A 288,358-nucleotide genomic window follows, 5' to 3' on the forward strand; every position below is an offset into this window, starting at 1 on the left:
CATTTTAATAAAGTGTTTTCACATAACAAGGTTATTGTAGCATTGAATGCCAGCAAGGAATAGTATTTAAACTATGAAACAAGTACAAGTTGCACCACTATTGGAAATGTATGCATGCACTGTCATGGCAGTAAGGAATTCAATTTCTTTGGAATAGCGAAAAAATTCAACTCTTATGTTGGTGGTTATGCGAGATTGAGATCTCCACAGATGATTGCACTCAAAGAGAATGCCAACATAAAAATAATCGTTGATAATAGAGGACAACTCCTTGCTACTGTTGCAGGTAACACATTACCTACTGATACATCCAATCGTCAGCTTTCGGGTATTAGCATTCAACGGAAGGTCAATAAAAGAAAGGCCTACTCTTCTACTAATATCGTAAACCATATCTTGTCTACGTGCCGAAACTGTTACCTGTGTAAAAATAATGTGATAATAGACAGTAAAGATGCCAGTAAAATAAAAAGGGCATTGTCAGAAAATATCACTATGGAATATAAAGATGAATTGATGAAAAACAAAGCACCAGTAAACGTTACTGCCATTGATCAAACAGTCAATGAACCAAATAATACTAAAGATGAAAAGCATATTGAGCCTGTTGATGAGACACCAGTAAAAATTGTGTATGACTCTAAATGGAGTAGTGATTATTCTACTGATTACGAACTAAGAGAAAACAATAGCTACAGTATCAAGAGAGAACATGGTGAACTATTTTATGGAACAGATTCAAAATGTCCAAAATTAATCATTAATATTAATAATGTATCATAATATATTTTTGTATTAATATTCTACATAGCATTATCTCATTAAAAATATTTTATGCATTACCTTGTTATGTGTTCATTATGTTTAGAGTAAGCTCATTATTTTTAGAGTAAGCTCACTCTGATATTTGGATTTTGTTATTTATAATTGTTGTAACTGATAAAACACGTTGAGAAAAAATAAATTATTCACTCTGACACTTAGATTCTGTCAATTTTATTCGATGTATCTGACAAAAGATGTTGATAAATAAAATTTATTCCCTCTAACGCTTAGATTTTGTCAATTTCATCCGCAAGCATCCGAGAAATGGATGTTGATATAGAATTTAATCAATCTGATGCTTAGATTTTGTGAAATTGCTGTATTGACTGTCTAGGAAGCGACTTCAATCGATAAGGAATGTTAATAAAGAATTTGTTCAATTTTTTTTTATATAATTTCCTGAATTAGATTCCTGTATTGTGCATCAAAGAGGTGAATTCAAGAAAGTGTTTGTTGCTTACTTAACTACTTACTTACTTTCTTATCTACTTACTTACAATTTTTTCATAATGACATAATAAAATATCCAACAACGGATGTTGATGAAGAGTTTATGCATTCTGATAGCTAGAATTTGTCAATGTTATCCCATGTGTCTGACAATAGATGTATGCAAATTCCTTTTCTTACATCTCCGATGTTTTAATAGACATTCTAAGCGTTTGATATGCTAGCTTACTCTAAAAATAATGAACACATAACAAGGTAATGCATAAAATATTTTTAATGAGATAATGCTATGTAGAATATTAATACAAAAATATATTATAATACATTATTAATATCAATGATTAACTTTGGACATTTTGAATCTGTTCCATAAAATAGTTCACCATGTTCTCGCTTGATATTGTAGCTATTGTTTTCTCTTAGTTCGTAATCAGTAGAATAATCACTATTCCATTTAGAGTCATACACATTTTTAACTGGTGTCTCATCAACAGGCTCAATATGCTTTTCGTCTTTAGTATTATTTGGTTCATTGACTGTTTGATCAATGGCAGTAACGTTTGCTGGTGCTTTGTTTTTCATCAATTCATCTTTATATTCGATAGTGATATTTTCTGACAATGCCCTTTTTATTTTACTGGCAATTTCACTGTCTATTATCACATTATTTTTACACAGGTAACAGTTTCGGCACGTAGACAAGATATGGTTTACGATATTAGTAGAAGAGTAGGCCTTTCTTTTTTTGACCTTCCGTTGAATGCTAATACCCGAAAGCTGACGATTGGATGTATCAGTAGGTAATGTGTTACCTGCAACAGTAGCAAGGAGTTGTCCTCTATCATCAACGATTATTTTTATGTTGGCATTCTCTTTGAGTGCAATCATCTCTGGAGATCTCAATCTCATATAACCACCAACATAAGAGTTGAATTTTTTTGCTATTCCAAAGAAATTGAATTCCTTACTGCCATGACAGTGCATGCATACATTTCCAATAGTGGTGCAACTTGTACTTGTTTCATAGTTTAAATACTACTTCTTGCTTGCATTCAATGCTACAATAACCTTGTTATGTGAATACACTTTATTAAAATGCTCCATCTTCACTTTTTTTAAGATATGACTTATGTGTTTATCGTTCCACTGCGTAAAAAAATACTGATTTAATACATGCAATAGACTAGGTAGCGTCAATAACCGGACATAGAATACCAATGGGAAAGCCACATCATATCTCTGACCAATCATAGAGTAGAATTGGTAGAGCCGTAGGCATATTTTGTCATTTTAAGATACGTACAAAAAAACAAAAAATAAATAAAGTTGAATAATTTCGAAGTTTAAAAAAAAATAGTCTGTTTTTATGGAAAAAATATTGAATTAGAATCATCAGTCCTCATCATTATGAGTATCCAAAACTGGACTTAAGTTTCATATTTGAACTTGATAATTGTATTTTCCATAATATTCTTACAAGAAACTACAGTTTACGGACAAAAATCCTTATTAGCTCAGATTTGACGGAAATAGTTTTATTTTTTGATCCAAAAAAAGACTTAAGTTTCACATTTGAACCAGGGAATTATATTTTCCATAATTTTCTTATAAAAAAAACTAGAGTTTACGGCCAAAAACCATTTGTTAGCTCAGATTTTACAGAAATACTTTATTTTTCGATCCATAACTGGACTTAATTTTCACCTATGAGCCAATTATTTGTATTTTCCATAATTTTCTTATAAAAAACTAGAGTTTACAGTCGAAAACCCTTTTAAATCAGATTTTATAGAAATAGTTTTATTTTTCGATCCAAAAATAGACTTAAGTTTCAGATTTGAACCAGAGAATTGTATTTTCCATAATTTTCTTACAAAAAACTAGAGTTTACAATCGAAAAACCCTTTTTAGCTCAGATTTTATAGAAAAAGTTTTATTTTTCGATCCAAAAATAGACTAGTTTCAGATTTGAACCAGACAATTGTATTTTCCATAATTTTCTTACGAAAAACTAGAGTTTACGGTCAAAAAACTTTATTACCTCAGATTTTACAGAAATAGTTTCTTTTTCAATCCAAAAATAGACTAGAGTTTCAGAGTTGAACCAGAGAATTGTATTTTCCATAATTTTCTCAAAAGAAATTAGAGTTTAAGGTCGAAAACCCTTATTAACTCAGATTTTACAGAAATGGTTTATTTTTCGATCCAAAAATAGACTATAGTTTCAGATTTGAACCAGAGAATTGTATTTTCCATACTTTTCTCACAAAAAAAACTAGAGTTTACGGGCAAAATCCCTTATTAGCTCAGATTTTACAGAAACAGTTTATTTTTCGATCCATAACTGGACTTAATTTTCACCTTTGAGCCAACAAGTTGTATTTTCCATAATTTTCTTACAAACAGAAAAAACTAGAGTTTACGGTCAAAAACCCTTATTAGCTCAGATTTTACAGAAATAGTTTATTTTTCAATCCATAGCTGGACTTAATTTTTACCAATGAGCCAACGAATTGTATTTTCCATAATTTTCTTACAAAAAACTAGAGTTTACTGCAAAAAACCCTTATTAGCTCAGATTTGATAGAAACAGTTTATTTTTCGATCCATAACTGGACTTAATTTTCACCTGGTTTCAGATAAGACACACCTATGAGAGACTAAGAAAACTAGCTCTGAAAAGCCCAAATAGCATCCCAAACTATACGTTTCAGACAACACACATACAAAAGGCTATGAAACCTAGTACATAAAAGCCAGAAATAGCAAACTACCCACCCCAAATTGTAGGTTTTAGACAACACACACCTATGAGAGACTAAGAAACCTAGCTCTGAAAAGTCAGAAATAGCAAACTACCCACCTCAAATTGTAGGTTTCAGACAACACACACCTATGAGAAACTAAGAAACCTAGCTCTGAAAAGCTCAAATAGCATCCCAAACTATAGGTTTTAGACAACACGCACCTACAAAAGAAGAAATTTCTTCAAAGTCAAGTCTATAAGAAAAAAAGCTCTGGATATTTTGTCAGTTTGTAGTTTACGCACTAATATCAATATCAGTAACGATTCTATTTGAACTTTCTCTAAGTTGATCAAATTGATCTCTAAAGGGTTCATGATAAAAAAAATAGTTTGGGGCAAGAAAAAAAAACTAAAATAATGTTGTGAAATCATTTTCAACACTCAGAGCAGGGGGACGTTGGGATTTAATCATAGAAAAAAATCAAATTTACTCCTTTTTTTTTAAATGTGACTCAAAGACGTTTCGTTCTTTTCACTGGTTTGAAATTGCATACAAACGAGCCAATCAGGTGTTACAATCCTTTTGTTTGCTCAAAATTCTACAAAGCAACGACGGTTTGGTTAGTTTTATTTTGCATGATATTTCTAAAGCCAATTAAGATGGAGAAATGTCTTCAAAGTCAAGGCTATAAGAAAAAAAGTTCTGGATATTTATTGTCAGTTTGTAGTTTACGCACTAATATCAATATCAGTAACGATTCTATTTAAACTTTCTCCAAGTTGATCAAATTGGTTTTTGGCGTAAATTCTAGTTTCTTGTAAGAAAATTATGTAAAATACAAAACACTACTGAAATATTCCAACTCTTGCATTTCACGAAAGAAATTCCAAATGAACTTTGAAAAATCAAGAGAATGTAACTGTGACAAGGTAAAGCGCAACAAAACACTACTGAAATATTCCAACTCCTGCATTTCAACAAAAGAAATCCAAAATGAACTTTGAAAAATCAAGAGAATGTAACTGTGAAATGTTAAATCACGACAAAACACTACTGAAATATTCCAACTCTTGCATTTCACGAAAGAAATTAAAATGAACTTTGAAAAATCAAGAGAAAGTAACTGTAACATGGTAAACCACGACAAAACACGACTGAAGTATTCCAACTCTTTCATTTCACGAAAGAAATTCAAAATGAACTTTGAAAAATCAAGAGAATGTAACTGTGACAAAGGTAAAGAACAACAAAACACTACTGAAATATTCCGACTCTTGCATTTCAACAAAAGAAATCCAAAATGAACTTTGAAAAATCAAGAGAATGCAACTGTGACAAGGTAAAGCACAACAAAACACTACTGAAATATTCCAACTCCTGCATTTCAACGAAAGAAATCCAAAATGAACTTTAAAAAATCAAGAGAATGTAACTGTGACAAGGTAAACCACGACAAAACACTACCGAAATATTGTAACTCTTGCATTTCACGAAAGAAATTCAAAATGAACTTTGAAAAATCAAGAGAATGTAACTGTGACATAGTAAACCACAACAAAACACTACTGAAGCATTCCAACTCTTGCATTTCACGAAAGAAATTCAAAATGAACTTTGAAAAATCAAGAGAATGTAACTGTGACAAGGTAAAGCACAACAAAACACTACTGAAATATTCCAACTCTTGCATTTCAACAAAAGAAATCCAAAATGAACTTTGAAAAATCAAGAGAATGCAACTGTGACAATGGTAAACCACGACAAAACACTACTGAAATATTCCAACTCTTGCATTTCACGAAAGAAATTCAAAATGAACTTTGAAAAATCAAGAGAATGTAACTGTGACATGGTAAACCACGACAAAACACTACTAAAATATTCCAACTCTTGCATTTCACGAAAGAAATTCAAAAAGAACTTTGAAAAATCAAGAGAATGTAACTGTGACAAGGTAAAGCACAACAAAACACTACTGAAATATTCCAACTCTTGCATTTCAACAAAAGAAATCCAAAATGAACTTTGAAAAATCAAGAGAATGCAACTGTGACAAGGTAAAGCATAACAAGACACTTCTCAAATATTCCAAATCTTGCATTTAAAGGAAAGGAATCCAAAATGAACTTTGAAAAATCAAGAGAATGTAACTGTGACAAGGTAAATCACGACAAAACACTACTGAAATATTCTAACTCTTACATTTCACGAAAGAAATTCAAAATGAACTTTGAAAAATCAAGAAAATGTAACTGTGACATGGTAAACCACGACAAAACACTACTGAAATATTCAAACTCTTGCATTAGACTAAATAAATCCCAAATGATATTTGAAAAATAAAGAGAATGTAACTGTGACAAGTTAAAACACAAAAAAACACTACTGAAATATTACAACTCTTGCATTTCGACGAAAGAAATACAAACCGAACTTTGAAAAATCAAGAGAATGTAACTGTGACAAGGTAAAGCACAACAAGACACTACTGAAATATTCCAACTCTTGCATTTCAACGAAAGAAATTCAAAATGAACTTTGAAAAATTAAGAGAATGTAACTGTGACAAGGTAAACCACGACATAAAAATACTGAATTTAACTTTGTTTCATATCATTCGAAGAAATGTAAAAAAAAGTTTAAAAAAATATATCATGTAAAAAAAAAATAAAAAAAAATGGGGAGGAGGGGGGGGGTCAAAAAGTTGGAGGGAGGAGGTGCCCAACGAGTTGGGGGGTAAGGGACCTTTGGGGAGTTAATGTCTCTGCTGGTTAGTGTCGCTGGTGCTTGTGATCCTTGATGGTTCGTGCTCACATACACCCTAATACTTGATTTGCAAGGATTTCTAAGGTTTGTTCTGAATTTAATTATTGAACTTCTTTTCTTAACATCTACATCCCTCTTAGTATCAACTTTTTAGTATACTAAAACGTTAGACCCTATTTTAAATTGACAACACTGTTCAAACATCACTTGTGTATTATACAGTACACAATCAACTCATCTCTCCCAAAAAATATTTTATTTGCATATTTCATGTTAAAAATTATCCAATCACTAATTAGAATCAGTCAAACTCCTATTATTCAAAACATGAATATTCCACCTGAAATACCTCATTCTATCAAATTTTCAACTTGATATGAGTAGCCTACTGGCAGGAACCAATGGGGGAATCCTCGCTCGTAATTGCTAATCACCTTAACCCTTTTATTCATCGTCAAGTACATGCTCCAAAAATATTTTATTCAACCCACCAAACCAGATTATACCAACCAAAGCTGATTATACCCACCAAACCAGATAATACCTATCAAACAAAACTAGAGCCACCAAACCAGACTCTGCCAAACAAACCAGAATATACCCACCGGAAACCTGTCTGGTTTGCCTTGGTAGGTCAATAACCCAAATAGCAGGCAAGCAAATAGCATGGTCCTATAGGGGCAAGCAAATAACATAGGAATTGCTACGGCAGCAAGCAAAGTATAACATTGATTACTACTTACATTCCCCAGATTTCTTCAGGTACCCATTTAAAGCTGGGTCGACTCTTGCTGAGCTTACAGAGTCACGACACTGACCCCCTTCCCAAACCCAAATAATTGAGTAGACTAGGATTCGAACCGTCGTCCTCTCAGGACACTCCCCCCCCCAAAAAGGTGATGTAGGACAATCCAATGAATTAAACCAAATTCCAAATATATATTTGAAATCAAGCCACACAAATACCAAACAAACTCAACACCCTTCACAACAATCATTTCCAACCCAGGCTAGGCCCCCCCCCAAATATATATATATATATATATATATATATATATATATATATATATATATATATATATATATATATATATATATATATATATATATATATATATATATATATATATATATATATATATATATATATATATATATATATATATATATATAAATATATATATATATATATATATATATATATATATATATATATATATATATATATATATATATATATATATATATATATATATATATATATATATATATATATATATATATATATATATATATATATATATATATATATATATATATATATATATATATATATATGGAGGGGGGAGTGTCTCAGGACACTCCCCCCAAAAAAAAACAAAAAGAAAATGTAGGACAATCCAATGAATTAAACCAAATTCCAAATATATATTTGAAATCAAGCCACACAAATATCAAACAAACTCAACACCCCTCACAACAAACATTTCCAACCCAGGCTAGGCCCCTCCCCCCCAAATATATAAAAAAATATATATATATATATATATATATATATATATATATATATATATAAAATATATATATATATATATATATATATATATATATATATATATATATATATATATATATATATATATATATATATATATATATATATATATATATATATATATATATATATATATATATATATATATATGTATGTAAACATAAAAATCCAGACATTAAAAATTTTCTTAAAATTCTTTTGAAACTATCGAACGCGTGACATTCTTGAGCTGACCCAGGTAGGCTATTCCAAACGATATGACAAGCAATTAATGGATTGAAGTCAGACCTCATCGATGGAGTAAATAAAATATTAATATTCCTTGAATTGCGAAGATGATGCGTAGACCTATCAGTGATGAAACAATTAGTAGTTTGAAGGACTGTGGGAACATCACCATGAAGTTGATGAAAAGTAAAAGACGCGCACAAAAGAATGTAGAAAGACTGAAAATCAAGTAATGGGCTAGTTGGGTTAATTCTAGAACAATTTGTTTCCTGTATAAGCCTTCGTGCCTTATCATATATGGTAACTTAGAAAGTGGTTTCAAAAAAGAAGCGATAGTTGACATCCATATTGTTGGGCAATAAGAGACGTAGGACTGAACTAAGCAACGGAACAGAATTTTTAAAACTGACCCAGGAAAAATGTGTTTTAGCTTCATCAAAATTTCAAGACTCCTTGAGATCTTTATATTAATTAGTCCAATATGATGCTTGAATGAAAGTTTTTTTTTATCGAGAAGTATACCGAGAAATCGGAAATATCGATCCTTAGGTCTACTGAGAGAGCCCCTTGAAAGCTGGATATTAGTTAACTCAGGGCACGTCAGGGAAATACGGGAAAAAACTAAAAAACTTGACTTAGCACCATTTTGGGCAAGGCAATTTGCATCAAACCAAAGAACGACTCTCTCAAAAAGGTCAACTAATTTGGGAAGCATCTCAGACTCATTTCCTACAATAGTACCAATGGTTGTGTCATCAGCGAAAGCAACGAGAGTGTCTACATCCTGCGAAAACAGTGGATTTTTTTTTAGCATTGAAAGATTCAGGATGACATTGGCGACAGCAAACTGTAGGTTTTTGTTCCTTAAACACAACTGTAAGGTCATTAACATAAATCAAAAACAGAAACGGTCCAAGAACAGAGCCCTGAGGAACACCAAACTCAACTTCAGACGAAAAGCGGGAAAGGGAATCTACGGAGATAGTTCTACCTGACAAATAGGAGTCAAACGAAGCATGAACCTGTCTTCTTATACCATTGTATGATAGCTTATACAACAGAATCTCATGAGTTAAAGAATCAAAAGCCTTACATACATCTAGGAATATAGCAGCAGGAATCAAACCAGAGTCAATCGCGGTGTGGAGAAAATTTAAAAGAGTTACACATGCATGCTCCGTAGAATGTTTAGCTCGGAAGCCAAAATGAAAATCATGAAAAAATCTTTTAGCCTCTAGAAAAGCAAGCAGACGAGAAAGCATGGTCTCTTCAAAATTTCGCTAAAAACAGACAGGAAAGGTAAAGGACGATAATTGGCTGGATCATTTCTTGGTCCACCTTTATATATAACAATTACTCTAGCTCGCTTAAGAGAAATGGGGAAAATCCCATTTCCAAAAAGAAAGATTTATAAGCTTCGTCAATGGAGAAAAAACTGAAGGAAGAATGAACTTAACTACCGTAGTTGGAATACAGTCAGGGCTAGACGACGAAGAACCTTCCAAGCTATTTACAATCTTGGCTACTTCAACACTAGAAGCAGGATATAACACCATCGATTTGAGACAAGGCGGACTAAGATAAGATTTGTAATCTGGTTGTGACTGTGAAGACCAAACTGAAGAAGCTTTCCCAATATTGGCAAAATATGATGTAAATTCTTCTTGAACAGATGGAACACCCTCAACAACCACATCACTAACTACACGACTAGGAGGGATAGAAGGAGCCGGAGAACGTTTGAGGACGGAATTGATCACTTGCCAAGTTTTTCGAATATCCTTCCCACTATCCGAGAATATTTTTGAAATAATAAAGGAATTTGGCCTTCCGGCATACAGAATCAAAAACATTCCTGTAGAGTTTGAATCGCTGAAGACGTGCAGCATTCAAAGATGGCTTTGCTGACTTAAAAGCTTTCCAATTTTTTTCTTCTCAAACTCTTTAGAAGACCAGGGGTCATCCATGGGTTAAGAGGAATAGATCTTATTGACCTTGAAGTAGAGGGGGACAGGTCACATACGTCAAAAATAAACTCCTTCACTGACACATAAAAGGAATCAAACTTTGAACAAAAATCATTATCCTCACCAAAAATATTCCATGTCTTCTCAGCTAAATGGGATCTAAGGAATCAATTCATAATTCAATAAGATCAATTCATTGAGAACAACCCTAAAAGAGGCTGAAGCAGATGCTGGAGCGTCCCTACTCCATGTTTTTTCAAGGTTAAAACTGAAAAGTACAGGAAAATGATCTGAAATATCACTCACTACAACAGAATTCCGAACCAAATTAAGAGACGAAAAATGTTATCAATTAAAGACGCTGACGTATCAGTTGCACGTGTCGGAACACAGGTTGTTGGTAGAACGGCAGCAGTGAGCATATCTGAGAGAAAATCCACCGTACTAGAGGAAGCCATGTCAATTAGATTTAAGTTAAAGTCTCCCAGTATTACAAGTTCACACGGACGTCTGCCTATTAAATCCAAGACCTCAGCAAGGACCTGAAAAAAAGAAGGGACAGATCCAATGGGAGATCTATGAACATTACCAATTATCAAAACCATATTTTGTAATTTGATTTCAATAAACTAGGATTCAAAAACCCCTTCAACATTCCTTGACAGATCGCTTCGAACTGTATAGGGAAGAACATCAGAAATATAAATTACTAGATCACCCTTTGCCATCAGACTTCGATTTAATCACTCCATTTTGTAACTGGGTATATCTAAAAGCATTACATTACTAGAATTAAGGAAAGAGAGAGAAATTAATTTTTATTAAATATCAATATTCACAAAAAAAAAAAATATCAAACAGACCTACCACGTGAAAATCTATACAGATTTGTTTGTGGCAGGACTCACTATTTTACTCAATCATATATATATTGAAAAAAACTTACTCACATATATAATGAAAAAAAAATAATAATAATGCAATCATATAAATAAATAAGAAATAAACCTCATGGGAACCGCAAACCAATCCTTACAGAAGACAGAAGACCGCCCCCCCCCCCTCACCCCTCCTGATTCATTAAGGAATTCTTTATCCAATTTTTAAAAGAGGGCACACTTTAAGCCATCTTTGTTCTTTATGGAAGTCTATGCCGAACCAACAAACCCACAAGCCTTAATGCAAAATTAAACCTAGCAGTTTGTCGTCTCTCGTGTACCAACTAGGTCCGCAAAATTCCTTGTATCATAAGAATGGTACGCAGAATTCGATGATAAAACATGACGAAAATAATTTGGTGCTAATTTATTTAAACACTGATACACAAAAATACCTGTCTGATATTCCCTCAACTGCCCAACATTTAAAATATTAAAATGGTGATAACAATCCATTGTACTTTCACAATTTTCAAAACCACCGAGCAGGCGCAGTGCTTTATTCTGTACAATTTGTATCCGTTTAAAATTTACAACAAAATTACTAGCCCACACAGAACAACCGTACACAATGTAAGGATGAATAAGTGAATTATTTAAAATTTTCAAAACTGAAACAGAAAAACATGTTTAAATCTACGAATCTGCCCTAAGCCCCGCGCAACTTTCACCGATACAATTTCACTATTTTTTTTCCAATTTAAATTACAATCAATCTGAAAACCAAGATACCTTGTATCAAATATCTGCTTAATCTCTGTACCATTAAAATTAATCAACCCGAAAACATTATCAATAACTCCAGTACGACTAAAAATCATGTAATTAGTTTTACTCACATTCACTGCTAAGCAACTAAGACTAGTAAAAATATGCAGGTCAAGTAGCACCTTATTTGCTTTTGAAACAAGCTCACTCAAAGCCTTTCCAGCAATCGTTATAGCTGTGTCATCCGCAAAGGATGTTATGGTGGCATCAGCAATTTAGAACTTTAATTTTTCAGCGTAAATTAAATATAATAGCGGACCTAACACAGAACCTTGCGGTACTCCACATAGTACAGGACGAGGTGAACTGACAATATCCCCCAATTCTGCAAGCATTGATCTACCAAAAAAGTCTCACATAATCCGATTACATCGGATCACCCATCAAAAACTATCTGCCTCAACTGATCAATCGATGAACATAGACCCTGAGTATTGAGCTGAAGGATCGAAAAATGATCATCTCGTCTAGTAGCCCACTTTAAATCGGAAACATACTTACTAGTATGTGATTGGGAAATATTTGCGGAATTTCTTTTTAGTTTTATTTAGTTTTTTATTCCTTTTTTTAAGTGTCGTAACTACCGCCAAAATTTAAAAAATATTAGACAAGCTCCTCTTGGGACGTTTACTGCATAAAATAAGAGCAAAATTCCTCTTTTTCTGAAGAAAACGAAACAATCCTTTCTTAAAACAATCATTTTAAAGTGATATAATAATATATTCCATAAAAATCTTCTGCTAAGACTGTGCTTAAACTCTAATAAAGCGTTGGGTTTACTCTGCAGTTTCACTAGGCCCCTCTACATTAAGTCCCTCACGGATCAGGGATTTATTTTTTAGTGACGGGGAATTCACTACAAAACGAGAATTTACTTAAGCTCCAACGTTAGGCTATTAACAAGCACAGAACTTTTCATAAATAAAATATAAATTGAAATATATTGGCAACAGATGAAACTTTCAGTAGACACAATGAATAAAATAAACTTTAAAAAAGCGTGAACATTAAAATATCACATTCTGAAGTCTTTATCAGCGTAAAACAAAGAAAAATCGACTAGGCAGCGGAAAATTTGAGAAAATACATTTTTATGTACGGCATCAAAACTGAGAAAAAATCAATAAAACTCTGATCTGAAAAATATTATAGCGGTTTACCTGCAGTTCTCAACATGTTCTCATGCTGAAAACACACTGTATACAATTCGATTGAGCTGAAGCATTATAAGGAACTGTTCAGATATATTTGGTTTTATTCTCAATTTATTTATAAAGAAAATGTCTTGCAGTCTAAAAAACTATTTACGAATTTTTCCAAAGATCCGATGGTTTAAGTATGCCAGGATTACAAGGAGTTGTTGCTCGGGAGTTTGTTGTTTCTAATTAGATAGAAGAGCAATTCATATTTAAGAAGGTTCTTTGGAGTTCTGACTCCCTTAGGTCTTTCATCAAGATTCTGGACGTAAAGACTGGTATGAACGTCATACCTTTTCATCAAGATTGTGGACGCAAAGACTGGTATGAACGTCATACCCTTTCATCAAGATTCTGGACGCAAAGACTGGCATGAACGTCATACCCCGAGGAGACACTTTGAGCCTTCTCCCTACCCTCTTCCCAAACGTAAATATAAAAAAATAATAGTCTTGATTGAATGATTACTTAAAAATGAAACAAACTGGCTGTAGTTTTTCTTCTATATCTGAATAAAAACCGTTCTGTGCGCCCAGGGTTTTCAACCCAAATTTAAAACTCCACCGGCAATACTCCACGTTGAAAAATAAGATGAAATATCCAAATAGGATCGTCTTTTTTATTATTATTATTATATTTTTAATATGCTTCTATTCAAGACAAATTACCCACCATTTTGCTTCATTGCTATTGACTTTTCATGTATATATTTTTCGATAAATCACCATGACGTGATAGCTTATTGCTAGTGACTGGAATATTTTATAATGACTTAATATACATCTTGTCAGAAGATTGCTAAATAATCTTATCGGTTAGCGAATTATTCAGGATAAAATTATAGTTTTGTGGCATAAAAAAGGGCAAAAATTATTGTGTCATGGCCGGAACTGTTTCATCACTTAGCATGAAGTCAAATTTCTTTTTAGATGCCATTGATTAAATACACTAAACGTAGGCATTCAACTAAATCAAAGGAGGCTTTCTTAGTATTGTCAAAACAAAATGGGGCTAAATTTCCCTTTACACGGACAGCTTACGTACCTAGATTTTTCTGAACGAAGAGTGCCACAGTGTGCCAATAAACCATCAGAAACTTAAATGTATAAGGCTTTTCGACCACTTAAAAGGCATCGACTATCTCTGAGGTCTGCCACCAGCAAAGGTTTCTAAATGGGGTACAGCAAGAAAAACCGGGTATTTAGTTCTGCTTCTCTTCTGCTGCTATTGGTTGCCACTATTCTTTTTAGATGTCTGGTGGCTGCTTACCTGCTTGCGTTGATGTATTGCTTTATAATAAACCACAGATAGCATGTGTTTGGCGAGCTCCTTGCGCTTTTTCTTCCATGCCTTCGCAAAGGTTTCTAAAGGTGCTAAAGCAGGCAAGACCAGGTATTTAGTTCTGCTTCTCTTCTACTACAATTGATTGCCACCATTCTTACTAGATGTCTGGTGGAAAATGTATTTTTCAAAATCTGGAGGGTGGGGGCAAAATGTATTTATCAAAATCTAGGGGGATACAACTTTGTTCCTTATCGATTTTTTCAATGAAAATACCAAAAAGGTATTTTCAATGATAATACCAGAAAAAGTTTGTTTTCCAAAACCTAGGATGGGAGGGGGGGGGGAAAAATATAAAAGGAGCAATTGCGCCTCCCCCAAATTGACATACTTATTTTCAGTCACATCCTGCATCCCCCCATTTGACGCGCCTGTTTTTGTAGTTGCACAGATATTCTCTGAAAATAAAGATTAAAAAGGACACTTGGACAATGTGTGCTATCGAATAGGCTACTTGTTTTTTTGGCTAAATGTTCAAGTCATTTAACAACCATCCCCATACTGAAATAAAAAAATTTCCAGTGACTTTTTTCCCTTTTTAAAGCGGGAGAAACAAATGGGGTCACAGCATTTCGCCATTATGTTTTCTGAAGATTATTTTCTTCCCGTTTTTTGTCATGCTCTATAAAACCGATGAAATGGGCTTTTAATCCTGTTTAAATAGGTCGTATCTCGTAAAGCATAGCATATCGACAAAATTTGACTTCACCATTTGACTTAGCGTGCCAAGATTAAGAGTTTCACCTTAACTCAAATCTAATTTTCGTGTAGCTATCAGGTTTCGGAAGAGAATAACTAATATGAGCACATATCAAAACAAAAACCAGTATTTTTTTTTTTTTTTTTTTATTACTGCAGGGTTCTTTGATTTAGGAAACTCAGCCTGAGTCAATCCAGCTCTAAATGGGCACCTGTAAAAATGTGGGGGGGGGGGGCACGGGAAGCGTCGGATTATTTGCCCCAAAAAACGCATTGCACTCCAGGCCGAAGGCATGGAATCAGGAGATCAGGAGATCTGTATCTGCGCAACGCAGACCATTGGTCAGCCTGCGAAAAACTTTTTTTAGAAGTACAATGCTGAGCTAAACGAGGAGTGATCACTTCTTTCAAATTAACTTAAAATGCAAAAATAATGTCGAAAAACTTACGTAAGCAGAAGACCTAGATTAAGTTAGAACAAAAAACATATAAATAATGCTTAATAGTTTTACACCAAAAAGAAGACGTATCAAACCATGTTTATAATTTTCTTCAGCAGAGCAGAAGCCAGGTTTCAGCAGAGCAGAAGCCAGGTAGCCTTTAGTGAGATCAGCTTTCAGTTCAAGTATTTAAAGGGGAAAAAATCTTTAAAAATTACAGGTAGTTTTTTTTTCTGTTCATTCCATATGTTCCAGCTACACATTCCAAATTATTTTGGGAAGAACAAGCTCAAAACAAAGATTACAAAAAATTAACCAAGTCAAATTTGGCGAGAAGTTCTGGAGCTTGTAGATGAGTATAACAGTGGCGGTTCTCGCCTCCTTTGCGCCAGGGGCAAAATATTGATTAGTAGAAATTTTCAGGCCCAATTTTAACAAAATTTTCCATTTATTTACACCTGACTTTTCTTACTTTAGCCTCTGCAAAATTATTAACTATCTCGTCCCAACTAATTGCTTCCAGTTGTTTGTGTTCTATTCTTATTAATAGTAAATCATTTAGTCGCTCGTGGCCCACGGTGGATCTGACCTTTCATACTAATTTATGTAAGTGCTGACCCCCCCCCCTCCCCAGTACCAAAGAAGTGACGACAACTGTGAAAAAGCTGAAAATGGACGTATATCTGGAGTCAAAAGGATCACGGCAGATATGGTGAAGACAAACCTTCGAGCCTGAATAACTGTTTGGACCGCTCTCCTAGTGATCGTTTAGAATAACGAAACAGTCCCAAAAGATTGGAAAAGGGGCATACTGGTCAAGCTCTTGAAGATGGACGATGTTTGAATCTGTGACAATTGGAGCATCAAATCTCAACCGGGTAGGTCTTGCTCTGGTCTTGTTTTTATTCTTAGATTAATGGTTGAAGGGTCCAGGGAATGGGACAAAAATAAAAATAAAAAGTCCAGAGAGTGGAAAAATAATATATACATGTTTCATTGATTTTTAAAAGGCATTCGAATCTACTGATCAAAAGATTTTATGGAAAATGTTGAATTATTACGGAGTACCTGATAAACTAGTTGAAATGATAATCGCACTCTATAAACTTTTAATTTTTTCTAGAACTTTTAATTTCGACTCGAATGAACCCTCTCACAATATTCTAGGACAATTGGGTTTGTAGGATCACCCATGCAAAAAAAAAAACAAAAAACAAATAAACACGCATCCTTAATCTTTCTTGTGGCAAAAAATACAAAATTCAAATTTTTTGTAGATAGTAACTTGAAAGCTCTACAGTAGGGTCCTCTGATACGTTGAATATGATGATGTGATTTTCATTAAGGTTCTATAGCTTTTAGGGGGTCTTTCCCCCTTTTTTTGAAAATCAGCCAAATGTTTTCAGGCGTGTAACTTTTAATGGGTAGGACGAAACTTGATGAAACTTATATATTTGAAATCAGCATTAAAATCTGATTCTTTTGATGTATCTATTGGTACCAAAATTCTGTTTTCTAAAGTTTCGGCTTGTGTCGATTGTAAAAATACTATAAATTTATTTATAGTATATAATACAATAGTATATAAATATAGTATATAAAAATTATTTATAGTATATAAATACTATAAAAATACTATAAAATCGTCTCATAAATTTATTTTGTACTGGATTAAAGAAAAACTTGTCAAATAGATTAAACTGTTTATTTTTTCATTATTGCCTATCTTTAGTGTCATTTAAGTTATTTACTTATAAATATTTATGATCTATTTAATGACATAAATAGATTGCAGATAGCATTAACCTTGTTTTTCAATTGAATTAATATTATGTCCGGAGGTCTTGACAATTTTTACATGAGCGATGCAACTATCAAAACCATGTATCTACATACAACATCGATTTCAATTTAGGAATAAGCCTCCTTTGACATGACGAGTCAAATAGTGCAGTCAAAATTTTTTGTGTCTGCCAAAATTACTGAGATATGCCTTAGTATCTATTAAAGGATATAAACAAATTTCACCAAGTCAAATCAGGAAAATAACCTCGATCCGACACGGTACAATGACAAAACTTGAACTACAGAAAAGCAATTTATAAAATTCTGTATCTTCATCTGTCTTGCGTTTCAAAAAAAAAAAAAAAATCATCATTTTATATTTTTCTCAAAAACTTGAAAAATACTAATAGTAAGTCTTGGCAGACGGTAGCCATATGAAGCAAAGGAAAAGCTAAAATCAACTCGAAACAGAATCAATACACATGTTTATTGAAATGTAAAACAACTCATTTATACAAAAGGCTAAATACGAACATAAGGTGTATAGAAATTAAACAATGCCAACGTCTTAAAAGACCCAAGAACTGAAAGAGTTCTACAATGACATACCAAAATTTCAAGAAATTTCTGGTGGATAAAGAAAGTCAGGGTTTATGAAAAATTATACATATATTTGTTCTAATAAAAATTGCAGCTCTTGATATAATTTTTGAGTCTAGTTCTCTGAACTTCGGTAAAGATCAGAATGATATTACTTCTCAGGTGTAAATTTGGGTCAAGCTCCCTAATATTTCTAGATACTCCTGGAGCAATGAAAAAATACTCAAAAAGGCATAGACCCCCAATCCAGAGACCAATACCGCACAATGTACTTGTTTCAACCCTTTAAATTTGTCCTACTATCTTTTTTTCTATGAAATTTGCGAGTCGTAATTTTAAGTGGCATATATACTGAACACTACAACTACAAGAGAGCGGAAAAATAAGACATGACACAGCGGAAAATTTTTGAATTCATAAATCTTAAAATTACATTAACCCTCCACAGATTTAAAGTTAGTCAACAGGCATTGAAACCCCCCTCGCACAAACTTAAAATTTGAGAGAAATTCCAGGTTTTTACCATAATCTTTCAGAATATTAACCCTTAATCCTTAGCTCCCAAAATCAATCTAAATTCCCCCCCCCCCTTACCCCCTTGACCAATAAATTGATACCAAATGTAATATCTAAGTTCCAAATTTATTACCGCAAATGAAACTTACACAGCAAAGTTTACATCATATCTGCGAGTTCAATTATTTTCACGAAAATGCAAGGTAGTAGGAAAAGCTAACAAATTTTGATATTTAACCTTCTCTTCAAATAAGTAAGCGATTCTGATTGGCCAAAATAAGAAATTATCATTGGCCAAAAAATGAATAAATATATAAAGAAGAAAATCTAGCTTGAAAAGACAAGAATTCTAGCAAATGTAGAAAGTAGTAGCCAACGACAGAACTTACTGTATAGTTTTAGACACACAAATAATTTTTTGAGAGAGTACAAATGAGTTGCAGCCTTTGATAACTTAAAAAAATGAAAAAATTTCAACAAAAAACAACTTGTTCATATGTGGAACATCTAAAATAAAACTCGTTTTCCAAAAGATATTTCGTACGAAACCAAGAAAGGAAAGGGTATAAGAAATGAAAAATAAAATCAAATAGGTGAGAAAATGAGGGTTTTGTCAAGCAGTAGCAAAATATGAAGACAAAAAACAAGCAAATATTTCGACAAGGACCTCCGCCAATTCGTCCTCAGGGTAAAAAAAAAAAAAAAAAAAAAACCTTTCGAATTGAACTTGACAAGAAGAGAAAAAAAAAAGAAATGTATCTTTTCTCTTCTTGTCAAGTTCACTTCGACAGATTTTTTTTTTTTTTTTTTTTTTTTTTTTACACTGAGGACGACTTGGCGGTGGTCCTTGTCGAAATATTTGCTTGTTTCTCGTCTTTACATTTGGCTACTGCTTGACAAAACCCTCATTTTCTCACCTATTTGATTTTATTTTTCATTTCTTATACCCTTTCCTTTCTTGGTTTCGTACGTCATGTATAGCCTTAGAATGTATTTAAGATATTTCGTGCAGTGAATAATTGATCTTTACTAAGACACACTTCCCCCCTTCCCTACATGAAGGAATGTTTTCATGGGATATATGGAAGTTTCCAGCATTAAAACAAATAATACTAAGGTTTGTATATGTAGAAGGGCACGAGCTAGCTACTAATCTAAATATAAAACACATTTAAAACAAAAATTTGTTCTTGTAGCTTAGCTTTGGGGCAAGTCTTTAATGGGAATTGCAAATTTGAAGTCTTCTGGAAATAGTAGCGAAGCCGACGGAAGCATAAGTCGATAAGCCTGTCGGATAGTAGCCTCAGCAGTACCAGCAACCTCACCAATTTCCTTCTGAGAGCATCGGTTCTCGGATGCCTGAAAAACACCATACACTATAAACACCATAACTTGAAAGAAAATATGGCACTGGAATAAAATTTGTTGGAAAAGAAAATTTATTCTATGTAAAATACGGTAAAAAATGAAGTGCATTCAGCACTTTTTTATTCACAATCTTAGGACCACACCATAGTGAAACCTGTTGAAAAAAAACAAAAAAAAAACAAGATTTACGTATGACATGTTTTTGTCCCTGGTCCTAATTATCAAATAAATATTATTTTCTTATTATATATTATTTCCTCTCCAAACTCACTGTTGGGCGCCCGGGCCCTAATTATCAGCTAAATGTCTACTTGTGCTTTTGTCCCTCTAAGCTTGGTTCTGTTTTTTCCTTCGCTGCCTCTTGAATGAAAACACTAGTTAATTAAGACTGGCAAAAAATTGAGCCATAATTGTGCATTAATACAAGTGCAAACAAAATTTGCCAAGGAAATTTATAGAATAAGTAGATTATGTTTTCCGTAAACTTAAAAAACTTATTTTATAAAAAACATATTTATAGATTATATTATTTTAGCAACGTAACGGCTGTTTAAATATAAAAATTATCTCCAATATAATATTCTTTCTTTGTATGATTAAATTTAATCATATTAAATTTAGGACATTAAATTAAATTTTAAATTAGATTAAATTAAAATTTAGATTAAATTAAAATTAAAATTAGATTAAATTAAATTTAGGACAGCTACATCTTTTTCAGCTTCTCCTTGAAGGTCATCGTCAATTTCAGTCACAGAAGAGGTTCTATTTCCAAAGACGTTTTATAAAGAGGTTTTATTTCCAATTTTCTATTTAAACAATTAGTTATATTTTTATCTTTTATTCTTCTATTTGATATTTCATTTACAAAAGAACAAAGCTTCAGAAGGATCTTGACCGTTTTTCTTTTGTTGCTTTATATAAAAAAAAAAACAATTAAAATAAATGACAATAAAATATTCCAAGAAAGCACAAGAATACTTTTACCTTAATATTACTCTTTTTGAAAAATATGTAAACATTCTCTTAATATAAATTCCCATTTTTTATATTCAAGTTGAGAGTAGCTACATCATTTTCTGCTTGTTCTCAAAGAGCATTGTCAATTCTAGTCGGAGATTGGAATTGGCCAACATGTCTACTTTCAGATTTCTCTTTAATTTGTCAGTTTTCAAGTTTTTTTTTTTTTTTGTTTTTTTTTTATGAACTCTCCTTTGGTTCACCACCAAGATTCAGAATATATCTTTAGCATAATGTTCTGTCTTGTTATATCCAGATTTATAACAGCTTTACCATTTTTTACTTCTTCCTGGATGACATTGTCAATTTCAGTTACGGATTGAAATTTACAGAGCTCTATTTCCAGTTTCTATTTCCAATTTTCTAGTTAAATTATTAGTTTTCTTTTTTCTATCTTCTTTATGGGATTTCCTTTGCGTCACAACAAAAATTCCTAAGGCACCGTAACAATTTTTCTTTTGTCGTTTTATCAAAGAAAAACTGTAAACACAAGAATAGCTTTAGAAGAAAAACATCTTTCTGCTGGATCAGCTACTTCATGCTGCATTTAATTTTGCAATGTGATGTCTATGACAATCTGATGTTTATGTTTATTTCCATGGATTTTTCGTGATTGCACACATCGAATCAACTTCTCATCTTTTATTAGTTAATTTATTTACTTTTTAACCCACGATATATATGAAAATGACACCTGTGGAATAAAACAATGAAAGAAGAGAGAATACACAACAAACGGACTAAAGGATAAGGTGACGAAAAAAGTAGTAAAAAAAACTCAATCTGATTCCTCTCCATGCAGTACGGCCAGCTTCGCTGCTATATCGGTTGCTCCAAACTTACAAATAATTTTATAATTATTATGCCAAGAGGGGACACAAGGTAAAAGTTTACAATATTCAAAATAAAAAGATCCGATTGATTAATATCTTTCTTATTTAAAAGGGGGTAAAGACCAGAAAGGTAGAGGATAGCATGATCACAAAAAATAGAATAAAGCCAGTCCAATGCATGTCGATTATACCTCCCTCGATCAGCAACAATCTCAGGATAGTCAGTTTGAATTTTCTTTCCAGCATCACGACACAATTCACTACCATGCGTTAGAAATTGAATTAGTAACTGCAGGGCCAGATTTCACTGTTATTTTCTACACCCCTCGGTATTGTGCGCTCCTTGGCCCGGGCCAACTAGTCTATGCGTAAATCCCGGCCTGAGTAAGTGTAATACCCAACCACCGAAAAGAAAGAAGGGAGGGCATAGACAAACGGCGTGAACGGGGCCCTTCTATGCAATTCAATAATAAAAGAACTTGGTTATTCCATTCCTCATCACCTTGAGTAAACACGGCCACAATACTTGTCGACCATCAAGCCTTTTTCAATCAAGTCCGTATTTGCCAACAACTTTCGGTCAATACATTTTTTTTTACCAATTTGCATTAGCAAAATCTTTTAAACCATGTTATTATAGAAACATACCAAAATTTAATTTATCATAGAATTTTATTTATCCCAAGACTTGATAAGCCGTGCAAGGAAGCGCGACCTGAGAGCGAGATTTGAAAGCTCAATCCGACAAAATTTTGGATGCTCCATTTTTGCGTGCAAAAATTTGCGTGCAAAATTTTGGATGCTCCTTTTCGAACGCTCCATAGTCTAGTTATAAAAATTAAATCAGTTGATTTTTTTTTCTTCGGCAGTTAATGATAGTAAAAACTAAAAAAGGGGTAGAATATTTAAGTGGTTAAATATTACTAATTTACATTAGTAAAGTTATGCATACTTAAAATTTAATAGTAAAATTATAATGAGAATTGACCCTAAAACAGACCTCATCGAGGTCTCTAGGGACAGAATTGTGAATTAAAATCTGTAGTATTTGTTATGCGTTTTTCTGTTTTTCTTGTCTTAAAAATTTCACTCTCTCTAAAAAAAATAAGCTTTCAACTAAAAGTAAGGAGCAACATTAAAGCTTAATAAACGGAAACTATTCTATATATGAGTGGGTCTGCTCCCTCCTTACCCCTTCCTCTTCACACTTAAGTTTAACTTTTTTCAAATTCTCAAAGAATGACTACTGAAACACAAGGCCTATTTAATCATGATAAGAGGCTATTTTGAAGAACTAAAAACTTTAGCATAACAAGTGAGGGTTAGAGGAGGAGGTAGTCCCCTCATATACAGAATAATTTTTGTTTATTTAATTTTTAATGTTGCTCATTATGTTCAGTTGAAAAAACTTGTTTTTTGGTTTAATTTTTTTAGGGAGATTTTGCCAATCTTGAGGGAATAGCATCCCAATCTCTTTCTATCACCGTACTTGATTAATTTAAGTTTTTTAAGAGGGATAAGTTCTTTTAGAGTTAAATACTAGCTAATAGAAAATGATTTTTGGCAGCTTGAAAAACTTACGTAACTATTTGGCAGTTATACAGTGTTGCAATTTAATGTACATAAGTCAGCTGTTTTGTTCTTTAATTGCCCAGAGGAGGTTTCTATAGTTAAGCTAGGTGATATTAATGTAACACCATCTAATCATATCAATTACCTTGGCTTACTAATTGGTTGTACTCTTCAAGAGGCTCAGAATTTACTTCTTGAACATTTTTTTGGTAATTGACATTAGTAAATCACGATCCTTCTTTCATGAAGAAGTCGCGCACCTTTTATACATCGCTTGCCTTTTTTCCATTGAGGCTAGCAATCCTTTTGTAATCCCAGGTTTAATTGGCAACTTATATCTTTGCTTTGTCTCTTTAAATTCCAAACACTCTGAAAATTCTTGGCCGATCTTTGAACTTTATTAAAATCCCCTGAAGTATTCTTAGGCAGATTAGGCAAATTTTTGCTTAAACCAGTAAAAACAAAAAAAAAATTCTCCCCTTTTTTAGTTTTTAATAGGTTGAGAGCGTTTTTTTTTTATCTAATAACCAGTAAATGTCAATTGAAACCAACCGAGTTTTTACTTATGTACACTTTATATGTCTGTGTTGCAGTAGCGAGACTAGCAACACAGTCATATATGTTGCATTAGCGATTTATTATGGTAGCAAAGCGAAAGTTAACGTTTCATTTTCCCTATTTTTTTTCGATCTGTTTGCAATCTTTTTGTTTATGAGAGGAAATAAATAAACTATAATTTATTATAGTTTTTGTCTAATTTTGTTGGGTAGAAGCAGGGTTTGTGTTATTGCTTGGAAGGGTTGTTGCGACCAGGAGTAGGGCAAATGCAGATTAATAATTTTTCCTTTTTCTTTCTCCTTTTGTTTTTCTTTCTTCTTATATTTTTTAATTGGTAATTCTTATGTTTAAGGGGTTTCTCCAAACAAGCGAAAGCTTACGGAGGGTTCATTTTTTTTGTATTGCTTTTTTTAGAGTTTTCTTTATGAATTTTGTTGTTTATTTTCTCGAATAAAACCCGTTATCAAATCAAATTAATACTAAAGACGTTTAAGTCCTTCCCTCAGGCTATTTTCTGGTTCAATTCTTCAAGTATTGCAAAAGAAAAGCAATTTACATATCAACTAGACACAAGGAGTCTAGCCTTTCTAAATATCAATCACCTCTTTCTAACATTGTTAGAAATGGATGATACATTTGATCACTTATTATCCATTATATTGGTCAATCAATAAGTTACTATCTCATAACTGTTTATCATCAAAAAAAGTTATGTTGGCAATAAAATCTTTTCTTGGCCCATCAAACATTTATAGAAATGGTAAGTAATATGTCTTTCGTTCTCCATACTGTATATTGTAGAAAAGAAATACTTTGGATAGAGACCAAATAGAATGCCTCTCCATTTACGAGAGGAGAAATTTCTTTGCACTCAAGAAAATGAGAAAGGTGTATTCAACAGTAATCAAAATCAGGGGTAATATATGATATGGCGATAAAAATAAAAAGAGATCAATCTAGATTTAGATTGTATGAAGCTAAGAGAGGAAAGGAAAAAATAAATGGCAAATAAAACCAAAAAAGGGTGAGAAAACGAGAATTTTGTCAGCCAGTGGTAAAATATGAAGACGAAAAATCAGAAAATATTCCGAAAAGGACCTCCGCCAAGTCGTCCTCAGTGCTAAGAAAAAAAAAAAAAAAAAAAAAAAAAAAAAAAAAAAAAAAAAACTAGCTGACAAAATCCTCGTTTTCTCACTTTTTTTTTGTTTTATTTATTATTTACTTTCCTCTCTTAGCTTCATACGTCATGTACAGCCAGTGTGGTCTTAGAAAGTATTTAAGATTTAGATTGATCTAATTTATCAAAATACAAATTTTCATCTCCTATTTGTTGTAGCATCATATAAGAAGAAAGAAAAGTAAACATTGAGGGAGTTTTTGAAGAAAATAAAATATCTACAAGATATTAAATGTTTTAAACACTAATTTTCCCAATTTTCAACCAAAAATCTTCCCATAAAAAAATCAAAAACGTAGAAGCAGGTATCCCCTGCAAATGGTAGCCACAAAAAGGGGCTATTTTATTAAAAAAAAAAAAAATGTGAATTACTTTCGTAGGAGCACAGGTCTGTCCCCCAAAAAAATTTGGGCCATTCCACTTATTAATTTAGTATCAATGGTTCAATTTAGTATTTTAATTTAGTATCTTATTTCAGTCACCGTACAGCCACTGATAGTCCTGCCACTAGTAGTGTCTGACCACGGCACATGGGCACCCATATGGGGGGGGGCAGGGGGGCTCCCCCCCCTGGCTGAATGATGCTGCCTTATTTTTATATTTTTGTTCTGAGATTTCTATTATATAGCCTTAAAAGTACCAATTAGACCCATGCCACGACATAGGGTCTTTTGTGCAATAAGCTGCCGAGGTTGGATGAATTGAAGCCAGTAATGGCTAACAAAATCATACAGAAGGGAGAAATTAGTCTCCCCGGACATACGAAGAGCCGACAGTGGCGTAAGATAAGATCCTTTAAGGAGCAACTCGAAGTGAGAGAAAGAAGTTCTTTTGCTAGTAGCGGTTCTGAAAATCAGATACCGCTTGTCGGTCATGGTTGCAAGGGGGGGGGTGATTCCCCTCCCTTTTGAGGGGTGGTTCTTGCCTGCCAAAGTCGGTCTGAAGCTGGTTGGTGGGGTTCTCGAGAAAGGGAAAAACAACGGTTTGCCCGGTTGTTGTTAGTGTTATATTTTATTTTAGGGTGGAGTGAGTGCGTGTGTAAAGACAATGGACCCTAATGGCCACAGCCTCAACTTCAGGTTTATACTCCTGCAATAACAAGAATATTAATACTAACAATAGTAATAAAGATAAGCGTATTTATTTTATTTTAGGGTGGAGTGAGTGCGTGTGTAAAGACAATGGACCCTAACGGCCACAGCCTCAACTTCAGGTTTATACTCCTGCAATAACAAGAATATTTTTACTAGCTACAATTGGAATTGACTATGCCTTCCTTTCTCCCAGCATGAAAAAAAAAATCAAATTTTCATTTTCAAATTAGTATTTCAGAATTAGATAAAGAAAATGTTACAACAAAGATATAAAAACGAAAAGAAAAGAAATAACGAAAATATAAGTGTTTTTAAAGTTTTGAAAAGTGAAACCCACAACTTCTATAACCTCTCCCCCCAAAATGACTTTAAATTAATTTTTTTTTAACTAAGCCATACCAAAAAAAAAAAAAAAAAAAATTACAAATTTTAGGATTTGTGTTTGGAGTAGCACCGTATGAAATGTTTACATACCAAAAATTAGAGTTATCTTGCTCCAAGAAATGACAAAAAAACATGTTCATTTAAGTGCACATCAAAACCAGAGTAAGAGGAGACGGAGAAGTAGAGAGAGAAAGAGAGAGAGAGAAAGAGAGAGAAAGAGAGAGAGAGAGAGAAAGAGAGAGAGAGAAAGAGAGAGAGAGAGAAAAACGAGAGGTCCCGACGAGGGACCCCCATCTATTAAGAATACTCTACTTCTAATTGCCCGCGACCCTTCTCGTCACTGCGTCATTGATGCAGGATGGCTGCTGCACAGATACCATGGCAAGTAGAGCTATCTTATGGGGTTATAGTTGACAGCTATGTGGCTTACTTAAAGCAGCATTTAAAAAAAAACAGATGTAGTCTTTGAGGCATATAGCTGTGAACTTTCGACCAAAGACTGTGCTTATCGAAAAAGAACAAAAGAAGTCTCAAGACGTGAGAATCACTTCACACATCCTATGCCCCTTTCTGTTAAAAAGGAAGAATTTCTTACCAACAAATCGAACAAGCAGAAGTTCATCATGCAACTTGTGCTAGGGCTTGAAAAGAAGGGAATTAAAGCTCATCACGCTACCGACGATTTTGACCTTTTTTATCGTAAAGACATTTGTTTCTATTGTAACCATGACGGAAGTTTCGATTGTCGGTTGTGATACAGATTTGTTGGTCTCTTATTGCTCAGAAGAAAGTCCTGATTGCCTTTTCTACCAATTTGAAAGCAACCCTGTCAAGTTGGAAGCATTTCAGCATTCTAAAAGTAAAGCAGAACCTTGGTCACACTGCCGCTGACATTGTGTTCTTGCATATCTCCCTTGACTGTGATGCTTCATCACGACTGTACGGTTTCGGAAAGCCGGTCAGAATCGCAGTTACAAAAAGCAACAAGTGTTTTCACGAAGCTGCTTCAGTTTCCAATGAAAAATGATGAACTGTCAAAAGATGAATTGGTAGAAGGCAGAGAACAGGCACTGCTTAATCTTTATAAGGTTAGAAATGGTGAAACGCTCTTTTCCACACAGGCTTTTCGCCGGAAAACTGTCAATATCGATATTCCTTGTCAACCCCGAACGACTTCCACCCACGTCCATGATATTCGGTATCACGAATTCTATCATGTCTTCTTTCAGATAACTAAGTGGAATAGGAATCCTTCCAGTCTGAACGCTACCGCTTGAGCTTGGTATCTTCAAGATGGTGAACTCGTCCCAGCCATGATAGATACGATACCTGTACCAGAGCAGCTGCTTAGTGTCATCAAGGGACGTGGAAGTCCGGTTGTCAAACAGCAAAAAGTTCGCGTTCAAGGTCTTGGCTGCGATGCCCACCTGCCTCCTTAGAATGTTTAGGCGAGAACTGCACGGACCTAGTTGAGGACTAGCAGAACCAAGACGAGTGGAAAGCTCAAAGATACTAATAGCGTAAAATCAAAGCAAAGCAACCAATACTGTGGTTTTAATCAAGCCTAACCCCAATCACAGTCAAATTTGTTTCTTACGTTTTATACGTTTTTTATAAGCGCTTACCAGTCATATTCGAAATACAGTTTTTTAGAAAAAACATTATTTCTGAGCTCTGGGTGACCGACACAAGGTAAATCAAACCGCTACTATTTGCAAAGAACTAGGGGGGGGGGGTCTTTTGGTTGAAATTATATTTCCTGCGTTTTCCTGCTTGAACTTAATCTCTTTGTCTCATATTTAAAGTTTAGTAGGAAATGATTCCTTTTTTTCAAAAAAAAAAAAATGGATTTTTGAACAATTTTGGGCTCCCTAAGAAATTATGACTAAGCGAAATTGAGGTCACAAGGTGCAAACTTACGAAAAAAAAAATGTTTTTGCACTTTTGGCACAGTTTTGGGCTGCCTAAGAAGTTCTTACTACGTGAAATTGAGGTCACAAGGTGAAAACTTGCGAAAAAAAGATGTTTTTGCATTTTTAGCACAGTTTTGGGCTGCCTAAGAAGTTCTAACTACGTGAAATTGAAGTCACAAGGTGCAAACTTGCGAAAACAGATGTTTTTGCATTTTTGGCACAGTTTTGGGCTGTCTAAGAAGTTCTGACTATGTGAAATTGAGGTCACAAGGTACAAACTTGCGAAAAAAAAAATCTTTTTGGCATTTTTGGCACAGTTTTGGGCTGCCTAAGAAGTTCTTACTACGTGAAATTGAGGTCACAAGGTGCAAACTTGCGAAAAAAAGATGTTTTTGCCTTTTTAGCACAGTTTTGGACTGTCTAAGATGTTCTGATTACCTGAAATTGAAGTCACAAGGTGCAAACTTGCGAAAAAAAATGTTTTTGCACTTTTGGCACAGTTTTGGGCTGCCTAAGAAGTTCTGACTACGTGAACTTGAAGTCGAAAGGTCTTTCGTGCTTAAAGTTTTGTAATTGATTTACAAATGAATTTAAGTGATTTAAGGTACCAAATGAAATTCCCAAAAATTATGAAGGAAATAAAACTTTCAGGATTTTTTCCCGTGAAATTCGGCTTTTATGTATTTTTCTTGACAAAACTAAGTCTAAATCCATTTTAAAGTCGATATTTGTTCTCTGCAGGTCGAAGTACGTAGTTAACGACATTTCAAAACGCACTCAAAGCCAACTATTAATTATGTACTTAAGGCCTCTAAGGTTGATGTGCCCAATGCATTTTAGTATGTTATTTTTTTATTTTTTTATGGTTTTACTGTTTCGGCGTAAAATCACAATCTAGATATCAGTCTCCATAGCTAAAATTCAGTTCTATCCATCTGCCAAATTCAATTTTTTCAATTTGGTGTACATGGCTTTTTAGATTGAAAATAAGTTAAGAATTGGCTGAAAATAATCAAAAAAAGGACAACTTTCCCATTTTTAAGGAAGTTTAGGTCTTTCCAAAAGAAATATTCTAAGTGATATCATAATTATAGCTCGGTGAATGGATAGAACTTCCACTAATCAATCCAATGATACAAGTACCTTGCCCTTTCGATGTAATTTACAGCTTCAGGCTCGTCAGAAAATCACTTGTTTCAGAAGATACCTTATCGCTTGATACCACAGTATAAAAATTAAGCAGTAGCAAAAATCTGGTTCAGAAATGAAACACATTACAGCGCGAGGAAAGGGAAGCTACCAAAACGTCAGAGCAATAGCGTCAATAGCTTCAGAGCAATAGGTTTCCCATACCTCATCGTAATGCGCTAAAAATTCGTCATTACGCGTGCGCAAAGGCGTAGTTACGAAGAAAGGTGTGCGACTGATGTGTCCCGAAAATCTTCAATGGAGAGTGTAGTTTTCGCTACTGTTTAATATTTATACCATACTTCATACCCTAAGGCTGACTTTGGGACACTTCCCTGTTTCGAATTTAATTTTCAGAGGTAAAAACAATATTTGTAAATTTTCATTTATGGAATAGTGTGGTGGCACTAGTAGCGTCAATAGCCAAATGTGTTTTTTTTTTCTTTACCAGCGATTTTGTTTTCTCTACCTCCCCCAAGTATAAGCTTCTTTTTTTACAGGAGGCAGCAAACAATTTTTGTTGTAGTTATATATTTGTTAAAACTTCCTATTATATCTAAAAACAATCCTATAATCTCTTAGCTTTGTTTATCAATAAATTATTTATCTATCTGTTTATTTCTATTCAGTTTTAAATACCCGTCCAAATGGCAAAAAACTTCACAATCCATTCGAAATATATTTATTTAGCCATACCACAATCTCTATAGAAAATTCATACAGAGCCTAATCAACTGCAATTCGCTCGTACTCTTGAATCACTTCAACATTCTTCCAAGTCAGAAATCGCTCACTGAAGAAAAGATAATCGCTTTTAAAACGGTTCGTTTCAAATTATTCGATATTCAGCCAGTCAGATTTTATGACTCGTTTTCTCTACAAAGAAAGAAAAAAGAAAGCGAAAGAATGCCTTCAAATATTTGTCAATGAGCAAAAGAAAGACATAGAACTTAGTTTTGGGTAGAACATTGAAAATATTTCTAAGTGTAACCAAACGAGTTTTTCTATTGACAGCTTTGACAGCTTTTTTTATTGACGTCTTATTGACATGAGACGAATTTCTTTGAGAAAGCTATAAAAGGAAAAAAATAATAACATGACGCAATGAAAGAAAAATTATAAAAATAAAATAAATGATATGAAATAAATAAATAGTACAGTGTCAAAATAAAATGACAAAATTAAAAATGAAATTACCTGAGAGGCCATGTAGATAGCAGCTGCAGCGACAGAGATTGGTGATCGTCCTGGCACAATATCTAAATCCACAGCTTTGTTCGCAATATGATGAGCAGCCTTTTGAACCGAGTTGGGCAAAGCTGAAAGGAAAATATTACAGGAAATTATATTTGCTCTTTATGTGGTATGGAGGAAGAAAATTTGCTCTAATTTTTGACGGTGTGCCAGGGGCTTTCAGGTTTGAGATTGAAGTATTTAGGTGATGGGGAAGTTTTTTTCCTGGGATCCTTAAATCTTCATCCTGGGAGACGATTACAGCAATGACTGGATTTATAAAAGAGGGTTTAAAAAGATGTAAATAATGGGTTTAAGGGTTTTTGTTTGTTGTTAGTAGTTATACCATTTATTTTAGTGTATGCTGGCTGTTGTCTTATATAATCACTTGAATGTTTGTGTATGGCCTAGCGGCTGAATAAATTATCTATCTATCTATCTATTCATAAAAAAAAAATTGACAAATCCTGGTGACTATTTTATACTACTTAGTGGAAGAGCGAAAGGAGAGTGTAAAGTGGAAGGTTGCAAATAGGAAGGTATATATATATATATATATATATATATATATATATATATATATATATATATATATATATATATATATATATATATATATATATATATATATATATATATATATATATATATATATACATATATGTATATATATGTATATATATATATATATATATATATATATATATATATATATATATATATATATATATATATATAAAAGAATTGTGAATAGTTAGATATCAATAGGTAGTTGACTAAAATGCGCACCACGTTTAAATTGTGTTTTAAGTATGTATATCAAATACATTCGTTAAAATCGAAAAATTTATTTTCCCCTTTTTAGTCTATTTTTAAAACGTGGTTTTGAAAAGTTTTTTTTTATAAAGTATTTATTTATTGTTCAGAAGCTTGATAAACTCGTTTCATTTTTCTATTTTCGGAAAAACAACTTGGAAATAATTCACTTAATATTAAGAATGGATGTTTGCTTTTGTAAATTAGTAATCTGAGCCTTAATGGAATAAAGCAAATAAATAGTAGGCATGATGTTTTCAGAACATGTCACAATTGATTTTGAACCAAGGGAATGAGCAGGGAATCTTTTGTTTGAGAAACATTTTAGGCTTTTATATGCAAATAGCTTTAATTGTGAAGAATTTTTGTCTATATTTTTCGCTTTCTGTAAAGCTTTTGGCTCTTTTTCCTTGATGCTAGACAATCATGTAAGGGCGTATCCTCCCTCAAGCGCGCGTTGTACTGATATCAATAAAGAATTTTCGTTTTTTCATTGAATGCTAGCAGCAGAGCCTGTCGGCCAACAGGTATAAAAAACTGTAGCACGTAGTCGTGAGGACCAGAGGGGCAAAATCCCCCTCCCCCGACACAATGTTCGAAGTCACCTTACACCCCCCCCCATAATAATAAAATACTGAGTTTCCATTCGATCCCCCCAACACAAAGACGAATACGGGGGGAGGGGCAAGTATATGTGGCCTCCCCAGAACGTCGAAAGCTGCAAAAATTACAGGGACAGATGGATGGAACGTCAATGGGAGAGCCCGAATTTCGTTGTTGCCCCCTCCCTAATAAGAACATAAAATTCTGTATCCACCCCTGTCATGCCGTATTAAACCTTCTGAATTTATAATTATAAATAATCACTTGGCTTTAGGCTTCAGATAGGCGTTCTAGAGCGTCACACGATTGTTTTCAAAGTTGGAGTTTAGTTATTGGCAAGGAGTTTCTGACATAGAAAATTATATAGGTATATTTTTGTCTCTGTTTAACTGAATTATTTTGTTTTTATTCTCTTTCAACTTTTTTTGTTTGGCGAACCTTGACAGTAAGTTTCTAATATAAAAGCTATCTTTATCTGCTGTAGAACTAGTTGCAGAAAATCCTCACTACACCCTACCTGTGACACTGAAACTGCGTTAAATGAGTGCGATCGTTCAAATCACATTGCTTAGCAATGTTTTTCACTTGAATTATAATGACGGTGATAAATGCAAATACTGGAACAGAAAATACATTCCATCTTGTATTATTAATCTATGTTCTATGTTCTATATTAATCTATGTTTAAGGTAGAGGCACCTTAAAACATTGCTACATTAAAAAATACATTATTCTAAAATTGTAGAGTAACATAGAATCAGGAGCATTCCCAAGGGGAACACATCAAGCATAACATTTAAATGCCAAACTCAGCTGATTCTCCAATTAATATAGCCCTACAACTTCAAAAAACGAGTTCTAGACCTATAACCATAATCTATTAAACGAATATATAACAAAAATTGCAGGCGTTCAGCGAAGCGAAACTTAATTTATTCAAGAAAAGTTTCGCTAAAGAATGGCTGAATTCAATAAATCTTTCATAATTGTTTTGCAACTTTTAATTATTGAACTTCTATGGAATAAAAGGGGCAGGGAGCCAGATTAATTTTAACTCATTAGATTATAATTAACTCATTAGACTCATAATTCATAATTAATTCATTAATTCATAATTCATAATAATTCATTAATTCATAATTAACTCATTAAGACTCATTAACTCATAATTAACTCATTAGATTAATTTCAAATAGAAATGAAATAGCTTATATTACACTTAGAAAGCAAGTTTTGACCTTTGGGCAACAGGCGAGAGGGGTTATTGAATTTGATTAGGTCTCAATATAATGCAGCTTAAACACACGTAGGCTATCATATGTATAAAAAAAAAAAAAAAAAAAACAAACAAACAAACTAGAAATCTATCTATCAATTCTTATCTCATCTACTCTTTTTTTCTTTTTAAGGCTATCAGCTTCGGTGGCCGGTGTTTAACCCCCCTGAGGAAAATACCCCTGAAAAATACCCCCGTGGAAAATACCCCCCCCCCCGGAAAATACCCTCCCCCCCAGTAGAAAATAAGGCTTTCCAAATTTAATAATTTTATTTGAGTTTTTTCCGCATGGGAAAGGAATTTTGGTACTTGTGTATTATACGCCATTCACTCAAGTTTGCGCTGCGTGAAACTCGAGAACAAACTGGTTTCTTCGTTAGATTCTTTCAGCTTAGCGCGAGACAAGACAAAAACAAGTGACAGAATAGATGAGGAATATGTAATTTGGGCTATATTTTTGCACATAAGGGGGGAGAGGTAAAGTATTTGGACAGTTTGAAGTCAGACAACAATTCTTACTTCATAGTATGCTCTTGGGGAGAAGGCAACTCCTTTCAAATACGTAATAATTTCTGTTCGTTTTAAGTTTTGATGGTGCTCCTTACTTTCAGTTCAAAAAACTGTTTTGTAATCTAATTTCTGATGTTTTTAAATAAAACCAGGAGATACGACTCTCTCTCCATGAAAAATTTCGGTACTTGTGTATTATACGACACTCAGTCACGTTTACGATGTGTAAAACTCGAGAACAAACCGGTTTCTTCGTTACTTTTGAAACACATTTGGGCTATACATTTGCATATTAGGGGGGGGGGGTTAAATTATAGCGGGTCTGCACGCAAAATGTATTAGGTACAGTTATTCTGCATACTGTGAACTAAGAATTGTTCTCTGACTTCAAACTGTCCAAACACTTTACCCCTTCCCCCCCCCCTTACGTGCCAATATATAGCCCAAATTTTATATTTACCATCTATTTTGTCACTCGTCTTTGTCTTGTCTCACGCTAAGCTGAAAGAAACTAACAAAGAAACCGGTTTGTTCTCGAGTTGAACACAGCGTAAACGTGAGTGAGTGGCGTATAATACAGTAGTACCAAAATTCCTTCCTCCTACGGAAAATAAAAAAAAGCTCAAATAAAGTGTTTTAAATTTGGAAAACCTTATTTTCGACGGGGGTATTTGACGGGGTATTTATACGGGGGGGGGGGGGGTAATTTATGGGGTTATTTTCCGCGGTGGGGGAGTATTTTCCACGGGGAGGGGGGTATTTTCCGGGGAGGGGTCAATGCTTAGAACCATCAGCTTCAGGTTTTGAGTCTGTTGTGCAACATTACCAAAAATAATTCATATAAAGAAATATGTCAAAGAAAAGCAACGATTGATACAAAAATAGCATTTTAAAATCAGATATCTGAATCTGTTTACTGTCAACTCTCTTTCGTCACTAGATCGATTAAAAAACAAGAAGAAAATCTTAAGGGAAAGCTTTTTTCTAATCTAATGACCTATCCAAATTTTCTTTCCAAAAAATTCAAAAGTACACACACAGGATTTTTTCGGGGTGGGGGGGGGGGGAACGCAATAATAAAAGGAACATGATATGTTTGATAATTTGAGCAAGAAGTTCTAAAAATTCGGGCAATTTAAGGATTTCGGGGAGTCCAGGCTCTGAGGCTCCCCTACATATATCCCCAATCAAGACACCATAGAATAGTTTTAAAAATAAAGTCTAGACTTCAGAGCAAAGATTGCTCCAAATTATAAATTCAAACTTTATATTACGTCAGATTCATCGCCTAGAGCAACTTTTGGAAAATGACGTCGGAAATATAAGGCAAAACATTATTTTGAAAACCTCCAATTGTTGCATTGGAGTTCAGTAGCACTATGCAAAACCACAAGTCACATTTTGTGCGATTTTTAGTTACTATTTCATCTAAAATTTTACATAAGATTGATTGTTGCGCCTGAAACTTTCTTTGACTGAAATATTGTTACAGTTCGAATTTGAAAGTCGATATTAAAAATGAGAAAGTTTCTTAAGGTCAATTTAAAACTGAGAAGTACCTCCCGAATAATTTCTAAACAGTAAAATCGTCCCAGGTCTCCAACGGGTCTTCGAAAAAATTTAGCCGAAGACGTATAGCAGACCCCTGATCAGGGTTGTCACAACGGTCAGTTCCTAAAGTGCTACAATTGCACAAATTCACGCGCTACACAGCGATTTTCGGTGCTACAGTCAAAAAAGTTTTGCACGCGCCGTTGCTTGCACCGCGACACGCGCATGGTCCGTACTTAGATTAGTTTTTAGGTCAATTTTTTAATCCTTTTCAATGTAGAGGAATAAAAAAGTATCCATAAAAAGTGAAGCTGATCTGAACGCTGAATAAGAAAATGTACGCGCACATGTATATCCCGTAATTAAATTTACTTAGATGATTGTCATGTATAAAAATGTTCTGGCATATATTTTGATGTGAGACACATCATGTAATTACATTTTATATGTCTATAATTTGAATTTGGTTATGTAAGAGAAAAAGTGATACATTCAATATAGCATGTACTACAGTGCATCACATGATGAAATAGTGCTAAAATAGCACTTTCATGCTACAGGTGGCAACCCTGCCCCTGATTTTGAGAGAAAAAATATTTTATAATTGGAAGGTTTTTAAGGCCGGCTGCAGCACTGAATTATCAAATCACTTGAAGATTCAAGCGATATCTTGACCAATAGTTCATAATCACTTCTCTGCCAGAACGCCAGAACATGAGGCGAAACAAGCCCGTTGATTCAAACAAACTTGTCGCGGTTATGACACGGTATGGTGAAACGGTTAAGATAGATCAATATATTGCTCAATTTTGTAATTTAATGCACGATAATCCATAGCTGCAGTGAGCTTAACTACCTTCTTACAATTGTATCTACCACAGTAGACAGAATATACCCAGTAAGCTTATCGCAGATCATTTCTGGTCTTCGTGTACAAAAAGCTCCTCCCACTTATTTCTGTTTCAATGCACTTTGCACTCTGCACTCCTTCCCGCTTGTACTCCTTCCCACTTGTTTCAATGCACTTTGATGGAAACAGACGGAAACAGACTAACCTGCATTCCCGCTAATCTGACTTCGCCTATGTTTATATCTGCAAAAACGTTCTCCGGAGCACTCGCACTCCGGTCCGGGTTTTTATAATGGGTGAGATAGAGAATGATCATACTGCTAATTATATAAACTGTGGTATCTACCAACAAGACTGGCTCATGGATTTATCTTGATGCTATAAAAATATTTATTTGAGTTAGATACTAGTCAACAAAAGAAGATATGTAAGTGTCATTATAAGTTCTAAGGGCCATGATATAGCAATTTGAAATGTTACGGGAACAAATCGGCTGTGATAACTAAAAGCGCGACACACACCATTTCTGTGACTTTTCAGGAGAACAAAACAGGAAAAAAGTTTGTCCATGGCGCATGTCTCTTTTTTATCTACGAATTTTGTTCACGTTCGCAAGTGACGTATGTCTCTTTTATCAAACAGCTCGTGGTAACGAACTGTAAGTAGGGAGCGACTCGGCTCAATGGTAACTGAAACTCTAAAAAAAGGAATTTTAATATCAATGGATACATCAGAAGAATCAGCTTATTATGTTGATCTTAAATATATAAAATTCATCAAGTTTAGTGCTACCAATTAAAAGTTACGAGCCTGAGAAAATATGCCTGATTTTGAAATAGGAGGGAAACGCCCTCTAAAATTATAGGAATCATAATGAAAATCACGCCATCAAATTCATCGCACCAGAAAACCCTCTGTAAAAATTTCAAGCTCATATCAGCAACAATGTGGAATTTTGTTATTTTTGCCGTATGACAGATCACGGATGAGTGTTTTTTTTTTTTTTTTTTTTTTCAGTGATTGTATGGAAATAATGGTCCTAGAATATCGAGAGAGTGGATTCCAACGGAAATTAAAAGCTCTAGTTCCGTTTTTAAGTGACCAAAAATATTGGAGGGCAACTGAGCCCCCTCCCACACCCATTTTTATCCAGAATTATGTGATCAAAATTTTGAGATGGCCATTTTGTTCAGTATAGTTGAAAGATCAAATAATTATGTCTTTAGTTGTAAAATGACCCCAGGGGAAATGTTACACTGCGGGGATTTGACAGAATTACTATACGAAATTCTTTTTAATTGTCTTAAATTTACAATTGTCTTACATCTTTGCCAAATTTTTTATGTGGAGATGTTCCGGGGGCATTATCCAGGGGCTTTTCCGCGTGTTTTGATTTCCGGGAACCAATTTCCACGGAAGGGGCAATTTCTGATTGATCGAGAAACCGATTAGAGATTAAAGTCTTATTGACAGGGGAGGGTGCAATTTACGTAGAATGAAATTTCCACAGAGGAGTTTTCTATGAGGGGGAGGGGTATATTTCATAGAGGATGATTTACCGGCATTATTTGGAAAACAAACAGTAATTATTCCATTTATGAAGGGTTGCCCCCTCCTCAATAACTTGCTCCTTACGCTGAAGTTTGATTGTTTATCCCAATTTTTTAAGAGCGTCTACGAGGCCGTTTAATTAGAATAGGAAGCTCTTTATTAAAAGTGTTAAAGCTTTAGCGTAAGAAGCAAGGTCTTGAGGAAGGGGCAACCCTTCTTATACACAACAAATCTGCCAAAATTAATATGCAAATTTTGTCTTAATTTTTCATGTACGGTGAGCCAAACCTGAACCTGTATTAGTTGAAAACGTTCAGAAGCTAAACTGGAAGTAAGGAGCGACATCAAAACTTAAAACGAACAGAAATTATTCCGTATATGAAAGGGGATGTCCCCTCCTCAATGCCTCGCTATTTATGCTACATTATTTATTGTTTTAAAAAGTAGACTTGTGACAAATAGTCAAAATTTAGCATAAAGAGCGAGGCGTTGAGGAGGGGACAGTCCCTTTCATATACGGAATAATTTCTGTTCGTTTTTAAGTTTTATTGCCGCTCCTTACTTTCAGTTCAAAAAACTTATTTTCTTTATTCAATCTTCGTAAAGACGACACACACAAAACTCATTTTCGACCAAAATGGCATATGTCGCCCTTTTAATTATCACAGCCGTCGGTTGTGAGGTAGGTTAAAAGTGGCGTGTGTCCCTTTTTTTATCTTCGCAACGGTACGAGATTATCACAGCCAAAATGAAAAGGCAAAAACAGAACAAAACAGACAAACCCGATTGACATAAAAATTCATTCGGAAAATGGATATGGAGCAAATGTTAAGAATTGCTCAAGGGAGGAGGAGGAATACTTCAAACGAAGTCCTTTTTTCTATTTCTGATTAAATACCTCAGTTATTGCTTCTTCCCTTTTACCCTTTGTAGCTTCAAAGGCAGATACTCTTTCACAGGCCCTGGCTACATTTTTCAACTAAAATACCGCTAATTTTAGCCTCCAGACATGAGAAAAAAAAATCTATATTTAATGCTTCTTTTAAACGTATCCACCCAATTCTGTTATCCTTACCATCATCAATTCCAAAGAGAGCAAAAAGAGGTAGAACCTGGGTCATTTATTTTTCATCGAAAATATCTCCCGATAGGCAGTTGATCGTTATGTTCATTGGGGGGAAACTGTGGATAGATGAGACAATCTAATTCAAACTTGAACTTTTCCAAGCCATTGTATGCAAAATCCAAGCTGATGGCAAGAAAAAAAAAGAATAATAGTCTCACAGATGGGAAGAATTTTCTAATATTCCTCACAAAAAGTGATGAAAATAGAGCATGAAATCAGGCATATACAAAAGAAGATGAAGCGACAATAAGTATCTATCTGTACTTATTATACTATTATATCTATCGGTACTGTAGTTATTATACAGATTACAAATTACAGAACAGATTACAGAACATAATACATTTGAAATGTTTTCACTTTTTTAACTTCAAAAATCAACTTAAGGATTAAATATCAGTATATGTATATTAAACTGACAATCCACATTCATTTGTTATAGTTTTTTTTTTTTTCATTAAAGTGCATTTTATGGTCTGATCTTCAGAAGGCATGAGGGTTGTCAAGCCCTACTCATGTTAATTTCCGCTCGTTTTCAATTTGAGTTAAGAATACGCTGCTAGTTCCACTTGTTTTGGGTTTCATTAATTTATTGATGATGATTTGGTGTAGTTGTGTGCTTGAAGAATTATTCGAATTCAGTTTTGCTCATTTTTAGCTAAATGGATCTCTTTACTTTTCTTATTTTGTGGAAAAAGTTTTTTGAAATATTAATCAGAAAAAGGTGGAAATAGGGCATGAAATAAGGCAAATTCAAAAGAAGACTAAGCAACGGTAAGTATCTAGCTGGACTAATGTCTAGCAATAGTTGAGACAATTTTGATGTTCAAAATATTTATATGAATACGACTGAGAACGAGGGCAAAATTAAAATCTTAAAGATAAAAAAGAAAATAACATTTGTGTACAATTCTTTTCTTTTTTTACATACTTTCTTGGAAACAGCTCCGGAAATTTTTGTGGAATCTATGAAGGGAATTTACTTCCAACTTATGTTTTTCTAAGCCATTGTATACAAAATCAAAGCTGATGACAAGAAAAAAAAAGAATAATAGTCTCACAGATTGGAAGAATTTTCTGATGTTCATCACAAAAAGGTGATGGAAATAGGGCATGAAATCAGACAAATTCAAAAGAAAATGAAGCAACAGCAAGTATGTAGCTGGACCCTAGCTGGAAGTATCTATGGGCCGTCCCCTCCTCAACACCTCGCTCTTTACGCTAAAGAGTTGTGAGAAAGAGTCAAACTTAAACGTAAAGAGCGAGGCGTTGAGGAGGGGACAGCCCCTTTCATATACGGAATAATTTCTGTTCGTTTTAAGTTTTAATGCCGCTCCTTACTTTCAGTTCAATAAACTTGTTTTTATTTAATTTCTTAACGTTTTTTAATTAATAAAGGTTTCTATTTTGGCTCACCGTACATGAATAATTAAAACGAAAGTTGCATATTAATTTTACATTTTTTTTGGCTAAATAGCTTTTTCGAAATTTTGAGAAAAAAAAGGGGGGGCCTAGTTGCCCTCCAATTTTTTTAATTTCTTAAAAAGAGCACTAAGACTTTTAAATTTATTTACGAACGTTTTTGTTAGAAACAAATATACATAACTTACTTATTAACTTACGTAACGAACTTCAATATTCGTATATTTTTATTACGTATAATAGGGGGTTTACCCCCTAGTCAATACCTCTCTCTTTAGGCTAAAATTCGAATTTTGTTCTCACTCTTTAGGAATAACCCCTTACTCACAAAGGCCGCTTGGTTTGAATAAATAACTCCTAAGAAAGTACTAAAAAAGCTTTTCCTTAAAGAATGAGGTATTGACTAGGGGGCAACCCCCCTCGTTTGCGTAATAATTTCTGTTCGCTTTAAGTTTTGATGTTGCTCCATACTTTCAGTTGAAAAAACTTGTTTTTTTTATTTAATTTTTTATCGTTTTTCAAATAATGCTGGGAAATCCGGCGCTTCCTTCATAACAAGGTCCCCTCCCCCATAAAAACTTCCTCCATAGAAAGATCCTCCCACATAACCCCGACCCCCTTCCCACCACTACCAGAAAACTCCCCTGAAAACGTCTGTATACTTTCCAATAACCAATACTATATGTAAACATTGGGCAAAATTCATAACTTCCAGCCCTTCCCCCGGGGACTGCGGGGATTAAGTAATCCTCAAAGACACAGTTATTATATTTTTCGACCATGCTGAACAATATGACAATCTCAGAATTTTGATCGGGCGACTTGGGGGAAAAAGGGGTGGGGTAGGGGGCCAGGTTGCCCTCCATTTTTGTCACTTAAAAACGGTACTAGAACTTTTAATTTCAATCAAATTGAGCCCTCCTACGATATTCTAGGACCACTGGGTCAATACCATCACCCCTGGGGAAAAAGAACCAAAAAACAAACAAATAAACACGCATCCGTGATCTTTCTTCTGGTAAAAAAATACAAAATTCCACATTTTTGCAGATAGGAGCTTGAAACCTCTATACTAGGGTTCTCTGATACGCTGAATCTGATGGTGTGAAATTTTGTTCAACACTTATTTTCTTTCAGGAACCCAAATCTCAACACGTACACGTAGAGAGGGGGCCTCAGGGCCATTCTCTAAAGTCTCATAGTTTTATATTTTTACAAAATACTTTTGACAATAAGCATTTTTTATTCATTTTTGATGAATTCCCAACACCCAAATAAATTCCTAACCTTATAAAATTATCAAAATACGCTTTTCTTTATATGGATCACTTTAATTTTCAACCATCTACACATTAGCGGCTTAATATTTTTTAACTTGGTATTCGCACAGTATGATACAAAAAGCTATTAATAAGCAAAAGGATTTTTCCTGAAATAGTATATATTTTTCAAATTCAAAATTAAGATCTTTCTTCCCATGCCATTAACCCCCTAATTAAGGGCTTTACCCTGAGAACCTCAGGAAAAAGCAGCCAAGGAACGAGAAATGCCTCATTAGAGTCCTGACGGATTCGACAAAATTAACGAGCCGTTCGTTGAAAGGGATAAAAGGACAGAAAGGAAAACTTTCAAGGAAAATAGTTTTCAAGGAAGGAGAAATTTATTGCCTTTTTCCCGTATGTATGCATAGACTTATGCTTTAATGACTTCCCCTCATCCCCACAGAAAATCCCATTTGAATCTAAAACTAGTCTTAAATAGCTTAAGAGAATTGCAAGAGTGACATTTGAAAAAATTATTTCCAATAATTGGAAATTATTTTTCTAACTTCTTTAGAAAGTGATAAAAATGAAAATCGCAAACAGAAACTACGTAGTCAAGATCAAATTCTAAATGATTGGCTATTTGCCATCTTGGAAAGCAGTGGTGTTAACGGAGTAAAACTGTTAGGAATTTATCCAAAGCCTAAATTAAGCCCAGGAAAGCTCTTTTAAAGTATCTACCTAGACCTCTTCTCTCTCCAAGGCAGTTGACCTTAAATGAACTTTCAAAAGTTTTTGCTCTAAAAGTGGAATTTTCATAAATGATTATAAAGCACAAATTGAAACCCCAGGAAAGTGTTTTGAGACTTAAGTTGAAAACCTTGTTTGTTAAATAAGGCTTTAAAGAATTTGTAAAATGTACTTCAATGGAAGAAAAACTAATATGGCTATAAATCTAACTCAAATTTGAAGTTGTTTTTACAACCTAGAGTCAAAGAAACATACATTCAAACCAAAACTAAAAAGAAACTTTTTTTCCAAGTTAAAACAGTTAAGGCCTGTTTTCTATGCAACCTTTTAAGCCTTAGACACAGGGAAGAAGTAGGGTTAGAACTTGAGAACACCTTCGCATTATCCATCGTCATTGTTATGTCTATAGGCCATCACTGACGTCTTTTTGCAGACCAAGCTATCCACAAATGTTAAATCCCTCGTATCATCCCCTCATCTCCCCTTACATCCCCTCATCTGCTAAAGTTTGTATCTGGAGGATCCTAGCATCCAGAAAAGGCGTGCAACTTTTCGCTCGCTGCAACTGTATTTCCTCATTTTCTTCAGCATCTTCACTATTGTTTTATTTTAATTGCAGGGAATTTAGTTACGACCTTTAGGGAAAACAGGGATGTTTTAAATTTTAATATTCGACTAAAGCCTCTTTTAGTCTTTAAGCAGTCACAGTTATTTTCCTTAAAAAATTGTTCCGTTATTCCCAGGAAAAATACATTTTATATAAAAATTACTTTTATACTGCAAAATATCCTTTTGCAGTACTTTTTTCCAAACAAATGACAAGGTATTCGCAAGATGAATCTAGCAACCCGTAATTAGAATCTTAACATTAAAGTTAAAAAACTAAGATTTTAAAAAAGATTAAAATATATATTTTAGAAATTTTTCATAACTGCTCAGTAAATGTCTCAGAAGTGTGAATCGAAAAAACAATCAAGGAAACTTTTCACACGTTTTCAAAACTTTGTTTTAATTTTGTCTGCCTCATTTTTTTTTTTTTTTTTTTTTTTTTTTTTTTTTTTTTTTACAGGAAACATATGCTACTTCACACATCAAGCAGGTATGAATTTCAAGTTGATTCAAAAAAGCAATAATTAAATAGTCAACCAACTGTCATGGGCTTAGCTAGCGATTTTTCTAGGGAGTGAAGGCAACTATCCAGGGGGGTAGAGGGAAAATTTGATCAGACAGGACAACACCAGCAAAAAAAATTGATCAGATTTTGTTCTTGATCAGATCTATTAATCCGATTTTACTATTCAGAATTCTTTTTAAAACAATCTGAATGGCTAGTTGTGATTAGCTGAGATGGGAAATTTTCAAAACTTACAAGTCTAAATACCCCTTTTAAATCATCTGCTTGTTGTAACATATTCTTGTCTTACATCGCGATCACAGACAACTTCGTACGCAGAACCTTCTGCTTAAGTTGTCTTCTTCTTCTTCTTAGGATTAATATGGCCCTAGCATAACCTTATCATGGGAATCAATTTCCGAGCCCTGCAGTGGTTTGCTGCAACTGATCTCGAGCTCCAGGTCCTAAATTACCAAGCAGAAACCCATCCCAGTGCGCCAACACAGGACAAAAATTTTGCAACCAATAAACTTGGGTTCCGGATTAGTTTAGTTCAAGACAGTGTATTGTCTGACCGAAAGTTTATTTGTAAATAATCTTGACTCAAAAATGTTCGGCCTTTTACTGGTTTATAATTTCCCACGGGAGAAGCAATCAGGTGGAATTTACCTTTACACTCTTTTTACTAGCATGCCAATCAAATTAAACACACTCTTTTTCCAACAAATTACAAACATAGTGGCGAAATTTCACTGCGAATAGGTCTTTTGGCGAAGATTTAAGATGTATAATTCGAGATGAGGGCCTCCTTTTTAACTGAAAGCCTCCACTTTATATACGAGGCCCTTTACAAGCTTACTTAAAGAATTGCAAATACCATTAAAATATTTTATGAGCATTCAAAGTCAGTGTAATCAAGTTTAACTCTGCCTCTATCTAAGAGGTCATATTAGTGGCACAAGAGGTCAAGTATGAAAGGCCCAAGAGGTTATAGTCCAGACTTGAATTATTTATTAAATCCGAACTTTTTATTAAATCCGAATTATTTATTAAATCAGCCACAGGTCTATCAAAAGATAGCATTATAGCCCCAAAGGAAGAATTTCACTTTAAAGAAAGAAATTGGTTATAAAGGGGGTTATACAAAATACCATAGATTCTTTCATAGTATTTTTTCCTTGAAAAGCCGATAGTTCTTGCGAGCTGTATTAATAAAAGAAGTTGACGATATTAGTTTTCATATAGAATTTACTCCCTCAACGCGAATTTATGAAACAGAATAAGGCGGCAGCCAGCCGTTCCAGCATTGTAGATTGCATTCTTTTTCTAAACAATAAAAACTAGAGAAAGGGCTGTAACAATTGCTGGACAGGGGAAACACCGAGCGTGGCATATAAATTTGGTTTGAACAGGGGTAGGGGTGGATTTTCACTTTCTTTCCAGACTCATATTGAATCTTCTAAGTATTTGAATTTCATTACGATTGTGCTAACAGCCTGGCAAGCAAAACCAACTGTAATGGTAGCCAATACACACCTAGGAGAATAAACTAACGCCTCAAACAAAATTTGTTTTCAAAATAACATTTTTATTATTAAGACTAAATGATTTAGATAATAGTTACGCTTCCTAGATCAGCTCGATGGGTTATAGCAGGAGCTATAACCCATTTTGATATTATTTTTTTTTATTATTATTATTAATAACCAAATCACGCATCCACGATAATTTTTGAGGAGTAATCAACCTTCAGGATTCACGTACATCAGCTGGCACGTGCTAAGCATAGCGAGGGTGCCAACCGCGGCGGAGCTGTACGAAGTGAAGCGAAAATGTGTGGCACAAGTGGTGCTTGGAGATTGTACACCAGGTAGCGAAAAGGGGGTGACCCCTCAGTAATTTTAAAGCTTCAGGAGGATGATATCATAGGTAAAACCACCCTCTCCTGAGCCTACCCCGGTTTTACGAATCCACATTGCTTTGACTAGCTTGAAAATCGTTACCCAGAACTGAAATTCAGGAACACGCAAATTTGCGCTTATTACGCACTGAACATTTTTTTGTATGATTATCGAACTTATATGCAGACGTATTTTATGTTCCTTAATCCATGCTATAACGTTGTCGTTTTCTAATAACTTTTTTTTGGGGGGGGGGGGAGGGTAGGGGTTACCAAGTAGTAAACCTTTAAAAAATTCAGTTATGTTTTCTTCCAATGTTAAGACATATACTCTGACACTGAGATTTACATGAAAGATGAGGGATTCGGTCACCAAAACCTTCTCCCACGCCTTCGTTTCTTGGAAAAACACTTACTTTATTTTTCTCCTTTTTCTGAGGTAAAGCAAATCCTCATCCCTATTTCATAGAAATATCACCTTTCTTGGTGATGGAACAAACATATCTAATTACAAGAAATCTATCTTGTTATCTTTCTAATTAGATCTATGAGTAGTCAGGGCAAGAAAAGTGGCAAATTAATACAATTTAAAGAATATTATTCCTTTTTGCTGCCAGACCGGACAAGCTTCATAAGCTAACACCAAGGCGTAGCTGTCAAAGTTCTAAAGCCAAACTGACCTACCATGACAAGACAAACAGAGAAACATGAAAAAAAAATAACAGGTGTAATGCCAGTAGCAAGAAAAGTAAAGAAAACAATTCCGACGAGTATTTCGCCTGTACAGACCATGTTTGAACAGACTCTTAACAAGGGGAAATCCAGGTGCGTTTAAAGCAGCGGACGCGTGGCTTAGTAAAACAGGTGGCTTAAGAAAAAAACATAGAAAATGTGCTCGCAATTCATAGAGTATCATTGTCACTGTGCTCATATCCTACATCAACCTATTGTCAATGTGCTTGGAGCTTACAGAAGCTGTCGCATTTTGTTGTCAGAAGTACCACTTTGTGTATCTCCCCGGAATTAATCCTCACCTTTCTACTCACATCAGTGTTTTCAATGAGGGGATACAAATAAATATCCTGGTGATAGCCAGTGTAAAAATAAAACCCAAAGCTGAGAAGCGAGAAGCTAGCGCCGCAGTACATAAACAATTTGACACCGCTACGTTGAAAGATCTTGACGTTCGCATAATTTTCTGCATATCACTATAGAATAGCTTTAAAGCGTTAAACCTGCTCATCGAAACCTGCTCAACGAAGCTGATTACTCCGACGTTGAAAAATGTGGACCTGCACCTCCTAGACCTCAGTTTGCCCACCCTCCCCCGACCCCAGTTTGCCCCCCCACCCAGCTGAAATTTGGTTTCTTCCAAAATCTTGTCAAAACTAAGATAAACCTGCATAATTAAAGCATCAACAGAAACAGATCAGTTTTTTTTAGTACATATTCACCTTTATAGTACTGTACGGTACCTTTGTAGTAGTAAATAGTACCTTTATGGTACCAAATGGATTATTTTTCAGTTTTTACTGTCATTTTCAATTGATTTGGGAAAATTGGCTTCAACTTCACCTCCCCCTCCCCCCCCCCCATGTTTTTGACGAAATTCAGCCACTGCCAGCCCCTCGAAATCCTGAGTCTGTAACTTGACGATGCGAAGGCCAAACTTGGATTCAAGAAAAGAAAGAAAGAAGACTCGATGGATTGCACCTGGAAATGCATTAGTAAACGCATGGAGACTCGGACACTTCCTGAATACGTCAAGCCCTGAACAAAAAGCCCAGTTAGATCTCCGTTATACAGAAGAGGATAAGGCAGTGAAAAGAAGGGGTAGGAATGACAGAAGAATTGTAATCGAGGAAGAAGCAGAAGCAATTGTAATCGCTTCCAGAAGAAGCTGCTGAGAAAGGAGACTTGAAAGTAGTCTATCGCCTAACAAACGAGATAGTTGAATATAAAACAAATAACTAATCCCTTGTAAAAGAAGAAAATGGTGACACAATTTCGGATCTGCGGAAAGCTGACAAGAGATTGGTCTTTATTTTATGTTAAATTCTAAATTTAAAGTAAATTACAACATCTTTAACAAAATTAAAGAGCCGAGAAATAAGTATCTTTGTCATTCTCAGTACTCCACAGAGAAGACGTCAAATCAAATACACCCCTCCCTTTCTGGGGCGACTTTGATTGCTTCCCAAAGAGAGTCTTATAACTTAGTAATATAACTTGTCCGAGCTTCTTCCTTTTTGCCCAGAAGTCTCTTAAAAAAAGAAAAAAATCTGTCTTGAGTTTCTAAAAAATTCTAAAAAAAAAAAAAATACTTACCAAGGTTGTTACAAAACCGTGCCATAAAGTCCCCGGTAGTAATCAAATTGACATTTGTCCGGAGACTGCTTAGAATCAACTTGAAAACCCTGCCAATTTCTTTTTTATTAACGCGTGAAATAGCACAGATTTCCTACAAAGAAAAATAGCAATTTTAATATGAAGGCTTAAAATATTAAGACCAATTTTTAAGACAGGCAAAACATCACCTAAGACCGTGGGTGTTTTTCATCTACATTTTGCCTGAGACAACTTCAAAGCAATAACGGAAAATGATAGAAAAAAATGCTTAACTGTTTGATTATTTTTTAAAGAAAATTGCCCTTAAAGTCTAACTAATTCAAAACAAAATTCTTTAAAAAGTTTCCAGAATTTGAAATACTAAACTAATCTTAAAAGAAAAGAAGCAAAACTTGCTTTATTATTAGATGTATAAAAATATTATTTATATTTATTAAAATATATATCTATTAAAAATTATTATCTGATGTAATAAAATTTATTACTTGATGTACTAAAATTTGCAAAATTTGATGTGTCATTTAGAAGCAAGGGATGGATAAAAGTATAGTTCATAACAAAAGGTAAAGCTTTTAATTAAGAATAAAAAAAAAACAATTTCGAAAACCCAAATATTCAGGTTTCGTATCTAGACACCTTGATAAACAATTGTATTTCGTTATGAAAAGAAAGAAAAAAACTAGAATAAACAGCTAAAATTTATGAGAGAGAGAGAGAGAGAGAGAGAGAGAGAGAGAGAGAGAGAGAGAGAGAGAGAGAGAGAGAGAGAGAAAGAGGGGGGGAGAGAGGAAAGAGGGGGGGAGAGAAAGATAGAGAGGGAGAGAGAGAGAGAGAGAGAGAGAGAGAGAGAGAGAGAGAGAGAGAGAGAGAGAGAGAGAGAGAGGGTCTGTCGAAATAATTCCAAATTTTTTGGATCGCGACTAGGCTTCATTCTGTTCGAAGACCGGATCGCTTCTTGAGGACTAGAAGCAAGGATGTCAAACGAGATAAACACAAATAGATATTAGATACAGAACTGGACGCAATAGGTTACCGTGTGCCACAAATGTGGCACACGGTATGTAGTCTTTTTGTTTGGACAAAAAATTAAGTAAGGTGGTATAATACACCGGTCGTTATAGGTTCTCATAAATAAATAAGAAAATAATTTGTAGCCCCATGCTTAACTTTGTGGTTTCACTTCCCTACACTGAAGGCATACTTGAGGCCTCTTCTTTTTTTATGCATTATTCCAGTGTAGCTTAATCTAGTTCTTCTGTTGCGTGTTTTATTTGAAAGTTTAGTATTTTTATTCAGGAATAATTCCTCGCCCATTCATTCTAGTGAATATTAAACCGAAATAATCAGAAATTCCTACCAAGCGAGTTTCTCTTTAATTACCTTCACTCCTTAAAAGAGTATGGTTAATAAGAGTTGATGTGCAATAAATTGGAATGATTTCTTGCTAAACAATCTTTAGATGTTATCATATTAAACGAACAATAATTGTCTATATCTATATTTATTTATTCATGTATAAATTTCTTCTCGAAAGCTGCACAATACTTTTTTCTGAAAATTGGCCTACTGCCATTTTATGGTATTTTAAAACAAAGTGGCTTGTGGCAAAAAATTGGCATTGTATATGATTCGGCATTGCTAACTATTAAATATACAAAAAAATTCAACTGAAAGTAGGGAGCAGCATTAAAACCTAAAATGAACAGAAAATAATACGTATTTGAAGGGGGCTGCCCCCTCCTCAATAACTCGCTCTTTACGCTAAAGTTTTTTAGTAATTTTAAAAAAGCTTCTTATTGTTCTAATTAAACGACCCTATGTTTCATTGAGTCGTTCACGACATAAGAAAACAATTGGGACAAAATTCAAACTTTAGAGTAGAGAGCGAGGTGTTGAGGAGGGGGCAGCCCTCTTAAAATACATAATAATTTCTTTTTATTTTAAGTTTTAATGTTGCTCCTTACTTTCAGTTGAAAAAAATTGTTTTTTATTTAATTTCTGATCGATTTTTAAATAATGCCAGAAAATCTGATCCCATCTCCAAGGATAAATCCCCCTTCCCACGGAAATATCATCTAGACAAGTCAATCCCGGTGAAAATATACCACGAACAATTACTCTTAACACCTCGACGCGTAGAAATTGAGACCGAAAATAGAAAGTAAGACATATAAAACGAATTTTTGTATAGGAATTCTGGCAAATCCATCCAGTGTAAAACTTCCCATGACATGTTCACCCCCTTGAAACTTCCCTCCCCATGGAAAAACCCACAGCAGAAAATTCGCCCCCCTCGACACCCGAAAATGTATGCAGACTTGGCAGATCCAGGGGGATCTGCCAAGTCCCCCCCCGAGATTTTTTGGTACCCTCTTATCTAGTTTATTCTTTTTTTTACACCTTTTTAAGAATAAATTTGTCAATTTGGTCAATTATTGGCATCTTTGTCAAATTGCCCCCCCCCCCAAAGATTTTTCTCATAGGAGCTTTTGTTACATTGGGCCTCCCCCAAGATTTTGCTCTGGATCCGCCCCTCCACACTTCCCAATAAAAAATGCTATGCGTAAACAATAGACAAATTTTATAACTTAGACTTTTCCCCTGGGGCTATAGGATGGGGGGCCATGTTATATCCAAAGGCATAGTTATTGGGCCTTTCAACTATATTGAAAAAAGTGGTTGTCTCAGAATTTTGATCGGAAGGTTTTGGGAAAAAAGGGGCGGGGATTGGCCCTAGTTGCCCTCCAATCTTTTTGGTCACTTAAAAAGTGCACTAGAACCTTTAACTTCCGTTCGAATGAGTCCTCTCTCGATATTCTAGGACCACTGAGTCGATACGATCACCCCTGGAAAAAAAAAAAAAAAAAAAAATAAACGCGCATCCGTGATCTTTCTTCCGGTAAAACATAGAAAATTCCACATTTCCAGATAGGAGCCTGAAACCTCTGAAATAAGGTTCTCTGATGCGCTGAATCTGATGGTGTGATTTTCTTTAAGATTCTTTGACTTTTAGGGTGTGTTCCCCCCACCCACTTTTGGAAAATCAGGCAAACTTAATGAAACTTGTATATTTGAAATCAGCCTAATAAGCCGATTCTTTTGATGTATCTATCGAGATAAAAATTCCGTTTTCTAGAGCTTCGGTTACTATTGAGCCACGTCGCTCCTTACAGTTCGTTACCACAAACTGTTTAATTAACTCAATTAGTCTTAATAGTAAAAGTTTATTGGGAAAATAAATTTATGAGAATTTTGAAATTTAGCCCTAAAAAATGAAATTAGAAAATTAGAGCTAAAGAAATTAGCCCTAAAAAATGATATCGAATCGAAACAAGTAGTACATCATTAGAGTCGCCATTACAGAAAATCCACTAAAGGTAACTTACAGCCCCCCTGGTTTGAATAACAAGGAAAATCAATTTTTTGCACGGGTTGCACTGATATGTCCTTTTTTTCTTTCTTCCCTTCTTCGCGGCTAGTGAGGCACTAGCCGCGGGAGAGGTGTTTAAGGAATCATTTGAAAGAAAATTGCTATAACTAGTGCCATAGTAATTAAGTAACTTTGTAACTTTGTAATTAAGTTTACTTAGTAATTAAGTAAACAATGATTAAAATAAAATACATTTTGACAAAAACTGCCTCTTCATATAGAAGATGATGTAATATTGGATATGATGTCATAATTGAGTGTCTGATGCCTGATTTCCTGGGATTCGTACTGTGCTAGAGGGTTCGTTCTGGGCATCTTTGAATAGATTGTGTTGGAGGAGGGCGTAGCTGTCTTAGCCTCAGGCGGCTTGATGCTGCAGTGAGTTATTAGTAGTAGTAGTATTTGAGTTTTTTTATTAGTTTACACACGTGAACAGTTTGAGTATACTTTCGACATTCGTGTTTTATGATGGGAGAAAGTGTGTCGGAAATATAAAATAATTATATTTGAACAGCTTACTTTGCCCAGTCATATGGATGTCTACTTTCCCTTCTTTTTTCAAACCGCTTTTGAATACTTGCGATAAAGCTATAAATCCTATCCAGGATGTGAATCGTTCGGCAACTAAACCGTTACTTAATATTAAAAACTTTATATTCTTTCCTGTGCGTATTTTGCTTTTCTTCAGCTCCATGGTGATATTCCTAGGTCCCTTAGATTTACAACTTCTTTTGAATCAGATCGGTCAAATTATCAGCTCCGTAGTTCTCTAAGTATTCAAATTCCGCATACACCAACAATAAGATCCGATTTTAATCCTTTTGTTGGGTTTCATTTGACATGGAACACCCTTCCCGATTCGGCTCGAGAATGCCACTCGTTTGGCACCTTCAAAAGACTAATAATAAAACTTTTGTGTTCATGTGATAAATTTTCCTCACTTTTTCCAGAATGAATGTTTAATTTCTCCTGCATAAACTTTACTTTATAGTTTTTATTTATTTATATTTTCTTTTCTTCTCCTTTTTGCTCTTCTTTCTGTGACTGCGAGTGAGCGATTTTTTTTTGTACCTTATGCGCAATCTTTCCCGTGGCTTACTTTTGTGTTTTGAATGGTTGGCAATAGTTTTTCATTTGATTGCTTTTCGTTTGTTTTTCTTTTCTTTTTTTTTATGTATAAACTGATTGTGACCAGTGGATTGTATATATATATATATATATATATATATATATATATATATATATATATATATATATATATATATATATATATATATATATATATATATATATATATATATATATATATATATATATATATATATATATATATATATATATATATATATATATATATATATATATATATATATATATATATATATATATATATATAATATGCTAGAAATATAATATGCAGATATATAATATGCAGAGAAATGAATTACGTTATGCTTTATTGATGTTTCATTTGTTTCGTTTTTTTTGTAGTTTTTTTCTTCTTCTTTTTTTCATCACAGTAAGTAATTGGCTATTGTTCTCTGAGTTTGTGATTCGTATATACTCCCCTGATTACAGGCCAAGGAGCCTTTGGGGGGCTAGCACAGTGTAGGCTATTATTGTATGTAAAATCTTATCTCGCTTAGTTTAATCATAATTCCATAATTTTAATAATTTTCCCAAGATATTTTTTCTTTAGGACTGACTTTGTTTTTTAATTTTTGCTAGCTATGTTTTATAGCTTATTTCTCAATAGCTCGATCATTAATACCAAATTCAATAAGAAATATGGAGTCGCTAGAATCAGTTCAATTATTAGGAAAGCATTGGATTGGGAAAACGGATTTATACACCTTATCAAAAGACCGGATTATTGACTAATTAGACATGTGCGTGATTCAGATATGAAATCAATAAACTCAATAAAACATACATTAGAGAAAACTGACAAAGATTAATGGCTGATTTGTATTAAAATCTACAAATTATCAGAGTCAACGCTATAACGTTGCCTATAGCGTTGCGCTATAGCGTTGCCAATAGTAGAGGCCATAAGGCTTTAATGTTTTATTATTTTTTTCCAGAGGCACTTCATATGAAAGGGGGGTCGTATCAACTTCGGAGGCGGATTATTCGATTGGAAATCGGAAGTTCTAGTGCCTTTTTTTAAATTCAAAAGTAATCGGAGGGCAACTAACCCCCTTTTTTCCCCTGTATGTTCCCGATAAGATTTTAATACAGTCCTTTTGTTAAAAATCGTTCAAAGATCAAATACCAAAAACTCCGGGGTCGATACCTCCCCCCCCCAAAAAAAAATCCTGTGGACAGGTGTTATAAGCTATGCCCCGGGGACATATAAGTTTTTTATGAAAGGGTTTTTTAATTAGTTCAAAGATCAGGTAAGCCTGACCCCCCCCCCCCTGTACCACGATATTTGGATCCAAAACTTCAGTGAGCTGACCCCTGGCCCTCCCTCCGTGGCGCGACCCCCCTCCACAAAAAAATTTATTAACGATATTTTATTCCAAAACTTATGGGAGCTGACCTCTAGCCCTCCATGGTCCGATCCCCCCTCCCCTCAAAATAAAACAACTTATTAATGATAGTTTATTCCAAAGCTTAAGGGAGCTGTCCCCTGGCCCTCCATGGCCTGATCCCCCCCCCCCAAAAAAAGACTTATTAAAGATGTTTATGTTTTATTCCAAAACTTATGGGAGCTGACCCCTGCCCCTCTATGGCCCGACCCGCCTGCCCGCCCCCCCCCCCCAAAAAAAAATGATTAACGATATTTTATTCCAAAACTTATGTTTGGTGTACAGTCAGTTCCAGAACTTATCTTCGTAGAAGCAGAAGTGATTTTACAGTGAATTTCTATGTAAAATAGAATTGAATGAGAATTTCTATTAAGTTCCTATAGCTGTTGATTTTTACGGAAAAAGAAAATTCCATGCTTCTTTTTCTTTGATTTAGGGTTAATGAAGTATTTGTTTTGAACGTGAAATTTATTGAACTTCACTATTTTGAATTGAATTACTTATTCTGAAGTAGTGTTTGAATGATACTTACGGAAAATCTTAATCAAAGACAGACCAGCTTCATGAAAGTTGGATTAAACTTGGGAGAGAATTAAACACAAAATAATACTAATATTACCGAAAAAAACTTTCTAAAGTATTTTAAATGAATCAAAAATATATTTAGAAACATGAAATTCCCATTGAAAAATGATATTGAAAAACACATTGAAAAATGATATTGAAAAACACATTGAAAAATGAATAACAATGCAAATGACGCTGATTCGTAGTAAGGCACGATTGAGATTGAGGGTGTCATCAGCGCATGACAGATTGGCTGATCAGGGCGAAGGACGAACCTCTCGGGCATAGTTAATAAAGAAATCGGGCGAAGGAATTACGTCTTGCAGGACACCCTTGAAGATGGGTATAATCTTTATCCAAGACGTAGCAGCCATATTATTATGAGGCGGGAGTTTTAGGCGAATGAATAACAGGGAATATATACCACAAAGCGTATGAATGACATCCGGGTTCAAACCATAGTTGCCAGCATTGCAAATGAATCTAACGCAAGTGTACGCCGTGAGCGGCAAGAACTAGGCTTTTTCACATTGACTCAGCGTCAACAAGAGCACTAGAAACTATAAAAAGAGGGCTGGAAAACCCAGTTCCTAGTTTGAAACGAAATTGGTGGATGGGGTGGGGGGGTAACAAAGTTGCTTCCGTTTCATCATAAAACAGAGGCTCGAAGAGGTTGCAGAAAGAAGTTTACGGCTTAGAGGTTGCAGAAAGAGGTTTCGCTTACCAGATCAGAGTGGGGTTTCCAATAAAGAAAGTTGATGGCACAGTGCACTGGGTGAATATTATCTGCATCAATAGCGTAAGATGTCGCGTGAGAAGAAGACTAACTTTTTTTAGATACACATCCCTCATAATCTATGCCAACGGAAGGCTTCAGTTTTAATAGCTGAAACACTTTTCGAATTGAACCAAATGAATCTTTTTTGGGTGTGGTGGGGATAAGTTTCACACATTCAATCTAAACCTTCACTTTAAAACTATCGCGTAAACTTAAAACTCCCGTTCCTCATGAAATAAAGTAAGTAATAAGTAATAATAAGTAATAAAGTAAAGTAATAAAGTAAACTCAAGAGAAATCGCTAATGAGAGAATACTCAAATTTGCTCCTGAGAAAAAATAAATAACCAACGCCATCTAGCATAAACCACGAAATTTATAGTTAACTATTAAAAAAAGTAAATATCAGTTTCTTTCTTTCATTTCGTTTATTTCTTTCATATTTGCTTTTGATGAGAGTCATTTTAGTCATTAAAATATGTTCAATTTAAGCTTATTTTGAACATATCTTTGGCGTTTATTACAAAAATATAGTCTTATTTTTCAAATTACGTATGAACTTTAGAAATAGCTAGGAAGAAAAGAGGATTATGAGGAGGAAAACATTGAGAACAACCCATATAGCTCTACAAAAATAAATAAACAAATAAATAAAAGAAGATCTGGTTTGAAAACTGAAGAGGGAAAGAACAAGTCTTCTCCTTCTTCAAACTTCATCACCCCAAGTCAGAACCCAAGAATACTTGTTTGAAAATTAATTTTGTAAGGAAAGGGGGATTTGTCTTGTGAGTGGTTTGACCACATTTTTCTAAGAAACACTGGCACAGAATGACAATTAACTGAACACGACTACTTATGCGACGAAACTGAATCTATTTGCAAAAGAGCACTAACAACCATAACTGGAGGCAGAGCAGTACAATATATCCCAACATTTAAAAATCTGAAACTCGAATTATTAGGAGATAGGCGTAACCGCTTAATAACGTCTTTTGGGAAAACGTTGCAGGCTTCATCTCAGCACTGTTACATCTTACCATCAGGTGCAGCAGTGAATGACCGAACTAAAAGGGTAAAGGTAAAGGATACGGCACAAGACCCTTAAAGTCCAAACTGGCGGTTCTGATCTCCGTTTCAAGATTCTTTAGGCAGGAAGTGCAATGGGAGGTTGGGGGCCAGCCATCCCGTGCTTTCGCACACCCTTCCTGCTTAACTTACCCAAATTTTTCCAGGTGCTCATTTAGAGTTGGGTCGACTGTGACCTGAGAGCTTACAGAGTCACGCCACTGACCCCCGTCCCAAAATAAATAACCAGCTACACCAGGAATCGAACCCCCGCCTTCAAAGCTGAAATTAGACCTTATGAAATCAAGGCAAATCAGAATCGAAACTCGTTCATCCCCTCTTTTGTGGAAGTGTATAACAAGTCGTGATGATTTGGTATATGCAGAAGTGTTTTTATTGTTTTTTTTTTTTTTTTTAAAGATCACGTAAATTAGCCTTTTTCTAAAGTAAGTTGCAGTTCTGGCCTCTTTTGCGCCCGAGGCAAAATCTTGATTAGCGCCCCCCACCCCTGTCTCCTAAAAAATTTCAAGCTAAATTTTAACGAAATTTTCATTTATTAACAAAATTTTTCATTTATTTGAATCTGAGTTTTCTTACTTTAGCCTCTGCAAAATTACTAACTATCTCGATATCTTATAAAATACGAGCAGTTTTGAATACAAAATAAAAACAATAATGTTAATCAAATTTGTTCTACTTACTTTTATTTTCAAAGTAACATATATGAAGATATGCGAAAAATAAAACTTTCGGATTCAATTTCCTATACTTACTGGCAACTGTGCCCTCTACTTTATTTTAATAAAAATGCAGCTTCAAAATTAAAAAATCATTATAGCCGATAAAGTTTTATTTGAATTTTTTGCCCCTAAAAGTTCCGCGCCCAGGGCAAGTGCCCCCCCTAAAACCACCTCTGGCTAGAGGGTATGAATAAATAAAAAAGATTTTTCAATGTTCATCTTATTCTTCTTCATCCAGCATTGATGTACTAACTACTTCTTGCTGCCTATCTCCATTGCTATCATTGCTATCTGCCTATCACCATTGCTAAACAGCGAGATCATTAATACCCCATTCTACAAGAATCATGGAGTCGAGAGAATCCGTTCAATTATTACAGAACCATTGGACTAAGTAAACCTTGCAGGATTATTGACCAATTAAGACATATATCACAAACGGAAAGAGACAAGAACCAAGATCGTCATTATCGCTAGGGTTATTAGTTTTACTGAAATATGGCAGATGATTTTGTGGAGCATCGTGTCAATGATTGGAAGTCATTCTTATTAGAATCAGCTTCTGATTACTTTCTATCTACAAAAAGTAAAAGAGCTTTCCAATAACGAAGTCTTACGGAAATAAGCATATTACTTTCACAAGAGTTTGTGTTAAATATCATAATACTTCCTTTTTCAGAATGGAGAGAAAGTAATAGCTTATAGCTGTTCGAAAATAACACAAGCTTGTAGTTATTAAGACAAAGCGAAGCGTTGTCCAAGGGTTCTTTAAGAAAATACAAAAATAAATAACAAAAAATTCACATATTAGAGAAATAAACCTAATCACCTGAAAATTAAGATTATTCGAAAAACTACTTAAAAAATACAAAAATTATGGTTGAAAATTCGCTTTAGCCCCATCATTTCCCCCGCCCCATCATTTTTCTCCCCCGCCCCATCATTTTTCATTGACAAAGTTCTTTTATAGCCGAGTTATTGTATTCCTTACATAGCATCCAAACTTAGCTATTATTTTGTACTATCCTTCTATTAATCATAGGCAGCGCGCCAGCGCTGCCAAAGTAAAGAACGATATGGGCACAATGTGTGTGTTTTTTTTTTGTTTTTTTTTGTTTTTTTTTTTTTTTTTGGGGGGGGGGGTTCTCCATACCCGGGCACATCGTATCAAAGGAGTTGTCGTAGAAACTTCGAAAAGGGCTCATTCGATTGGTAATTGGAGTGACTAGTGCCCTTTTTAATAGTCGAAAGTGATTGGAGGGCAACTAGCCCCCCCCCCCACACCCATCATTCCCCCAAACACATCCAATTAAAAATTTTTAGATAGCCATTTTGTTCAGCGTAGGCTAGTTGATTTCCAGATAGAAAATATGTTTTTGAGGAGGACACTCCCCCACAACCCTTAGGGGAAAGGTTTTAAGTTATGCCCTGGGGGCATATAAGGTTTTATAAAAGGCGTTGTCGTAAAAACTTCAAAACAGGCTCATTCGATTGGTAATTCAAAGGGCTAGTGCCCTTTTTAATAGTCGAAAGTGATTGGAGGGCAACTAGCCCCTCCCCCACACCCATCATTCCCCAAACACATCCAATCCAATTTTGAGATAGCCATTTTGTTCAGCGTAGTTGATTTCCAGATAGAAATATGTTTTAGAGGAGGACACTCCCCCACAACCCTCAGGGCAAGGGTTTTAAGTTATGTCCCGGGGGCATATAAGGTTTTTATAGAAGGCGTTGTCTTAGAAACTTCAAAAAATGCTCATTCGATTGGAAATTCAAAGGCATAGTGCCCTTTTTAATAGTAGAAAGTGATTGAAGGGCAACTAGCCCCCCCCCCCCACGCCCATTATTCCCCCAAACACATCCAATCAAAATTTGAGATAGCCATTTTGTTCAGCGTAGTTGATTTCCAAATAGAAAATATGTTTTTGAGGAGGATACTCCCCCACAGCCCTCAGGGCAAGGGTTTTAAGTTATGCCCTGGGGGCAAATAAAGGTTTTTATAGAAGGCGTTGTCGTAGAAGCTTCAAAAAAAGCTCATTCGATTGGAGATCCAAAGGGCTAGCGCCCTTTTTAACAGTCAAAAGTGATTGGAGGGCAACTAGCCCCCCCCCAAGCCCAGGATTCCCCCAAACACATCCAATAAAAATTTTGAGATAGTCACTTTGTTCAGCGTAGTTGATTTACAGATAGAAAATATGTTTTGAGGAGGACACTCCCCCACAACCCTCAGGGCAAGGGTTATAAGTTATGCCCTGGGGGCATATAAGGTTTTTATTGAAATCTTTGTCGTAGAAACTTGAAAAATGGCTCATTCGACTTGAAATTCAAAGGGCTAGTCCCCTTTTTAATAGTCGAAAGTGATTAGTGATATTTTTTGTTGTTGTTGTTGTTTAGACCAGGGCACTTCGTATCGAAGGAGCTGTCGTGGGAACTTCGAAAGGGGCTGATTCGATTGAAAATAGAAAGGGCAGATGCCCTTTTTAACAGTCGAAAGTGATCGGAGGGCAAATAATCCCCCTTCCACTCCCACCCGCCCACGCCCACCCTCCCATTTCCCATTATGTTTAAAAACTAAATGTTGCCTTAAAATTAAATCACAATGCACTGTGATAATGCTAATTCCAAATAAGGCATCTCAGCAGTATCCCAAGAACGACTGAGGGTATTATGTTCAAACCAATAATCAAAATTTAACCAAATCAAAATAGCGTAAGTGTATCCATGCTATCAAAGAAAGTAAACAGATTTTTTTGCGAATGGTATCAAGATTTCCATTTCAGGTCAACTAGAGGAGGTATGAAACTAAATTAAACAGTACTATTTGTGTCTAGATTTTTAAAAGGGTGTATGTTGTTAAAAATTGCTGAAAATTTTTCTCCAGCATACAAACAGAAGGCCAAACTATAAAGTCTTTAAAACGAAAAGATTTAAAGTGTTATTTTCTTTTTACCCTGAAAAGACTATGTCTATATAAAACGAACAGAAATTAATTTAAAAATTTTTTTCCAGAAAATAAGTTTTTCAAAGAAAAGTAAAGAACTCCATTAAACAAAAAATGAGCAAAAATAAAATCCAATAATCTACCAAGCATAAAACTACCACAAATAAGCATCGATAAATAAATTAAACTCAAAACAGAAATTACAATAAAAAACCGAGTCAAACTCAAAACGAGTAGAAATTAACATAAGTTGGAAGCAAAACCCCTATACCTTCCCAAGGCCAGAACAAAATTTGCACTTTATTGAAAAAATACAAATGAATGTGCATTGTCAGTTTAATATACATATACTGATATTTAGTAATCAAAATGTTTATATTGTTTGATTTATGATAATTTCATGCTTGATAGATTAGTTTACTTTATTTTTGCTAATTTTTGTTTAATGTAATTCTTTAATTTTCTTTAAAAAACTTATTTTGTGGAAAAAGTTTTTTTAATTAATAATTAAAAAAAAAACGTTTTTTTTTTACTGAAAATAAGGAGCGACATTAAAACTTAAAACGAACAGAAATTATTCGGTATATGAAAGGGGCTGTCCCCTCCTCAATGCCTCGCTCTTTCGCTATAGTATTTTATTGTTTTAAAAAATAGAGTTGTGAGAGAATGTAACTTTACCGGAAAAAGCGAGGCGTCTGATTCTTTTCTTTGGAGATCTGATTCTTTTGATGTATCTATTGGTATCAAAATTCCGATTTTTCAGAGTTTCGGTTACTATTGAACGGGGTCGCTCATTACTTACAATTCGTTACTACGAACTGTTTGATAAAAACGGTACATTCCGACCGCTTATTCCCAGACATAATTATATGTTTTATTCGTTTCTTAAGTTTTCTAATTTAATTTTTCATTTTCGATTTATACTTTTTTTAGGTTTATTATAAAATTAGACTATCTTGACTAAAAATGCTTCCTAAATTATAATTACTTCGATTTATGATATTATTTCTAAAAATGAAGCCAGTATCAAAAACTGTAACTCAGTATTGCAAAATCACTAAGCGGTTAAATTAAGTATAAAACGCAAATGAAAAGCTGCCAATAAAAGAATTATTTATCAACAGATCTTTCTTTTTTCAGTTGCTTCTGCGTTGTTGAGAAAAGTAGCTCACTGATTGTTCATATTCTGCTTCCTCGATCTTTAAGGAGGGGATTCTATTGTATGCATCGGTTTGATTATTCATTTCTATTCTGTTTTGATTTTAGATTCTTTTTTGAATTGTTATGGTTTAATTCGTCCCCTTTCAAACGCTGAGGAAGCATTGTCGTATGGAGGTGAAATAATCGTTCAGCTTTTATTCTCCTTCTTCCGAACAGTTTAACGAACCGTAAGTAAGGAGCGACCCATGCTAACAGTAAGAAAACTTTTTTTAGCGTTTGCTTTATAAATTTTCTTTGTCAAAAATTGTATGTTTCTTTTATTTTAGAATAGCATAATATTTATAGTTTTTTTTCTTTCTTTTTTAAATTGTTTTGGCCATAATGGTTCTGAATAAACTTGTAAAATTTGCTTTTTATTCTCATTTCCTACTTCTAGGGCTGTGGTAGAGAAAAAATTACAGTGTCATCCATTATCAGGGCTACAAATTTTAAAGGTTGGCAGATTTTTAGTAATTAAGGTAGATGCGACTATCCAGACACAGGGTAGTAGAGGGTTGTAGAGGGTAGAACCTAGCAACAAATGGAATTTATGTTTATTTCTGCTATTCAGTAAGGACCGAATCGTGCTAATAGTAATCAATATTTTCAAAAGCAGTTTTTCACTACAGTGGGTCCGCCCATAACGTTAAATCAGTCACAATCTACGCTAGAATACCTTATATTTAACCCTCTGACTGAAACACGCTGAATTAGCGTCCGTTAGTAAAAGTACGCTTTTTTAGCATAAGGCCCACTTGTTGCACCATAATTTAGCGTAAAAGTACGAACGGATTTTTTACCGTGTGCACAGGGCAATATGGGCGTGTTAAATTTAAATGTTGCTCTTCACGTTCATTTGAAAAAAAAAATTATTTTTATTTAATTTCTTTCTATGGGCCGTGAACCCGTTGTTTCCAGATTTACGTCATTGGTTTTGAATGGCTAACACTGAGCTTTTTACCAAGATCAAACGAGCTCTTAAATATCTCCCTATGATATTTCAGGGCCTACTAGTGGCGACAGAAAAAAAAAACAAAGAGAAAAAAGAAGATACATCACTTCTTCTTATGCGAAGAGGTAATTTTCATTGTTGGTCGAGATGGGGGACTCTAACTATCCTAAATGCGATTTTTGGCTAGCGTGATGTCATTTGTTCAGTTTTCTTTAATATCCGACATTATTGTTGTAGGGTCTCAGGCTATTTTTCAAAATTCTCGTACATCTATTTTCGCAGCGAGCTTCTAAACAAAACAATAGTTACTGTTATTGAATCAGCTTCAAATGGCGATTCTTCTTCAATTGACTTTTTTTTGTAACGTGTTTAAATCCTCTGTTACTATGGGCTAGGGTTCGTTCTTTACTAGGTTAAACTTAAGGGGGGCAACTATGATTTACCTGAGCATGAACATAGTTTTGATCTTTACCTACGTTTTGTTATTGTCAATTATCCGACGTCCGCTGTAAAGCTTCTTATCCTAGAAGCCAGCCTCAGAAGTGCCTAATTTTGCTAATCTATTTTCTGAAGCACCGTTATCAGCCCCACACAATAGGGCCGTTTTTTAGCATTGAGACCTTGTAGCTAAAGTCTTTCATCTTTCTCCAAAGATTATCGTTTTTTCAACTCATCTTTGTTCTAAGATCTTACAGCTCACTGATGTTAGTAAAAAGCATGAAAGACGCCCTCTTTCTGCAATATAAAACAATGAAGAGAGAACTTTGATGATATACTCATCATTGTTCTCATACCTCTGATCAGAGCAAAATGATAAAAGACGTTTGCAAAAGAACGACAAAAGATGTAAGGTCTTAGTTCAAAGATTTCACTTTTAAGCGTTTTCTGACAAAAGATGTAAGATCTTAGTTCAAAGATTTCACTTTTAAGCGTTTTCTGACAAAACATGTGAGATCTTAGCACATTGATGAGTGAAAAACGGCTCTAATGACTGAATTTCGAATTCCCCTGCGGCACTAAGGCCAGTTTTGAAGCCTTACTTGAATGTTCTCTTTTAATCAAACAGTTCGTGGTAACGAACTGTAAGTAAGGAGCTACCCGGCTCAATGGTAACCGAAATTCTAGAAAACGGGTTATTGATACCAATAGATACATCAAAAGAATCGGAATTCAATGCTGAATTCAAATATATAACTTTCATATAGTTTAGTCCTACTTATCAAAAGTTACGCGCCTGAGAAAATTTGGCTGATTTTCGAAAAAAGGGAGAAAGACCCCCTAAAAGTTATAGAACCTTAATGAAAATCACACCATCATATTCAGCGTATCAGAGAACCCTACTGTAGTGGTTTCAAGCTCCTATCTACAAAAATGTGGAATTTTGCATTTTTTGCCAGAAGAAAGATCACGGGTGCGTGTTTTTTTTTGTTTTTTTTTTTTTCCAGGGGTGATCGTATCGACCCAGTGGTCCTAGAATATCGTGAAAGGACTCATTGGAGCGGAAATTAGAAGTTCTAGTGCCCTTTTTAAGTGACCAAAAAAAATGGAGGGCAACTAGGCCCCCTCCCATGCTCATTTTTTCCCCAGTCACCTGATCAAAATTTTGAGATAGCCATTTTGTTCAGCATGGTTGAAAATATTATAACTTTGTCCTTTAGGATGACTTAATCCCCCGAAGTCCCCGGGGGGAGGGCAGAAAGTTATGAACTTTGCCCAATGTTAACATATAGTTATTTATAGTATAGGTTATTAGGAAGTATACAGACGTTTTCAGGGCGGATGTTTTCTGGTAGTGGGGGGTGGGTGGGTCCGGGGTTATGTGGGAGGATCTTTCCATGAAGGACGTCTTCAGGGGGGAAGGGACACTGTTACGAAGGGGGCGCCGGATTTCCCAGCATTATTTAAAAAAAATCAGAAATTAAATATTAAAAAACAAGTTTTCCAACTGAAAATAAAGAGTAACATGAAACTTAAAACGAAAAGAAAATTTTACGTGTATGATTGGGTTCACCCCCTAGTCAATACCTCGCTCTTTAAGCCAAAGATTTTTTAGTACTTTCATAAGAGCTATTTATTCTAAATAACGGCCTTTGTGATTAAGGGGTCATTCTTAAAGAAATGGAACAAAATTCGAACTTTAGCTTCAAGATCGAGGTATTGACTAGGAGGCGAGCCCCCTAATATACGTATTTAAATATATGAATCTAGAAGTTCGTTACGTAAGTTAATTCGTAAGTTACGTATATTTATTACTAATAAAAACGTTCGTAAATAAAATTAAACAAGTTTCGAGAAAGCCATTTAACCAAATAAAAGTAAAATTAATAAGCAAATTTTTTTTTAATTATTCATGTACGGTTAGCCAAAATCAAAACCTGAATTAATTCAAAAACGTTAAAAAATTAAATAAAAAAAAACAAATTTTTTTAAACTGAAAGTAAGAAACGACGTTAAAAATTAAAACGAACAGAAATTATTCCTTATATGAAAGGGGCTGTCCCCTTCTCAACGCCTCGCTCTTTACGCTAAAGTTTGTCTTTCTAACAACACTTATTTTTTTTAAACAATAAAAAAATTTAGCGTAAAGAGCGAGGCGTTGAGGAGGGGACAGCCCTATTCATATACGGAATAATTTCTGTTCGTTTTAAGTTTTAACGTCGTTCCTTACTTTCAGTTAAAAAAAACTTTTTTTTTTTTTTATTTAATAGCACTAAAACGGTGAGCATGAACGATTGAATTTTTCTTAAGAGTAGGTATTCAAAATCAGAAAAAATTATTAATAAACTTCAATACGGTACACAAAAACGAGCATCAAAAATACAATTATTTGAATAATATTTACAATTTCGGATAGTCAAAATCGTCCATTATTTTTGCACCATCCTCATATTTTTACAAGTTTTCGACAACTCCCATTTCAAGGATACACAAAATGAATTAAAATCGTATGGGGTTAATAATTCCCCTCGAAATTTTTGGACCATCAATAAGGGGGAGGGGGTAGATGATCCGTCAGGTTAATGATATACCTGTTTCTTATCGTATAATCTAACCCTCAGGTGTCAATAGCGCACCTAAGACATTTTTTATACTAAAAATACATAAACTAAACGCCAAAATATCATAATTCTGTCAATTGTCAATAGAAAAGCCAAAGTTATATTATAGAGAGGGGTTGTTGTTGTAGAAGTTATTGTAGGAGGGGTTGTTGTTGTAGAGGTTGTTGTAGGAGGGGTTGTTGTCCGGGAAGTTAATGATATTTTTAGTTCTTACAGTAGAATCTAACCAGGGAGATATAACTACTGCATCTACGTCATTTTTCGTTTTCACAGATTAAACGCCAAAAATCATCATTTTGTCAATTCTTAATAAAAGAAAAAACAAAAAATAAACCAGCAACGTACTTTCTTCTTTTATTGTCACTGTTGTTTTACATAATTAATGCATTAATTATCTAAATATTATATTAAAATTATCTAAATATTCGTCAATAAATAGTTAATCGAGCGTGAAGCAACATGACCTCAAGCTTCATTCTCAAAATATAGATTAAGTGCCAAAAAATCACATTTTTTAATTTTAAATAAAAAAATAAATGAATAAACCAGCAATGTACTTTCTTCTTTTATTCTCTCAGTTGTTTTACAGAATTAATCTATTTGGCTATCGAACAGCTCATGTAAGAACAATTTGTAAATACAAAAATAAATTTTGATTCAACACATAATTCAGAGGGGTTGTTGTTGTAGAAGTTATTGTAGGAGGGGTTGTTGTTGTAGGAGGGGTTGTTGTCCGGGAAGTTAATGATATTTTTAGTTCTTACAGTAGAATCTAACCAGGGAGATATAACTACTGCATCTACGTCATTTTTCGTTTTCACAGATTAAACGCCAAAAATCATCATTTTGTCAATTCTTAATAAAAGAAAAAACAAAAAATAAACCAGCAACGTACTTTCTTCTTTTATTGTCACTGTTGTTTTACATAATTAATGCATTAATTATCTAAATATTATATTAAAATTATCTAAATATTCGTCAATAAATAGTTAATCGAGCGTGAAGCAACATGACCTCAAGCTTCATTCTCAAAATATAGATTAAGTGCCAAAAAATCACATTTTTTAATTTTAAATAAAAAAAATAAATGAATAAACCAGCAATGTACTTTCTTCTTTTATTCTCTCAGTTGTTTTACAGAATTAATCTATTTGGCTATCGAACAGCTCATGTAAGAACAATTTGTAAATACAAAAATAAATTTTGATTCAACACATAATTCAAATATCTAAATATTCATGAATAAATAGTTAATCGAGCGTGAAGCAGCATGACCTCAAACTTAAGAAATGTAGAAAACTTTTTCTCTAACACCAGAAGCTGGCAGAAGAAATTTCTTTCCCATTGACTGCCCCGACAGATTGTCACTTGTCGACAACTTCCGAGATAACCTCGGGGAAAGAAAAGCTCAAGGGAACAAATACAACCTATTCCCAGGAAAAGATAAAGAAAAAATAAAAATCTTCTCCAATCTAAATAGGGCAATCCTCAGTGGAGAAATAATCATTCCTCTAAGGTGAGTAAGGGGCAGCCAAAAGGTTACATCAATCAGTATCATATCGTCTTTCACCCATAGGGAGTTCTAGTAATGAGGCACAATTGTTGAAATGTAGGTAAATTGTCCAAACATCAAATCTTGCTTTATGAACTAATGATGGTGGAAAAAGAGGGTTAAAAGTTTCATAAGATTTCATTAATGCCATCGGAGGGCTGACTAGCCATCGGAGGGCTGACTGTAACACAAAGTTCTTAAGACAAAATAAACTATCAAAAGAAATAATAAGTTGTTAGACTGCATTGCCTTTCCATTTACAAACGAAAATATGAAATAACAGGTGCAATATTTTGAAAACAAGATAGTGGGGGAAAAAACAAGAAACTATAAATAATAAAAAATTCCGGATATTTCGGCTTCCCGTCCAGAAGCCTTTGTCAATAGAAAAAAAATAAACCAAATTAAACTAAACATCAAAGAAAAGGAAAAAACAAAACAAAAACTTTAAAGTGGGTTTTTTACGTTTTTTTCCTTTTTTTGATGTTTTGTTTTAATTTAGTTTTTTTTTTGTCGATAAAGGCTTCCAGACGTGAAACCGAAATATTCAGAATTTTGTTTTATTTTTTTTTTTTTTTTGCCTTGTTTATAAAATATTACACCGATTTTTTTTTATATTTTCCTTTGTATAATTTTTCAAACGAAAAAAAAACAAAAAGCAGGAGATGAAAGGCGAAGGAGATTGCATTGACCCCGATTGTGTTGACAAGACGGAGGCCGGTTCAGTCAAAAAGGAAAAATTTCGCCCAAATATTTTGTCCCATTGACAAGCTAACTTAGCCAAGACTAGCCTAAACTAACCAGAAAAGCTTCGCTAGCCTAAATAAAATAGAACTAACCTGACAGGCTTAACTGTGGCAGCCTAACCTGACAAAACTTTTTCAAAGATGCTACAATATCTTTAAATTTAGTTCCCTGTGATGGATCTATCACCAAGCCCACGAACTTTCAAGCTAATCGAGGAAAAAATACATTTTTAGTCCACACCACCTATCTCAGCCACGGTGGAGGCCGACCTCATAAAAAAAGTAGATGTCCATAGTTGCTTCAAAATGTCTATAATTACTTACCTTTGATTGCCTATCAGCCTAAAGTAAACCCATAGCCATTGATACAACTTAAACACCAACCTCCATGTTGGCTATTAAAGCCAAGCGCACTAACAATAGCCTACGGTCCAAGCAGTGGTGTCGATTCATGAAAATGTACAGGGCGGCATGGCTTGTAGAGGGGCGGGGGCAAAAACGACCAATTAGCCATGATAAAATAGAATATTGCTATGAAATAGAAACAAGAAGATACCCCCCCTCTAATTGGCACCCCTGGGTCCAAGATAAACTATAAATAAGTTATTTAGGTAAGTACCCACATCCTGACAAAGAATGCTGCTCAAGACACACCATTTCACTGACGAACAATTCCTCAAATCATAGACTAGTTCATTTTATTCTTTTTTTTGTTGTATTTATACGAAACTATCCCTTCTCCTTGGCATAGGTGAACTGGGAACATCAGAGCCCTTCTTAAATACTGAATCTTACGCGGGGAAGTTAGTCAGCCCAAACAAGGTTGTCATTACGCTTAGGCGCTACACAAGGTAAGATTAATTTAGGAGCAAAAAAAAACTCATCACAGGCAGAAAAGTAGTTGCTTTTTTATTCTCAGCAACAAAAAAAATAATAAAACCTAAAAAAATAATTAAACAAAACCAATTAAACCTATTAGTTGCTACATATCCTTATTGCGAAAAATCTTAGGTGCTACACAACAAGGCCGCCGTATCCAGGGGGGTACAGAGTTTGAATCCCCCCCCAAAAAAAAAATAATTTCTGTCTGACTCGTAAAAATGTGACAAAATTGCATGTTAACAAATTGCGTTTGAAACGTTTTTGGAAGTTTTTTACCCGCCCCCACAGAAATCCTTCATACACCATTGCTACATAATAAGGTGTGCATAGTATACCCGCACACAGGGAGAAAGAGTACTGGAGATATACCCAATCCAAATACCATTCTATGGGAATTCCTAATTTTGGAGAAAAGGAAACTGAGGAAAAATACAACCCTTTCCCGCGTAGGTAAAGCAAAGATAAAACAGAATCCAACCTAAATATGGCTATTCTGTTAGGAGAAATGGCATTTCTCTAATATGAGGCAAAGGGAGCCAAAAGGCTTCATCAAGCAGCTGCCTATAACATTTTGCGGATGGGGAATCCCAGCAATGAGTCATCATCAAGTCAGTTTTGAAAAAAAAACTTCAAACTTTACTCCCCCTCACTCATCGGAAAAATTTACCGGTGTGTCTTCGCTTCAAAAAAAAAAATTTATTTAAATGCACGTAGTTAAAGCTCTGTTTTTATTTACCATCAATTTTTTTTTTATTCTTACTTAGCTCATTAAAATAAGATCTCGACCAAGATTTTATTTTGCTAGTTCTCACCACGCTCAATGTATTCTTTATGCCTCTAACAATCATCTAGATTCCTTCGCTAATCTTCACAATTAGTCTTATATTTTTCCCACTTGCTTTTCATAATAGGGAGGTTTCAAGTGTTTTGTTCCATTCCTTTTTGTCTCTGTTCCCATGTAGAAATAATTTATTTCACTATTCGTCGATGTTGTTAGATTTACACGGAACTAGACCTCGACTCAGATGTAGATCCCCTAAGCGTGGCAGCAGCTGTGACCTGTGGCTCACAGTTGTGGCGCAAGACAAGCTACTATATCTACCAAATGAGACCCAAATTTGCTATAGACACAACAAAGGTTCTATATGCTATCCTCAACTAAATCTAACTGAGAAGATCCAATAGTTCACATGGACGCGGATGACAAGAATCTAGCTCTTCTCTCCTCGGGCTCTGATCAAGTTATTTATTAGATCTGACCATTACGCAAAGATCAAGCCCAGTTAGAAAATAAAAAGCTACGACCACAAGTCTAGATTTGGCATCCCTATCCGTGAGATGTGCTTCGGATAATAATTTAAAGCCCCCCCATTGATCCTACGCTACGAAAAGTCATAACTAGGACCAAAATTGCAACTTCTGACTATGCTTGGTTGAGGCCTAGACAGGGAATTACAAAGAGAGGGGGGCTTTGCACCTGCCCCAACTGAAATCCTAACCTTCTCCAGTTTCTGGGCCCTTTATATCCAGTAAGTAAAATAAAATTTGTTTTTTTATTTTCGGCCACCCTCCAAAAATTCTAGCGTACATGCCTCAGTCTAACTATCCATGGTTATTATATATTTTCCCCCCCCCCCCCCACTGAGGTCAAGTTAGCCGTTGGCTCCCTCCAAAAAATTAGGACATTAGATATTAATTCTCATCAAGCTTGATTAAAACTGAACAGTATCTTCTAGTACATATCCTGATGGTAAAAATTTAGACCTAAAAACCTCATACTAGAGCGGTCAGACCTTGAACGATCCCCCAAAAAGGCGCGAAGCGGAAACTTGGTTTCCACCAAAATGTATTGAAATTCAATCAAAGGTTCTGTTAGATATCCTGATTGCAAATATGTTAACGCTGCTAGAACCCAATTTTTACTTCCAATCAAGTTTTGTAAACTTCTGGCAATTTATTCCATTCCTGTCCCCACCTCGGAATGGCAGTCGGAATAGAGTCAGAATGGCAGATAGACTTGGTTTAGTCTGCTTCTGAGCACAATACTTACAGAAACATGAAATTTCCTGAAAATTTCCCAAATCTAAAATTTTCCTTAAAAAAATAATGGAAATTTGAACTATAGATTGACTCTTCTAGACCTAATTCTTTGAAATATATAAAAGATACAGAAATTACAATCTTAGGTCTCCAAGAGATAAATGTTTCATACGATTCCAACTTTACATGATAAAAGTCAATTTTCAGAGATAGGACAAGTATTTCACAAACTTGAGACAGGTTCTCACAAACTCATAAATAAACAAGTTTCAATTTCCATCTATTACTGTTACAGACAGCTGATCAAGAAAAAAAAAGGGAAAGCAGTAGCATTGATCCGCCAAACAACTAATACAAATGTATGATCAACTGACGACTGCTTTAATAACCAAAATTTAAAATTTAATTCAGTCAATTTTTTTTTCACTATACCTTGAAGCGGTTAAATTAAAAGGAATTTAAAAGTGTGAGAATATGGTCTTTTTAAAGCAGTAAAACCGAATATTTATTACCAAAGTTTTACGTCGATCCGCATTAGACCAGGCAGCCTCTCATTACTATTGTTCTAAGGAAGAAGAAATTGACATATTTAGGACGTGTATTCCGTATGACAGAAGGCCACTTTCCTCGGACAGTCTACGATATGAAACCAGACGGCAGAAGAAGACAAGGTAGTCCAAAGACCACATTGCGGCAAACTTTTGATAGAGACCTGAGAACAGCTGAGACCTCATTAGAACCTGAGTGGGAACATCATCGCTGCGGCACCGCTTCGGGGCAAGTGGAGAGGCTTCGTCGACGCCCTATGCACCACCAATGGCTCAGTAGGAACTAATGTCTAAAGTAAGGTTTCGATCGAGAAATGAAAGCATATAAATTACCCAGCTGAACAATTACCACAAAAGGAGTTGGCGTTGATGGTTTTTCGTAATATAAGTAGAGAAGACTGAGCCATCGGGCATTCATTCGACTTTCCATGACAGACTAGTCCTCATGATTAGTTCTTGATCAGCGAGTATATGGTACTGGCAGCAGTTGAGGCACAGACAGTAGCTTGTCGTAAGCTCTCTGAATTTGGAAGTTAAATAAAGATTAGGAAGGTGGGCATTGCTTTGAAGCTTATGGAAGAGGTTCAAACTTTTAAACCAATTGATTAATTGAGGTTGGTTGAGTAAAATGCTGCAGATGTCCATTGGTGACTAAGTAAAACCTGTTAGGTAAACTGTCAAACCATGGGAACGTAAAACCGGCCCCAATATAGGGGAACCAATGCATATTTGAGATTAAAAAATTTGAGAGCAGACATCGGAGCTTCCCCAGTCAGCTATTAATTTGGGACAATGAGAGAGGAGATGAGATGACTTTTATTTTCAACTAATAATTACATCATACTTAACTGGCACTTACCACATTTTTTAAATAACATTATCAACAGACGTAGAAATGGTAAGAACGTCTGACTTTTATTAAGCCACTATTGTGGCTTGAGCAGCGTCACACAATCTTTCATCACAAACCAAACTCATTCACTCATCCTACTCTTTTCTTACTAGTCCAGGAAGGGAACGGTTTGACCGGGAACAAATTGCAATAGAAATGATTCTTTCACTACCCGACTCAGAAAAATGCGCTGATTCCAAATATGCAAATTTTGTTCATCTAGCTGTTTCGAAAATATGTTTTTTTTCTAGTTTGAGGTTAATTATGAGGAGGGAAATTTCGTGTTTGCACATAAAACCGTACAACAACAGAACTGATGTCTAGAATAGGGTACTAGATCACGGTGAGTATGAAAATCACCTTTATTTGAACGTAAAATTAAAACTTTCATTTATATTTTTAGGTTGAACGATGAATATATAGCAAACTACTAAAAATTATGTTTTTGAGGTTGATGTTGAGGATGTAAAATTCGTTTTTTCATATAAAGGCGCACAACAACGAAATTAATGTCTAAAATAAGGTACTAGATCATCGTGATTATGAAAATCACCTTTATTTGAATGTAAAATTAGAACTTTCATCTAAATATTCCATCAGTTTCATAATCCTTTTGCGACTGATGGGACCTCACAATCCCAGCATGTAAAAAATCCTTCAGGCCGATTCTACATCGATCACTACAGTGATAAAACCTGTTCCGTTGTGTTTCGCCTTTGCTGGCCAGTCGATTAATGGGTAACAGGTCAAAGTTGTGTTCAGTCAGTGAGAGTTGTTTAGCTGATGGTGAAGTTTTGCTATTTCTTTTTTATCAAAAAAGGTAAGAAGTTGGGTTTTTTATTTGTGATAGCAGGTTACAGCATAGTAATGTCAGAGCAAAAAATTGGAAGAGTTTTTCCTGATGTGTAAGAAAACATTTTGGTATAGAAAAAAATCTGATAAAGCCCTTTGGATGCCCGCTGTGATGGATTCTATTTTAGGGACATTGCAGTCCCAGTGGGCAAGGCCCTTGCACGGTGGTGACTTTTAATTCCCGTTTGTCGAAGATGGTAAAACGACACTTTTGAAAATGCTTGATGATAATCAATTTCTAAAGCCGCAGTAATCTTGGAATTGTTGTTCTGGTTTATTTTCGCTTCCTATGGCTTATGGCGTTTTAGTTTGGCTGACCTTGCTGATCATACACGCCATCTCTCTCTCTCTCTCTCTCCTCTCTCTTTCTCTCTCTCTCTCTCTCTCTCTCTCTCTCTCTCTCTCTCTCTCTCTCTCTCTCTCTCTCTCTCTCTCTCTCTCTCTCTCTCTCTCTCTCTCTCTCTCTCTCTCTCTCTCTCTCTCTCTCTCTCTCTCTCTCTCTCTCTCTCTCTCTCTCTCTCTCTCTCGTCTCTCTCTCTCTCTCTCTCTCTCTCTCTCTCTCTCTCTCTCTCTCTCTCTCTCTCTCTCTCTCTCTCTCTCTCTCTCTCTCTCTCTCTCTCTCTCTCTCTCTCTCTCTCTCTCTCTCTCTTTCGATCTCTCGATCTTAGAAACATTAAACCAGTTAAATTTAGCTATATCTTTTTAGGTTGAACGATGAATGTATGGAAAACTACTCTTAAATTTAGAATTGTTAATATGAATCGTATCATTTGCTAAAAATAAATAGTGAAAGAGCCAGGAAAGGTCGTTTTTGGAGAAAAAGGTGAAGATCCAGTGAATGAAGCTAGTCAATCAAGGAAGCGTGAAGCTGTCACAGCATTTAATGGGGATCCTGTCCATAAGTCATGCAGGTCTAGCTTCACAAACGAACTCCTTGGAAAAAAAAAACTCAACTTATGATAGTATCTGCCAGAAGTACGTTGACTACGTTGCACGGAAATACGGGGCGCAAAGGACGTCGGTGGTTTTCGACGGATACGACCAAGCACCTTCAATCAAAGACATCACCCATTTGAGACGGAAAGGGAAAAGATCGTGCCCGCAGATCAATTTCAGCAGGAATATGGTCTGATCTACAAAGAAAGAAGTGTTCCTAAGCAACTTCAAGAATAAGCAAGCAATCATAGCCATGACCAGTGAGTACCTGACCAAAGCTGGGTGTCAGATATATCAAGCACAAGGGGACGCTGATATTCTACTTGTTCTAACCGCAGTTCGATCTGCTTCTCTTAGCCTTACTGTCCTTGTTGGAGACGACACAGATCTGCTTATACTCCTCTGTTATCACGCACAGACAGATAGCCAAGCGATCTACTTTTACTCTGAATCTTGAGCTGAAATCTCAAAGCAAAGAATTTGGGATATAAATGCAACGAAACACAAACTTGGATCTTGTATATGGAGCAAAATCTTGTTTTTCCACGCCTTCCTTGGGTGCGATTCAACGTCTCGTGTCTGTGGCATTGGAAATTCAGCGGGACTAGCTTCTGATAAAAAAAACAACAAGTTTTACTAATCCACTAAATTTTTTATGGGCCTACTATCCACCAAGCACGGCATTTCAACAGCTGGGGAGGAAGCAAGGAAGCTTTTGTATAGGTGCCCAGGCTCAATTTCAACCCTCAATCAGTTGTATCAACTCGAATTCATCGAGAAATTTACCGCATATGCTTCGTATGTTAAGTCTAAAGTTCTCCCTCCCACCAGTGATGCTTGCAGCTCTCACTCATTTCGAGCTTATTTGCAAGTTGAATCGTGGAAAACCCTGGGATGTAATCTCGACCCTGGCCATTTCGGTTGGGTAATTCAGAATGGATTATATCGCCCTATTTTTGGTGAACTCCCCGCTGCCCCCAACTCTCTCCTTGCAGTTTTTCGCTGTAACTGCAAAACCGACTGCTCAAATATGCGATGCACTTGCAAAAGAAATGGCATTAAATGCATCTGGGCCTGTGGAGCTTGCAAAGGAACAAGTTGTGCGAACTGGGTTACAACTGAGTTTCTTGAAGTTGATGATCCCGAAGATAATGAAGATCTATGAATACTGATATTTCGTTTTTTTATCACATTTGTATATTATATAACTAAAAAACTTGAGAATGCTTCAATCGTTAATTAAACCATCAAAATGGGTGATAGTTGTCATTCTACATTTTAAGACCGGTTTCTTTCAGATTCAGCGTGGTTTAACACTAGATGAGAAAATTCACCCTCCTCCCGCATACTCTCCCTTTAAATATTGATAACCGTTGTTTATCCTTGCAGCTAGAGATCATTTTAAGATTCAGCATACTTTATTACCCCTAAATGCATATTATTTTTTATGGTTCTACGCATTTCTGCAAAAGACATTTTTCTCCTCCTCATTATTTACCTCAACCCCAAAAAAACGTATTTGTGAAACAGCTAGATCCGTAAACTTCGCATAATCAGAATCAGCACATTTTTCTGTGTCGGTTAGTCAAAGAATCATTACTATTGCAATTTGTCCCGGGTTAGGCCCTTTTTTCACACACTTCCTGGACTATACCTTTCAATACTATTTAACTCTACCGAATAAATAAATAAATAAAAAAAAACACAAAACAAACCCAAAAAAAATAAAAAATATATAACAAACAACAATCAAAAATATTTAATTCCCACCCAACAAAAACTTTTTAATCTAATTTTAAACTGAAACTGGTTTTCTGACTCCCTAATGCTCTCCGGGAAACCACTCCACAAATTAACTGCATAATTTCTAATTACAAAGCTAGATCGACACGTACTCCTTACTTCTGAGACTAAGCTTCCACGACCTCTAGTCCTATGATGATGATAAACTGAATTAAACTTAAAAAAATCTCTAAAATATTCAAGAGATCTCTAAAATATCTCTCTGAATTAACTGAAATAAACTGAATTAAACTGATAAACTGAATTAAACTTAAAAAAAATCTCTAAAATATTCAGGAGATCTCTAAAATATCTCTAAAAATCTCTAAAATATTCTGTTAAGCACTTGGTAAGTAAACACTCCCGCCTGATGGTCTCTGATCAGATGAACATTTAAAATTCTAAAACTCATAAAACATTCACGCGTGCGCTCATACTGAACAAACTCACCCAGTAAGCGCCTCATTCTGAAGAATCTGTAGTCTTAATATTTGAAGAAAAATTAGATGTATAAATACAGCAACCATAAACAATAAAAGGATGAAAATCAGTATGATATACATTTATTAAAATAGTTAAAGGTAACAGGTGTTTCAAACGCCGCATCACTCCAAGACCTCGTGCAAGTTTAGAAGAAATCATAAAATTAGAGGATAGCAATTATCAGAGTAGTGTATATTATCCACGTGTTCTGCTTCATCAAAGTGCTAAGGTCTTACAGCTCACTGATCCTAGGAAAAAGTCTAGGAAATTCTCAAAACTGCCTTGTTCAATCTTATTAATATTGGTACTCCTTATTCATATAGATAAAATCAAAAACCAAAAAGGAGATATCAGCATTTTTTGAACTTTCAAATGGAAGCTTCATTGTAGAAGAAATTAGGCTACTGAGCATACTTCTAAGCAATATTAGTTAATTTAGGACCCAATCAGAAGTTAAAATTTAAGAAATTAATCAGAAGGAATTTGGATTACATGGTTATAACCAACAAGAATTCAATTGGCCATAACATAAACAAATACCCTATACTATAAATCACTATTAATTTCTGACAAAAATAACGACAGCAATCGAGCAATCGAATCTTTGGCCATAAATCATACTCAATAATCGACATTAAGTCCCTAGCCCAGCTCAAATGCCACAATCATGCGATGATAATAAGAGAATAATCCAACAACCGATTCCTAGCCATTACTCCGACTCATTAACTGACATTAGATTTCTAGCCTTGCTCAAATGTCACAATTTTGTGACAAATAGGTTTTGGTCTGAATATTATATTTCAACTATCAGAAAGTTCAGGTTTACTCTAAATAGAACAATTTTTCTCATTTAGAGATGAATATAGAATACATCTTTGGTTTACAACCCAATGCAATTATCTATTATACTGGGGTCATTCCCCCGGGATAATTCCCCGCCATTTTCCCCAAACGCATCTACTCAAAATTTTGAGATTGAGATAGCCATTTTGTTCAAAAAAGTCTAAAGACCAAATTACCATGCCTCCGGGTTTAACAGCCCCCCTTCGAAACCCCCAGGAAAAAGGCTGTAAGTTCTGCAAGTTACCCATTTTTAAGATGCAAGGTTTTCATAGGAAGGGTGGTCGTACAAACTTTGGAGGAGGGGAAGATGCCTCAAATGGTGCATTTTAATGCCAAAACATCCGAAATGTAATTGAGCCTTCAGATAAATACATAATTACTTCTAAGGAAGGGACAGGGTGGGGGAGGGGGTGGATGTGGAGGTAGAAATTGATATTTAATCCCAATTGACTTCTGGGAATATTTCTGGTGATCTACGGTGTTATTAGGAAAGTAAAGAGTAACATCAAACCCCGAAATTAACAGAATTTATTTCTTAGGCCTATAGGAGGGGGACTGCCCCTTCCTCATCCCCAGCCTCCCCCTCGTGGTCATAGAAACTTCAGATGATGCCTATTCGATCGAAAATTGAGAGTTCGGATTCCTTTCTTATAATTCGAAAGTGACAGGAGACCAACCATCCCCTGATTAAAACCTGTTTTTGATATCTGTTCCTTTTGTTACCCCTTAGGGCATCTGATCGACATTTTGAGGTACCTATTTTGTACTTTCTCTGTGGCTGCTCAATTTTGCGTGTGGAAGAACTTTTCATGGGGGGAATTATCCGGAGGGAATTTTCCAGAGGAGATGAGTTTTCAGCAGGAGGGTGGGGGGGTTAGGGGGAAACGCCAGTTCCCATTATACTGCCACCAGCGTGTTAAACGTGGAGACAGCAGATTTTTATACTAGTCATCGAATTGGTTTAGACTCGCTGATAAACTACAAGAGAAGAAAGAATAACGAAAGAAGTATATCATTTTCAAAACATATCTATTTATAGTATGTCTTAATCTTATGTGTTAATATCATTGCAAAAAATGAATAAAGACAAAAAATTTTGCTCCAAAAGCAAAACTGACGGATGACGAACCTTCCTTTTGGATATGACGTTACAATCAATTTGTTTCACGCAATTTTGGAGGATTATTTATATACACTTTTGTGATTTAAGATGATTGTAGATATGGAAAAGACATCTATCTGTTAAAACAGAAAAATAATGTGAAACATAATATAGCTGATTCACAACATAGCTGGTACTGATTTGAGATCAGATTTCACTATTTTAATATAGACTACTGAGATAAAAAAAAATGAGATTGAAATTTAAAATAAATAATTTATCATTAGTTTGCGATTAGGATTTTAAGTACCAAGGACAGTGAAAATAAAATCGGAATATCTGAATTAATTAAAATGAAACTTACACAACCATATATAGGTATAAAAGTGGGAAAGATTTATAGATTAAAAATGGGAGATACAGATTCAAAATGTATTATAGATTAAAAATTGGAAAAATAATAAATATTTATATATTATCATTATATACTTAATATTTGCATATTAAAAAATGTAAATATTTACAGATTGAAAAATGGGAAAACCAGGAGCTCAATCTTTATTGAAAAATACCCCTATGTACAGTTATGCAGTTTTCGGTAGTAGCTTGCGTCTGATTTAAAAAGAAAGAAACGTGGATGAAAAACCAGAAAAAAAACTAAACATAAATGGTACCAAACAACTTATTTAAGTCTGGTAAATATCTAGTACTGCCCTAAAGATTTCATAATTTTGCAAAAATCAAAAGGAAAATATTAGAAAATCGCGGTTTTCCGGTATGAATAAACCAAAGTTAGGCCCAGGCCCCCAGAGGATCCAGGGGGGGCCTGGACCCTCTAGATTTTTTCTGGTGCCCTCATTCCAAGTTTTTTTTTCTGTTTTTCACTCTTTCTTAAAATAAACTTGTCAATTTGGGTAATTATTGGTGCCCTTGTCACATTGCCCCCTCCCCAGATTTTTATCTAGATCCACCTGTGATCCAGGCAATACAAAAATGTTTTTATTGTGATGTCCTTGTTTTAGAAAAAAAATCTTTAAACGGATAAAATGATTTTTACGTTAATTTTTAATCTCATATCAATGTTAAGCTCAACTGCTTCTTTACTATTCCTGTTACAGTCACCTGTGTCATTCTATATGTTATACTATTCTTGTAAACAGTCACCTATAGAGTCATCTATATTTCTACAATAATCCTCATAATTGTCCCTTTTTTTCACCTGCTATTCAAATAAGGAGACATTCAAGTGTTTTGCTCTTATCCCTTTTGGTCTCTATTTCCCATGTAGAAAATCTTGAAGTCCATTATTTTGAGAAGTTGTTAGATTCAAACGGAACTAGAGAACCCTTGAGAGAGTATTTTTTGCTCACTGGAACTACTCAAGTAACTCTTACAGAATGCAATCAACTGTTACAGAATCCTGTAATCTCAACTCTACTAAGAAACTTGAGAAATTTTCAAAGAACAAAGGACTCTGAAAGAGCAAAATAGCATTTGGTAGAGAATATTCGTTGATGATTTAGCTCGAATTATTTATAACCTTGGAGATATCTACCTGCTATAAAATTTGCCACATATCTGGTTATTGGAACAAAACCACTACATTTAGTAGCATTTATTAGTGGGAGCAAAATAGCAATGGTAGAGAACACTTGTAAACGGTTTAGCTCCGATTGCATATCCTTGGAGATATCCCTTATGCAATAAAATTTGTCAAATATCTGGGTACAGAAACAAAACCAACTGCATTTAGTGGCATTTGATAGGAACAAAATAGCAATTGGTAGAGAAGATTAGTCGATGATTTAGCTCTGAGTATTTATATCCTTGGAGATACCTACATGCTATAAAATTTGCCATATATCTGGTTACTGGAACAAAAGCAACTACATTTAGTAGCATTTATTAGTGCGAGCAAAATAGCATTAGTAGAGAACACTTGACAATGATTTAGCTCCGATTACATATCCTTGGAGATATCCCTTATGCTATATAATTTATCACATATCTGGGTACAAAACAAGACCAACTGCATTTAGTTGCATTTGATAGGAAGAAAATAGCATTTGGTAGAAGAGATTAGTCGACGATTTAGTTCTGATTGTTTATATCCTTGGAGATACCTGCATGCTATGACATTTGCCACATATCTGGCTACTGGAACAAAACCAACTGCATTTAGCAGTAGCAGTTAGTAAGAGCAAAATAGCAGTGGTAGAGAACACTTGTCAATGATTTAGCTCCGATTACATATCCTTGGAGATATCCCTTATGCTATAAAATTTGTCACATATTTGGGTACAGAAACAAAACCAACTGCATTTAGTGGCATTTGATAGGAACAACATAGCATTTGGCAGAGAATATTTTTCAATGATTTACCTCCGATTTACCCCGGATGTACCCTTACTCATGAGTCGCATCATCATTTTAGAACAAATTCCAATCATTATTGCACTTTGGTATGTTATTTTTCTACTCTCGTACCGCTATAGTGCCTCAACGAAAGATGAAAATTTTGCTATCGCACCACAGCAGAGATTTTAGAAATTTTTTTTTTCAAAAAAATCATTTTTTGATTGGGGGGAGCTGTTTGTAACTCCTTGTTTGTAACTCATTGAATCTCTTTTTGATTGGGGGGAGCTGTTTGTAAATCCTTGAATCTCTTTTTGATTGGGGGGAGCTGTTTGTAACTCCATGCTTGTAACTCCTTGAATCTCTTTTTGATTGAGGGAGCTGTTTGTAACTCCTTGTTTGTAACTCATTGAATCTCTTTTTAATTGGGGGGAGCTGTTTGTAACTCCTTGTTTGTAACTCATTGAATCTCTTTTTGATTGGGGGAGCTGTTTGTAACTCCTTGCATCTCTTTTTGATTGGGGGGGAGCTGTTTGTAACTCCTTGTTTTTAACTCATTGAATCTCTTTTTGATTGGGGGGAGCTGTTTGTAACTCCTTGTTTGTAACTCATTGAATCTCTTTTTTATTGGGGGGAGCTGTTTTTAGCTGTGGTGCTATCGCACCACAGCAGAGATTCAGTTTTATAGATCTACCGAATCATATTTTTGAAATTCAATGTAAAAAGTATTTTAGATTAAAAATGAATTTTTTTGAATTGCCGAAAAAAAAATTATATTTTTTAAGGAAGTTTATATCTTTCTCTGGAAGAAATTCTAAGTAGTATCATAATTCTGGCTCCATGATTGGATAGATCTGACACTAGTTAATCTGATGACATGAGTAGCTTGTTCTTTTTGTGCAAGTTACAGTTACTGGCTTGTCACGAAATCCCTAGTTTGAGAGGGAACACATACTTTAAGCAAGAAAAAAAGAACAAATTTAAAAAAATATAAACTCTTCAAGTATTTATCAATGCAATAGTTTATTGGGGATCATTGGGGATCATTCGATCCTTCTTACTCGGTTTAAAGGGATACAAGTTGGTATGTTAGGTACAGTTGGGTATGTACACCAACTTTCAAGTTGATGTATATACACCAACTTGAAAGCAAAGACCATACTTTTGCTATTGTCGTACCACGGCCGTATTTTTTTGTATTAGAAATACTTTTCTTGACAAAGATGCTCCTCTCTTGATTCTCTGCTCGCAGAGAAATAGATTAATTTGCATTTTAATATTTAAATATTTTAGGTAAGTTTACCTAGAGTCTTGATCCTCAAAAGTAAGACAGCTTACATACAACTTTAGAAACTTAAGAACTTACCTAACAATCATAACTTACCTTACCGCAACCACGTTTTTTAGTCCTACAAAGTAGCAGCGAAGCCCGTCAGACGACAGGAATAAAATAGAAAAAAAAACTATCCTGTAGTGTTTTTTAAGAATCAGAGAACCCTTATTTTGCCTCCAAACTTAAAATTCAAGGTGACGTTCCTCAATCCCCTCCAAAAAACTGTGCCTGAATTTTCCGACTCAGTCAGCCAGCGGTAATAGAATATATTTGCAAAAACTCTTCTATCGAATATACTCATTTATGAATATATCCCCTTCCGTTTAATCAGGTTCCTTATCCGTCTGCACACGTAAAACAGTCTAATATCGATTTTTCTTCACAATTGCATCCTTACAAAAAAATATCTGTATTCTTAATATTTTATTAGTTGAAAGTGATTGGAGGGCAACTAGCCCCCCCCCCCCACGACCATCATTTCCCCAAACACATCCAATCAAAATTTTGAGATAGCCATTTTGTTCAGCGTAGTTGATTTCAAGATAGAAAATATGTTTTTGAGGAGGACACTCCCTCACAACCCTCAGGGCAAGGGTTTTAAGTTATGCCCTGGGGGCATATAAGTTTTTTATAGAAGGCGTTGTCGTAGAAACTTCAAAAAAGCTCATTCGTTTGGAAATTCGAAGGGCTAGTGCCCTTTTTAATAGTCGAAAGTTATTGGAGGGCAACTATCCCCCCACACGCCCATGATACCCCCAAACACATCCAATAAAAATTTTGAGACAGCCATTTTGTTCAGCATAGTTGATTTCCTGATAGAAAATATATTTTTGAGGAGGACACCCGCAGGGCATGGATCGTAAGTTATACCTTGTAAGCATAAAATTTTTTGATGGAAATCTCTGTCATAGAAACTTGAAAAAGCGCTCATTCGATTTGAAAAACAAATATCTATTGCCCTTTTCAATAGTCGAAAGTGATGTTAGGGCAACAAGCACTCCTATTACACCCATCTTTCTTCCAAAAACATCTAATAAAATTTCTGAGGTATCCATTTTATTCAACGTAGTTGAAAGTTTTGGAAATTAGGTCTTTAAGGATGACAACCCCTCCCCCCACAGCCCTCAGGGCAAGGGCTGTACGTTATGCCCTGGGGCATATAAAGTTTTTATTGAAAGCGTTGTCGTAGAAAATTCAAAAGGGCTCATTCAATTAGAAATTAAAAGAGTTAGTGCCTTTTTTAATATTTGAAAGTGATTGGAAAGCGACTAACGCCTCTCTCACGCCCACCATTTTCCCAAACACATCAAATCAAAATTTTGAGATATCTATTTTGTTCAATGTAGATGAACGTTCTGGAGATTAGGTCTTTTAAGCTGATAACCTCAGAGCCCTCAGTGCAAGGGTTTAAGTTATGCCTTTGGGGCATATAATGTTTATATAGAAAGTCGTTGTATAAATAATAGAAGCAGGATCGCGCTGCCTAAGTAAAGAACGGGCACATCGAGAACGAGACAAGAAACGGGGACTAAGTAAAGAGGAGGAAACTCCCCCATAACCCTCAGGGAAAGGGTTTTAAGTTATGCCCTGGGGTCATATAAGAACGATGTTGGCACAATGTATTATTTATTAATTTTTTCCTTTAGAGCAGGGCACTTCGTATCGAAGAAGTTGTCTTAGAAACTTCGAAAAGCACTCATTCAATTGAAAATTGGAGTGGCTTATGCCCTTTTTAATAGTCGAAAGTGATTGGAAGGCGACTAACACCCCTCTCACGCCCACCATTTCCCCGAACACATCCAATCAAAATTTTGAGATAGCCATGTTGTTTTACGTAGTTGAAATTTCTGGAAATTCGGTCTTAGAGGATGACAACCATCCTAACAGACCTTAGGGTAAGGGTTATAATTTATGCCCTGGGGGTATATAAGGTGCTTATAGAAAGAGTTTTTGTCACAAAAAAGGCTTATTTGATTGGAAATTGAAAAGCCTAGTGCCCTTTTTAATAGTCGAAAATGACTAGAAGGCTCGACATTTTTATAGTAAAGATCGAGGTGGGTATAATGTATTATTTTTTGTTGTTGTTGTTATTTAGACCAGGGCACTTCGTATCGAAGCAGTTGTCGTGGGAACTTCGAAAGGGGCTCATTCGATTGAAAATAGAAAGGGCTCATGCCCTTTTTAATAGTCGAAAGTGATTGGAGGGCAACTAATCCCCCTTGCACTCCCACCCACCCACCCCAGCCCTCCCATTTCTGCTCTAAAAATTTAACCACATCAAAATAGCGTAAGTGCATCCAAGCTATCAAAGAAAGTAAACAGTTCTTTTTTGCAAATGTTATTATCTGCTCTAGACTGGGTGAAAAACTGTGAGTTATAAAGCTTCGTCGAACACTGTTTTTTGAGTCCGGGTTTTTGTGGAGGTGTATGCCTTTAACAATTGCTGAAAATTGTTCCCCGACAAACAAGATTCATACTCTGGAATAGATTGATAAAAAAACGAAAAGATTAAAGAACTATTTTCTTTTTCCCTGAAAACACTCTTTCTTTTCAAAAAAAATGGGTTAATTTGTATTTTTCCATTTCCAAATTTCGCGTAAGTTTACCTAGAGGCTTGTTCTTCAAAGGAACACATTAGCTGTTGCTTCCTTTTCAAGTTTCCAATTTACTGAAAATCTATCATCTGCAGGAAATTAGATGCAAACCATCGATTGGAGGGAATTAAATTATCCACAAAATGAAAGCTTTTTGTGTCTGATATTTAGTTGTTTCTAAAGAAAAGGGATCTTTGATGGAGTACTCTTTGAGATGAAAGATAGATATTGACTCTTCCCTTTAAATTGATGCTTAAACTGCCAAGACTCTCTCTCACTCTTCCTTAAGATTTGATTCAATTGCTTATTTGACTTAAATTGAAAGTTCTAGTGCTTTAATTACCTACCTCTATTAGTTTAGATATTCGTTTCTAATCGACAGTGACGTCAATTAGGGAGTGGAGGGTATGTGCCCCCCTATATTTTGAAAACATTTATTTTAATTTTTTCTGGGGGGGGGGGGGTATTTCTAATTAAGTGCCATTTAGGTATCTTTATTGAAAAAAATTAAGAAAAGCCCCCTCCCCCAAAGATTTGAAAAATATTTTTGGTCCCCCTCTAGATTTTCTAGAGCTGACGCAAACATGGAATGGAAATCTTATTAGTTTGTCAATAAAATAAATCTATTTGGAATTATTCCGCTTGATTTAATTCAGTTGAGTATTGGTTTAATCTAACTGAGCATTATTTGAGTTGAGCTGATGATTCTAATGCTTCAATTACATACCTCTGTTATTCTGATGGTTATTACTATGGAGAAATTTTCACAGCTATATAACATAAATTAAAACAAAATCTTTATTTTTGATTTTTGAGCTTGTTTAATTTAATAAATTATATTTCAATTTAGTTTATTATTTGAGTTAAGTTGACAAATTACCCGTCTCTATTAGTTCAGATATTTATTACGGAGGTGGAATCTTACAGCTTCACAAAAATAATAAAAAACTTCAATATTTATTTGTATTTTCAAGCTTGATTTAGTTTCATTCATTATTTGTTCAATTTAATTGATGAACTTAGTGGTCTTAATGAGTGTGTTCCAGCAGACCAAGAATACTAACCACGAGGTGTAAATGGCGTCAGAAGTTAGGAGGATAGGTACTTGAAAAGTTGTCGGATATGTGACAAGGAATAAATAACTGCAAGCGACGTCCTATATAAACAGGAAATTCAATCTTTTCAAAAATAAAACTATATGCAGAAAAATGAAGGAAGTGTCGTGAAAGGGGTTATTTATATTAAAATCATAGAAGTTTAGAAACCACTCCTGGAAGGTACAACTGGGTCAACTCATGTCCCAACCCATGTTTGGGCTGACCTACTCACTGCTTGCCAAAAGTACAAGCTGAGACAAATCAAAAGCAGTGAACACTCTCGGGCTGTGCGTTAAAGACTTCCAGAAATATTTTCCTAACTATCCAACAGTTCCTTAAAACGAACAGAAATTATTACGTGTATGAGGGGGTTCACCTTCTAGTCAATATCTCGGTCTTTACGCTAAACTTTTTTAAGTGCTTTGAAAAGAGCTATTTATTCTAATTAAACACCCTTTGTGATTCAGGGGTCATTCTTAAAGAATCAGAACAAAAATCAAGTTTTAGCATAAAGAGCGAGGTTTTGACTAGGAGGCGAAGCCCCTCATATACGTAACAATTTCTGTTCGTTTTAAGTTTTAATGTTGCTCCTTACTTTCAGTTGAAAAAACTTGCTTTTTATTTAATAACGCTAAACCTGACAAAGAATCTATCACGGTACCTTTATATGGTACAAAGGCATGTCTATTATATTCTGCGCAGTGGACTGCAGCAACTGAGCAGGAGCAATAACCAAGATGTCTTAATTATGACGTCTTTCCTGGCGCTGGGTCGCTAAAACTTAGGGACAAAAATGCCACTGGACAATCTTTTACCTAGGTCTTTCCCCGAGAAGTTGATCTTCCTTGAATGGAACTAACAGATGGGTATTCCGGCGCAACCCAGGTCTGAAGAGCATTCCGAATGGAGGTGCAGCATCTTAGAAAGCTGTTCCTCAAGTATTGAATACCAGGTGTCTCCTCTTGTTGGCAACCCGGTGCTACCGTTTTTCAGAAGAATAGAATAAAATAAAATAAATAATTTTTATAAAAATCATACTTTAAAAGTCCTTGGGACTCCTTCCTGTCGACAGGCGATGTACAGACAAGCTGAAGCAATAGCATCATTGGATCTTCCTTTCAGCGATTTTCCATCATGAACCTAGAATCAAATCAAACTAGAATCTGTCTTCAAGCCCTAGCTCAAAACATATTTCCAAGCAAGGGCTCTCTCACAAGGGAAATACTATTTTGAAATAATGAAGGGTTATAAGTTATTTCTAGATTGTTCGCAATGGGAGTACAGGTCGTTTTCTACGGACATACCAACGTGAAACAGAGAGAGCGTAAAGTTAGTGAAATAACCTAGATGGCCCTAGCTTCATTCGGGCGGCAGCTGAATTTCTGCTTTATTACCAGGCTTGATCCCACCCCCCGAAAATTTGTTTTTGTCCGACTCATAGAAAGGTAACAAAAGGGCCTATAAAACTGTTTTTGATGCGCTTTGTAAAGACCCCCCCCCTCCCCCGAACAAAATGCCCCGATACGCTCTTGGTACCAACTATCCACTGAAATTAATATTTTATACCTCTTGACAAGGAAAAATACGTGGATGTTCGAAATTACTGCTTTTGTCGTTTTAAGCACACATGAAAAATTAAAAAAATCCAGACACTATTAAGGATAGATAGATAAATCGGACAATTTTTACATAAATTTATGGACATAAATCTGAAGAAGAAATAAAAACAAAACTGAACAGTGAATCTAAATGTCTTTTTCTTTAAGAGATGGAGTCACAAATTCATAGAAAAACAAGGATCGAAAAACAAAAAGAAGAAAAAAGTAATTGTAGATAACATATACACACAGGCAGATAGGAAGAGTTCCCAAATTGGTACAGATATATATATATATATATATATATATATATATATATATATATATATATATATATATATATATATATATATATATATATATATATATATATATATATATATATATATATATATATATATATATATATATATATATATATATATATATATATATATATATATATATATATATATATATATATATATATATATATATATTGCTCGCTGTGGTCGGAAACTGGATTTCCTTGTAGTCTGAGCTTTACGAACTTCTGTAGGTTATTGTTTCTTTGTAATTTTAGAATAGTTTTTCAAAAGTTTTCAAGTTTCTAGCTTTAAAAGGCTTCGAAATTCACTCTGGATGAATTAACAAACAAAATGTTCAATTGAATCGATATACAAAACATATATAAATTAAATATAACCAAGGAAAAGAAAGATCATTCGTAAATACAAGAACCAAAACTAGGTCAGTTTAGACAGAAACAACTCGAGTAATTTCTACGATTGGCCAACCATTTCAGATCCAATTTCGCCCGAATTACTAAAAAGCCATTGGACTTGGAAAAAAACAAGTTCCCAGCTATCCCCAGTCTAAAGTCAATAAATGTCATCACGTAATTTTTATCACTGACGCACAAATTGCCAGGAAAAAGATTTTTACTGAAGAAAAACTCCCTATGATTCGATAAAATATGACAATCTGAACACAAACATAAGTGAGGGAAAAGATACGTTGAATAATAGACAGCAAAAATGGAGATGATTAATGAAGAGGAAGACATTGCACTAAAAGGGAAAATGTGAGTCCACCTTCAGCTGTAATTAAAGAATGATATAACGAACTGAAAAATTACACTTAAATGAGCATCGAACACGGATTGATCCAAAAAGTGGCCACCCTTATTTTTGTCCAATGTTTGGAGGATATATATATATATATATATATATATATATATATATATATATATATATATATATATATATATATATATATATATATATATATATATATATATATATATATATATATATATATTTAACATTTAATGTGTGTATCTGAAAGGCCTTAGAATGGAGATTTTGGGAATTAAACAAATCCACTAATTATAGATTGATAAATAGATAGATATATGTTACCGTGAATTTCCGCGAATTGGTGAATGTCGACATTCACCGGTGAACGTCCCAAATGCCTTTTTTCTCCTTGGATTTAGTTAGCGTTGCCAGTCAACTTTTTCAAATTAATGCAAGGTTTGATGATGGCAGGTTAGGTTACAATAGATTAGGTTTGGTTAGGTGAGGTTGGGTTAGATTAGGTTTTTAACCTATTTCTGATAGTTAGAACCAAATTTAACGTAACCTAACCTAAACTAAGATAATCTAACCTAACTTTAACTTTAACCATCATAGCTTGCACCAGACTGAAAAAACTGACTCAAAAAGCTAATTGAATCCAAGCAGAGAAAAAAGAATTTCGAACATTCATCGGTAAATATCGACATTAACCAGATTTCGGACATTCACAGTAACATTTACATACAGATATATATATATATATATATATATATATATATATATATATATATATATATATATATATATATATATATATATATATATATATATATATATATATATATATATATATATATATATATATATATATATATATATTAGATCACTGCTACTCCAGTGGCGGTTCTATGCCTGAGCACGGAGGCGAGCTGCCCCCCCCCCCCTCAGTTTTCTGACATCTGCATTAAATTCATTTTATTTTATATTTTTACACTCCAGATTATGAGGTCTTAAACCGCTACTGTGCTACTCCTTAAGGCCGTATCAGACATTTTGTGACTTTTGGGACAATTGCCAAAAACTGTTTGCAAAGATTTTCTCAGAAGGGTAATGAAGATCAGAAGGACCAAACATACATTGCCCCGATGATCCTTTCTTCCGGAGTAGCTGAGCAGACGGTTTTTGCAATTATTTGAGAAGTTAAAAGATGTCTCAGATTTATTGAAAAACACAGTTTTTTAATATTGTTTGCTTAGTTTGCAGGTGAAGAAGCATTTCAGAACGCAAGATTCAGATTAAAATTAGAAATAGGGCTAAACATAATAGAGTAGGTATTCAGCTGATAGCAGGGCTGCATGAAGGGGAGATGCTCAGGTTTCAGATCGCCGAAATCTTAACATTTCCTAAATATTTTTACACTTTTGTTATAATTATTAAATAGTTTTTGTTTTCATTATCCTCCCAAAAACATTCTTGCGCAAGTGCCTGGTTTACAATACAATGAATTTTTTTCAGTTATCTTCTATTTTCTTAATGTGTGTGCTTTAATTTTTGTTTATAACCATGGCTTTTCTGGTCCCTGTATTTTACTATTTATTTTATAAATTTCCATCAATTTGTTTTCAAAATAACATTTCACCACTCAGACTAATCGACATAATACTTACCATTCCTAAATCAGCTACATATCACGATTTTTTCTCACAAGAGAGCTCTTTTAAAACAGGTTTTTAAATTATTGGTTACTATGGGCCATGGTTTGTCCTTTACTAGGTTGCAGCTATCACTACAATTAATTTAATACATATAAATACATAAGGATCTTAACCTGACAGAATTTTGTCTTAGATATCAGAGGGGCTGTGAAAATTCCAACAGATTTCCGGAAATATTTTTTTTTTTCTTACATTCTCATGAAGTATTGATATGTGTCATTTTGCTGTTTTATTTGTAATATGGCTGTGTATCAATGTTCAGCCTTTTTAATAGTAGATTAAGATCCTTTTTGTATTGAATCATCATAGGGTTAGGGATGTAGCTTTTTATCAATTCAGCTTTTTTTTTTTTTTTTTTTTTTTTTAGAGACGACATTTGGCATGACAGCGGTTCTGATCACGTGACGTACTTATTGTCCCTCTTTTTTTGCACTACAGCGCTGTTTCAATTGTAAGGACTTGGCTTCGGAACCTATTTTCCACGGCTTTTCTGATCTAGTTCACTTTAAAATTGAGTCAAGCAATGGTAAACTTTACTCTATATGGCACTGCTGTGTTCTTTAGCAAAACAATTGCAAGTCTATCTTTAGAGATTAAGTCAATTAAAGGTAAGCTAAGTCTTCATTAAGGGTTTTACCAGATGTTGTTCACTTGCAATTACGTCATTCCTGAGACGAAGGTATGATATTGAAATTTCCTTCGTGTTATTTTTCTTTTTTTTTATATACATAAAAATTTATTTAAAACAAGTTCGCCAAAAAAGCAGAAAGCCTAGTATTTGGGCTTTTTTACTATTTAAAAAAGTTATAAGAAAGTAATAAAAAAAAACTATTTACATCGGTTTTTTTTCGGGTATCAATATTACCAAAAAAAATAAATAAATAACTACTTAAGAAAAAATTAAGTTCAAAATTCGTACACTTGCAGGCCACGGCGTCTAAACATCTCACGGAAGGCACCCTTTAAAAACTTACCAGAGGTTGAACGCAACAGATGGGGAAAACTAAGGCCACCATTACAGATGGAAACAGGAAAAGCAATGCTTTCGCAAGTGCAAACATTTGGATGCATAATCCCCAAGCGCGAAGCCTGAAAGGGCCCCATTTTAGGTTTTTTTTTGCAGAAATTTGTGTTACAAGTTTTATTTTGTTTTAAATTTGACCTATAGCTAATATTTTGGTACTTGTCTGTTAAACGAAACACATACCCAAGAAGTGAAGTTAGGTTAATCCTAATGAAATATACCAAAACATGATGATAAAATAATACTTTAGAAACAAAATTATGGAAACTACGACAACAAATTATAGAAAGCAGGCGGTGCAGAACGCATTATATTATATACCTAACCCAACCTAAACTAACTCCTAATCACCTCTATACATTGAACATTTAATTAAAAAATAGCTGCAGCGAGGTTTTTCTCACTCAAAATAACTAAATCATAACCGATTTTGATGAAGCAAACCGGTTATTGTTAGAAATCACACAGCGTAATTCTTGAATATGTTTCGTTTAACAGACAAGTACCAACATTTCTTTTTGTTGTGACTTTTTTTTTCTATCCGGCAGAAAATTTAATAACATTATTCCCAGGTATGTGACATTTCCCCGTGACTCCGAATACCCTTCCAATTAGCATTAACTGTTAAATGATAAAGCTGGAATAAACAGAGATTTGATTTTTGTTAATTAATTTTTTCAATGAAATTAATTAATCAACATCCTTAATGTCACCGTTAAGACAAACTAGCAGAGTGGATCTAAGGATGTAAAATATATATATTTGTAGTAATGGATATTTTGTATAATAAATAGAAAAACGAGTATTCTAATTAGGTATAAAAAATTTGATACCTAATTTGATACCGAGGTATCAAATCCGACAATATGAGCTTTAACTTACCTTATTCAAATTTGGAAGTCAGTTTTTGCTTTTTTTCTGATTTGGTTTGATTGAATACAATGTTAGCCGAAATCTATTTGATTTTTAATTTTTATGTCCAATTTTCAATCAAAATAAATCGTTACTTCTTGGGCATTAGTATAATCCGTAAAATACAAACGAAGAAAGGGGGTTTAAAATAAACTCAAACCTTTGGATCTGAAAAAACTATTTCCGGTGTTTTAGTGATTCAGAGGCGGTTTTAGGGGGGAACAGAGGGGACACTTGCCCAAGGGACAAAAATTTGAGGGGCCCAAAATTACAAATAAATAATTTAACGTTCATATTCTTTTTGTATTTTCGATATTTTATTTTTGTCAAAATAAGTAGAGTAAAATAAAGTAACAGAGTAAAATAGATTAAAATCAATAAAAATAATGAATAACAATTAAATAATTTAAAAAGTATATTAAAAAATAATTAAAAAAATATGAATTAATAAACTGAACATCATTATGTTAATAGATAATATTTTGTTTTTAATTATGGTCTGAAAATTTTCGGGAGAGAAGGGGGTGGGCGCTAATCAATATTTTTCCCCGGATTTAGCAGAGGTCAGAACCGCCACTGCAGTGATTTTATTTTGGTATTGGCCTCTCAGCAGTTTTTCTAGTGTGATTCATTTAATGAGCCAAAAATTTTCAGTTAAAATAAAGTGCTACGTTTTTATGATGATCCTTGCTAATTCTTTAAGGAATTAAATTTTCATTTCTTCCACAAAACTTTCTGAATCCATAGAGCACTTACACTAATTGGAGTATCTAAACTGAGCCCAAATCTTTGTAAATGACATTAAGTCGGTAATAAAGCCGGTAGTTTTCGGTTAAAAGGTAGTTTTCTTTTTTACAATTTTATCTCAATTTAGTTCACTTTATCACAATTGAATCCTGTAACTGCAAGTTTTATACTATCTTTAGACAATTAAAAATATTTTGTCATAATGCTCACGAAATCTATTTAAAAAAAACAATACAATTGTGTCTGAAGCTTATTTTACTTTAACAATGTTTCTATATTTTTTAATTATAATAATTTTTCACAATAAATACAACTATGGTATATGGCTTAAATATAATTTTAATTATAATGAAAAAATTTCTGTTTTCAAACCAGTTGCGAATCTAAAAATTAGACTGTCTTTCTTTTTTCTTAATAAATTGCGAATCTTTGAGAGTCTAAAAATTCCAAATATTTAAAAAATAAACTACGGATACAAAAAAAAACTGTGAATCTTTTTCTGACTTGTTTCACTTAAAATTTATAGGCCATCAAAAGAAAAACATTTTTACCCAAAACCGTTCATGCCTAAAAACTGTGATTTTCGGATATTTTTCATTAGTTTTTTTTTTATAGAATTTTGTTTTAATTTTACATACACTTTAAATTTATAAAAAAAAAAAAATACTACTACTATCAATGACTGCAAGTGAGGTCGTCAAAAGAAAAACATTTTTACCCAAAACCGTTCATGCCTAAAAACTGTGATTTTCTGATATTTTTCATTAGTTTTTTTTTTTATAGAATTTTGTTTTATTTTTTCATCCACTTTCATTTTCTAAAAAAAAAAAAAAATCCTAAAAACTATCAATGACTGCAAGTGAGGTCGTCAAAAGAAAAACATTTTTACCCAAAACCGTTCATGCCTAAAAACCGCGATTTTCGGATATTTTTCATTATTTTTTTTTTTATAGAATTTTGTTTTAATTTTTCATCCAATTTCATTTTCTAAAAAAAAAAAAAAAATCCTACTACTATCAATGACTGCAAGTGAGGTCGTCAAAAGAAAAACATTTTTACCCAAAACCGTTCATGCCTAAAAACCGCGATTTTCGGACATTTTTCATTGGTTGCTTTAAAACTAAGAAATTTTTTTGACAGCACTGCATTTTCGTCATCATCATCACGGTGAAGAGTGAACACAAATAAGAAAAGCTATTTACGAAAAACTAATTAATGAAAAGCTACGCCTTCCTAAGTTGTTTGGCGTCACGGTTTTTTTCCATCCACTCTTATTTTCCAAAAAAAAAAAAAAAAAAAAAAAATGTCCCGCCACTACCAGTGACTGTAAGCGGCGTCTTCTTCATTAAATTCGAATTCTCAATTCTTCCTAATTTTTAAGAATATAACTGTGTGTTTGATTTTCCACGCAACAAATTCAAACAATGAAATTGCGTTTTCATTGTCTTTGGCCCTTTAATGGGGAGTCCTTGAACTGCATGCGCTATCTTCTTGACGACCCTGGCCTCTAAAGGAGTCCCTAAATTATAGCCCCTCGCTTTTTCGACGGCACTAAGGTATAGCACTAAATATTTTCAGCTGAGACGTGGTTTTGGCTTTCTACCATTTTTTTTTCTCTTTAACTCTGTTCTCTCTCTTTTTTTACGACAATTTCTATCACAAAAGAAAAACATAGGAAAAAGGAAAAGAAGAGAAAAAGAAAAGGTAAAAGAAGATGAAAAATATATATGAAGGAAAAAAGAAACTGTAGAAGTTAGATTAACCCAAAAATTTTTTCCACTTCGAATACATTTTTGACCCGGCTCCTTATTATACCAAACCCTTCAACTGCAAGTTTTATATTATTTATTCGCTGAATTTTCTTATCAATAGACAGGTAGTGTTGTCTCGGGAAACAATAACGAAATAAAAAAAACAATTTTATAACAGACTTGACTAGATTGAATGCATGTCTATTTACATTAACGGGACAAAAACCAGGGTAAATATCAATAAGGATATATTAAAGACAGAAACAAGAGATATTTTGTCTCCTTGCTAATAAGGAAAGCACCACAATAACAGTTTTCCCGGGAAAAGAAAGCTTAGAAAGCTCTTTATAAAAAAGAAAGCCTAGAGAGCTCTTTACAGGCAAAGAGATTGGGAACATAACTCGAATAAATTTCACTAGGATACCTCTCAAAAAGCCAGAAATTACATTTTTATTTTTCTGATTGATACTGGTACATTTACGTTAAGGGAATGGAAACTATGGTTATATAAAAGATGGAATGTATTAAATGCATTCTTATCCTTTATTAAATAAATAAAAAAACAAGTTTTTTTTAACTGAAAGTAAGGAGCAACATTAAAACTTAAAACGAGCAGAAATTATTCCGTATATGAAAAGGACTGTCCCCCCTGGAAAAAAAACAAATAAACACGCGTCCGTGATCTTTATTCTGGCAAAAAATGCAAAATTCCACATTTTTGTAGATAGGAGCTTGAAACCTCTACAGTAGGGTTCTCTGATACGCTGGATCTGACGGTGTGATTTTCATTAACGTTCTATCACTTGCAGGGGATGTTAACCCCTTTTTTCAAAAATCAGGAAAATTTTCTCAGGCACGTAACTTTTGATGGATAAGACATGATGAAACTTATATACTTGAAATCAGCATTAAAATTTGATTCTTTTAATGTATCAATTGGTACCAAAATTCCTTTTTTTAGAGTTTCGGTTACTATTGAGCCGCGTCGCTCCTCACTTACAGTTCGTTATCACGAACTGTTTGATTTGCCTCAAGTTAGTCTGTAACCTCATTCATACTATTAAAATTAATTTAAAAAGAATTTTCAGTAGTAGATTATTTTGACATATAAACAAAAATGATTTCATACTAAGGCACAGCGGATACACTCGCTTGTTAAAATAAAAACTCACAACTATCATTAGTTCCTGTTCAAGAGTGATCGAAACCCACGCCGGACAGTAATTAATCGAGCAGACATGGCCAAATACACCCAGCAAGTAATAATATTAATTAATAAATAGATATTAAAGCGAATAATGCTTTTGTTGAATAGGAAAATCAAGCTTAAAACGAAAAGAGATAGTTTGCTATTAAGTTGTAAATGAAACTTAAAACGAACAGAAATCAAATAAACAATCAATGCGAACAAACATACAATATACATTAATCTAAATGAATAAATAAATTTTAAAACGAGTGAAACTTAAATTGAATATGCAAATCGAGTTTGAATCGAATAAAAATAACTACAAAGAAGAGTTTGGGTATCGTCTCACTGCAGAAGCCTAAAACCTACTGCGTCATTGGCGCTTTACTGAAAACGAATTATATTAAAAATGTTTTCTTTTGTACTTAATATTGAATTTTGTACTTAATTTTTTTTTTTTTTTTTTTTTTTTTTTGTAAATCCCTTCCCGATCTCCATGAGCCAATGTTTTCCTTGTTTTTTTTTCTTTTCTTCTCTTTCTTTTTTAATTTCTCCCTCTGTGCTCCGTGAGAATTATTGAAGTGCTATTTTTTTTCCTTTATTATTAAAGGAGAAGCACCAGTTACTTCTCTGTCTCCTTTCTACTAATTTTGTGTATAGCGTTTTTGGTTAATAAAGTCCAGTCAACAGGAAGGATACTTCATTACACGGGAAATAAGATATTTATTAGACTTAGATTATGATGATGTTGCGAGTGTTTAAAAAAAAACAATAGCGAAATGAATAAATTTTTTGAGGTTTTGAGAGTTGAGGGAGTAGAGGGAGTAGTGTTTAAGAAGCGAATCCCTAAAATTGAGGTTAAATCCGGATGAAAAGGTGACCTCGTGCAATGAGAGATACTAACCAAGTGGACTCCTTCGCCTACCTTGGCAGAATCATTAGTAAAGTAGGTAGTTCCAGCGCAAAAAGGAGAATAGTTAAGAATAGTTTGCTTGCAGTTCAAGAATATTGGGGGTAGTAGGAAGATCAGTCTTAGAACTAAGACACTAGAAACCAATGTAATCATATTTGTCAAATACAGCGTGGGCGCTTTGAAACATCGAGGAAAATATGCTAGAAATTTCAAGAAGAACTATCTAAGGATAATCACAGGCGCGATATCAACAATAAGCAGTACGAAAAATATGGTGGGATAACTGCGATACCATTGTCTAAATCTATAGCGAAAGAAATCACTTGGTTGGAGGTAATGTCCTAGTTATGGTTTTAAGGAATCGGGAGCCGTTCCAAACTTTATAGAGGGCGGGGGAAGGGATGTGTACTCTAAAATCTTGTGACCAGGATATCTAGCAAAATGCATTATCAGAATGCATTTTGCAGAAATGCACCAATCGAATGAGCCCTTTTTGAAGCTTCTACAACAAAACTTTCTATAAAACCTTATATGCCCCAAGGGCATAACTTATGACCTATGAGTAGGAACTTCATAGGACGGTATAAAGAGTAAGGTATTGAAACGAGTGGGAAGGAGCAGAAGGAGGATAGGGAAATATATTACCTTCAGGCGGCTTGGTGCTGGGATGACATGTCAGTAGTAGCAGAAGTAGTAGTAGTGGCATATAATAATGGAGGCAAAAGTGTTGACTTAGTAAAAACCTATTTATTTCCCATTTATTTATTTTTTTTATTACCAGGCCTCATCATATAGATCAAGCGGTTGTCGAAAGTTAAGGGAAGGGACAGCTCATTCACCCCAAGATGCTGGGATCTTATGCCGTTTTAGGTGACAAAATCGGTCGGAATTCAGCACAACGCCCTTTGTGCCCCCAGGCACCCGCAGGATCCAATAGAACTTTACGTAAAAACCTTGATAACAATACTAACAAATACAGTTAATTGATACGGAAAAAAAGCCTGCGTAGAAATAGCTAACGTTAGCGAACAGAGTTCACTGAAAAGTATATACACAGTAATCAAACAGTTCGTGGTAACGAACTGTAAGTAAGGAGCGACCCGGCTCAATAGTAACTGAAACTCTAAAAAACGGAGTATTGATACCAATAGATACATCAAAGGAATCATATTTTTATGCTGATTTAAATATATAAGTTTCATCAAGTTTAATCTTACCCATCAAAAGTTACGTGCCTGAGAAAATCAACAAAAACAAATCAAACCAACAAAAAAACAACAACAAACGAATCTACACAAAAAACTAAAATCTTGCGGTTTAGCAAGAGATCACTTTCGTTTTAACCCAGGGTAGAAAGCCGTTCAATATCGACATTCCGTGAAGTATGCTACTTCACTTAAGAATGTATGGCCTTTGTGGCCTAAGCCTTGACTCATCTTGGTGAGTCCATACACGTAGACAATGACAATAATAACTTAACAATGTAGAAATTGTCTGTGAATTGTCAGCAAAAATAATCCTCCATTCAGAATCTAGTTTAAATCCGCAAGGATCTTAACTAATTCAGTGTGATAGGCTTATATAGCCAATGTGGAATAGGCATAAAAATGGCATAATTTATATCTGAAACAGGTCATTTGACAACGCAATTCAGGTCTTAGTCGCCGTAAAGGGTTAATAAAGGCCGTCCATTTTCCCCGTCATTCCACAAATTCCATCTAAGTCAACTTTATTGAGATCATTTCGCCGGAATAATCGTCGTAGATGATAGTAGCCTGGTTGCCAAAGACGCACTGGAATTTTACCAATATTTTCTATTTTCATCGGATGGAAATAAGATAGCAGCGTATCCATCGGTAAGTAGAAAGTCGTTGAGGTAAATGGGAGGGGGGAAATACAGGGGAAAATTAATGTTATCCATACAAAAATGTGATTTTGCTTGTCGTTCAAGCCAGGGAGCGGTAAATCTGCGGTTATGGACTTTCAACATTCGCAATTTCAATAAAAAGAAAGTTAAATAATACGGGATTGAAGTTGACAGTCCCTACCGGGTGTGCTGATTTCCGTTTCATGGCCCATCAGCCAGAAGGTACAATGCGGGGTTGGGAGCCACCCATCCTATGGTTTCGCATGCCCTTCCTGTTTACATTCCCTAGATTTCTCCATTTAGAACTGGGTCGAATCTGGCTGGGTTTGCCGAGTCATGCCACTGATTCACGTTCTAAACCAGACAACAACTGGACTCGGTCCCTGTCCTCGCGGACATAGGATTTCATGTCTAGCGTGCTAACCGGCTAGGACGGGTAGAATTGGGTGTTTTTATTTGAATTTGACGTCACTTTGGGAGGTTTTAGGCACTTTTTTGAAATTCTTAAAAAGCTCCTCTCATAATTACGTATCATTATTTTCTGTAGAGTGGAAATAACTACTTTCGAAATAGTGTCACATGGGAAATATTTATCATTAGAAAAATTTCGTTGGCCTTTTATATTTTTAACTGTATATATTTATTATATTTGTAATAAAAATTATATTATAGAATAGAATTTATTTGCGCTAAAAGCTCAGAGGCCATGGCAAAACATATAAACAAAGAACAATTACAAAGATATTGCAGAAATCCTAACATAATCCTACAGAAATCTACTTCTATGATTCATGGCGAGAAAAAGGAATCGTGCCAAGCTTCTGATACCCATAAAACACTCATCCGCACACACTCTCACCAAACACTCAAAATTATAATCCCCCCTACCAAACACTTCAAGTCTCCAATCACTCAGCTCCTCAAATTCAAACATCAAGTGATATAAGCTCTCATCTAAACCTCAACACATAGGACGAAAATAAGGACCATCCTTTGACTTTCCCTCCCGACAAACTTTCTTCTTTGGCGCAGGGGGAAACTTTCCGCCCTGATTTCAATTAATAACGTTATTTCATTTTTATTCAAATCCACCTTAAAAAATATATTTTATATTATATATATTTTTTTTAATATCTCTGAAGTCTATACCCGGATTGACCCCGTTTAGTTGTCTCTTTGACGTCACTTTTGGGGTCACTTTTTGACGTCACAATTTGACGTCACTGTGGGGAGTTTAGGATTGACCGGGAGTTTTAGGATTATTCCCGGATTGACTCTGTTTAGTTGTCTCCGTTTTTTTTTGTGCTTTAATTTTTTATCATTTTTTCTGATGCTGCAGACTTTAGTTTATTGCAAGAAAGTTTATTGTTTACTTTTTAAATGCAATAAATATATTTTGATTTTCATTCTATAATCATAAACCATAATTATTTTCTTTGCAAAAAAATCCATACTGATATCAAGTGAAAATCCTACCCTAGATCTAAAACTCCCGGCGGATGTTCAATATGCGGATCCAATAAGAAATGAGTGCGCACATGGCTTCTGATGAACTAGATGACCTGGCTATCACCAAGATTGCCCCTGTTCTTCGGGAGAGGATCCACCCTTTTTCTAAAACTATTAAATTTTCTTACATTTTTTATATATATTTATATTTTTATATATTTTATACATATATCAGTCAATTTATAGATTTTCTTATCTTTCAATTTTCTTTTGGTTTATGTTAAAACTTATTTGCTAACAGCATCAACAGCAATTCGTCTTTTCAAATTTTCTCCATAGTTTGGTCTAAGGACTTTATCAAGTTAGCATCTCAACGGTCCAATTTCCAAAAATATAGGGACATAAGAAATTTCTCTGAATAACAAGTTGATTTACCTCTTTGAAAAGGCTATTAGCTCGATCCACAATCGTCCTCGGTAAATTGATTCTATCAGCCATTGTTGAAATCTCTCTCACAGCGTTCATCAAAGTTCGATCGGAGCTACTCATCTAGAGAAATTGAAAATAAAATAAAATAATTGTTCACTTTAATAGAAAATTCGTCTTCTGAGATCTTAAAGCAACAAAAGCCAAAAAGTCAAAAGAAATCTTACACAAAGGTATGCTCAGGGAAGAAGGGAAATAGAACAAGATATTCGGATGATTACAACGAAATTTTCTTAGCTAATTAATTAGGTTTCACATGGGTCAATTTCAAAAATAAAATTCAGAGAAATCTTCATTTGTTCCAGTTTCCAGCTTTCAGTTCCAACTTTTAGAATATTTAGATGGAATGTAAACTGTCAAATTCGCTTCTTTCCCAAACGATTTTTTTTCTTTTTTTTTGCCGCTTCATGCGGAAAGGATGGTTGCAAAAACATAGGATACGGCTCATTGAATTAAAAAAGGAAGTTTCTAGCCTTTTTTTTTGGGGGGGGGGGAGATAAACGTGAATGGAAGGTAAGTATCCCCTCCAGTGCGCAATAACGTACCCTAGGCACACGCATATCTCTCCGCAGTGTCGGATGAATATTTTGACAGTATTTGGCTCAAAGTGTTTGAGAGTTACAAAAACGTGCCGCCAGGTGGCACTTTTTCATAAACCAATTTTTTGCGTTTATAAATTGACATAATATTATTATGTGTTAATCATTGGGAAATTAAGTCTCTGAACGATGCAACTGACTTCTTTTTTTTACAATTTCTAGTCTTTACCGAGGTTTGCTTGGCCGGGTCTACATGTCCTACAAGCTTCAAGACGATCAGAAACAGTAAACCTTTGGCCCCATTATGGACACAATAAATCGACAGTGACATTAGAAGATTACATCAAGGCAAAAAATCAAAATGGATGTAGGTTACACCAGCTTTTTTGTTAGAAATTTGCCCACGAGGTACACGGTGCTAACAATTTCCCGATGGGTTAACAACTTCTTCGCTGTAGTACACACCAAGAAAAACTGGCTAATAATGGTGCGCCAAAAAGAGCTGAGCCCTAATTCATAGCAAAATGAAGTTGGACGTAAAAGTAGTACCTGGGCCAATTGATCATAGTCCGCCTTCTATCTCAGCTTTGTGACAAAAAAGCGGGCGTGATGCACATTTTTAAGCCAGAACTGCGCTAATATTTTCTATCTATATGCTAGAACAGCCAAAGTCGGGCTGTGTCCCCTCCACCAACCCCTTCCCCCTAAAGCCCAGCCATTCTACTGAGAACTTTTTAGCAGAAAGGCAAGAAGGTTGCGTCCAGTTTGAACCAAAGTCACGCAAGGATTTTTTATCTACGTGACTGAGGGACCAAAGTGGGCCCATGGCCTTTTCAACACTCACCACCCTTCCCACCTCCAACTTTGAAGCGAAAAAATAGGTATGTTGCCTCTTATTTAAAGCGACAAATGCAAGGATTTTCAATCTGCATGATTTAAGGCACAGTGTGGCATGGACCGTGACGTGTTACACTTAATTTTGAAGCTGAAACGCGCAAGGATTTTCAAGCCTCCAATACGGGCGAGGATAATAGGAAAGGTTATCTTCGTTATGAAAAACGCCAGAGATCTTTAATTAAAATAAAAATAGATAAACTAATTACACAAACTTGTGACAACTTCTCATAGATTGCTTTGAGCTTGATTACACTCTAGCTGAAAATTTACTCTAAAATCCCCCCGCCCCACGAAAAATGTCTGTATGCTTCCCAACATTAGCGTAGCTAAAGATTTATGCTAAGGGGGGGGCAGGCCGGGGCAGCCGACCAGCTGATGGAATGCCACAACATGGTCTCAATTTTTAGTAATCCAATTCAGAATTTATAAATTCTTTAATGAAGTTGAAAAACTTTAGAAGTTATCAGGCGATTTAACGAAAGATGCATAAGCGACACGTCGTCATAAAACTTTCTAGCACCCCAAAGGGTGCACTTTCTCTGATCAGGCTGATCAGGCTGAATACTTTGATTGTTAATCAAAATCGAAGATAAAGGCTTTGCACGTTATCTCTCTGATTTGAGCCTTTGCAGTTCTGATTTCCGTTTTTTTGCATGATGAATTCAAAAAATCTATACATAGTGGAAGCTAGGTTCTTGAATTCAAGGTGATGTGGTACCTTAAAGGATCCCCCTATATAGTCAATAATATTTTTATATAATACAATATTTATATTATATTACATAAATTATTATAAATATATAATGTTTTATTATTATAAATTTAAATTATTATAAATATAATGTTAATTATTATAAATTTATATTATATAAATTTATATAATTAACAATAATATAATAAAATATTTTTTTAGTTTGTGTGGCCAAACTCTCATAGGCAGCGCAATAGCGCTGCCTGAGTAAAGAACGATATTGGCAAAATGTATTATTTATTTTTCTTCCATACCAGGGCATTTCGTATCGAAGAAGTTGTCGTAGAAACTTGGAAAAGGGTTCATTCGATTGAAAATTGGAACGGCTAGTGCCCTTTTTAATTGTCGAGAGTGATTGGAAGGCAACTAACACCCCTTCCACGCCCACCATTTCCCCAAACACATCCAATCGAAATTTTGAAATAGCCATTTTGTTCAGCGTAGTTGATATCCAGATAGAAATTACGTTTTTGAGGAAAACACTCCCCCACAGCCCTCAGGGCAAGGGTTTTAAGTTATGCCCTGGGGGCATATAAGAACGATGTTGGCACAATGTATTATTTATTATTTTTTTTTCCTTTAGAGCAGGGCACTTTATATCGAAGGAGCTGTCATAGAACTTTGAAAAGGGCTCATTCAATTGGAAATTGGAACGTCTAGTGCACTTTTTAATAGTAGAAAGTGATTGGAAGGCAACTAACACCCCTTCCACGCCCACCATCACCCCAAACACATAAAATCAAAATTTTGAGATAGCCATTTTGTTCAGCGTAGTTGATTTCCAGATAGAAATTAGAGGAGGACACTCCCCCACAGCCCTTGGGGAAAGAGTTTTAAGTTATGCCCTGGGGGCATATAAGAACGATGTTGGCACAATGTATTATTTTTTTTTTTTTTCCTTTAGACCAGGGGACTTTGTATCGAAGAATTTGTCGTAGAAACTTCGAAAAGGGCTCATTCAATTGAAAATTTGAGTGGCTTGTGCCCTTTTTAATAGTCGAAAGAGATTGGAAGGCAGCTAACAAACCTTCCACGCCCACAATTTCCCGAAACACATTCAATCAAAATTTTGAGATAGCCATTTTGTTCAACGTAGTTGATTTCCAAATAGAAATTATGTTTTTGAGGAGGACACTCCTCCACAGCCGTCAGGGCAAGGGTTGTAAGTTATGCCCTGGGGGCACATAAGGTTATTATAGAAAGCGTTGTCGTAGTTACTTCAAAAAAGGCTCATTCAATTGGAAATTCAAAGGGCTAGTGCCCTTTTTAATAGTCAAAAGTGATTGGAGGGCATCTAACCCCATCTCACGACCAACCTTTCCCCAAACACATCCAATCAAAATTTTGATATAACCATTTTGTTCAACGTAGTTGAAAGTTCTGGAAACTAGGTCTTTGAGGATGACAAACCCCAGCCCCCAGGGCAAGGGTTGCAAGTTATGGCTTGGGGGCATAGAAGGTTTTTTTATAGAAAGCGTTGTCGTAGGAACTTCAAAAGGGCTCATTTGATTGGAAATTGAAAGGTCTAGTGCCCTTTATAATAGTCGAAAGTGATTAGAAGGCAACTAACACTCCTTCCATGTCAACCATTTCCCCAAACACATCCAATCAAAATTTTGAGATAGCCATTTTGTTCAGCATAGTTGATTTCTAGATAGAAATTATTTTGGCTAGTGCCCTTTTTAATAGTCGGAAGTGATTGGAAGGCAACTAGCACCCCTTCTACGCCCACCAGTTCCCCAAACATATCCAATGAAAATGTTGAGATAGCCATTTTGTTCAACGTAGTTGAACGTTCTGGAATTTAGGTCTTTGAGAATGAGAACCCCCCTACAGCTCTCAGGGCAAGGGTTGTAAGTTATGCCCTGGGGGCATATAAGGTTTTTATAGAAAGCGTTGTCGTAGCAACTTCAAAAAGGGCTCATTTGATGGAAATTGAAACGGCTAGTACCATTTTCAAAAGTTGACTATGATTGGAAGGCAGCAAACACCGCTGGCACGCCTATCATTTATACAAACACATTCAACCAACATTTTCAGATAGCCCTTTTATTAAGATTAGTAGGAAGACCTGAACCTTATTTTGTTGAGGATGATACACACCCCACAGTCCCAAGAGCAAGGGTTGTAAGTTATGCCCTGGGGGCATACAAGGTTTTTATTGAAAGCTTTGTCGTAGAAACTTGAAAAAGGGCTCATTCGATTGGAAATTCAAAGGGCTAGTGCTCTTTTTAATAGTAATGTGTATTGTCAGGTTTTACCTGACAATACACATAATTCTGTTTCGACGATAGGGATTCGCTTATAGTAATAATAATATAATATTTTTTTTTTTTTTTTTTTTGAGTCTATTTAATATAATTAATAAATTTAGTTTATTTATTCTAATTTTTTCTATAGTTTCCAGTTTATCTATATTTTCTTTTCTTCTCCTTCATATGTGAGTAAGTGATCATTTTAAATTTTCTTTTGTTTTTTATCTCTGTGTATGTAATTCATATGTCGTCCCTCTTTGTACAGGCCAATGAGCCTTTGAGGGATTAATAACATGTAATATTATATGTGTATTTCATGAAGAATAAAACTTATCTTATCTTATCTTAACCCTCTCAGAGGCCTCGGGGAAAGGGTTGTAAGTTATGGCCTGGGGGGATACAAGGTTTTTATAGATAGTGATGTTATAGAAACTTCAAAACGGGCTCATTTGATTGGAAACTAGAAGGGCTTGTGCCCTTTTTAATAGTCAAAAGTGATTGGAGGATAACTAACAACCCTCTCACACACACCATACCCGCAAACACATCCAATCAAAATTTTGAGATAGCCATTTTGTTCGACGTAGCTAAAAAGTCCTTAAATTATGTTTTTGAGGATGACACCCCCCCCCCCCCCCACAGCCTTCAGAGCAAGGGCTGTAAGCTATGCCTTGGGGGTACATAAGGTTTTTTTTATAGAAATCGTTGTCGTAGAAAATTCAAAAGGAATCATTCGATAGGAAACTGAAACGGCTAGTGCCCTTTTTAATAGTCGAAAGAGATTGGAAGGGAAAGTAACCTCCCCCCTCTCACGTCCACCATTTCCCCAAACACATCCAATCAAAATTTTGAGATAGTCATTCTGTTCAACGTAGTTGAAAGGTCCGGAAATTGTGCCTTTGAGGACAACAACCCCCCTCATAGCCCTCAGGGCAAGGGTTGCAAGCTATGCCCTGGGGCATATAAGGTTTTTATAGAAAGCTTTGTGGTAGAAACTTCAAAAAGGGCTCATTCGTTTAAAAATTGAAAGGGCTAGTGCCCTTTATAATAGTCAGAAGTGATTGGAGGGCAACTAACCCCCCCTCTCACATCAACCATTTCCCTAAAAACACCCAATCAAAATTTTGGAATAGCAATTTTCTTCAACGTAGTTGAAAGTTCTGGAAATTAGGTATTTGATAATGACAACCCTTCACAACCCTCAGGGAAAGGGTTATAATTTATGCCCTGGGGGCATATAAGGTGTTTATAGAAAGCGTTATTGTAGAAACTCAAAAAGGGCTCATTCGAGTGGAAATTGAAAGGTCTAGTGCCCTTTTTAATAGTCGAAAGTGATTGGAAGGCTTAATATTTTTATAGTAGGGATCGATGTGGGTACAATGTATTATTTTTTTTTTCTCTCTTGTTTAGACCAGGGCACTTCAAACTCAAAACGAGCAGAATTTAACATGAGTTGGGCTCAAACCCATATGCCATCCCAAGGCCAGAACAAAATTTGCACTTTACTGAAAAAAATACAAATGAATCTGCATTGTCAGTTTAATATACATATACTGATGTTTAACAATTAAAATGTTAATATTATTTTATTCGTTAAGGTTATGAAAATAAAAATATTAACTTGTTTTTAATAAAGTGCAAATTTTGTTCTGGCCTTGGGAAGGCATATGGGTTTTGAGCCCAACTCATCTTAATTACTGCTCGTTTTGAGTTTGACTTGGGTATTTATTGTAATTTCTGTTCGTTTTGGGTTTCGTTTATTTATCGATGCTGATTTGTGGTAGTTTCACACTTGGTAGATTATTTGATTTTATTTTTGCTCATTATTGGTTTAATGAAGTTATTTACTTTTTTGTGGAAATTGTTTTTAATTAATTTAGAATAGACTGGGCGATCTTGCCACAGCTTGCAGAGCTTGAACAACAGATCCAAATAAATGACGGAAAATCAAAAGCCGACACCTATTTTCTCAGAAATCTTATAAAAGAACATTTAACTTCTCGAGTTAAGTGCAGAAGATAGAGAAATTCAGGGAGATTAGTGCAGGAGTTAATGAAGCTTATTTGCTGACCTTTTTTAATACTGGTTCACTTGAAAACCCCAGACAAATCGCTTTATCTTTTCGCTTCTTTTTTTTTTTTTTTTTTTTTTTTTACTTTTTTTATTCCAATATTCATGGCGTCAGATACTTAGGAGGATCTGAAAAGCCTCTATTCTTTTAAGTAGTTCAAAGATCTCAAGGTGTTAAATGTCTATTAAACCTTTCTTTTATGATGTTAACAGAAGGATTTATAAGGATAAAATTTACATGAATATTGTTCTAGAAAAAAGTGCAACGCTGGATGAAGCTGTTCCTCAAGTACACGGTATTAGGCGTATCCTCTTTTAGATAATTGCACCGAGCTGTGTAGATTCGTGTCTGCCTTGTCAGCTGAAAAAAGGGGGGCAGAATTTGAGAGAGGTCGTCTAAGGGAGGTGAATTCATGTACTTGTAGAAAACAGCCATCGACGTTACATCAAACCTTTTATTTAGAGGCATGATCAAATCTTGTGCAGTGGCGCAGCCCGCCCTATTTCCCCTATTCTGGATCTTCTGAGGTGGTGCCAACAGCGTTTTCGGAGCACCAACATAAAGCGGGCATCCATATTCAGCTATGGGTCTGATGCAAGACTTGTAGAGTGGGACGATCGAGCTTGATGGACGAAGGTTTTTGCAGCGAAGAGTAACTCCCAGCTTTCTTGCGCAGAAGGTTCTCACCCGATCATGGTGGTTGTTCCAAGAGAGATCGGTGGAGAAATGAATCCCCAGTAGACGAAGCTCGTCGACTCTCTTTATAGCTTCATTTTTGAAGATGAAACTGGGGTGTTCATGTGGCACCTTTGATCGGGTAATTAGAAGCTCCTTTGTTTTCGATGCATTGAAGTTGATCATCTCTGCATCAGGCCACTTATCAATTTTTAAAGGATCAATTTACAGAGAAAGGGAGGCTTGTGTTGGGTCTTCTCGCTTAGAGACAGCTGATTACGTTGTGGTATCGTCGGCAAAGTGATGCAGAGGGTTTGCGAGGTTGTCTCCCATGTCGTTTATGTATATAAGGAAGAGTGTAGGTCCCAAGACACTGCCCTGGGGTACCCCTGCTTTCACTGGATATTCGCGGGAAATAGACCCGTCAAGAACAACCCGCAGTTAACAATCGGAAAGAAAGCTCTCAATCATTTTGAGAGCCCCCCCCCCCCATATTTCCCCAAAAAATTCAGGCCAAATTCCATTTATTAACAAATTTTCCATTCATTTAAATCTAACTTTTCTTTTTTTAGCATCTGCAAAAGTATTAATTATCTCGTTAGGAATGGATGAAGATATGGGGAAAATAAAAATGTCATATCCTATTTGCTTATATTTACTGCCAATTGCGCCCTCTACTTTATTTTAATAAAAATAAATTTCTAAAATTATAAAATGATTATAACCATTAGATTGTTTATTTGTAATTTTGCACCCATAAAATTCAAACGCCCGGGACAAGTGCCCCCTCCCCCTTAAAACTGCCTCCGGGTCATTATTCAAAATAATCTTAAACGTTTGTTCCTACAAGTTTCTAGTTAAGTGTATTTTTATTGAGGATACTACGACCAAGATGACATGGTACATGACACTTGCTCTGAAAAGTACCATGGTACTTCTAAGCAAAAAAAAAGACAAATGTACAACAGCCAATGTTTCTACTTCCAGACTACTCCTACTACTAACAACTCTTTGCATCACCAAACTCCTTGAGACCAACACAGATGTGTGCACTTTCCCTCCCCCAATCTGTTCAACGTTTCACTCTATTTTCCTCCTATAAAGTTACAATTTCCTTAAATTATTTTCTTAATTTCCCATCCCATTCTAGATATGTTTAATTGGTATTTACTTCTACAACAAACATGTCATGTTACTTACCCATCCAAGTTGAGACACTGACAAACGTCCACAACTAATCCACCCACATTTACAGTTTTAGTTGCCTTCAAGAAATAAGGAAACTTTTCGTTGTCTGGTTCCACGTTATTTTGGCTGGCGAGCTCTCCTTCTCAAAGATTATTTCGTAAAATGATTTTTTTAATGCAATCTTTCTAATTCCTGAAAAAAACGCCAAAGGAAACACTATAACCTATCTTACTGCCGTGTATTTTTATGCGATTTTCACTTAAACTTATACAAATCCGTAAACAAAACAAAATTTCTATTGTTGGTCTAATGTAATTGAGGACGTTTGGCATGCTCTTCTCATGACAGACTATTTAGTAAAATTACTCTTGGGGTGCGTTTTATTATCTTGGTCCAGTATAGTCAAGGACTTCTGGCATGCTCTTCTCGACATACTATTTAGTAAAATTACTCTTGGGGTGCGTTCTATTATCTTGGTCCAGTATAATCAAGGACTTCTGGCATGCTCTTCTCATGACAGACTATTTAGTAAAATTACTCTTGGGGTGCGTTCTATTATCTTGGTCCAGTATAATCAAGGACTTCTGGCATGCTCTTCTCATGACAGACTATTTAGTAAAATTACTCTTGGGGTGCGTTCTATTATCTTGGTCCAGTACAATCAAGGACTTCTGGCATGCTCTTCTCATGACAGACTATTTAGTAAAATTACTCTTGGGGTGCGTTCTATTATCTTGGTCCAGTACAATCAAGGACTTCTGGCATGCTCTTCTCATGACAGACTATTTAGTAAAATTACTCTTGGGGTGCGTTCTATTATCTTGGTCCAGTATAATCAAGGACTTCTGGCATGCTCTTCTCATGCCAGACTATTTAGTAAAATTACTCTTGGGGTGCGTTCTATTATCTTGGTCCAGTATAATCAAGGACTTCTGGCATGCTCTTCTCATGACAGACTATTTAGTAAAATTACTCTTGGGGTGCGTTCTATTATCTTGGTCCAGTATAATCAAGGACTTCTGGCATGCTCTTCTCATGACAGACTATTTAGTAAAATTACTCTTGGGGTGCGTTCTATTATCTTGGTCCAGTATAATCAAGGACTTCTGGCATGCTCTTCTCATGACAGACTATTTAGTAAAATTACTATTGGGTTGCGTTCTATTATCTTGGTCCAGTACAATCAAGGACTTCTGGCATGCTCTTCTCATGACAGACTATTTAGTAAAATTACTCTTGGGGTGCGTTCTATTATCTTGGTCCAGTACAATCAAGGACTTCTGGCATGCTCTTCTCATGACAGACTATTTAGTAAAATTACTCTGGGGGTGCGTTCTATTATCTTGGTCCAGTAAAATCAAGGACTTCTGGCATGCTCTTCTCATGACAGACTATTTATTAAAATTACTCTTGGGGTGCGTTCTATTATCTTGGTCCAGTATAATCAAGGACTTCTGGCATGCTCTTCTCATGACAGACTATTTAGTAAAATTACTCTTGGGGTGCGTTCTATTATCTTGGTCCAGTATAATCAAGGACTTCTGGCATGCTCTTCTCATGACAGACTATTTAGTAAAATTACTCTTGGGGTGCGTTCTATTATCTTGGTCCAGTATAATCAAGGACTTCTGGCATGCTCTCCTCCTGACAGGTTATTCAGTAAAATTATTATATGGGTGCAATCTTCGTATTTTCAAACAAAATCTCAAAGGAAGCACCCCACTTTAGCTTGATTACACTTTACCTTACCTTACCTTAGATCCGCCTGTGCCTCCAGAGGCACCCAGGGCAGCAAGAAGGAGCCGCCAATCTTCCCGCCGGTTTGCTGCTGCAAGTATGTCCTCCCACTGAGGTTGGATTGATGTGTGCAGGTTACGGAGATCTGTCTGGTACGTTTGGCGCAGGGTGTTTCTGGGTCTGCCCCTGCGGCGAGGGGCTGCCAATGGAGCGCTGCATTTGATCGTCGGAGATTGTCTATACGTAGTACATGGCCAAGGTATCTCCATCGGTGGACTCTTATGATATGTGTCACAAGAGGCTGGCCAGTAAATTTTAGCCAGATTACACTTTACTTTTACGTAATTTTTATTTGCATCTACACGAAACCGAGCGGATCTTTATACGTCGATTCGACGCCCTACGCGCCATCAATGGCTCAGGACGAACGTTATCCTTTCATCATTTATTATATTCTCCTACTTGCGGAATATTTAATAAAAAAATATCCTTGGTCTTCTACTTTGGTTTTTCCTGGGAGCACATCAGAGGAAAGGTCATGCTCCCCTTGGTTGCACTACACTTATATAGTTTATTTAGACTTAAATAAATCCATTGAGCAAGATCTTGATATTTTTCTCTCCTCACTTTATACGCCATAAGGAAACTTGAGAAGAAATGATAAATATCACAAACAAAAAAAACAACATTTTGACTATGAAAACTTAGTAGATGGTTAACAATCTTCCCTAAATTTATAAATGTTTATTTTGAACAATTATTTAATCCAAATTTTAGTTAAAATGTACTCTCTCTATACTTAGGACCATTATCAAAGCTAAAGATCCTTATAACCTTCAATAAATCTTAAAAGGTTTAAATAGCTGTCATTTTTTTTTGGGTACGTCCAGTGTATTCCCTGAGAAAACAACAAAGAGAACACCGCGCCCTAGCTTAGTTGAACTTTACTTTTACACAATTTACGCTCATACGGATCTGTTGATAAGAAAAATCACAATCTTGTTCCAGATTAATCCAGGACGTCTGTTATACTCCCCTCCTTACTCAACTTAGTAAGAAATCACCCTCGGTCTTCGACCTCTGTCGTTTTTAAAAGCACTTCAGAGGATTTGCCACGCCCTGGCTAGGTTGCAATTTACTTTCATACTTTTCATTTACTATTAGGCGAATCCACTGAGCCCAAAAAATTTAGACAGCTTTCAGTTACAAATTTGCATGCCACAAGAGAGCTTCATAAAACAACAATTAACATCAAAGACAAAACCTAGATACAATTTAAAATAAAGAACCGACCCCTCAGATCATGATATTCACGATATGCCCCCCACCATACAGAGCCAGCAGTACACTTATATGAATCCAATGAGTGAAAATACAACCTTGGCAGCTTTCACTAATAACTTTGTACGCCACAATGGAATTTCCTTTTTTTAGGGATGAATATCAAAGAATATAAAAAAACATTATAACCATGCCAATTTAGTAGATTGCTATCAATCTTCACAACATTGATAAATATTTAATTTTGAAGCTATTTAATCAAATTTCTTACCAAAATGTACTTTCTCTATACTTTTACCCATCATCAAAAGCTTAAAATCATATTTATACTTAGTGAATCTTAAAGGTTAAAATAGCTATCACTTTTACTATGCATTAATACACATCATAAATTGCATTTAATATGAGCAAATTTAAAATAGTTTTATGCGTATTACACACAGAAATTCATAATAAACAATTTCAAAATTGCAGTGAAAATGTTAGTACTACAAACGTCCAACTGGCCAAAGCTGCAATGTTAAACAAGGGTCAGGGTAAATAATTATGCCTTGAAGCGGTTTGTGATGATGATGGTGCATGTTGGAAGACAGTTTGCTAGGTTTATTAAGCAACGAGTACATTTTTTAAGCAATATTTATGATACAACCATAGGGTTGAAAATAACATGTAATCCCAAGAAAACTCTTGACAGGCAATACTCACGAAAACATTTTCGGAAGAAAATTTATTGATTAATAAAAAAAATTTCACTTGGACATGTGTATTAAATATCTTTAGTCTCTGGTTAGAAGCTACAGGTTCCAGCAAATAAATGCGGTATCTATTATTGTTACTTATACAAAGTTAGATGCCAGCACCTATTACCAAAGTTAGATGCCAGCACTAGTTTCATAAAGATCTGTTTTTTAGCTTAGATCCATGTTTTCGCCATTGATTTACTTTACATCAATCTACCAGAAAAAGAAGAAGAGGATTGTTTCGAAAGGTTATTCACTTAGCAGGGAGTGCTAATATAATTCAACATGGCTGCCTTGGCCCTAAAACCAGGTTTAGATTTTTAGTTTGTTTAATGGTAATTGCAACTGGAAATAATAAGATGAAAAGCAAAGTATTCAGCATAAAACCTCTTTGAGGCCAAAATGAGACTAAAGCCGAAATTAGAAAAAGAAACCGGTACCTCCGAGAAAAAAGAGCGGTTTCAGAAATACTGCTTTATCTCATTTCTCTGAAAATCTTTTTCAAGCATCCTTGGTGACAATACTGGGATAACTTTAAATCCACGATTTACCCATTCTTTGTTAGAGGTTCAAACGTTATTTGATAATAATTTCCGGTCTGTATTATATTTTCAAAAAATAAATAATTTTTTTTTTTTAATGAACGTTTTATGTTGTATTTTTATTTTTGAAAATCATTCACTATCTATATAGCAAATAGCCTTTATAAGAATTTAGTCTTTTGCATTCGTCATGGAAATTTTTTATTTAAACGTATGCATATTGAAAAAAGTGAAGAATCTATTTCAGTTTAGAAAAAGTATAGAAATGTTTTAAATTGTGTTTTAAGAGCTGTGATGCGAAATTATTATCATTGTAAGTTGAAAGAAACTGAAGGCCCCCCTAAGAAGATGTGGCAAATTATCAAAAGCGTAGTTGGTGACCCCCAAGACGGTAAGTCTTACGCTATTAAAGAAGGAGAAGATAATCTTTTGGTGGACCCTGTGATAATTTCCGAAATGTTTTGTGAATATTTTTCAAATAGAGGGTCAAACCTATCATAGATTATTCAGCCACCACAGGATATAAATTTGAAAGGTTTTTACCGGCAGGTATTGATGTTTCGCTCATTTAACGCCAACAAATTGTACGGAGGTGGATAATATTGTTCGTAGTATGAAGTCAAGTTCAGCTGGAGGTGACAAATTAAATTTAAAGGTGATAAAATACATTCTACCAACAATTTTAGAAGATTTTGTTGGATTGATTAAAACTTGCTTTAAAGCTGGCATATTCCCTGATTGTTTTAAGCAGCAGATGTGATTCCACTACTTAATAAAGGCGAGAGGAATAGTGTGTCAAATTACAAACCCATTTTAGTATTGCCCTTATTAAGTCGTATAATTGAAAAGTTAATTAATAATAGACTTTATACACATCTTTAAAAATTTAATACATTACACCCTAATCAGTTTGGTTTCGGGAAAGAAATGAATAGGGATCAGTCAATAGCATATCTAACTACTTGTATAAATCAAGCTCTTGATTAAGGTTACCGAGTTGCAACAATATTTTTAGAGTTCATAAATCTTTCGATACAGAGGATCATTCTATACTTGTTGAAAAGTTGCGAAGATATGGAGTTAATGTACGATTTCTCAATTTGATGATTAGTTTCCTTTCCGGTCGTTAGCAAAGAATAAAAATATCTGGCTCAATTTCTCAACCATTGCTAATTAGATGCGGTGTACCCCAAGGGTCAATTTTAGACCCTTTATTATTTTTTATTTATGTTAATGACCTTTCTTCTTCTATTCGGCCACTTGGGAATAAGGTTTCAGATTTTACCAATAAAGGAATATAATGTTTCTCTCCTGATGTTTGCTGATGACACAGCTCCAATTGTGTGTACGAACACGACTGAATTGTTGGTTACTGCATTGTCTAACAGATATCTATCTATTATCAGATATCTAGATATCTATCTATTCAAAAGATATTCAAGTGTTCGATACATTAGTATTATTGTTGATGAATCACTCTCATTTAAAGGTCATATTGAGAAAGTTTCAAAAAAATTAGCAAAAAATGTTGGCACAATTCGTAAACTTAAACACTGTATTCCGAAGGAAATAACCCGTATTTTATATTTCAGTTTAATTCACCCCTAAATTTTGTATTGTAGTTGAATATGGCTGGGGACTTTCTCCTCAATCCTTCGTCCGGTCCAAGTTTTGCAAAATATTGTTACTAGAATACTTGCTTGTTTAAGCCCTTTTTAAAGGTGTCGAAAGGCTTATGTTAGGTTGAAAATACTCCCAGCGGCTGCTCTCCGTGACTTTTATACTGGTGTTTTTATTTATAACTGCGTCATAGGTAAATTCGCTTCTTTTCTAAGTGTGTTCACGCAAGCTAACGAGGTTCATGTCCCATGGCACAAGGTCAATGAACAAAATTTATGTTAATAATTTGCTTACGTCTAGGTCGGGATTTTCTCTTGTTTTTAGAGGAGCTAAGCTATGGAATTCGTTAAATAAGAATATGAAAATAGTAATTTAAGTGAATTTAAAACGCTGTTGAAGAATAAATTGTTTTCTAAATATGATTTTAATGATTAATATAATAGGATGCATAGTTGATAGATTAGATTGATATTAAATCATTAAATGTAATATATTATGTTTATTGAGGTGTGGTCAGGAAGGAGTTGAGTGTTGAGCGAGTGGTGGCAGGGTATATGATGTTGTAGTTGTGTTTTGTTTTTAAATCCCTTCTGAGGTTGACGTTAAGTTTTTTTGTTTATTTTCTGTTTGTTTGGTTATCCCTCCTCCATATCATGCGGTGGCATTTAGAGGGGATGTGTTTATGTTAAGTTTTTTTTGCCAATAATTGATATTAAATAAAAAAAATCTAAAATACTATAGCCAAACATCCAAACATTTTCACAGACCTTATTTTCAAAATGATAGCTGCTAACGTCCACAAGAAGGAAACGCTATTTGAAAATATTACCAAAAAAATCCAACTCAACTCTTAAGCAGATTTAATGGAATCTAATTTAATGGAACAATCTAATTTAATTAAAATGCATTTGACCATTTAGTCGGGAAAAACTAACATGCGAAAAATTGAAATATGACAACATCCCCGCAACTATTTTTCCTCTCTTGCTTTTTTTCCACAATTCTTGCTCACAAACCACTCTTCTTTTTGGCAATGGTTTATTTCACTTCAATACCGAGCGTGTTGATATTTAAATATGCCTATACTATACATCTTGTAAAAGCAATATATTCTGAAACAATTTCTTATATTCTAAACTTCTTATATTCGTCTTATTAAAAAATGTTTTAGTTCTCGGTTAACCACATTTCTTGAGAAGTTTAATCTTTTAATCTGTCGAATATTAATCAGTTTGGGTTCCAGAAGAATAGAAAGGACAGGATGCATTGATATTTTTGACAAGTATCATTAATGTGGCTTTAGACAAAGGATTTAAGGTTGGTGCAGTATTTCTAGACCTGAGGAAGGGTTTTCGACACAGTCGACCATGGTCTACTCTTGAAAGTGTGAAGTTTATGGGATCCGATGTAAAGCTCTCGATCTTATACGGAGTTCCCTCAGTAACCGGTATCGGTTTGAAGAGATAAATTGTTTAAAATCTGAATTGCGCCCAGTCAGTTGGAGTGTCCCACAGGGATCTGCTATTGGCCCGATTCTTTTCCTTATGTTTGTTAATGATATGCCTTATTGTGTCCATTAATTGTTGTTTCAGCGTTAGGGATATGGCTAAAAGTCTCTAATGAAACTGTGTCATTATTTTCGGATGACACAGTGGCCATCAGCGCTGCAAGATGGAGAATTATTCCTGACATCAATGAAAGATAATGTGGTAGGTTATATTCTTGGTTGAGGGTAAATAGGCTTAAGATTAATCTTGGGAAGTCAAAATTTGTCATTTTTTCCTGATCTCCTGTTTTTTATCCTTGGATTAATGAAATCGAAACACATTGTGGAGTATTAAAGCATGTTTTATCGATTAAGTACCTGGGGGTTTATATTGATGAGAGTCTATCCTTCAAGTGTCATACACAGTCTGTGAGTAAAATTTTGTCTCGTAACCTAGGTATAATGAGAAAACTTAAGAATTTTTTCCCTACAAATGTCCTACGCCTACTTTATTTTTCCCTTGTCCATCCATATATTCTGTATTGTAGTAGCGTTTGGCTTGGTACATTTGCTTCCGTTGTCTGGCCCGTTCGAGTTCTTCAAAATAACGCTGTTTATTGGTTGGTTGGCCTGCAGCCCCGGGATGTGGTGCAGAACGTCTACGAGCGTATAAGGATACTACCAGCCTCTGGACTACGAGAGTTATATACACTTTTGTTTATTTTTAGGCAACATAATGGTACAAATCTTTCATGTTTTGACAGTTTAGTTAATTTGAGATATATGATCCACAATTATGACGCTCAATCTTCTGGAGACATTAATATTCCATTGATTGTTTCGACCCGGTCGACATTTTCTGTGATTCATAGGGGAATTAGAAGTTGGAATAATCTAGATCAGAGTTTTAAAAATAATAATGGTATTCCTTTTTTTAAGAGAGAAATAAAAGAAATCCTTTTTACTAAGTATAAATTTTAGTTCTTTTCTTTTTTTTTGGGGGGGGGGTGTAAATAAATAACTGAGTGTCTTATTGTGGCCTCTCGAAGTATGATTTTAATAGTATTGTTGAATTTGTTTGTTGTAAGGTTTGTGGTGCCGATTAGATCACAATATTGCTCTATTTTTTTTTTCTTTGTCCTGTATTATTTTCTGATGTATTTTTGCCACCCCCTCGGAAAAGTTTTTTTTTACTTCTCGGGGTGGCTGTTATTACTGTTTCTGTTTTCTTTGGTTTAATAAATACATATCTCTAAATAATTGTTTGCAAGTTACTAGCAAAAAATGTGTATCCTGAACTAAACAAGTATATAGCCTCTTCCAAGGATGGCCGGGATGATAAGTATTGGAGACTAAAGGCCAACTAGTAAAACAATCCACACTAGTTACCTGACGCCTGTTATTATATCTTGCGTATCCCGACTCATCAAATGAGCCGGGACCAGCTGGTCCAATCATTGTGGACAGGTCGCCACCACCAAAAAGAGGATTCTCCGGACCACCAACACGAGATGGATCAGTACCGCTTTTCTCATTGCTGAAAGTTCTCCATTCTGTCCCGACATCAATAACCCTGAAAAAAAGAAAACAATGTGAAGCATCTAAACATTAGGGGATCAGTTTAATCGTTCCATTCTCCAGAAGGACACATATTAATAAAACAATTATTCACAAGGGGTTTTAGGGGAGGGACAGAGGGTGTACTTGCCCCAGGCACAGAAATTCTAGGGGCGCAAAATTTCAAACAAATAATCTAATGATTATTTTTTAATTTTGAAATTTTATTAATGAAGGAGGGGCGCAATTAATAAATGAAAATAATTAATAAATTATTAATTAACTAATAAAATAAAAATGAATTTAAAAATCATTAAATAATATAATTAAAATAATAAATAAATACTCACATAACTTAAATAATAAATTAAAAAATAAATTATTAATTAATTCATCTCCTTTTTTTTGTAAATAGAAATTTCGTACAAATTTGGCCCGAAAATTTTTTGGGAGGCAGGGGGAGGGGGCTAATCAAGATTTTGCCCCGGGCGCAAGAAAGGCGAGAACCACCACGACAATTCTTACTTCATAATATGCACAGTCTATGTTCCGTGTGTTTGTATTTGAAAAGCTAGCGATAACAACGCTGTCTATATTTTAAATATAATTACTAGATGGTAATTTATTTAATTACTTTCATTGAATATTACTTTAATTGAAATTTATTTAATTGAATAACTATCAATGGCAGAGGAATTGAGATTGAAATAAACCAAATATCTTTGAAGTTCCTATTTCCCTAGTTGGGATAGCTCTATGGCACGGTTTGTGGATTAAATCACAAGGGGCTCTCCCCTTAGGCTCTCTGACGCCTGTACACTTGTATTGCGGGGCACTATTTGGCTTTCGGCTTGCTTTGACTGATAAATTGCTTGCTGCTAAGTCTCCTCTAATCTTGCATATTGCAATTATCAAATTCCAATGTGCTTCGGACTGCTTATCCACCCACTTTAACTCTGCTTTGACACTTATTGCAGTACCTACTTTTTTTTCTTTTTTGCCTGTTTAATTTACTATTGACTGGGGTCTCCCCCCTCCCCCGGCTTCTATATATTTTATTTATTTCATATTTTTTGGAGACTTTAAATTGTTGTTTTACCTGTTTATTTTTAACCTATGGGTATTTTAATTTATTTGTGATGAACGACAGAACAGTTAATAATAAGGCTCCAGGTGTTGATAGGGTGGTAAATGGGTTTCTTAAATATGGTGGCTCTGAGGTTAGAAACAAGTTACTGAAGATTATGAATATGATTTTTGAAAAAGGGGAAGTACCTATCAATTTTAGGAAAACCTTAATTAAGCCACTTTATAAGAAAGGTGATAAGAGTGGGTGTGGTAGTTACAAACGTATCATTTTAATTCCTGTAGTTGGCAAATTACTTAGTAATAATATACTTTTTAAACTGAGAAAGGCTATGGACGAGGTTTTAATAGAAACACAGTGCGGTTTTAGAGAAGTTAGAGGATTGCCTTTATCAAATTTTCACTCTTAGGCTTACAATTGAGAAGTGTCTGATTGTTCAAACACCTTTGGTCTTCAGTTTTATATATTATGAGCAAGTGTTTGATTCTGTTGATAGAAGAGCTTTCATAAAGTTTTTATCCTTGTATGGTATACCAGACAAATACATTAAAGTGATTAGTGCTATCTACGAGAATAACACTGTTGCGGTTAAGGTAGGAAATGAGGTTAGCAGCTGGTTTTGTATTAAATGAGGAGTTAAGCAGGTTTGTGTTCTATCCCCCTTTATATGGATTATTTTGATGGACTTTGTCTTAAGGAACACAGGAAAGGCAATGGGAGACTACGGAATCAAATGGGGAGGAAAAAGTCTCCTGGACTTGGATTATGCTGATGATTTAAGCATCCTAGATGAAAGTGTGAGTAAAATGAATGAAGTTTTAGAGGTTTTGCGAGTTCAGGGTGCTAGAATAGGTTTGAAAATTAATGTTAGGAAGACTAAGTCAGTAAGGCTAGGAATAAGTGAAGATGAAAAGCTGACGTTGGGTAATGAAAAGATTGATCAGGATGGCAGCTTCACTTACCTTGGTAGTATTATTAGTAAAGATGGTGGGAGCAGTGAAGATGTTACAAGTAGAATAGCCAATGCTCAGGATGTTTTTTTCACAGTTAAAAAAAAATTCTGGAAGAATAGGAAGAGAAGTCTGCAAACCAAGAATAGAATATTAGAAGCTACAGTGATGACAGTAGTCAAATACGGCTCTGAAGCATGGACGCTCCGAAAAGCGGATGAAGATTTGCTAGATGTTTTCCAGAGAAATTGCTACCGCTCTCTAGGGCTATAATGAAAGAAAGGTGGAGGTGGCTAGGGCACGTTGTTTGGATGAAGGATGACAGATTGCCGAAGATTGTTCTTTTCGGCCAACCGTCTAGGGCTAAACGGAAATCAGGTCGTCCCCGTTTGGGGTGCGAGGACGTCATAAAGAAAGATTTAAAGGAAATGGGAACTTCGTGGGCGGGTGTAAAAAGGGAGGCTTTGAATAGATTGGGGTGGCGGAGGAGCGTGCGTAGCTGTGTTAGCCTCAAGCGGCTTGGTGCTGCGGTGAGTTGTTAGTAGTAGTAGTAGACAGGACAGTTAGTAGTCCAGTCACTCCTGACCTAAATAATTGTAGTGTAAGGATGTTGGCCTTAGTAGTTGATGGTCGAAATGAGACCAGTAAGCTGTTGACATTAGGGAGTCGAACAGTTCTTGCAAAAAAAAACTGTCGGAACACCTCCAAAAACATGAGTGTAGGGGCCATTATGGCTCAACGTTAGAAAGACTTGGACCAGATGGATCTATTATCATAATACCTGTAAACCAATCAGCAGCTACTGCTACACTTTCCATCTCAGATATAGCAGTAAATTGTTGTAGGGTAAAGTTTGTGCTTGGTCCTAGCTCCAACCCCACTTTAATCAGAAACAGAAAAGGTATTGTATTCATCCCATTTGAGGAGGTCACCAATATAGGTGATTTTATTAGGGAGGTCCAAGATGATGATAGAATCCAACAAGCAACAATGGCGTTTAAAAATCCAAGTCCTATGGTTATCCCTTTGGTTTGTACCTACAATCAGGATGTTCAGCTCCCACTGAAAATCTCCGTTTGAGGTACAAGGTAAACAGTAAAGCAGTTTATCCCCCGGGCAATATAGTCCTTCAATTGCCAACATTTTGGTCACATGGCTTCAAATTGCCACAGAGGCAGAAGATGCCAACTATGTAGTGGACCACACACCCTTGAAGCCCCAATCCAAGACAGTAAAGGAAGAGCAGGTACTTAAGTGCCCAAACTGCGATGAAAAGCATGCTACTAACTCTAAGGAGTGTCTACTCATAGAGAAGAAAGCTATTGTTGCTTACTCTTTTACCAATAATGTCCCAATGAGGACTGCTGCTGAGGTCTTGAAGAAGGGACTTCGAATACATACGAAACATGTCCCCCTGGTACACATAGACTCCTTCCCTCCACTGACACCTAATCAACCTCCAGTTGAGGATCTCAACAAGAAGTACATGACCATGTATGAAGGTGTTGCGAGGCAGATCTCTGATCTGACCCAGATTATAGCGTCACTTTGCAAACTGGTTTCACAGTTAGTGCCACTAGTCTCCAAAATACAGGTTTTAGCCTGAATAGCACAATTGATAACTTCAACAGAGAATGTTCCAGCCCTTCCACCAGTATCATGTCAGCAGATACCAATAGCCCTGGCAAAGTGGAAAGGAAACGTAAGGAAAAGGAGTCTATACCTAGCCCAGAAGATGCTATGACTAAGCTACAGAGACCTAGGTTAGCCCTTTCACAGACCAATGGCCAGTTCTCTTTCAGTGTTTCAATTAAACATTCGGGGATTTAACGAAACCAAAAGAAAAGAACTAGAAAATTGTTTAGTCATGCACGCACCGGATATTTTTTTACTCCAAGAAACGTTTTTAAAACAGGATAATATTGTCCATCATTTTAAAAGATATTAAAATGCACATTGGGACAGAGCCTATACAACATGTGGTGGACTACTGACGCTCTGGGATACCACACCTTCACCTTGGGCTAGAAGACTAAGCACAAACTCATTAGGTAGAGTTTTTAAGACTGGTCGTTCGGTTCAAATTCCCTATAAGATTCTTCTTTTTTCACTCCCTACATATTTTTATTTTAGAGTTATTTTAATTTTTTATATTTTTATATCTGGAATTATGTGACAGGTTATAAATTGAAATTGTATTATTTATTATAATTGCGTTGTATATGTATTACAATTGCAGTATGATGAAGCGTAATTGTATTATTTTGAATCCCGTTTTTCAACACATGCAATTACTGCGAATGAATAGCCCCCTACCAATAGCAAGAAAAGTGATACATGTACAAATTCGGTGAATATTGACTGAAGTGACACCCAAGCAAGCCAGTGATTACATAAGGCACATAAAAATCAAGTGATACAAACGCATATGACCTATTGGTCGAACGCATCAAAACCCAAACAACAACAACATAAATATGATACATCAAAAAATGTAAAATATAAAAAAAAGTGAAGCAAACAAATGTAAATATAGAAATAAAGATGATGGTGAAAATATAGATAGCGTTGTTATCGCAAACATTTCGAATACAAAGGCATGCAATTTTAGAAACAAAGGAAATTAATATATTTATAGAAAATACAGTGAATGAAAGTAGAAGCACATAGAAAATCTGTTGACTACAATTTCTATGAATTTTATGAAGTAAAAGCTATTTCATTAACATGTTTCCTTCTAGAGAACGCTAAGACGAGGAAAAACATTTCAAATTTATAAATGAATGATTTTTCGTTAGAGAGATACTTTCGACCCGTTTCAATTGGATATTCTCCCCTCCCCACTCCTCTACAAGTGTGTCCCAGTATGAATATAATCTGAGCAGAATTTCTTGAATAAATGGTTATTCAATTACAGAAAGTATTTCTGTACATCTTGATATCATGTATCTAAACCATATTCAAAACAAATTCAACCTTGCTGCTTATATTCACTTGACAAAAACCATACTGCTACTACTACTAACAATTCATTGCCGCACCAAGCCGCATGAGGCCAACACAGCTACATACACTCCTCCTCTATTCCAATCTGCTCAAAGCCTCCCTCTTTATACCCTCCTATTTTCCTTGATCTTTCGTTTGGTTCAGACGGTTGGACGACAAGAATGATCTTTGACAATCTGCCATCTTTCATCTGCAGAACGTGTTCTATTCATTTCAACCTTTCCGTTATTATACCCTAGCAAGCAGGATTGAACCACATATTTCGTACAGCTTACTATTTGTGATAGACTCAGCCAATTGGCTACGCAAAAATAATCCATAGGCAATTTCTCTGAGTAAAAATAAAACCAATAAATTACTTTTTTAATTACAGACATCATTAGGTATCTTGGAGACTAGATAAAAGATATAAATAAAGGAAAAAAAATAAAACAGCTGTAAGAATATAAAGAGAACATATTAAAATATGTTCTTTGCTTAAATAAAGATTTAAGGCATTGAAAAATACTATATATTTCCGAACTAATGATTTAGCTGTTAAATAATTTTATATATTCGCTTTATTTGTTTACCAAACTTTCATTGCAGAAAATAACATATACTATTACGAATTTGAACAGAAGATTTTAAAAAGGAAGACTGATTTCTGTTTTACTTATTTTCAACAGTTTTTGAAGGGCTCATATTCTAAAGAAGTCTTAATTAACGCAGGCAAGCACCTCTTACAAAGTTTTTTTTCTCACAGCGCTTGACATCATTTGCACACTTCATGCTTATATCGCCAATACCAAAGCCAAAGAGTGTTGTCTGTCACTTTAATGTTTTAGCAGAGAAGTAAAAAAAAAGGTGCTTAATCACTATGAGGGCACAATTACCGAACAGCGCCATCTAAAACAATGTCTAAAAAACGCCATCTAGCATTTGGTTCTTTTTGGAACTTCTTTCAGACTCTGCTGTTGGGTTTTCTTTTTTTTTAACTGAGTACTGTAATCGTGCAGTGGGTTTGCTCTTAGCTTGCCAATACGGGGCCCAGATCGAACCCGGATGTAGCAACACACTGCAGAGCCAACGCAGGGACCCTAGTAGTCAAGAAGCATCATTAATCGGATTACTTTTTTTTTTTAACTAAGATGAAAAAAGTCATTACAAAACTAATATTGCCAAGGTATTCCATTTCAAAAAACTAAGAAATACAAGAACAAGATGGCTTTGGTATTTTTTTTGCAGTTTTTCCAGTACTGTAAGTTACCTAGACTCGTTTAACTGATTTTCGCAGTTCTGCCATGGAGACTAGCAACTCACGGCTTAAAGCATATTCAGCTCTATTGATAAGAGAAAAAGCAACAAACCTATCGCCCACAACTAGCCCACATTCTGAGCACACAGTATCGCCCGCGTGAGAATCTTCAATCAAATCTGCCGATGGGTGATGAGGACAAGTAACAATATTGGGTGGAATGAACCTGTAAAGAAAAATTCGGTCGATTAGCGCTGCTTAAGCTTATTCTTCAACTATATATTTTTAAAACTAAACTAATACTGGAATATCACCAAACATGGTAGAAATTGCAGGTTTCAACCTTGGTTTCTTTTTTTTTTTTTTTAAATTTACATCTTGTATTCAGCATAGTATTTCTTTATAAGACTCAGAAGTTTTGTACCTCATTGCAACCAAAGTCAAAGATTCAACTTTGACTGCAGTGATTTTGCCTTATTTTCAGTGCTGGTCAATGCAAAAATTGCATTGCAGTGGCTCATGTCTAGCTGTTGCTGCTTCGACTTTTTTCAACCATTTCTTTTTAATACTAGTCTAACGCTGGGATTCTCGCCAAATTTGATGGAAATTCTAACTTCCATTTTTATTTTATTCAATCTTTCAATTCAAAATTTGGATTTGGATCTTCGTCTTGCATTAAGTGTACAATCTCTTGTGAAAACCCAAGAGTTTTGTGCTCCATTGCAGTCAAAGTTGAAGTTTCAACTTTGATTGCTGTTATTTAGTTTTATTTTTAGCACAAATTAATACAAAAATCGTATTGCTACAGCCAACGTTGAGCACAGTGATAACCATTTATTTTCAAGTAAAAAACAAAGAAAATCATCATCTTTAATTCCGCAACTTAAACAATAAAACTACACCCTTATTATGATCTTAGATCTTAGAATTAGACACAGCTGCCATAAAATTCAACCAAATTTTCTTCTTTTTTATCAAAGTAAATGGAATTCTTTAGAAATTCCAGTTTCTAACTAACTGTGATGGTAACCTTCAAAAGCCATGAAAACAATAAAATCATTCAGCATATGTATAAAACACAGTAGAGAGAATATAATACAGGATTGACAAAGGCTATACTCTCCATTAAAAATAAGTGACACAGATTTAAAACCACACAAGATTCATACTTTGCCTTTGCGCACGCGCGATTCTGATGTACACGTCACGAGAAGCCTATGGGAAAACCTGTTTTTTTTTTTGTCCGACCACTAGCAATTAAACTAAGGTTGTGACGTATATTGCCTGGGACGATACGCGCGGTATCAAAGGCATCATGTTTGAAAAAAGTTGCTGCAGTTCTACAATGGTATAAAAAGACTAAAACTAGACGTCTGATACCAAGGCACCTTGAACTACTGCAGCAACTGAGGTCCATGAGTCGCAATTGCAGAGCAACGCGAGTAACAGCGCCTTTCAGATGAGACTCAGACCTCTAAAGGTGTAACTAAATTCCAGGCTACTAGCCACCACTAATTGAATTGAATTTATTTATAACCCGTTGAAATACAATGATTAACGGAGTATAAAAAAAAAGAAAAAGAAGAAGAAAAGAAAAAACAAAAGCAAAAGGAAAAGAGGGATAATGACAAATAAAACGAAATAAAAAATCGTAGAACAATCGCACAAGCGTAGTAATAAATCAGAAAATGACAGCACAAGCCAATGTGACAAGCACATAGACAAACACGAATGAAACAATGATAAAACTTATGGAACAAGCACACAAGCACAATAATAAACCAAACAACGATACGGCTTACATAACAAAAACAAAAACAGTAAAATTCAAAGACCTATCGTTTTAATAGGGAACATCATGGGTGTCCATTTATTCCCCTATTTTAAGCTGCACTGCATCTGCCGATTACAGCATCGGGGTCAATTAGGCCGAGTTTCCTATTGGCCCTAGAGTTACTTGCCCAGGGGGGGAGAGGCCAAGAAGATATTTAGCATACCGGTAATAAATTCGCTGGAGTTGCTTTGATTCCGTTGCCGAAAAGGTACGCCAAAAAGGTGCAAGGTATAAAAAATTCGGGAGCGCATATGAGTTACATAATTTAGCTAGCAGCTGGTGATTAAAACGAAGTTTATTGGAAACTATGCCGCCGTAGGCACTGAACGTCCGGCGCTGGAAATGGTGAATGAGAAGCTTTTTAGTTGCTTTAAGGGAGTTACCGATTGGGAGGCCAAGATAATTCATTTCAAATTTAGAAGCAACCAGTACTCCATTAAGATCAATATTAAATCCTTCGGGAACTGGGCCCCAGTTAAATAGTACTACTTCTGACTTTTCAGTGCTAAATTTTAGATTTATCTTTGTATATTCTCGACTCATAATGGAAGAAATTTTGTCAAACGCCCGTACCGTTCGGCTGGGATTAAAGACATCGTCCGCATAAGCAATAAGAGACACATCTATCCCTTTTAGAATACAAGAAGAAACTGCTTGAGATTGTGCGTCAAGAATACAGTTGTTAAACGCAATTGGGGATGTAAGGGCGCCTTGCCTTACTCCGCGACGAACAGGTATAGTATACCTGTTCGTCTATATATAGCCTACAGTCTAATATAGCCTACAATTGAGATTCCATAGACTGTTGTTCTGTATTCAGTTACCAAGAATGCAGTTTTTTGCTCATAGTTCCAGGCAAGTATAGACGACCAATATCATAGCCTTGGCTGCCGAAAGGACGTTTTGTATCAGCTCTACAGGCATGTCTAATAATTAGGCTGATAAAAAAAAAGATTCTGTCACATTCTAATTCACATAAAATTCAAATTAGCTTCTAATCATAAAGGGTCACACCTAAGAGCATACTCTTACTTCTTTCCATGTTTCTGAGAATTAAAGAAAATTTAAAAGAGAAAAGTGGGTTTAATTTAGATCAAGCAGTAAACAAAACGTACTAAAAAGAAACACAACAAAAAACATTAATTAATAAAATTCCAAATATTTCAACTCCACATACGAGAGCCTTTGTCAATGAAACAGAAAATAAAAAAAAAGAGAGAAAACAAAAATAGCTAAAATCATTAAAAAAAAAACACAAAAAACAGCACAGTAAGAAAGAGAGAAAAAAAGGAACAAAAGACAAACAAGTAAATCAAACTCACTAATCAAAAGTTCCTCAATACTGCTTAACTGTACACAGAACAGAAATATCTAGAAATATTTGTATAGAATTTTTTCCTTTTCTTTTCCATTGATAAAGACTCCTGGATGTGGAGCTGAAATATTCAGAATTTTTATTAATTAATTTTTTGTGTTTGTTTTTAGTTCGTTTTGTTCACTGCTTGATTCAAATTAAACCCGTTTTTCTCTCTTAAATTTTCTTTAATTCTCATAAGGGAAAAGCAGTTTGGTCTAAAAATTATCTTCTTACCAAGTTTTACCAAAAAACTGCCCCTCCCCCTTGCTCCTAGACTCTGAAAAGGCCTAACTATGACATTAACAGTTACTTTCGCCATGCTTGTTTGAGATCAAACATCTCCTGCTTGAAGTAGTACAATTACTAAAATTACCCCCCCCCCCCAAAAAAAAATAAATAAATAAATAAATTGGTCCCAGGTACCAAGCAGATAAACTGATGAAGTTGCTGATTTTCATCAAGTTTGGTTATAAATGATCAACCTCTTCTGGTAAATATCCTGATGACAAAATTTAGGAACCCCTCCCTCTACATAGTTCAGATCATTTTCAGACACTACAAGACTATATCCTGCCATTTGCTCTCACCTCAAAGCACATTTTGTTGGAATCTAAAACCCATTTAGTTGGATGTCCCAAATATAATAATGCATTCCCTCCCCCTCCCCTATACCTAAAGAGATCAGATCAGCTTTGGGTCCCAATATAGCAAGTTTGACATTACCTCTTCCTCCCCATCAAGTCTCATCTACCAAACTGATGTCATCACCTACCAAAACCCTCCATAATTTCAAAAATCCTAGCCTTTTTCCCTAAGAAACCCTTAGCAAAATGTAGCATGCTGATAAGACAGTGTGAGTAAAAAGATAGCATGCTAGTAATCAATAAATTATCATATTTTCGATTATGGATGCAAGCAGATTCAAACTTGGGAGGAAGGGGCATCTGAGGATGCTTCCAAGGGAGGGTTCAAAAATGAAGAAGTAAATTTTTAGGCCAAAGATATATTTGACAAAATTTTGTTTCAACAATAAGATTAAAAAGTTTGCTAAATTAGAGAGTATATAGACATTTACAAACCTATCAGCCATGATCAATCAGTCAGTCAAGGTATACTGCTTGTAGTGAACCTGGAAAACAAAAATCAAATTAAAAAGAAATGTATTTGAAACTCAAACACTAATCTGAATACAGCTATGTGGCAATATGCAAGAGGTAGCCTGCCTTAAGCAAGCCTACTCAGGTAAACCTCCCTACTAAGCAACTTACTTCCTACCAAAATCTCCATTATGCAATCAGAGTCACTTGGTACCCATGCCAACAAAAGGCTACATGCTACATGTATCTATTATTTGTTTATGCTTGTTTTCTGACAAGTTCTTTGGCTAGTTCTTCATATTAAGATATAGTTTGCGAATATCAGTTGCTCCCCTTTTCACACTTAAGGTTTTAAATTGAAATAGACATATTTTTGTCTTTTCTGGAAGAGCTCTTTGCAGACAATATATTAGGAAGAAGACATTAGGAATATCTTTGCAGATATTAGGAAGAAGGGTCTTACTTTTCCAGCAAACTTCATTTGAAAAGAAAAAATTTGTGGTAAATAAACTAGTGTATTTCTTTGGAAAATTTGAAAACAGTTGCTTGCAAAAATAAAAAAAATAAGGTGAACAGCCTGATGGTATTTGCCCTGGTTTAAAGAAATTTGTGATATTTTGTTGCTCAAATAGTCTTTATTTGCAAACAATCTATTAAAACCATGTAATTGATGCTATATGACAAAAAAAACATTTACTGGCATCACACTTATTTATAAGCATGGCCAGAAAGGTGGTCTTCAAAATAATCAACTGATTAAAAATCTATGTGAAATAATTGCTGCAGGTTTATTAACAATCCATTTTGTAGCCCTTGAAACATAGCAGTATCAATTATGACCTTGACTCTCCTAAATTCTGGGCTCAGGGCAGAAAACCAGAATTCAACACCTGAAAATACGAGTTACACATTGGGTCACATACTCTGAAGCACAATTACTATACAACTTGCAGCGCAATCTGCAAATTTTTTTAACAATAATTGACATGAAGTAGATTTGGGTGTCATTGTTCAATCAGCTCTTAAGTCGTGTGCCCATACTTTGGGCCCTGCAGGAAAGGCCACAAGACTGCAAATTATGATTGCAAACCCCAAAGCCGAATAGAGGACAATACACAGCTATTGTCAGACTGCAAACAGAGTTTGGAACTGTATTTGCGTGTACTTCGTCTTCCCAACCCATGTGAGAACATTCTACAATTATTTGCCCAAATTTGGCTGCCAAAATCCCTTATCCATAAAACAGGATCTAACCATTCTTTCATTGTAGACCTAGAAAGATTTAACAAACCACTAGGTTGCCCATTAAAATCCATTACTAATTGCTACTACTACTTAATACTACTAAATGCCAAATACTACTTAATTACTACTACTACTAACAACTCATCACAGAACCATGCCACCACAGCTAAGAACGCTCTTCCTCCATCTCAATGATTGTTAATACAATAACAATTGCCGTTGTTAAATAAACTCATTTATGCTAAGCACCTTATTTATGCTCAATGGATCCTTAAACTTGATATAATTCTGTAGTTAATTTGTTGGGTAAACTTCCCGTGTTTTGTATTACTTAGTTAGGTAGAATGTGAGCTCAACACTCAAAGGATATAAATACTCTTTCCAAATATACTAATTACTTCCTTCACAAATTCCACATTGAGTCCTTAAAATGTCACTTTTTTTCCTTTCTTTAGCTCTTACTACTAGCCTAAATAAAACTTACCATTCAATTCTAAAAGCTATTTCAAGTTGATACTTTTAAGTCCTGTATTCTAAAGTAGGGGTTGTATAGACAAAATGGACTGAAAGTAGAGACTTTTGAGGGCAGAAAAAGGGACAAGACAGGGACCAATTTTATGCAAATACCTGGAAAAAAACGGGATACCCAGCACTGTTCATTTACTTTGCACATTTACCTCAACATAGCTGCTTTGAATACAGAATAAAAAAGAGAAAATGACACATAAAAAGGAAAAGTAGATAAACCAAAGAATTAAGTTTTTTTTTGCTTTTTTTTCAAAACACACAAGATCAACTCCTACTTTCTTTTCTGACAGTTGGTATAACCTCCTGAACAGCTGTCTTAAAGCCTTTGTCCTTTTCATGTTGAGCTTTTAAAGCATCAAACTTAGCCTTTACTACCTGTACCAAAACCAAATTCTTTGACTCAAGTGTTATCTAGTCTTCTGGCTGCTTTTTCCAAAAGATTGTCTGAAACCATTCCTGTACTGACTGATCTTCTTTCTCTTTATCCACATCAATTTCCAATGCAACTATAGATTATTTCTCTTTTCTTCTTCTTCTTCTATTTAACAGCAGGCGGGCTTTTCAGTAACACTATTTAGCCCTTTTCCTTTTCCTTCACTCTGTGGGCTACAGAGCTATAAATATCAGTTAAATTACCATTTTACCGTATCAGCAAATTAGTATCAGTTAAATTCTTCTTCTATTTAACACTCCTCCTCCTCCTCTATTTAACAGCAGGCGGGCTTTTCAGTAAAACTATTTAGCCCTTTTCCTTCTGCTTCACTCTGTGGGCTACAGAGCTACTGGCTTCATTGCCTCATATTTATTAGATATATTCAGATATCTTTCAGCAGATCTTTCGACTCTAGGAGTTCAAATATAAGATGATAGATGTCGATTTCTATGCTCTGTGTGCAGGTATAGTTGGCTAGGCTCTTGACTGATAGTGGGATTTTGTGGTGTTTGAAGTATTTTAACAGTTTACAAAGCAAGGTATGTTGTGCAGACGTCAGCATATTACATTCAAATAGGCAATGGTCAATTGTTTCATTATTCATATTACAATGCCTGCAAAGAGGGGACAGGGGAATTGAACCACTTGAATTAGAAATCTTATATGAGAATGCAAGGAAATTTAGTCCATTTGTTCCAGAACGAATTCTATTCCAGTTAAATTACCATTTTGTTTACTTCTTCTTCTTCTTCTTCTATTTAACAGCAAGCGGGCTTTTCAGTAAAACTATTTAGCCCTTTTCCTTTTGCTTCACTCTGTGGGCTACAGAGCTACTGGCTTCATTGCCTCATATTTATTACATATATTCAGATATCTTTCAGCAGATCTTTCGACTCTAGGAGTTCAAATATAAGATGATAGATGTCGATTTTTATGCTCTGTGTGCAAGTATAGTTGGCTAGGCTCTTGGCTGATAGTGGGATTTTGTGGTGTTTGAAGTATTTTAACAGTTTACAAAGCAAGGTATGTTGTGCAGACGTCAGCATATTACATTCAAATAGGCAATGGTCAATTGTTTCATTATTCATATTACAATGCCTGCAAAGAGGGGACAGGGGAATTGAACCACTTGAAATAGAAAACTTATATGAGAATGCAAGGAAATTTAGTCCATTTGTTCCAGAACTAATTCTATGATAAATTTTAGAAAGATACTTATTGGGAAAGGGGGAAAGGATAGGATTAATATTGGGGAACCTAGACGATGCCCAAGCGTGATTATAACAATTTAGCAGTTCTTGTTTGTATGAAGGTGTGAGATTCTTTATCCATGTAGGGTGTATATTGTCATAGCTGCTGCTAGTTTTGGACCTAATATGATGTATTGCATTATTCAATTCCTGGATTGAAAATGGATTAGTTATGTACTCGGATCCTGGGCGTGGTTGGTAACTAGGGTTCATAGGAATTGTGGACAGATTGCTTTGATTGTTTGATGTTAGCTTATTAACAAAAAGAGTTGCAAATAGGTTAGCCTTTTCAATATCATTGTCATAATGGGTATTATTATGTATAAGCTAATACAGGAGTGGGTTGGGAGAAGTCTTTTTCCCACAAATGTGGCTTATGACTTTATGTATAATTGGCTCATGCGTTTCTCTGGAGAGATTATTTGCAAAATTAGTCCAGTATTTATATTTAGCATCTATAATAGTCCTTTTTAGATTAGATTCTGCTTGTAATTTTTTAAAATATGTAGTAGGTGTTGGTTTTTTTATGAATTCTGTCCTATCTGCCTTTTTTATCTTCCATTTATTTAGGCACTCATTTGTCCACCATGCTTTAGGAATTTGTTTAGGGAATGTTTTCTTAGGTGTTGTCCTGGGGATAGCATGATTAGCTGTATTTATTAGTAAAGATGTCAAGGCTTCAGCATGTGTGTCAACTGTTGTGTTAGAAATGCATGAACTTTGGGTGAAACTTGTAATTTCATCATTTAGCTTATTTTGGAACATAGACCAATTTGCTTTAGCGTTGATAAATTTGGAGGTATGAGATGAAGTTTCAGCAGGTTCATTTAGGGAGCAAACTATAGCAAAGTGGTCTGTACACAGACTATCAATTTTATTTATGTAAATTTTGTTCAAAAAATTTTAAGACACAATTTGTAGGTCAATTGTGGAAAATTTGGCACTTTTGGGGTTAAAATATGTATTTAGGTTTGGAGGGGTAGCAACAGCTAATTCATTATTATTTGAAGTCATATGCTCAATAAATTTACCAGCTTTATTTGCTGGTTTATTCCCCCACAAAAGGCTGTGGGCATTGAAATCACCACAAATAATGATGTTTTTTAACATATTAGAATTATTTATATAATTAAAGAAATCCTTGGCCTCTGAAGTGTGGCCAGTAGGGTTCTACAAGCTTATTATGTAGGTTTTTAAATTATTCAGCCAAACACTTATACCAATTACATCAACATCATTTTCAAAATCAGGAAAATTGATGCCACAAAATTTTATATTATTATTAACTAATAAAGCTACCCCACCTCCTTTTCTCTCTGAAGATCTATCCTTTCTCAGGATAGTATATCCCAGAGACTTAATTTGTTGATTTTGGGTTAAATGAGTTTCCTGGAGGCAAGCAATATTAATGGAATTATTATTCATAAATGATATTAGTTCATTTAGCTTATTTTCTGTGAGTGATCTTACATTCCATTGGAGTATTGATAAATGTTGTGTTGTTGATTTATTCTTCATATGACGGTGTATCAATGTTCAGCTTTGTTAAAAGTAAAGCAAGATCTTTTTTTGCTTGAATGAGCATATCATCTGGGATGTAGATTTTTGCCAATTCTGCAATAATTTTTATTTTCTGTAGTTGATGTATGTTCATGACCTGAACTGCATTACAGTTTAGAATGAATAAGCATATATTTGGGGATTGCATTTTTGGTAGTGCATCCTGTTTGTTGGTTAAGGGATTGATTCCTGGTAGTGTTTCTGGTTTGTTTCTTCTTGGGATGTAGGGCCAGGCTGGCCTCATCTAACCGGAAAACAAGGATTGCTGGCTTGGTGATTCCTTCTGATAGTGATTTGAGCTAGGGGGCTTAGAAGATGTTGTTTTATATGGTGTGCTTGATGCATTTGGGGCATTTGAGTTGGGGGTTTTGGTTGGTTTCATTACAGGCTTTATTTGGTCTTGTTGGGCAGCATTTGCTTCCATTGCTGCAAAGGGGTATGGGATGGCCTTCTCTGTTGATATTTGGAGTGTTAGAGCTCTTTTCTTGTATGCAGGGCATAATGATTTATTTGTAGATTCATGTGGACCTTTGCAATTGATGCATGTAGGCTGGGTGTTTTTGCAAGTTGTCAGCTCTTTGGGATGGAAAGATTTACAATTACTACACTCTTGGAGAATTTCATTGCATTTGTTTGTCGTGTGTCCCAGTTTGAAACACTTCTGACACTGAATAGGCTTAGGTTTGTATTCCTTGTGTGGTTTGATTTGCCCAAATAGGAATAATTTTTCTGGGATATCAATTTTATCCTTTAGTGTGAATAAGAAGGATCTACTAGTTTTTAGGCCAGTAGAGTTAGGTTTTCCAAGTTGGGTAACATCCTCAACTGGGATTGTGTTTCCAGCCCTATCTGAGAGGCCTTCTTTTAACTCCTGAGTAGATATCTCTGGGGGAACATTATAAACTACAATTTTTGTTGGTGATTGTTTTGGGTTCCAATTAGATGCAATAATTGGGATATTCAGAAGGGATTTAAGGTTAATTATTGTATCTGCTGATTTCTGATCTTCTACAGCTATAAGCAGAGATCCATCACGGTTAATGTTAAGAGAGAACATTGATTTTAGCAATTTAAAAATTGCAACTCTTATTGCAGTGATCAATTTTATTTCAAAGGGGGTAGTGGGAGTAATTTTAAGGTAAATTCGTAAGTTTTTGGAGGGAGGATCTTGGGCAGGGAGAGGGGAAATGCTTTTAATTGGGGAGATTTTTTTCCTTTTTTTAGAGCTTCTAGAGAGGACCTCTTGAAACCCATTATCATCATTTATGGTTGCATTAGGACCTACAGTTATCATTGTCCTATTCTCCGAATCGGAGCCATCATTAGAACTTTCAGATAATGTGCTTGACCAGCCAGGATGGGTATCTTTTACTATGGAATTTGATTTGAGATCTGGGGGGACGTTTTTTTTTGGAGGACTTCTGAACATTGCCTATTGGAAAAAGCTTTAAACACAAATATAAAACTAAAATAAGAAGGGAAAATAGATGATATCAAACCGTCTGCACTATACTATGGGAAGGATAAACACCACAGTATAGCCCTGAGGATGACTTGAGCAGGATAGGTTTGGTACAACTACTGGTTAGAAGCGATAATAATCAAGAAAATATATTTCGATTTTCTTGTACGGTTGCTGTTGCTGTTGCTGACAGTTAAATTACCATTAAATTACCATTAACAGTTAAATTACCATTTTGTTTACTTCTTCTTCTTCTTCTTCTATTTAACAGCAAGCGGGCTTTTCAGTAAAACTATTTAGCCCTTTTCCTTTTGCTTCACTCTGTGGGCTACAGAGCTACTGGCTTGATTGACTCATATTTATTACATATATTCAGATATATGTCAGCAGATCTTTCAACTCTAGGAGTTCAAATATAAGATGATAGATGTCGATTTCTATGATCTGTGTGCAGGTATAGTTGGCTAGGCTCTTGGCTGATAGTGGGATTTTGTGGTGTTTGAAGTATTTTAACAGTTTACAAAGCAAGGTATGTTGTGCAGACGTCAGCATATTACATTCAAATAGGCAATGGTCAATTGTTTCATTATTCATATTACAATGCCTGCAAAGAGGGGACAGGGGAATTGAACCACTTGAAATAGAAAGCTTATATGAGAATGCAAGGAAATTTAGTCCATTTATTCCAGAACGAATTCTATGATAAATTTTAGAAAGATACTTATTGGGAAAGGGGGAAAGGATAGGATTAATATTGGGGAACCTAGACGATGCCCAAGCGTGATTATAACAATTTAGCAGTTCTTGTTTGTATGAAGGTGTGAGATTCTTTATCCATGTAGGGTGTATATTGTCATAGCTGCTGCTAGTTTTGGACCTAATATGATGTATTGCATTATTCAATTCCTGGATTGAAAATGGATTAGTTATGTACTCGGATCCTGGGCGTGGTTGGTAACTAGGGTTCATAGGAATTGTGGACAGATTGCTGTGATTGTTTGATGTTAGCTTATTAACAAAAAGAGTTGCAAATAGGTTAGCCTTTTCAATATCATTGTCATAATGGGTATTAATATGTATAAGCTCATACAGGAGTGGGTTTGGAGAAGTCTTTTTCCCACAGATGTGGCTTATGACTTTATGTATAATTGGCTCATGCGTTTCTCTGGAGAGATTATTTGCAAAATTATTCCAGTATTTATTTTTAGCATCTATTATAGTCCTTTTTAGATTATATTCTGCTTGTAATTTTTTTAAATATGTAGTAGGTGTTGGTTTTTTTATGAATTCTGTCCTAGCTGCCTTTTTTATCTTCCATTTATTTAGGCACTCATTTGTCCACCATGCTTTAGGAATTTGTTTAGGGAATGTTTTCTTAGGTGTTGTCCTGGGGATAGTATGATTAGCTGTATTTATTAGTAAAGATGTCAAGGCTTCAGCATGTGTGTCAACTGTTATGTTAGAAATGCATGAACTTTGGGTGAAACTTGTAATTTCATCATTTAGCTTATTTTGGAAAATAGACCAATTTGCTTTAGCGTTGATATATTTGGAGGTATGAGATGAAGTTTCAGCAGGTTCATTTAGGGAGCAAACTATAGCAAAGTGGTCTGTACACAGACTATCAATTTTATTTATGTAAATTTTGTTCAAAAAATTTTAAGACACAATTTGTAGGTCAATTGTGGAAAATTTGGCACTTTTGGGGTTAAAATATGTATTTAGGTTTGGAGGGGTAGCAACAGCTACCCCTACATCCTTGACCAGCCAGGATGGGTATCTTTCACTATGGAATTTGATTTGGGATCTGGGGGGACGTTTTTTTTGGAGGACTTCTGAACATTGCCTATTGGAAAAAGCTTTAAACACAAATATAAAACTAAAATAAGAAGGGAAAATAGATGATATCAAACCGTCTGCACTATACTATGGGGAGGATAAACACCACAGTAGGCTATAGCCCTGAGGATGACTTGAGCAGGATAGGTTTGGTACAACTGCTGATTAGGAGTGATAATAATCACAAGAAAATATATTTCGATTTTCTTATAAGGTTGCTGATATGATTATTTCCCAATACTTTTCAAGGTTTTCTTTCAATGTATAATGCTCTTCTTCTTCAAGCTATGTTCTCGCTTCTTCTTTCATCTCTGGAGATTTCTCAGCAGCAACACTTTCAAGATATTTTTTTATACACCAATTGGACACACCTTACATAGGAAATAATCTCAGAGCCGTTGGGATACAATTCCCCACTGTGCAGCTTCCATGCAACTTTGATGGTCAATTTGGCAATGTAACTTCTTTCCAACATTGATGTCTGATGCTGGTTTAGTGTAAATTTGATTTGAAGAAACCATGTTCCACATTTGCACTTCCATGTGAAACAATCAGACTAGCATGCATGACACAGGGCAAACTAGGATAACTCTCATCCTTGTACAAGTGAGGAGATTGGTTCAATAGCCATCAACTTGTTGGCCATGTAGGTCTTTTCATCTTCCAACTGGATCAAGTGCCAGTCATCTTGGAACCTGTCAACATCAATACTAATTGGCAATTGGCATACAACAGATAGTACTCCTTTAATGGTAAGAGAATTTTTTCTCAAAGAACAAACTAGGAATTTTCTTCTATGAAGAGGGAATGTTTGCAGTCAATGTTTGACAGCAGTGATAAAATGTTGGTGAACAACAATGGTAAATACATTTTCTAATATTTGGAATTCATTAAATTTTATTGCTTTGAATTTATCAAAAAATAATTCATAATTTACAGTAGAAAGTCAAATGATTGCCCTTGCACTATTTGAATTACTTCTCCAAAATATATATTATCAATATCTCAAGTAGATACAATGAAGTACCTTGAGCTTGTAATTGATCAAAGCTAATCTTTCAAACACACTTGCCATACTCTGCAATACAAAGCTTTTATTTTACTCTGATTCATCCTAATATCAACTATTTTGCTAGTATATTTATCTACATTTAAGATCTATATGAAGCCAATTCAGATTTTATAATTATGAAGCACTGAGAATGCTTAATCTTTATTCCATCCCCTATAGCACTTCCAAATAAGTATTCTACAGTATATTTATATACCCGTATTTATTAAGATATAGTTCCAGTTTTTCAACAATTTATTTTTTGAGCAATTCTTTTCAAATTCAAATATGGCATTAAGAAAATACTGCCTTAATTAAGATTTATTCTCCCAATCACAGGATTTACATAAGTATATCACTCTGCAAAAAAGAGTAACTAAATTGACAAATATCATAGTGAGAGATCTAAAGTCACTCTGCCTGTGTTAATAGCTTAGTGCTGGGATGCTCACAAGGATCTCATTGATAAATGTAATTCTATCCAATTGCTTAAAAAAAATCTTAAATTCTATTTAGTTCAAAATTATTTTTCCGTTTAATGTTTATCAAATAACATCAAGTTATTTCTAAGGTTTGTTGCTCTGGTTGAAAAGGGCCTATTAGTTATCTTCTAGTAATAATCTATATTCAATAATAATAAAAATTTTATGTTTAAACAAGCATCCTGGGCTACTTTCTCTTTATTAGGTCTAGTATTTCAAGCTTGATTGAACTTGAAATACAATGATTGAGCTTGAACAAAAATAAAAATCACAATCCCTCTTCTAGAAGGTGGTGGGACTCAGAGAAGAGACAGAGAAACTGTAATCCCTCTCATCCAGAGATATATAAGGCTAGATTCAACAAGTATAAGCAACTGCAGGTGAACATAATCTGTCTGAAGAGTGATTTCACTATTTTTTTTTGTCCAGACTGCACAACTATACAATCTGAGTCAGAGCCATTGAGGCTAAAGCTAGCTGAAGAATAGCCTCTGATGAGGATGATTGCTGGTGGGTTTGAGTCTCTGATGATTTTTTTGATGCTACTGGATCACCAAAGATATGTTTCCTTTTTACATTTAGTATATATATTTTTTTGTCAATTGAAGCAGTGTGTAATTTAGCTCATTTTCAATAATTCTTATAGAAGAAAAACAATCTGTAATTTCTCACTTACTTCTTCTGCTTGCTATTACAATGTTACCAAAAAGTTTAGCAGTCAAAAAATGTGTATAGCATAAGTAGAAAAACGATAAAAATTCTCAAGTTGTAAGATTTATTAATTGTTAAGTTTATTGAGTTAGACTGTAATAAATTAATGCCTTTGGAACACATAACTTGAAAATAATTTATTTAAAATTGAATGGTAGGTTTTTAACCACTTAGTTTGACCCATTTCTTGAAGCAAAAAATAAAATCTAAGGTATTAACTTGATAATTCCTTTGAGGGCTCAAAGTTATGGGTTCACCTTCTACCAATCAATGTAATGTAAGAAATCTAAATATACCATTTTTCTTTTGTGTTCAAAATTTATCATCAAACTGACCCCTAATATTCGGCTAACCTGTTTCCCAGTAAATCACTGCTACAGTTTCTATTGAATCACCCATTGTTTTCAGCTGGCAAAACATAGTAATTACCAAACATTATCAAGATAGAGCTAGACATTATGTCAGTATTATCATCTACTACTACTACTAACAACTCATTGCAGCACCAAGCTGCCTGAGGCCAACACAGCTACACACACTCCTCCTCCATCCCAATATATTCAAAGCCTCCCTCTTTACATCCTCCAACAAGAAGTTCCAACTTCCCTTATGACATCCTCCCACTCCATTTGGTGGCAGCCAGCTTTTCTTTTGGCCTTACAAAGTTCCCTGACAAGGATGATTGTAGGCAACCTATCATCCTTCATCTGCAGATTGTGTCCAAACCATTTTACCTTTCTCCTAATATAGCTCTATCATTTCATTAATTTTTTTTCAGCTAAGTTAGAAATTGATTTGAAAAATTAAAGCATTTACCAACTGGGGCTGAGATTTTGGCAGGTTCAGATTTCAGTGGTTGTTGTGTCAGTAATTTTATTTTCTTTCATTTATTTTATTACCTTGTCAGACCAGGGGATTGTTTGAAGAAAACCCTAATATATTATGGAAACTAGGGTGAAATACCTAGTAGTCAAACACCTAATCCACATTTCAGCACTCAAATCACTGTTAGTGCCACCTAAAAATTGCATTGTTTGGCTATAATAGGCTATATGTCTAAATTTTCTTAATGAATATGCAATTGGCTTGAATTATTTCAACCATATACTATAGTAACTATTTTAAATGCACTTATATTCAATAGTACAGCCAAATCACAGACACATATTTTAAGGTTAGGTGCCCTGTAGTTGGACAGCATATAGAAACTTCAACAGTTAGATAACTATAAAATCTCTATTATACCACTTAGAAAGTGGCCTGTTTTAGCACTGAAATTGTCTAAATTTTCTTTCATAGGTATGCAATCAGCAGAATTATTTAAACCATCTATAACACTAGCAATTTTAAATGCTCTGATAGTCAACAATAAATCCTGATTACAGAAATGCACTTAAACTACCAAGGACATCAAAATGAAAACATGTTTTGCCCTCTGGCTTTATCTTAGGTATATTCATTCCTGAAAACAGTTCTCTGAGTTTTGGGATTTCTTGTGTAAAGACAATTATTTTGTTTCACACCACTTGCCTTAGATTAAGTCTGTCCAAGGTTGACTGTGTGGATTGGATTAACTTATGAATTGGCACTTGTCTTAGATTAAGTCCAATGAAGGTTGACTGTGTGGACTGGATTAACTTATGGATTGGCACTTGTCTTAGATTGAGCCCATCCAAGGTTGACTGTGTCAACTGGATTAACTTATGGATTGGCACTTGTCTTAGATTAAGTCTATCCAAGGTTGACTGTGCAGACTGGATTAACTTATGGATTGGCACTTGTCTTAGATTAAGTCTATCCAAGGTTGACTGGATATATTGTTTGGACTTTAAGATTCTGTGTCAAAGATTAGACAGCATTTGTAAGATTAGGCTCAAGTTTTAAATGTGATGCCAAGATTAGACTCTACTGTTGTCTATCAGTATATTTGAAATTGTGAGTTTTGTACATGGTTAAAATATCCAAGCTAATCATACATTTGTTAAAAAGATATTGACACATCCAATGGTGAAACAGTCTAATTTCTAGGTGGTATGATTGAGATGTTACAATGATTTAACAGCTACAGAGTAGACTAGCTGGCCAAAAACTGGGTATCTTACCCTAGTGATAGCCTAAGAGCATCAGTAGGGCATCATTGTCATGAACTTTACATGCTACTTTTTGTGGGAACTTGTTTATCCTATAGTTTAGGCCTATTGCTTTGTTTATGTGTAGGCTAATCATCATCACAAATTATTGCCACTGCTATGTTTATCATTTCTACATGTTTATACAACTAGAAATCATCTTTTGGACATAGACTAGGGTAAAAGTCCTCTTTTTGGGAAAGGCCCCACTTTTCTTTGGCAATCCAGAAAAATTGAAATGAGTTTTTGGTCTGCCCCTATTTCACTGCAGCATAATGCAATATGTGTAGTTTCAAGAGCCCTACCTTCTTTGTGAAATTTCCACCAATAATTTGTCATCATTAATTAAAAATGTGACCTCTGTTTTTACTAGCAATTGCAAAGAAAAATCATGTTTAATGTTGTGTTGTCAACATTTGGAATAGCCTTCCAGCTGAAATGGTGACTGCACCTACGGCTGCATCCTTCAAGTCCAGACTTGACAAGGAATGGAATGACAAGCCATGAAAATATGAGTGGGACTGTCTGTCCCACTCAACTACCAACTAATGCCAACTTCATCATAATGAGTCTTGCTAGGAGGCTGATGCTTCTTTGGGCTTAAATTGCATCTCTCCAGCAGACCTCTCTTATGGTGTGTCACTAGGCCCTAACACAGTGATGAAATTTTGCCATCATTGACCCAGAGCACAACAGATCCACTACAGACCTTAATTTTGCTCCAAGGTGCAAATTAAGGTAATTAAAGTTACATTGTTAGAATTTAAAAAAAATCAGCTTTCTGTTAATATTTGGATAAAACTGAAACACTGAAAGGATATAAACATCAAAATAGGATAATTGGTATTTCCAAAAAGAGGTCCTTGTAGGAAAGTCAATAAACTAATAATTTCAAGGATTTGATTTAAATAATTTTAATTATAACCATATTGATGTGTAGCTTAGATTTTTAGCTACTCATTGATATATATAATTCTTCTCAATTCCTCTTTGGTAACAAGGTGTGAGAGTTTTAGTTTTACTAATTTTGCTCAATTGGATATCCTACTGGTTTAGACCAAGCAGCTCTAGAATCAGTCCAGAGGAGGGCAACAAAATGTATTAGAGACCTCTATGATGTCCCTTATCCATCCCGTCTCCGTAAGCTTAGAATACCATCTCTTAAATATCGTCGCAAATGAGGCAATGTGATAACAGCATACAAGCTTCTAAATGCTGAGGATACCATTCCTGGCCTTTTCCAACCGGACACTTCAAACAGAACTCGTGGTCATTCTCAAAAGCTTTTCCGGAAACGAGCCAACACCAGACTAAGGAACAAGTTCTTCTCAAATAGAGTTGTCAGCTTGTGGAACTCCCTTAGTGAAAAAACAGTAACCTCTACCAGCGTGGATGCGTTCAAGTCATCAGTGGATAGGGAGTGGCTCAACAAACCGTGGTGCACCATTTGGGACGCCACAGATGATGATTAACTATCATCACTGAAGCAGGCAGACACAGGATTCGTCCTATCGCTAGCAAGTGTGATTTAAGGTAATGGTTATAACCACTGGATTAAGATTTAGGGTAAAATTCTACTTTAGCTACTTTTGGCTATATTGAAAAGGGGTTAGGTTAGGAAAATGAAACTTTCAGGGATGGGTCTATAGGCTAAAGTATGTTCTGGGAAGACATTGTGAAGTACCTGCCTCTACTCCTTCTCCCTCTAGAGGGCCCTGGCCTTTGATGACCTTTAAAAATCTGAGTTTTATAAAAGTGAAATCCTGCAAAATAGATCTTTTGCCTAAATGAAGTGCAACAAAATTGTTTTCAGCTTCACAACTTTGCTCAATTCCAATTTATAAGGGTTTAAAGATATGAAAATATATTTCCTAAATTTTGAAAAAAACAGTGATAGTCTACTCAAATAACAGGAATTATATTTTCAGAACTAAAGCAAGAGAAAAAGAAACTGATAACTGAAAACTAAGGTAAAATGTTGTTTTGCCAAAATTTCAATAAGGTATAGGACCTGTCATCATGGGAGTAGGCAGGATTAGGCAGCATATTGTCTAGGGGGGGCAGTCAATAGTGTGATGGAGTTTTATCAACTACTTTTTCCAAACCATCTGCTTTTTCAGCCATATCTAATGTAAATTTGAAGGTCTAGGGGGGGGCGGCGGCCCCCCCCCCCTTCTCCCCTCCCTATGCCCAGGCCTGTCATGTAGGCAAATGTCAGGACCCTCTAGAGGGAGGAGGGGATGTAGGTACTTCAAAATACCTTCCCATGACATACTTTAGCCTGTAGACCTGTCCCTGATAGTTTCATTTGCCAAACCTGACCCCTTTCTAAGATAGCAAAAAGTAGCTAAACGAGAATTCTACCTCCTGGTAAAATCTTCCCAAATAAGAGGCTCAATATGTCTAATACTAAATCTGGTAAAATTCTACTTCAGCTACTTTTGGTTATCTTGAAAGAGGGCTAGATTAGAAAAATGAAACTTTCAGGGATGGGTCTACAGGCTAAACTATGTCCCGGGAAGGTATTTTAAAGTACCTATCTCTACTCCTTCTCTCTTTAGAGGGTCCTGAAATTTGCCTACTTGACAGGTCTATACCTATTGAAATTTTGACAAAACAACATTTTGCCTTAATTTTTCAGTCATCAGTTTCTTTTTCTCTGGCTTTAGTTCTGAAAATGCAATTCCTGTTATTTGAGCATAATTTTAAGTCATATCAAAAATTTGTTTCAAAATTTAAGAATTGTATTTGCATATCTTTAAAACCTTATAAATTGGGATTGAGCAAAGTTGTGATGCTGAAACCAATTTTGTTGTACTTCATTTAAGCAGAAGATCTGTTTTGCAAGGTTTCACTTTTATTACACACGGATTTTTAAAGGTCATCAAAGGTGAACTGGAAAGGTTTCCAGTTCAAAGGTGGAAAGGTTTCAGAACTAAGGCCAGAGAAAAAGAAACTGATGACTGAAAAATTAAGGCAAAATGTTGTTTTGTCAAAATATACATGGCTGGATTTCTTAACCAATTATGTAATGTGTGTGAGCTATTTGATTCAATTTTTGTAAGATGTTTTATCAAGAGAAAGCTACGTCTCTCCCTTACTGTTGTTAATCCACTCTCCATAAGCAGAAACTTGGTGCTTGTGGGTTTCCTAAGACCAAATATGAGACGTATTATATCATTTTGTGTTGCTTCAATCTTTGTATCTGGGTCTTTGCACATGCACCATAGACGATGAGTCCATAGTCAATATGGGGTCTTATATGTGATTTATAAAACTGGAGTAAGGTTTTCTCTTTACAACCCCAGGGTGTGGAAAGAGGTCTTTTTAGGATATTTGCTTTTCTATAGCATTTTTTTATTGTGTTTGAAATGTGGAGGTGGAAATTAAGTTTTTGGTCAAGCAAGAGACCTAGGTAATTAATATTATTATCTTCTGGAATAGTTGTTTTATTTAGAGTTAGTTTTGCATTAACATGGTTTCGCTTCCGGTGAAATTGGATTATTTTTGACTTGGTCAAAATTTGACTTGGGAATGTTGAGAGAATTTTTCAAACTGGAAGTGACTTTTGCAGATTTGACTGTGCTATCTGAAAGGTGTTGCCAGATGACCATAGCACCAGATCATCAGCATATTGTAGATTCGTGTGGGGTAGGTTCATGTCCCAGAGATATAGGGCAAATAGGAGGCAACTGAGGACTGCTCCCTGAGGTAGGCCTTTGGTTATTGTCTTTCGGGGTGAAGAGGCTGAACCAAAACAAAAAATGAAACTTCGTACTTCTATGAAGGATTTAATAAAAGATACTAGCTTAGGGGGTATTCCAAGGTTTACAAGTTTATTTAAAAGGATTTGTTGGTTCACATTGTCATATGCCCCTTCAAAATCTAGGAAAGCTGCCACTAGGATTTTATTTTTTGAGAAAGATTCATTTATTGCATTTGTGAGCAAAATGAAAACATCTGTTGAGGAGTGGTATTTCCTGAATCCAGTTTGAGTGTATGGGATCATATTATTTTTTCAACAAACCAGAGGAGTCTGTGATAAATCATTTTCTCCATTATTTTCCCCATCACAGGTGTAATCATTATGGGCCTATAAGACTCAGGGTTATCTTTTGGTTTATTTTTCTTTAGGATTGGTAGGGGGGACAAACATTTCCATATATTGGGGAACCTAGAAGATGCCCAAGCGTGATTATAACAATTTAGCAGTTCTTGTTTGTATGGTGTGAGATTCTTTATCAATGTAGGGTGTATATTGTCATAGCTGCTGCTAGTTTTGGTCTTAATCTGATGTATTGTATTATTCAATTCCTGGATTGAAAATGGATTGGTTATGTACTCGGATCCTGGGCGTGGTTGGTAACTTGGGTTCATGGGAATTGTGGACAGTTTGCTTTGATTATTTGATGTTAGCTTATTAACAAAAAGAGTTGCAAATAGGTTAGCTTTTCCATTATCATTGTCATAATGGGTATTATTATGTAAAAGCTCATACAGGAGTGGGTTGGGGGAAGTCTTTTTCCCACAGATTTGGCTTATGACTTTATGTATAATTGGCTCATGCGTTTCTCTGGAGAGATTATTTGCAAAATTATTCCAGTATTTATATTTAGCATCTATTATAGTCCTTTTTAGATTAGATTCTGCTTGTAATTTTTTCAAATAAGTAGTAGGTGATGTTTTTTTCATTAATTCCGTCCTAGCTGCCTTTTTCATCCTCCATGTATTTAGGCACTCATTTGTCCACCATGCTGTAGGAATTTGTTTAGGGAAAGTTTTCTTAGGTGTTGCCTTGAGGATAGCATGATTAGCTGTATTTATTAGTAAAGATGTCAAGGCTTCAGCATGTGTGTCAACTGTTGTGTTAGAAATGCATGAACTTTGGGTGAAACTTGTAATTTCATCATTTAGCTTATTTTGGAACATAGACAAATCTGCTTTAGTGTTGATATAATTGGATGTATGAGATAAAGTTTCAGCAGGTTCATTTAGAGAGCAAATTATAGCAAAGTTGTCAGTACATAGACTATCAATTTTATTTATGTAAATTTTGTTCAAAAAATTTAATGACACAATTTGTAGGTCAATTGTGGAGAATCTGCCACTTTTGGGGTTGTAATATGTGTTCAGGTTTGGAGGGGTAGCAACAGCTAATTCATTATTATTTGAAGTCATATGCTCAGTGAATTTACCAGCTTTATTTGCTGGTTTATTCCCCCACAAAAGGCTGTGGGCATTGAAATCACCACAAATAATGATATTTTTTAACATATTAGAATTATTTATATAATTAAAGAAATCCTTGGCATATGTAGTTTGGCCATTAGGGTTATAAAAGCTTATTATGTAGGTTTTTAAATTATTCAGCAAAATACTAATACCATTTACATCAACATCATTTTTAAAATCAGGACAATTTATGCCATAAAATTTTATATTAGTATTAACTAATAAAGCTACCCCATCTTCTTTTCTCTCTGAAGATCTATCCTTTCTAAGGATAGAATATCCTGGAGACTTAATTAGTTGATTTTGGGTTAAATGAGTTTCCTGGAGGCAAGCAAAATTAATGGAATTATTATTCATAAATGATATTAGTTCATTTAGCTTATTTTCTGTGAGTGATATTACATTCCATTGGAGTATTGATATATTTTGTGTTGTTGATTTATTCTTCATATGACTGTGCATCAATGTCCAGCTATGTTAAAAGTAAAGCAATATCTTTTTTTGCTTGAATGAGCATATCATCTTGGATGTAGATTTTTGCCAATTCTGCAATAATTTTTGTTTTCTGTAGTTGATGTATGTTCATGGCCTGAACTGCATTACAGTTTAGAATGAATAAGCATATATTTGGGGATTGCATTTTTGGTTGTGCATCCTGTGTGTTGGTTAGGGGCTTGATTCCTGGTAGTTTTTGTGGTTTGTTGCTTCTGGGGTGGGGGGGGCCAGGCTGACCTCATCTCACCGGACAAGGAGGCTTGTTGGCTTGGTGAGTCCTTCTGATAGGGATTTGAGCTAGGGGGCTTAGAAGATGGTGTTTTATAAGGGGTGCTTGATGCATTGGGGGCATTTGATTTGGGGGTTTTGGTTGGTCTCATTACAGGCTTTATTTGGTATTGTTGGGCAGCATTTGCTTCCATTGCTGCAAAGGGGTATGGGATGGCCTTCTCTGTTGATATTTGGAGTGTTAGAGCTCTTTTCTTGTGTGTAGGGCATAATGATTTATTTGTAGATTCATGTGGGCCTTTGCAATTGATGCATATAGGCTGAGTGTTGTTGCAAGTTGTCAGCTCTTTAAGATGGAAAGATTTACAATTACTACACTCTTGGAGAATTTCATTGCATTTGTTTGTCGTGTGTCCCAGTTTGAAACACTTCTGACACTGAATAGGCTTAGGTTTGTATTCCTTGTGTGGTTTGATTTGCCCACATAGGAATAATTTTTATGGGATATCAATTTTATCCTTCAGTGTGAATAAGAAGGATCTACTAGTTTTTAGGCCATTAGAGTTAGTTTTTCCAAGTTGGGTAACATCCTCAACTGGGATTGTGTTTCCAGCCCTATCTGAGAGGCCTTCTTTTAACTCATGAGTAGATATCTCTGGGGGAACATTATAAACTACAATTTTTGTTGGTGATTGTTTTGGATTCCAATTAGATGCAATAATTGGGGTATTCAGAAGGGATTTTAGGTTAATTATTGTATCTGCTGATTTCTGATCTTTTACAGCTATTAGCAGAGATCCATCACGGTTTATATTAAAAGAGAACATTGATTTTAGGAATTTAAAAATTGCAACTCTTATTGCAGTGATCATTTTTATTTCAAAGGGGGTAGTGGGATTAATTTTAAGGTAAATTCCTAAGTTTTTGGAGGGAGGATCTAGGGCAGGGAGAGGGGAAATGCTTTTAATTGGGGAGATTTTTTTCCTTTTTTTAGAGCTTCTAGAGAGGACCTCTTGAAACCCATTATCATCATTTATGGTTGCATTAGGACCTACAGTTATCATTGTCCTATTCTCCGAATTTGAGCTGTCATTAGAACTTTCAGATAATGTGCTTGACCAGCCAGGATGGGTATCTTTCACTATGGAATTTGATTTGGGATCTGGGGGGAAGTTTTTTTTTGGAGGACTTCTTAACATTTCCGATTGGAAAAAGCTTTAAAAACAAATATAAAACTAAAACAAGAAGGGAAAATAGATTATATCAAACCGTCAGCACTATACTAAGGGGAGGATAAACACCACAGTATAGCCCTGAGGATGACTTGAGCAGGATAGGTTTGGTACAACTGCTGATTAGAAGCGATAATAATCACAAGAAAATATATTTCGATTTTCTTATAAGGTTGCTGATATGATTATTTCCCAATACTTTTCAAGGTTTTCTTTCAATGTATAATGCTCTTCTTCTTCAAGCTATGTTCTCGCTTCTTCTTTCATCTCTTGAGATTTCTCAGCAGCAACACTTTCAAGATATTTTTTTATACACCAATTGGACACACCTTACATAGGAAATAATCTCAGAGCAGTTGGGATACAATTCCCCACTGTGCAGCTTCCATGCAACTTTGATGGTCAATTTGGCAATGTAACTTCTTTCCAACATTGATGTCTGATGCTGGTTTAGTGTAAATTTGATTTGAAGAAACCATGTTCCACATTTGCACTTCCATGTGAAACAATCAGACTAGCATGCATGACACAGGGCAAACTAGGATAACTCTCATCCTTGTACAAGTGAGGAGATTGGTTCAATAGCCATCAACTTGTTGGCCATGTAGGTCTTTTCATCTTCCAACTGGATCAAGTGCCAGTCATCTTGGAACCTGTCAACATCAATACTAATTGGCAATTGGCATACAACAGATAGTACTCCTTTAATGGTAAGAGAATTTTTTCTCAAAGAACAAACTAGGAATTTTCTTCTATGAAGAGGGAATGTTTGCAGTCAATGTTTGACAGCAGTGATAAAATGTTGGTGAACAACAATGGTAAATACATTTTCTAATATTTGGAATTCATTAAATTTTATTGCTTTGAATTTATCAAAAAATAATTCATAATTTACAGTAGAAAGTCAAATGATTGCCCTTGCACTATTTGAATTACTTCTCCAAAATATATATTATCAATATCTCAAGTAGATACAATGAAGTACCTTGAGCTTGTAATTGATCAAAGCTAATCTTTCAAACACACTTGCCATACTCTGCAATACAAAGCTTTTATTTTACTCTGATTCATCCTAATATCAACTATTTTGCTAGTATATTTATCTACATTTAAGATCTATATGAAGCCAATTCAGATTTTATAATTATGAAGCACTGAGAATGCTTAATCTTTATTCCATCCCCTATAGCACTTCCAAATAAGTATTCTAAAGTATCTTTATATATCTATTAAGATATAGTTCCAGTTTCTCAACAATTTACTTTTGGAGCAATTCTTTTCAAATTCAAATATGGCATTAAGAAAATACTGCCTTAATTAAGATTTATTCTCCCAATCACAGGATTTACATAAGTATATCACTCTGCAAAAAAGAGTAACTAAATTGACAAATATCATAGTGAGAGATCTAAAGTCACTCTGCCTGTGTTAATAGCTTAGTGCTGGGATGCTCACAAGGATCTCATTGATAAATGTAATTCTATCCAATTGCTTAAAAAAAATCTTAAATTCTATTTAGTTCAAAATTATTTTTCAGTTTAATGTTTATCAAATAACATCAAGTTATTTCTAAGGTTTGTTGCTCTGGTTGAAAAGGGCCTATTAGTTATCTTCTAGTAATAATCTATATTCAATAATAATAAAAATTTTATGTTTAAACAAGCATCCTGGGCTACTTTCTCTTTATTAGGTCTAGTATTTCAAGCTTGATTGAACTTGAAATACAATGATTGAGCTTGAACAAAAATAAAAATCACAATCCCTCTTCTAGAAGGTGGTGGGACTCAGAGAAGAGACAGAGAAACTGTAATCCCTCTCATCCAGAGATATATAAGGCTAGATTCAACAAGTATAAGCAACTGCAGGTGAACATAATCTGTCTGAAGAGTGATTTCACTATTTTTTTTGTCCAGACTGCACAACTATACAATCTGAGTCAGAGCCATTGAGGCTAAAGCTAGCTGAAGAATGGCCTCTGATGAGGATGATTGCTGGTGGGTTTGAGTCTCTGATGATTTTTTTGATGCTACTCAATCACCAAAGATATGTTTCCTTTTTACATTTAGTATATATATTTTTTTGTCAATTGAAGCAGTGTGTAATTTAGCTCATTTTCAATAATTCTTATAGAAGAAAAACAATCTGTAATTTCTCACTTACTTCTTCTGCTTGCTATTACAATGTTACCAAAAAGTTTAGCAGTAAAAAAATGTGTATAGCATAAGTAGAAAAATGATAAAAATTCTCAAGTTGTAAGATTTATTAATTGTTAAGTTTATTGAGTTAGACTGTAATAAATTAATGCCTTTGGAACACATAACTTGAAAATAATTTATTTAAAATTGAATGGTAAGTTTTTAACCACTTAGTTTGACCCATTTCTTGAAGCAAAAAATAAAATCTAAGGTATTAACTTGATAATTCCTTTGAGGGCTCAAAGTTATGGGTTCACCTTCTACCTATCAATGTAATGTAAGAAATCTAAATATACCATTTTTCTTTTGTGTTCAAAATTTATCATCAACCTGACCCCTAATATTCGGCTAACCCGTTTCCCAGTAAATCACTGCTACAGTTTCTATTGAATCACCCATTGTTTTCAGCTGGCAAAACACAGTAATTACCAAACATTATCAAGATAGAGCTAGACATTATGTCAGTATTATCATCTACTACTACTACTAACAACTCATTGCAGCACCAAGCTGCCTGAGGCCAACACAGCTACACACACTCCTCCTCCATCCCAATATATTCAAAGCCTCCCTCTTTACATCCTCCAACAAGAAGTTCCAACTTCCCTTATGACATCCTCCCACTCCATTTGGTGGCAGCCAGCTTTTCTTTTGGCCTTACAAAGTTCCCTGACAAGGATGATTGTAGGCAACCTATCATCCTTCATCTGCAGATTGTGTCCAAACCATTTTACCTTTCTCCTAATATAGCTCTATCATTTCATTAATTTTTTTCAGCTAAGTTAGAAATTGATTTGAAAAATTAAAGCATTTACCAACTGGGGCTGAGATTTTGGCAGGTTCAGATTTCAGTGGTTGTTGTGTCAGTAATTTTATTTTCTTTCATTTATTTTATTACCTTGTCAGACCAGGGGATTGTTTGAAGAAAACCCTAATATATTATGGAAACTAGGGTGAAATACCTAGTAGTCAAACACCTAATCCACATTTCAGCACTCAAATCACTGTTAGTGCCACCTAAAAATTGCATTGTTTGGCTATAATAGGCTATATGTCTAAATTTTCTTAATGAATATGCAATTGGCTTGAATTATTTCAACCATATACTATAGTAACTATTTTAAATGCACTTATATTCAATAGTACAGCCAAATCACAGACACATATTTTAAGGTTAGGTGCCCTGTAGTTGGACAGCATATAGAAACTTCAACAGTTAGATAACTATAAAATCTCTATTATACCACTTAGAAAGTGGCCTGTTTTAGCATTGAAATTGTCTAAATTTTCTTTCATAGGTATGCAATCAGCAGAATTATTTAAACCATCTATAACACTAGCAATTTTAAATGCTCTGATAGTCAACAATAAATCCTGATTACAGAAATGCACTTAAACTACCAAGGACATCAAAATGAAAACATGTTTTGCCCTCTGGCTTTATCTTAGGTATATTCATTCCTGAAAACAGTTCTCTGAGTTTTGGGATTTCTTGTGTAAAGACAATTATTTTGTTTCACACCACTTGCCTTAGATTAAGTCTGTCCAAGGTTGACTGTGTGGATTGGATTAACTTATGAATTGGCACTTGTCTTAGATTAAGTCCAATGAAGGTTGACTGTGTGGACTGGATTAACTTATGGATTGGCACTTGTCTTAGATTAAGCCCATCCAAGGTTGACTGTGTGGACTGGATTAACTTATGGATTGGCACTTGTCTTAGATTGAGCCCATCCAAGGTTGACTGTGTCAACTGGATTAACTTATGGATTGGCACTTGTCTTAGATTAAGTCTATCCAAGGTTGACTGTGCAGACTGGATTAACTTATGGATTGGCACATGTCTTAGATTAAGTCTATCCAAGGTTGACTGGATATATTGTTTGGACTTTAAGATTCTGTGTCAAAGATTAGACAGCATTTGTAAGATTAGGCTCAAGTTTTAAATGTGATGCCAAGATTAGACTCTACTGTTGTCTATCAGTATATTTGAAATTGTGAGTTTTGTACATGGTTAAAATATCCAAGCTAATCATACATTTGTTAAAAAGATATTGACACATCCAATGGTGAAACAGTCTAATTTCTAGGTGGTATGATTGAGATATTACAATGATTTAACAGCTACAGAGTAGACTAGCTGGCCAAAAACTGGGTATCTTACCCTAGTGATAGCCTAAGAGCATCAGTAGGGCATCATTGTCATGAACTTTACATGCTACTTTTTGTGGGAACTTGTTTATCCTATAGTTTAGGCCTATTGCTTTGTTTATGTGTAGGCTAATCATCATCACAAATTATTGCCACTGCTATGTTTATCATTTCTACATGTTTATACAACTAGAAATCATCTTTTGGACATAGACTAGGGTAAAAGTCCTCTTTTTGGGAAAGGCCCCAATTTTCTTTGGCAATCCAGAAAAATTACCTATTGAAATTTTGACAAAACAACATTTTGCCTTAATTTTTCAGTCATCCTTTTTCTCTGGCTTTAGTTCTGAAAATGCAATTCCTGTTATTTGAGCATAATTTTAAGTCATATCAAAAATTTGTTTCAAAATTTAAGAATTGTATTTGCATATCTTCAAAACCTTATAAATTGGGATTGAGCAAAGTTGTGATGCTGAAACCAATTTTGTTGTACTTCATTTAAGCAGAAGATCTGTTTTGCCAGGTTTCACTTTTATTACACACGGATTTTTAAAGGTCATCAAAGGTGAACTGGAAAGGTTTCCAGTTCAAAGGTGGAAAGGTTTCAGAACTAAGGCCAGAGAAAAAGAAACTGATGACTGAAAAATTAAGGTAAAATGTTGTTTTGTCAAAATTTCAATAGGTATAGACCTGTCATGTAGGCAAATTTCAGGACCCCCTTGAGGGAGAAGGAGTAGAGGTAGGTACTTCAAAATACCTTCCCGGGACATACTTTAGCCTGTAGACCCATCCCTGAAAGTTTCATTTTTCTAATCTAGCCCTCTTTCAAGATAACCAAAAGTAGCTAAAGTAGAATTTTACCGAAATGAATTTCAGCCCCCCCCCTATATATGCCAATAAAGGGTTAGGTTAGGTATAGCCTATATAGGGGGGGGGCTGAAATTCATTTCTGATAAAAATGTTTATTATATTTGTAATCAGCATAAAAAAAGGCATCAAATGGTGTATTCACTTTATTCCTAACTCAATAATATGATTTGGTAGATATTGACCCATAAAGAAACACAGACCTATTTACAAACTTCATTTAAGGTCTAATGTACAGTTTGCAAAATATCCTGGAGAACTGAATTCTTGGTTTAGAACGAACCACATTATGATCCCGCCAGTAGAGAAGACTAAATAATATGTGCTTGCTTACGACAAAAAAAAAATGAAGGTATAAATACAATTTAAAGAGTGTCAAGTCAGAAAACAGAATTTTTCCCACTTTTTGCAATTTTGCGTTACCTTCTTCAGCAACGGATCGCCGCTAGAATTAGATTAAATTTTGGGCCAGTTCAATAGTTGTGAGCCTTTCGAGATCTTACTTCTGGTTACTGACGGCACGACTTCTCTACGGACTTATTAAAATATAATAAAATATTATTATTATATATAATTCGTATAGCATATAAACTATATAAATACATACATAGCATACGCACATTTCACACATTCCTATTTATATTTACATATATACATTTCCTATTTTATTACTGGTCACTAGCTAAAGGTAATGGTATTTGGCTGAAGTCTGCTTCATGCATTTGTGAAGCATGCAGTGCTGGCTTCACGTGCCTCTGGATATCCAGCTAGTTACTTTAGCATTATCTATTATATTTGCTTGTGCTTGCTTATGTATTACTTGTGTATGCTTTTGCTTATATTGCTTGCTTGTGCTTATTGTGCTTACTTTATTGTAGGTGCTTGGGTCTAAATTAAATTATTGAATCAAAGAATTCTACACGGTGTCAGAAGTCATGGATATAAGTCAACCATCAATCAACTGGTACACCGATGATCTTGCTTCTGAATGGACCAAGTTCGAGAGTCATGCAACACTGATGCACGAAGGTCCCCTTGCTGAAAAGTCAGAGAGAGTGCTATGTGCCTACCTTCTCATATGGGTTGGTAATCAAGGGCGAGAGATATTCAGCACATTTGAGCTCACAGAAGCAGATAAAGACAAATTCAAGGTGTATTTGAAAAATTTCAGAGAGTATGCAGCTCCTAAGAAAAACCAAGTGTTCTCATGCTACATCTTCCAAAAGCGAGACCAAAGGGACACTGAAAATGTTGAGAAATACATAACAGAACTAAAAATTCTAGTCAAACCAGCTGGATATACTAACGAAAGTGAGATGGTGAGAGACAAAATAGTATGTGGAGTGACAAATCCTAGACTGCATGAGAAACTCTTGGGAATTGGTGACACTGTCACACTTACCCAAGCTGTCACAATTTGTCGTGCACATGAATCGACCCAAGCGCAACTCAAAACATTTGAACAGAAAGAAGTCAAGCAAGAAGTGGATGCCATTTCAAAAAGCAAATGCTATCCGCCTCATAAGAAAGCAGAGTGCTACTTCTGTGGTGGCACATACTCTCCCCAACACATATGCCCTGCTAAAGGAAAGACATGCTCAAAGTGCAAAAAGAGCAACCACTTCGCCAAAGTCTGCTGAAGCAAGGCAGTGAATGCTGTTGGCAATAGTGCCCCAGAGAGCCCTAGTTTCACTAGTGAATTGCAAAATCAGGAAGAAACCGAGGTATTTCTATATACTATTGGAAAAGACTCCAGCAGTGATGAAGTCTTTGCAGAAATATCTGTCAGTAGAGAGCTGAAGATCAAATTTAAGGTTGACACTGGTGCTCAGGTCAACATACTCCCATCACAATACTTAAGTAAACTGTCAGAAAAGCCAAAGCTAACCAAAGCCACTCAACGACTCACCAGCTACTGTGGATCATCCATACCCTACCTTGGGGTATGCAGCCTGTCATGCAGCTACAAAAATCGACCTATACAATCACATGTATTATACATAGTCAAAGCAAACGCCACACCCATAATTGGCCTCAAAACAAGTAAAGACCTGAACCTGATCAAGCTCGTTCTGAACATTGAACAGTCCCCAGAAGCTGAAAATGTTAACATGTTTAAGGGCATAGGGAAAGATAAAATAGAATGCGAGATACATTTGAAGGACAATGCAACCCCAAATATACACCCAGGTAGAAAAGTACCACTAGCAATGAAAGAGAAGCTTAAAAACGAACTAGATGGGTTAGAATCCCTTGACATAATTGAAAAGGCTAGCGAACCAACAGATTGGGTATATACCAGGATACTAGTTGATAAAAAGGATGGAACTGTCAGATTATCTATTAACCCTATGGACCTTAATAAAGCCATAAAATGTCCACACTACCCTATCCCAACCTTCGAGGATGCTGTTGCCAAGATAGATGGAGCAGTTATTTTCAGCAAGTTAGACGCTCGCTCAGGCTATTGGATACAACCACTCTCTACCCGATCTTCATACCTAACAAGCTTCAGCACAATATTTGGACGTTACAGGTGGAAGAGATATCCTTTTGGCCTTGTGTCGGCACAAGATGAATTCCAGAGGAAAATGGGAAGAAGCATTTGAAGGTCTTAAAGGCATCAGAATACTTGTGGATGACATCTTAGTATACGGAAAATCCCGTAAAGAGCATGACGAAAGGCTTACTGCAGTTCTCAACAGAGCTAAAGAAACAGGAATTCGATTCAACAAAGACAAATGTGATTTAGCAATAGATCAGGTCAAATACTTTGGACATATCATCAGCAAAGAAGGAATAAAGCCTGATCCTGAAAAAATAAAAGCGATAAGGGATATGCCGAATCCCAAGTCAAAAGAGGAGCTTCAGACGTTACTCGGAATGTTGAATTTTCTATCGAAATACATACCTGATCCATCGTCAAAGAACAAGCCATTGATAGACCTGACAAAAGCCACAGAATCCAAGTGGGAAGCTGTTCACAAATCATCAATGGAAGAAATAAAAAGGTCTATATCAGACAGCTTATCTTTTTTTGAACATGATTGCAAAACACTGGACCTTAAGGTTGATGCACCAAAACATGGGCTGGGAGCTGAACTATCCTTGAAAGATAAAATCTTTGGTTTTGCTTCCCAGGCGCTAAGCAAGACAAAGCAGAACTGTCCACAGATGGAGAAAGAGCTGTATGCCATCGTTTTTGGGTGCAAACACTTCCAGCACTACATCTTTGGTCACAATGTCTTTGTTACAACTGACCATCACCCACTAGAGACTATCCTGTCACGCCCACTCCATGATGCACCCACCCGGCTCCAGCGAATAATGATACAGATTCAGCCCTACGACTTAGAAGTCCGATACAGCCCTGGAGCAGAAATACCGATACCTGATGCACTGTCACATCTGCACTTACCTGACATGGACACTCAATTACAGAACGACATCGAATTTTATGTCAATACAGTGATGAAATTCTTACCAGTGAACGACTCTAAACTTGAGGAAATCCGGCATAAGACACGCCAAGATGCCCAACTAGCAACACTCGCATCCCTTGTACATGATGGTTGGCCGTCAAAACGTCAGTCTTGCCCAATGGAGGTTTTGGCCTTCTGGAATATCCAGCACGAACTGAGCGTCCAAGACGGTCTGCTATTGAAAGGCCAGCGGATCATCATACCTCACACGCTGAGAACTAACATTCTACACCAACTCCACCATGCTCACCTGGGAATAGACAAAACTAAAATGCGCGCAAGAATGATTGTATACTGGCCAAAGATGAATGCTGATATAGAGAGGTTTGTCCAGAATTGTGAAATATGTTCGAAGGTTGCTGCCAACAACCAGAAGGAACCGCTAAGAAGCAGCCAGATACCATCAATCCCATGGCAACACCTCGATATTGACCTATTTGAGTGGAACAGAGCATGCTACCTCATAATCAGTGATTATTATAGCAGGTTTTTTGAATTTGAAAAATTGCCAAGCCAAACTTCGTCCACCATTATAGAAAAAATGAAAACCATTTTTTCACGTTTTGGGATTCCCCAGCTCATATCTTCTGACAACGGTCCACAACTGTTCTCCCAGGAATTCAAAGATTGTGCTCAGTCCTGGGGAATCAGCTTGAAAACATCTAGCCCCATATAACCAAGATCCAATGGGCTTGCAGAAAAGTCAATCCAAATCTGCAAGAAAATACTTACTGAAGCAAAAGAAGGTGGAGCTGACCCTCCTATTGCTCTTTTGGAATATAGCATTAGCCCAGTTGACAGTTATGCTTCACCAGCTCAGCTTCTAATGAGTTGCCAGCTCCGGTTAATCCTACCATCAAGATACCAGCAACTAAAACCCAGAATCGTTCCAACACAAGATTCCATGCAGCACAAGTTGATTGAACAGAATAGGCAGAAATCTTATTATGGCAAATCAGCAAAGCAACTCCCAGAACTTCAGACGGGTGAAAAAGTATTTATCCAGAAAATGGCAAATAGCTCTTGGACAAAATCCAAAATCATTTCGCGATATGACAATCCTAGATCCTACGTTGTTGAAACCGCTGATGGATCTAGGCTGCGAAGAAACAGAACCCATATCTCTCGACGCCATTTCCCTACCCCCACATCACCGGGCACCCCAACAACTCGAAACAAAAACAATGACACAGCCTATCTGGACACCTCCCATGCAGCATCTCCACACATTGATTCTTATACAACAGAAGAAGCCCGCGAAATTGATCAGGAGTCACACAAAGAAGAGGCGCCACTGTCACAAAACTCATCACCAAACATCAGACCTGCCTCCCCACGCCATATGGAAGTTACACCACTCCCTTCTGGATCAGTGAACTTGCCCCGGACCTGCAGTGGCATAGTGATTAGGCAAATAACACGGCTTGATATATAGACCTTGTTAAGTGTGAAGAAGGGAGATGTAGCATTATCTATTATATTTGCTTGTTCTGCTTATGTATTACTTGTGTATGCTTCTGCTTATATTGCCTGCTTGTGCTTATTATGTGCTTACTTTATTGTAGGTGCTTGGGTCTAAATTAAATTATTGAATCAAAGAATTCTACAGTTACCAGAGAACTAAATGCAGAAAAGAACGGTTGCGTTGGAAGCCCTCATTCTAATTCTTTTCTATGAACAGAACTGAACTACGAACCCTTGCTATTCATGATGGACCCAAGCTTGTCTAAGGACAAACCTTTTGAATGTCATTAACCAAGGTGGCATCAATTTTTCCAGTTTTGAACGTTCTGACGGTAAACCCGTCTGGTTCCCATTTTCTTTCTGCGGAATACCTAACAATATAGTAAGTGACGATCGCAGGAATAGCAGAAACTCACCTTGAAGGAAGCCGCGAAGAAGTTATTAGAGAAGTGCAGACACTGTCTGGTGGAACCCAATTATAGGGGGATTCGGCTTTGTTCTGAATAGCCTTGCTTGAAAGCTCATCTTTCACATCCCGTCTTCTGAGAGCGAGAATAGACAACTCACCCGAAAAAATAACTGTACTTACCAGCCATACTCCAACAAACGAGCCAAAAGATGAGGATAATGATTACTAAATGTGCTACTGGCCTTCGAGCTCTCATTAGCGGTGCTACATGATTACCTTTTAGTCTTAAAAGATCTTGACACTAGATTTGCTAACAGCTCTGGTGTGTGTGATGCAGCTATTGGATCTATGATGGTTAACTCCCTATATGATAATGGTGAGCGGCTGGTCAATTACTGCAGCACTCACGCACAATCAGTCACAAATTATGGTAGAATGGAAGAAAACATAAGAAGAAAAGCTAGCTTTTTAAAGAAGAAGGACAAGAGAAAAGAGAGCAAATAAAGAGAAAAGAGAAGGAAAAGAGGGCAGAAAGACTTTGTTCTTGCGCATACTTCTCAACTGGAAGGAAAATTAAAACAAATACTGCTAGAGCCAAAGCTTAATCTATAGAAGCCATTACTACCCTTACAGAAGAACCAAGAGATTGCTTGACAAAAAACGTATGTAGCTTAGGGCTATGCCTGGGAATATTAGAGGGGGAGTGGGGTTGAATTGTCACAAACATGATTACTAACGTCAGAAAGAGCGTATAATTTGAAATTATATGATGCTAATTTTTTTTGTTCTAGTTTTTCTGAAAACTTTTCATTTCTGGTTGAATTTCCTTTAAGTTGTGATGCCACAACTGTTTTTTTTTAGCATTAATGGTTATGTATTTTATTACAAGTCTTATTTTATATTACGCTTTCCTGTTTTACTAATGATGGTTCTTAGATAAAGAGCCGAAATATTCATTTAGAAAAAAAATTATGGTCAAAGTAATTCCTCGTTGTTCTACTTTTTGTTATTTGTATTATGTTTGTTGTAGCTTTCACGTGTAATCCACCAAAAGGCACAATGAGGATACTTGTTCTTATTTTTGATCAGATTTCATTAAAATTCGACAAAACCTTTTTACCTTTCCGCTTTTCATAACCACTTACTATATTGCCAGAAGAAAGTATCATATGAAGAATTCATTTCATAAAAAAAAGGAAAAAATTTGTTTCTTTTTGGTGGTACACGGGTGTCAGAATCAGGAAGAACACTCTCTAGACAGTACTTAAAAGTGTTAATCATTGATTGGTCCTTCGACGCAGACTCAATTATATAGATAGTCAATACTCCATTTACTTCTGAATTACACCGAGTTCTAAACGTATTTTCCAATTTCTCGTTTAACGAAATTGCTTAAAAGAAAAATACTGCAAGTCAAAAAATTAAAAAAAGGATATTTATTCATTAAACATTGAATGTTACATTCACAATGGAAAAGTAGGTCTCATAGTTAATAAATACAGGCTAAAACCCTAGGGGGTAAAAGTCATACCCTAGGGGGGGATATACTAGGCATGAACCCTCCCTGGAATGTGAAAGATCACCCAAAAATACACTGTTTGGAATGATAGGCTGAATAATCCATTTTAACATAGAATCCTTCTCCTCAAATCAAAATGTTGAGGAGGACTCTGGGCATATGATTCACAAGTATGTCATAAGGAATGAAACTATATCCGTTTCTTAGGAATTCAGTAGATAGAAGCAAAAAATAGCATATGTATCTTACCAGGGGCTGATCCAGGATTTTTTTTAGGGGAGGGGGCAAAATAGGTTGATCCAATAAACTTGCGTTAGCAGCAAGTTTAATTAACGTAAACTTACGTTAAATAAGTAAATTACACTACTTTAGACGACTTTAGGGGGGCACGCGCCCCTCGCCCTCCCCCTGGATCCGCCATTTTGATAGGAATTTAAAACACGCCTTTAAAACTACATATTGACGGTGCTGTATCTTTACTGGCATCCTTAGCGGTAGAACCACAACAAATTTTGGCGTTTAAGCCTTAAGAACAATTTACAAGGAAATTTATTTATTTATTATAATAGAACTCAAATATTTTCCTCTTTAACTAAAGTCAAGCTACTTTACAAGAAACCTTCCGATTTCACACCTGAGTATAGGAAAGTGGAATAAGAGATGTGGTTATTCGTCCCCTCAAAGACGTTCCATTCAGCCATTTTTTTTGTCCTCAGATAGTATAAAGTTGAGAAATACTGTCTTAAACAACTGACAAGGATGAACCACTGTTTAGCATAATAATTTATTTACTCTTTAAGCATACCACGAACCCGATAAAAAAAAACAAAAAAAAACCATCGAGTTTTTTAGCAAAATATAATAACCTAAAAGTTTTTAGTTGTTTTTGCGTATACATATATATATATATATATATATATATATATATATATATATATATATATATATATATATATATATATATATATATATATATATAGAGATATATATAGATATATATATATATATATATATATATATATATATATATATATATATATATATATATATATATATATATACATATATATAAATATAAATATATATATATATATATATATATAAATATATATATATATATATATATATATATATATATATATATATATATATATATATATATATATATATATATATATATATATATATATATATATATATATATATATATATATATATATATATATATATATATATATATATATATATATATATATATATATATATATATATATATATATATGTATATATCTTTTTGTGCACCTTAAACAGCAGTAATCGACAACTTTTAAAACACTTCTTCAATGTGACGAACTAAAAACCCTGTCACATACGTATACTAAAAATAAATATCCGCACACAAATTATAAATATATGCCTGTTTCCTACATATTACACCGCACCGCAAATGCTACCTATTGCACACCGCAAACAGCGGAACATGTATCTCTGTTAAAGCTCATTCACATTAAGATTTTACTGCTTTGAAGTTAACCCTGTAGGGCGATCAAAAAAAATCACCATTCCTGCTATAATTCTTCTCCACTAATTAATTTGAATCGTTCCCTCCTGAGGATAAGAGTTAAGATGCAGAGAAAAACCGTACTCACACGGAGGGAAGAGAATTTGGATTTTATCTCCCCCCCCCCAAATCCGTGAAAATTTACCTAAAAACTCGTACTTTTCGGTTATTTAGTCTTCTTTGGTTGTTGTATAGTTAACACCTTCTGTAAAAGCGGCTCTTTTATATCTAAAACAATAAAAAACAGAAAAAAACTAATAACATTTTTGTGATTGAAATTGTGATGTTTAGGGTCACGCTAGATGGCACTGATTGTCTTTTTTTCCTTTTTTAGTGACAAGCTTGTGTTTCCATTCCAACCAGTTTTTCCTACCCTTTAATGAAAATTTACATTTTGTAGCTTCCAAATGCCATGAACAATAAGAACATAAAAATCAGTATAAAAAAGAGAACAAATTAAAAATTTTATGCATCTTTAGGTATATAAAAAAGGGTTATATGACATAAGCAATGTTCACAAACACGAAAACACTGCCGTATAATGAGGATTAGTAAAATATCATACATTGACTTCGCTAATGTGAGTGCATCTGGAAAATTGCTACGATGTTCTATATACTCGTGATGCTATCCAGATCACTTATTGTCTTGGTTCTGAGTAACTTGTGTTGCTTAAGAAATAAATTATTGAAAAACCTGCCCGAGGCCACCGTTATGGGACAAAATGAAACTTAAGGAACCATTCTGCAAAGTCGGCCTGCTACGCAACCCTAAGAAATTCTAACACTTGGAAGGACAAAGCTCGAAATGAAAGCCAACTGATTTTGGTCCAACATTATAACATTATTCACTTTTCCCATTTTACAAAATTTAATGTACTTTTTTACCTTGCAATTTAAAAAAAAGATTCACCAAAACCAGGGTTCAGTAAGGCACTTTATTAATAATCATGGTTCAATTTCCGAAAAAAAGATAAACATTCACATGAAAATCAAAATGACAAATGGACGCGTGAAGAGTTTCGGTTAAAAGACAGCTTTCTCTCCAGAAAAATGTCAAAGAAAATATCCTTACCCTCATGGGTTTTGAAACGACGCACTAGAGCACATCTGTCTCCAGAATTATACTTTAAACAACACTCAAAAAGGCTAACTTAACAGGTTTGCAAGAAGGTAACACCAAAACTTCTCTTTCGCTGCATCATCTCGATAAACGTAACATGGCAAAGTTATTTCACAACATTAGTCAGATTCTCTCAGAAAAACATCGTATTTCACTATTTTTTAACCAGAAATGCCTAATAGCTGTACTTTGAAAGTTATTGTTTCATCTATAACTTTAGCAGCAAGTTCAAGGTCACCAAAATAGCGTCCTTGAGTTGTTGGCTTGAAATAGACGGGAAATTTTAAGTAGCTATTTGGATGAACAGACTTTTCCAGGTGGGAGTTGCGGACCACAAATCCAGCGGGAATATCAACCACCTGAACCTGAAATGAAATATTTCAACTTTACAAAATACGAGAAACCAAAGATCCAAATACCACCAACCCTTAGTGGGAATGAGAGGGGAGTACAAAAACTATACTATGAGTTCCCAATGTTAAATTCAAACCTTGTTCAGCCACAATAAAGTAAAAAAAAAGTAAAAAAAAAATAATTAAAAAAAACCTCTTAGTAAAAAAAGCCATGTGTGGAAGCTCTGACAGCTGGAGTTAAATCTTGCTCGTCGCAAGACCTTCCCCTTTTATAAGCACCAACTTTTTTGGAAAATATAGTCAAGAAGCTATGATGTTTTTTGCCATTATATTAGCCTTAGATAGCTTTCCTCTTCAATATGTTGTTAGTTACAGAAACAATAGTAATCATTTTTGGGGGGTGGGGCTCCCAACCAATCTCCTTATTTCCTTCTGTGTACATACGAGGCGTGTTTTTTAATTAAGGTCCGTTTGATCATAAGTACACAACAAATGATTATTTTAAAAAAGTAAATTTATTTTCAAAAAGTACATACTTTACTCTATTTAACAGCATAGTTGCCAAGTTTGTTATAGCACTTATCATGCCTCTCAACTAATTTTAAAGTAACCTCTGTATAAAAACTTGCCGCCCGTTCCGGTAACCAGGAATTCCCTTCCGTTTTTACTTCGTCATCATCATTGTAACGGTTGCCACTGAGGTGGTGCTGGAGGTGGAGAAACGTATGGTAATCACTCGGCGCAAGACCACGCCTGTTTTGTGGGTTATCTAAAACTTCCCAGCCAAAACTGTCCAACAAATTACAGGTCAGACCAGCAGTATGAGGTCATGCATTGTCATGAAGAAGGACAATTTCCTTTGTCAGCACGCCAAGTTTTTTTTTTTCTTTTTTAATCGATCTGCGGAGCTTTCTGAGGGATAGACAGTATGGTTCTGCATTGTTAGTGGTTCCTCCCTTGGATGAAGTCGCCTAAAAAACACCATGCCTATTCCCAAACACCGAAGCCATGATTTTGCGCTGGGAGACAGGATATTCGGCCTTCAAATTTTCAGGGGAGTGTGTGTGTTTCCATTCCATGTTCTGTTGCCTCGATTTGGGCTTGATATGCGAAACCCATGTTTCGTCTCAAGTTCAACCGGTTGCCATCTCAGTAACAACCGTTAAAAAGATGACGACGACGTAAAAACAGCAGTGAACTTTTGGTTATTGGAGCCGATGGCAAGTTCTTATAAAGACTTAATTTTAAAATTAGTTGAGAGGTATGATAAATGTTACAAAAAACTTGGTAATTATGTCAAAAAATAGATAGAAATATGAACTTTCTGTAAATAAGTTTACTTTTTTGAAATAATTTTTTCTTTCGTTATTACATTCAAACGGACCTCAATTAAAAAGCACACCTCGTAGTATGACGAGAATCTATCAAAGCCATACATCTAAGACTACATATTAGAAATTGTCCATTACTTATTATAGAATATAAACAATTATTTATTTAGTAGTTCGGTTCAGTTTATCGATTCAGAAATCGAATAAATGATTCAAGTTTATTCAGTTTGATTCAGTTGATTCTATTTTAAAGTCTCTGTTTTATTGTAATATGAAAACCTTTCAATAATAATAGGAAGTTTTAATAATTATTAAAACTTTAAAACTCATTATTCCAACTCATTAACACTAATGATTAAAACTTATTATTCAAACTCATTAACACCAGTGATTAATACTCATTATTTAACCATAATGATTTCCATAATAGCAACATACGAAAAAGCTTAGTGATTCATATAACCATTGTTTTTTAAACATCCCCCTAAACATCCACCACTGTTACACCCGTTTGATAACCTGTATCGACATAGTGTATTTTAATTTAATTCAACATCTCCCTCAACATTCCCTGAAAATTTCACCTTAATACCATAAAGCTTCAGTTGCAGCTGTAATAGCAGCTGTAGTAGTAGTTTTAGTAGCAATAGTACCAGTTGTAGAGGTAGTAGTAGCAGTAGTATGCACAGTACCTTTTGGCTGGTTCAGCATCATCCTTGAAATATCCTGAAAGTTTCATCGTAATACCCTCAGCCGTTCCTGGGATAGTACTGATACGCCCTTTTGACAACATGCATACACATAGTGTGTTTTGATTTAATTCAACATCCTCCTAAGCCATCCCTGAAATTTTCACCTTAATACCCTTAGTCTTTGTAGTATTAAAACAGCAAATAAAAATCCATAGAGTCCACTTCGTTCTTCACTTAGGCAGCGCTATTGCAATGCCTATGATTAATAAACCTTTTTTTTTATTCTATCTCTAATAATAATACTCCTTATAATGATAATATTTATTTTGTTTAATAGAAAACGCTTCCAGGTTTATTTTGCCACCCAAGAATTTAAAACTTAATCAGCCTTATTTATTTAGTAGAAGCATACCTTTATTTGAAGGGGAGGGGTGGGGTATGTAGAAGAGAGTCCACTCCGTGAAAATTTGGAAAGTTTATAGCTAAAAAAGACACTTTTTCTGGTTTCAGTCCCCCCCCCAAAAAAAAAAATCTATGTTGAAGCGCCAAATATTCAACCCCCTTATCACTTTCACTTAATCTTTTTTAGAGTAATTCAATATTTTTGTCTTAACCAAAAATCAAGAGTGTCGTAAGGTAAGGTTTCGAGATCATGAACGAAAAGTAAAGAGTGTCTTAAGGCAAGGTTTTTGAGCTCATGAGCGAACTAACTCCTAAAACTTTTGTTGGTCAAATTCTAGATGAGGGGTTTTTTGCTATCTTGGAAAGTGGTTGAATTTGGTGAATAAATCTTTTAGGAACATTTTCTGAGCCTAAACTATGCACTGGAAATGCCAATTAAAACATCTACCTCCAACCCTTCCCTATCCACAGGACACTGACTTTTCATGAACTTGCACAAATTTTGATTCGTAAAAATGATGATTTTAGAAATAGATTTACAGCATAAACCAGGTCCAATGAAAATCTTTTGGGTCTCATAACATGAGACCCATTTTAACTGACATGGGTCTCATGTTAACTGAAATGAGTCTCATGTTAACTGACATGGGTCTCATAACATGAGACCCATGTTTGGGTCTCATCCAATGAAAATGTTTTGGGTCTCATAACATTCTGCGTTACAGAGTGTGAAAGAAATAAGAAAACTGCATCGTAGTCTTAATTAATTTGACATAAAAAAAAAACAAAAAAAACACTAATGTGGATTAAAATCCTACCCAAATCATTAGAATTTTTCTCAAATTAGAGTAAAAAAAATAAGAAACTAAAATTAAGGAAAGTCAAAATTCTTCCAAAGGTTAAAACATCCATAGACGGGTCTTCCATCACCATTAATATACTTACAGTCAGGGCTTCCACTATCCCCGAATTTTCGGGGATTTCCCCGAAAATCTATATGTCTCCCCGAAAAAAATTTGGTTCCCCGAATCACCGAAATTTCCCCGAAAATCAACCAATCACGGTGTCAACCCTAGGGACTACCCCTAGCAAACGTTATTTTACATACCATAATTTATAACTGCTCTCTTGTTCGTTAATGCTCATCTCCTGTGTTACTTTCCATAAGAACCAGATTTATATAATTTAAGTATAGACGGTTCTTCATATATTCACAAAAGTATCGTTTTCCTGAATTTAGATTAAACCATTTCAACCTGAATGCAGTATTCCAAATACTAATAAGATTCTTGCATTTATGTCATTCGTGGTCAAGACAATCTTGACAAAATTAGACACAAATTTTACTTAAGGTTGTTGAACGCTCGGTTGGATTTTGGGTTTTGAAACTGAACTTCTAAAGAGGAAGAATTGTTTTGAAAGCCGAATCATAAGTTTAAATTTTGTTTTCTTTTGCTATTTTTGGTTTTGGACATACTGTATCAATTTTTAATACTTAATGATTGAAGGCATAGTACATTGAAGGAATTGATCTTTTTGCAAGGAATTCTTACCATTTAAATTTTTTCTTTGATTCGTTGTGTAAAATTTAAGTTTTTTTCTTTTTTTTTATCTGAGAATTGTATTTTTCAGTACTCCCCTCGCAATTATTATTCTGGTCCCTTTACCCGTGTAATATTTTCTGTGGGCGTAATATTTTAAACTGTAGTTTTAGGACCTTTTTACAGTCTTGCAAAGCTGTTAGTTAGGCGAAGGAAATTTCACTGAAAATATGTTCTGTTCAAATTCGGGATAGCCAAATAAACTTATTTCAATAGCTAGGTCTACCTTTATAACTTCTAATGCGTGAACAATTTTAGTGATCCTGTAACAAGGTTAATTACGAGATGAAAAGAGAACAATTTAAAGAAATCGTGGAGTAATTCATTTTATCGGGAAAACTGTTCCTAAATATCTTATTATTACCATAAAAAAGGCAACACCCCCTCCCCCTCCTAATGAGGCAAAATTTAGCTATGTAAAAGGTCGGGGAGTAGGTGATTTAAACGGAAGTGACCCCAAAAATATTATTCATAAGAAAATTTCCATTACAGCTTAAAGTACAAATTTGGTTATTTGATTCATATTATTTTCTTGTCAAGTGTTATTTTATTTTCGGAAATATTTATCACGAGCCGCTGGTTAACACTCCAAAACAATGTTACTGTGAAGAAAAAGAATAAGTAACTTTTGCAGTAGTTGCGGCTTATAGCTACCATTTCCAGACATTTGCTGGGCTGATATAAAAATGAGACTGTAATAAGTATTATATTTGGAACATGGATGGCCGCAGGGTTGGTGGGAGGGGGGGGGGGTTAATCGGTGACTATAGAGTATTTATGAGGTAACCAAAAGAAAGGAAAGCATAGTAGAAACAAAAAATAAATAAAAAATATCTAGAAACCACAAACAATATTGTTTTTAAATATTATTAATGAATTGCTGAGGTTAATGACTTAATGAAAAACTGCTGCTGGTATTTACAGTTCACATGTGTTTACTATTTTTTTTTTTTACAATTTTGAAGTTTTTGCTGCAATATCAGCAATAAGTGTTTTCAGCTATGGTTTCCAATCCTGTGCTCTGGCTCTAAAACCTACTCTGTAAGTCTTGATTTACTACGCAGATCCAAGCCCTACTTAAGCCTGAAACCGAAGCTAAAACCAATTTTGGCTCCCGAATTTTTGCGACGAAATTCCATTTTGTTTTTCCCCGAAAATTCCCCGATTCTTGAAGACTTGTCCCCCAAAACTCCCCGAGTTTTTAGGGCTTGTCCCCGAATTTCAAGATTCGAGAGTGGAAGCCCTGCTTACAGCATTGATTCAGAGTTCAGAGAGTTAAGAGCAATTCAATCGGATAAAATACAGGATTAAATCTGGACTGTTTGCGTAACCAATTTTTACCTGTGTGTGGCTTTGTGCTAAAATTGTGATTATGTTTTTTTGAAGACAAAAAAAATAACTTATTGCTTTGTTACGATACTACATTAAATTAAGGACTACATTTGTACATCGATAAGATCCAAAGTGTGAAAATGACAAATCAAACAATAGAGGCCGAGAAAATGCAAAATGCCCAGTTTTTGCAAAAAACTAATTTCAAACTGGATTTATTACCAGCACTTTCAGAGAAAGTTAATGCAATTCCTGGACTTTTGGATGGCTTTGCTGCCTTACAGGTACAGATGAATAACATTAGTACACAGCTATCTAGCAATGCTAAGACAAATGAAGAAATTAAAAGAGCTGGAAAATGTGAAATCAGACCTAGTAATCACATACGAACGAGCTAGAAAAGAACAAATATACTCTGCAACACCCTGGCGAGTATACTGTGAAGCAAGAAATAATGGATTTATTAAACCGTACTATGCCATCTCTCAAAATAAGTCGAGATGATATACGTGACATTTTTAGATTGAAATCAGGGCCAGTAGTAGTGAAGCTAAACTCGGTCGAAATCAGAGACTACATCTTAATAAATAGTTCCTCATTGAGAAATGTAGGTCTATCGGTGGCCCCAGATTACGCGGCTAAACAAAGAGAAGCCCGTAAACACTTAAAGGAAATTATGAATCTTGCACAGAACGACGGCCGTAATGCAAAGTTACGAGGTGACAAGCTGTTTATCCAAGGCCAACTGTTAAGGTACGATGGAAGCGCTATGATTGAGGTTAGAAGTAACTTGATGCCAGTTAAAAATCTTGGTCTACCTCCTAGTGCTAGGCTCTCAAATTACCCTGCTGTTATCCCAATGGAGCTAGATAGTGATGCCAGTGATATTGATGCTGAGAGAGTGATACCATCAACAGCCTATTCTCAGGCAGTATCGGCAACTAAAAGACCTGCTAGTGCTGTTATTAGCCCTAATGATCTACATCGACCAGGCCCTCGTAACGTGGCACCCAGAGGAAACCATTCTCCAAGAAAAGGACTTAACAAAAGACATCACAGTGGTTTTTCCCGTGATTTTGTTGATAATAGTCAGCGAGTGCTAACAGATATTTATAGTTGCAGTCGTGAGCATTACCATTTTGCCTTTTCCCCGACAGAGGCCAGGAACGAGAAACTCAAAGAAGTGGCTAGTGATATTAATGCACTGACGGAAAGCATAGACGCATAGGAAATAAAGAGCCATATACTGAGTTTAGTGTCATGGAACATACAAGGACTACGTGATAAGTTGCCTTATTTATATGATTTATTACTTTTGATTGATGTGATTTCGTTTATTGAAACATGGAACGATCATTCTCCTATATCATCTCTCCCAGGGTATTTGGTTGAACAGGTTGTGCGTAAACCAGCAAGAAATAATAGACATTATGGTGGTATTTTGGTTTTGATTAAATCATCAGCTATTGATGGTTATGAAAGAGTTAATGTAGTAGATCTGAAAACTTACTTTGGCTGCGTATTTTTTTTTAATGTGGGAAGAGATTAATTTTGGGTGTTGTGTATATCCCAGTAGTATGTACATATTGAATTTGCCGCCTTTATGTTCCTTCCTGTGTTATTTGGGGCCTTTACGTTCCTTGGCAACATTTCAGAGTATGTACTTCTGGATTTTGGGTCTTTACGTTTCTGCCAGTGCTATTTGGGGCCTTTATTTTACTTCCTGTGCTATTTGGGGACATTACGTTCCTTCCTATGCTATTTGGGCCCTTTACGTTCCTTCCTATGTCATTCGGGGCCTTCCTATGCTCTTTTCAAAGAGAGTGAGTATCCTCTCAGATGGCCTTATACTTTGGGTAGACTATGTTCCATCTTGTACTAGTTAGGAATTGCATAATATGTTATGAAGGACATGTTTTTCTGACATAATTTACATAGACTAGATTTCTACTTCATGATCTATATTGTATACATGTCTTTTAGAGAAAAGCCATGTCAGAAAACCGGTGCGTCTTGCTTAGCTGCCAATATATTCAATTATTATTCTTTTGTATATATTCAAGTTTCAGATTAGAATTTTCTACAGTTTGAATAGTTCATTCAATCTATCAGTATCAATATTTTTGCAATCATTTACATAGATATGGAATATTCTAAGTGACTTCTGGTGAGTAAAATTTTCTCATTATTATAATAAAAAGAAATCTATTTTTTGTCTCGCCATTAAGTTAAGGAAGAATTTCCTTACTTACGCTTTTTTTTTCACCTTGTTGTTACCTCTTTTAAAAAGCTTCCTTCTTTTGAATGTTAATTAAACACTCCACGTGTTTCAATTTTCGGAAATATTCAAAAAAGAGAGGCAGGTTCACTTTGATTTTGACTCATTGTATATGAAAAATATAAATATAATTTACATATTAATTTTGGCAGACATGAAAGGTTGCCCCCCTCTTCAATATCATGCTCTTTACACTTAAGTTCAAATTTTGTTCGAATCACAAAGGTCGGGTTAATTAGAATAGATATCTCTTTTGAAAATGCTAAAAAAAAATAAGCGTATAGGGTGAGATATAGGCTAGAGGACGAACCCTTTATATATTTAATAATTTTTTAGTTTAGGCTATGTCCAGGAGTCTTTTTCTTCCTTTTTCTGTGATTTTAATTATTTCGTAATTTAGGTATATAAGTTTTAAAAGCTTTACATATAATTGTCAACTTTTTGTGTTTTGATACTATGGAATTGAAGGCTTACCTTGTCACAGTTACATTCTCTTGATTTTTCGAAGTTCATTTTGAATTTCTGTCGTGAAATGCAAGAGTTGGAATATTTCAGTAATGTTTTGTAGTGCTTTACCTTGTCACAGTTACATTCTGTTGATTTTCATAGTTCATTTTGAATTTCTTTCATTGAAATGCAAGAGTTGGAATATTTCAGTAGTGTTTTGTTGTGCTTTACCTTGCCACAGTTACATTCTCTTAATTTTTCAAAGTTTGTTTTGAATTTCTTTCGTGAAATGCAAGAATTGGAATATTTCAGTAGTGTCTTGTCGTAGTTTACCTTGTCACGGCTGCATTCTCATGATTTTTCAAAGTTCATTTTGGATTTCTTTCGTTGAAATGCAAGAGTTGGAATATTTCAGTAGTGACTTGTTGTGCTTTACCTTGTCACAGTTACATTCTCTTGATTTTTCGAAGTTCATTTTGAATTTGTGTCATGAAATGCAAGAGTTGGAATATTTCAGTAGTGTTTTGTTGTGCTTTACCTTGTCACAGTTACATTCTGTTGATTTTCATAGTTCATTTTGAATTTCTTTCATTGAAATGCAAGAGTTGGAATATTTCAGTAGTGTTTTGTTCTGTTTTTTATGTCCTTCATAACATATTATGCAATTCCTAACTAGTACAAGATGGAGCTTAGTCTACCCAAAGTATTAGGCCATGTGAGAGGATACTCACTCTCTTTGAAAATAGCATAGGAAGGAACGTAAAGGCCCCAAATAGCATAGGAAGGAACGTAAAGGCCCCAAATAGCATAGGAAGGAACGTGAAGGTTCCAAATAGCATAGGAAGGAACGTAAGGGCCCAGAATCCATAAGTACATGCTCTGGAAAGGTGCCAAGGAACTTAAAGGCCCCAAATAATACAGGATGGAACATAAAGGCGGCAAATTCAATATGTACATACTACTTATCCCTCCACAAAATACTTCGTATATTCGAGAAAATACTTGGGAAATATTAGATGATGAAGTGTCGCTAATACAATAAAGTTATAGTGATTTTTAGTGCATTTTGATGGGGGATTTTAATGCTTACATCGGTGTTGAGGTTGAGGTTCCAGATTTATTAATCCCATATTTAGGATATATGGTCCCAATTTGTTGCAGAATACCGTAAAGTAATAAGGATGAAAAAAGAAAAATAAATGTTTGGGGAAGAAAGCTTCTGGGGCTTTGCGGGGAACATGGTCTGATTATTGCGAATGGAAGGTTTGGAAATGATAAGGGTCTGGGCGAGTTTACTTGCCTTTCGGGCCCAACTCCAAGTGTTGTAGATTACGCGCTAATTAATACGAAATTTGCACCTGAATCGATTGATATGGATTTACTAGATTTAGTTGGATCCGATCATAGAGCTATTAAGCTTGAGCTGAAGAGTGGGATGCTTCAGGATGATGGTCCTCCAGTTAGAAATTTATGTAATGGGAAGCATAGATTAGACGGTTTAGGAAAACGAACTAGATATGATTTAACCGATAATGATTTTGAAACATTTAAAAGGGAGCTTATGAAGTTGCATGTAACAAATAAGTTGAAAGCGTTAGAAGAAGATGGAAAAGATATACATGATATAATTATGGAGTGAAATGAATTTATTTGCAGTTGTGCAGAATCGTGTAACCTGAACAAAAAAGAAAAAAAAATGAGCGATATTTTGATTTGGAATGTAAGTTAATGAAAGAAAAGGTCAGATTAGCCGAATATAAAGATAAAAGAAGAGATTATAAAAGGTTAATAAAAAGGAAAAAAAGAGCTTGAGAATAATAAGAAAGTGGATATTGGAGATGATTTTAGAAATAAGGATTTTAAGAAGTTTTGGGGTTATATAAGGAATGATATTGGAAATGAAAAAGGAAATACCCAGGTGGCTCGAGACGCCAATTCATGGCCTGATTACCTAGAAAGCTTGGAAGGTAATTGTGCAGAAATACAAGAGGTAGCACATACCCCAGAGGTGGTTGTTTATGAAGGAACATGATTATGATTTAGTAGGGAGAGCGAGTAATGATGAGATAAAGTTTGTATTCAAGAATTTAAGAGGAGGTTCGGCTGCGGGTGTTGATGGTGTACCAATAACGTTATTTAAGAATTTTCTTTCAATATTTATGTCGATAATTGTTTTTCTTTGTAATGAGGTGTTAACTTCAGGACAATGGCAAAATGAGTGGAAGAGATCACTGCTTATGCCGCTTTTTAAGAGAGGTACCCCGAAGTTGCACATGAATTATCGTTTAATAGCGCTTGTCCCTGCTTTAAGTAAGGTAATGGAGAAAATACTAGATACTCGGCTTTCTAAATGGTTAAATAAAAATAATATAATACATGATGAACAAGGAGGTTTTAGGACAGGGTACGGGACGGTAGATACAATATGTACTTTAAAGGCATTAATTGGTAAATATGGAAAGGGAAAAACTTGTCTTTATGCGTGATTCCGGGACCTCCACTCGCTATTTGACAGTGTCAACAAAGAGCTATTGAATAGTTCCCAGTTTGGAATTTGCCTCCCTTCATTTGTTTCTGAGTCTGCTGGCAAGTGTGCATATAATTATGAACGGAATCAGGATCGTTGATAAATGGTTTTAAAGGTTTTCACTACTAGGCTTGGAGTATAACAGGGCACTTCTGATTCTTCTAAATTGTTTTGCATTTTATAAATGATGTCGTTGGTTTTCTAGAGAATAGATGGGCTCAGAAAGTTAGTCTAGGGACCCATAAACTATCACTTTTATTATTTGCAAATGATATTGCTTTGGCGGCTAGTACACCGCAAGATCTGCAGACTATCTGTGCAAGATCTCATAGAAGAATATTTGCAGATGAAAAAATTAAGGTTGAATGTTGAAAAGAGTGAAGTTGTTATTTAAAAAAAAAAAAGCAAAGCAAGTGGCGAAGATAATTATAGATTTAAAATTAATAATAAGGAACTGAAAGTAAGGAAAAGAATAAAATATTTAGGATTTTTTTTTTAATCGGAAAATGGAAGTTTAAAGAGTCATGTTGATGAAATAATTAATAGAGGCAAAGTGGCCATGTCTGCAATTTTTAGAAATCCGACGATAATGGGAATTAAAAACCTAAAAATGCATAAAAGAATATTTAGTACAAAATTTTACCAGTAATAGAATATGGAGCAGAGATTTGGGGCAGAGAAGCAGCACAGAAGTTAGAGTCCCTCCAGCTCCAATATTATAAAAGACTGTTTGGATTACATCAGCCAACTCATTCACAGATTCTGAAAGGTGATATGGGCCTGCTTTCGTTAAAACTACGTAGGTCTATTTTGATGCTTAGATTTTGGTTGAAGCTCATTAGGTGTAATGAAGATAGACTAGTAAGAACAGCTTATTATCAAATGTTGAGTTATGGTTCGAAAACGTCGTGGCTAACCCAAATTAGGTCATTACTAGAAAGAGTGGGAATGCCTTACTTATGGAATGACGGTCTTGGTTCCCGTGATCTACCAACAAATTTAGTAAGCCAGGTACGATTTATCTTAGAAAGTCAAGAAATTCAGTATTGGCAAGGGCTGGTTTTGAATTCCGCTATAATGAATCATTATAATCAGGCTAAACCTAGTTTTGGCGAGGAAATTTATTTTAAATTTAATTTACCGGCTATGATTTTATGTCGATGGATTCAGCTTAGGGCGAATTGCCTTCCAATCCAGAGCAGGCAAATGGTGTTCGACAGGGGATAGTACATCCTGAAGATCGGTATGTGTGTCCTCTTTGCAGAGATGAGGACGAAGATTTGGACCATTTTCTCCGAAAGTACCCGGTGCTCTCTGATTTAAGGGAAAATTACTTACATTGGATTGTTTTGCTGCCTCCTGGTATTTTACAAAGTAGTAATCCAACCACAATTTTTCGTGTTGGTGCGTACATAGAGAAGGGATTAGAAAGAAGGAAAAATTTTTACAATTAATTATTGTTTATTTTATAGAATTACATTTATTTCCTCCATAAATTACCATTAGGTATTTTTTTGCTATGTATCATGTTAATTTGTGTTTCGTAAATCGTAATTTGTTCTGTTGTGATTTCTTTATTTATCATAATTTTTTGTGTGTATATGGCTCTTGGGCTTTGGAAATACACGATCTATCTATCTATCTACCTAAACTTACATTGATATCAATTATTAATATTAATTAATATTAATATAGTAATTTTAATCAATATATTAGTTTATTAAATTATCATTAATTATAACTAATATATTAATGTATTTATTACTAATATATAGGGCATTAATATACTTATGAGTAATTCATTGTATGAAACAAACAAACAATAAGTCCTAAAATATGTAAATTTGATATTCTTAATAACATTCCAGTGTAGCTTCTTTTAACGTCATCAAAGTTATTGAGAATAAATCCTAGATTATCACTTTTAATGTCTTCAAGATTTTAATATTCATTACCAATGTTCCCCCCCCCCCTTTGGCTGCTTCCAACTCTACAATTCTTGGCATTAGTTTGTCATCTAATCTTTTGTGGGATAGAAATGTTGACATAAGTCTTCTGAAGCTTTCTACAAAATTTTGATGGTTGGTAAATCATACCCGCCCTACTTGGGATAATGGCCTAACCGAGCAATTCACGGTTTTTAAGATCATTTTATAAACACGCAGACCTTATGCAGATAAGTCAGTATAATGGTAATGAAAGTCTCATTCAGAAGCAGATGATCTGAGATCAATCTTGTCTATGCTAATGATGGTGTAACAATATTACTCCTACTACGGCTACTACTGCATCTATTAACAATTTACTGCAGCAATAAGCCGCCCGAGGCCAACAAAGCTATTCACGCTCCTCTTCCATCCCAATCTACTCAAAGCCTCCCCCTTTACACCCTCCTAGGAAGTTTGATTTCCCTTAAATATTTCCTTTGTCATTCTCCCGCCCCATTCAGGGACGACCTATCCCCAATCGTCCATTTTTAACCGTCCGGTTAGAACGCCAAACTCACAAGCGAAGGATTGCTGGTTGGAGTCTTGGTGGTGGCGATTCTTTGGTCCGGGGATAGTTCTGTCCTATGATGGGGCAGCGGGTTTGATCTCAGTTTGGTAATAAGGGACCAAGAATTTGGACTCAGCTATAATAACACACTGCAGGGCCGACTCAAGGACCTTAGTATTCAAGAAGCGTCGTTGATCGAATGCATACATACAACATACCTTATGTTCATCTTTTAAAGAAGGCTTTGGTTGAGAGACTTCAACTGATTCCTTAGATCCAGGAATTATAACCTATTTACTACAACCTATTGCGGAGTCAGTTCTTAAGAGGGGAAGACTATGAGGTACCTATAATCACTCCAATTCATTGCAATTTTATGGTGTATCTTGCTTTCATATCAGGAACTAAATCAGTCTATTTTTTTTTAAACTCCATTTGGTCTTTTATTTCTAATCTCATCTTTCGAAAATTGTTGTATTTTTCTATTTCTATCGACTTATTACATGCTGTAAATACATTCGAAAAACAACTCTTCTTATAACGCGTTATTAAGCTTGTTATATATCTAAGGTTTTTTTTCTGTATTGATTTTAATTTTGGACTGACCATTTTCGGAACTGATTTTAATTTATCTAATGGACCTTTGCTGTTTTTGATGAAAAATCCAAGTTAGGCAATGTTTGTTCAAGACAGCCATTTTCAAAACAAAAGTTTACTTTATTTTGGTGTATTTATTGTCAATAAAAAGAAAGAAAGAAATACTTCATATTAATTTCAATCGACAGCTAGCGGCTATTCTTTAGGATAATTTATCAGGTGCGCTTTAATTCAATATTAGTGTCAATTAGGGAGCAGAGCATATGCCCTCTCCCTAGATTTTGAAAAATCCTTTTTTTGGTATTTTCATTGAAAAATGCCTCTCTGGGCGTTTTCATCGACAGAATTGAAAAAACAAACGCAGCAAAATCCCCCCCCAAGACTTTGAAAAAAAATATATTAAAAATATTTTCACTTGAAATCCTTTTTTAACATTGTCGCCCAACAGTGTTTTTATCTTAAAATATTAAACGAGCAATTGTGAATTTTTCCTGGAAAACGGTACCATGATTTTTTCAGAAAATTGCCCCAACTATCATTTTCCGGAGTGAAAATGACCTAGATAGGTCACGACTTTGGGAAAATTCGGTTAGCGCCTTAATTTTAGAAAAACTTTTTCATGTGAATAATACCATATGAGTATAGTCAAAAACAAAACTGATAAGTAAAAGTTAATACCATTCCCAAAAAATTATATTTATGCTCTTTCACAGCCTGGATACATTTACATTCTTTTGATTTAGTAAAATTTAAGAGCAAAAGTAGTAATAGAAGTAGCCCCGAAATTTTGAACTTAATACCCTCAGTCGTTCTTGGTATATTGCTGAAATGTCTTACTGGCAACCAACAAACCAACAGTGCGTTTTGATTTAATTTCAAAGTAATATTTAGTTTTTAAGCATAATGGGCAAATTACATAACTGTGGAGGGTTGTCCTACTCAATAATCCTAGAGATATATTTACTAGACGGTTCAGCTATGCTGAACAAAATGGCTGTCTTAAATTTTGATTGGAAGTGTCTGGGAAACTTTGAGCTAAAGACGAGGGCTGATTACCCTCCAATCACTTTTGACTCTTAAGAGGGCACTAAAATTTTTATTTTTAATCAAATTAGCTCCTTTAAAATATTACTGATATTACTAGCTATGATAAAGCATTGCTGCCTGTGTCCTTATATGCCCTATATTGCTTATATGCCCTTTTAATACCTGAATGCATAGTTTATATATATATATATATATATATATATATATATATATATATATATATATATATATATATATATATATATATATATATATATATGTATAATAATTTGTTTGAACCCTCTATACATACAAAAAGTGTACTTAGAGGAGTATGGAAAAAGAAAATTATAAACACTTATAAGCACTATATAAACAAAATATATAAACACTTATCATCACAAACACTAAAGAAAAAAAAATAACAATAAAACACTAACAATAACTCACAAACGATTAATACATCCCAACGAAATATATACGACTGATTCATATCGCTGTCTGAATCTCCCTCCTAAAACACCCATCTTATCACATATCTCAAAAACGCCGTAACGTTTGGAGATATAACTTGTTACGAGACCAAATAGGAACACGAAGAAATTACTTGCAAAATTTGAAAAAGACAGACCGAATTTGTTGACGTTCAGATGTGGTAAAAAATTTCCATAATGGCACCAGAAAAAATAATTGGGGAGCAAAAAATGAGCTATAAAGCTGACCAAGATTTTTTTTTTTGTCAAATTGACCTTTAAATCTAGAAAAACGTCCATAGGACTTTCTCAACTTCTCTCTCAACTCATTTATTATTAATGACCTTGTTGTTGGAATTGAGGTCCCGAATGCAAGTCCAAGGTACTGGAGTGAAGCAATGGCAGAAATTGAATCAGGGCCAACCTTAATTTTTGAATCGAAAGGGCGATGACTACCAAAAACGAGAAAATCAGTTTTAGCAGAAGCGACTGACAGCCCGATGTCAGACAACCTGACATAAAGGCTTTTCACAGCAGCCTGCAGTGATTGCAAATTATCAGACAGTAGAAGAATGTCATCTGCGTATGAAAGGTGATTTGTGCGTCAATGGATGACTCGATAAGAAAATGCGGTATTCTGCGGGTTGCGCAGCGGATTGCATTGTTAAATATTGCTGGACTTAACACTGAGCCCTGTTTTGCTCCACGACGCACGGAAATTCGGTTGCTATAAAGATTTTGCACGCGGACACGTATGGAAGAGTTTTGGTATCATTGCCACAGGGAGGCACAAATGAATGGGTTTACCCCACTCCTTAAAAGTGCTAAAACAGCTTGGGAGTGTAGGATCGAATCAGATGCTTTAGAAATATCTATTGCACAAACTCATAAAGGTTTCTTCATTCTCTCATACCTCTCCAAAATAGACACGAAAACCACATGTGCATTCCCAACACCAAGACCCGCACGAAAACCAAACTGATGATCTCCATGGTCACACCTATTCGAAATTTTTAAAAGAAGAATCTTTTCAAATAATTTTTCAATAACTGAATAAACTATAATTGGACGATAAGAGTCACAAGATTGAGGGTCCTTATTCTTTTTTGGGACACACGTCACAATGCCCTCACATAGTGAAGCAGTCGGTACGAATTGCGGTTCAATACAAGCTTGGAAAATTAGCGCCATATGCTCAACTAGTTTCGCAGTACCATAAATCAAATGTTCTGATTGGAGTCCGTCAGAACCAGGAGCTTTGCCTTTTTTAAGGAGACCAATTAACATGAAATCTGGCGATGGCGTGATAAAAACAAGATTCCGGTTATGATCTAGTGGAGAAAAATGGTGTAAGAGAATCTGCCGAAAAGTGGTGTCCAGTGGTGGGGGGCTATCAGAGAATAACGAGAAGTGTTTTTCCCAGGAAGTTACATCAATAGGGTTAGAACTCGAAAATGACGATGAAGTGAACTTTGATCCATAGTATCTGCGGATGATTTCGGATATCACGAGATAGAATAGATACTCGCCTTCTTTTGAAGACCTGTAAAGCTTTCCGGGACTCTCTTATAGTTGATTTGAGGATCCTAAAAATTAAACCAGATCTGGGGCGATCACAATCCCCCCAGATCTTAAACAAAACTTGTGACGGTTCTTTGCAAGTTGTAGCTCTGGGTCATCGCTCCAGCCTTTTTTCAATGTACCACTCCTAATTCTCTCAGATGGTACTGCCGTTGAGGCGGCTACTTTCATCGAATGAGTAATCTCAGTAAGATAACAATCTAGATCTTAGCTGCCACCATTCAGCGTTGTAGAAAGAAGGTGAAAAGGAATTTTGATTTTAGACAGCATAGAATCCAAAACACTTTGATATAGCGATATACCGATATTATCCCAATTCATCTTCCAAAACCACTGAGGCTGTTGACTGACTTGTGGAACAAACAAATTCACACAAAACTTTAAATGTAAATGGTTACTTGTTAACATATTATCAGAAAGGCCAACGATGACGCTCTGGAGTTCCGGGATATTCGAGAGAACAAAATCAAGATCAGAAGTGGAAGCAGAATGGTGAACGTAAGAGAAAGATTTGGACTTTGAAAACAAAAATATTTCGCTTTGCATTGAAGAAAGGAGCAATTGTGTAAAAGGTGGAGCAGGATCTTTGAGGTGGAGCTGGTGGAGGTGGATCTTTGAGGTCTGAGTTGAAGTCACCACATATGACAAGCGATTTATTTGATGACTTAACTTTATGCAGTAATTTTGACAGGGACGCACAAGCTAAAGCATATTATCGGCTAGATGTAGAATTTCGATAATTAGTTGGCATATAAACACATACAAGAACAAAACTACCTAAATCAACTGCGAGGTATAGATCTCTAGATTCAAACAACTACATTTAAACTTCTTATTTACAACAGCTAATAAGCCACCAGATGGACGGCCAGTAGTATTTTTAGCAGGTCTAATAAAAAATAAATGGTCAGACGAGACTTCTAGCATCGGAGAATTATCCACATTAAGTAAGTGTTCGGCTAAACAAACAATATCATACTTAAATATCATGTTCTCAAGAGTTCTTAATTTCTCCCGGGCACCATTAATATTCTGAAAAAATACAGAAACTATTTCACTAGGACTAGAATCAAAATTAACACACACGGTTTATAGTTTCATTTCTAACATCAGGCCCTCGAACAGGTAGGTGTTTCTGGACTTCTGAGCACGACAGACTGTTGCTTCGGTGACTGCCACTACAGTTGGCACAGGTAAAGGACTGCGCCCGACAACTCCTGTCACGGTTGCTATGATTGCCGGCACATTTGCTGCATTTAGTTGGATTAGAACACTCTCTAGCAAAATGACCAAAGCCTTGACAATTGTGACATTGCATCGGTTTCTCGATTGGCAACGTAACTCGAAATAAGCCATATTCAATCTTGATTCCGTGTTTAACAGCACGATTTAATTCATCTTTCGATATGAATTTTCGCTGGACCACGGATGTGTTACCGAATCTGGTTGCACTATTCACACTGCTAACAAGAATAGGTATTTGTGAAACGTCATAGTCTTCGGTCCATCCTTATAATACCGGCATACTCGTGCCTCACTACCTTCGCTCGAATATTTAGCGTGTTCGGTATTGCAGCAACAGCAACAGCCGCTGATTGTTCGTCACACATATGCATTATTATCTTATCTTTTATAGCCACAATATGCTGGACCTTATCGGCAAAACCTAGTTTTTCCACAAACTCACGTTGATAAACAGGGTTTCGAATATTCCAGTTGGTCGGAACATTGCTTAACACAACAGGAACAGAAAGTTGCGCTTGAGCTGGCACTGACGGCCAGATTACAGGGCCTGGGGGCTGCATTGAGGTTTCCTGCTTTTCAACGAGAAAATTTAACATTCTCACGCACCCGTTTAAACGAGATGCTACAATAGTGCTTGGTTCATTAGGGATAACTGGTACATCACAAGGATCAACTATAACAAAGAAGGGTAGTTCCTCCTTAAGCACTAAAACAACACTCAACAGATCATGAAAATTTGCCAAAAATATTGCGCTTGGATGTGAACCCCTGCGCCTTTCAGGAACATCAGAATATCAAGGCACTTTTGCACACACCCTGAGCCTGCTTTATCGCATCTTTTGCGAAAATTTTGATGCGATCTTGATAACTGTATCTTTTTCTTTTGTTATGTTCCGCTGCAGAAAATTCAAAACTCGGCACACATGTATTGAAACCACCATTTTTTTGGTGGTTTCTTTCCTCCCGCCACCACTATTGCAGCGTGATTGCCTATAAATAGCGGCTTGCCTAATTATATTCCCACTGATTTATGGCTAAATCAAATGTCTAATTTCTTACTAAAAACAAGTCAGACAAACAAGCGACCTTTTTTGTTACTATAAGCGACCTTCATTTGTTAAGCGATTGCAAAAAAAAAAGTTCATAAAAACTTGCCAAACAGCTTTTGTTTAAATCCAGAAAAAAGTTGGTTTTTCGTTCAGAATGCAGTTGTTCACGGAATGAATGCTATTTCAGAACTCATATATATACATATAAATTTTTATATGTATATATTCATATATATACAAAATATTTATACATATAAATTATATGTTCATGTAACCTTTAGCATAGATGTTTGTGTCTCACAATATTTCTTCCTAGAGATCTGTTGGGTTACGGGTACCTAATTGTTTAAAAGATGTGAAATGTGTTGTTTAACAATTTCATTGCGATTTAAAAAGTACATTTGGCCACATGAATATGGTTCAAAACTACCTTCAATGTTATGTGTTGGGTATGCCGTTAGATTGATTTTGTCATAAATTTGTCTAGCTATTTTGAAGCTGGAAAAAATACGACTTTTTTAGGATCGATAATTACTTACGTTCAATGAAGCTAAAGTAAAATATTAATTCAAATTTCGTAAAGAGTTGTTCTTGGAACTCTTTAGAGAGCAAGTGATGTCCTATAACAGGCCACACAAATTCATTTGGAAATTATTTATGCAGGAATGCAATTCGACAAAGCAGGCATCATTCCCCCAAGTAAATCATCTTTGTTGGCTACTTTTCCTGTGGGATAATCTAGGACTACACAGTGAATACATACAGAGGTGAAGGGCCCCAATGACTTGTAAATAACACTTGCGTAGTTTACGGCATCTTTGTAGGTTTAAACAGGGTTTTATGCCATAATTTTTTGGCATCAAAGATTGTGATGGTGCTGTTCTTATAACATAATATTTATTATCGGTACTTGTATACATAATAGTACACACTCGAGAAGTGAAGTTAGGTTAATCCTAATTAAATATACCAAAATATAGTGAAAATATAATACTTTGGAAACAAATTTGGGCTATATTTTTGCACATTAGCGGAGAGGGGCGGGTAAAATATAGCAGGGGTGCATGAAAAATGTGTTAGCTACAATTATTCTGCATAATATCATGCAAGAATTGTTTTCTAACTTCACGCTGTCCAAATAATTAAAAAAAAATTAAAGTCTAACATGACACAGTTTTTGACAAAAACTTAATTTTTGGCCAAAACTTAATTAATTATTGACCAGGTCGTTTGTTCTTTATTAGGACAACAAAGATGACGATCATGATTATAGAATAGAATTAACCACTTAGAAAAATCGGTTAGATACACAACTTACTTGTAGATATACATACTATATACATACTAATACTAGCCTACTACTACTAACAATTCACCACAAAACCAAACCACTCAAGGCGAACACAAGCAGGGGCGCTCCTCCTCCGTCTCAGTTTACTTAAAGGCGCCCCATTAACACTATCCTAGGTTGTTCTCATTTTATTTGAATTTTTGTTTTCGACGTCCATCTAATGAAGATGATAACAACCTGCTTTCAGTTTAGCCCTAGACGGTTGGCCGAAAAGGACAATCTTCGGCAGAGAATAAGTAAGATTTCAAAAAGTCGGAAAACATGAAAAAGCTCACATTCAAATTTCAGGTTTTAAAGTAACTATAATAAGACTTAAAAAAAATCGTTTTCTCGAATCTCATGTTTTTTCGAAACATGCTAACATTAAGATTGTTTTACCTGAATAGGAGAATTATAGTAGTTTTGCAATTCCACTTTCATCACAGAGGTACTTCCAGTTTCAGTCCTGGGATACTTCAATAATTCATTCACAAGCCGGAATTTGGCATTATACGGAAAACTCCTATAATAAATAATCAAATATATAAAATAAAATATAATATAATCAAATAGTTGATCAAATTGATTTCTTAAATCATTCAAATTACTGACGAAAGGGAGAAAGTGAACATCATTACGCACAACTAGAAAAGTTTTTTTTTTTGGGGGGGGGGGGAATGAGTGTTATAAGAGAGTTTTGTCCAGGGAAGCACTGGCTGGATAGAGAGAATCTGAAAATTACACGAAAAAAAGTATAAAATGATTAGTAGGAAATGGATACTGTCATATATATTTTGGTATTGCAAAAATACATATATTATTATACAGATGGCACCTGTCGCGGCTCTAGGCCTGGGCAAGGGGGTAGCTGCCCCCTTCCCATTTTCTGAGATTAAATTCCTTTTGTTTTATATTTTACAATCCTATTTAAGGTACTAAATTGACTAAAAAATTACCGCAATTGTAATTTTTGTATAGCTTGTCCCCCCACTTTATGAGGCCTAAAGCCACTACTGGACAGCATTTTAAAATATGTATAACAAGAACATGTATAAATATGGACACGAACGTAGGAAAATTAATTGAAATTAATTAAAATCACAAGACATTCAATTTACATAGCAAACAAAAGAAACAAGCACAAATCTCAAAATGGATCACAGGCCCTAATTTCCTACTTAGTTGCCTATACAAATAATAATTAGATATAAAAGTGTAAATTGCAATGTACGTACAAGCCTTCCCTAGATAACATGGCATGTACCTGACAGGGGAGAGGGGGTTGGGCAAGGGCGGATCCAGGACTTTTTTAGGGAGGGGGGTGCAAAATAGGTTGATCCGATAAACTTGCGTTAGGAGCAAGTTAAATTAACGCAAACTTGTGTTAATTAAGCAAATTACACTACTTTAGACTACGTTAGCGGTGGCGTGCGCCCCCTCGCCCCCTGGATCCACCAATGGGTGGGGAGTTGTTCAAAAAATTTATTGTAAAGTTTTCTTGGGAGGGAATACCTGCCAAATAAATCTACTGCAGTGAGATTTTTGGCCTAGCCCCCCTCCTACAACATCCTACACTCCTTAAATAGCACACGTATCTTTTATGCATTCTCGTATTTCCGTTTCAATGCAGACCTTCTCCAAATAATCCTGAGTATGAACCCGAGAAAGAAGATAAGATGTTACTGGTGAATTAGTGGGAGGCGGGTGGGCAGACTGATTCTTCCCATGGATCCTATAAAATTAACCCCTACCCCGGAGATCACAATTCTTCCTGGGCTTTCCCAGGAGTTGAAGACCAAATACTAATAATACTATCACTAATAACTCGCAACACTAAGCTGCTTGAGATCAATAAAGCTGCACACACTGCTCCACCACCCCTGTCTATTCAAAGCTTCACTTTTTCCCCCTTCCAATTAAGTGGCTTCAATGTTATATAAAATTTTATTTAAAATAATGTAAAATTATTCGTATTTCAGACCCTTTTAAAACCTTTTCCACGGTCATCTGACACTTTTGGCAAATTGGGGAATCAGCTTCTCCAATTCGGGTGAATTGATTCTGAAAATTTCCAATTCCTCTAATGGCTTCAATAGACATTCGTAGTCCAGTTCTTTTAAGACCTTGTCCACCTGAGGTTTTTGTCAAATTGGGGAATCAGCTCTTTCAATTTTAGGCAGATGATTCTAATTCCCAATTCCTGTAATGGCTTCAATAACCATTCTTATTTCAGACCTTTAAAATACTTTTAAGACCTTTTCATTGGTCATCTGAAATTTTTGGCAGATTGGGAATCAGCTTTTCAATTTTAAGTGAGATGATTCTGGAAATTCCCAATCCCTGTAATGGCTTCAATAACCATTCGTATTTCAGACCTTTTAAGTCCATTTAAAACCTTTTCCACGGTCATCTGAAAGTTTTGGCAAATTGGGGAATCAGCTTCTCCAATTCTAGTGAGATGATTCCGAAAATTTCCATTTCCTCTAATGGCTTCAATACACATTCGTAGTCCAGTCATTTTAAGACCTTGTCAATCTGAGGTTTTTGGCACATTGGGAAATCAGCTCTTTCAATTTTAGGAAGATGATTCTAATTCCCAATTCCTGTAATGGCTTCAATAACCATTCTTATTTCAGACCTTTAAAATAGCTGTAAGACCTTTTCCTTGGCCATCTGAAATTTTTGGCAGATTGAGAATCAGCTTTTCCAATTTTAGTGAGATGATTCTGGAAATTCCCAATCCCTGTAATGGCTTCAATAACCATTCGTATTTCAGACTTTTTAAATCCTTTTAAAATCTCTTCCTTGGTCATCTGATATTTTTGGCGAATTTGGGAATCAGCTATTCCAATTCCAGTGAGATAATTCTGAAAATTCCCAATTTCTGTAATGGCTTCAATAACCATTCGTATTCCAGACCTTTTAAAACATTTTACTTGGCCAATTGATATTTTTGGCAAATTGGGGGATCAGCTCTTCCAATTCAAGCGAGATGATTCCGAAATTTCCCGATCCCTGTAATGGCTTCATTAACTGTTCGTATTTCAGACTTTTTAAGTCCTTTTAAGACATTTCCTTTGATCATCTGAAATTTTTAGCAAATGGGGGAATCAGGTCTTCCAATTCTAGTGAGCTGATTCTGAAAATTCCCAATTCCTATAATGGCTTCCATAGCCATTCTCATTTCAGACCTTTTAATTCCTTTTTAAGACCATTCCCTTGGTGACCTGAGATTTTTGAAAATCAGGGAATCAGCTCTTCCAATTCTAGTGAGATGATTCATAAAATTCCCATTCTTGTAATGGCTTCAATAACCCTTCGTATTTCCGAACTTTTAAGTCCTTTATCTATTATTTATATCCCGCAAAATACAATGGAAAAACTTTGGAGTATAAAAAAAACCCATAAACTTACGATTCTATAATGCAACACAAACAAATTAACTCAATTCAAAAAATGGCCAAAGAGGGTCAAATACACCAATCTTTTGCTGAGTTTTAAACAGAGATCTGCAGATATGTGTTTCAGTCGCGAGGGCACATCAAGAATGTCAAATTTAGAAACGATTCTATGGTTCCGGTACCACTGATGCAAAAGCAGCAGATATTTACAGTACTAAAAATATCATGAGCGTATTTTCTTCGTATCCTTCTTGCGAAGGAGGAAAGCAAAACTGGAAAGATAAAAAACAGCAGGGGCACAAAAACTAGAATAAAGACGGCAAAGTCCCATGATTGGGTGAAATTTTTCCGTAACCAACCCGCATACTTTTTAGCACGCTGCACGTAATAGCAGAGCAAGTAGACGAAAGTGACGAGGAAAAAAGGCCTAACCATTTAATACTTGCTGAACATGGTGTAGTTGAAGAACTCAAGCAAAGAGGTGATGCTGGTGGGGGACTCCCAAAATACAAAAACTCACATTTGGCAGCATTAACTGAAAGGCCTACTACGGACAGTGCGGCTGAAAGCAGGTCAAAGTTGTCAATTAGACTTTGTTTTGCCCGGCTAAGAAGCAGAGCATCATCAGCATAAGCAACGTCACTAATGCATAAGCTATCATTGTAAAAACTGATGGTAGAAGACGTCGGAGACACGAAGCTACTTTTTAGCACGCTGCACGTAATAGCACAGCAAGTAGACGAAAGTGACGAGGAAAAAAATAGGCCTAACCATTTAATACTTACTGAACATGGTGTAGTTGAAGAACTCAAGCAAAGAGGCGATGCTGGTGGGGGACTCCCAAAATACAAAAACTCACATTTGGCAGCATTAACTGAAAGGCCTACTACGGACAGTGCGGCTGAAAGCAGGTCAAAGTTGTCAATTAGACTTTGTTTTGCCCGGCTAAGAAGCAGAACATCATCAGCATAAGCAACGTCACTAATGCATAATCTATCATTGTGAAAACTGATGGTAGAAGACGTCGAAGACACGAAGCTAAAACACACTTAAATATAATCGGAGTTAACAGAGCACCTTGCCAAACCCATTTTTTAACAGGAATATGCTCTTCTACAGTATCATTCCACTTTACCCTAACTGAAGAATTAGCATACCAATACTTAAGGACGGAAACAACAGAAAGATTGACGCCAGACGCTGCTAGAGAAAACAAAGCATTTGAATGAATATATCAACGGCCAAACAATACAGGGTTTTTTTTAGCAACAGCTTGTTTCATTAGCCGGTCCACAATATGGTGAGCTTGACCGCGACTCATACCTTTTCTAAAACCGAACTGGAAGGGCGTAAAATCGCACTTGGAGTTAGTGGCCGGTAGCAGCACATATTCAAATAGCTTACTAATAAAACAAGACACAGTGATAGGTCGGTAATTAGAGCAAGCACTGGGGTCCTTACCCCTCTTAACAATGGAAGATATACAGTCAGACACAAAACTTTCTTGCACAATGGACTGTGCCAAGCACATATGAAACAATAACTGCAAATGCTTCAGTAGTTCAGGACAATCATAATAAAAAAAATTGAAGCAAAGACCATCACTATCGAGAGACTCAGACTTATTCACTTGCTTGAGAGCTCGGAGTATAACACCAGATTCCACCGATAGCATTTGAGATTGGTTGATACGAACTGGAAGGATTGAGTTGACAAGCTTTGTAAAATGACTTTGGAGATTAGCATTAAATGAAAGCAAAATATTTTTATGTTTGGAGACGAAATCACATAGCCGAAGAGAGGAATCAATTGAAGATGAACACTTTACACTGTTTATAACACGATCCCAGGATTTCTTGTCGCAGGGACCATCCCAGGAATTTAGTCTCGCTCTACGCAGGGAATACTTGTACTCTCGTTTGATTTTCTGCTTTATTTGATGGACTGAACCAGAGGGAGGACGATCACAGGCTATCCACATGCGGAGCCAGAACTTAGCTATTTGTTTAGTCATCTTCACTTTAGGATCAGCATTCCATAAGGGATTGTGAGTACCCGTTCGCACGCGCTCAGAGTGAACAGCTTTTTTAGCGACAGACTTGAGACAGAACACTATTTGCTGATAAAAGCAATTGATATTTATCCACGTTGAAATTGTATATACAGATGTTTGCAATTAGTGGAATGGCACTTTAATAGTAGATAATAACTGGGACAATGTCAATACATTAAGAGGAACATCGGCATTTTTCCAATTTATCTTTGATAACCACTTGGGAGAGTTTTGTCGCACAGATCGAGCCATAGAGCAAGATAGTTGCCATGTGATTGGTAAATGGCCGTCGTCGATTTTGGAGTCGTCCACATTAATGATTGATGAAAGCAGAATTGAATCTGACACAATTACATGATCAAGATTGGAAGTGAGACCACCACGATTGTAAATATAAGTAAATAGAAGATCTTTATCAGCCAGATGGAATCCTCCGGGCAGTGAATCGAGAAAAATTTCAGATCGCTCAGAATTAGATAATAACTCAGTATTCATGTCGCCGGCGAGAACCCATTTGGTATTTTGTTTTGCAAGGTCGATAAGTAGTATTCGTAAGTGATTACAAGCTTGTGAAGAAAGAGACAGTGACTGCAGAGTTTCTCTATTACAGGGGAAATAAACGTTTATAAATGCAGTATCACCACATTCTATCGCTAAGATGTTAGCCTCACTTTGCAATAATATCGGCTGAGTGTTCTGTCTCAAAATAGAGGGGCAGACCTCCTGATGGTCTACCACGGGTTTTCTGGACGGCTCTTAAGAAGGTAAAATGGGTCCGAAAACGCTTTAGGCTATCAACATTAACATTAGAGAGATAGTGCTCCTGTAAAAACACAATATCATTGTCAAGCAGCTCATTAATCAGTAGATAACTGTCTTTCATACCATTAATTTTAAGGGACAAAAAGCTAAACTGAGTTTGAGCATTTATTTATTAGCGTTATAGAGAGCCAATCGGAGAATTTTGATTTCAGACTGAAAATTACGTGTTCCATGGTACAATTTGCATATTTTGAAAACCGTTTTGCAACGGTTTTCCTTGGAATTCACATGAGGGCTAGAACATCTGGAACACTTAAGATGTTCTGGTGAGCAGGGACAAGCTCCAATCAGGTGACCAGTACTTTGACAGCGAAAGAATCGACGCAGAATCGATTGAAAGGGCTTATCGCGGAAAATTTCGTATCCAATGCGGATTTCCAACTCCAGGACCACGTTCAGAGCGGCTTTGTCGATAAACTCGAGGCGAAAAGTGCGTGAATGACCGATTTGATTAGCACTGACAAGTCCATCCACTGAGGCCTCTACATCAGCTCTTGAATAGTATTGGGGGAGGGTGACGATGACTGGTCTTCGCCACTGAAATTGGGGGGGGGGAACCTCTAATGCCACCAGAGTAATCTGGCGGTACCCCAAAGCCAGTGTAACTTCTAAGCGCCACGTATTTCTGCTTTTCCCGTCTCTGGCTGTTTAAACAACCGTCATAGTTCTTTGACGATTACGCTTTCCAAATAGTTTTAGTTTGCCAAACTCTTTGGCCTCAGGTACCATAAATATCGAACTCCCCAATTAGCCGTCAGGGATAGATCTCGGGCTTAATTTTCAATTCCTTTTATATACCATGCTAATCTAATCTCAGTCTCGCCGTAGGTTCCCGACCCTACATCGGCCAAGTAAAATAATACAAAGATATGAAGAAAGATTTCTAATCTGTATTCAGAACACCATATATCAGACTCAAAAACGGAATAAAGACAAAACATTATTACGATAAATAAAACACTTTTAGAGGCGCCCTGGTGCGCACAACTCTGACCCAACGTAATGAATAGCCGAATTAAACTAATTTTCCCGCACCCTTTGAAGCTTTTTAAGCTGTTTGAGTCATCGCTCACCTGGCTTTTTCAGACACTACCTAATTAATGGATTCTTCAGACTTATCGTAATAAAAGCTTTCCCGGGATTTAGATATTAAACATAAATGAAGTTAAATTTATAAAAAGAATATTTTTCTGAAACAAAAGGGGTCAAAGGTCCCAACATATAGTTATCGGGCATTGCACGGACAACTGCTAGAGGTTTTATCAATCACTTTGGTTTCAATGTTTGGAATGGACCTAGTAACATCTGAGGCCAGCGTGTCGGCTGAGTGCTTATCGCGTGTCATCACAACCCAGCATTTGCTTTGTGGCTTGGATTTCAAAGTCACAATCTCGTCATGACCATACAGCGTTTCGAGCTTCTTCATGCGTAGGAAAGGGTCTCTGAGCTCCGGGGGTGGGTTCCTTACACGGTTTTTCCGTATTTGGAATAGGAGATCCAAGCTTAAGACTTTCCGCAATAATCTTAGATGCAATGTCACGCAGCTGTCCAAGACAAGAGTTCACCTTGGCACTGAGGGTACTGAAGGCATTGACAGGGATCATTGGCATTTCGCTAGGACATTTGATAACAAAGTCCAGAAGCTTTTGTTCTGGGAATCGCACTTTACAAGCGAAGAAATAATGTGCGAAGCACAGTTCAATGCAGCATTTACTCCAACGCGCTCCGAAGGGACTTCATTAGGAAAGAGCTTTAAAAAAAAAGCAGTTTACGGGGTCTCAGAAAGAGAAGAAGACTCGAAGCAATCGACCATGTACTCTTTTATCATATCAGGCGAAACTCCTTTAGCAAGATTTTCCTACACAAAGCGCATGATAGGATTGTAGAACAGTTCATCTTTGCACGAATTACCAGTTCCTATTTAAAAAGTCCAGTGCCGTAAAGTCGATCAATGATCAAACACTTAATCCAAAAGAGGTCCGGACAGGCGACAGGTAGCAGCAATTATTCAAATCACGGGAAGGGCAAATAAATCACAGGCATTTGCAAACAACTCTCTCCTAATTATATTCGCAGTGCTTGATCCTGACCTATATCATATAGGTCACTAATATATGTCAGTACAATCCCAAGCCAATTGTAGGGAAATACTAATAGATTACTGAGTTAATTACGGAATAAAGGTCCATATTCTACTGAGATGATTCTGAAAATTCCCAACTCCTGTAATGGTTTCAATAACCATTCCCATTTCCAACCTTTTAGGTCCTTTTAAGACATTTTCTCGGTCATCTGAGAATTTGGCAGGTTGGGGAATCAGGCCTAGCCATTCTAGTAAGATGATTTTGAAAATCCTCAATTTCTGTAATATCTTCAATAATCATTCCCATTTCTAACCTTTGAAGTCCTTTTCCAAGGTCGTCTGAGATTTTTGGCAAATCGGGGAGTCAGGTCTTCCAATTCTAGTGAGATGACTCTGATTCTTCCCAATGCCTGTAATACCGTCAATAAACGTTCGTATTTTATACCTTTTACGTCCTTTCATTGGCACCACTTCTACTACTACTAACAACTCACCGCAGCACCATGCCGCCTGAGGCCAACACAGCTACGCACGCCAACAGAGATTACTAATTTTCATTGGTAATCCGAAATTTTTGGCAAATTGGGGAAATTCTTGCAAAGACTTTAATAACCATTCGTATTTCAAACCTTTTAAGTCCTTTTAAAAGCTTTCCCTTGGTCATCTGAAATTTTTAGCAAATTGGGGAATCAGGTCTTGCGATTCTAGTGAGCTGATTCTGAACACTCCAAATTCCTTTAATGGTTTCAATAACCAATTACATTTCCAACCTTTTAAGACCTTTTCCTCGGTCATTGGAGATTGTTGCCGAATTGGGGAGTCAGGTCTTCCAGTTCCAGTGAGATGATTCTGAAAATTCCTAATTCCAGTAATGTCATCAATAGCCAATCACATTCCCTACATTTTAAGTCCTTTCAAGAGCTTTTCCTCGGTCATCTGAAATTTTTGGCAAATTGGGGAATCAGCTCTTTAAATTCTAGTGAGTTGATTCTGAAAATTCCCAGTTCCTGTAATGGCTGCAATAACTATTCGCATTTCAAGCAGTGGCGTAATTTCGTCAAAGTCCTGGAGGGGGTGCGGGACGCAGAGTCGGAGCCAATTTTTTCAAATCAAGTGAAAATGACAGTGAAAACTGAAAAATTAGCCATGCAGTCATGCTTTACCATAAAGGTAAAGATAAACTAAAGAAAACTGACCCGTTCCTGTGGATGCTTGAATTATGCAGGCTTATCTTAGTTTTGATATAATTTTGAAGAAACTAAATTTCAGCTGGGGGGAGGGGCATGTCTGGGAGTGGCAGTTGCCCCTCCCCCTGTTCAGTAGCAAATTACGCTCCTCATTCCACGTTCTTTTAAGACCGTTTCCTCGGTCATCTGAATTTTTTTGCAAATTGAGGAATCAGCTCTTCCACTTTCCGATGTTAAATATTTATTGAGTCTTAGTAGACTACAAGTCAAACTAATTTCATTTAAAATCAAGACATGCTCTTCGGTTCCAGTTGCCGGTAAACTACCAGGAAAATTCCCTTTTCTAGAGGGAACACATTCCCTCCCCCATGACCACCACTGCTTTGAAACACTTTAAGACAACGATAATTACAAAGGCTTGGAATAAGCGCCTTGGGACACAAATCAACAACTGTCATTCTTTACTGAAGGCCAAAAATAACCAAATTAATTGCAATAAACACTACTGAGCTCGGGCAAATTTTGTTGTTTATAAACCAATTCCAAACAATAGCCTGTACAATTTTTGTTCAGTGGCGTCGATTGGAGAGGTGGTGGCCCGTACCTCCTAGAATTTTTGCCCCTCCCCCTAAATTTTGAATAAAATATGCCTTTTCTGAAGTATTTTCATTGAAAAAAATGCCTCTTCTTGTTTTTTTTCAGTTATAAGATAGCCTACCAAAAACTACTTTTTTCAAAATATAGGGGGGGGGGGGAGGCTCTTCTGTCCCCAGCAATAGACCTCACTGATAGTTTGTACAATTTTTGTTCATACAATACCTCGGGGCAGACATAGAAGAATTGATGGTGGTCATGGCAGTGTATTCAGCTTGAAGCTCAATAAATCCTTTTTCCTCAGTTTGTGACGTTTCAATTGTAACCATCTGCGAATTAAACTCAGAAGAAAAAAATTTGAAGTATTCATCTGGAATCTGAAGTGAAGTTAAGTCCACCTCTGTATCTCCTGGGATAGATGACAGGATTTGATTCAAAACTTCAGCCGGGAACTTTAAATCCGTCGTGTTTCGATAGCCATGAATAATTTCACTAAAAAGAAACAATTATAAATGAATAAAATCAGATATCCCCGTTGTATTACCAATAAAACACTTATTTTTATATGATTTTGTAAATATTTTTTTTTGTATTGCGAATTAGACTTGAAATTGGCATACGTCAAAACATTATGGAGTTTTCAAAATTTGTAAGATAATTGGTGTTTGAGTTGCTAGATTTACAATTGAATCCGGATGAGTAGTTTATTTTCCAATGAACTATCTTACGCCGATGTGAGCTCTCTTGAGTATTAAAATTCGTGTGTGGTTGTTCGTTGAAATGTATATGTCTGGTGTTTTAAGCCTCATTTTCGTTTTTCTTTTAAACTTTTATTTTTGCATTCTCTGCAGAACTAACTAACTTAACTTATTTCACATGCTGACCAATGGTCTGCGCAGTGCAGGTATCAATCAACTGATTCTCTGCCTTCGGCCGGGAGTGTAATGTATGGTTGGGGGCAAATCATCCGACGCTTCCCATGTTTTCCCCCCATATTTCTCCGGGCATCCATTCAGAGCTGGGTCGACTCGGGCTGAAATTACAGTCAAACCGCAGACACCTGTTCTAAACCAAATAATCAGCGACACCCAAAATCAAGCCCCTGCCCTTACGGACACAGGATTGCGAGTCTAGCGGGCCAACCACTCGGCTAGTACGGACCATTCTCTACAGAGGGATAAATAAACTATAATTTAATGGATTAATTCCTCTTTTCTTGGTTATTGTTGCAATCCATAACTAAATGAAATCAGTAGGTGGTTTCAAAAATACACCAGAAACCCCCTCCCCCCCCCCCACGAAACGATACCACTTTTTTCCTTGAATATCAGTGATGAACCACCAAGACTGATGGAGATGAGTACTGCAGCAAGGAAATTGAAAAATGGTAAATCGCCAGGTGAAGACCGAATAACAGCAGACATGATTAAGCCATCATCTTTGCTGTCATCCCAGGACAAATCTTATACTGGGTCAAGTTCTTGGCCCAGTACTTGATCTACCAAAATCTGGAAGAATAGAGAAGTACCAGCTGAATGGAAGATAAGCTCACTGGTCAGACTTTTCAAAAGGGTTGATGCTACTGTTCCTGGAAACTGGCGAGGAATCAGCTTACTATCAGTGCCCGGGAAAGTGCTTTGTCATGTTATTTTGGAAAGGGTACAGACCGAACTAGATAAACACCTGAGAGGTGAACAATATGGGTTCCGTGCAGGACCTGTGCGGATCTTATTTTCTCTTTAAGCATGCTCACAGAGGAAAGTCAAGAGTGGCGGTCTGAATTATACATGGCTTTCATCGACTTTGAAAAGGCTTTCGTTTCGGTCGACCGCGAAACTTTGTGGCAAGTTCTGAACTATTACTGCTTTCCGGATAGACTAAATAAGATAATTATGTCATTGTACGAAGGGAGTGAATGCTGCATGAAGACGCCAGATGGCCAATCAAGATACTTTAGAATCTTATCTGGAGTTAAACAGGGATGTTTGTTGCTACCACTGCTCTTTATAATACCTATTGACTATATCCTTCGCAACACAACAACAGATGGCATTGAATTATCATCCGGTGTAACAGTCAGCGATTAAGATTTTGCTGATGACATAACATTGGTTTAGGGTTGCAAGCAACGTTTACAGTACTACATTCACAGGGTCAGTGTAAACGCCAGTCAGTTTCGTCTCAAAATAAATGAAGGAAAAACAAAACCATGGCAACATCCAATTCGCCCCTACATATCAAATGTGCTGGTGAGGAAATTGAACAAGTTATTGAGTTTAAGTATTTGGGTAGCATCATAGAGAATACTGGATCTACCACAAAAGAAGTCATGCGCTTATTCAACATTAACGTTTCACAGTCCTCTGGTATGCCGCTGAGACTTGGCACTTTAACGTGTGCAGCTTCAGGCGATTTGAATAATTCTTGGATTTCCAGATTCTTTAATTCGATTGAAGGCTGCGTTAGCTTGACCTATTCTAGTTATGAATTCTTTTGAATGGATTTTGACTCTGTAAGATTTAATGTATTGTACTAAACTTATAATATACGTAATTTATTGAAATATTATTTATGATTTTTAATTAAATTCATTTGTTTGTGGGTTCGCCAGTTCATATTAATAAATAGCAGAAAACCAGTTTTAAAGCTACTTAATAAAAAATAGCTTTCTTTCCAAATTATTCGGGGAGCAACTGCCTCACCCCTTGCCTTCTTTCTCAACGACTCCACAGTATATATCACTGTATATTCCCCTCAACGACACATATAGATTTTATATATATATATATATATATATATGTTGGCGTGTGTCTTGTATGCATTACTACAGTGTTCATCCGATCACCAAGAACCTTAAAGAATTTGCTGAGTAAACTCTTCTGAAGGTTTTAGGCATACATTTTTTTATCCCCCCCCTCCCTAGGCTATCTTAATACTTTTTGCGCTTACTGACATTAAAGGACCCTGAACAAAAATACTTAAAAATTACTATCGTTCAAATGTTACAAATACTGCATTAATACTTTGAAATTCTGTTATGGGTCGCATGATCAGCAACTCATTATAAATGCCCGACTCATAGATTACGAGAGTAACAAAGAGGAGGCATCCAAGAGAATAACGAGAATAAGGAGTAAAAAAGAATAAGGAGTAAATAAGGAGAGAATAAGGAGTAAAAAAGCGTTCGAAGAACTTCGTTCTTTTCCGGAAATTTATCTTGATGTATTGAAAAAAGCTAATAATCAAAGTGACATAAATAAGGACGGATCTGCCAGCAGCGCTTCTCCTGATGTGAGTGGACTTCGAGCTCAATTGGTAGCGTCTGAGCAGGAAATCGCTCAAATGAAAGAAAACATTAGGAAGGAAATTCAGCGCAAGGTAGAAGAAAAAACAAATGGACGACGGGTTGGTAACTTTCCGACGGAAATAATTGTCTCTGAAATCCGTTATGCAATCACTGTGGAATACACCCCCAAATTTTTGCTTCTGGAAAAATCTCTCAAAGGAGTCACGCATCAGATTGATTTACTTGAAGAAAAAGTTCATAGTTTAGAATATAAACTGGACGATTTCGAACAAGAGGGGAAACTGGACTCGTTTCTATTTCATGGTGTCAAGCAGCCCGCTACGGTCGACATAAACAGTACCATACGGAGTGTGATCCGCGAAAAAATGGGCCTAGTAAATATTGCCGATTCCGATATTATTAGTGTACATAGACTGAGCCTGAATAACAACCCTGCAAGTAGACCTGACAGAGTAGCGCCAGTTATAGTGAAGCTCCGTAACAAAGAGATTGCAAAGTCTATCTTCAATGCTAAGCCTAAACTTGCAAAAAACAGGATCTTTTTGAGTGAAAACCTTACGCGCAAGAAGCGTGATATTTTAAATGCGGCTAGAGATAAATTTGGGAACAAGTGTGTATGGTCCGACCAAGGTCGAATTTTCGTTCGTGAAACTAGCGATTCTTCATCCCGGAGGCTCTGGTCACTAGAAGAAATCTTCTGAAGCGTGTGTCATTTTTTGCATTTATTATTAGTTAGCATATCTTCATAAGTTTATTCCTGCTTGTAGTAATTTTAGTTACGTATCATTGGTTTTTCATTTATTTTTGCAGTTTAGCATTAGTTTTCCATTCATAGGTTTTGTCCTCCGTCAACCAGGGGCATATAATCATTTATTGTCAGTGAAGTTAAATAATGTTAATCGCTTCGTGTTTTAACCCTTCGCATTTGAAGTCGCTTGAAAATAATCCATTTCGTATTGATGACGCATTGTTATCTCGCGTGGCAAATGATCCAGCTGAAGTTAATGTTAGGCCGATGAGGCATAGTAGATATGTTGATATTATGAATAGTATGTAATTAATGTGATATGCTGATATTATGTAATTAATGTGACAAATATGGATTTATGTATTGGTCAGTGGAACTGTCATATCACGTCAAATTTTTCTTAAGTGTCGAACCTTCTTATTTCATGTTGTGGTAAAATTGATATGTTGGGTATATGCGAATCTTTTCTTACGCAGGATAGCTTTCTCCCATCATATACTTTTCCAGGGTACCAGCTGGTTTCAAAATCAAGAAATTCTATGATGCGGGGTGGACTTGCATTTATAATTAAGGATCAAATAAGATACATAGTAAACAAGGATTTAAATTGTTGGATTGAAGGTAAGATTGAAACTTTTTCTATTGAGATTGAAGTTTCGGAGAAGAAAAAGTTGTTAGTCTGTTTAGTATACCGGCCACCTAGTGCTAATCCGGAGGACTTTCTTTGTGATTTTGATAAGTTTATTTCGGATAGAGCGGCGTTGAAATTGGATCGGGTTTTTATTGGTGATTTTAATTTTAATCTTCTTAATTTAAGTAGTTCTAACCATGATTTTTTAAATCTTATGTTGTCGCACAATTTTTTTCCGGTAGCAGAAACACCGACACGGATTACTAGTCAGTCGGCTACCCTTATTGATAATATTTATTTATCGGCGAACCTTATACCGAAAAACTATTGCGACGTGATCATATGTCCAGGTTCTGATCATCTTCCTTTGGCGTGCGTAATTCGGGACACTGGAAAAAAGGTTTTTAAGATGGGGAAAACAACAGTTAGGGATCTTAAGCCTGAAAATATTTAACAGTTTCAAGAAGAGATAAGTATAGTTTCTTAGGACGAAATTATGAATAACAATGAAAACGCATCAGTGACGTTTGACAATTTTTTTAAAATATCGTCACCTATTTTTGATTAGTGTTTCCCTGTGAAGGTTGTTCGTAAAAAGAAAAATATCCCAAGGAAACTGTGGGTGACAAATAAAATTTTGGTAAAAATTAGTGAACGGAACAGACTTTATCGGTTGTGCCTGTATTCTCCAACACAACAAAACCTTGAAGAATCTAGGAAAATTCGTAACAATGTGAATTCCCTGAGAAGGTCATCAATGAAACATTATTATTCAGAGACGTTTCGTGATAAAAACGGTGAAGTTAAGTGAACTTGGTAAGTGATATATGAGGCACAACCTGGTAATAACTCTACAGAACCAGTGGATGAACTTGTAGTCAGTGAAAAACAAGTTAAAGGTAAGAAAGGTGTTAGTGATGAGTTTTGTAAATATTTTTCAAATGTTGGAATTGATCTTAAAAATGATGTTGCCGACCATGGGTATAAAAATGAGCTGTTTATTGATGATCGTTCCATGAAATTCGTTTAGTGCACTCAGTCTGACCTCGAGGACGCACTGAAAACAAAAAAATCGAATTCAGCAGGAATTGACGGTCTTAGCCTTAAGGCATTTAAGGCTGTTGCCGCTTACCTTTTGCCTTGTCTTCTGTACTTGGTGAACCTATCTATGGAAAAAGGTCAGTTCCCAGATGCTTTAAAACAAGCAAACATTATACCTTTACATAAAGGTGGTGACAAAAGAGAAATGTCCAGCTGGAGACCTATATCGATTCTGCCACTTTTTTCAAAAATATTTGAAAAGGTTGTTCATAAGAAACTATATTCCTGCCTTAATCCTCTTGGGTTTTTATGTGACACACAACTTGGAATCCGAAAATATCATTCTACTAGTCACGCATTGCACCACCTTCTTGATGTTTTAAACAATGTATTCGAGACTCCTTTGACTCCTTTAACTATTTTTATTGATTTTAAAAAAGCTTTCCGTACTGTTGATTTTGGGCTGTTGTTAGATAAAATGTCACATTTAAGCATAAAGGGAAAGTCGATTGATTGTTTTCGTTCGTATCTGTATGGTAGATCAATGCGTCAAGTAGTGGGGGATATTGTCAGCCCACCTCGTCCTGTACTATGTGGAGTATTCTGTCTTGTGTAAGGATTGGTTTGCGGTTCCCATGAGGTTTATTTCATATTTATTTATGTGATTGCAATATTGTTTTTATTTTTTTTCCATTGTATATATGATTAAGTTTTTTTTTCAATATATATATGATTAAATAGAATAGTGAGTCCTACCACAAAAAAATCTGTATAGATTTTTACGTGGCAGGTCTGTTTGATATTATTTTTTTTTGTGAATATTGGTATTTAATAAAAATTAATTTTTCTCTCCCTCAAAATTAAAAAAAAAACAATCGTTATACTATATGCGGGCAAAACTTTTCCAGTGATATTTTTTTCGCGGAGAGTAGGAATTCTCGATGAAGGGAACTTTTACACAGGGGGGGGGGGGATTTTCGTTGAATTTAGGAGGAAGGTTAGACAAAAATATAAATATATATTTTAAAAAACCTTCACAAAAAAATTATACATAAAAAAAAACAGAATAATCGTAGAAATTCCGAGATTTCTTAGAACTCCCTCCTCGGATCCTGCATTTGTGCCACATGTACCTATGCATCTCAACAGGCATAGTTGTTCAACGATAATTGTTCCAATTTTTTTTTTTTTTTTTTTAAGCCTCCCTTTTCAAAACAGTTAAAAGTTTTGTCCTCAGTTTTTCCAGAGAGAAATCCTTTGAGCCAACGTTGGATGGTTGACTCAATAGCCCCCTTGTTCAGGCATGTGCCTTTCTAGTGCATTTCCCCCATACAAAATAGAAGAAGTCACGTCTGATGTACCTTCATGCAGTTATTTTGGTGACTGTGTAATAGTGATTTTACAGTTTATTGAGCTTTTGATTATAACTTAGATTGTTATGTGTCGTTTACTTCAAAAGTTTTGTTTTTATCTCGCACTTTTGGCATAATGGGGATTCGGCCTTCCCTATTCGGGAAAGATGTTTTCCAAAACTTCCAATTCCTGTTATGGCTTCAAAAACCATTCTTGTCTCAGACCTTTCCATTCGTAGAAAATTTAGTCAGGGTGAGATTAAACTTCGGGAGTAATTCCTCCGTTTCCTTACATTCCACCTTCCTATGCCAACTTTGTTCTGCTCTGTCATTGCTCCAACTCCTCACCGCCGCCTTGCAGCATATTGGGATGAAAGGTTCTGGACCATAGCGTCTCAATGATGCCCCAGCCTTAGCTGCTTTATCTGCCATCTCATTAATCTCTATTCCAGAGTGCTCTAAAACCCACGTCACGGTAATTTGGATGCCAAGCTACTCAGGGGTTAGTATCATCCCGATTCTCTCTTTTGTCAGCTCTTAACATCCTGAAGAGCCTTTAGGCATCCTTGGTTGTCAGTTAAGATACGTTTGTCGTTTCCTGTGCTTCCCATTTGCGACAGCCTTTCAGCCACCCGTTCTATTCCGAACATTTCAGCCTGAAAAACTGTAGCAAAATTTCCCAGGTGATAACTAATTACCCCCTTTTCCACATCAGGAGCATTCTGGTATATTACTACTCCAACCCCCTGTTTTGCATCAAACCACAAACCATCAGTATAACAGATTATTGTGTTGCTTCGGTGGAGCAGCTCTATCTCCTGTTCCACTTCCTTTCTATCTTTCATGACAATCTGGAACTGCCTCTCCCTTTTAACTGTTGGGATAATATTACCCTCAGGCATCCGTAGCTCCCCACACTGAAGTAATGAGCTGTAGATGTTAACATAAGCTTTTACTTTTCCCATTTCGTATCTGGTGTCTTTGGGTCTATTGACTGGTGGTTAAGATCCAGCTTTTCTTGGGGTGGTAATAGTGAAGAAAATATTATTTTTAGCCCTTTTAAGGAACTTTCCCCCTTTTTTGGTCTTATTTAAGAATTATCAATTTTCCCCCTTTTTTGGTCTTATTTATGAATGTTCAACGTTGAGGACACATTAGAACGAACTCTAGGATTTCTATACTAAATTCATAGATCGTCACATCATATTGTTCAAGAGCTCAAAATGAAAAGCAAAAGCGGTACGAGAGAGGCAACTGTCCGAGCAGCACTACTGTATGCTTGCGAGACATGGCCGATCAAGGCTGAAGACGCGAGAACTTTGGACGTGTTCGACCACCGCTGCCTTCGTTACATCCTCCGCATTAAGAGATGGGAAAGAATTTCCAATAGCGAAGAAAGGAGTCGCTGTGGCTAATCAGAAGAGCTATCGCTTATCGTTAAAAGACGTCGCCTAAGACTCCTCAGCCACACATTGCGCCGTCCCGAAGGCACGATATGTCGAGACGTCCCTATCTGCGAACCAGCCCACTCCTGGAAACGTAAACCAGGAGGACAAAAGAAAAACCTGTGGCAAAATTTCAAGGAGGACCTGGAACTGTGGGGAGGATTCAGAATACACGGTCGGAGATGGGACAAAGACTGGCTGAAGATCACCGGAGAAGATGCAGCCGACAGGTCCAAGTGGTTGTCGGAAGTCATCCCAAGATCCTTTGATGCCGGGCAGGACAGTTCATCATCTGGTCCCCGCCGAAAGTAAAAGTAAAGTAAGGAGGTAAAAGAAAAATTTGAAGAGGTGGTAAATAAATCAAACAAAGCACCGTACTAGTCTAATCGTTATAAATATTTTGTACTATTACTGTTTTTTCCGATGAATTTTCGTGAAGAAGGTGAAAAACAAAATTCTGCATTAGACAACAATGAATTGGTAAGGACATTTATTCGTAGAACGTATAGCCTCTTGTCACATCAAATGTGTCTTATAGACAGTGTGCTGGTAAGCAGAAATCTATCGAGCCTATCTTTATTAGCCTCTCAGACACTGAACGCTCAGCTATTATGAAAGAATGTGGAAAGCTGAAAAAAACGGGTTTCAATGTGTCAACAGACTTGCCAGCTGAGCTCGGTAAATGAAGAAAAGAATTACTAGCGCTCGGGTACAAGCTGAAAAGTTCTAAATCGGCAGCAGAAAAGGTTGCAGAAACTCGTGTTGTCCAGCGAAGAATAAGACTGTGGTTAGAGGTCAAAAAGTCGCGAAATTTACAATGGACTGAATCTCCAGACGACTGCTTTGATCCACTAAAGTTCGCAGTACCCGCCGAACCTGACGATACCGACTTTGATGCTTGAAATGCTATTAGTGTGATTTGTTTGTTGTTGTCTGATAGCTCCGCCTGCTGTAGTCGAAGAGATGAAGGAAAAATATGATAAAATTAGTTAAGATTTTTTATTTTTATTTTTTTTTATTATTATTATTATTATTTGTTATTGGGGCTACAGCAGCGGAAACGGAAAAGATTGTCATTGATGAATTAGTTCTTTTTTGCCGCTTGCCGAAATGAGTGATTTTTTTTCCAGAAATGTTTCATTTTCCATTTTTCTGTATTTCTTGTGGTAGTCCATGTTTGTTTACATCAGTTTTTTGTTGCAGTTTCAATGAAGTTCATTCGGGTGTGTTCATTTCTCACGGCTCTTCGCTTTGCTCCAAGATGCGACCACATTCCCCAGAGAGTTTTGGGTAAGTTTTGAGTTCCTTGACTTCGTCCCCGAGGCCCACTACCTTGCCAGTAGCTCAAAAGTTAGAACAGTTAGAGAAGTCGTTCTTAAATTTGGAAGAAACTTTTGATAGTGTAATTAGTAATGAAAATAATTGTTATTTTTTTAGTGAAAATGAATTTCTTCGAAGTAAATATATTCAGTTAATGAGTATGCCCCAGGGATGCTCTGAATCTCAGCTCAGTATAGTTCAGCTCAACTGCCAAGGATTATGTTCGTCACTGACAGATGTAATGACCATGTGCCGACAAATACGACCTGACGTTCTTGGACTGTGTGAAACATTCCTGACGAGGCAGACTGACATACCGGTAGATATCCCCGGGTATACATCGAATTTTGTACACAGAAAAGAGTCAGCACGAGGAGGATTGGCAATCTACACAAAGAGCAAATACCCAGTCTGTGTTAATGGCAAACTTACTCAAAATATAGAAGGTATTTTTGAGTCACTTTTTCTTGATATGTCTCTTCCTTCGCAACAGAAGGTAATGGTTGGGGAAATTTACCGATCACCGCCAGGTTCTGTTTCTTTGCTTTTGTAATATTTGCTGAAAAAACTCCAAATGTTTGAAAAACAAAATTATGGTGTGGTCATCATGGGTGATTTCAACATCAACCTAGCCTATCCCCTAACTAATACCGCTAATGAACTTATTACTCTTATGTCTGGATCTAATCTTTACCCGTCGACAACTATCCCAACGAGAGTAACTGAGAGTACTCATTCACTAATAGACAATGTTTTCTCTACTCTACCTCCACTCTCGGCTTCAGTAATCATCAGTGACATGTCGGACCACTTCCCCTTATGTACCGTTTTCGAAAAATCAAAGGCAACAAGGTCATTTTCAAAAACTAGAGATGATATTCCGGTTGTATATCTTAGTGAAGAAAACTTGCGGTTACTTAACGAGGAATTGGAAAAAACGACCTGGGATAGCGTTATGGAGAAAGAAGATCTGAATGAAGGATTTGAAATTTTTCACAGTACATTTACAACACTATATGAGGCATGTTGTTTTAAAGAAAAAATAAAGAAACGCGGCAGAAAAAAGGCACCAATTTGCCCGTGGGTTACAGAAAGTTTACTCAGGTGCATCAATAAAAAGAATAATCTTTGGGCGGAATACCCTAATCTACCAAATGTAGCTAGCCTGCGGAGTTATGAAATTTATAAGAAATGCCTACGGCCAGTTCTCAGAAAAGCTAAAAGGGATTACTTTATCAAAGGCTAGCCGAAAGTGGGAAGGATGGAAGGAAAGCATGGAAGACAGTCAATTCAGTGTTACGACCGAATAACCAACAGCCTGAACTACCATCCAAAATTACGGTTGATGGAGAAACTTTGACTGAACCAGCACAAGTTGCAAAAGCTCTTTGTACCTTCTTCGCCAAAATTGGAGAAAAAACGGCTAACACAGTGCAACCCCCCCAGAAAGTCCTACAGGGACTTTTTGGGCCCAGCGTGTGTCAAATCGATGGCACCCATTCCTGTAACTTCGGCGGATGTTTCGATGATTGTCAAGGGCTTGAGAGGAGCATCCGCCACTGGATTCGACCGCATTCATTCTAAAGTGTTGAAAGCAGTATTGCCGTCCGTACTACAACCTTTAACACATTTGGTAAATCTCTCCTTGGAGACGGGTATGTTTCCATCACTTCTCAAGAAGGCAAGAATAGTTCCCCTCCAAAAAGGTGGCCCTCAGGACGACCCGTCTAACTTTCGACCCATCTCTATTCTTTCGGTGTTTTCCAAAGTGTTTGAAAAACCTATGAAGAACCAACTTTACTCTTTTCTGGAAGCTAACTGATTCCTTAACCAACGCCAATTTGGATTCAGACCCGGACACTCGACGGAAGATGCCCTGGCATCACTAAGCCTATTCATTAATAAAGCACTTGACCTGGGACTTGTGCCAGCTGCTATTTTTCTTGACATAAAAAAAGCGTTCGACAGTATGTATTATGGAATTCTATTACGTAAGAAAGAGCACAGTGTCGTTAGAGGGGAGGCTCTACGATGGTTCCGGTCTTACCTTAGTCGATGACGTGTTTATATAGGAGAAGATCTATTGAATAACACCGTTGTCAACTTCGGTGTGCCGCGAGACTCACTCTTAGGCCCACTGTCATTCCTGGTTCATGTGAATAACCTAAGTCGCGTTCTGAACCCTAACTCCAGGACTTCACGGTGCTGCAAGTTATGTTGCGACCTAGAAATTTCGAGCAGCGATGATGAATCGGATGAACTTGTGGCGTTCGCAGATGACACTACAATGGCCTCTTGTGACACCGACATGTCAGCGCTCCAGAGTAAACTTGAGGTCATCTTAGAAGAAACTTACATTTGGATGGATGCCAAACGATTTGTAATAAATGTTGACAAATCTTGCGTTCTCTTCTTCTCAAGGATTCCACCTCTTCGCCCAGAGGTATCGGGAATAACGACTTCTCGAGGAACGATCAGACGACTGAAAACTGTCTATGCCAGGTACCTAGGTGTACTCCTTGACGAAAACTTATCCTTCGTACATCACATCAGCGCTGTGGAGCTGAAGCTCTCCCGTAATCTTGGGAGTATCAGGAAATTGAAAAACCCTTTCTCTCAAAAAATCCTTCGTCTACTTTTTAATGGACTCATCAAGCCCCATCTGTAGTATTGTGTGTAAATTAGGCAGTCAAAGTTCATATCCCCCGTGAAAAGGCTTGATTTAATCCATAACCGTGTCCAAAAAATAATTGTAAATATGGACGATTTTCTTTTCAGCGAATTACTGTATTATTTATCATGCTCAGTTATAGTTTTTAAATTTTTATCCGGATTACTTCCATCATCATTCCACAATCTATTCCAGTTGATATCGGAACAGCATCCTAGGAACACGAGATCTGCCTCAAACCTTCTGGTGAGACGAACACCTACAGTACGGTCGGATTTTGCACCGGATGTGGCGTGCGCAAAAGTATGGAACATGCTTCCACAAGAGCTGAGATGTAGAAGCTCCCTTGTGTCTTTTAAAAATAATTTGAAAAAATATCTTATTGAATATTCAATAAATAGAGTTTATTAATAATTGAGATTTTTTTTTTTTTTTTTAATTATTATCATTATTATCTCGGTTTGTTTTTTTTGTTATATTTATTGATTTTTTTTTTAGTGAGGTTAAGGTAGCTGTGCTTTTGGGGAGGAAGGGGGGAATCTCTTAGATAGTCAATTGTATGGTTGAGGAATGTGGTTGTGTTGAGGAGTAAAGCGAGAGTCGGAAAGCGTGATTAGGAGGACTCGTTATTTTTTTAAGGGACTCAACGTACGTTTTTTGCATAGAGATGTTTATTTATTTCTATTTGTTTTAATTAAACCCGATTGAATCTGAATCTGATTTATTACTTTCCTGCGTAATTTGTAAAAGTGGCAAGTACACGTTTTATTCACGATGGCAATGTTATGTTTTTCGGTGAATTTTAATTTAATTTTGAATTTTAAAAATCCTTAAACGGACCATGTCCTTAAAGAGACCAGATAAAGTTAGGATAAGTCTTAGAATACCAAGGACACTGAAAATAAAATCTGATGGTTCGAATTAGTTGAATTGAAATTTCATTATTAGTATTTGTGAAAGTAATGATTGGTCTATATTTGGAAAAAGCATAAGAAAGTGCACCAACTGAGGTGTTCCTTTTTGTTTTTGCCAAAGTAATAAAAAAAACTGGAAATTTTCTAGATAAACATCTACCCTGAATCTAATAAGCTCATTGTAATTTATTTCTATAATTTTTTATGTTCAATAGCCAATTTAAATTATTGTATTTTTAATTTACACAGACCTATATATTACGGGCCAGACGAAGTTGGGGTAAGTCTTAAAGTACCAAGAGCATTGAAAATGAAATCTGATTCTTTAAACTGGTAAAGTGGAAATTCACATATGTCTTCAAAAATTCGAGAAATCGGGAATTAAATTATTTTTAAGTAAAAGACCTTCACACGCAGTTGTTCGTTTTATGGTGGTTAAGATGTTTGATTTGGTTATGTGGAAATGTACACAGCCACATGTCTTCAAAAATTGGGAAAATCGGGAATTCAATTTTTAATGAAAAGACCTCCGCGTTTTACAGCGATTAGTTTCCAAAAAAAATCCACAAAACAAGTTTTTCGAAGAAAAGTAAAGAGCTTCATTAAGTCAAAAATGGGCAGAAATAAAGTCAAATAACCTTCCAAGCGTAAAACTATCACAAATCACCATCAATAAATAAATGAAACTCAAAACGAAAAGAAATTACAATGAATAACCGAGTCAAAGTCAAAACGAGCAAAAATTACTATGAGTAGGGCTGACAACCCCCAAAACTTCTCCAGACCAGGACATAATTTACACTTTACTGAAAAAAAAAAAAACAAATGACCGTGGATTGCCAGTTTAATATACATATATTGTTATTCATTTCCTAAAGTTTTAATAATTTTTTATTTATTAAAGTAAACAAAGTGCAAACATTTTAAATTTATTTTGTTTTCAGTAAAGTGCAAATTATGTTTTGGTTTTTTAAATTAAATTTTTCCTCCCCATTTAGTTTCGTGTTCTTCCATTACCTTTCCTGTGCTCTTTGAGACAAAGCCTATCACAATGATCCATATAAAGGGGGACAGAACACAATTCTGCTTAACTCCTAATTTAATAGGAAACCAGCTGTTAATATCATTTTCTACCTTAACCGCAGCAGTGTTTTTCTCGTACATAGCACTAATCACTTTAATGTATTTGTCTGGTATAACATACATCGCTAAAGCTCTTCTATCAACGGAATCGAACGCTTGCTCATAATCTATAAAACTGAGGACTAAAGAAAGGTGTTTAATAATTCAGACACTTGTCAATTATCAACCTAAGAGTGAAAATTTTAATTCAGATACTTCTCAATTATCAACCTAAGAGTGAAAATTTGGTCGGCACATCCTCTACTTTTTCTACAACCGCACTGTTCATCTTTTATAACTTTGTCTACAGCATCTCTCAGTCTAAAAAGTATAATATTACTAAGTAATTTTCTACCTACAGAAACTAGGCTAATGCTCCGATAATTACCAAACTCTTTCTTATCACCTGACTTATACAGGGGCTTAATTAAGATTTTTTTAAAACTGCTAGGTTCTTCCTCCTTTTCAAAAACCATATTCATAATCTTCATTAACATTAAAAAAAAGAAACTTGAAGGAAAATCAGAAAAAAACTAAAACATACGGCGTCAAACAGTGTTTAAAAAGGTCTAGCTTTCCTTTCAAGGAGTAGCTCGAATTAGCCGATTGTTAATGTTTGAATTCTTACGGACGAGAAGCGTCCGTAAAATGTCGAATTTCTGCGGACGAGAAGCGTCCGTAAAATGTCGAATTTTTACGCACGATAATAGCCATAAATTTCGGGATGGGGCAAAAATAAAACTAAATTTGATTTTACAATTATAATAAGAAGTGCCCAGAAATTCAAGAAGAAAATATATTGAAATAGTCTGTTTATTTATTTTCACGGTTGTTCGTGGGAATACAGAAAAAGATTGGCTATTTCCCTAAAAAATTCATATCTATGGAGCAACAAAAAGAAAAATCTTAGACAATCACAGTATCCCGGTACAAATAGACCTAAGACTGAACCAGGGGGGCAATTTCATTTTTTTATGCCCTTTGTACTTTAAGAAATTTCCTTGCAGTTAAAAATATACATTTATTTTTAAGTTGACTTACTATAATTTCAGGGGCAAAAGCAGAGTAACACCGAACCACCACCTCAGTATCAGAAACTTATTTCGATAATAACGTTCCAGTTCATACCTAAAACAGTTATTCCCTATTTTCTAAAATGCTTGTACTTCCACGTTAGGCATTTCTAAGCATTTAAATTACATTTAAAATATAGTTACCAAATCCTTGTATTACGGATATTCCCCACTTCTGTTTTTTTTTTCGATTTATGGTCTCCGTTTTTCAACAACAAGACAACTAAGGCCAGGGAAATAAAATAAAAAAAAAAACTTCATGACACCTGGGAGAAATCATTTTCAGAAAGATAAACCAAGTATTTAATCCGTTTTCTTGCAACAGCCGAATTAAGACCAAAGAGATGACTCTGCTGTTACATCTTTTTCTTCGTAAAAATTTCGAAGGATGCTCATTCGATCAGAAAGTTCTAGTTCTTTCTTCTTTTATTATAAGTTGAAATTGATTGGAGACTAACCAGCCCCTGTCCTAAAACTGTTTAATGTATAAATTTGGTCCTTTTGTTACCCCTTAGGACATCTGATCGAAATCTTGAGGACCTATTTTGTACTTTCTCTTTGACTGCTCACTTTTGTGTATGAGGAAATTTTCCATGGGAGGGAATTATCGATAAGGGGAATTTTTCGGGAGAAATTTTTTGAGGAAGGGGGGGGACGCCGGCTCCCGGTTCATACCTATGATAGTTATTTCGTATTTTCTGAAATGCTTGTATTTCCACGTTAGTTATTTATAAGCATTTAAATAATATTTAAAATATATTTATTAAATCCTTGCAATACAAATATCTCCCCGATTCTGTTAATTTTTGGTTTATGATCTCTGTTTTTCCGCAACAAAACAACTAAGGCCGGGAAAAAAAAACTGGCGAACTTTATGAAACCACGGAGAAAAAAGTAAACCAAAATCTAAAAAAAAATGCAACAATCATTTTTCAGAAACATAACTCTAGTTTTTAACCTGTTTTCTCGCAAAAACCGATTTAAGACCAAAGAGATAACAGAAAACTAAAACCAGAAAAAAAAATGGAGCTATTACTTGTAAAAAAGTTTTCACGATTATTTTTTTTTTAGCCCCTGACTACTTTCTATGCTAAAGGGCCGAAAACACGTAACTTTTTACGACATCGTTTTCAGCAGCTCGGCGGGCAAACGTTAACGGTACAAAAACGCTACCCTTTGGGCAAGATTTTCAAAACTAAACATGATGGGCACCAATAGTCAACTGCAGGTTATCAATATTTGCTTTTTTTTTCAATAGTTGCATAAATTATATTTATGGGGCATTAAGCAAGTGAAAGCTTAATGAGGGTTAATTATTCTTGATCTCAACTTAGGACTTTTGATTTTCCTGCTGAAGAGAAGGAAACGATTGAGGATGATCACGATGAAATTTTTTGTCGTTTTTGTAAATCGGTACCGAAAACTATAAAATTTTCCAAGCTCGAATCGCTGTCATTTTTTTGGCAATTCGGTGCCGAAAAAGTTACATGTCTTCAGCCCTTAACGATTGAAAGAGAAAGCAAAAAAGAAACCTTTTGAAAGCCTGACGGTAAAAATTGGTCATAGTGTGGACGTATAGATATGCTTTCTCTTGGATCCTTATGATAAACTCTGAAGACCTGCCAGGGTCAAGAAGATGAGACTGGGGATATGAAAATCCATACAACGGCGACAGAGGTTGAGAACCTGCTTTATCTGAAATGGAACAATTTCATTTAACACTGAACCACAAAAGCAGGATCGACCGATTAGAAGGCAAACAGAAAGAGACAGAGAGAGAGAGAGCATTAAGTAATGATATATTTTAACTAGTGATCAATAATTTTCGAGCACATCCTGAAAAAAAGTCATTATTTCAACTAGACGTAAATCATAGGCAGTGCAATAGCACTGCCTAAGTAAAGAGCGTAGTGGGGGCAATATTTATTTCCACAAATACATTTTAAGCATTTTTTCTTTTTTTTTAACTTAAATAGATCCAAAATCATTAAGACTTTCAGAAATGAATATCAGTATATATATATATATATATATATATATATATATATATATATATATATATATATATATATATATATATATATATATATATATATATATATATATATATATATATATATATATATATATATATATATATATATATATATATATATATATATATATATATATATATATATATATATGTAGCTCGAAGTTTTCAGTAAATTACAAATTATGGTTTGGTCTTTTGAAGGCACAAGGGGGGGGGGGGGGTAAGCCTTACTCCTCTTAGTTTCTGCTCACTTTTACTTGGTTATTTATTGTAATTAATTAAAAAAAACTTTCGAAAAATAAGTTTTTCAAAGAAAAGTAAAAACCAATTTTATGACAAATACTTTCTTTTGTACTTAATATTGAAAATAAACATTAAAATGATAGTAAAATTTTGAACTGATGAGCTTTCGGCAATTAATATCATTATACATCAAATATTCAGTTTAATTTATTAGCTCTTTTTAAAGTTGTTCAAGATAAATATAGTTTCACTACAAACAAGAGTTTGGATACTGCCTCCTTCCTTAGCTGTAAATAAAAACCAAAAGCCTACTGCGTCATTGGCGCTTAGCTGAAAACAAATTTTATTAAAAATATTTTCTTTTAAAGTTCTTACAGCATTGAAAATAAAAATAAAATAACAGTAAAATAAATTCTTGAGCTAATAGATCTTTCAGACAATTAATATCATTATACATAAAATATTCAATTTGACGTTGTTTATACTTTCCAACACTGTTCAAAACGCATATAGTTTTCAGTAAAGCGCCAATGACGCAGTAGGTTTTTGACTTTTACAGTGAGAGAAGGAGGTGATACCCAAACTCTTGTTTGTAGTGATTTTTGTTCGTTTCAAGCTTGATTTGCATATTCAATTAAAGTGTCACTCGTTTTAAGATTTATTTATTCATTTACATTAATATCTATTGTATGTCTGCTGGCATTGATCGTTCTGCTGGATTTTCATGTTCAATCTAAGCTTTTCTTGCTTTAAGATCTATTTATCCATTTATATTATTGCTTGTTGCTTGTAATGAATTTTTGTTCGTTTTTGATTGCAAAAATTTTCAAGTTTTAAAAAATAACTTATTTCAAAATTTGGGGGGAAAAATTTGGGTATTTGGGGAAAAAGGGCGTGGGGGGGGCTAATTAACCTTCGGTCTCTTTTGACTCTTTAAAAGTGACCTGGATCTTTCTATTTTCAATCAAATGAGTCCTCTCTGAAGTTTATACGAGCATCCCGTCTATAAGAACTATATATATCCCCAGAGTATAACTTACAACGCCTGTCCCTGGGCCCTGGGGGTTGCATCGACCCCAGAGTTTTAATATCATAAGGTTGAACTATTTTTTAACAAACTGGTCACCCCAAATTTTTATCGGATGGGTTTATCCATCCGTTAAACCCAAAGACGTGGAGGGTGGGAGGGGCTAGTTGCCCCTCCGATCTTTTTTCACTCTGAGAAAATGAACTACAACTTTTAATTTCCATCCAAATGAACCCTCTCTGAAGTTTATACGAGCATCCCTTTTATAACAACCACATATGGCCCAAGGACATAGCTTACAATGCCTGCCAACCGGGCCCTGGGGGGTTGTGTCGGCCTCGGAGTTTTTGTTATCTGACCTTTGAACTATTTTGAAAAAAATGGCTCTCTAAAAGTTCTTATCGGATGAGTTTGAGAAAACATCGGGCTTTGAGAGGGGGGGGGCTAGTTGCCCTTCAATCTCTTTTGACTCTTAAAAAGTGAACGAGAACTTTCAATTTTCAATCATAAGAGCCCTCTACGAAGTTTATACGAGCATCCCTTCTATAAAAAACTATATATACCCCCAGAGCATTACTTACACAGCCTGCCTCCGGGCCCTGGGGGGTTGTGTCGACCCCAGAGTTTTCATAATATGATCTTTGAGCTATTTAAAAAAAAAATGGCTATCTAATAACTATTATCGGATGAGTTGATAAAAAAACAGAATTGAGGGGGGGGGACTAGTTGCCCTCTGATATCATTTGACTCTTTAAAAATGAACTAGAACTTTTAATTTCCAATCAAATGAGCACTCTCCGAAGTTAATACGAGCATACCTATCATAAGAACCATATATGCCCCCAGAGCAATACTTACAAAGCCTGCCCCGGGTCCTGGGGAGTTTGTGTCAACACAGGAGTTTTCCTTATATGATCTTCGAACTATTTCTAACAAAATGGCTACCTCAAATTTTTTATCAGATGTATTTGGGGAAAAAGGGCTTGGGGGGCTAGTTGCCCTCCGATCACTTTTGACTCTTAAAAAGGACACTAAAAATCTCGATTTTCAATCGAATGTAACCCCTTTGAAGTTTATACGACGACCCCTTCTATATGGAGTACCTCTGGGAAAAAAACAAATGGAGTGTGGGGGGAGGCTGGTTGCCCTCCAATCACTTTTGACTCTTAAAAAGTGAATTACAACTTTCGGTTTCCAATCAAATGAACCCTCTATGAAGTTTATACGAGCATCCCTTCCATAACAACCATATATGCCCCCAGGGCATAACTAACATCGCCTACCCCCGGGCCCGGGGGGGGGGGGGGGGCTGTGTCGACACCGGAGATGTTTGTTATCTGAGCTTTGGACTATTTTTAACAAAATGTCTATCTCAAAATTTTTATCTGATGCATTTAGGGCGTGGAGTGGGAGGGGGGAGGCTAGCTGCCCTCAGATCTCTTTTCATAGGCAGCGCGCTAGCGCTGCCTAAGTAAAGAACGATGTGGGCACGATGTGTTTTTTTTTTTCTTCAGCCGGGGACTTCGTTTTCGAAGGAGTTGTCGTAGAAACTTCGAAAAGGGCTCATTCAATTGGAAATTGGAGTGGCTAGTGCCCTTTTTAAGAGTCAAAGTGATTGGAAGGCAACTACTCCCCCCCACGTCCATCATTCCCCCAAACACATCCAATCAAAATTTTAAGATAGCCATTTTGTTCAGCGCAGTTGATTTCCAGATAGAAAATATATTTTTGAGGAGGACAATCCAACACAACCCTCGGGGCAAGAGTTTTAAGTTATTCCCTGAGGGCATATAAGAACGATGTTGGCACAATGTACTATGAATTATTTTTTCCTTTAGAGCAGGACACTTCATATGGAAGGGGTCGTCGTAGAAACTTCAAAAGGGGCTCATAAGATTGGAAATTGAGAGTTCTAGTGCCCTTTTTAATAGTCGAAAGTGATTGGAGGTCAACTAGCCCCCCCCCCCACGCCCATCATTCCCCGAAACACATCCAATAAAAATTTTGAGACAACCATTTTGTTCAGCGTAGTTGATTTCCAGAGAGAAAATATATTTTTGAGTAGGACACTCCCCCACAACCCTCGGGGCAAGGGTTTTAAGTTTTGCCTTAGGGGCATATAAGGTTTTTATAGAAGGCGTTGTCATAGAAACTTAAAAACAGACTCATTCGATTGGAAATTCGAAGGACTAGTACCCTTTTTAATAGTCGAAACTGATTTGAGGGCAACTAGCCCCCCCCCCCAGGCCCAGCATTCCCCCAAACACATCCAATCAAAATTTTGAGATAGCAATTTTATTCAGCGTAGTTGATTTCCAGATAGAAAATATCGTTTTGAGGAGGACATTCCCCCAAAACCCTCAGGGCAAGGGTTTTAAGTTATGCCCTGGGGGCATATAAAGTTTTTATAGAAGGCGTTGTCGCAGAAACTTCAAAAAGGGCTCATTCGATTGGAAAATCAAAAGCCGAGTGCCATTCTTGATTGTTGAAAGTGATTGGAGGGAAACTAGCCCCCCCCCCCCGCCCGTCATTGCCCGAAACACATCCAATCAAAATTTTGAGATAGCCATTTTGTTCAGCGAAGTTGATTTCCAGATAGAAAATATATTTTGAGAAGGAAACTCCCACACAACCCTCGGGACATGGGTTTTAAGTTATGCCCTAAGGGCATTTATTACGCACATACAATTTAGTACGCACATACACCACCGGTGGTTATTAAACGGGTACAGGCTTTAATATAGGCTATTTCTACTAGTGTTGCATTTTATGTTGCCAATTTTACAAATTCATCAATTTGCCTTAAACGTTTGATCTAAATTTTGAATGCATAAATTCAAGAATCAGAGTGATCATCGCTATGAATACTGCAACACAGTCATATGGCGTCTATATCTTAAGAAGCTTATACACAATTACGGAGAACAACTTCGCCTTGTCTTAATCATTAACTAAAAAAAACTTTTTCCACAAAATAAGTTTTTCAAAGAAAACTAAAGAACTTCATTAAACAAAAAAGAGCAAAAACAAAATCAAATAATCTACCAAGCGTGAAACTTCCACAAATCAGCATTAATAAATAAATGCATCCCAAACCGAACAGAAATTAGAATAAATAACCGAGTCAAACTCAAAACGAGCAGAAATTAACATAGGTTGGGCGCAAAACCCCTATGCCTTCCCAAGGCCAGAACAAAATTTGCACTTTACTGAAAAAATACAAATGAATGTGCATTATCAGTTTAATATACATATACTGATATTTAAATGTTTTTACTTTTATTAACCGTAATAAATCAAATAATATTAACATTTTGATTACTAAATATCAGTATCCTCCTCAAAAACATATTTTCTATTTGGAAATCAACTATGCCGAACAAAATGGCTATCTCAAAATTTTGACTGGATGTGTTTGGGGAAATGATGGGCGTGGGGGGGGGGGGCTAATTGCCCTCCAATCACTTTCTACTAATAAAATGACAAACGAAACTCAGAGAAGAGAGAAAGTAACAAAATGAAAAATAAAATCAAAAAGGGTGAAAAAACGAGGATTTTGTCAGCCAGCGAACCATGAAGAAGACAAAATATAAGCAAATATTTCGACAAGGACCTCCACCAAGTCGTCCTCAGTGCTAAACAAAAACAAAAAAGACAAGAAAAAAAAACGAGAATCGAACCTTTCGAAGTTTCCTGTACAAAGACAGAATAGACACTGAATAAAAAACCAGGCAGGAATAAATGAAAATGAAATTTACCAAGATGATTGCGTAAGGATCTTTCGTCTTGCATTAATTTTGGCTGGTCTACAATTTCGGTTTTCATTAGATATGCAAATATGTTCTTTTAAGTTTTTTCGGGTGAAAATATTGATTGAGTCCTTCAAGATTAAACTGTCGTAAATTGGGCTTAATGAAATATCTCCAGTATCTCTATTTATTGCTAAATTTTGTTTCATATATTTTTTTATTTCAATTACCTCCTTAAAAGTTTGTGGTACGCCATTAACAGTTGATATTAAAGTTGCCTCGTCAAACAGAACTAGATGGGTCGGGTTTACGAAAATATGCGAAGCCAATGCCGAATCAAAGTTGTCATTGTTATTTTTTAATCTCAGGGACTGATCTATTGAAATTTTGTGATCATGCAAACGTTCACCTAGTTGTTGATGGGTTCTACCAATGTAAAATTTTCCACAAGAACACGGGATTCTGTAGACACCACTACCCAGTACAGGGTCTGTTTTATCCTTTCCTGAGTTAAAAAAAATGTTCAACCTTTTGTTCGGTTCTGAAAGAAACAGAGAGATTATGTTTATTTAAAATTTTTCTAAGTTTATCGCCAAGTTTCGGGATTCTCCTCAAAAACATATTTTCTATCTGGAAATCAACTACGCTGAAACAAATGGCTATCTCAAAATTTTGATTGGATGTGTTTGGGGGAACGATGGGCGTTGGGGGGGGGGGGGGGGCAAGTTAACCTCCAATCACTTTCGACTATTAAAAAGGGTACTAGCCCTTTGAATTTCCAATCGAATGAGCCTGTTTTGAAGTTTCTACGACAACGCCTTCTATAAAAACCTTATCAGCCCCCAGGGCATAACTTAAAACCCTTGCCCTGAGGCAATTAAAAGGGCTCGACTATTAAAAAGGGCACTCGAAATCTCAATTTCCAATCGAATGAGCCCCTTTTGAAGTTTCTACGACGACCCTTTCCATATGAACTGCCTTGTTCCAAAGGGAACAAATAATACATAGTACATTGTGCCAACATCGTTCTTATATGCCCTCAGAGCATAACTTAAAACCCTTGCCCCGAGGGATGTGGGAGGGGGTCCTCCTCAATAACAGGTTTTATATCTGGGACACAACAACAGTGAGCAAAATAGCTATTACAAAAGGTGGTGGGGATGGGTTGGGGGAACGTCTTGACGTGGGGGTGGAATGGGGCTAGATGCTCGCCCATACCTTTCGAGACTTAAAAAGGGCAATAGCCACTCCAATTTCCAATCGAATGAGTCCTTTTCGAAGTTTCTATGACAACTCCTTCGATACAAAGTACCCGGCTGAAGAAAAAAAAAAACACATTGTGCCCACATCGTTCTTTACTTAGGCAGCGCTAGCGCACTGCCTATGATAGGCAGCGCAATCGCGCTGCCTAAGTAAAGAACGATGTTGACACAATGTATTATTTATTTATTTATTTTTCATACCAGGGCACTTCATATCGAAGGAGTTGTCGTAGAAACTTCGAAAAGGGCTCATTCGATTGGAAATTGGAGTGGCTTTTGCCCTTTTTAATAGTCGAAAGTGATTGGAAGGCAACTAACAGCCCTTCAACATCCACCATTTCCCCAAACACATCCAATTTAAATTTTGAGATGGCCCTTTTGTTCAGCGTAGTTGATTTCCAGATAGAAAATATGTTTTTGAGGAGAACACTCCCCCACAACCCTCAGGGTAAGGGTTTTAAGTTATGCCCTGGCGGCATATAATAACGATGTTGGCACAACGTATTATTTATTGTTTTTTTTTCCTTTAGAGCAGGGCACTTCGTATCGAAGAAGTTATCGTAGAATCCTTGAAAAGGGCTCATTCAATTGGAAATTGGAGTGGCTTGTGCCCATTTCAATGGTCTAAAGCGATTGAATGGCAACTAACATCCCATCTACGCCCACCAATTCTCCAAAAATATCCAATCAAAATTTTGAGATAGCCATTCTGTTCAGCGTAGTTGATTTCCAGATAGAAAATATGTTTTTGAGGAGAACACTCCCCCACAACCCTCAGGGTAAGGGTTTTAAGTTATGCCCTGGGGGCATATAAGAACGATGTTGGCACAATGTATTATTTTATCTTTTTTTTTTCCTTTAGACCAGGGCACTTCGTATTGAAGAAGTTGTCGTAGAAACTTCGAAAAGGGCTCATTCATTTGGAAATTGGAGTTGCTTGTGCCCTTTTCAATAGTCGAAAGTGATTGGAAGGCAACCAACAGCCCTTCCATGCCCACCATGTCCACAAACACATCTAATCAGAACTTTAAGATTGCTATTTTCTTCAGCGTAGTTGATTTCCAGATACAAAATATATTTTTGAGGAGGAAACTCCCCTACAGCCCTTTGTGCAAGGATTTTAAGTAATGTCCTAGGAGTATATAAGGTTCTTATAGAAAGCGTTTTCTTAAAAACTTCAAAAAAGACCCATTTAACTAGACATTGAAAGGGCTAGAACCCTTTTTAATAGTCGAGAGTGATTGAAGGGCAACTAACCCCTGTCTCACGCCCACCATTTTCCCAAACACATCCAATCAATATTTGAAGATATCCATTTTATTCAACGTAGTTGAAGGTTCTGGAAATTAGGTATTTTAGGATGATAGCCCCCCTCAGAGCCCTCAGTGCAAGGTTTGTAAGTTATGCCCTGGGGGAGGTCTATATAGAAAGTTGTTGTAGAAATTTCAAGAAGGGCTCATTTGATTGGAAATTGAAATTGCCCTTTTTAATAGTCGAAAGTGATTGGAGAGTTATTAACCTCCCTCTCACGCCCACCATTTCCCCAAAAACATTCAATCAAAGTTTACAGATAACCATTTTGTTCAACTCAGTTGAAAGTTCTGGAAATTATGGATTTAAGGATGGCAATTCCCTCAGGGCCCCTAGGACAAAGGTTGTAAGTTATGCCCTGGGGACATATAAGGTTTTTATAGATAGAGTTGTCGTAAAAACTTCAAGAGGGGCTCATTTAATTGGAAATTGAGAGGGCTAATGCCCTTTTTAATTGTCAAAAGTGATTTGGGGGTAACTAACCCCCCTCTCACGTCCAACATTCCCCCAAACACATCCAATCAAAATTTTCAGATAGCCATTTTGTTCAGCGTAGTAGAAAGTTCTGAAAATTAGGTCTTTGGAGATGACAACCCCCCCCCTCCAGCCCTCAGGGCAGGGGTTGTAATTTATGCCCTGAGGGCATATAAGGTTTTTATTGAAAGCGTTGTCGTAGAAACTTCAAAAGGGGTCCTTTGATTGGAAATTGAAAGGGTTAGTGCCATTTTTAATAGCTGAAAGTGATTGGAGAGCGACTACCGCCCCTCTCACGTCCACCATTTCCCCAAACATATCCAATCAAAATTTTGAGATAGCTATTTTGTTTAACTTAGTTTAAAGTTCTGGAAATTATGTCTTAGAGGATGACAACCACTCTCACAGCCCTTATGGTAAGGGCTGTGATTTATGCTCTGGGGGCTTATAAGGTGTTTATAGAAAGCGTTGTTGTAGAAACTCAAAAAGGGCTCATTCAATTTGAAATGGAAAGGCCTAATGCCCTTTTTAAAAGTCGAAAGTGATTGGAAGGCTTGACATTTTTGTAGTAAAGATCGATGTGGGTATAATGTTTTATTTTTGTTGTTGTTGTTGCTTAGACCAGGGTACTTCGTATCGAAGGAGTTGTCCTGGGAACTTCGAAAAGGGCTCATTCGATTGAAAATAGAAAGGGCTGATGCCCTTTTTAATTGTCGAAAGTGATGGGAAGGCAACTAATCCCCCTGCCACGCCCACCCTCCCATTTGCCCATTATGTTTAAAAACTAAATGTTGCCTTAAGATTAAATCAAAATGCGCTGTGTTAACGCTAATTCCCAATAAGGTATCTCAGCAGTATCCCAAGAATGACTGAGGATATTATGTTCAAACTTTCTGGGCTACTTCTGCTCTTAAAATTTAACCAAATCAAACTAGCGTAAGTGTATCCAAGCGATCAAAGAAAATAAACAGATTTTTTGGCGAATAGTATCAAGTTTTCCACTTCAGGCGAACTAGAGGAGGTATGAAACTAAATTAAATACTACTATTTACGTCCAGATTTTTAAAAGGGTTTATGTTGTTAAAAATTGTTGAAAAATTTTCTCTAGCATATAAATAGCAGGCCAAACTATAAAGTCCTAAAAAACGAAAAGATTTAAAGTATATTTTCTTTTTTCCTGAAAAGACTATTTCAATATAAAATGAACAAAAATTAGTTAAAAAAACTTTTTCCACAGAATAGTTTTTCAAAGAAAAGTAAAGAACTCCATTAAACAGAAAATGAGCCAAAATATCAAAAAATCTACCAAGCGTGAAACTATCACAAATCAGCTTCGATAAATAAATGAAACCCAAAACGAACAGAAATTACAATAAATAACCGAGTCAAACTCAAAACGAGCAGTAATCAACATAAGTTGGGCTCAAAACCCCTATGCCTTCCCAAGGCCAGAACATAATTTGCACTTTACTGACAAAAATATAAATGATTTTACTTTTATAAATTTAATAAATCAAATAATATTAACATTTTGATTACTAAATATCAGTATATGTATATTAAATGGACAATGCACATTCATTTGTTGTTTTTTTCAGTAAAGTGCAAATCAAGTTCTGGCATTCGGAAGTCATAGGGGTTTTGAGCCCAACTTATGTTAATTTCTGCTCGTTTTGAGTTCTTATTGCCTCCCTTTCCCTTATTATTCTTTCTTTAATTATTTTTCTCCCTATTGTCTCTCCTTTCCTTTCAAGACAATCTTTATCCGTCAACTAAGACTAGTCAATATATCAATTACAACGGCCTTTTAGAACTTAGAAAAACTTTTATTCGTCTAAAAACTTCTAATATAAGCATAGCATATATTAAATACGTAACCTAACCTAACCTAGGTACCTCCCCCCCCCGAAACCCCCAAAAAACACAGGTTAACATCGTAATACGTCTTTTAAGTGTTAAATCTAAATTAAACAAAAATGAAGGCAAAGCTATGATTTTGCTAAGGTTTATTGGGAACATTAATTTTGGTTTCTGTAGCTTACCACTTTTATTCCAAAACAGGTTCAACATGGAGTCATGACGTAAGTATGACTGATATAACAACTGATTAAACGACATAAAAGCGCCACTGTGTCATTAGAAACGCATTCTGGAACATATTTCGGAACATATATCTGGAATCTGGAACAGATTTCAAAAAATACTTATTTTGTGTATTCATTAAAAAAAACAGCAAAATTCGTTGCCTCCCTTCATTTTCGTGAATTGATGCCCCGGAAAACTCTTAAAATTATTAACAGGGTGATCTACCAAGTGTACCCCCCTTAACGGTAAACAGGAGGGAAAGGGCAGAGGCTATTAAAAACATGTAACTATGCCCTTCAGTACACTTGGGTATTGTAATTAGATAATTTCAAATGTTGAATTAGGCCTCCATTCGGGAAGTTATTCTTTATAATTTGCTCTCTAGCTTGTTTTACCACATCAGGGACTTGCCCCCTTTTGCCCCACCCCAAGATACGGCCCTGACCTTACTTATAAACAGAGTCTAATTAAAGTTTTCCCATAATCACAATGTACTTCTCCTTTTTCAATAGTAAAATGAAAGTTAAACAGAGCCAATCAACAGTCAGCAAATTTAAAGTTGGATTGAAATAAATTTAGACTCAATTGAAATCAAAATTTTGGTAAATTGAAATTGAGCTTGTCTAGAATTTTTTAGGTTTTTCGGGTAACGCCGCATAGATAGGGGTACCAATAACTCTGGTTCTTGTAACTTACGTTAAAGGACTTACGTGTATTGAAGGAAACTTGTTACAATTGTGTTAAAGGGCTAAGGTTTTCTATCTTATCAGTCCCTATAATCTTTGTCTCCATACATTAGTCATCCAAAGATTGAAATTCTTATAAAGAACATTCAAAAATACACGGCATTTTGTGATTTCTCATTCATTTTTTTATTGTAATGGATCAATTTTCAGCATAACTTTCGTTAAGATTGATGCACTTACCCAGACAGTGCTTCCATCTTTTAAGACCATAAAAGGGGACCCATTTTATGCCCCTGGTGTGCTCCCCTCCTTCTCAAAAATTGAGCAAATTTTCCAGGTTGTAACTTTTGATAGGTAACAGTATACTTCATGAACTTGATATATTTGGCATCAGCTTAAAATTTAATTCTTTTGGTGTATTTATTGTTATCAAAACTCTGTTTTTTAGTTTCGGTTACAATTGAGCCGCGATGCTCCTTACAGTTCTTACATAGCTTGATCTTTTTAACTCAGGATCCTCAACTCACCGATTTTTTTTTCTTTTATGCATGTATAGCTTAAATCTGTTTTATATCTATGTTTTGTAAAACCCAACCTGTTTTCCGGCCCTCGTTTTCACTTCCCCAGACAGTACTTCCATCTTTTAAGACCATTTTTGAAGAAATTTTGACACCCCCTCATGAGCCATGTTTTTGCTGTGTCTTTTGCTTCACTAGTGTTATTGAAATGGATACAGCCCCGTATCTTATTAGACAGCCCCTTATGGTGCTGTATTTTACTTCATCAGTTTCGTTTAAATAGAAGCTTTCCAACTCCAACTTGATTTTAGGAATAAAAAAGTCAGATGGAGATAGATCTGGACCAAAAGGCGAATATGGCAGCAATTCCCACCGAAGATATCTCAAAACTTTTTGTAATGTGTGCAGAATGCGCTGGGGCGTTATCAGAATGGAAGAACCTTCAATGATTAGCCTTGCTTAGACGCTTTTTTTTTTAGCCAATCCTGCTCTCAATTCCTCGCAGTTTCCATATAATAAGCTCCAGAAACAGCTTTTTCTGTCACCGAAAAAAAGTCTGCAAGTACAATTCCTGTAGAATACTAGAAAATTTCCTTTAGACTACTAGAAAACGGCTGCTGTTATCTGAAAACGGATAGAATACGGCTGATGTTATCTGAAAACGGCTAGAAAACGGCTGCTGTTATGGGCAGCTTTTGAAGAAAAATAGGGTTTGTAAATTCCTCGTTATCTCTTCTTTCTTCTTTATTCCATTCACACGTTTCATTTTTATTTCTAGTTCTTTTTTATCTTTTTATGAATGTTAGTTTTGTGTTTTCTTTTTGTTTATTAAAGATTATATTCACAAAAGATAGCATTAGCATATATTTTTGATCGGATTGACTCTTCGATGTAGACTCACAGAAATTCCAGGTATTTTTGAACGGCCCTCGTGTATAGAACATTTTGTCACATCTGGACTTATTTAAATCAAATTTTCTTTCAGGCAGAAGTAAAAAAAAACTAAGTATAAATCAGCCTATTCTGATCCCCAGCCAATTTACTGTGGAGTTCCCCAGGGAACAATTTTAGGCCCTCTACTTTTTTTCGTTATGGTTAATGAGTTGGGAAATGATGAGCCGGATCGCTTTAAATTCGTTGAGGATCTATCCGTGCTGGAGCTGGGTGAAGTGTTTCTTGTGAGCCAGACAGAATAATGGCGAGTTTATCCCACCAAGCTGAGTGGCATTACGGCCTGACTTCGGACCAGAAGGACCGCCTGGAAAGGATCCAGTATTCTGGTAGTGTCGAAACCTCCCAAAGTCCGTTATTTCTTCCTTTTGAAACAATTTTCATTTAAAACTCTATCGACACGCCGTGATGAATTGTGTTTTAAATTTGGTGTCGGTATTTTGGAAAATCCGCGGCTTCGTGAAATCCTCCCCCTGAGCATCTCCCTTCGCACCAAAGGCTCCCGGGAAATGGAGCTCAACCGATAGACTACATACAATTCAGCCGGTACCAGCACGGCATATGCGGTACGCAAGTAGTTTTGTTCCCTCGTTCGTCAAGATTTTTAATTCTGCACCCTCTCGTCAGTAATCGTATTTATTTATTTTCTTTAGTTTATTATTCGTTTTATTCGCTTGACTCTGTTTAGTTTGAATCTGTGATATCTCAAATCAATGTATATCTTTGCATGACGATGGCTATGGCTGTGATTTTCATATGTTTTATATGTTTAGTGTCTTATTATGACAAAACTGCCGCTGATCGGCATGACCGTTTTTATGGCGCTTGAAAATAAAATCGTTATTTATTTATTTAAAAATCAAATGGCAATGTAAAGGAGATCCTAACCCAACTGAAGAAAAAGAACTAAAGTGCACTTATGATAATCCTACGTGGTCATCCACAGAAAAAAAAAACAAGTGTTTATGCTGAAAGTCTTAGTTAGAAAATTGTGGTTTAAAACACTTCAAACTAACGTATTTATACCATTACCTGTCAGCTTTTGCCATTAGCTTTATTTATATTTTATATTAGCTTATTTATATTCTATATTATATTAGCTGTATTTATTTATATTTTGTTATATTAGCTATACCATTAGCTTTTATAGTAAAGGGTAAAAGAGACGCTACTTCTCTCTAATAGAGTGGTAAAAAAAATTGTGGCTTGATTTCATTGGTCTGTGTCTTATTTTTGAAAGCCAGTCGTATTATTCCTTGAGTATGTCCGAAAGGGAGCCAAAATCACACTCTTTTCAAAGCCTGAATTGTTCCTGTGTGAAATTTTAACCCAGTAAAAAGAAAGAAAAAATCAAATTGTGCTTGGTTTTTTTTCTGTGGGAAGTTTCAAGGTAATTAAAAGCAGGTTCGAGTATCAAGGCGTTTTACAAGTAAACTCTGCGTTTCCCTATCATTATAATATCTTGTCAATGTCTTATCATTATATATGATCTTGTCATACTCAAAGACCTAATTTCCCAAATTTTCAACAACCTTGAACAAAATGGCTATCTCACAATTTTGATCAGATGCGTCTGGGGAAAAGGTGGGCGTGATAGGGGGGTTAGTTACCCTCTAATCACTTTCGACTAAGTCTATCCATATCTTTAAATCTGATTTTCTTTGATGAACTGACGGACTGAAAACATTTTGTTAATTTATCTAAAAAGTACAAAATCTAAGTTTCATTTCGCTTTTAAGTATAAAGAGAATTTTCCCCCTTTTTTTATTTCTAAGTAGTTTTTTTTTTAATAATTTTTTTTTTATAAATTTGACAGTCAGAAGACTAAAGGAGCTTTCCAGGAGACAGAGACAAAAAAAGACACAAATGTATTAGAAAATAAATCATTCCAGTAATTCTGAGCATATTCTGATAATCCCCCCAGTTAGCAAAACTGTAATTTCGAGAACAGATTCTCCTGAGGATATATTCAATTCATTCAATGGACAGTCAATTAACGATATGGTTGTCAGTAAAAGCATCGTTCAGGATATATTTAAGAAGAAAAATTTTCCTTGGCAAAAATTAAAAAAAAAGCTCTATCTAGTAGTTAACTCGTACTAAAAGGAGATAAAATCTTCCTCAACGCAAGGACTTGGACCTTTTGGTTCTAAGCACCTCCACGGAATACCTTTTGATATGGACAGTGCACAGGGCGGTGACGGAATCAATATCTGGGGGTGCACCAGCAAAACTTACGCTCTTTCGTTGGTGTTTTTACCCCTCCACCCCTGTAATTAGCACAACTATTGACCTTCTGGAGAAGGGTACGTCCTCCTAAAACCATCCCTTGGATCTGCCCCTGAATCAGCAATAAATAGACCTAGTCGAACATGGAGGGTCCACTGTAGACTGTCTAGTAAAGAGCAAAACTTTTACGACAGCTGAACATTAACTATTCGAGAATTGGAAATAGCCAGTAATGAAAAAAGCTTTCCTTTGAAAAAGGCTATTTAAAGAATTTTAATGAAAACGCTATTTAAAGAATGAAAAAGGCTATTTAAATGAAAAAGGCTATTTAAAGAAATTGAGAAACATTTTAAGAAATTTTTACAATAAAACTTGTTTTAGAAAATGAGGAGAGGAGAAGGAGGCAATAACAAACAACAGAAAATATTTATTTTTCATGCTAATTAAAGAATTTTCTACAAATCATTATTACAAAAGCACTAAAGACAATAAAATGAAAACATGTGTTAACCCATTAATCCATCTTAAGTCTATCCACATCTAAAAACCGCTATTTTCTACGATTTTTTCTTCTTGCTGTCACAAAATTGTGAAGTTTTTTGGGTAGTACCACACTTTCGTCACCCTTGCCACGTAAACCATGAAAATCAATGAGCAAAAATAATTAGTTAAATTTGACAACGCTTTTGTCTTTAAAAGTTCGAACATTTCAAACTGCTGATTCCCCAAGACAACCCCTCCTTCAAATAAAAGCAACACCTTATTAAGCTGCTTAGTGCAATTTGTTTTTAAATTTTTTTGCTGATTTTTTCGGCCTCGTTTCTTTTTTAAAATTGGCACCACTTACGGACAAAAACTACACACGGAGGACTTTTGTTAAAAATTGAGTCCCTGATGCTTGCTTTAAAAAAATATATATCTTCTTCCTTTCGAAGAAGGAGAAGATATGGCTGTCTAAGTTTCCACCTAAACAATGTAAACACTGTAATTTTTTGCTGATTTTTTCGGCCTCGTTTCCTTTTTAAAATTGGCATCACCTACTGACAAAAACTACACATGGCGGACGTTTGTTAAAAATTGAGTCCCTGATGCTTCCTTTAAAAATATATATCTTCTTCTTCCCAATGAAGGAGAAGGTATGGCTGTCTAAGTTTCCACCTAAACAATGTAAATACTGTAATTTTTTGCGCCTCGTTTCGTTTTTAAAATTGGCACTACCTACTGGCAAAAACTACGCATGGAGGACTTTTGTTAAAAATTGAGTACCTGATGCTTCCATAAAAAAAAAATATATAGCAAAAAAGAGGGAAACGAGGATTATACAAGCCAGTGAAAAATGTGGACTAAAAAAAGGAGAAAAGTCTACATTTTTCACTGGCTTGTATAATCCTCGTTTTTCTCTTTTTTACTATTTTTTCTTTTTATCATTATTAGCAAGTGTGGTCTCAGACATTATTTTAAAAAAAATATATCTTCTTCTTTCCGAAGAACGAGAAGATACGACTGTCTAAGTTTCCACCTAAACAATATAAACACTCAGACTTCATTTCCACTGCCACTGGTACTTTAAGGTTATCCATTCAAGGTAAGCTTCACAAGGGACTTTGGAAAAAAGAAAAAACGAGGAGGGGGGAATTTCAAAAGCATAGCATAAGCCGAGGGGGTATAAATCATACCCAAATACCAATATTTGAATTTAAAATTAGACAGCTAATAGAATCATTTTTTGCAATACCCGAATTACACTGTCTATTTTAGTTTTCTCACAAGTTAATCTACAATTTCAAACGCTGCTTATACTACTGAAAATAAAAAAAGATCTCTACCTTTATATAGCAGTAGAGCAACAAATCCTGAAACATATCCAACATTCTTGACAGAGAACTTAGTTTCAAACCAGCCATTAGCAATTTCTTCAGACATAGCCTTGGTTTCAGATTTACTAGAAGAGTAATGGATAACCCACTTTTCATTTCCAGATTCAAGTTCAAAATTTGCGTCACCAGAAAAGCCAATCAAGTTCAACGTAAATTTACATCCAATTGATGCTTTTTGCTCCGATTTAGGTTTCAAATTCAGCTGAGCCTGCTTAAGTCCAGCTTCTGCAGGTTGAAATTTTATAGCCACTGACTTAGTCTCTAATGAATTTAAAGAGAAAAGTGAATGAATATCATCATTTATTAAAAAGTCTTTTGATTCTTTAGTATAGGCTTTGACAAGTAGATTTCTTTGGTTGGGGTTGCGGACGAGGACACATTGCTGAAGATCAGTCCCAAAGTTTAAGTCCCAGAACAGGACGGATTTATTAACCTGTAAGACAGTGTTATTAATCTCAAGAGGTCTCATCTCTGTTTTATTGAAAAGGGTTGATTCTGGTGCCGGTAATGAAGAAGTGGTAAGACTTGTGGATCGTGTGATTAAATTATGGTGCTTTGGTGTAACACGAGAGGAGTGCCGATTTAATGGATCTGTTTTAGGACCTTTGTTGTCCCAGCATATTGAGGAGTGCCGATTTAATGGATCTGTTTTAGGACCTTTGTTGTCCCAGCATATTGATTTTGAACTTCTTCCATCAGACAGAGATGGACCAAATTTGTCACTTGTAAAACCAGAGTCACGTGTGACATACGCCTCACTGTACTGGATCGAATCGACTCTTAGATCCTCATTTCTATTTTTGGTTTCAGCTTTACGTTCCTCATCCCCAGTCTTTCCAGATACATGTTTCTTAACTCTTTTCATTAATTCTAGGGTGTCTGCATTAGTTGTATTGGCATACAGCTTTTTAAAATCATCAGCATTCCAACTTTCACATCTTTCACTACAATTCCCTTCGATATTGGAGGAGGTTTGTGGCTCTTCAGAATTATCCTCTGTAGCCTCACTAATTCTCAATGCTGCTCGATCTTGTACATACTGTGATGTGAGTACACTCTTAGTTATCTCAAGCATTGAAAATCCGGACATACTATTCCTCGGAAGACTCGACACAGAAAGATTGGAGAACTTCCTTGTTGCTTTATTATCTTTTCTTGCTGTGGACGTTGATATAACTGCTTTCTTAATATTTTCTGGTGATTGAGAAACACAATTTTTTTTATTATTACACGTCGTTATGGTATCTACTGTAGAACAATCATTACTGCACGCATGTTGAAATATCTCATAGGCTGTTTTTGTGCCATACACGCTAGTTGTTTGAACTTGTTTGCTACATTTGTCTGCAACAAGCAATCTACTCGGCAGTGCGTGTAGCAGCTGATTGTCCCCTCTTTTAGAGGATGGAGTATGCTCTTCAGTTGTAAATGATTCAGCACCTGCTTTGTTGCTAATGACTCTTTTGTCAGTGTCTATCCTAAGCCCATCATCCCTTTTACTGGAATCAACTCCTTCGCCCACTGCTCTTAGTATAGGAACTGTTTGAGTCGGGCACGACATTCGCTCTTCCAAGAAACTTGTCGAAACCTTTATTTCGCAGTCATCTTCGATATTCCTTGACAAGCTACTACCCTTAAAGAACGACTTTGTAAAATCAAAAGTGGGAATCGAACTCGTTCGGCTTAAATCAGGATTTGGTGATCCGCACATGTTTTCAGAATCTACAAACGATGGAGCAGCAACATTACTCAAGTTAACATCAGACGTTATATCATATTTTGATAAACCTTCATCTGGAATTTCACTAAATTGTCCGGTCAATTCAAGAGGACGCGAACCTTCAATACCAGTACTATTTGTCTCACTGCTTCTACTTTCTGCCCGACTGTCACAGCTGATACCACAATCTGCTCTGAAATAGATACTTGGGAGTTCTGAGTGAGTTATCAAAATATCCCGTTTAGCCGGAGCGACATCATTTGTCTCATCTACAACGGGGATTACGACAGGTTTTACAGCATCTCGGTTAGGAATGGTACGCGTAAGTGACGCTAAGCTCTTTCTGCATTTGAGACGTTCAGGACTTTCTAAGTTGGAAACGTAGCCTCTAATTGAATTTGAGGTAGATGGGCCTTCTTCTGGGAGCTCTTCATTTTTAAGACCTTAAAAGACAATAAATTTAGACAAACGGAGAGGGGTTAAAGTAGACCTCAAAGAAAAAACTAGTATCAAGGATCTAAGATGTATCGAATACAAGTTCAATATACTAGCAGCACAAGAAGCACAACAGGCCTCAGTTGCGTTAAGAAAGGAAAAATATTACATAATGTCTTTTTAATAAAATCCTATAAAAAAAACTTAAGAGAAAAATATAAAGAAGGAATATTACTAGAGAAAAAGAAAAATATTTTGGGTATTACCGAGGTAAAAACAAATCATTACAAGTGTATTAACATAAGCAATTCAGCCTGGGGCACTGCTATGGAAGAAGTTGACGAAAACTGAGGCCCTATTTGCTAAGGCATTAGAGATACATTTCTACAATATATTCAGGGAATGGGAATCTTATAATAGCCTTCCCATTTTACAGGTACTTAGCATTCTAGTAAGGTCATCTATCCTTCCGAAATAGGCTATTACATAAGCTTCACAAGAAGCATATTTTTCTTTTTTGAAAGATATTCTTTCTATGAAAATTTCATTAAATACAAGCAATGTCATTCTCATAGTATGCGTCTCTTTCATATCATATTCATTAAAAAGAACCTTTTTCAGCAAAGAATGTGTTCAAAGAAAAGTAAAGAGCTACATTGCGCCTAAGAGGAGCAGAAAGAAAGTCAAATGGTAATTCAAGCATAAAACAAACATAATTCACAATCAATTAATAAATGAAACCCAAAACGAACTGAAATTACAATAAAAAATCAAGTCAAATTTAAGAGGAACAGAAATTACGACAAACACGAGTAAGTCTAATACAGTAACCCTGGTTACCATGGTAAATTACCAAGTCAAACTTAAGAGGAACAGAAACTACCACAAATACGAGTAGGTCTAATACAATAACCTTGGTTATCATAGTAAATTACCAAGTCAAACTTAAGAGGAACAGAAACTACCACAAATACGAGTAGGTCTAATACAATAACCTTGGTTATCATAGTAAATTACCAATTCAAACTCAAGAGGAACAGAAACTACCTCAAACACGAGTAGGTCTAATACAATAACCTTGGTTATCATAGTAAATTACCAAGTCAAACTTAAGACGAACAAAAACTACCACAAACACGAGTAGGTCTAATAGAAAAACCTTGGTTATCATAGTAAATTACCAAGTCAAACTTAAGAGGAACAGAAACTACTACAAACACGAGTAGGTCTAATACAATATCCTTGGTTGTCATAGTAAATTACCAAGTCAAACTTAAGAGGAAGAGAAACTACCACAAACACGCGTAGGTCTAATACAATAACCTTGGTAATCATAGTAAATAACCAAGTCAAATTTAAGAAGAACAGAAACTACCACAAGTACGAGTAAGTCTATACAATAACCTTGGTTATCACTGTAATTACATAGTCAAACTCAAGAGGAATAGAAACTACCTCAAACACGAGTAGGTCTAATACAATAACCTTGGTTGTCATAGTAAATTACCAAGTCAAACTGAAGAGGAACAGAAACTACCACAAATACGAGTAGGTCTAATACAATAACCTTGGTTACATAGTAAATTACCAATTCAAACTCAAGAGGAACAGAAACTACCTCAAACACGAGTAGGTCTAATACAATAACCTTAGTTATCATAGTAAATTACCAAGTCAAACTTAAGACGAACAAAAACTACCACAAACACGAGTAGGTCTAATAGAAAAACCTTGGTTATCATAGTAAATTACCAAGTCAAACTTAAGAGGAACAGAAACTACTACAAATACGAGTAGGTCTAATGCAATAACCTTGGTTATCATAGTAAATTACCAAGCCAAATTTAAGACGAACAGAAACTACCACAAACACGATTAGGTCTAATACAATAAACTTGGTTATCATTGTAAATTACCAAGTCAAACTTAAGAGGAACAGAAACTACCACAAAGACGAGTAGGTCTAATGCAATAACCTTGGTTATCATAGTAAATTACCAAGTCAAACTTAAGAGGAACAGAAACTACCACAAACACAAGTAGGTCTAATAAAATAACCTTGGTTATCATAGTAAATTACCAAATCAAACTTAAGAGGAACATAAACTACCTCTAACACGATTAGGTCTAATACAATATCCTTGGTTGTCATAGTAAATTACCAAGTCAAACTTAAGAAGAAGAGAAACTACCACTAACACGCGTAGGTCTAATACAATAACCTTGGTAATCATAGTAAATTACCAAGTCAAATTTAAGAGTAACAGAAACTACCACAAGTACGAGTAGGTCTATACAATAACCTTGGTTATCATAGTAAATTACATAGTCAAACTCAAGAGGAATAGAAACTACCTCAAACACGAGTAGGTCTAATACAATAACCTTGGTTATCATAGTAAATTACCAAGTCAAACTTAAGAGGAACAGAAACTACCAAACATACGAGTAGGTCTAATACAATAACCTTGGTAATCAAAGTAAATTACCAAGTCAAACTTAAGAGGAACAGAAACTACCACAAATACGAGTTGGTCTAATAAAATAATCTTGGTTATCATAGTAAATTACCAAGTCAAACTGAAGAGGAACAAAAACTATCTCAAACACGAATAATTCTAATACAATAACCTTGGTTGTCATAGTAAATTACCAAGTCAAACTTAAGAGGAACAGAAACTACCACAAATACGAGCAGGTCTAATACAATAACCCTGGTTATCATAGTAAATTACCAAGTAAAACTTAAGAGGAACAGAAACTACCTCAACTACGAGTAGGTCTATACAATAACCTTGGTTATCATAGTAAATTACCAAGTCAAACTCAGGAGGAACAGAAACTACCACAAACACGAGTAGGTCTAATACAATAACCTTAGTTATCATAGTAAATTACCAAGTCAAACTTAAGAGGGACAAAAAACTACCTCAAACACGAGTAGGTCTAATACAATAATCTTGGTTATCATAGTAAATTACCAAGTCAAACTTAAGAGGAACAGAAACTACCACAACACGAGTAGGTCTAATACAATAACCTTGGTTATCATAGTAAATTACCAAGTCAAACTTAAGACGAACAGAAACTACCACAAAAACAAATAGATCTAATACAATAACCTTGGTTATCATAGTAGATTACCAAGCCAAATTTAAGACGAACAGAAACTACCACAAACATGAGTAGGTCTAATACAGTAACCTTGGTTATCATAGTAAACTACCAAGTCAAACTTAAGACGAACAGACGCTACCACAAAAACTAGTAGATCTAATACAATAACCTTGGTTATCATAGTAGATTACCAAGACAAAATTAAGACGAACAGAAACTACCACAAACACGAGTAGGTCTAATAGAAAAACCTTGGTTATCATAGTAAATTACCAAGTCAAACTTAAGAGGAACAGAAACTACCACAAACACGAGTAGGTCTAATACAATAACCTTGGTTATCATAGTAAACTACCAAGTCAAACTTAAGACGAACAGACGCTACCACAAAAACAAGTAGATCTAATACAATAACCTTGGTTATCATAGTAGATTACCAAGACAAATTTAAGACGAACAGAAACTACCACAAACACGAGTAGGTCTAATAGAAAAACCTTGGTTATCATAGTAAATTACCAAGTCAAACTTAAGAGGAACAGAAACTACCACAAACACGAGTAGGTCTAATACAATAACCTTGGTTATCATAGTAAACTACCAAGTCAAACTTAAGAGGAACAGAAACTACCACAAACACAAGTAAGTCTAATACAATAACCTTGGTAATCATAGTAAATTACCAAGTCAAACTTAAGAGGAACAGAGACTCCCACAAACACGAGTAGGTCTAATACAATAACCTTGGTTATCATAGTAAATTACCAAGTCAAACTTAAGAGGAACAGAGACTACCACAAACAGGAGTAGGTCTAATACAATAACCTTGGTAATCATAGTAAATTACCAAGTCAAACTTAAGAGGAACAGAAACTACCACAAACACGAGTAGGTCTAATACAATAACCTTGGTTATCATAGTAAGTTACCAAGTCAAACTTAAGAGGAACAGAAACTACCACAAACACGAGTAGGTCTAATAAAATAACCTTGGTAATCATAGTGAATTATCAAGTCAAACTTAAGAGGAACAGAAACTACCACAAACACGAGTAGGTCTAATACAATAACCTTGGTAATCATAGTATATTACCAAGTCAAACTTAAGAGGCACAGAGACTACCACAAACACGAGTAGGTCTAATACAATAACCTTGGTTATCGTAGTAAATTACCAAGTCAAACTTATAAGGAACAGATACTACCACACATAAGAGTAGGTTTAATACAATAACCTTGGTAATCAAAGTAAATTACCAAGTCAAATTTAAGAGGAACAGAAACTACCACAAACTCAAGTAGGTCTAATACAATAACCTTGGTAATCCTAGTAAATTACCAAGTCAAACTTAAGAGGAACAGAGACTACCACAAACACGAGTAGGTCTAATACAATAACCTTGGTTATCATAGTAAATTACCAAGCCAAATTTAAGACGAACAGAAACTACCACAAACACGCGTAGGTCTAATACAATAACCTTGATTATCATAGTAAATTACCAAGTCAAACTTAAGAGGAACAGAAACTACCACAAACACGAGTAGGTCTAATGCAATAACCTTGGTTATCATAGTAAATTACCAAGTCAAACTTAAGAGAAACAGAAACTACCACAAACACGAGTGGGTCTAATAAAATAACCTTGGTTATCATAGTAAATTATCAAATCAAACTTAAGAGGAACAGAAACTACCTCAAACACGAGTAGGTCTAATACAATAACCTTGGTTGTTATAGTAAATTACCAAGTCATCAAACTTAAGAGGAAGAGCAACTACCACAAACACGCGTAGATCTAATACAATAACCTTGGTTATCATAGGAAATTACCAAGTCAAACTTAAAACGAGAAAAACTACCACAAAGAGGAGAAGGGCTAACGCCCTCTGTCCAATGACCAGAACGTCATTTACGCTTTACTGTAAACAATTTTTATTTCAAGCGGTGTGTTTTATTTGTCATAACATCAACATAAAAGAAGGAAAATCATAATAATAGCCAAGATTAATGAAATGAATTAAGAAATGTACATTGGTAAGTTTAATGTGCATTGATATTCATTTCCAAAAGTCTCAACAATTTTGGATTTACTTGGGTTCCGAACATCCTCGTTGGACGCTTTGGGGCCACTCCACTACTGGCTCATGCGTAAGAGCTCGGTACATTATTCTATCAGGTGCGGTACGTGATAACTGGGCCAACTTGACATTGTCGAAATCAAAGTTTTCTATCCATCGCTTTCGTGGTTTGCCTTGTGGACGGGGCCATGCAGATCCTTCAAGTGTGATTTTCGGGAGGCAAACGTGGCTACATTTGCTTGGCGTGGCCAAACCAGCGCAGTTGCTATTTCTTGATATTGCTGAGCATGGTTTCAGTCGATTGGAGCCTTTGGCGTACTTCCATATTTGTGACGCGGTCAGTGTATTTGATTCCAGCGATGCGACAGAGGCATCTCATCTCAAAAGCTAAAATTTTTCTTCGGCTTCGGTTTTCAGTGTCCATGTTTCGCGTCCATACATGACTATGGGAATTACTAAACTGTTGAATAGGCGCATTCCGAGTTTGTTAGATATATAGTTACTTTTAAAGCGAAAAGTTTAAAATGTATTTTGTTTTCAGTAGCGCGCAAATGACATACCGGTTTTTAGAAGTTACAGAGTGCTAGCCTCACTCCTGTTTGTGGTAGTTTCTGTTGGTTTTGAGTTTTAGTTTGTTTAAGTTTGAGTTTTGGTTTAAGTTTTAAGTTGGTTTTCGGTTTTTAGAAGGCATAGAGAAAAAGGTAAAAGGTAAAGGTAAAGGATGCGGCACTACACCCTTAAGGTCCAAACCGGCGGTGCTGATCTCCGTTTCGTGGCCCTTCAGCCAGGAAGTGCAATGGGGGGCTGGGGGCCAGCCAACCTATGCTTTCACAAACCCTTCCTGTTTACCTTCCCCAGATTTCTCTAGGAACCTATTTAGAGCTGGGTTGACTCTGGCTAAGCTTACAGAGTCACACCACTGACCCGCGTCCCAAACTAAGAAACTGACCACACCAGGGATCGAACCCGAATTCTCAGATTCTCAGCCCGGCGCGCGTCCACTTAGCCAGAACGGCTAAGTTGATTTAGAGAGCGCTAGCCTCACTCCTGTTTGTGGTAGTTCCTGTTGGTTTTGAGTTTGAGTTTTAGTTTGTTTAAGTTTTAAGTTTGAGTTTTGGTTTAAGTTTAAGTTTTAAGTTGGTTTTCGGTTTTTAGAAGGCATAGAGAGCGCTAGCCTCACTCCTGTTTGTGGTAGTTTCTGTTGGTTTTGAGTTTGAGTTTTAGTTTGTTTAAGTTTGAGTTTTGGTTTAAGTTTTAAGTTGGTTTTCGGTTTTTAGAAGGCCTAGAGAGCGCTAGCCTCACTCCTGTTTGTGGTAGTTTCTGTTGGTTTCAAGTTTGACTTAAAACCAATTTGGTCACTTCAGTAAAAAGTAGAAAATTTCAAAGGAAATTGAACAATTGATATAATTAACCCGTAAGATTATAGAATAGAAGCTGAAATTTTTCTGTGCGTGATAATTAATCAGCATTTTTGAATTCCAAGTCAAAATCCAGTCTGGAATAAAGTCATATCACATAAATCAAATAAAGTAGCCTAATACATCAAATAAATCAAGATTAAAAATTATGAGAATAAAGTCAAAATCCAGTTTGAACACGGCAAAATACACTTGAAATTCAAAACTATGGTAATTTCTTTTAGTTTTGGTCTCTTTAATTTATTAATAGTGATTTAAATTTGTTTTACGCTTGAGTTACTATTTGCCTTTATTTCAGCTCGTCTTAGGCTTAAAGTAGCTCTTTATTTTTCTTTGAAAAACTTCTTTTGTGGAATTTTTTTAATTTGGTTGGTTTTTATTTCACACCGTTTTTTATTCGTTAATAAAAGGGATATGTATAAAGATTATTTTGGTAGTTCAAGATTTTGGCTTGCTGTATAAATTTTGCATAAAATTTTGCAATGAATTTTAATAATAGTTATAGGCTACTATAGAGCTTCAGAAGGATGGGCACATGATATATTATTCAAATAAATAGATAGATCATCTGCATAATCTTTGGGCTTTTATAGGACTGAAGCCATTCTAGGCTCCCTAATGTTACGACCTTAAATAAAAGCAAATAACCTTGGATGCAAATGATGTGTTTTGATTTAATTAAAAATTCCCCTCAACGTACCCTAAAATTTGTAGCTTATTACCCTTGGCCGTTGCTGAGATATTGCAGATACGTCCTTTTGAATATGTGCATGCACATAGTGTCATTTGATTTAGTTCAACATCCCCTCAGCATTCCCTCAAATTTTAAACTTAATATCTTTAGCCATTCCTGAGATATTGTAGATACGCCCTTTTGACAACCTGGATTCACATATATTTTTTTTTAATTTAGTTCGACATCACCTAACTGTTTCAAGTTAATAAACTTAGCCGTTCCTTAGATATTTCAGATGTACCCTTTTGACAACCCTGAATGCACATCACGTCTTTTGATATAGTTCAATATTTCAACAATATGTCTTGAAAGTTCCAACGTAATATTCTTAGCTGTTCCTGAGATATTGCATAAAATCCTTTAGACAATTTTGATACACAGTCACTTTTGATTTAGTTTTATGCCCCCTTCAAATTCCCCTAAAAGTTTCAACTTTATAACCTATTCCATGCCTGAGATATTGCATATATGCCGTTGTGACAACCTGGATGCACTAAAACTCTTGATTTAGCTTAATAGTTGTAGTAGTAGTCGTAACAGTAGAGTTGAAGTCGAGTAATTAAAGCAAAAAAAAAAAAAAAGAAAAAAGAATAGTACAAATGCATTAGTAGCGGTAGTCATAGTAGTAGTAATCGTAGTAGTAGTCCTAGTAGTAGTAGCTGTGGTAGTAGTAGTCGTAGTAGTATTAATCATAGTAGTAGACGTAGCAGTAGTAGTTGTATAAGTAGTAGTACTAGTAGCAGTCACAGTAGGAGAAGTAGTAGTAGTAATAGCAGTAGTAACCGTGGTGGTAGTGGTCGTAGTAATCGTAGCAGTAGCAGCCGTATTAGTAGTTACAGTAGTAGCAGTAGTCATACTAGTAGTGATCTTATCATAGGAGCAGTAGTCGTGGTAGACGCAGCAGTAGTAGTCGTAGCAGCAGTACTCGTAGTAGTAGTAATAGGCGAAGTAGTCGTAATTGCAGGAGTTGTAGTGGTAGCAATAGCAGTTGTAGAATTAGTAGTCTTAGTAGTAGTCATCACAGCAGTAATAGTCATAGAAGTGATAGTTGTCGTAGTTATAGTATGTGTGTTGTCAGTATGCGCATACAGTCTTTTGGTTAGTTTAACATCCTCCTCAACATTCCCTAAAAGTTTCACCTTAATATCCTTAGTCTTATTGGAGACACAGAATAAAACACGCCGTCCTTTCCCAGTAACAAAACCTACATGCAAATAATGGGCCACTTGCATAACTTAAAGCCCTTCCCCAAAGGGCTGTGGGGGGTCAAGCCATCCTCGGAGGCACAGTTATTGCATCTCTCAACTATTTTGAACAAAATGACTGTCTTCAAAACTTGATTGGGTGTCTTTGGGAGGAGGACAGCAAAAAGGGGCGTGCGAGGGGGCTGGTTTTCCCTCCGATCCTTTTTTACTCTTAAAAGGGCATTAGATTTTTCAGTCTCCAACCAAATGAGACCCTCCCCCACCCGAAGTTTCTACGACAACTCTTTCCATACGAAGTGGCCTGGGGAAAGAAAAAAAAGTAAATAGTAGAAGCCTTATCGGTCTTAGGTAGCGCAGCACTGCCTATGACACAAATAATTTTGCAATTAAACTTGGTTCACTAAAACATTCAACTATTACCAAATTGGAAAAAATGTTAGGTCCTAGTTTTCGGGTATCCTCGAACATCTTTCTCATCAGATCCGTATCAGCATCACTCATTAGATCAGTGTAGACTTTGAGGAGAATATTACTAAATTACATCAGGGTTCTACTGATGGACGAAATAATTTCCTAATTTATAATACAATTGATTCACATTAGCGATTTTATGTCAATGATTGGAATTAAAGTTGATCTTTGGTATTTTCTTTTTTTATATTCTTGTCTGAATACATAGAAAAAAACTAGAGGATTCCACATAATCAGTAAGGTCTTTGTAGAACGATAATAAAATATTCTAATTTAAAAAAAAAAATTGTGTCATGTCCCAAAACACACAAATTCAAACAGACACATATGCAGGGAGGGGGAGAGAATGAAAAATCTAAAGTTTTGATTTTATATTTTAACTAGATAATAAAGAGGGCATAGCAGCTTGGAGTTTTCATGTACATCCCTCTAAGGAGTGAGAGGTTGACCTTTGAGAATCCAGGACACGAAGTTTATTATAGAATCCCGAGCATTTCTGTGTGTTCCAAAGTCATAAGTGTGTTCTTAAAGAGTGGTGGAGTTGATATACTCTTGATAAATTTTTTTAACAAAAATTTTTGTTGACAGTTGTGGTTATTCAATTATGGGGGTTAGACTGGCAGAAGTGTTAGTCTTTCAGAGTTGGGTAGTTTTTCCTTTAGATCAGTTCTAGGTGAGCAGTGGTGAAGGAAGCTTTGCAATTTTTGTGGGGGGTACTTTTATATTTTTCGGTATTGTATTGTTTGTAGATATTCCACAGGTGACACTACGTAGGGGTATGCCATATGGTTCAAAGGCAGACGCACTTACTAGCCCTGATCAGGAAATTTAAGTACCAAAACCTGTATTGGGAAGTGAATATTCCTCTTAGGAGCCTTGATATGTGGTGATTACGTTGAGAATATTCAATTTTGTACAATTAAGGAGCTATGGCTTGGTTTTGGGACATCGATTTACACTTATTAATGCTGAATTTGCTCTATTTTAGACTTGATTTTTGGACAGTTGGGTTGGATGTACTGTTTTGTCCTAGGTGATTGGGTGGACGAGTAAGTTTCAAGTGCTTACTTATCTCAGTTACTGGATTAGGAAGACAGTTTTTTTTTCTTTGTTTTTTTTACGAAGTAATTACCTGTAATACACTATAAGTTATAGGTGAAATAAAACCCGACAAGGAGCCATATTTAATAGCCTGCTACATCAGCTCAGGAATGCTTTTTGTGTTTATGCATTACAAAAAATAAGGGTTTCCGATTTATTTTTCAGATAATGTTAAATTGCACCTATGAAACAATTTTAGAGTGTTATATAGACCTACATTTTTTAATGTCTTATTATTGATATTGTTAATATTATTATTAATTAATATTATTATTAATATTATTTAATACTGACAGTTTGTTGATGTTTACCTTTGGGATTAGTTTTATCTGGACTGTAGACAGTATAGTCAAAAGGGTTGGGTCTTTGTGACAGAGGGATAGAATCATCAGTTAGGTGACCAAGAGGTGCAGACCTCTTCTGAAACCATTCACCAATGCTCGTTGAAGAACTTATTTCTTCTCTGCTAGACAATGAGGACCCTCTGAAACACGAAAAGAGAAATTAAAAACAAAAATAAACGATAATAGAAGACAAAAATAAAACACAAAATGTTAAAAAAATAAAAAATAAAAATAAAACACAAAATAAAAACAAAAATAAAAATGAAACACAAAATGTTATTCATTTCTAATTGTCTAATTAAATTATGCAATAAAATAGAGCAAACTAAAATATTGAATATTCAAGAAGCTTTGCAAGTTTGGACATATACAAGCCAAATGAGCAAAGTCTTTTAGTAAATTTATAAGCATAAAAAAAATCAATAAGAATTCCAAATAGGGATAGGTCCTTTTATTAGACAGTGAAACTAAAAAAAAAAAAAAAAAGACTATAAATATTTCGATGACACAGTCGGTCATCATCATCAGTAGAGTTACTAACATATCAAAATTAAAACAAACTGCTTTTATACTAAATAAATGGACTGGTAACTTGCTTTGACCCGGAAGTGATTATTTTATTTAGTATAAAAGCAGTTTGTTTCAATTTTGATATGTTAGTAACTCTACTGATGATGATGACCGACTGTGTCATCGAAATATTTAGAGTCTTTGTTTGTTTTTTTTATATTTTCGTTTCACTGTCTAATAAAAGGACCTATCCCTATTTGGTATTCTTATTGATTTCGTCATAGAAAAGTCAGTGTGGTCATGGAGAAAATAGTAGCATAAAAAAAGAAAATGAACAAGTAAAACTAACTTAGCAGGGACATACGCATAAGGGGGATGGGGGGAGGATCCTTGCCCCTCCGAGAAAATTCTAAATATACTTGAATGTTTGGGCATTTCATATCTAAATTATCATTTTTTTTTATATTATATCCCCCTCCCCCTAAGAAAATCCAGTGTATGTGCCTGCAGCTTCGTTCTTGATGATGGGCACTTTATTAACAATAACAATCACATATAGGTCCACCCTAAAACTGCTATCCTATTGTAAGCATCATTCTTCTCATAACAAAACGGAATACAAAAAAAAAGACTGTTCATAGAAAATACCCAAGCAACTCAATATCAACAATCTATAAAAAAGAAAAGAAATGGTAGAATATGGACAAAAGAGACGAATACGAAATCTACCCCCCCCCCCTCAAAATTGGGACGAATAGATCTATTTTCATAAAAAAAAACGTCAAAACATCAATGAAATGAGTTAACACCATGGTACAAAAGCTGGGGCATAGGCAAGATTCTAATTTGGGTAGGTTTAAACTCATTTTTGTGCATGAAAGGGTTTCAAAATACACACAGTCGACTCTTGTAAACTTGAACCTAGAAATCCTTGATATCTCGAATCACTTTCAGTCTCCTTGGGAAAACCTGTTTAAGTTGAAGAAAAAAACCTGCATAACTTGAAACAATTTTGTGGTTATATTTACCTTTGTTAGTCGAAGTGACCAGAAAATTGCTTCTATAACTTGAAATTCAGTAAATAAGTCAAACTTAATTTCACTTCACCCTCATAAGTCAAGGTTTACCCCTATATCTCGAAGGTTTTTCAGCACACCTTTGTAAGCCAAAATCCCGGTGTGCATTTTGCAACGAATTGGGGAATCACATTTGCTAAAGCGTCTGTCAATACTGTCACAGTATTGAGTATTGTACTCTATTCAGAGTGCATGTGGTTTCATCGATAGTGTGGTGATTATGCATACAGTATCCGAGTGAAAATGCTAAGAGACAAGTAAAAAACACTGATGATAGGTGAGAAGTTGGAGATAATTATGATGGTGTGTGAAGGGACATAAAAGAAGAAATACATAGCTGCTATGTACAACATCAACCCTTTCAACTTTTCCAAAAACACAGAAAGAAATTGAAAAGTAAGCCAGTGGTGGTAACAATAAATGTTAGAAGAAGATACCTGCTGAGTTGACTAAATGATTCAAACAGAGTAGGGAAAAAACCTTCTCTTTGGGGGTCCAATTATTAGGGAAAAAGGCTGACCACTTTGCCAAATCTCTAGGACATGCTAATTTTAAGTCCTGTAACGGTTCTCAATAATTTTAACAAGAGGCACAATATTACGTTTAAGAAAGCTTGTGGTGAAAGTGTGCCTGTGGACAGTAATGTTTATGATGAGTGAAAGGGCATAACCGAAACGTATTCAGCAGTTTTTTTGCTAAATCGGACTCAAAGGTTTTAAAAAAAAGACACACAGAAAATTACGGCAAATTGTGCGAAAAAATACAAGAAAACATAGGGACAATTTTTAAAATGTGATATGTCACATTTAGAACGAGCAGCAAAGCAAGAGGTAAAAATTGATGATTACGAGCAAGAAAAATAGCTCGGTACTCTTTTCACGTTGTTAAGCAACAGCTGAGTGTTGATCTGAAATGTGCCATTCTGAATATAGCATCGCAAAATACGAGACTTGCGACTGCATCTAAACGAGATTTTTCATTATTAACATTAACACCCAAAAAATACTTTTGATGCTGATGAAATAGCTTTGTACTGCAAATGCCTCCCTGATATGATCTATCAGTTTAAAGGTGAAAAATGCCACGGTGGCAAACACAGCAAAGAAAGGCTTACAATTTAACAGCAACTAATATGACAGGACCAACCAAATTAAGGCCCCTTGTTATTGGTAAAAAACTAGTTGCTTTAAAGGAGTAAAATCTCTTCCTGTTGAATACACATAAAATAAAAGGGCGTGGATGAATAACGAGGCATTTTCTTCATGGTTGGCTGAATTCGATAAAAGTGGGGACAAAAAGAAACCCAAAATTCTGTTGTTTTTAAAAAATTGCACAGCAAACAATCCCATTTCTTCTCTCTGTCAAATTTGTTAATGGAATTTTTTTGTCAGCCAACACGAAATCTAAATTACAGGCACTAGATGCAGGAATAACAAAAAACTTCAAGGTACTCAACAGAACTGAAGTATTCAGAAAAAATATTTCTGACATTGAAGACGGAAGGGTGTCCACTATCAGTCTCTTAGAGGCCTTAGAGTGAGTTGCCACTATCAGTCCACTATCATGTCCACTATCAGTCTCTTAGAGTGATTATTTTAAAAAAAAGCATGGTTATCAATATATCCATAGTCTTTTGGCAAATTAAGTAAAATAACAATTACAGTTTGGATGAGCACTATGTGGATGTATGACACTCCACACACCCAACGATGTCGAATAAATTAAATATAAAAAAAAAATTTCTTTAAACTGAACGTTATTAGCGACATGAAAAATTAAAACGAACAGAAATTATTCCTTATATGAAAGAGGCTGTGCCCTCCTCAACGCCTCGCTCTTTACGCTAAAGTTTGACTTTCTCACAACTCTTTTTTTAAACAATAAAAACTTTAGCGTAAAGAGCGAGGCGTTGAGGAGGGCACAGCCTCTTTCATATACGGAATAATTTCTGTTCTTTTTAAGTTTTAATGTCGCTCCTTACTTTCAGTTTAAAGAAATTTTTTTATATTTAAAGGCTGCGAAAGCGGAGGTTTGGGGGTGGTAGCCCCAACTGTGCCTCCTAATCCCTGTACGTTTTAAGGTTCGACCTTGTAACTCAGCCTCTTTAACTCTTTAGAAAACGTAGTTTTTTTCAAATAATTTCTGCACGTTTTTGTACAGTTTATTACTTATTATTGCTTGACTAACTGTTAGCTGATCGTGTCAGGAGTTAAAGTTGGGGGGCTGCCGCCCCCAAACCCCCGCTCTTGAACATTCTTGTGTTAAGGCTTTTAATTCCTGAATACTCAAATCACGTCGTACAGGGTGCCTCCTAATCCCTGTACGTTTTAAGGTTCGAACTTGTGACTCAGCCTCTTTAACAGCCCCCCAACTGTGCCTCCTAATCCCTGTACGTTTTAAGGGTCGACCTTGTAACTCAGCCTCTTTAACTCTTTAGAAAACGTAATTTTTTTCAAATAATTTAAAAAAGAAACTGAGTTTCTTTTCAAAGTATGGTGAATCAAAAAGTTGCTCTGATGGTGAATCGAACCCGGGTTTTCCGCCTGAAAGTCTGGAGTATCAGCCGCTGGACTATACAAACACAATAGTAATTGTTGTTTAGCAAATAGAAGGTATTTTCGACGCAAGCAAATTCCCAAAAATCTTGATATGTGGTTTTTGGAAAACAGGGAAGGAGTGATCAGATTGAGCTGAAATTTCGACGATAAGCTCCCAGGCCCCAGGAAAGCTTATCCTCTAAATTTCAGCCCGATCAGACAACGTTAAAGGGGGGTTGTGGAGGGAAAAATTAACATGGGCTAATATAGGAAAACGAGGTTTTTCGTAAATGTAAATTCGGGGGATAATTTTTTCGGTCTGAAAATATCAAAAGGCCCTAACAGGTCGAATTCTGCTTCGAATGAGTCCTCATTCAACCGGATCCGTTGCCAACTGTGGCCTTTAGGCGTGGCTAAGAAAAAAAAAAAGAGATGAATTTTAAGTGGCTGTATTTGGTTTTTTGAAAACAGGGAAGGAGTGATCGGATTGAGCTGAAATTTAGAGGATAAGCTCCCGGGCCCTAGGAAAGCTTAAACTGTAAATTTCAACCCAATCGGACAACGTTAAAGGGGGGCTGTGGTGGGAGGGTCCAAACTTCCGGCCCAGTTTGCCCCATGAAGATAAAGTCGGAGGAGGATGAAATTTTGCAAGTTTCTTAGTTTGAGCTTGGGCTACAAAATGCAATTACCGCCGTCTCTCTGCGACCTCTAGGACCTGAAATCGCTTAACATTGTGGTGGGTCGCCTCTTTATAGAGGCACAAGTGTGCCTCCTTGATTTGCCAACCAATGCTGGGATAACAAAAGAAGCAAACCAATAACTAACTGCTTTAAATTGTGCAGATTTTAACTGCCAGAAAATCAAGCTGAAGCAGAAAATGGGCCACAAGTGGAAGAATAACTATAAGTGGAACCTAAAATGAAGCTACCAAATGTTAGCATTAAGCTTGAGTTGAATGAGGTGACAATGTAGCTGCCACCAGACAAGATACCAACATTTGAAGAATTTACACTTGTCAACAAGGAGGTAGCAGTAACTGGCTTGATACTTGACGAAGAAATTGTTGAATCCCTAGCTTTCGCGAGGATGCTCTTCCTCTAACAACAAAAACAAGGAAGAGGAGCCAGCACCTTTGCACCTTTGCACCTTTGCACCGACACATTGCACCTGTTTTTAGAGAGAAAAAAAAAACAGTTTTTAGAACTTACTTAGAGTTACATCTTTTGTTACGCATCACCCACTGTGGAGAATGATGTCAGGCTCCACCAACAGCTTCTGTGTACCACTGGCAAGAACACGCATAATTTTTTTTCGCAGGGAGGGGGGCAAGAATAAAAGAAAATATTTTTTGGGTTAATTGAATAAGAGGTGCCAAGAAAACTAGCTGAGCCCAAACTTGTGTACATGTATGGTTACTAGTACCAAATGTAGTTGTTCAACATTCCATCAGGTATTCGGAATAGTTTTTAGACCAGCTCCAACTTTTCCCCCTCCAGACTCAATTTTGTCCCCCTGACTTCAGTCCACCTAGCTGAAATTTATTTTCTGCAAAAAATCTTGTCACAACTAAGATAAACCTGTATAATTCAAGTATCCAGAGAAACAAGTCAGTTTTCTTTAGTATATCTCTTTTCAGTTTTCACTGTTATTTTCAATTGATTTAAGAAAATTGGCTCCAACTTTGCCCCCCTCTTTCCCAGGATTTTAAAGAAATTACGCCACTGTTTACAAGTCAGAGAAATAGTTATTTGCCGGTATTTTTCAGACCGTTAATCAAATCGGCAAAATGTTTCTGAGGGAGAGGGGTTCAGACCCAGTAAACCCCTAAATACAACCTTACCTCATACATTAACTTTTTTTAAAGCATCGTATTACCCCCAGAACAAAACCTCTAATCGCCCTTTTTTTCTATCCCACCTAAGTTGGCTACAGCTCAAACCATCTGTATAAAGTAGGTAATGAATAGTCAGATGTGTACACAAAACCAGATGTACCAACAATAATGTACTAGATAATTCAATAAAAATATGATTGACAGACATGTTGCTAACACTCTTAAGCAGAAGAATATTATAGACTTTTTTACACAGTGAGGTTAATATATGAACTGTACTGTTTTGAGTGTTTGCACACATTCTTTTCAATAATTATTCTGTGAGTTTTGTTAATACAGTAAATAACTTGATTTGATTTGGATACAGTAATAAAGTTAATCTTAACTTTGTAGTGGCAGTAGAGAATGAATTTAGTGACTTTTGACCTCTATAGCTCAAAATTTCATTTGGTTTACCTTTATACCTTGTTACCTTTATAAATTGGATTTTTGTAGAATGACCTATATAACTTGAACTATGCCTAAGGCAAACTATACACAATTGAAAGAAAAATCTGTGAATTTCAAGTTAGCAGGAGTTAACTGTATTAGAATTTATTTGACAGATAGTTTTGCTGATACTGTACAACAATTAAAATATATACTTCACCGTTTTTGGACTCCCAGAAAATATCTATAATAAGTAATATAGATGTTTCAACAATCTCAAATTTTAACTTCATTTATACTAACTATTAAACAAAAAACGACAAATATTTCTCAATGAAAATAAAGAATAAATTAAAACTTAAACAAACAGAAATTATTCTATACATGAGGAAGGATGTCCCCTCCTCATTCCCTGCTCTTTATAGTAAAGTTTTATTGTACTATAAAAATATCCCAAGGTTCAATGGAAAGTTGGTTTCTGAAGGTCATCTGAATCAAAAATTTACTGTAAAGTGTGGAGAATTGAGATGGGGTCAGCTTGCCTTATACATGGCTAAATTTCTTTTTATTGTAAGTTTAAATGTTGCTCCTTACTTTATTTGGAAAAACTTGTCACTATTTTTTTTCTGTTTATTTTTCAAACATGCCCAAGCCTATCCAAGCCATTATGAGGTGGGGGCTACCACCCTTATGGCCCCTGCTGCTAGCTGTTAAATAATATGTATCAATACTTGTAAATTGATTGGTATCATCCAGGATTGACAGCATAAAGTTTACCAGGGGATTAACACTATTTCTCTGGCAGTTAGTTTCTTTTATGCAGCAGTAAGTAACTAAAGATTGACTACTTAAGCAACTTAAGATTGCAAATATTCTAAAACCTTCAAAGTCAGAGTTTAGCAAAGTTGTGAGGCTTGCAACACTTTCTTTGGGCCTCATTTCTGGTTTAGACCTCTTTCTAAAAGTTTCAGCTTTATACTACATAATTTATCCATGTTCTTCAAAGGTCAGTGTCCTTTAAAAGGGGAAGGTACAGAGATGCACATTCTTACTGGGGCATATTTTAGGATTTGAACCAGTTCCCCAAAAGTTTCATTCACCTATGTCAAGTGCTTTCCAAGATAGCAAAAAACTCCTCAGCTAGAACTTTACCAATTCTTGGGGTAGCTTAAGACAATCAAATAGCAAAACCCTTGATGACATGCTTTTGATTATTTTAGAACTTCTTGGAATAACTCCAAAAAAGGCACCTAATTTTAGCAAACTTCGATTAACATTATGTTCTTTAAACCCTTCAGCTTTCACTGCTGAAAGTGAAACATTCAGCAATAGATCTATGGTACAAATGAAGTAAAGGAAAGTAGTTTGAGCCTTGTACCTTTGCTACATCCTAATTTCTAAGGTTTCAAGGGATTATAAAAATATGTCTTAAATATAAAACAAAAATCACTGTCATACCACTTAAGCTATTAGAATTACATTTTTCAAAACCGAGTCAAAGAAAAGTATGGTAGACTAAAATCAAAATTAAGAAAAAATTAGGCTGGTTAGCATTGGGCTACTTATATTACAGAAATCAGAATAGAAACAGAGAAATATGTTATTCATTTTTCCATTCAGTGCTCTTTCCAAATATAATAATTGCTGATAATACAATTGTATCCCCACCCCCCTTATTGGGGTCAGAGATAGCCCTTGGCTACATAAAAAAGTCAACTGATTTTCTTTGATTTTTTTTCAGACTGGCTTTATATGGTATTACAAACCAACTGGTCGATGAGAGATCACCACCAAAACTAATGGCAAACCCACAAAATCATCAAAATTTTGTATATAGCCTTGGATTATTTTCCCCATGAACAGGGGAGGGCTAGTAAGTGTGCAAATATAGAAGCAGTAATTATTATGTTTGAAAAGAACATCGAACAGCTTGTCTAAGAGCATATTTCTTTTTTTCCATCTGATTTCTGTCCTATTAGTTACCTTAATCAAAAAAGTCTATGTTTTTCTTCATGATTAAGACAGGTTTCTTCACAATTTTCTAAGACTTGGAATAAATAAATTAAGAGACATTAGCTTCAACCTTCCTAGAGCATATTTAAGCTCTAATTTATTTCTGGAACATTTTGTTCTCCTTACCAAACTGCTTTTAAGATAGAGAAGGACCTCTGATTTTGAATTTTACCAAATAAAGGGTAATCCCAGAAAGTTTCTCCTTTAAAGCTCTTTCCAAACATAATAACTACTGCTGTTATAATTGTAGCCTATCCTTCCCCTGTCTAATGCCTGGATACAAAAGTGTTGACAACTGTTAGGCTGTGAATGAATATTTTGTCATTTTGACAAATTGTTAAATCAATTTGAAGAAAGCAGTGACTTACTGGATATTCAGAGCATATATAAAATTCAGGCCATATATTTGCACATTAGGGGTGTGGGATTAAAGTTTATGTCTGATGCAAATGAATATTATATTTGGATTCAGGATGAAATTCTGATGCTAAAGGTATCTCTGTTTCTTAGCTATTAATTAAAAAAAAACTTTCCGAAAAAAAAGATGTTTTTCAAAGAAAACTAAAGGTAATTTTAAACTTAAGCTGAGGAGATATAAATGACTGTTTAAATTGAAGCTCAAGATGACTAGAAATTACTGTTCTCGAACGAGCTAATCCCAAAACGACCGGAAAATAAATATAAAGTAATATATACAAAAATACAACAAGTAATAATATAAATGAATAAATAGATCTTAAAGTGAGTAATGCTTGGATTGAATATGAAAATCAAGCTTAAAACGAAAACAAATATTTTGCTATTAAAGTATAAATGAAACTTAAAACGAACAGAAATTAAATAAACAATCACTGCGAACAAACATACAATATATATTGATGTAAAGGAATAAATAAATCTTAAAACGAGTGAGGCTTAAATTGAATATGCAAATCAAGTTTGAATCGAATGAAAATAACTACAAACAAGAGTTTGGGTATCGCCACATTGCAGAAGCCTAAAACCTAATGCGTCATTGGTTCCTTACTGGAAACAACTCTTTCATCAGTTTAGATTTTAGGGCATAAATATCAGTATATGTAGATCAAAATGACAATTCACATATCTTTTCAGTAGACTCATTTGAATTTTTTGCTTGTAAAGTATAGATTATTTTCTCGCTTTTAGAAAGCATAGGGGTTTTAAACCCTATTCATATTAAAATATACTCGTTTCGAGTTTGACTCTAATATTTATTTTCATATTTATTTGTTTTGGGTTTCATTTATTTATTGATACTGATTTGGAGTAATTGTATGCTTGGTAGATTATATGATAGTCTGGACGCCAGGTGTTGAAAATGTGAATCATACCACGACGGAATGGGGCTGCTACGAGAATTAGCCTACCCTTCACCCCCTAAATTGACCATGCGGATTGAAAAATACCAATGGCACTTGCTTGCGAGTGGTGGAACACTCCGAAACTTGACATTTTATTATATTTTTTTGTTTCATGCAAGAAAATGCATGCTCCACAAAGTTTGAGGTGCAGTTTTCCGCTCAAATAGAAATGCCTAGAAGCCATAGAATGTTTTCGTAACAGACCAACACGATTAGTTAGAAAAAATGGCAGAGTTAAAAAAAATGGCAAAACTATATGAGTCTTGAACAGTCTTGGAAAATATAAACAAAATCAAATGGAATATTAGATATATAATGATACTAATTGTTGAAAGATCCATCATTTCAAGATTTTTTTTTCACTGTAATTTTATTTTTATTTTCAATGCTGTAGGAACTGGAAAATAATAAATTTGTAATATACGAGTAATTCGTTCTCAGTGAAGCGCCAATGACGCAGAAGGCTTTAGGTTTTTACAGTTAAAGAAGGGGGCAGTATCCAAATTTCGTTTGTAGTGAAACTATATTTGTCTTGACTAATCTTGAAAAGAACTAATAAATTAAACTGAATATTTGATGCATAATGATATTAATTGCTAAAAGCTCATCAGTTCAAAATTTTACTGTAATTTTAATATTTATTTTCAATATTAAGTACAAAAGAAAACATTTGTAATATAATTCGTTTTCAGTAAAGTGCCAATGACGCAGTAGGTTTTAGGCTTCTGCAGTGAGGCGATACCCAAACTCTTGTTTGTAGTTATTTTTATTCGATTCAAACTTGATTTGCACATTCAGTTTGAGTTTCACTCGTTTTAACATTTATTTATTCATTTACATCAATATATATTGTATGTTTGTTCGCATTGATTGTTTATTTAATTTCTGTTCATTTTAAGTTTCATTTATACTTTAATAGCAAAATATTTGTTGTCGTTTTAAGCTAGATTTTCACATTCAATCCAAGCATTACTCGGTTTAAGATCTATTTATTCATTTATATTATTACTTGTTGTATGTTTTTTGCTATGAATGTTTATTTAATTTCTGTTCGTTGTGGGTTTCATTTATTCTTTAATAGTAATTTCTGGTCGTTTTGAGTTTGAATTTTAAGTGGTATTTGTGTGTCCTGATGTAAAATTTAAAATGGCCTTTACTGTTCTTTAAAAAACTTCTTTTTCGGAAAGTTTTTTTTTAATTAATTTTTGTTTCGTTTTTGATTGCAAAAAGTTTCAAGTTTTTATGGCATGGGGGGGGGGGGTGCTCACTGTCCGATTATTATTCTTGACTTTAAAAAACGGATTTAGAACTTTCAATTTAAATCGAATGAGGCTTTTTTCAAAGTCTATACAATTACCTCTTTGATAAAAACCTTATATATGAACAATAGACAGCTTGCATAACTTGTGGACAGCGATTGACAACAATGAATGGATTGGAAAAATTGCTCCAATAAGGGGGTTTAGACCATTTCACTTGCTGAGACAAAGGTATCACGACTGTTTGGAATTGACCTTAATAGAATTTTGTGTGCCAAAGCAATTTTACATATATCTCAGAGTATGTATTTTAACCTTATAATTGGATAATTATAATAGATTTCCTATGTGTTCTTCCCATACAAAACCCCTTCCCATAAGTTATAAGCCCCCTTTAATAAGTTATGCCCCAGGGTATTACTTACAACGCCTGCCCCCGGGTCCTGGAGGGCTGTGTCGATCCGGAATTTTTGTTATCAGAACTTTGAACTATTTTCAACAAAATGTCTGTCTCAAAATTTGTATCTGATGCATTTAGGGCGTGGAGGAGGGGGGGGGGCTAGTCACCCTCCAATCTTTTTTGACTCTTAAAAAGTAAACAAGAACTTTAAATTTTCAGTCAAATGAGACCTCTCCAAAGTTTATACGAACATCCCTTCCATAAGAAATAATGAGAAGGATTCGGAGAATCCTTAAATTACAACCCTTGCCCTGAGGACTGGGGGGGAGTTGTCATCCCCCAAGACCTAATTTCTAGAACTTAAAACTACGTTTAATAGAACTTCTATCTCAAAATTTTGATTTAATGTGTTTGGGTAAATAGTGGGCGTGAGAGAGGGGCTAGTTACCCTCCAATCACTTTTGACTATTAAAAAGAGAACTAGCCCTTCAATTTCTAATCGAGTGAATCTGTTTTTTAATTTTCTACGGCAGCGCCTCTTACAAGATTATTTATGTCCCCAGGGCATAATATTACCCTTTGTCCCTGTGGTTTTTGGGGGAGTGTCCTCCTCAGGAACATAAATTAACTCTGGGCATTCGCTACGCTCAACAAAATGGCTATCTGCCTTTTTTTTTTTGCGGCGTTTGTGGGAAAGATGGGTGTGGGGGGAGAGGGGGGCTAGTTACACTCCAATCACTTTTGACTAATAAAAAGAGCATTAGCCTTTTAATTTCCAATCGAATAAGCCCGTTTTGAAGTTTCTACGACAACGCCTTCTATAAAAACCTTATATGCCCCCAGGGCATAACTTAATAACCCTTGCTCCTAGGGCTTAGGGGGAGTAACCTCCCAAAAAAGATATCTCCTATGTAAAAATTAACTAGGTTGAACAAAATGGCTTATCTCAAAATATTAATGTGGTGTGTTTGGGGAAATGATGAGCGCGAGAGGGGGGTTAGTTGTCCTTAAGTCACTTTTGACTATTTAAAAGGGCACTAGCCCATTAATTTCCAATTGAATAATCATGGTTAGAAGTTGCTACGACAACACCGTCAATAAGAACCTTAGATGCCCTAAGGGCATAACTTAAAATCCGTGCCCCGCGGGTGGTGGGGAAGTTTCTTCCTCAAAAACGAATTTTATATTTGCAAATCAGCTACGCTGAAAAAAATGGCTATCTCAAAATTTTGATTGGATCTGTTTGGGAAAATGAGCGGTGTGGGGGGGGGGAGGGGGGCTAGTTACACTCCAATCACTTTTGACTATTGAAATGGGCACTAGCCCTTTGATTTCCAAGCGAATGAGCCTGTTTTGAAGTTTATATGACAACGCCTTCTATAAAAAACCCTTATATGCCCCCAGGGCATAACTTAAAACCCTTGCCCTGAGGGTTGTGGGGGAGTATCCTCCTCAAAAATATATTTTCTATCTGGAAATCAACTGCGCTGAATAAAATGGCTATCTCAAAATTTTGATTGGATGTGTTTGGGGGAAGGCGGGGCGGGGGGGGGGGCTAGTTGCCCTCCAATCATTTTTCGACTATTAAAAGGGGCACTAGCCCTTTAATTTCCAATCGAATGAGCCTGTTTTGAAGTTTCTACAACAACGCCATCTATAAAAACCTGATATGCCCCCAGGGCATAACTTAAAACCCTTGGCCGGAGGGTTCTGGGGAAGTATCCTCATAAAAAATATATTTTCAATTTGTAAATAAAGTACACTGAACAGACTGGCTATCTCAATATTTTGATCGGGTGTGTTTGGGGGAATGATGGGCGTGGGGGGGGGGGGAGGGGGGTTAGTTCCACTCCAATCACTTTCGACGATTAAAAAGGGCACTAGCCTTTTAATTTCCAGTTGAATGAGCCTGTTTTGAAGTTTCTATGACAACGTCTTCTATAAAAACCTAATCTACCCCTAGGGCATAACTTAAAACCCTTGGCCGTAGGGTTATGGGGAGTCTTCTCCTCCAATACATATTTTCTATGTGCAAATCAACTACGCTGAACAAAATGGCTAACTGTAAAGTTTGTTAGGAGGAGTTTGGGAAAAAGGAGGGCGTGAGAGGGGGGGTAGTTGCCCTCAAATCACTTTCGACTATTAAAAAGGGCACTAGCCCTTTAATTTGCAACCAATAGAGCATATTTTGAAGTTTATACGACAACACCTTCTAGAAAAACCTTACTTTCCCCCAGGGCATAACTAAAAACTCGTGCCCGGAGGGTTTTGGGTGAGGGTCTTCCTCAAAAATATTTTTTCTATCTGGAAATGAACAACGCTGAACAAAATGGCTATCTCAAAATTGTGATTGGATGTGTTTGTGGAAATGATGGGTGTGGGGGGGTTAGTTGCCCTCTAATCACTTTCGATTATTAAAAAGGGTACTAGCCCTTTAAGATTTCCAATTGAATGAGCCTGTTTTGAAGTTTCTACGACAACGCTTTCTATAAAAAACCCTTATATGCCCCCAGGGCATAACTTAAAACACTAGCCCTGAGGGATGTGGGGGAGTATCCTCCTCAAAAATATATTTTCTATCTGGAAATCAACTCCGCTGAATAAAATGGCTATCTCAAAATTTTGATTGGATGTGTTTGGGGGAAGGCAGGGCGTGGGGGGGCTAGTTGCCCTCCAATCATTTTCGACTATAGAAAAGGGCACTAGCCCTTTAATGTCCAATCGAATGATCATGTTGTGAAGTTTCTACAACAACGTCTTCTATAAAAACCTTCTCTGCCCCCAGGGCATAACTTAAAACCCTTGCCCTGAGGGTTGTGGGGGAGTGTCCTCCTCAAAAATATATTTTCTATCTGGAAATCAACTACACTGAACAAAATGGCTATCTGAAAACTTTCATTAGATGTGTTTGGGGAAATGACGGTGGGGGGGGGGCGGGCGCCTAGTTACACTCCAATCACTTTCGACTATTAAAAAGGGCACTAGTTCTTTAATTTCAACTGCGCTGAATAAAATGGCTATCTCAAAATTTTGATTGGATGTTTTTGGGGAAAAGATGGGCGTGAGAGGGGGGGTAGTTGCCCTCAAATCACTTTCGACTATTAAAAAGGGCACTAGCCCTTTAATTTCCAATCAAATGAGCCTGTTTTGAAGTTTCTGAAACAACAGCTTCTATAAAAACCTTATATGCCCCCAGGGCATAACTTAAAACCCTTGCCCTGAGGGTTGTGGGGGAGTGTCCTCCTCAAAAGTATATTTTCTATCTGCAAATCAACTACGCTGAACAAAATGGCTATCTCAAAATTGTGATGGGATGTTTTTGGGTATTTTAGGGGCGTGGGGGGGAGGGGGGCTAGTAGCACTCCGATCACTTTCGACTATTAAAGAGGGCACTAGCCTTTTGATTTCCAGTCGACTGAGCCTGTTTTGAAGTTTATATGACAACACCTTGATTAACAACATGATATGCCCCCAGGGCATAACTGAAAATCCATGCCCTAAGGATTCTAAAGGAGTGTCCTCCTCGAAAATATATTTTATATGTGGAAATCAAGTACACTTAACAAAATGCCTCTCTCAAAATTTTGATTCGATGTGTTTGGGGGAATGATGGGCATGGGGGGGAGGGGGAGGGGGGCTAGTTACACTCCGATCACTTTCGACTATTAAAAAGGGCACTAGCTCTTTAATTTCCAATCGAATGAGCCTGTTTTGAAGTTTCTACGACAACGTCTTCTATAAAAACCTTATATACCCCAAGGGCATAACTTAAAACCCTTGCCCTGAGGGTTGTGGGGGAGTATCCTCCGTAAAAATATATTTTCTATAGGGAAATCAACTAATCTGAACAAAATGGCTATCTAAAAATTTTGATTGGATGTGTTTGGGGGAATGATGGGCGTGGGGGGCTAGTTGCCCTCCAATCATTTTCGACTATTAAAAAGGGTACTAGCCCTTTAATTTCCAATCGAATAAGCCTGTTTTAAAGTTTCTATGAAAACGCCTTCTATAAAAACCTTATATGCCCCCAGGGCGTAACTTAAAACCCTTGCCCTGAGGGTTGTGGGGGAGTTTCCTCCTAAAAATATATTTTCTATCTGGAAATCAACTATGCTAAACAAAATGGCTATCTCAAAATTTTGATTGGATGGGTGGGGGGGAAGGATGGGCGTGGGGGGGGCTAGTTGCCCTCCAATCAATTTCGACTATTAAAAAGGGCACTAGCCCTTTAATTTCCAATTAAATGAGCCTGTTTTGAACTTTCTACAACAACGTTTTCTATAAAAAAAACCTTATATGCCCCCAGGGCATAACTTAACACCCTGGCCCTGAGGGTTGTGGGGGAGGGTTGTGGGGGAGTGTGGGGAAGTTTCTATGACAACGCCTTCTATAAAAACCTTATATGCCCCCATGGCATAACTTAAAACCCTTGCCCTGAGGGTTGTGGGGGAATATCCTCCTCAAAAATAATTTTCTATCTGGAAATCAACTATGCTGAACAAAATGGCTATCTCAAAGTTTTGATTGGATGTATTTGGGGGAATGGTGGGCGTGGGGGGGGACTAGTTGCCCTCCAATCATTTTCGACTATTAAAAAGGGCACTAGAACTCTCGATTTCCAATTGAATGAGCCCGTTTTGAAGTTTTTACAACAACGCCTTCTATAAAAACCTTATATGCCTCCAGTGCATAACTTATAATCCTTGCCCTGAGGGTGGTGGGGGAGTGTCCTCCTTAAAAATACTTTTTTAATCTTGAAATCAACAACGCTGAACAAAATGGTTATCTAAAAATTTTGATTGGATGTGTTGGGGGAATAATGGGCGTGGGGGGGGGGGCTAGTTTCCCTCCAATCACTTTCGACTATTGAAAAGGGCACTAGCTGTTTGAATTTCCAATCGAATGACCCTTTTTTGAAGTTTCTACGACAACGCCTTCTACAAAAACCTTATATGCCCCTCAGGGCATAACTTAAAACCCTTGCCCTGAGGGTTGTGGGGGAGTGACCTCCTCAAAAATATATTTTCTATGTGGAAATCAACTATGGTGAACAAAATGGCTATCTCAAAATTTTGATTGGATGTGTTTGGGGGAATGATGGGCGTGGGGTGGGGCTAGTTACACTCCAATCACTTTCGATTATTAAAAAGGGCACTAGCCCTTTAATTTTGAATCGAATGAGCGTTTTTTGAAGCGTCTATGATAAAGACTTCTATAAGAACCATATATGCCCCAGAGCGTAACTTAAACGTTTTCTCTCGCAGTCCTTGGGGGAGTGTCCTCCTCAATAATATATGATCCATCTAGAAATAAACCACTTTGAACGAAATGACTAACTCAAAAAGTTGATGGAGGGTGTTAGGGGGATGGATGGGCGTGGGGGGGAGGGGGGGCTAGTTACCCTCCAATCACTTTCGACTATTAAAGAGGGCACTAGCCCTTTAATTTCCAATCGAATTAGCCTGTTTTGAAGTTTCTACGACAACGCCTTCTATAAAAAAATTATATGCCCACAGGGCATAACTTAAAACCCTGGCCCTGAGGGTTTTGGGGATTATCCTCCTCAAAAGTTTATTTTCTATCTGGAAATCAACTGCGCTGAACGAAATGGCTATCTCCAACTTTTGCTTGGATGTGTTTGGGGAATGGTGGACGTGGGGGGGGCTAGTTGCCCTCGAATCACTTTCGACTACTAAAAAGGGCACTAGCCCTTTAATTTCCAATCGAATGAGCCTGTTATGAAGTTTCTATGACAACGCCTTCTCTAAAAACCATATTTGCCCCCGGGGTATAACTTAACACCCTGGCCCGGAGGGTGGTTTGGTAGTGTCCTCCTCAAAAACATATTTTCTATCTGGAAATCAACTACGCTGAACAAAATGGCTATCTGAAAATTTTGATTGGATGTGTTTGGGGAACTGAGGGGCAGGGGGGGGAGGGGGCTAGTTACACTTCAATTACTTTTAACTAGTAAAGAGGGCACTAGCCCTTTAATTTCCACTCGAATGAGCCTGTTTTGGAATGTCTACGACAACGCCTTCTATGAAAACTTTATATGCCCCCAGGGCATAACTTAAAACCCTTGGCCTGAGGGTTGTGGGGGAGCCTCCTCATCAAAATATATTTTCTATCTGGAAATCAACTACGCTTAACAAAATGGCTATCTCAAAATTTTGATTGGATGTGTTTGGGGGATTGATGGGCGTGGGGGTGGGGGGCTAGTTGCCCTCCAATCAGTTTCGACTATTAAAAAGGGCACTAGCCCTTTAATTTCCAATCGAATGAGCCTATTTTAAGGTTTCTACGACAACGTCTTCTATAAAAACCTTATATGCCCCCAGGGCATAACTTAAAACCCTTGCCCTGAGGGTTGTGGGGGAGTGTCCTCCTCAAAAACATATTTTCTATTTGGAAATCAACTGTGCTGAACAAAATGGCTATCTCAAAATTTTGATTGGATGTGTGGGGGGGAAGGATGGGCGTGGGGGGGGGGCTAGTTGCCCTCCAATCAATGTCGACTCTTAAAAATGGCACAAGCCCTTTAATTTCCAATCAAATGAGCCTGTTTTGAAGTTTCTACAACAATGTTTTCCATAAAAAAAACCTTATATGCCCCCAGGGCATAACTTAAAACCCTTGCCCTAAGGGTTGTGACCTCTTCAATAATATATTTTCGATCTGAAAATCAACTATGCTGAACAAATTGGTTATCTGAAAACTTTGATCGGATATATTGGGGGGAATAATGGGTGTGGGGGGGGCTAGTTGCCGTCCAATCATTTTCGACTATTAAAAAGGGCACTAGAACTCTCGATTTCCAGTCGAATGAGCCTGTTTTGAAGTTTCTACGACAACACCTTGTTTAAAAACCTTATATGCCCCCAAGGCATAACTTAAAACCCTTGCCCTGAGGGTTGTGGGGGAGTATCCTCCTCAAAAATATATTTTCTATCTGGAAATCAACTGTGCTGAACAAAATGGCTATCTCAAAATTTTGATGGGATGGGTGTGGGGGACTGATGGGCCTGGGGGGGGGGTGTCGGCCGTAGGTGCCCTCCAATAACCTCCGACTATTAAAAAGGGCATTATCCCTTATATTTCCAGTCTAATGAGCCTGTTTCGAAGTTTCTACGGCAACGCCTTCTATAAAAACCTTATAAGATCCCAGGGCATAACTTATAACCCTTAACCTGAGGGTTGTGGGGGAGTGTCCTCCTCAAAAATATATTTTCCATCTGGAAATCAACTATGCTGAACAAAATGGCTATCTGAAAATTTCGATTGGATGTGTTTGGGGAAATAATGGGCATGGGGGGGGGGAGCTAGTTACACTCCAATCACTTTCAACTATTAAAAAGGGCACTAGCTCTTTAATTTCCAATTGAATTAGCCTGTTTTGAAGTTTCTATTACAATGCTTTCTATAAAAACCTTATATGCCCCCAGGGCATAACTTAAAACCCTTGCCCTGAGGGTTGTGGGGGAGTATCCTCCTCAAAAATAATTTTCTATCTGGAAATCAACGATGCTGAACAAAATGGCTATCTCAAAATTTTGATTGGATGTGTTTGGGGGAATGATGGGTGTGGGGGAGGCTATTTGCTCTCCAATCATTTTCGACTATTAAAAAGGGCACTAGAACTGTCAATTTCCAATTTAATGAGCCTGTTTTGAAGTTTTTACGACAACGCCTTCTATAAAAACCTGATTTGCCCCCAGGGCATAACATAAAACCCTTGCCCTGAGAGTTGTGGGGGAGTGTCCTCCTCAAAAATATATTTTTTATCTGGAAATCAACTACGCTGAACAAAATGGCTATCTCAAATTTTGATTGGATGTGTTTGGGGGAATGATGGGCGTGGGGGGGGGGCTAGTTGCACTCCAATCACTGTCGACTATTAAAAAGGGCACTAGGTTTTTGAATTTCAAATCGAATGAGCCTTTTTTGAAGTTTCTACGACAACGCCTTCTACAAAAACCATATATGCCCCCAGGGCATAACTTAAAACCCTTGCCCTGAGGGTTGTGGGGGAGTGTCCTCCTCAAAAATATATTTTCTATGTGGAAATCAACTATGATGAACAAAATGGCTATCTCAAAATTTTGATTGGATGTGTTTGGGGGAATGATGGGCGTGGGGTGGGGCTAGTTACACTCCAATCACTTTCGATTATTAAAAAGGGCACTAGCCCTTTAATTTTGAATCGATTGAGCCTGTTTTGAAGTTTCTACGACAACGCCTTCTATAAAAACCTTATATGCCCCCAGGGCATAGCCTAAAACCCTTGCCCTGAGGGTTGTCGGGGATTGTCCTCCTCAAAAATACATTTTCTATCTGGAAATCAACTATGCTGAACAAAATGGCTATCTCAAAATTTTGATTGGATGTGTTTGGGGGAATGGTGGGCATGGGGGGGCTAGTTGCCCTCCAATCATTTTCGACTATTAAAAACGGCACTAGAACTCTCGATTTCCAATCAAATGATCCCCCTTTGAAGTTTCTACGACAACCCCTTCCATTGAAGTGCCTCTGGGAAAAAATAATAATAATAATAAAACATTGGAGCTGTATGGCCTTTACTATAGGCAACGCTACAGCATTGCCTCTGATCACAATACTCTGTTGACCAGAAAATTAACCACCTAATCTTGGACACACATTTAAAGCTTGATTTTAATCTTGAAAAATGATGTCTAATCTTGAACATGGAATCTTAAAGTTAGAAAAACACATCCAAATCACAGACAGGGTCAATCTTGGCCATATTTAACCTAAAATAAGTATTGTAAACAGAAAATTGTAGTTCAATAAGCTAGTGTGTAGAGGTAACTTTTGTCTAAATATAAATACTGAAATACCAGAATTTTTTGCAGACTGTAGTCAGCTAATCCCAAAAAGTCTAGTACAAACATTCCTAATTATCCAAATCTATACACATTATGTCCAAGATTAGAAGCCTGTTGTCTAGGCTATGTTTTGGAAAAGTACTTTTTAATCAGAAAATTATAGTTCAATAAGCTTGTGTGAAGAGATAACTTTTGTCTAAACTTAAATATTGAAATACCAGAAGTTTTTACAGACTGTAATCAGCTAATCCCAATATGTCTCATCAAAACAATCAGCCAATCCTAATCCTATCCAAATCTATACACATTATGTCCAAGATTATAAGCCTGTTGTCTAGGCTATGTTTTGCAAAATACTTTTTAATCAGGATATCTGCCCAAGATTAGGTGCTCTCTGAGTACAGTATTGGGGGTCTTGCTGGTAAACCTTTATATTACCAGAATATTTGGATAGCCAGGAAACAAACTTACCTCTGGAATCAGAATTTCATCCTGGATCCAAATATGATATTCGTTTTCATTGCAAATCCTGGTACATGCCTAGTTAATTACCTATAGAGAAGGAAACATGTTAAGAAAACAACTCTTACTTCATAATATGCAGAATAATTGTAGCTAACACATATAGCATGCTGCCCCACTTTAACTTTACTCCCCTCCCTCCTCCCCTAATGCAAATATATTGCCCAAATTATAAATTTGCCATCTATTCTCCCAATGCAGCTCTCTTGTAAAGTACAGTAGGGCTGTATGCAAAATGTGTTTGCTATAATTATTCTGCATATTTGGAAGTAAGAATTGTTTTCTTAACATGTTCCTTCTCTATAGGTAATTAACTAGGAATAAACCCAAATCCTTTTTCTAACCTTACCTAAATACATAGCCCATATTATATATTTCCCATTCATTTATTGATTCTTAATTTGCCATTCTTTATGCTCATTCTGAATATAATAATTGCTTTCATTGCAAAATCAATTTTAAGCATTTTTAGACCATTGAAAATCATCATTTCTTTCCATGTTTTATTGTACGAAAAGTTTAAAACATTGGTTTCAAACTTACTATTTCATTATAAAATCCATTTTGTTAAAGTTATATAATCTGTAAGCATTGATTTGTCACAATTAAGTTGTATAAAAACTTCAAAACAATTTCTCTATTTTTCCATCCACCATTTTTCTTCTGTCAGCTTTGATATTTTTTAACATATTGGTAAAACAGCAGGTTTAAAGTAGCTTAACAAAATCAGAAGAAAGAAAACATGGCAGATCTGTTTTGAATTTTTTTTTTTTTTTTTTTATTCAACTTAATCTTGGCAAATCAGTATTTGTGAATTATACAACTTTTACAAAATTAATTTATAATGAAAGAGTCAATTTGAAACAAATGTTATAACCCATTTTTATATCCAAAGAACATAGAATGAAATTATTATTTTTAAGGGCCCTAAAAGGGGTTAAAATTGAATTTGCAAGAAAAGCAATTATTATATTCAGAAAGAACATAAAAATGGCATTTAGTGACATGTTCACTTTATTTGTAGGTCAATAATTTGAATTGCTCAATATTTACCAAGGTATTATCTTAGAGGGTCTGTAAATACCTTGAAAATGCACTTACAACAGAAACAAATGTTGTATTTTGATTGAAGATGAAATTCTGATTCTAGAAGTAAGTTTGTTTCTTGGCTATCTGAATATTCTGTTAATATAAAAGTTTACTTTTGGTAAAATTCTACTTTAGCTACTTTTGGCTATCTTGGAAAGGGGTTAGGTTAGGAAAATGAAACTTTCAGGGATGGGTCTACAGGCTAAATTATGTCCTGGGAAGGTATTTTGAAGTATCTACTTCTACTCATTCTTCCTCTAGATGGTCCTGACCTTTAAAAGTCTATGTTATAAAAGTGAAACCTTGCAAAATAGATCTTCTGCTTAAATGAAGTGCAGCAAAATCGTGTTCAGCTTCAAAACTTTGCTCAATGCCAATTTATAAGGGACTCCACCTATTGACTATTGAAAAAAATTACTTTATAAGCTTATATAGTGTGTTACTATCCAATCTACTTATAATTAAAAGCATTCTACTCATCTACTTGGAAAATTTGGCCCAATTGTACAGGAGAAATATAAATTTGCAAACTAGTTGATAATAAATGTTGCCCTAACAGAACTTTTCTTCTCTAACTAGGGGACTAATAACTTCTCCCCTGCAAAATTTATTTTTTCCAACTAGCTGGAAACAAACATTACCCCAGAAAACAATTCGTATTCAAACTAGTAACTTCTCCCCTCCCAGGAAGTTCCCATTTCCTTTCAATCTTTCTTTATGACATCCTCTCACCCCAGACAAGGACAACTTGCTTTCCTTTTAGCCCTAGACAGTTGGCCAAAAAAGAAAACCTTTGGGACTTTTGTCATCCTTCATCTGCAGAATGTGCTCTATTCATCTTAACCTTTCTTTCATTATAGCCCTAGAAAGCAGGATTGAACCAAATTTTTTGTACAGGCTACAGTTTGAAATATGGTCAGTCATCTGGGTATCCAGAACAATCTGTAGGCAATTTCTATGGAAAACATCTAGCAAATTTTCATCCACTTTTTGAAATTTTCTTTTAGTTTTGTATATACTGATGGGATCATCAGTGAGGGAGGGTTGCTTTGTTTTCTGGATCACAACTAATAAATTGAAAAAGAGCATTAAATAAGAATTTTTTTATTTTATTAGCCTCCCATGTTTTTGAGAAGTGCTACTAAACTGAAATTTTACCCATATTTGGAAATTTGACTAATTTTCCCTTCTATTCTTAGAGACGTCTGCACTCACAGTTTCAAGCCTATAATAAATAGGCCAGGGTGAAAGCCTATTGAAAAGATAAAGTTTTGTTGGGGAGAAGTTACTAGTCAACTAGTTTGAAAATGATTTGTTTTCTGGGGCAATGTTTGTTTCCAGCTAGTTGGTAAATTTAAGTGTTGCTGGGGAGAAGTTATTAGTCAACTAGTTGGAAAATAAATTGTTTTCTGGGGCAATGTTTCTTTCCAGCTAGTCGGCAAAATTAAGTGTTGCTGGGGAGAAGTTACTAGTCAACTGGATGGAAAATAAAAATTTTGCTGGGGAAATGTTTCTTGTCAACTAGTTGGCAAATACAGATTTCTCCTATAGGGATGGGCAAAAGTTTCCAACTTGATGGAAAAAATATTTTTAATTATAAGGAGATTGGATAGTACCATTTTATATAAACTTATAAACTAATTTTTTCTAGGCTAATAGTCAAAGAGTGGATATCCAATTTATAAGGTTTTAAAGATAGGCTATGCAAATACATTTCCTAGATTTTGAAAAAAAACATTCATTTGGCTTAAAATTCTACTCAAATTACAGGAATTTTATTTTCAGAACTAAAGCCAGAGAAAAAGGAACTCTTAACTGAAAATTAAGGTAAAATGTTATTTTGTAAAATTTCAATAGGTAGACCTGTCATGTAGGCAACTTTCAGGACCCTCTAGAGGGAGAAGGAGTGGAAGTAGGTTTCACAATACCTTCCTGGGACATACTTTAGCCTGTAGACCCATCCCTGAAAGTTTCATTTTTGTAACCTAACCCCTTTTTAAGATAGCCAAAAGTAGCTAAAGTAGAATTTTATCTTACTTTCTCACCTTTACAATGTCCTTGGCCTTGGAAATCGAATAGGAAATGAATAGAGATAGACAGGGTTTTAAAACACCTTCCAAGCATTAATTTAGCCTAGGCTAGGCCTAAGGATTCATTCCTGAAAAGTTATATCTGTTAACACAAATACAAACTAAAATAACAAAAATTGTCTAATCTAGGTCTATAATTTTACCAAAAAATAACTCTAGCTTACTTGCAGCTAGAAAATGGTCTATGCCTACCCAAAAGTAATGATTTGTAAAGTTGAAAAACTAACATTAAGGATTTATTAAGGCTATAATAGTTCTGATAAATTCTGATCTTACTGAGTACATAAGTTATTTGTCTTTGATGATGAAGAACTAGCTGAAAAGCTGTTCATTGCTTGAATTGAAGGGGTTTGAGAGGTGCTGAAAGGATTTCTGAGTAGTTCTTCCTCATCATTTTCCATCTCTTTCTCTAGGTCATCAATAGAAGTTTGAAAGTCTTCATCCTGGAATCCATAATCAACTGAAGCATTGATCTCATTTTGAAAGTCTGACATCTTTTATAAAGCATGGAAAAAGGAATTTAAATTTAAATTAAGCCGTTGTCATTAGCGTTGCCCATTATAGACCTTATTCGTTTTTCCACCTGAATGGTAACGCTGCGCGAAAATTGGCCAGATTGTTGGTAGGTTTGTTGTGCGAACATGGAACTTATCATGGAATTTCCTGAAATTCAGAAGGCACTGGTGAGTTAATTTTGTTGATAATCTTGTTAATAGCAAGGTTGTACATCACCTGCATTCTGGATTGATTTTTCCTTAGCTTTGGTTGTAGGTTTAGCCTGTACTAGGCTATATCTTTGCCCAGCCAATGGACTCCAACATGAAAATTACAAACATTTATTTAGGTGCCAAAAAAGGCAAAGAAGTAAACAAAACTGACACAGAAACATCTGCCATAGTCTCTACAATAGTATTAACATGTTTATGACCTAAGAACCTGGGTTGACTTTCCAGTTTTTAAGGAAAATTTGACCCTTAGAAATTAACATTTTGAATCAGTACCAAGAATACTTAGGCTAGATTCTGCTACAAAGGTGATAATAATTGGATGGTTTTGGGGTCAGTGCCCTTCTAGAAATTCCTCTCTGTCCAGCCAGGTTAATATTTTGTTTTCCAACTGCACAAGCATCAGGTGGTAACATTTTGGTAAATTTTTCCATTCATGGAATATTGAGATAGCTAAGAAATAGACCTACATCTCCATTTAGAATTTCATGCTGAATCCAAATATAATAATCATTAACTAATAGTTTGCCGCAAAGGATCACATTTTATAAATTTAGGTCAAGGATATTGTCAGTTTGTTTCCTTGCTTATTTGCCAGCAGATAAAATAATTGGATGGTCTGAAATGGTATTTTCTGGTGCAAAGTGCTGGAAAATTTTCAAACTTTCTATTGAAATGTGTATTTTTTTCATTTGTATCTTAGATTTCTTTGTAGGAAAGCAAATAATTTTAAAATGAATATCATGCCCCCCTCCTTGGTGATTCCCTTGCCCCTGACAATGTCCCTGGGCCTTGCTATTACCAATAACTAGATTTTTAATATATTAATACAAAAAAAATGATTTAATTATAGAATATAAGCTATTTGAAATTGATTTTTAAATTTAATTCATATTAATTATTAAATTAATTGAGTTAATTTTATTTAATGAATTCAATGTGAATTTAAATTTGATTAATTGATTACCAGAATTGATTTTTGTTCCATGAACATATTGGATCCAATGAAAAGTACAAGTGAGTTTTGCAGAACGAGCACATATTAATGAAAAATTCAGTTATGTTTGTGTTGTGACTGAGAATTTATGAGTTGACCTAGCTGAGAAGGGCGCCATTTGAGGTTTTGAGGAGCACAGGATCCCCCTCCCTCAGTTTCTGTCCCTAGAACAGAATCAAAATAAGTTTTTTGGAAACGTTAATTAACTTTGGAGGGTTACAGGGGACACTTTTGGCACACCCGCAACTCAGTACCCAGGGTAGCTATCCTCTGTGCCCCCCTAGGGCTGGCCTTGGTTGTGGTCTGCTATCAGGGAGATTTAAGTCAATTCCCAGCAATTCAGCAAATGGTCATAGCCCTCTTCTTCTCCTTAAAACGGACCTTGATCCTACTCTGTTTTTCTCCTACTTTTCCTTCAGCAGCAGGATAGCTTCATTTTTTCTAACTTTTCCTCAGGCTACACCAAACACAAGAGTATAAAATTGTATTTTTAGCACTCTGGCCTCCGGTGTCTGATCTCAGATCTCCAAAAAAAAAGCTTGCTGTCTGTCTGTCACACCCAAGCATCTCAGAGTTACTAAAAACATAATTTAAAGTAGTGGCATGTTTAGGGGGGGCCAGGGGCCTGGCCCCCCTGAAATTTCCACAGATTGTCAATACCAGTCCAATTCATTTTTATTTATTTTTTTTTTGTAGGTATCGGGTGCCCTCCCCCCCCCCCTCAACCACTGATTTAAAGCAGCCCCTAGTATGTTTACTCTTACCACACACTCAGAACATTCTAAAGTCAATTAAGGCCCACAAACCATAATCAAATCTCCTCAGTTTAACTGGTTAGGTCTAGGCCTATGTCTATTTGAAGTACAAAACAATAAAAAATTTGTCAACTCTAATTTTCTCATATTTTTTTAGTGCCAGTGGTGCAGAGATCTTCATATTGTCCCACTTATCTCAGACAATGTTATTGAAGATTATGACAAAGCTTCAAATTCAGCCATCCGGAAACTCAAGAGAAGCTACAGCATTTTGGTGGAGCAATATATTGACCTGGAAACCGTGCATATTTTAGAAGTGGAAGGACTTTTCGGAAATAAAGGGCTAGTGATAAAAGGGAGTTGCTATCGCAGTTTTAAAAAGAGGGAAAAGCCACATTCAATCAAAGTCTATCTTTCATGTGACAGTCAGCTTATCAACAGTGCTTGTTCATGCATTGCTGGAAGTGTTTTTTGCAATCACCTGGTGTTGCTCTTGAGAATTATCAGTTTGATGCAAAGTCTGAAGTACAAAGAAATCCCTGCCTCCCTGAGCTGCACCGAGATGCCTCAACAGTGGAATTACATGAGAAAGCGGGATCTTGAGCCACAAAAGGTGATGGACATTGACATTCGCCAAGTTCGGGAAGGAGGACTGTCAACTCCAAAAATAGTGCAGCTATATGACCCGCGGGTCAGTAAAGATGATTGTCTCAGTCTGAGATTGCGAGTTGTGCAACTTAGTTCTTCCCTTAGCCCGGCTGTATCTGCATTTTCAGGTAGGACAGAGTTTCTGTTACATAATCTTTGTTTATTTTTGTTAATGGTTTTTTATAAAGGTAAATCTGATTCACTAAAGCAATTTTATTTTACTCTCAGAAACAATAACTTATGTTTAAAAATTATATCTTCAAATGTAAGCTGTACCTGGACTTGGGATCCTGAGATGGCTCTCATGTGAACATTTCGATGATGAGAAAACCCTTTTTCTTTGCATTTCTATGCTCTTCCTTTGGACAGCTCTCTGGGCTTTGAACTGGGGAATGCAGTAGCTGAACTGTTCCATGCGTGAAGCATGCTGTGAGTCGCTGGTTTGACTTGCATCTCAGAAGTTTGGCTTCAGGACTACAAGGACACATGCCAAGGAATAAGACAACAGATAACAAGTTCCAATAAAGCAAAAGGGGTTGTCGTACAAGTTTATCTAAGGTTTTACATGGCTTTCATGGTTGCAGCGGTCAGTAGCGTATATTAGGGGGGAGGGGGATAGGGGTGATCACCCTCCCTCTGAAATCTGGTAAAGTTTGTCATAAATGCCATAAAATTGGAAATTTTACCAGTCCGAAGGGGGCAACAGCGTTCTTGTAATGCCTTAAATTGCTTATTCCAGACTGTTCCAATACCCTGGAACTTTTCATCAGTTGCGTAACTAAGGATGGGTTGTTACATTGTACCAGAGGAACTTTTTTTTTATTGGTATTGTAATAAACTTGAAAATGCATTTTCAACAGAAAAATTAAGCTATTTGGCACTGACAGGACAATTCATTAGCTATCTTCACCATCCAATGGCCATCAAAATATTATAGTTGGTACAGAAGATTAGGTCCTGTTGGCGGGAGGCATTGAGGAGCCAAAGAGTAATTACTTTTTCATAGAAAAAAAAAATGCACGCTTTAGTGTTAAATCCAAAACTGGAGTGCTTCATGCCATAAAATACTTTTCTATCCTTGAATATTCACCAATTTCATTATTATCTTGAAAAAAAAAAATAGAAAATGGAATTTCTTACTAGACATTTTCTTAAAAAATAGACTCTTCGCACAACACTAGTTTTAAGATAATTTAATCCTCAAAGATAGGTGTAAAAGAAGTAAATATATGGAATAGTACACTTTTTAGTTATGGTTCTAAAATTTCCGCTGCTTTGCGGGAGAAAGCACTGCTTTCAAACCATCTTCTCGCCCAAAATAGATATATTTACCACTTCAAACCTCAAAATTTTCTGCTCAGATTTGACTTATTCTGCACATTTTCGTCGCTCCGACCGAATGTCCAAAGGAATTAGGATTACCATGCCGATAATTAAAATTGCTCAAGAAAATGAAGTAATTTTTACTTATTCCACCCCCCCCCTCCTTTCATCGTAAATCCTGGATCCGTCACTACAATTAATGCCATTTTTTGCTTTCTTGACTACTATATTATTTAGACTGACACCCCCCCCCCCCCGAAACGAAATCCTGGCTACGCTGCTGGCTCTCTCATTTCCTGATTGATGCAAGCACTTCAAGTTTGAAGTCCAAGGCATGCTAAAACTTTTTTTTTTGGGTTAAGTAGACCTTTAAAAAATGATTTTCTTGCAGATCTTTTGAAAGACGGAATCGAAAGAGTAGAATATTCCCAGACCAAGCTTGTTCAGAATAGATTATTGGAATGCCCAGTACTTTCAACATTGACCAACCATTTACAAGTAGATGATTCTACTTGTAATATTGTAACCAATCTCTGTGTTGTAACCAGTGCATTGTTCAAGGCTGCTGAGTTTCCTCTGTATGACAGTACAGGTAGTTACATGTTGACAAATACTGATACAAAACAGCAGCAAATGATAGACTCCTTAAGAGTATCAGCATCAGAAGCCAAAGAAATTGAAAAAAAGTCTCGCAGACAGGCTGAAAGTGAAACGAGGTTTTTTGCAAGTAAGTTTCGACTTACTTCCAGCAAATTCAGTTTGGTGGTGAAAAGGGTCACTCCTTGGAGCAAAAAATCAGTTTCGTCTAACTTTGCAGATCGAAATTTGGATAGAAACCCAGCTGTAAAGTGCTGTTCGAATTTACAAAAAAACTATGAAAAAAAAAGGATGGGACGTTGTGGTTACTGACTGTGGGACTTTGATACCAGCTGAGTACTGGCTTGCCACGTCTCCTGATAGACGTGTGTTTGACCCATGCGAAAGAGACCCACGTGGCATTATTGAAGTCAAGTGCCCATATAGTCTTTGAGACAAAACTGAGGAACAGTTTTTAGCTGAATGCCCATACCTCACATGCTTGAGAAAAGACCACCACTATTATTATCAGATCCAAGGGCAACTTGGCATTACTGGAATATCATGGTGTGACTTTGTATTATGGACCAAAAATGTTATAATAATACAAAGGATACCTTTTGATAATGTTTTTTGGGAAAATGAAGTCAAAACTCTGACTGATTTCTATTTCCAACATTATCTGGAATACTTGTCTGAGCTTCTGTAATTTGAGGTCCGTTGATTAATGTGATAAACCTTTTCGACGTATCCAGAAACTACGAAAGATGGCCCCTCACAGGTACCAGTTACTGAAAAAAATTTCTTTGCGAAAACGTTTCAGTTGAGTTTCGCGACGCTGATTGGTTGACGCTCAAGTTTCAGTAGCGGTCCATGTTGCAGAAGCAACACTTTAGACATGTCGAAGTTATGTATTTTGAGTTTCTTTGATTTTTGTGATTCAGAGTTGCTTTGATTTATGTGATTATGAGTTCCTGCGAATAAAAGCATTCTTTTTTTAACCTATATATATATATATAAATAAAACCTAACTAAAATCTGTCTTTCATCAAAAATTCGGCCACTAGTCAAATCCGTTTTCTTTAATTTGGCTGGGTACTTTATTTTCCATACAAATTGATAAATTATTCTTGTTATTTCCTTTAATGTTGTTTTATTCGGTAGAGAAACTGTTGCAGAATACCATATTATAGGGCCTACAGCAATAATTACATACGGAGCCTTCTGGTGTATAGTTAGACTTCAGTTGTTTCCATAAGAAATTGCCTTTTTTACAATGCTTCTAATTTCATTCCAATTTAATTTCTACGTTTTCTTCCAACTGTTGTTGAAAACTGTTCCAAGTACTTTGGTTTCTTCTTTGGTTGGTACACCATGCACGAAATCTCTATCCTCATCTCTGAGGCTTGAACTCTCAGATTTTGCTTTATTTATTTCTACCTTAAAAATCAAGGAGGCACACTTATGCCTCTAAAGAGGAGACCCACCCCAATGTTAAGCGATTTCTGGTCCTAGCGGTCGCAGAGAGACAGCAGTGATCGCATTTTGTAGCCCAAGCTCCAACTAAGAAACGTGCAAAATTTCACCCCCTCCGACTTTATCTTCATGGGTAAAAGTGGGCCGGAAGTTTCGACCCTCCGACCACAGCACCCCTTTAACGTGATTCGATTGGGCTGAACTTTAGTGGTTATGCATTCCTTGGGCCCGGGAGCTTATCCTTGAAATTTCAGCTCAATCCGATCACTCCTTCCCTGTTTTCCAAAAAACAAATACAGCCCCTGCCAGGTCAGGTCTCTTTTTTTTTATCAGCCACGGCTATAGGCCACAGCTGGTACCGGATCCGGATGAATGAGGACTCAGTTTAAGCATAATTCGACCTTTGAGTGTCTTGTGACATTTTCAGACCAAAAGAATTTTCTCCTGAAATACAATTACAAACAACTGCATTTGACTCTTAAAACACCTGTAAATATTTCCTACCACAACCCCCCTATTTTGGCTTCCAATTAGATCAAAATTCATAGGATAAGATTTGCTGGGGCTTCGGAGCTAATTCTCAAAATTTCAGCTCAATCCAATCCTCCCTTCCCTATTTTTCAAAAACCAAATATCAAGTTTTGTGGGGATTTGCTTGCGTCAAAAATAGATACGAGAGACTAAAACAATATAACTAGTGTCTCTGTGGTACAATGGTCGCTGTTCCTGACTGTCAGGCGGAAGATCCGGGTTCGATTCCCTGTGAGAGAAAATTTTTTATATACTGAATTTAAAGTTTAAAAAAGAAACTCAGTTTCTTTTTTAAATCCAATCTATTAAATCCTTCGGCTCAATAGGCGTCTCCAGAAGAATATCACAGTCGGCCTTCAGGTTACAGGTAAGTCTCCACTGCTTTGATAACATGCCGTATATCCACATGCTCTAAGAAAAGTTGAAAAAAGAAAATCTTTCTGTGCTTTTGATTTGAGTATTCAGGAATTAAAAGCCTTAACACAAGAATCTTCAAAAGCGGGAGGTTTGGGAGGCGGCAGCCCCCCAACTATAAATCCAGAAAAGATCAGCTAACAGTTAGTCAAGCACTAATAAGTAATAAACTGTACAAAAACGTGCATAAAATATTTGAAAAAAACTACGTTTTATAAAAATTTAAAGAGGCTGAGACACATGTTCTAACATTAAACCGTGCAGGTTTTAGGTGGTGCATTGGGGGGGTTACCACCCCCAAACCCCTCGCTTCCGTATATGAAAGGGGCTGTGCGCTCCTCAACGCCTCGCTCTTTACGCTAAAGTTTTTTTTGTTTAAAAGAGTTGTGAGAAAGACAAACTTTAGCGTCAAGAGCGAGGCGTTGAGGAGAGCACAGCCCCTGTCATATACGGCAGCGGGGGTTTGGGGGGCGGCAGCCCCCCAGCTGCACCTCCTAATCCCAGTACGTTTTACGGTTCGAACTTGTGACTCAGCCTCTTTAAATCTTTAGAAAACGTAGTTTTTTTCCAAATAGTTTTACAATAAGATTCGGTTGTATTAGTTGCTTTTACAAAATCTTCTGTTTCTGTAAATACTATTAAATAATAAAAAAACTTAGAACTTTTATTTGAGTATTCTCTATTTTAATTCCTTATTTACCCTTCAATATATTTAAGCATAGGATCGGCATATGCTTCAAATAAAAGAAGACTAAATTGGCCAAAATGATTCGTCTTCATTTGGTATCTCTTATTCACCTGAAGAGCTGACGATGTGGTTCATAAGGACTGTCATTATGGCACAAACAGTCCACATCTGATTCAGAACTGGAACAAGGTTAACTGGGATTGTTTCTCTTAAGATCCCATAGCACTTATTTCGCATTATGAGTCTCTCAACATGTATATGGAGGCGGGCAATCTTCTGGGTTTCAATCACATCAGAAGCTGCAATTGCCCAGCATTCTGAAGATACGGGGGAATATTTAGGCTTACACACGAAAGCAAGTCAGTCTGTATGCGGAAACCCGTATCATCCATTATACTATCACCGTCACCATATGTCATCTTCAGGATTCCACATCTTTTGGCAAGTTGTACATCAGAGATGGACTGATCGTACAACTCAGATACAAATGTCACAATGCCGTTTGGGGCAATGCCAATGAGACCTTTTTTAGTCTGCCGACTTTTGTATGACAAATAAGACACAGTTTTATTTCGGAATGACAAAGGAACTTAACACTGAATGTCGGGTGCATCAATCACGCCCCAAGGTGTGTTATAGTCATATTTAAGTATTATGTAATATTTCTTTCGTCCGAGTTTCTTGCTAGCCCGAGACCAAGTCTTCCCAACTGTCTAGCTAAGACCTTGATCCATCTCTCAAGCATTTCGCTCATGGTCACCTGACTAATAGAAAAATTGAGTGACAGGTCTTGTTCGCATAATCCCACTTTTAGCCTGCAAATGACAAGAAGCAACTGATCACGACCAGAGAGCTTTCTGTTGTGTCTCTTAGCTGAACCTTCGGGATCTCTCACATGAGCTTCAGTGAGTCTCACATTTTCACCACAGTTGATGAATTCAAAAAAAGACTCAAAGTCAGATGAACAGGTGAACCCAGTATAGAATTGCAGTAGTTTGTTATCCTTTTTCACGTTAGCATAAGTAAATGTACCATCTTTCAAAGCTTGATCAGAGGCAACGAGTTTGCTTTTTATGTCCATATTAATGTGCTGCAGTTTTTCCATCTCTTTCTTTTTATCTTGCAGTTCAATTTGCATATACCTTGCCTTTGCTTCTAGTTCTCTAACTCTTGATAATAAACTGACAGGCACATTATCGCTGGTACTGCTAACATTCCCTGAGCTAGTTATTTCACCAATTTCACAAGGTTCCTCGCCTTCACCACTTCCAAAAAGTTACTCGCTTCTTATAGTTTGCAGTAGCCCACTTGCAGACACATCTTCAACTTGAGTAATCTCAGCACTGAGTTTGTTCCGGCCTTTGTGATGTTTCTCACTAACTTGTCTTTCTTTAGGAGCTTTTCGTCTGAACAATGATTCATTTGTCCAAGGAAAAATACTTGGGATAGATCCTGGTTTGAGTTCTCTTCTTCCGGATGCAAAACCAGCATAGAAGTCCTCAGTGTTGAAATGTCTAGAACATAATCTAGTGTAGGAATCCGAGATTTGTAACAAAGGATCTTCATCTCTTTAAAGCGCCACAAGCGGCTCCTTTCTCAGATCCTTATCACTATGAAGATTGTGAAAGGACACATGAAATATAATTCCAGGATTATAATGATCGCTGTAACAATGGCTGATGAGCGGTCACATTTTCGACAATCCTCAGGGCTTATCACTTCCCAAAATCTCTCAAGTGGCCTTTGTATCCCAAATCAGTTAATTAAAAATAGAAGTGCAAGCTTGAATCCTCTCCCGGGGGAGGAAAACTAATTTCTGACTTGGAACATAGTCCGCATTGAAGGGTAGGAAGTGATAGCCCCTAAGGATTGTGAAAACTCTGACTGGATCATTGACTCTTGATTGTAGTAGTGTTCTTGCTCTGCTCACCGACCATGCAAGTCCAGTGACAACCAAAAGGGCAAAGGGTAAAAAGTATGGATACCTCTGGGTTTTTCAGAAATATAATTTTTTTCATTCCGTTGAAAGGGGATTTTGATGACAGGGATTTGAAGGGGACTGTCTGGTGAGTCTACAAGGGTCAAATTTGTAGGGATTTGAAACTACTGTAAATAGGCGACTGCAGTAGCTTAACTAGGGGGGCACTCCGGGCAAACGGTACCCCTAATGTATGTTTTTATTACCGTGATCCTAATGATTTTTTTTTGTTTTTTGTAATAATGATAATTTTAAGAAGTGTGGCACTAATAGTACCTTTCAGTAGAACACTTTCCCATCACGATGGTGTCAAAATAGTAGGATCGATACAAAAAAAAATAATTTAAATAAATCACAGGAGGTTTTGTGGGTAGATGAGAAAAGCTTCATAAAATTAGAAAATTACAGCACAGCCAATTCAAGAAAATTTGGGAGGGGGAGAAAAACTTCCCTTCGGTTTTCTTTTTTGATTTTGATACTAAAAACGTAATTTTTCAAAAACAATTCACATCTTTGGCCAAATTATTCAAAGAACGTAAAAGAACTTTTTTTAGAAAATATGTAGCAATTTTTAGAGCACTTTCTTAGATCAATTCACAGATGAAGATGGATCTGACTTTGCTCTGAAGTGTAAATTTAGGTAAATAATGTAAAAAAGAAAAAGATACTTTCAAATTCACCTCTTTTGATTTATAAATAATATTGTAAGATAAAAGTAACACAACTTCATCAGAACCCATCAGCATTCAATTAGGTAGATAAGTGAATCAAACATTCAATTGTGGTACTCTTTTATCTTACAATGTCAACTGGGTAATTTAGAATAAGTTGTAACTCCCTCACATCAATCAAATAATCCCCCTCCCACAACAAAACCAAAATAGGGTACAAGCACCAAAAATGATAAATATGGCTGCAACTGGCACTATTCCTTTTTAAAATGAACAGAGGTGGGTTTAAATGCTTAACCCTGATGCTTTCCAATTCTATTTCAGAGAGGAGACCAAATGTGATTACTATGAAAGGAAGGTAGATTTCAAATATTTCTAGCTAAGATACACAGTTGTTTAGTAGAAGAGCATGTATTGAAACACCATTAAATTGCACAGAGTGAAATGATAAAAAGGATAAAGCTTCAAAGTGAAGTTACTATCAAAGTTAAATAGAGATGTGAAGCAAAACAAGTAGCTCTGAATCCTTCCATTCTGAAAATCAAAAAGTTAATTCATAATCAGGGGTGTTGTTTGGGGGGGGGGGGGCCGCCACCCCCCAATAATGTGGAGAAACAAACATTATATATCTCATGCCCCTTGACTATCTGGATATATACCCCACTTGTCCCCCCACCCCCATAAAAATACTGCAGTTCAAAAGTGCTGGGAAATGTAAACAGTAATTGATTTATGATAAACGACATGTAATTTGTATTAGCATTGTTAAGGCTTGGCATTATAGAGACGAGGCTAATCTACCATTGTTCCGTAAGGCTAAAGCTTCCATTCATCTTCAGGAATATTCAAGGGGAGAATTTATCTTTCAGTTTTCTTATGAGGTTTTACACTGCTAACTGACAGAAATGTAAGTAAATCGTTGACACTTTTTGCTATCTTGAAAAGGGGTTAGGTTAGGAAAATGAAACTTTCAGTTATGAATCCAGGGACAAAGCCATACTTTGGGAAGGTACTACCAAGCTTCCACATTAACCATCTCATGATTTCTAAGTCTTAGAAATTTCCCTGCTTGACAGGTCTATGGTCTATACCATTTGAAATTTCAACAAAACAACATTTTACCTCAGGGACAGGTAGACTAAAGATGTCATAGGAAGGTATTTTGAAGTACCTGCCTCCACTCCTTCCCCCTCTAGAGAGCAGTGACCTTTGATGACCTTTCAAAATCTTTGTGATCTGACACTGAAACCTTGCAAAACAGATCTTCTGCTTTAATTAAGTACAAGAAAACTATTTTCAGCTTCACAACTTAGCTCAATCCAAATTCACGAGGTTTCAAAGAACTGTAAATATATTTCCTAAATTTAGAAAAAACCCATTGATATGGCTTAAAATTCTGCTCAAATAACAAGACTTCCATTTTAATAATTAAAATCACAGAAAAAGAAACTGATAACTGAAAATTAAGGTAAAATGTTGTTTTGTCAAAAATTCAATAGGTATAGACCTGTCAAGCAGGCAAATTTCTAAGACTTGGAAATCAGAAGAGGGTTAACATGGAATCTTGGCAATACCTTCTTAGATTGTGTTTTTGGTCCTGGATTCATTACTGAAGGTTTCATTTACCTAACCCCTTTCCAAGACACCAAAAAGCAGTTAAACTAGAATTTTGCTATTAATTTTTCTTTGGGATAAAAACCAGTGGTGTTGTTTGAGGATGGCAGGGGAAAAAGAAAACACTAAGACCATAACATCCTTTCTTTATAAAGGAAAATAAAATTTAATGATTAGCCTACAGTAACATATTTTTTTCCCACAAATTGGACAAAATAAAATATAATATAGCCCCTTAATATGTAAGTTTTGCCCATCCCCCCAATCAAGGTCTTTAATATAATTCTACATTAGCTCATTATGTCTATAGGTTACATTAGTTCGGTTTGGAAATTGAATTATTTTAGGATGGATGGATCTGCAGGATGAAGTAAGTCACATGATGGTCGTTCGGAGTAGCCTACCTATATTTACTCCTTCTCTCTCTAGAGGGTCCTGAAATTTGCCTACATGACAGGTCTATACTTATTGAACTTTAGACAAGTCAACATTTTACCTTAATTTTTAGTTATCAGTTTCTTTTTCTCTGGCTTTACTACTGAAAATGCAATTTTTTTTATTTGAGTATAATTTTAAGCCATGGTTTTTTTTTTAAAAATTTAGGAAATTTATTTACATAACTTTAAGACCATATAAATTGGGATTGAGCAAAGTTGTGAAGCCAAAAAAATATTTGTAGTACTTCATTTAGGCAGATGATCTATTTTGCAAGGTTTCACTTTACAAACAGATTTTTAAAGGTCATCAAAGGTCAGAACCCTCTAGAGGGAAGAGTGGAGGTAGGTACTTCATAAAACTATCCCAGGACACATTTAAGCCTGTAGACCCAACCCCGAGAGTTTCTTTTTCCTAACCTAACCCCAAACCAATATAGCAAAAAGTAGATAAATTATAATTTTATCAAAAAGATAGACGTATATACTGGCTATGGTTTATCCTGGGATGTTATTTTGAATTACCTCCTTCCACTCCTTCTCCTGCTAAAGGGTCCTGAAATTTACCTACATCACAGGTAGAACCTATTGAAATTTGACAAAACAAGTCTTTACCTTAATTTTCAGTTATTGGTTTCTTTTCCTCTGGCTTTAGTTCTGAAAATACAATTCCTGTTATTTGATTTGGGATGAAAACCAGTGGTGTTGTTTGAGGATGGCAGGGGAAAAAAGAAAACACTAAGACCATAACATCCTTCCTTTATAAAGTAAAATACACTTTAATGATTAGCCTATATTACCATAGTTTTTTCCAATAAATTGGACAAAATATAATATAGCCAATGAATATGGACTTTTTGCCCATCCCCCCAATAAATTGCTGGAATAAAATTCTACTTTAGCTACTTATGGCTATCTTGGAAAGGAGTTAGGTTCGGAAAATGAAATTTTGAAGGATGGATCTACAGGCTGAAGTAAGTCCCAGGATGGTATTTTGGAGTACCTATCCTTACTCCTTCTCTCTCTAGAGGGTCCTGAAATTTGCCTACATGACAGGTCTATACTTATTGAACTTTAGACAAGTCAACATTTTACCTTAATTTTTAGTTATCAGTTTCTTTTTCTCTGGCTTTAGTTCTGAAAATGCAATTTTTGTTATTTGAGTAGAATTTTAAGCCATGGGTTTTTTTTTCAAAATTTAGGAAATGTATTTGCATAACTTTAAGACCTTATAACTTGGGATTGAGCAAAGTTGTGAAGCTAAAAAAATCTTTGTTGTACTTCATTTAGGCAGAAGATCTATTTTGCAAGGTTTCACTTTACACACAGATTTTTAAAGGTCATCAAAGGTCAGGACCCTCTAGAGGGAGGAGTGGAGGTAGGTAAAGTAGAATTTTACCGGCTAAAAGAAGCTGTTTTTACTCACTCTGTCAGGTAGTTTTAGGTCTTGGGATTTTTTCCAAGATTCTTTGCACAAGGGAACACAACAGTATGGTCCTTACATTGATAAAACTCGAAAAAGACCACAAAAAGTACACATTAGTTGTTATTTTCTTCTTTATTCCTATTAGAGATGAGCGATTTTTACCAACAACATGGCTGCCACGAGTAGTTCTTTTTCTCTCCGAGGGTGGCGCTTCAAAAACGAATAAGGTCTATAATCAAACAGACTGAGTTGGTTTTCTGACCAAAATTTTACTACAAGTGAGAAAGGATATTAAAGCTTTGTTTTCACTCGGTTGCCGGTATATAAACCCTAGGCATTGATCCAATAAGTGTAAGGTTGACATTTTTTTTGGAGGGTGGGGGAGGGGGATCGCAAAACCAGGAACTCTAGTATTGTACACATCAGAAACATAACTATAGACAAGAGGAATTTACATTCCTTGTGTCGGAAATTATCTATATCCGATTTGATGCCACTTTTAAGCTTTCCAGTGTAGAGTCAAGTACTCTTACTTTTCTAAATATTAAGTTTTAAAGGCTTCTCCTGACAACTGCCGATACATCTTCTTTCTTCTTCTTTATATTTTAGCATGGAGACGCTAAAATATCATCCCTGAAATCAAATTTTGAGCTTTGTAGCTTGCTGCTACTGCTGGGCTCGAACTCTCAGTCCCGTTTTACCAAACTGAGATCAAACCCATTACGCCACTACAGGGCGCCGTCGAAACATTGTTCAAAATTCGATGTTTTCCATCTGTCTAATTCCAGCTTTAAATCTCCAATGCTTCCAATTCCCTTGTTGCTTAAATCACGCTTATTGCATATTTGAGTAAGATTCTGGTTTAATTAAGTAGTCACACGCTTATGATTCTACTAAAAAATGGGGGATGTGGACACAAGGGACCACCGTTACAAGAGCCAAGTAGCTGTCCTCTGTAAATAACTAGAATCTGTACTTCTCAAGCTTTTTAGAAAATTGTAAAATCAAACACACTATGCCACTACAGGACGCTGTCGAAACATTGTTCAAAATTCGATGTTTTTCATCTGTCTAATTCCAGCTTTAAATTTCCAATGATTCCAATTCCCTTGTTGCTCAACTCATGCTAATTGCATATTTGAGTAATATTCTGGTTTAATTAAGGATTCACAGGCTTATAATTCTATTAAAAATCGGAGATGTGGACACAAGGAACCACCGTTGCAAGAGTCAAGATAGCTGTTCTCTGTAAATAACTAGAATCTTTAATTTTCAAGCTTTGGAGAAAATTGTAAAATCAAACCCACTATGCCACTACAGGAAGCTGTCGAATCATTGTTCAAAATTCGATGTTTTTCATATGTCTAATTCCAGCTTTAATTCTACAATGCTTCCAATTCCCTTGTTGCTCAATTCATGCTTATTGCATATTTGAGTAAGATTCTGGTTTAATTAAGGATTCATACGCTTATAATTCTACTAAAAAATTGGAGATGTAGGAGACAAGGGAGCACCGTTGCAAGGGTCAAGATAGCTGTCCTCTGTAAATAACTAGAATATGCACTTTTCAAGCTGTAGAGGAAATTGTAAAATCAAACCCATTATACCACTACAGGACGCCGTCAAAACATTGTTCAAAATTCGTTTTCTTTGAGATCGGTCCGGTATTTTTTTTTCTTTGGATTTTCGGTTGCGGTTAAGTTTCTCTATCGGGTTTCCCCTTCAGATCTCGGGAGTGGGGTGCAAACCCACTGTGCAACCTTCCTCCTTTACACAGGCTTATGGGCGCCCATAAGGAGGGGCAAGGGACACCAGCCCCCCCCCCTAGCTGAATGACGGTGTCACATATTTGTAGTCATTTACAAAACTTTTTCAATAAAAAAAGTTTTTGAGAGAAAAGTAAAGAGTTATACTTAGTAAAAAATGGACATAAATAAAATCAAATAATGTTCCAAGCCCAAAACTACCAAAATTCAGCACCAGAAACTAAATGAAACTCAAAACGACCAGAAATCTAAGGAGTAAAAAATTGGTCAACGCATCCTCTGCCCTTTCTATAACTCCACTGTTTTTCTCGTAAAACTATGTCTACAGCATCTTTAAGTATAAGAATCATCATCATACTAAGTAATTTGCTTTCGAAAGAAACCCGGCTGATGCCTGTAATTATCACACTCAGTCTTACCACCTTTCTTATGGAGGGGTTTAATTGGTGTTTTCCTAAAATCACTAGGTACTTCATGCCTACAAATATTATGCTACTACGAGGAAGCAGCCTATACTAGATTACTTAGCTAGGAAGAGGTTTTTCATATCAGCCCCCAAAAGTCCACCAATCCAAACCTAACCCAGAACTGGTTAGGATTCTGATGATCCATTCATCAGAATCCAGCGTAAATGCTGTGTCGTTTACTAGGCTATAACTTTCCCGAGGGGTGCCACTCCTCAGGGCCATCCTGCAGCGCTGTTAGAAGTCAGGGTTTTGGTTAGAAAAACTCGTAAAAGTCCACCCTGATGCATGGGCATAGGGAAGGGGGGGAAGCTGCCCCCCCTAGACATTCAAATTTACATTAGATATGGCTGAAAAAGCAGATGGTTGGAAGAGCAGTTGATAAAAGGCCCTTCATCACACTATCGACTGCCCCCCCTAGACAATATGCTGCCTACACCCATGCCCTGATGCAACCATGAGGCCAAGCAAGCACAATTTCCCTGTCGGGTATAGTGAAGAAGAAATGAGCTAATGACGAAGTGGAGACCACAAACCATCACACAGCACCGGAGCAGCTCCAACATTTTATACCAAGCCTATCCTCGTCAGGGCTTAGAAAAAAAGAATTTCATACTCCTTCATTATTCATCCCGGTCTCATATAATTCTCAAATGAATACACAGTGTCATGTAAATATTAGGTGGATAGTATACAATCAATCTAAATTGTGGAAATTCAATGCTAAGGATAGTAATCTATCTTTTACCATCCTACTCAGCTCCCAGCTTTCATAAATTGCTAAGATTGGGCAAAAAGAGCCCCATAAGGTACACCAAAAAATGCTGATGTGTCTACTGAGAGCTTATATTCATATCTATTCACAATTCCCCTCATTCATAATTTTTCCTTTTTTTAATTCTTTTTTTTTCAACTCCATGATATAATTAAAAATAGCCTTCATGCATCCATGCTACCTCCATCCTCTATTAGACTAGTTCTATCAAAAATCAACTGTTTTTGTTTCAGCTGTTCGCCGGATAGGCGAACAGCTGAAACGCCAGGTAACTGGTCGCAGGGTAGCTTTTACCATCCTACTCAGCTCCCAGCTTTCACAACTTGCTAAGATTTGGCAAGAAGAGCACCAATGGAAATAATAGCAAGACAAAATATTGGCGAGGATTGCAATCCTATAGATTGCCGTAGAAATTTCGCGATCTTATCAGCATTCGAATATTTTATGACCGTAGAAATTCCCATAAAAAAAACTATGTGTTCGCATTCCCACAAGACAAAATATCGTGACGTAATGTGTCAGTACGCTTTATGTTCCAATGAAGCATTGAAGGACACCCCATATGTCCCTATGTGATGTCACTCGACCCCCACCCCATATCCCTTGTCATACAAAGTTACCAAACGAGTACTAACGCCCTCGCTTTTTATAGTAGAATATTAAAGTTTTTCTTTTTTTATACTTCTTATTCAAATTAAAAGACCCTTGTATTTGACCAGTCTTTCATAAAGAACTTAACAAAAAGTCAATTTTTTATGGAAAGAGCGAGCCCCCCTCATACACGGAACAATTTTTGCTCGTTTTAAATTTTAATCTTGCTCTTCATTTTCAGTTGAAAAACTTGTCTTTTATTTAATTTACGTCTAAAAGCACAATTATTCTCCAAATGAAAGAGAATTTGGGGATTTATGATTGTGAGAAGTTGCACTACTTACCGAGGTTAAACCTTGGCTTGTTTTTGCTTATTTTTATTACCTTCTTCTAACACTCAGACCTATGGGTGATCAATTCTCTGAGAAAGGGTGTGTCGTGTCAATTTGATCCTTACGACGCAAAACTGGAATATGAATGTTCAAATGTTCTTCGTTATTATCTTGCTACTGGGCTGCTGGTGTCAAATTGAAACTTGGCATACGATAATTGTGACGTCAGAAAATTAGCTTCATACCATATCAGGGATCACTTCTGAACACTTTAGTTATTTCCTCCAACTCCAAATAAAAAAAAAATTGCATGATAAAAATTTGAAAAAAAACTATTATAATCAAGTTAAAAAAAAAACTGTGGAACTTCAGGTAAAATAATTCAAGTAATGTTTAGGGATGATTGAATATTGAATTGAAAAATTTAAGTACAAAGTTCCATCTATTATTCTATTAAAAAATGGACACCGATTAGCTTTATAACCAAATTAGTCTTCACTTCTAAACACTTGAGTTATTTTCTCCAAACTTTAAAAATATTGCATGATAAAAATTTGAATAAACTATTACAATCAAGTTTAAAAACTGCGGAACTTCAGGTAAAATAATTCAAGAATTTAACCACAAAGTTTCGTCAATTATTCTATTAAAAAATGGACACCGAATGATCTTTCTTTTTTTTTTTTTTTTTTTTTTTTTTTTTTTTTAAAGGTTCAACAACTTTATTAAAAATGATTCATGCCGGCTTGACGACCGGTTACAAATAAAGCACATATATGCTTGAAAAACGCAACCAGTACATATTTACTATATTATAAAACTAACCAAATCATCACTGAAATAAACACAAATAGAGAACAATAAAAACAGAGATAATAATAATAATGACTGAATAATAAATTATGAAAAAAATAAAAAATAAATAAATAAATAATAAACAAATTAATATAATAAAACGAATATATTAATAACAGAACAAAAAACAAAATTACTTAATTTGTCCTCTCTTATCTTCCAGCCCCACACTTACCAACCCCCCGCAAGGAGATGCTTCTTTAACCGGTTTTTAAATTGCGGGACACTTTCCGCTTCCCGAATTGAGTCTGGAAAAGTATTCCAGACCACCGGACCCGAGTGCCCTGCTACATGGCTAGAACGAACCTTACTTCTTGTCTCACTTACCAGGTCTCCAGCATTTCTCGTAGCATATCCATGATAAAATGAGTTAAAACGAAAAAAAAATTACTAAAAACATCAGGCGCCAAACCATTCAAACTCTGAAACACAAAAATACCAATCTCAAAATCTCAAATCTGACCTACATTCAAAATCCTAAGTTACATAAAAATCGACTCTGTACTTAAAACTCCTGTATCATACTTACCAATTAATCTCACTGCTTTATTTTGCTGAATCTGCACTTGTTTAAAATTGCACGTAAAATTACTAGCCCTAATCGCACATCCATAATTTATATACGGCGCAATCAGAGAATGGTATAAAAGAACTAAAATATGAGAAGGTAAAAAATGTTGAAAACGTCTTAAAATCCCAAGGCCACGGGCTACCTTACACCCAACCACAGCACCGTGTCTTCTCCAGCTGAGGTTCTGATCGAGAATGAATCCTAGGTAAGTCACTTTTAAAAGTAAAGTTAGACTAACTTAATGTAATTGAAACTTGGCAGACCATAATAGTGACGTTAAATAATTAGCTTTTTACCCAAATCAGTCTTCACTTCTAAACACTTTAGTTACTTTGTGAAAATTTAAGAAATTGCATAATAAAACTTAGACAAACTTTTGCAACCAAGTCAAAAAAAAAAAAAAAAAAAAAAAAAAAAAAAAAAAAAAAAAAAACTGTAGAACTTCAGTTTACATAATTCCAGTAATGTTTATGGATGATAGGAGATTTAATTCAAGAATTTAACCACAAAGTTCTGTCTATCTTTCTATTAAAATGGACACTGAATCACCTTATCAAACAGTTCGTGGTAACGAACTGTAAGTAAGGAGCGATCCGGCTCAATGGTAACCGAAACTGTAGAAAACGGAATTTTGATACCAATAGATACATCAAAAGAATCAGATTTTAATGCTGATTTCAAATATATAAGTTTCATCAAGTTTAGTCCTACCTATCAAAAGTTACGCGCCTGATAATTTTTTTCTGATTTTCGAAAAAAGGGGGAAAGACCCCCTAAAGGTTATAAACCCTGAGAAAATTTGGCTGATTTTCGAAAAAAAGGGAAAAGATCCCCTAAAAGTTATAGAACCCTAATGAAATCACACCATCATATTCAGCGTATCAGAGAACCCTACTGCGGAGGTTTCAAGCTCCTATCTACAAAAATGTGGAATTTTGCATTTTTTGCCAGAAGAAAGATCACGGATGCGTGTTTATTTGTTTATTTGTTGTTTGTTTGTTTTTTTTTTCCTAGGGGTGATCGTATCGACCGAGTGGTCCTAGAATATCGTGGGAGGGCTCATTCGAACTACGGGCACTAGAAAAGTTCTAGTGCCCTTTTTCAGTGACCAAAACAAATGGAGGGCAACTAAGCCCCCTCCCACGCTCATTTTTTTCCCAGAGTCACCCGATCAAAATTTTGAGATAGCTATTTTGTTCAGCATGGTCGAAAAAATGATAACTATGTCTTTTAGGATGACTTAATCCCCCAAAGTCCCCGGGGGGAGGGCTGAAAGTTATGAACTTTACCCAATGTTACCATATAGTATTGATTATTGGGAAGTATACAGACGTTTTCAGAGGGGATTTTTTCTGGGAGTGGGGGGAGTGGGTCGGGGGTTATGTGGGAGGATCTTACCATGAAGGAAGTTTTCATGGGAGAAGGGATATTGCTATGAAGGGGGCGCCGGATTTCCCAGCATTATTTAAAAAAGATCAGAAATTATATATATATACAAAAAAACAAGTTTTTTAACTGAAAGTAAGGAGCAACATCAAAACTTAAAACGACAGAAAAAATTACGTATATGATTGGGTTCATCCCCTAGTCAATACCTCGCTAGTAGTAAGAGAGGTGCTGATTTCAAATATACATGTACTTACACAAGCCTGAGGCATGGATATGCGTGTAGTTTAACCGGTACATTGACTTACCACGGGTCAGTCACCTATTACTACGAACGGTACATGCCTTACCAAACGGGTTTCTAAGGTAACACCCATTTTTTGGGGTCAATCGGTGAGAGAGAGAGTGGCGGTCACACTAACTTGATTAGTAGTTGGATTCAGATATAAGGAGTAATTTTCATTGTAGTTCATAATAGTAAGAGAATTGAATTCAGAGAGAGAATAGTTTATTTGAGAGGATATTAGTGGATAAAAAATGAGTGGTGCATTTACATTATTGGAGATTAATGATGGAACCGACAGCAGTAGCAGCAACGATATACGATTACCCAATGTAGCTGTGCAAATTACCGCTGGCTGTAGACTATGCCTTGAATGGGATAGTATGTATGCTAGATACGTGATATCATTAAGCAAGTTTAAGCAGGAGGAGCAGCTATGTTTTGCTGGAAAAGTGAATATTCTCTATATAAATAAACTTCGGTCAGCATTAGATGTCCTATCGAAATATATTGATGAGAACAAAATGCATCAGTGAATATTATTATTGTAATTATGTTCAATAAAAATGTTTCTAAATCAATGTTATTTTTTTTCTTTCTATAGTAGACTAGCGTATACTTTATAGAGTACAAAAATAAATTCTGGTTAGTCTGAAAATAGTTGTCTGAGAGTTGGGACTTCAAAAAATGGATAGATTTGTGAAAGAGCGAATCATGGGTACTCTACTTCTTATGGGCAAACCGTTTGGTTCTAGATGACGGTATTTTAGAGCTATCTGTTCAAAGGAAGATATTTTCTCGAGGACTGCTTGTTAATATAATGAAAAATGATTCTCCATCATTAGACTATTGTATGAATCTTCTACGTCGTGGTCCACATTTATTTACACAATTTATTGATATATTGATCACGACACGGCAAAATGATATTGTGGATATGCTTTTAAACATTAGTTTAGAAATTTAGGACTTTTTTCATGAGAAAGATGGTGCTGAAGGATGATTTACTCCTCTGTTTCTCTCTATCTCAGACAATTTTTTTTGTTGCTAGGTCAGTTTAATTGTGGTAGTGAGAGTGTCAACACATGACAAAATGTTCCATACATATCCGTTATGTATGTACGCGCTGGGCAGCTGGTCATCATCATGTGAGAATTGCACAATGATTGACGAGTATGATGAAAAGTGTAGATTATGCAACCCGTGTAACTTGCATAGAGGATATGCTGTACAATTTAAAGGTTGTAATTCCTGCCTTGAAGAGGTGTGTGACTCTCATCCTTGAGGCCACCTATGCTCCAATTGCCATTATTATAAATGTAATCAGTGGGAGAATACATATCCCGGTATGATTGGAATGAATCCTAACCGTGATTTTAGTTTATTGCTACGAGATTGGTATCGTCGTGGTTTTAGATTATTCTGGGAGGAGGAACCGGGTCAACGATTCAACTGTTGGAACAACAAAAGAATATGGTTTCTACGTCATCGTTGTGAGGACACTGGGTGTTATGATTATAAGCCCGCTGATTTTTATTTGCCTGTGACGGAATGTGATTCGACACTTGAGGACACTGTTTGTGAAATTGCTTCAAATAAGCAAATTGAAACATGTGAATTCTATAGAATGAATGAGAATAGTATCATTGACTATACAAAGAGATATGACAAGAGTGAAGTCACGCTCTACTGTAGGAAATTTGACCCTGACTTTGCAGTACATCAGGATCAGTGCACTGTGAATTCAGATAATCTAACTGCACTAGTTGTTGTCGACAAATACCTAGTAGTGGATGAAATCTAAAGAGTAGAAAAGTCGTTTTATCATGTATATAACTTTTTTTTATTAATAAACAATTTCACATACATTTTTATAGAATTTTATTCTTATGGCACTAAAATCAATATTAAATAAACTTGTAAGTATATTATCCACTAGAAAGTCGTTCAATTGAGGTAAGTCAACGTGGATGTCGAGAAACTGCTTGTAGGTGTAGCCACGACATCTGAACATGAAAAAGAGTAGTGCAAGAAAGCCACATGTCTAAGTTATTAAATCCTGTACTCTTCGTTGATTTTGAATAATGCTTTTCACCCTGCTTTCAATAAAGTTGCTGATGTATGGAGCGTAGAATTTATACGATAGGCCAAAAGGATAAAAAAATTCAATATTCTTCGCTATTTGAAAGATGTATAGCCAATGACCGGTCTTCAAAGTTGATGGACTGCTATTGACTATGATTAGGGTATTGTTAACACTTGGAATTTTTTCAATGAAGTCCGAAGTTACGCAATAGGACTTGTACTGGGACCTATATGGATCCATACTAAATACGTTGATTATTTATTTTGTGTTCATGGTGCTAGGTCTAGTAGAACACTGCCGTCGGGGGTGACTTCCCAATAAGTTTCAAATTGACTCAGTGATATTAGCGTGATACTCTCGGTCAGAGCATTGGAAAATGTACACTCTAAACGTAAATTCCCTGTTCGTACAATGCTCATATCATATGTGCCTGACAAATCCAAAACAATAACCCCGTGATTTTTTGAAAACATTGAATCGGTTAATCCATTTTCAAATAGTTGAGAGTCATGATCTAGGGATTGCATAGTCAACTCGTACAGAGTTCTATAGGATTTTTTGTCAAATGATAAAGTGTACAGTGGAATACCATTCACT

The 288,358-nt window shown here is 35.7% G+C and overlaps 3 protein-coding genes and 1 pseudogene across 5 annotated transcripts; 1 reads left to right on the top strand and 3 right to left on the bottom strand.

Moving 5' to 3' along the window:
* Positions 1-19,718: 19,718 nt before the first annotated feature.
* Positions 19,719-153,697, bottom strand: TfIIB (transcription factor IIB). 3 transcript variants are annotated; one of them, XM_089102781.1, is made up of 9 exons: positions 153,615-153,697; positions 128,145-128,194; positions 123,987-124,100; positions 117,427-117,610; positions 100,205-100,318; positions 86,585-86,686; positions 48,221-48,353; positions 31,126-31,247; positions 19,719-20,180 (listed from the first exon to the last, which is right to left on the bottom strand). In XM_089102781.1, exons 2-9 carry the CDS (start codon positions 128,153-128,155, stop codon positions 20,019-20,021), a joined length of 942 nt encoding a protein of 313 aa, XP_088958907.1. In that variant the 5' UTR covers positions 128,156-128,194; positions 153,615-153,697; the 3' UTR covers positions 19,719-20,018. The 3 variants fall into 3 exon arrangements, with proteins under 3 accessions (XP_088958907.1, XP_088958909.1, XP_088958908.1); XM_089102783.1 differs by lacking the exon at positions 153,615-153,697 and adding an exon at positions 153,587-153,604; XM_089102782.1 differs by lacking the exon at positions 153,615-153,697 and adding an exon at positions 153,456-153,517.
* A 7,726-nt stretch (positions 153,698-161,423) lies between these two features.
* On the bottom strand, positions 161,424-264,890 carry LOC148942506 (uncharacterized). The gene is made up of 7 exons (XM_089102289.1): positions 264,673-264,890; positions 240,377-240,549; positions 227,730-229,943; positions 210,866-211,028; positions 193,935-194,201; positions 183,969-184,092; positions 161,424-163,174 (listed from the first exon to the last, which is right to left on the bottom strand). Exons 1-7 carry the CDS (start codon positions 264,888-264,890, stop codon positions 162,971-162,973), a joined length of 3,363 nt encoding a protein of 1,120 aa, XP_088958415.1. The 3' UTR covers positions 161,424-162,970.
* On the bottom strand, positions 188,205-189,518 carry LOC148942507 (uncharacterized; annotated as a pseudogene).
* Positions 264,891-265,037: 147 nt separating the features above from the next.
* LOC148942508 (uncharacterized) lies at positions 265,038-269,874 on the top strand. Its single transcript, XM_089102290.1, has 4 exons — positions 265,038-265,079; positions 267,031-267,649; positions 269,236-269,571; positions 269,732-269,874. Exons 1-4 carry the CDS (start codon positions 265,038-265,040, stop codon positions 269,872-269,874), a joined length of 1,140 nt encoding a protein of 379 aa, XP_088958416.1.
* The last annotated feature ends 18,484 nt before the right edge of the window (positions 269,875-288,358 follow it).

Source organism: Artemia sp. Qi Xiang Cuo, chromosome 16 (genome assembly GCF_049724085.1).
Source record: "Artemia sp. Qi Xiang Cuo chromosome 16, ASM4972408v1, whole genome shotgun sequence".
In the NCBI taxonomy this organism is placed as follows: domain Eukaryota; kingdom Metazoa; phylum Arthropoda; class Branchiopoda; order Anostraca; family Artemiidae; genus Artemia; species Artemia sp. Qi Xiang Cuo.

Excerpts from the sequence above, each read along its gene's own strand:
- TfIIB (XM_089102781.1), bottom strand. Across the intron at positions 100,319-117,426 it reads GATATAATAACAGGCGTCAG|ATGAGTAGCTCCGATCGAAC; the intron begins GTAACTAGTGTG and ends CAATTTCTCTAG. Across the intron at positions 48,354-86,584 it reads GAGTCCCAAGGACTTTTAAA|GAAATCTGTGCTATTTCACG; the intron begins GTATGATTTTTA and ends TTTTCTTTGTAG.
- LOC148942506 (XM_089102289.1), bottom strand. The coding sequence starts at position 264,890 with ATGTCAGACTTTCAAAATGAGATCAATGCTTCAGTTGATTATGGATTC. Across the intron at positions 194,202-210,865 it reads TACCGTCAGGCTTTCAAAAG|TGAAATTATTCATGGCTATC; the intron begins GTTTCTTTTTTG and ends GTTTCTTTTTAG. Across the intron at positions 163,175-183,968 it reads ACTATAATTCTCCTATTCAG|GTTCAGGTGGTTGATATTCC; the intron begins GTAAAACAATCT and ends ATTTCATTTCAG.
- LOC148942508 (XM_089102290.1), top strand. The coding sequence starts at position 265,038 with ATGGAACTTATCATGGAATTTCCTGAAATTCAGAAGGCACTG. Across the intron at positions 265,080-267,030 it reads CTGAAATTCAGAAGGCACTG|TGCCAGTGGTGCAGAGATCT; the intron begins GTGAGTTAATTT and ends ATATTTTTTTAG. Across the intron at positions 269,572-269,731 it reads TGAAACGAGGTTTTTTGCAA|GATGGGACGTTGTGGTTACT; the intron begins GTAAGTTTCGAC and ends TGAAAAAAAAAG.